This window comes from Gambusia affinis, linkage group LG05 (genome assembly GCF_019740435.1).
Source record: "Gambusia affinis linkage group LG05, SWU_Gaff_1.0, whole genome shotgun sequence".
NCBI classification, from domain to species: Eukaryota; Metazoa; Chordata; class Actinopteri; order Cyprinodontiformes; family Poeciliidae; genus Gambusia; species Gambusia affinis.
In genome coordinates, this window is record NC_057872.1 from 17,294,761 (window position 1) to 17,501,576 (window position 206,816).

The 206,816-nt window shown below is 39.3% G+C and overlaps 10 protein-coding genes and 2 long non-coding RNA genes across 28 annotated transcripts; 5 read left to right on the top strand and 7 right to left on the bottom strand.

Moving 5' to 3' along the window:
- Positions 1-326: 326 nt before the first annotated feature.
- On the top strand, positions 327-8,937 carry she (Src homology 2 domain containing E). The gene is made up of 6 exons (XM_044117303.1): positions 327-1,206; positions 2,256-2,382; positions 3,528-3,782; positions 4,009-4,348; positions 6,110-6,229; positions 7,681-8,937. Exons 1-6 carry the CDS (start codon positions 760-762, stop codon positions 7,871-7,873), a joined length of 1,482 nt encoding a protein of 493 aa, XP_043973238.1. The 5' UTR covers positions 327-759; the 3' UTR covers positions 7,874-8,937.
- A 4,247-nt stretch (positions 8,938-13,184) lies between these two features.
- Positions 13,185-39,321, top strand: chrnb2 (cholinergic receptor, nicotinic, beta 2). The gene is made up of 6 exons (XM_044116735.1): positions 13,185-13,529; positions 25,249-25,394; positions 26,320-26,364; positions 28,147-28,256; positions 30,399-31,527; positions 36,504-39,321. The coding sequence occupies exons 1-6, from the start codon at positions 13,469-13,471 to the stop codon at positions 36,651-36,653; spliced, it is 1,641 nt and encodes a 546-aa protein (XP_043972670.1). The 5' UTR covers positions 13,185-13,468; the 3' UTR covers positions 36,654-39,321.
- Positions 39,322-40,497: 1,176 nt separating this feature from the next.
- s100t (S100 calcium binding protein T) lies at positions 40,498-42,056 on the bottom strand. Its single transcript, XM_044116736.1, has 3 exons — positions 41,845-42,056; positions 40,890-41,052; positions 40,498-40,785 (listed from the first exon to the last, which is right to left on the bottom strand). The coding sequence occupies exons 2-3, from the start codon at positions 41,049-41,051 to the stop codon at positions 40,624-40,626; spliced, it is 324 nt and encodes a 107-aa protein (XP_043972671.1). The 5' UTR covers position 41,052; positions 41,845-42,056; the 3' UTR covers positions 40,498-40,623.
- Positions 42,057-45,536: 3,480 nt separating this feature from the next.
- Positions 45,537-52,744, bottom strand: si:ch211-105c13.3 (uncharacterized protein LOC325758 homolog). Of its 2 annotated transcripts, none has more exons than XM_044116746.1 (3): positions 52,572-52,744; positions 46,033-46,156; positions 45,537-45,947 (listed from the first exon to the last, which is right to left on the bottom strand). In XM_044116746.1, the coding sequence occupies exons 2-3, from the start codon at positions 46,150-46,152 to the stop codon at positions 45,792-45,794; spliced, it is 276 nt and encodes a 91-aa protein (XP_043972681.1). In that variant the 5' UTR covers positions 46,153-46,156; positions 52,572-52,744; the 3' UTR covers positions 45,537-45,791. The 2 variants fall into 2 exon arrangements, with proteins under 2 accessions (XP_043972681.1, XP_043972683.1); XM_044116748.1 differs by lacking the exon at positions 52,572-52,744 and adding an exon at positions 49,971-49,993.
- A 1,268-nt stretch (positions 52,745-54,012) lies between these two features.
- LOC122830933 (protein S100-A11-like) lies at positions 54,013-57,224 on the bottom strand. The gene is made up of 2 exons (XM_044116749.1): positions 56,661-57,224; positions 54,013-54,406 (listed from the first exon to the last, which is right to left on the bottom strand). The coding sequence occupies exons 1-2, from the start codon at positions 56,787-56,789 to the stop codon at positions 54,272-54,274; spliced, it is 264 nt and encodes an 87-aa protein (XP_043972684.1). The 5' UTR covers positions 56,790-57,224; the 3' UTR covers positions 54,013-54,271.
- Positions 57,225-61,281: 4,057 nt separating this feature from the next.
- On the bottom strand, positions 61,282-74,439 carry pbxip1b (pre-B-cell leukemia homeobox interacting protein 1b). 9 transcript variants are annotated; one of them, XM_044116741.1, is made up of 12 exons: positions 73,887-73,995; positions 69,590-69,697; positions 69,202-69,277; positions 67,256-67,329; positions 66,965-67,037; positions 66,734-66,871; positions 65,790-65,996; positions 65,652-65,675; positions 65,063-65,115; positions 64,670-64,780; positions 64,188-64,422; positions 61,282-64,059 (listed from the first exon to the last, which is right to left on the bottom strand). In XM_044116741.1, exons 2-12 carry the CDS (start codon positions 69,668-69,670, stop codon positions 62,600-62,602), a joined length of 2,532 nt encoding a protein of 843 aa, XP_043972676.1. In that variant the 5' UTR covers positions 69,671-69,697; positions 73,887-73,995; the 3' UTR covers positions 61,282-62,599. The 9 variants fall into 9 exon arrangements, with proteins under 9 accessions (XP_043972676.1, XP_043972678.1, XP_043972677.1 ...); XM_044116743.1 differs by having other exon boundaries at positions 61,282-64,056; positions 64,332-64,422; positions 66,734-67,037; XM_044116742.1 differs by having other exon boundaries at positions 64,332-64,422; positions 66,734-67,037.
- An 824-nt stretch (positions 74,440-75,263) lies between these two features.
- Positions 75,264-77,210, bottom strand: LOC122830935 (lens epithelial protein). Its single transcript, XM_044116753.1, has 2 exons — positions 75,516-77,210; positions 75,264-75,413 (listed from the first exon to the last, which is right to left on the bottom strand). Exon 1 carries the CDS (start codon positions 75,826-75,828, stop codon positions 75,634-75,636), a length of 195 nt encoding a protein of 64 aa, XP_043972688.1. The 5' UTR covers positions 75,829-77,210; the 3' UTR covers positions 75,264-75,413; positions 75,516-75,633.
- A 153-nt stretch (positions 77,211-77,363) lies between these two features.
- On the bottom strand, positions 77,364-106,106 carry shc1 (SHC (Src homology 2 domain containing) transforming protein 1). 3 transcript variants are annotated; one of them, XM_044116751.1, is made up of 14 exons: positions 105,855-106,106; positions 96,837-96,919; positions 91,229-91,393; positions 89,703-89,773; positions 89,087-89,147; positions 87,458-87,577; positions 85,824-85,877; positions 85,418-85,469; positions 83,083-83,209; positions 82,800-82,962; positions 82,488-82,545; positions 82,158-82,274; positions 80,357-80,613; positions 77,364-80,271 (listed from the first exon to the last, which is right to left on the bottom strand). In XM_044116751.1, exons 2-14 carry the CDS (start codon positions 96,837-96,839, stop codon positions 80,143-80,145), a joined length of 1,377 nt encoding a protein of 458 aa, XP_043972686.1. In that variant the 5' UTR covers positions 96,840-96,919; positions 105,855-106,106; the 3' UTR covers positions 77,364-80,142. The 3 variants fall into 3 exon arrangements, with proteins under 3 accessions (XP_043972686.1, XP_043972687.1, XP_043972685.1); XM_044116752.1 differs by lacking the exon at positions 85,824-85,877; XM_044116750.1 differs by lacking the exons at positions 96,837-96,919; positions 105,855-106,106 and having other exon boundaries at positions 91,229-96,057.
- A 1,180-nt stretch (positions 106,107-107,286) lies between these two features.
- On the top strand, positions 107,287-115,329 carry flad1 (flavin adenine dinucleotide synthetase 1). 6 transcript variants are annotated; one of them, XM_044116756.1, is made up of 13 exons: positions 107,287-107,430; positions 107,588-107,661; positions 107,849-107,886; positions 108,381-108,471; positions 109,307-109,475; positions 109,897-110,274; positions 111,452-111,565; positions 111,668-111,935; positions 112,755-112,902; positions 113,175-113,273; positions 113,764-113,953; positions 114,837-114,910; positions 115,009-115,329. In XM_044116756.1, the coding sequence occupies exons 4-13, from the start codon at positions 108,464-108,466 to the stop codon at positions 115,142-115,144; spliced, it is 1,584 nt and encodes a 527-aa protein (XP_043972691.1). In that variant the 5' UTR covers positions 107,287-107,430; positions 107,588-107,661; positions 107,849-107,886; positions 108,381-108,463; the 3' UTR covers positions 115,145-115,329. The 6 variants fall into 6 exon arrangements, with proteins under 6 accessions (XP_043972691.1, XP_043972689.1, XP_043972693.1 ...); XM_044116754.1 differs by having other exon boundaries at positions 107,301-107,430; positions 107,588-107,756; XM_044116758.1 differs by having other exon boundaries at positions 107,301-107,430; positions 109,331-109,475.
- A 2,091-nt stretch (positions 115,330-117,420) lies between these two features.
- On the top strand, positions 117,421-125,058 carry LOC122830939. The gene is made up of 3 exons (XR_006370620.1): positions 117,421-117,543; positions 122,994-123,106; positions 124,865-125,058. It is a non-coding gene; the product is annotated as an uncharacterized LOC122830939 (long non-coding RNA).
- A 3,559-nt stretch (positions 125,059-128,617) lies between these two features.
- Positions 128,618-172,596, bottom strand: si:dkey-246i14.3 (ephrin A4). The gene is made up of 5 exons (XM_044116760.1): positions 172,096-172,596; positions 144,587-144,885; positions 138,779-138,847; positions 129,913-129,939; positions 128,618-129,179 (listed from the first exon to the last, which is right to left on the bottom strand). Exons 1-5 carry the CDS (start codon positions 172,170-172,172, stop codon positions 129,094-129,096), a joined length of 558 nt encoding a protein of 185 aa, XP_043972695.1. The 5' UTR covers positions 172,173-172,596; the 3' UTR covers positions 128,618-129,093.
- Positions 172,597-175,794: 3,198 nt separating this feature from the next.
- On the top strand, positions 175,795-184,973 carry LOC122830940. Its single transcript, XR_006370621.1, has 3 exons — positions 175,795-176,017; positions 183,197-183,275; positions 184,658-184,973. It is a non-coding gene; the product is annotated as an uncharacterized LOC122830940 (long non-coding RNA).
- The last annotated feature ends 21,843 nt before the right edge of the window (positions 184,974-206,816 follow it).

Here is a 206,816-nt window from a genome sequence, read left to right on the forward strand (position 1 = left end):
CATTGAGTCATTTCTGAAGAAAGACAATTTCAGAAGTCTCTTCTCTGGGTGAAAATGGGCCGGATAGGATTGCTGCAGAATTCCACATAGTAAATTCTTATAGGCCTTCAGCAGTCTGAGGCTGACACTATCTTAATTGGTTATTATTGCACTTTTTAAATTATTATTATTATTATTATTTTTTACAATATCAATATCAATACACAATCTGACTGTGGATTCTATCCCACATCCTTCGAAGACTTTCATTCACACCGCCCCTTCCACACAGCTCCTCCCCACGACTCTTTATCCGTCCACAGCAGCTTGTTTCTCCATCTCATCACTTCTTTTGACTGGCTGACTGGACGCACTCGCATCTCACGGTCTGGGAATGGGACCTTTACTGAGTTCAAAGAAAAATTTCCAGTTCTTTCGGGTGTTCGCGCTGCAGAAGCTGCTTTTCAAACTACAGGGATAGTTGTCGCTGCAGGTGCAGAGTGACCACAGAACAGCCTCTGACGAGAAAACCTGTCCAAGGCGCAACAGAGCCTCTGGAAGTGTCCAGCGCAAGAAAGCGTCACACTATCAAAAACCTCGCTTGGTACAGTTGGATTCGCTAGATATAACTGCATACCAAAGTCATCTCGACGTCAAAGTAGGCGAAATAGGTGTGCGTAAAAGTTGGAGCTGTTACGCATGGGCAAAGCTTAGCCTAATGCAAGAAAAACTTGAAGAACACAGATCTATTGGCGTTTAAAACCTAGGAAAAGTGCAATCATGGCAAAATGGTTCCGAGATTTCCCCATCAACTTGAAAAATGGAACTGAGAGAGTCCGTTCTGCCTCTGAGTCTGGCTCACAAACTAGACCCAAGCCTACATTTTCTCGGGACAGTTTGAAGGGAAATCAACGCAAAGATGGAGGAGTAGGGAGTTTGTTAGCTGGGAGAAACAGGAAAAACTCTGCCACAGAGCTGGGTAGCAAAAACGCAGGTTATGGAGGAACTGTCTGGGACAGCCTGACCACTGGGAAAGGTCGAAAAAACTCCAAAACTGAGAATGGGGCACCAGATGAAAACCGTCCGGTGAGGAGCTCCAGTCTGGCACAGGCGTACATCAGCAGGATGATCAAAGTGGACAAGCAGGACAAGACCCCCAAACTCGATGGGATAAGTGAACAGAAGTTATCCGAGAACGAGAAGGGAAAGTCAGACATAAAAACTACGGTAAGTCAACAGACAAGCTAAAAGCTATTAGAATTGCAAGTGGAATTTAAAGATTTGTTATTATAGATTTTACTTTGAAATTAAACTGAAGCAGAAGCAAAAAAAACAAAAGAAAAAAAAAACTGAACTAAAACAGAAGGAAGTTGCATTAAATGTTGCTTTTAAAAACCAGCCTATAGATATTTTTAAAATGTCCTATGTTTTTTTTTGCAAATAAAACGGAAACAATCAGAAAAAGAAAAAAAGTGAACCTAATGTGATTTTAAATGTACCAAAAGTCATTTCTATTGACTTTGCTTAGCAAATAGAAGCAAAATGGATACACACATCTTTTTTTAATATAATTGTTCCTTATTATCGGTGTTTTTAAAAAAAAAAAAATCAAAACAGACAAAAAACCAAGTTGTTTTTTTAAACAATGTTCTTTATTTAAAACAACAGAAAATAACATACAATTTTACCAAATACATTTCTTTCAATTTCAACATTTTTAACTAACTTAAAAAAATTACTTTTTTAAGTTATTTAAGTGACATTTGTTTAAATAAATTGTTATTTGCCATTTTTATTTCTAAATCTTAAGGTTAAAATAAAACCAAAGCAAACACAAAAAGAGATCGTTTGTTTTTCACAAACACAAACAAAGGAGCATTAGATTGAAAGGCATTAGTTCAGAAAGTTTTGAGTGTTTTTCTTTGTGTTCTCCCTTCTCACCTCAGTTCATATTCAATTTCCATCCCTCTCAAAAGAACACAATGTAGTCTGACTACATTGTGGCACATCAAACAGGCAAACACAATGCACTGACCTCTTTGCACAAACATTTCCGCTTGTCCCTCTATTACTTGTCACTCACTAATGGACACCACACACAAATGCACACGCACACACACACACACACACACACACACCCACACACACACACCCACACACACGCACACGCATACACAATCACGCACACTCATTGGGTCATGGATTCCTGATGTCCTCTTCTGAAAAGCTTCATCAGAAAAATAGCAGGCCTTCATTTTGGTTCCTCCTTTTCACAGTTAATCATCCTGGAGGATTATGCAGATCCTTTTGATGCAGAGAAGACCAAAGAGCAGCGAGAGGCGGAAAGAGCAGGGGTGAATGATGGTTACATGGAGCCATATGATGCCCAGGTCATCATCACAGGTGAGTTCAAGTTAAAGCGATTATAATTTAACTCGGAGTATAAGGTAGCATCCTGACTAAATAAGTGTGCAACTCATTAATCATCATTGAATTTGTGAAAATGATTCAATACAATAAGTCAAAACTCACTCACACGAAAACAGTACATTGTTTACATGTTCCTCTGTTCACCCTGTCTCACTGTCTTTTTAAATAATGACTTTAAAGGGACCTGGAGCCAAACTATCCCCTCTGTCTGTGCAAAGACTTTCCTCCTGGCCGGCGGCTGCTATAGTAACACTGTTGTGCAGGGACAATGGGTGTAGCTTCCTCTTCCAGCTTCCTGTCTCCTGCCTCTGTTTCCTTTGCCCCATTCTCTTGATAGAGCATTGGCTCTAAATGTGCCCCTGCACTCCAACTACCCTGCACACATACAAACACACAGGAGCAGACGCATCTAACACTTCATGGTCCCCTGTGTGTGTGACAACAATCCAAAGAGTTACCCCCTCCCCTCACATCCCACCACAACTTCTCTCCTGGTCCCGGTCCTAAACCCAATCACTTCCCAGCAGTCAGGAAGTGGTGTGGTCACCCAGCCAATCAGCAGCGGCGCTGACCTTTTCTTCCTGTAACTCCATTGTTTGGTCACACAATAGTGCAGACACACAGGCTACCTGTCAGGCTGCGAGGAAATATAAGTAAAATTCCCCCAAACAAGATGCATGCAAGCAGTGCCCAATTAATACACTTTAGCAAAAGAAAGACGATAATTGTCTTCAGATGAATATCAGAATAATCATATTGCTCTGCTTATGTAATTGAAAAATGTAACAAGAAAGCCAGACATAGATTTATTCCTAATCAGGCACACTTTACCTTATTTGATCTTATTTATAAAAATATAATGTTTTGGAAATTTCCAGGGATGCTGGTGCCTATTTTCAGTCCGAAGATACAATGGACAAGTCACCAAACTCACTGGACATGATTAGTGAAAATTATTGACTTGTGACTGAAGATATTTGTAGTACGAACATCCCACCAGGCTAAAAGGACGGTTTAAACGCACCCTGCAACCGAACAGAAACTTTAACAATGAGTTTGCACATAGCCCTACAGTACAGTCTTGTTAAATAGAAATTCTTGACTCTGTTCTATGACAGAGGTTCGTCGGCGGGGCTCCAAAGACCTCCTGAAAGTGTGTGTCCTGTTGGACCGAGGTCAGAAAGAGGAGAAGGGGGAGGACGGGACACCTTCGCCCCCAAACATCTACGACACGCCCTACGAAGGCGGACTGGAGGGCGACAGCGAGGGCGTGTGGATCCCTGTCACACGACCAGAGTCTGATGTCCGTCCGGCTGGGGAGTATGAACTGCCATGGGAGTGGAGAAAGGAGGACATTGTCAGAGCATTGTCAGGTAGAGAAAGGAGGCAGGGGATGATAGGAAGGGTGGAGGACCAGGGCGTGGGGGAAGAATGCCATTTATACAGCAGTTATATACAACGGCTTTGTGTTTGCTTTAGAGAGGAAACAAAACTATGTTTCTGAATGGACTTCCAGGGAAATGTTTACTTAGTATCCCTGGCATGCTTTGATAGGACTTGTTATGAAATGTTGATATTATCTGTCCTGCTTCGTTTCAGCTCAGTTTGAGGGAGTGGAATGCTCTTCCAGTAAAGAGAATACTGCAACCTCTGGCCGTCAGCAGCAGCAGCAGACACTGAAGGCGAGGAATTGGAGCCACAAGACTCTTGTCTCAACCTCTGCATCAACTTCCTCCTCCACGTCTTTTCCATCTTCTCCAATTCTTAAACTCTCCCCTCTGACCTCATCATCTCCTTCTTACCCCACTCTCAAGTTGTCTCCCCTCTCACCCTCGTCCAGTCCAACTAAACTGTCCCCTCCATCACCTACTTCGCCCTGTTCCCCTCTGGATGGGGAGATGTTCAAAATGGACTGCAGTCTGCCCCTGGAGAAGCAGAGGTAAGACAATAACGTTCTCCATCTCCTTGCTAGACCTCTCTTGTCACAGCTTTGTCCCTCCAAATAAAAATATGAAAGTCCTGCTTTAAAGCAGTCATTTTGCACCTGCAAGTAAATATGACACATTCTGCATAACAGGACCTCAACATTCTCTGGCACTCCTGAAACAAATGTAAAAAGCCCAAGAAGCCTCATTTTTATCAGACTTTTTTTGCCCAATATGTCAACATTCATGGGTCGTCTTCTATGTTCTCATATCTTCAGGTTAGTCCAGATTTTTTTTTTCTTTTGCAGGATTTGAGTCTGACGTTTGAGACGTGCCAAGGAGGAAGGCTAATTTTATATATTTTACAATTTTTGAGACTTTTCTCATTTTCATCATCCACGTAAACACGTCATGTACTTTATGCCTGAAGCATATAGTGTCCATTACCAAAATGTTTCATCTTACTCTTATCTGAACAAAACACAGTTTAGGGCAAGTTGTAAATCTTTATCACTAAAAAAGACTCAAAGATAATTTATTTGTCTGGCAAAAGGGAGTAAATTTCTATATAAAGTCTTGCAGTGTTTCAGACTCTTTATGATACTATGCCTTCTAACAAGGGCCTTCAGTAGAGAAACAAGCCCACAGCATCACAGATTTCTCACTTTTGGACATATGTTTTTTCACATATTAATCTTTGGTTTTATACCACAAACACTGAAGGTGTTTGTGATATAAAACATTTTACCAAAGAACCCAGTTTCAGCAAAGGTTCAATTATTGATACTTGTTTATGTTGTGATGGCTGGACAAAAAAAGGCTTTTTTCCTGGCTTGTCTACCTGGTTGTTATAGATACTTAACCACAAGATGGCATTATTTACTTCTGCTCTTCAACTGTAACTATATAACCATTAGTTGTACCGTTATTTACTGTCTGCTCACTCTGTGTAGTAAACTTGGGTCACTTCCCAGGCCTGTTTGTAATTATTTCTTTGATTGTTATGGGCAAGTTTAAGGAAATGACAGTTTTCTTGTAGCCATGTCATAACTTTTAAAATAAACCTAAATTTGCCATGCGGATGTCGATACAGCAAATTTCCATTGTCGTCTACCAAGGGAAGTCATGAGGTCAAATGTAGTTGAGGGAGATTAAAAAGGCTAAATTCATATGTTTCCCTGCAAAAAGTTTGTGATTTTAGCTGTTTGTTACCAGAAGCAAAGCTCTCCCTCATGGAATGGTGCTAAATGTAAATAAAGAATTCGGGGCAAAACCTTCAGGTGAACCTTAATGAAGGGCAGGCAGAAAAGTGTTACTTTACTTGTAAACCTGTCAAGCTGTCCTTATATTGTTAAGCGTGGCCTTTTTTTAAATGTGGGGAACATGCATTGAGCCTGTTTGAATTTGTTTTTTTCATGCTATGTTTGAATATCTTTAGTGTTTATATATAGGTCGCTTGCCTGCAGCTACTGTCAGCAACACTATGGATCTGAACACACTGCACAGCCACTGATGTCACCGTCACTTTACCCTTTTTACGTCTACATCTATGATTATCACCTTTATCTGCCAAACTGTAACCAGTTAATCAAGTTGACAGTAAATTACAGCTGACTTTTGTCCTTCATTTCCCCCTGTTTCTGCCTTTTTTGTGTTTACATATTATACATTTGACAGATGACAGATGACTGCATGTCACTGTGCGATATGATAGTGATCTACTCTCTTTGCATTTCGTCCCCTTCTCTTCCACCCCGTTCACCCACTCCTTCAAGCTGGTACCATGGCAGCGTGAGTCGACAGCAGGCTGAGGCTCAGCTGCAGCGCTGCAGGGAAGCCAGCTTCTTGGTCAGAGACAGCGAATCAGGGACTAGTAAATACTCCATCGCTCTAAAGTAAGTAAATGCATGTATGTGAGTGCAGCGCATGCAGAATGTTCAGTTTCTAAGTGATTATTTCCAATGATTTTAATCACTTTTAATCTTTTTGCAATATTTTAAGGAGAGATGAACTGGTCAGAATTTTGTGATCAACTTCCAATCTCCAGTTTTCTTAATCTGACCTTCTGATACAGATTTCAGTTGAATTAGATGTTTCTTTATTACAAGATCAACAATATTCAAAATGTGGTTTTCTTGTTTTCTTTCTGCTAGTGGGTATTATTTGTTTTAGAAAAAAGGTTAACAAAGCAGCAGTTGCAGAAGAGCATTTTTGATTGTTTTAAAATGACCTATCTTTTTTGCAGAGTTAACATTTTAAGCTGTTTTCAGTATTTCTTTCATGTGAAATTACTTTTACATCCCAATTAGGCGTAATTAAAAAGCAGTATTTGGGTGTATATTCTAAAAAAGCTACAGTTTGTTGCTTTAACTTGAAGATACTAAGATTTGCAAAACTGTTGTGTTCAATGACAGACTGTTTTTGTGACCTCAAAAGTATAAAATAGAGCATTGTTGCTGTATTGTATTCAGTTTTCCTGTTTTATCCTGCTCTCTTCAGCACAGCCTGAAGAAACCGCAGACATGTTTCCATATCACAGAGTTTTCTATTAAATAGTTTGCAACATTGATGACACTGAAAATAGCAAACTTTGTATCTGTTTATTTCAGTAACAGTGTCTTCATTAAAGAGCGCAATAGTTAATAGATTTAGTTGTACGTTCACTAGTTGGAGAAAAAATTGGATTGCTTTAGCCACCAGCTGGTCAATGATAAGGACTGATTGGCTTGGCTTTTAAAAAAAACTATTTTCTGGTGTTAAAAAGACCTCTGTCTGTATTGAGAATGTAGCAGTGTGTTTTCATTGAGTGATAGCCTCCCCTGCAAAAATTTTGTCGTTGATATGATCTTGTAATTCCTAGGTGTGATGCATTTACTGGTCAGAAAACAAAAAGAGCCACAGATCGGGGCTGATCAAGCTGAAAAATGACTGATTTCAGTCACCAGCAGATTTCTCTAATAAGTTGTTATCCTTAGATGTGATATAAGGGGAACAATTATTAATGTTTTTTTCCTTTTACCAGAGTTATACCAAGACTATATCGTGCAGTGACAATGAGAGGATGTGTGTGATTTGAGTAATAGTGTGTCTTCATGCGCGTCAGTGCCCATTTGTTGTACACTGCTCATGCACTTGGGATTTCACATCATTAACCCCGTTTAACCATTCACTGAACTCAGGAGAGACACAGCCTCATTAGGAGAGTGATGGTGTTTCCAGTCTACAACATCAGTCGTTTCAAGACCCCTGCTTGTAAAATTGTGGGGGGGGTTTATTTTTGAGAGTGTTGTCATAACTATGTATTATTTATATGTTTCTCTTTTCTGTTTTTGTTTGGCTCCATCAGGACCAGTCAAAGTTGTGTCCACATCATTGTGGCCCAGACTAAGAGCAGCAAGGGATTGGGCTACACCTTGGATCAGAGCAGCTGTGTGTTTTCCAGCATCCCTGAGCTGGTCTATCACTACTGCTCTCACAGGCTGCCTTTCACAGGAGCAGAACATATGACCCTGCAGCATCCAGTGCAGCGGCAGCACTAAAACATGAAAAGACCAAGGAATATAAGGAAATGCATTAGCAGGCCACTGCACACATGACTCTCCAATAAAACATTTTAATAAATCTGTGCACAGACTTCAAGATATTCTCCTTTATAAGTGATCCAGTGCACCTCCGGGGGTTGTATTGCCTCAATACACCACCTAGTGGTCAATGTTAGACACTTACATTCAGTGCATCTTACTGTGGTGTTTGTGTGTCTTCTATGAAATTGCCAAAAAGTAAAACCGTGACCTGAACAGGAAGATAACCAACACTATGTTGCATCTAACTCATTGTTTTGTCTATAAGTTCACAGAAAATCTTCATATCACATTACCTGACCACCCTAATGGTGCGTACAAACCTCTATGCCAAATTGAATCGTATATAAAGTAGTCACTATAAGATCTGTGTAATATCCTCAAGGAGTATTCTAAAAAGAGTGACAACATAATTAATTAGCTTGCTTATATCCAGTTAGGCCCCATCTGCAAGATCAATATGCCTGATTAGAGTATGTACAGGTATCCTGACTTGTGAATGAGCCTATTGATCTGCCCTAAAACTCCTTTACCAGCCTCTTTGTCTGTCAGGAGAATGAGCATTATTGATTGGATGGTTAGAGTGAGTGTAACTGAGGAGTTCTCATTAAAATGCAGAACATGGTCAGAAAAAACTGTTTTGGCATGTGTAACTCTGCAAACATGTCTGGAGTAAAGTCTATGCAGTTTAGGCTAAAAAGGAAGTTGCTAATATGGGAGCTCTGTGGTTGGAAATAACAGGCAAAACACTGGAAAACTGAGAAAAAGAAATATACAAAAAAAAAAAAAACTTTCCTGAATGCAAAATAACAGCAAGCACAACTAAAAGAAAAAAGTAGGCTGCAACCAAACTGTAAACACTGTTAACACTTTATACTAGTGATGTTTTTGTATCAAAGATGCTATATTATTAAATTTCTATCATGTGTCGTTTTTGTTTTCTCATTTCTTACCATTCTTTTCCCATTTTGTTGTTTGTCTTTGTGTTGATGTGTTTTGTCTAATAAAGTTTCTGTAACTCAGAGGCTCTGTACTTTATATTGCACTGTATGTTGTAACTTGACACCCCCCATAACCATTCATCATATAAGAATCTATTCCTCCTCTGGACCTCTGCGAAGTCATGGATCCCTTCAGTGTTTCTAGCAAGTGCCACCTGGATCCCACTGAAAACTATGTGAGCAAACCTCTGCAGGGACACGATGGAAACAGTGGAAAAAAACCTTTTTGGGACTCTTATTGGTTGTTCTCATTTATATATGAGGCCCATAAATGTATGCTGGCTGACAAGAGATATTTTCTAATAACATGTTTCAGCAGACGTTTTGCTGAGGTTCACATTCAACCAACGCTAACAAACTTGAGAGCTCGCAGACTGAATTGTCCACTCTCTAGTGGATGCTGTTTCGATCCTCACCAACACACACACACAGATGAACAGTCAGCAAGAATACTCAACAATTATCGAAGTCATGGGCTTATGGTAATATGTATTTAACCAGTAAACACCAGTGCGCTGGGTTGCATGATCATCTCTAACGGAGCGTGTGCATGACTGTGCAGGCGTGACTGTGCACCCATGTGTAAGTGAGTGTGTGTGAACATGTTGTTCCTTTTTCTCTGTGTCTCCAAAAAAGAGAGTAAGGCAGCGAGAATATTTCTGTTCAGGGATTACCATGTTGCCATGGTGAGTAGTTGGAGTGACGTAGCACCATCTCTACAGGGAATGATGAGAGGGAGGAGAAAGTGGGAGGAGAGATAGGCTGCAGTATAAAAAGAATAATTGTAGTCATAGTAGCATTGTAGGTCCCACACAGTAAAACCTGGATGGTTTGTGAATGAACCGCTGCAATATGAGATGTGAGTGTTAGAAATTGCCCAGCTCACTCCTGTCAATGTCAGCTCTTTGAGTCGCTTCAGTGGTTGTGCAACACCTCCTTGATGGGTCAGAGTGCAAGACTGCCTCCAGAACACACATGTCTGAAGCGGCTTGTTTTAGCTCCAGTTTAAGCCGAATCTTTTACAGTCAGGAAGAGACTCTAAATCTTTGGTATCCTGCTTCTCAGATGGTCACAGATTGCAAGGTTACACAACACTGACTTGTTTTGAGTATGTTCTCTTAATTAAATTATAAAGTAGGGCAAAACCAAAATGAAGCTTGGGGTGCTGGACACATGGTTCTTACAGCACCTCCTTGTGGTGCCTGAAAGTGATAGCAACTTAAGAGCAAGCATACAAAACTTAACCAGGGAAAGTCAACCCCCAGTTGTTGGTCCTAGTTGTATGCAATGTAGCATTAGCACCGAAGCATATTGTGAAATATACTGTGCCACAATATGAGTGCAGGAAGCAGGAAGTTGTTGTAGCCTTATCATTGTTTCTTTTTAAGTAATATTAAGTTGGATCCAAAAGGAAGTTAGAAAAGTAGCACTTTAAAGCTCCACTCATCCACTGCTTGAAAGGTTTTGTCAAACAAAACAAATTTTAGGCTGATATCTGCTGTTGCTAGTGTCTAAAACGGTTGCTTGCTTTAATTGTAACAAATTATAGCAAATACTCACAGTGGTGAGGGTTTTTTTTGCACAATGGTAAGATTGTAAAATCTAAATGGCATTCTCTCTCTAGTTTATCACTGTCTTAACGCTTATTATTATCTTGAACATAATTCCCTAAGGGTAATGTTGTTCCCCTACAAAAAATTGGTAAGCATGTAACATGGAGTCAGACTTCTAAACCTACACAATGGACTGTGCACTATATTTTTGCATTATCACACACCAATGCTGCTTTATTCCGGAGCGGTTCTGTGTCATTTCACCCAGTGCTTCTTCATTCCTAATGATACTTATGATACTTGACCCCCACACCCCAGGTCAGCAACTTCATGGAGGGATCGGGGCGTCGGAAGGGTGGTTTGCCCATGGTGTCAAACAGGGTAGGATCGCCTCTGATTAAAGAAAATGGGTTAAGTCACTTGCCAATCCTGGTACAAAACCTGCAGTGGGTATGAATGGATGTCTGGTTTGTCTAATTATCTTGGTCTATTGAGCGTCAGGTACAAAACAACCAAAACATTCACTGCAGAGCAGAGGCGGGGAATGGATGAGATTGTAAGAAGAGGGTTTAAAAAAAATTAAGTAAGCAAGCAAACAAATAAATAAATAATTTTTAAGATGATCCTTCAAATGTCAAACTGCGGCCCTGTGGCCAGGAAAACATTTTAAAATGAGTGAATCTACAGATAAACAAAAACATCTCAACTGGGGCTCCCAGAAAGGCCTGACCTGGGCTGTGAGCCATGCTGCCTGTCTGAAGAATTTCTACAGAGGAACACTCTAGATTTGGCAGCGACTGAGCTCAAGATTAAGACTTACCAAATATATATATATATATATATATATATATATATATATATATATATATATATATATATATATATATATATATATATATATATATATATATATATATATATATATATATATATATAATGAGAAACAATAAACTGTCCTGAAAATAAAAATCTTTTTTCTCCCTTTCTATTCTTTTGTGTCATTATATCCCACTCCAATAATTAGTCTGTGACTTATGATGAGATTTGTCTGTTGTGTTTCCCAGCTGTGACAGAGTCACAGGAAGTAATCGCAACCCGAAGACAGAATGACAGCAGGGCAGGAAGGCACAGAGGGAAAAAAAGCAAAGAGAGAAGGAGTCTGAGTGGGTGTTAGGGGAAGACAAGCACTTGTGGGGGTCCCAGCTTCTAAATAATTCAAGGGGAGACTAGCTGCACTCAGTGCAGGGGAGGAGCACTGTCAGGTCAGCTCATTCACTGCAGAGCGGAGGCGGGGGGGAATGGATGAGATTGTAAGAAGAGGGTTTAAAGATGAATCCATGGAAGAGTTTTCCTCTGTGCACATGTGTGTGAATATATTATGGGAATAATTGTGCATGGTGTGCTAGTTGTACATGCCTCTGCTCTGTGTGTGTGATGAACATAGATATGAAAAAGAAACAGGCTGCTTCTTGGTGGACCTTTTCTTAGTTTCCACAGCAACTGCCTCCTCCCTCTATCTTGCTTTTTACTTAGTTTATTCATCCCTTAAGTCCTTCCCTACGTTCCTCCAACACACTGTTGACTTCCTGAGTCTTCTCTTGCCTTTTCATGTCCGGCAAATTTGATGACATTTCTCCCCTCATTCTTTCAATATGACCTGACTATTAAGTCTCATTTTTAGCAGGAAGGGAGGGAGAAAAAAGCAAAGAGAGAAGAGTGGGTGTTAGGGGAAGACAAGCACTTGTGGAGTCCTAGCATTTCTTCCTCCTGAATATTTCCAATTTTTCTACTTTTCTGTGTAACTTCTTTACATGTTACTTTGAATCAGTAGCCTTAGACAAGAGGAATAGAAAATGCGACAGTAAATCTTGATCAAGATTTAGACAAGCACAAAGCAGTGCATGTTGGTGAGATGGAAAAGGACACGTGGTTTTTCCAAAACCTTTTACAAAAAATATAAATAAATTTAAAAAATCAAAAAATGAAATTTATATTCACCCTCTTTAATTTAATACCCTTAAATAAATTCCAGTAAAATTCTATTTACCTAATCTGTACATAGAGTCCCAACAAATTAAATAGAGTAAATAATCTCAGTTCATGACAGAGGTTTGTTGAAGAACAGAAAACTTTTTCAACTACTTTGACCTCTGAACTCACAGCTCTGCTGCAGCCAGCCTGACTGAGTTGTTTTGTGAAGAATAAATGGAAAATGTTTTGGTTTGTAGATGTGCAAAACTAATGGAGAAATGCTGTGGTGGTTTCTTATAGGGGTGACATGGGCATCAGTATCTCGTCAGAGGGCGACATGAGAGGTATAAAATAAGTTTAAACTTAAACATAAAGCTTAAATACATTATACAATATTTAGACTCATATAGTATATATGGAACAAGCCTGTTTTCGATTCCAAGCCGATTAGAAAAAAAAGGGTAATTTATAAATGATAACATTTAAAAAGACATTTGGCCCAGTTGAAGCAGCCAGAAAAAAAGGAAAGATGCCATCTAGTTTGACAAGGTCACTGGAAAGTCAATATTGGACATTCTGTTCGTGCCTGCGAGTGCTTAATATTATATGGAGATGAGTGAGCAAAGACGCTGGCATGGCTGGCTGATGTGGAGCTCTGAGGTGCATCTTCCCTTCCCTGCCGCTTCATGGTGCCCGGCGCCCCGCCCCCGCCTGTCCAGCGCGTCGCATCTCTAAGCGGCGTTCGACGCGGTCAGCAGCAGCAGCAGCAGCACCCCACAGCCCTGCGCACAGCTCACCCGGCTGCACCGAGAACACATTTCTTTTTTTTTTTTTTTTTTTTTTTTATAAATTCCCTCCCTGACAGGCGAAGGAAATGAGCAGATACCCCCGGAGAGACGTCACCATGTCAGGTAGGGAGTGAAGAAGAGGTTCGGAGCCGTGAGGAGGCGGGGGAACAACACTGCGGGGTGCGCTTGGAGTGGCCTCTCCATCCGGGTGAACACCTTTCCGGGCTCAAAGCGCGCACGATGATGCACCGCTGGCAGCTGCCGCCGCGGCTGCTGCTGGCTTTCTTCGCCATTGTGGGAGGTGAGTACTTTCTCTATCCATTGCCCGCGTTCATCGATGCGCCTGTGCGACATTAATCACCTTGTCAAGCCATAAAAACTCTCTACGTTTTTGGCCATGATGGGGGAATCCTGGAAGTAAAGATGGAGCGAGCCTAAAAATAAACAAACATGAGCGGTGAGATGTTGGAGAGGAGGCAGGTGGAGAAAACGACTCTTTCATTGCCGTGTCACCATCTTTCCTGTAACAGCAGCGAGCGCGATGATGTAGAGAAATAATCCTCACACTCCATATCAGAGCGCAGTCCAGCAAATGTGCGGTTTTGTTTATTAGATAATACGTTTGTACAGACTTATTATAATGAAAGTCGTGCTTTTTCATGTTGTTTTTTTTAAGAAAGTAATTTTTCTGGATTCTTTATATTTTGGAATAGCAGTTAAGCCTGTAATGTTAAATACAATGTCTGTATTCTAAGTAGCAGGTAATCTATATTTTTTCAATAAAAGAGCTATTTATCTGTAAATTAATGAAAAAGACGAAAAAGATACTGGATCCAGCTGAAGAAGTGCACATGAATGTTAAAGGGAGTTTGAGTGAAAGAAATTGCGTTATCACTCACCACTCTGTGTCTCTTTCCCTCTCACTCATTAACACCAAGGTCTTGATTTGAGTGGGTAGGTTAATGAGAGGCATGGAGCTAAAACAACTTCCACATCCTGTCTGCTGAGGACAAATTACTTATCATTCATCCACTGGAAAATATGTGTTCTTCCTGGTTTTAGGGAAGGCACTCTCTGAGTGGATACTCTCATCACGTACACCTGTTCAGGTGCTTGTTAGCACGTTGTGAATCAGTTAGTCACATGAAGAATGTGGATGTGGCTCGCTGAAACACCAGTTTGAGGAAGAAAGAGGATAGAAGCGACATTTGATGTGGAGTCGGTGCCAGGTTGGCTGAGTATTTCAGAATTTGCTTTGGATTTTCACTTAACATCCTCTCTAGTTTATAGAGGACAGTACATTAAAGAGGAAATATGTCGCTTAAATGACACCTACATTTGAAAAAATCAAGGTAATGGAAACATATCGTTCCAGCTAAGCCATTCTCTGAACGTAGCACACGCGGTACCTTGAAGCAGATGGGCCGTAGTGGCAGAAGACCACAGAATGGGACACAGAGATTGCAATTCACACAGACTGACTGCAGAAAATGTTGCCTGGTCTGTGTATCAGTTTCATCGTTGCATAATTTGGTGTAAACAGGATAAAATCTTGGATCTATCCTGCCTTCCATCAACGGCTCAGACTGGTAGTGGAGTAATGGTGTGAAGAATATATTTTTGAACTCTTTGAGCTTCTTGATAGTAATTGAACATTGTTTAAACACTTCAGTTTACCTGAGTATGGTAGCTGACCATGTTCAGCCCGTTTTGACCACAGTTCTTCCCTTTAACAAATGCACCACATAACAAAGCTCAAATCATTTCAGTTAAGTTTTATGAGCATGACATTGAGCTTACTGTACTCCTATGGCCTCCCCAGATCTCAGCCCAGTAGAGCATCTTTGGTAGAGTCACATCATGGATGTGCAGGGTTTTCCTCCCAGACATACATTTTCTGCCTCTGTGTAAGGCTATCATGCCAATAGAGACCAAAATCTCTGGGGAATGCTTTAAACACCTTACTGAAAGCTGCTAAAAATAATTAAGGTTCTCTAAAAGCAGAAGGGGGTCCAACCTGGTGAAAGCAAGGCATACTGTAAATGTGTGAAGTCAATACATTGGCTCATTACAAGAAATGTTTAACACAATTGTCTCTGTAGTCTCAGTGTGTTTGTGGATGACATTTACCCTTATTTCTCTCTGCTTACATGTCTGCTCAAATGGTTCTCCATCTGACATCAGCTGGCTGAATTACAATAGCCTCAGTAGAGACACAGCAGAGGAGAGTTCAGATTGTCCATCCATCCATCCATCCATCCATCCATCCATCCATCCATCCATCCATCCATCCATCCATCCATCCATCCATCCATCCATCCATCCATCCATCCATCCATCCATCCATCCATCCATCCATCCATCCATCCATCCATCCATCCATCCATCCATCAACTCAAACTTTAGTGCAATCTAGGATCTCCAAGTCACCTAACAAGCATATTTCTGTAATATGCAATAAGAGTAGCAGGAAGTGCATCACAAAAACCAATGAATGCTCAAGCATAACATTCGAACTTCACACAGATTATGTGAAGACTCCCCATATGAGAGCCTTCACACATAAAAGCTACCATATGGTGCCAAGACACTTCTCCTTTCTCATCGCGTACACACAATGCCCAGGTTTATCCCAGTAAACTCAGATATGATCACACATGTAGCACAAGACCGTGTCTTTAAACAATGTGTTTACTGTCACACTTTTAATTGTTGGTGACAGATTTAAAAATACAACTAAGCCAATAAGGATGTAGACATTTTATTTCTATTCTAAGGTAGCCCCTTCGGGAACTTGTAAGTGAAGTAAGCATTAACTTAAGGCATGTCCTGGTTTTCATAACCACATTTGGATGGTTTTGTTGTATTAACATAAAAATTTTAATTAAAATTCTGACCATAAAATATTATTTGCTAGATGTATCTGTTGTTGTCTTGATTTATATAAAAGAATAAAAAATGTGGAATAAACACCTACCACATTAGGTAACTGTTTTCAAATAAATATATAACATAAGATTAGTCAGGCTGTCTGCTCACATGGTCAGCCTGCTAACAGACATGCTGCTCATAGCTTGGCAGCTATATTTTTAAAACAGTATTATACGAATAACAATGTTTGCTGACCCTCTTAGTTTCCAGTTTGTGGCTGTCCTTTCCTAAAGTCCAAGGAAGTGGTATTAGTTTTCTTTTAAACAGCTGACTGGCAGTGCACAGCAGTTGGTGCAGTAGGGGGAACATTTTTGAAAGAATGACTGGAAATAACTCCATCCACTCTGGCATCTCCATTAAAGGATTTCAATTCATACAAACATCTGACTGATTTTTATTATTTTTTTTACCATATTTGAAACTCGTGGTATGTTGTGATAAACTGTAGATCCTCACACAAAGTTGATTTTTTGTTTTATCCAAGGTAAAAACAAAAAAAACAAAAAAAAAACACTAAAGTTGAAGTGTAATTATTTAAATTATTAATTCATAGTAATAATTGTGATTCTTGTATGATAAACTTGAATAAATAATGGTGCTTACACAAACTTATTTAAGGTGCTTATTTAAAACAAAAATGTACAACATAATTTAACTGCTTCAATTAAATATGTTTGCAGAAAATCTGCTACCTAACTGACAGTGTGCTGCAACAGGTCAGAGTGGGCACAATTTCATACATCTAGTATTGTGGTTGTTGCTTCTCAGATGCAATAATTTCATCAAGGATAAAACATAAAGACCTAAAACAAAACTGAGTCACAGTTTCTGACCAGCCCTGTTAAACACAGGGGCTTTGACCTGATGGAGAAAATGCAGCCATTGTGAAACTTCACTTGAAGGAGCCTGAGAAGCGCTGGGCTACTGATGAGTCGTCTTGCCTTAAGGGAGGAAATCTGATTAGCAAAAGCCTCAGGGACCATTAACTTTGTCCACACACACTAACGCTCAGACACATACTTGAATGATCATGCAATTAGACAGGCTCACAGCGTGAGCTTGGAATAACGCAGTTTATTTTTTTCCCACTACAGAGTGAGAAGATGCATATTCACTGTTGGGAAGAATTATTTTTCCCCTACAGATATTTTTGGTTCCATCAAAAGTTTTAGATCACAAATCGATGGCCAAACATTCTCCATCAGGATGTTCTTGCAGAAAGTTGGAATTGTTGTTCAATTTGTTACAAGTCATCCATGCCCTCAAGCAGCCAAGCAACCCCAGAACATCACACTACCACCATGTTTACTCATAGTTTTAAAATTATTTTTCTGAAATGTGACATTTTTTTTAGATGTAACAGGATCCAAATGTTTCAGAAGGTTCCACTTTGTGCCACAAAATACTTTCCTAAAGGGGATATTAAGATGTTTGTTGATAAATTAGAGACTGACCTTTGCTTTCATTTTGGTTACCCTTGTTTTTCCCCTTAGATTTCTCCAATAGAGTTTATTTTTGCCCAGTCTCTTATTATGGAATAATGAACACTGACCTTAACTAAGGCAAGTTGGGCCTGCAGAGCTGTTGTTCTGACTTCTTTTGTGACCTCCTGGATGAATTATGGCTCCGGTCTTAGAATATTTTGGTAGATCAGTCACTTCTGCAAAGGTTCCCCACTATTCAGTGTTTACCCCATCTGAGAATAATGGCTTTCTCTTTGGTTCACTGGAATCCTAAATGCTTGGAAATAGCTTTGTAACATATTCTAGACTGATAGAGATCAATAACTTTTTCATTTGTTCTTGGATTTCATCCAATATGAGTATGATTAGTTGTTTTATTAAGATATTTTATTCTACTTTGTGTTATCAGACGGGTTCATTTTAAGCTAATTCTTGACTTTACTAATTAAAAAAAAGGGTGTGGACAGTGAAACGAATCCAAACAAAAGGGATCAATCACAATTATTTCAGGATTTACCCAGGAGGCCAATTACAACTTAGGGCCAGGTAGATTTGGAACCTTTTTCCTTCCTAAATGAGTAAATGAAAAATGCAGTTTTTAAATTAAGTTTTCAAATTGTTCTTGTTTGACATTCAAATGTATTTGATCGTCTGATACATGCAAGTTTGACAAAAAAGGATCTTTTTCTCTGCCCTGTAGTTGTAAAAAACCCAAACTCTGGGAATGCAACTTAGATCAGTTGTTGTCTGCGGAGGCCCTAGCAAAAGCAGTGACTGTGCGTGCAAAGGATGCTCAAGGACATTTCAGCACCTGTCTCAGACACTGCAGAGACGATGCAGCCATCCGCTGGTGTGAGGAGGATGTCTCTTGTCATTTCCCCAGCAGGCCATGCATAATAAAAACATTTGTGGTGCTGAGTTGACCTGATGCAGGAGTTGCTGAGTGCGGAGCACAGTGTGAGGCTGTTTCTGTCGTCCTTATTTTCTGCTTTGTAACACAGTAGGAAGTTTAGCTGCACATCCCTTCTTCATTGTTCAGGCTGTCTTGTCTGTGTCTCTTCTCCACTTGAACATGACACCCTTTCGTCCCTTTTTTTCCTAACAGCCTACCACTTTCTGCCGTTAGCTTGCTTATTTCCTCTGCCTTTATATTTCTGGAGGAAACGGCAGCTATAGGATCAGATTAGCCAGGAGGATTCATGATTAGAGAACGCTGTGAAAGTGCCCAAAAGGGGGTTGGATTTGTACGGGAGAATGTTAACGCTCGAGTTCATGGCCCTGGAGCTTATGAAAGCAAAGAAGGTTTACTAAAAAAAGAAGTAGGAAAGGCAGATTAGATATATTTGTAAGTTAGGAGTTTTACTTTTGACCTGGTGGGTGTATATTTAGGAAAATGAGGACTTACACTGAGGCAAGATTTTTCCATCTTTTCTAGCTTCTTCTCGATGATTAATTGTAGCTACTGCCTCAGAAGATAAGATAAAAGAAACACAGAATAAAGCGGTTTCCAGAGAACATGAGTTATTAAATAGGACTGACTGACTCCAAACTCTTATTTTGAATCATGTACTGCACTTTCCCCCCTTTGCTTTTCCTTTTCCCACCTTCTTTTGTGCACATATCAACAGTCTCAGATTTATACGTATCCAAATGATAGCACATAATAATAGCTGCCAAGAGCAGCATAATACAGTCTAAGTGATGTATTTTTTTTTGCAATCCTTGAAATAAGCTCTACTGTTTGAATCTATAGGCCAATCATCAAACCGGTGAGCTTCTCTCACAAATAAAACAGACTGTACTAATGCACTCTGCACATGCAGCAAGATTTACAAGCCTTTAAGAGCAGACCTTTCAGCTTCAGATTCACCTTGTGTTGCTGCTGATGCAGTTTCAGGTGAAGCGGCGCACTTTGAATTTGTTCTGATTCATCCCAGTGGTTCACGGCTGTAGGGTCACTCAAACCGTGAACTTAATTACTTTCGTGAACAAAACAGATCTGCTGGCAAAGAAAGCCATTTTCTTGATGGAGTGTCTGGACAAGGCCTTTTATTCTGTTAAAGTCTGATGAATGAAAGCGGCTCAGACGTTGTGGTTGCTTGCTAAATAGCAATAAAATGAGACTCCGTGTCTCGGTGAGTTTAATCCTGTTGTGCCACTAGAATTCAGTGCAGGCTATAAGAAATGATGGTGTTTCATATTTGTACCCCAAGCAGAAGAGCCGGTGGTTGATGACACATAACAGAAAAAGTACTGGATAATTCGTAACTTTTTACTGGCTTTGTAATCATTTCTTGGCATTTGATGATTAACTGAACTTAAAGACGTTATTGGCTTTTTCCTGACCTTAATGTAGCAAAGAGAAGCATAGGGTTGACCCTCCCCTGCTTGTCGCTGCACACTACTGCTCAGCTGGCTGAAAGAAGGCTGTTTCATGTTTCTTTTGCTTTCAAATAAAACAGAATCACCGCCGATCATTCTTACTAAAGTAGCGCTTTTTAAAACTGCAGGGGTATGTGAGGGGTATGTCTGTTCAGCGGCTGTGTGCTGGCTCTACCTGTGCAGATAGTCTGAAAGAGTAGAGAGAGAAAAAAAGTGCTGTATTTAGTGAAAAAAATGTGTGTTGCCTCTATGTTTTAACTTAAATATGGGTGTCAAATTCAAAAATATCAAGAAAGGAATGTTTAATAATCATTACTTTGGACTATTTTTCCACTTCATAAGAATAGGTGATCATAAAAAAATAAAAGTTCTTATTTTAAACACAGCTTGAAGAAGGCTGTCACACTTTAAGATTTAAAGAAATGTTATTCCTCTCCATTGCTGAAACTTAGTGCATTTGTAAATGCTTCTCAGGTTTGTTATTTTAAGTTAAAAAACTGCCTTAATAAAATGTTTTTATTAAGACAGTTTTTAATTCCCAAATTGTTTAAGGGTTTATGCTAAAATCTTCTCCATATTCTGTTTTTATTTTTTTGCAATAGCCTACTGAATATTTTTATACACGCCTCCCCTATCTTCATGCAAAAGTTATTCACTACCAACTCATTGTAACGAGGGCTGGCTTAAGATGGCCTCGCGAATGCAGCAATCCAAGAGGTTGAACTGTTTATGCTTCTATAAAAAGGTAACTTCAGACTAAGTGGAAGGAAGTGCATTGGACCAACAGTCATCTGCAGCAGTGTAGAAGCAGTTATAGCTCAGGCTGCGCTCTTCCTGCCTGCGGAGTTTAGTAAGACCATATAGCTTCTGCTTCCAGTTTGTCCAAAGTGGGATGACTTTGTTTCTGAGTGCTGCGATGTGGAAGCAAGATGGTGAATCAATATTAATATCTCTGTTCTCTGGCCACTACAGAGCCAAATTGGGTGTTGTCAGGCGATCAATGTATCTCTATTTTATTCATTTAAGAATAGTTCAGCTTCAAACATCTCAGCCAAAAAGCCTCTTTGGCAGTCCACAGAAAGGAACAAGCAACCTTTTTCCTCACTCAACCTTTTGTTTTTTGTTTTTTTATGCACGAGTTGGATGTAAAAATAGAAATTATCACTGTAAATAGTCTTTCATTCTAATTTTCAACGCATTTCCCTTGGTCGTGTCTGTACAATCTGGTTTAGATCCAATCAAATGAATCCATCAGAACCCAAAGATTAATAAAACCCAGCCTTACGTAGTCATGATGTAACCGTCTCGTCTGATTCACCGGATCTTTGAGGTAGGCGTCTGGGTTGGCACGCGCCCTCTGGTGTGTCACTTCCGTTGCTCCGCGCTCTAATGGGGAGCCCTGCTGAAAAATTCATCGTGTCACATTAAGTTTGCAATATTTGCACTGGAAAACAACCAGAATACAACTTTGAGTGACGAGCAGCGTTACAGCCTCTCAGGGTCAGCGTTTTCCATGCAGACAGAGAGAGAGAGAGCAGAAGCTTTAATAAACACATGAGAAGAGCTGCACAGATCATATGACGGCGACCGGGTCAGAGCGTACAGACATTTTTTTTTTTGCGCCCTTGTTTCGTAGATAAAAGACTCTCTGTTTGGCTCTCGGTGCCGGAGCCATAAAATATTAGTCTAGACTTTCATCTTGAGCCCACGTGAAGCTTAAACCATGAAGTATCGAAGCTGAAAGGACGGGGTGAGTTAAATAAAGCTTCAAATGTAAACCAAGTAATTAAAATGGCACTATGTGAATGTAAAGTACATAATATCACCCCTTTAAGAGTACATGGGCAAAATACATCAAAAAGCAGCATATCAGAAAAGTGCTGCAAAGCTATTTCTAAGGTTTTGGGACTTTAGTGAACAACCGTGAGATTAAATATTTGGAAATATAAAAAACTTGTAACTGTGGGAAACCTTCAGAGGAGTGGCCAGAAAATTACTCCAAGAGTGCAACGATCCATGCAGGTGTTCTTACACAGTCAATGTTCATGATTGCGACAGGAAAGAGACTGAGCAAAAGGAATGACAACACAAGTCTCTCTTTTTTTTTTCGAAAGTGGAAACAATATCAGCGAATATTGATGGAACTGTGAAATTTGCTTTATTGCTGAAAACCCTGAGAGATAATCCATAAGCCATCGGTTTGTGACCTTCAGCTCAGGGTCACTTGTGTCATGCAGCAGGACATTGATTCACATCACACCAGCAAGTCCACATCCAAATGGCTCAATTAATTCTAATAATAATTTTAAAAAAAAACAACAACTTTGGAGTAGCCTGGTCAAAGTCTAGCTGTAAATCCATTTAGGATGTTGTGGCATGACCTTAAACAGACTATTCTTGTTCAAAAACCCTTTAATGTAGCTGAATCAAAACAATTCAAAAGAGGAGGCTAAAACTGAAAAATGCAAAAAAAATCACAAATGCTTCTTGGCTGTTTTTGGTTAAACATTTATTATATGTGGCCAGGATGATGTGAATAGCTTTCCACCCCTCGCACTCCTGCAGTAAATAAACCTATTATTTAAAAACAAGACTTTATTCTCAAATTATCGCATCTGATCGTAATTTGTTTGATGATCGGAACCATTGAAGTATCTCAAAAGAGTAAATCTGTAAGGATGTAAATATTCATAATACTGTCCAAGCCATTTGGAGGAACAGTGAGAAAGCAGGACTTTTTTGTACAGTAAGCCTGTTTACTTTAGAACAAAGTAAATTTATTCAGCACTTATTCTGGACTTTCAAGCAGGTCTTTCATCACCGGGTACATCTGTTGTTTTTTTTTAAAGAAAATCATCCTGCTGAATCTGGTGTTTCACCTCAACACTTTGAAACTGAACTGAGATTTAAACTTTGATCTTTATATTCTCCATCGCTAAAATCTATTTCAAACAAATTAAAGTCAGCATGCAATAACAAACAGACATATTCTTTTGTTCTTACTCCATGAAAATCTTTTTGCTGACATTTATCAAACTATTAGAATCACACACATCCTTCCATTATGTTCAACACAACATGTGTTCCCTGAATTATATTTAATATGAATATAAATCTTACTGCTCCACAATGAGGACAACACTACCTTCAGCAAATATGAGCTTACTGAGATGTGAACTGCTCTCCTTCCATCTTTGTTTAAGTGAGCTGCATTTGCTTCCCGTCTCTCATTCTTTTAAGTTATTGCCTTGAGCTTCTGGGAGTAATATACATAACTCATATAGTTCAGACACAGACAGTCATGCTTATTTCCCCCCTGATCATATGCAGACAAACAGGCTCATATAAAAGAGCCTATAGCCGATATTCATGCACAATAAGCAACGTGAGTGCTACACACAGCTGCTGACAGGAGCTGTATTGATGACAGTGGATCACTGAAGGAAGAGCGAATAAACAGACAGCGGCTGTCACTGACAGCGAGATGGAGATAGCATGAAGGGAAGGCAGGGAGGGAGTCTATCAGCTCAGTGAGAGATCAAGAAGTGGGCTGACTCCAGTGATGGAAAGATTAGGGGTAAAAAAAAAAACCTGTAGAGAGAGAAAGGAGAGAGGGAGGAGTTGCATGTTGGCGGAGAATGAAGAGAGTCGTCATTGATTTTGCAGAGGCCATCATTCCTGCTCAGTGAACACAGGAGTACAGGAGGGGAGGGCAGGGAGACAGAGGAGGAGGGCAGGGAGACGATCTGGAGGTTTTAGTTTGGGTTTCTGTCTTTTAGTTCATTTAAGTTTATCTCAAGTTGTCCGTTTGCTCATCTGGTTTGCATGGTTAATTTTGCTTTGATCGCTGCCGTCTACTTTACATATTTTTGGTTGTTTCACTTATTTCCATGTGTTTTCTTCAGTTCTACATCATGTAAAGTTGATTTATTCAATGTTTTATCTTTGTTTTTTTTTATCTGGTCAACAGTCTTAATCTAGCGTTTCTACATACACTCGTCATCCGAATAAGTGTTTTACAAATAATGTCTGATTTGATTTAAATTTGAGTTGTGCAGCGAACAAAAAAGTAGTCAGTGTCTTACCTAAAGTCCACCGCAGTCAGACTAATCTTTACCTCATTATTTTTGCATGAAAATGCCATTTACGTACATTTACATGTCTTTTTTTTAATTATTAATAACTGATAGCCACTTGTAACAGCAGCAGATTCTAAATAAAACAAAGAGGATAAAGTAAGTTATACAACAATGAAAGCATTAAAATATGAAACATTGTGTGTTTTAATAATTATTTATGCAAAGGCCCTTCTAGGGATCGTCCTTGCAAATTTGCCAAGTCTGCTACATATAAAATGTATATAGGCTACATAAAACTACCAAATGAACGAAATGAAAAACAATAAAGCTAATAATAATAAACATCAAAGTAAAAGCATCCAACCCCAGAAGCCTTTGCAGATAGCATTTTGCCATAAACACGTTGCACTCTTAGTAATCTGGAAAAGAGCATGTGTGAATATGCTGAGTTCGCAGCGAGCAGCCTGTGTTTATCTTCGATAGGAACGTGTGAGGTAATGTGCAGCGAGCAGATGGCTAACAGGCATGGAGTGAAAAAAGGACGGATTCACATAGGAAGAAGGAAAGACACAACAGTTGTTCCCCCTATTCATTGTGTCCTGACTCAAAAAAAAAAAAAAAAAACACACAACAGCACCCATCAGTTGTCAGTGTTTGTCTGACAGCTCTGTTTAAATTTGACCGCTCGCAGCTGCAGATGGAGGGATGGAGGCAGACAGAAGGGAGGGATGGAGTGACAAAAATCCCAAAGCTAAACCAGAGTTGGCAGTTGAGGAGACGTTCACCACCGTACAGGAATAGACCGAGACAGAGTCGAGGCAACTAGGAGAGCGATAGAGACAGTCAGACTGGTTGACTCATTCTTATGATGTCAGATCTTGTAAGAAGTCTCCACCGAGCCGTGCCGACACGCTCGAGCTGGCAGCGATCCGTAACGCCATGCTAAAAATCTTTGCTCTCTCAGTGAACATGTGCAGCCATGAAGCTCTGAATGCTGGCAGCGAGAGCATGGGCTAAACAGGGGAACGCGGCAGCACAGCTGATTTTCTGCTCCGCGCGCTTGGAACGTATTCCAGCATGAGAAATATCTTGGAAAAGGAAAATGCTGGGAGACACACAGATGGGTGCAACTTTCTTTGATGACGATGGCGTGCTCTCATTGCAGTCGGCCTGGGGGCAGACACAGAGGAGCGGCTGGTGGAGCATCTCCTAAACCCGGCGCATTACAACAAGCTGATCCGACCCGCCACTAATGGCTCTGAGCTGGTAACCGTGCAGCTGATGGTGTCGTTGGCCCAACTCATCAGTGTGGTGAGTATCAGTGCGACTTTGTCTCAGTGTGTTCTACGTTTTGTAGAGTTACAGGTTGTGTTTCATTTCCTTGGGGAGATTAGGAAAAGGACTAAAACCAAGCAGTGCTGAGGATACCTGACTAAATGAAAGCTTTTCCTTCTACACAAAACCCTGAAAAGTGTGGCATGCATTTTTGTTTAACCTCGGGGCCTTCTTACAGATCAGATTGTCAGGTTTTCTTTTTAAAAAAGGCTCTGTATTTAGCTTCATCCGTCTTCCCATGAGCTCACCTGTCCCCACACCAGAATGCAGCCACCGCCATGTCTCAATGTGAGGAAGGTGAAGGCCTTTCTGTACAGAGTTAGACCCAGATGGTTTTTGAGTAAAAACTGCAGAGAGTTGTCTAAAAGCATAAACATGTGAGGACACAGGTGTGCAAAATCTTGAGCCATCTTAATTTCTTGACAGCCGAACTCGTAACGCTTTTAAAATGGCCTTGATTAAGTTTTCTTGAGACTTGTTTTTGTTTTGTTTTTTTATCTCTAAACGTTTGGTGCTTCTAGCACTGAGACTTAAGACTGTAGGAATTTTACTCAAGTGGCATAATCAGGTCATCTGTTGGTTCTTTGCTGTTTTGTAGAGAGAGGTCTGCTAAATATGCTATAATGAATCTAACATAATTAGTCAAGCTCCTCATGTATTCTTTTCCCCTAAATTGAAAGAATAAACTTCAGAACGTTTGGGAAACCTTTAAACAAAAACACCTTAAAAAATTACAAAAAAAAAAGTCTGGCTCACTGGAGGAAAACCTAAAAAAATACTTTGCAGTTGCACACAATTTGAAAAGCTTCCCCAATCACAGAAGGAATTTGAAAAGCTCCCCCAATCACAGAAGGATGACAATGATTTCATTGCTTAAATGTGTTTTTGTGTTGTCTTTCAGCATGAAAGAGAGCAGGTGATGACCACCAATGTCTGGCTGACACAGGTGAGACTTCACACGCCTCATCACATCCAGCCACCTCACCAAACACACACCGAGGCAAAAAACAATTAATACAGCAGCAAAAAAAAGTGTTTTGGGTCCTGTCCATATGGAAACATTTCCAGTAATGTTTTCATCCACACAAAAACAGAGAGAAGGGCAGAAAAATTCAATTTTATGCTTCACTTTACTCCCCCTGACCTGTTGGTGGGGCTAAGCGGGGACATGCAAATAAAGCCTCACCGTGAGATTAGCAGTGAAAACAACAAAGGCAAACAAGTAATTTGAGATTTTAAACTGTGAAGAACTTGATTGCTACTGAATATGGCACAAAGTAACAATGATTAAACCTTTCTCCTTCATACCCATACAGCATAGTGAAGTGGAGCCAGGTTGCTCTAGATATAATGTTAGTTCCTTCAATAAATTAAGTCATCATTTGAGAGACAAAATACTTCTTAACTGTACGTTTACAAATGAAGTGATAGATGCTGTAGAACGCTACGTCATGTCTTCATCTTTGCAGTCCATTTGTGTGTCGCAAAGTGGATCTGCTCTCCACCCAGCAGCCCACAGTGGAAGGTTTTGCATGCCATCTGTGTTCGCTCTGCTGAGGATGAAGTAAATTTAACTTGGGTGCAGAGCTCTGTGAAAATTTGTCTGCAGTTACTTTCAGACAGACATGCTGGGGGTTTTGTTTATGTACACTGATTAGGACAGTTCTGATTGTAGCAATATTTTCTTTAAATACTGCTAGTAGGGTGTATAAACTATGACTCTGTAGAACAGAGCAGATCGAACAATATCAAAGTTGTTGTTTTTTTATTTCATTTGAAATGTGTAAATTCGGTGTGTGTTTACATTATACGATTGCTAAAATCTGCGTCAATATCAAAATAACATTAAGAAAACATTATTTTTGTAGCAATCTGAAGAATTTTTGGCTCTTTTGTTTTAATAAACACAACTAGATCAGGCATGTCCAGTCATGAAGAGCTTCTACCCTACAACTTTTGGATGCATGACTCCTCGAACACATCTGAATCAAATCACAGCAGCAGCTCTGCAGAGGCCTAGCAACAAGCCAGTCATTTGATTCAGGTGTGTTGGAGAAGGGATTCATCTAAAAGCTCCAGGACTGTTGTTTTCCTGGACTTGGGCACCTCCGAATTAGACGAGGATGCTGAGGATAGATGATTCGTTGTGATTAAAAAATATATTCTGTTGTGTTGAAACCACTTTTATATCAAGGAAAAAAAAACATCCCGTGGTTTCTACATTTCAGTTTGTGGTCTCTGCCTCATAGTGAGACACACAAACACACACAAATGCTTGCAACCTGAGCAGGCGCAGATTTATGACTGGTAGTCAAGCATAGAATGACTATGAGGGCTCGATACATTCCTCACCATCAGAAAGTCGGAAAGCCGAGGACAGCCATACTGAGCCCAAACAAACTAATGATTATAGTGTTTCACGGCTACTGCAGACAGTATAGCATGGACCGAAGCTCGGTGTCGTAGCAACTGCACAGGTTTCAGTGTGGGGACATCGATAACTGCACAACAGAGTCAAACAAAGAGGATAGGTTTGCCGATATTCACTCAAACAACAATTTAAATATATTTTAACATGAAAATTGGAAAGGCGTGTACAAACCAGGGCGTACACACATCTTTTCCATCGACTTGTAAGAAATGAAAAGCAAATTCTCAGCAGCTGTCTTCTTGCTGCTGTGTGATCAGCAAATGAGTGACTCAGCGTGTTGTTTCCGTCGGCCCTCAGGAGTGGCAGGACTATCGGCTGACTTGGGTCCCCGAGGAGTTCGATGGAATGTTGAAGGTCAGGCTGCCCTCAAAACACATCTGGCTTCCTGACGTGGTCCTCTACAACAAGTGAGTCACCCTCTCATGCTCTCGGCCTCACTTAGAAAAGATAAACTGACACATGAATGCCCCGCAAGATACCCAGTGAAGACATGTGGATTTCCTTTTTCCTGACCATGTTCCAAGCCGGTTCTCTGTTCAGGGTCATCCAGCCGCTATCATGAGATTCTTAACGTGAAAGCGGCAATTAAATAGTAATTTTAAGCGGGTGATACGTTGAAGTTCGCGACACACGACTGAATATGTCAACTAGAATCTCCTCTTGTTGCTCATGCTACCATGCTGCTCCACCACCGCAGACATGTCTGAAAGATTTAATCATCTTCACTGCACACTGACTTCCTGTGGAGGAACAAACATGCAGCAGATGTCACATACAATCATGTAAAAGTCTTCACACTCCTCAAAACGTTGCACATATTGTCAGGTTATCACAAGTTTCAGAAAAGAAGGCTTAACATTCGGGCCCCTTTTCGGTGTTACCCCTAAATAAAGTCCAATGCACCCGATTGCCTTCAGAGTCCATCTCTGTGTAGTTCAGTCTCAGCCTACATACGGCTGTTGTGTGGAGTTTGATAGCGAGCATAGTTGAACAAATAAGTGAGGATGACCCTGGAGAGGTCAACGATAAGGTTGTGGCAAGAAGAACATAAAGTAGAGAAGCAGTCAAGAGGCTTTTGGTTACTCTGGAGGAACTGCAGAGATCCACAGCTCAGCAGGGAGAAACCATCAACGGGACAACTATTGGTTGTGTATGTCACTAATCTGGCTTTAAAGGAAGAGTAAGAAGAAGAAAAACATTGATGTGAGAGGGCATTTAGGAAGTCTTGTAGTTTATCATAAACCATGAAGGGACAAAGTAAATATGTGGAAGAAGGTGTTACAGTTGAAGCATGAGCTAGAAAGCGACACTGCAACTAACACACCATGAAACACAGAGGTGGTGGAATAATGCTGTGGAGATGATTTGTTTTGTTTTCTAGCTAGGGAAACTAGCTAGAAAAGCGAAATAGAGGGTAAATATGGAAGAAAAGCTAATCGAGTCTCCACAGACTGGAGACTGGGCCGAATATAAAGTCCAAAGAAGAGAAATGGAGAAAAAAGAAAGTTTGTTTTTTTCCATGTGGAAAGCTGGTAGAGAAATACCTCCAAAGATGGGTTTCACAAAGGAGTTGCACAAGGGCACTATATATGTATGTCTGAAGATGTTTTGTTATATTTTTTTGTTCTATGGCTCTGTATCGTCTAATATTTACCTTAAGCTGCAGCTGGGCTGTAAAGGCTTTCATAAAGCCAGAACATATTAAAGTGTACAAAGACAGTTGAAGAGTACATACATTCTCAGATCTTATGACTGAACACTGTATTTTTGTGTTTTTATAATATATTGATTAAACATGTTTAATTGTGGCTGTATCAGAGTAATCTACGTAATGTGGGAAGAGGAAGGAAAACACTGCTTTGGTCACTTATTTCTGACAAAAATTGATAATTATGCATATTGATAATCATGCATATTGATGAGCAGTGCATCAGAGCTGCATTGCTGTGGATGAAACAAACCTCATCACAGCTTGAAGAGGGTTTGCTTGCGTGTCTGAAGACATTTAGGATGCCGCAGACGGCTTGTGTCAGTGCAGTGGAAACTCCGTGTCAGCCTATGGTTTGCAAATCAGCTCATCAGAGAACAGAGATCTGTGTGACCTTCTCTTCTTTCGTTACTGTAGTGATGATTAAAAGATCACTGACCCACCTCACTCTGGATAAAGTGATCCTGATAATCCTGTGTACCCCAGGCCAGCATGCTAATCCCCAATTCTCAGCCGCTGTCGCTTTCTTGAGCAAAGGGATTATTTCGCTGTATAACAGCATCAGAGATATTGTTTGCAGATTCAGAATTATTTTTGAGTTAACGCTCTTGACAGAACAGGAAAATAAAAATAAAAACGGTTACTTTTCTTGCATCACATTTATCCCCAAATCTGAGTTTAAATGTCTTTAGGTCACTCCAAACTAACGAGTTTGTCTTAAGCAGATCTTTTTAAATTCATCCCATCAATGAACTTTGTTTCCTGTCGGAAGCATCTATTCATTTAATACCTTTATCCTTTTCTTTAATCCTTTTCTTTCTTTTTGTCTTCTCTCCCATAGTGCTGACGGGGTCTATGAGGTATCCTTCTACTCTAACGCGGTGGTGTCCTATGATGGCAGCATCTTCTGGTTGCCTCCAGCCATCTATAAATCAGCCTGTAAGATTGAGGTGAAGCACTTCCCGTTCGACCAGCAGAACTGCACTCTGAGGTTTCGTTCCTGGACCTACGACCGCACGGAAATAGATCTTGTGCTTCGCGCCGACGTGGCCAGCATGGATGACTTCACGCCCAGCGGAGAATGGGACATCATTGCCCTGCCGGGTCGGCGAAACGAGAACCCGGCTGACCCCACCTACGTGGACATCACGTACGACTTCATCATTCGCAGGAAGCCGCTGTTTTACACCATCAACCTCATCATACCTTGTGTGCTCATCACTTCACTGGCCATCCTGGTCTTCTACCTGCCGTCCGACTGCGGAGAGAAGATGACGCTGTGCATCTCCGTGCTGCTCGCGCTCACCGTCTTCCTGCTGCTGATCTCCAAGATCGTCCCACCAACTTCACTGGACGTTCCTCTGGTGGGGAAGTATTTGATGTTCACCATGGTTCTGGTCACGTTTTCCATAGTTACCAGTGTGTGTGTGCTCAACGTCCACCACCGCTCACCCACCACGCACACCATGCCTCCCTGGGTTAAGCTGGTGTTCCTCAACAAGCTTCCCGCCCTGCTCTTCATGCGACAGCCAAGGAACAGCAGCGAGCGCCAGCGGCTACGCCAGCGAAGGCGAGCGCAGGAGCAGAAGGAGGGCGGGCGCAGCGGGGAGCCAGCGGCCCTGATGGTTGGCCTCGGGCTCGGTGGCGGTGGTGGAAACGGAGGTGGGACCTCATCGTCTGTTTTTGGGAAGGACGACGGGGACCCTTGCACGTGCTACGTGAACCGGGCGTCCGTCAAACAGTTTGGAGGGGAACTGGTGGGTGCCGGAGGGGGATCAATGGATGGTCTGAACAGAGTGAGGGAGGGCCGGGAGGGCAGTTCTGGAAACCTGCCCCGGGGGAAGCAGGCAGCTGGAGGTCCGGCTTTGACTCAGGCCTTGCTGGCTCAAGCCTGTCCAGGATTTGATGAGGCAGTGGAAGGAGTTCGCTTCATCGCCAACCACATGAAGAGCGAAGATGACGATCAGAGTGTAAGTATTACATTTTCCACATTCTTTTGAATATAAATGGGCATGGGATTTTTCAGTTTCAAGTATTCTTTGTCTTTGATTTTTTTTTTATTTAGAGCATCACTGTTTTAACCCCTTCTAAAAAAGTTGCATCCTCTTCAAATTCTTGTTGGTTTGAGGACTACACAGTAAAGTGTTGCTCTGCCCAATCCCGATCCGTAGCGGTCAGTCAGCTGAGTAAAATGGTCAAAAGCAAGCAATGATCAAAAGCAATGGATCGACCATTCACAACCTTAATACCAGAGAAGCATCAGCCGTCAAAATATTGCAGTTTCCGAACATTAAAAGACTGTGTTGGTAAGAAACTGTAAAACAATAGCCTGTGTGTCATTAACAGTCTGATGCTGATTGTGGGAAATAACTTGGCTAATTAGTGAACTGACATCAGCTTCTTAGGTTTCCTACCTCACTTTTCTGTGTGGTGCAAAATTATACTCCCTGAGCTTTTTCACATTTTTTTATGCTACAAGCACAAAACATCAATTGCTGCTGTTATGATTTTGTAATATTTCTATAGAACCAAACAGTGACTAGTTGTTGAGTGGTGAAACGTTTACAAGCACAATGTGGTTTTTTTTTTTACACATAAAAATTCGAAACATTGGACTCCTGGTTATGGTCGCCTCCTCAGAGTTAATATTTCGTGCAACCACCTTTCACTGCAGAGTCTTTCAATGTGTCTACCTGCATCTAGAGACTGAAATCTAAGTCAGATTGTCAAGGTTGTAGGCAGGAGGTATTTAAGGAAGGTAAGGAAAATACTTTACAAAAGGTGAAACAGCAATGCTACGGGATGACAAGGAGATAATAGAAGTGCAGTGGAAGGAGCCTGTAAAGAACAAAGGAAACCAGGGAGCAGAAATATACTGAGGAAGTGAAGTGAGTGGCAAGAAAGCAGATGGACGAATAAGAGGTAAATGAAGGCAGCTGGAGAACTAAGAGATGTGAAGCTGCTGGGCAGAGCAGCAAGATACCAAGGAGACGGAAAGACGAAATATGAACAAAGCAGAGAGAAAGACAAGGGGAGAAGAGACCTGAAACCAATATAGACAGTAAACAAAGAAGACTAATCTAAAGTAACAACTCCAAAGCACAAATGCTGAAAAACAATAAAGTAGCAAAAGGGATAAACTAGAACATATCAGCAAATAAACAATAAACAAAACAGGAACATGAATGCAACTAGTCATTTATGTTCTTTGGACCATAACACAGATTGGATGAAATCTCTGTGAACATCAACTTTCAAGGTTCGCCACAGATTTCATGTGGGTTTGTTTAGGTCTGGACTTTGACTTGGCCATTTCAATTAGTTATTTGGCCTTTTCAATTCTTTGTGGTCTGTGCAAAAGATTTTCTTCTAGGACTGTCCACTGTCTTCTCATTACTTCTCACCATCTTCCCTGTTCTTTCAAAAAAAAAGAGAAAAAAATCATTATATTGCTATTAATTGTATCAGTTTAACTAATAGTTCTTTTAGTGACTAGATGCATCATTTTTTTATTTCAATTTGAATTGTTAATATTGTGATTTGGAGAAGAGACATATTTTCATAATATATTCCTATCTTTCCTTTGATTATGTTTGCAATTTACCCTTTAGACAGATTGAGAAAGACTGGAGACAAAAAATATTTTTGCTAAAACAGACCGATCTTAATTTTATTGCACACATCATGTGTGAGCTTTACAAAGACATTTACCCTGCATTGTTCACTACAACATGTTACAATTTTGCTTGTGGTAAAAAAAAAATGCATCAATGGCATCAAGGAAATGAATTTACATTTACTGTTCTTTTAAATGTATATGAGTCTGTTTAGAATAAATCAAAACTGCTGTATCGGTATTCAGGACCTCTGACATCGTCGGCATCCTAAAGTGGCCCATGCCTTATCAACGCAGTTTTAGCATGCTTATCATTTTCATCCCAACATAAACAGGAGGTTCCTAATCTGCTCAACAATTCATAAATATTTCATAAAACCTGTAGAAGAGACTACTGCAGTAAAATATTTTATTATATCTTTTCTTCAAATGAATAAAATCTTTATTCTTTATGTTCAGCTTTAAGAACCTGTTTCTCTTGCCTCCTGAGTAAGCTGATTTTCTGATAAGCTGCTTCTTGGTGCCGTGCAAATTTCCTCCGGCTAATTGCTTTGCCAACACATGGCCTGTGATGACAGTTTCTGCCGATGCTGTCAGCTCGCCTGAGTGTTACTCTGATTTAACTCCTCGTGGCTGTGTGTGGATCGGCTTAGCAGTGAGTCATTGTCTTTTATCCAAGTACATTACCAGCCATTATGGTTTCCTGAGCTGCTCAGATGAGTGCCATATCGTGTTGTGTGGCTGCTCAGCTCCGTCATTTAACTCTGCCTTCTGAAAATGCACGGGTTGCTGGAACGGACCAGCAGCAGAGCAGACAGATCTGATGATGCAGCCGCAGCCCAGCGACTATCCAGCGCAGTATGTAATAATAGCAGCAGCATGACGTGTGCATAAAGAAGTGGGAAAAAGCCGAGGCACTGAGATGGAGGAGTGAGGGTGTAATGTTTTTTTTTTGTTTGTTTGGTTTTTTTGTACTGCTTTTTACCTGGAAACATAGAAAAGAATACAGGAGTTTACAATTTGTTCTGATTCGGTCCATCACAAACATTGTTTCTTTTCTGTAGCCATGAAAACTGAGTTCAAATCCTTCCTCTCTTGGCCCAGTGTGTAATTTTTCAGTTTCCCCTCCCCCCGCCCCCTTCGCTTGTCCTCTCTCCTCTGCTCCCCTCCTCAAGTTATCATCACAGGGTTCAAATGTCAGCACCCTCTCTGTGTCCTCCATCTCCTGGGTCTCTTACCTTCCTCTCCTCCTCCTCGACCCGAGTCGAACCTCATTAGAGCTGTGTGCCAGAAAGAGTCTCAACTCACATTAACCACTCACCTCCATTAACCCTGCGCCTGACTTCAGAAAGGGGAGCCGACAGACAGAGATGACAGAACGCTGGATTCTGGTCTTTTACTTGGTGTTAATAGACAACCTTTTGCAAATTAAACACAGCAACAAAGCAACATCCCACATCAGAACAGGAGCAGTAAAATACATTCCCTAATAAATAAAGTGGCTCCATAAACCCTTCTTGCCTCTCAAACCTTTTCTGATTTTTGACATGCACAAATGTGAATTTATTTAATTAACAGTTATAAATATGACTATTGTTTTTATATACAAAATGAATCGGTATTGGGTTTGTTTGTTTTTAGCTCAGTTTCTAAATTTGTCAAAGTTGTACAAATGAAAAAAAATAGCATCTTCTCTAGAAAGGTGCTAGTTGAGTGAATCCTTCCCATATTTACAAAACACAGAGAAAAAAAATTATCACTCTTTACAACTGAAACTCATAATTTGCAGGTAAACTGATATGGCTTTTTAAAAAGCCTTGTACAATTCATGTCATTCTGTCGGAGAAATTATATTCTGATGTTGCGTAAAACACACAGACGAAATGCCACAGACTCCAAATCTAAACTAGCTGATCACTAAAGAGAGCCACAGCTCAGGAGGGGAAATCTATGGGAATATTTACTAGCAGTTTCCCACGAGCCATCTAAGATACATGGCAAATGTGAATGAAGATGAGATCTAAACTGAATCTAAAAAAAAATATAAAAATGTGTGGAGAAAAATCTAACACCTCAAATCACCTTGAACACACCATTCCCATGGTGAATCATGGTGCAGGGGGTTTCATGCTATTGTGATGCATTTCTTTGGGAAGGATGTCGGAGGCTGCAGAAGACTGGGAGGGAGGTTCCACTTCCAGCAGGCATTCGCCCCAAACATACAACTGGAGCAACGATGGAGAGGGTTAGATCAGATCAGAGCATGTTTAGTGTCTTAATGTGGTTTTTGTCCAAACCTAAATCCAATTGGGAATCTGTGGTCAGACTTAAAAACTGCTGTTCAGAGGCTCTCGCCAACCCATCCGTCTGAGCTTGAGCTGTTTTAGAAAGAAGAATGTGCAAAGATTTTACTCTCTAGATGAGCAAAGCTGGTAGAGACAAAAAAAATAAATAAATAATATATATATATATATATACTGGTTGCTGTAATTGTAGCAAGAGGTTCTACAAAATACTACTTCATAAAGGGTAATACAAAGCATGACCTGGTCTTTTCCTTAATGCGTCGTTGTGGATTGGTCTGTCACATAAAATAATGCATTCAAGTGTGGGTTATAATATGACAAAATGTAAAAAAGTTGAAAGGTTATGAATACTTTTGCAATTAAAATTTCAGATTTGCATTTTAGAAAGGTCAAACATTTCCTCTGGCTTCTGCCAAAGGCTGTTGAGCTGGATGTCACATTTATGATCTTGTTCGTAAAGCCAGCAGATAAACCCAAAGGGGATTTCAGTGTGAAGAAATGTAATAGAAGTGGGAAAAGCGAAGGAAAAAAGTCAAAAAGAAAAGCGCGAAGACGCTTTCCGTACAGTGTAAAGGTCACAGAGTAAAATATGGAGCACTTATGTAATGGATCAAATTGCAACGTGGCAGGTGAGAATATGAAAGTTGAAGATGTGAAAGATATGTCAGGAAAAGAATCCCAGACCTCTAGACAAGTTGTCATTTTGGAAGGTTTCTGCACAATCTGTGGAAGTCAAAAAAGGGAAATATTTATATTTAGGGATTTATTTATTTAATCTTTCTTTCTTTCTTTCTTGTTTTCTTTGATTTTTCTATTCTTTCTTTGCTACAAATTTAGATTGAACACTAATATTTAATTTTTGAATGTAAACAAAGTTACTGAAAACTGGAGAGTATAGCACATGCTGCTCTATGTATGCAACACATTTATCTTCTCACTCTACAATGCTGACATTAATCTTTCTGTTTGCCCCACTCCTCACACCCTTTTTTATCGTCCGTCCCCCTTCCCATCTGATCCACAGGTGAGCGAGGACTGGAAGTATGTTGCTATGGTGATCGATCGCCTCTTTCTCTGGATCTTTGTGTTTGTTTGCGTGTTCGGCACGTTGGGCATGTTCCTGCAGCCCCTCTTCCAGAATTACACAGCGAAAACCATCAACATGCCAGGCTGATTGTTTCCGCCAACAGATGGCGCCCCTGACCAATCAGAACAGCAGGACAAGTGACAGAGGTGTGGTGATGTGTAGATGCGCGTGGGGGTGTGTGTGTGCGGTTGCGTGTGTGCGTGCGTGTGTGTGTGTGTGTGTGTGTGTACTTTGGGGCAGTTGGGGATCTTAGTTTTATCGTGTCTATGGAACTGGAATCAAAAATGCTACTGAAGAGCTATCCCGTCCATTGACTTTATAATAACATTTTTGCAACAAACAACCATTTTTCTTGTATGAGGATAAAGTAAAAGACAGCGACGCACCTTTTCCTGCATTATTTTGTTGTTGTTGGAGAATTAAAACAGACTGACCTCCCCTCTCCAGTGTAAAAATCCACCCTTGTTCCTGTCCTCAGCCTTTCATGGAGTGAGGACGCAGATTTTCTCCTTGTTGCACCCAGCCAGACAACACCGACTGCTTCACAGCAACGCCGCCACAGATGAGACTCCATGGTAGTGTTGGCTAATACTGAGCATCAGAGAGGGAAGGAAGGTCCAAGTTGAGCGTCTTGCTTTTTTTTTTTTCTTCCCAACAAATCCATAATGTCAGTGAACCGATTCAGTATTTTTTATCATAGCGTAGCAGCTTGCCACAAGCATATTGCATCAAGAAAATAATGAATATTTCTATAGATCAGTTCATGCGAAGGTTTGTTGATGATAGAGAGATTTCAGTGTGTTGTCTGATTGTATAGCTATTAAAGGAATGTGATTTAAAATACACGCTAAGACCTGCAGATTAAAGGAAAACATAAAGGAGATGCATCTACTGAAAGGAAAACCAGGGGTCAATATTACTGAAAAGTCATGCATGGACATTTTTTTGGGTGGTTTTTTTTTTTGTTTTTTTGCTTCAAGTGTTGCAGATTGCCATAGCAGAGGGCACAGCTGCAGGCGAGTCCTGAGAAGTGGATTAAACTGAGCCAAAATGTTGCAACAGAATGGCAAACGTGCTGGACACTGGAATGTGATTTCTATTTTTAACCAGATGAAGTAATAAGGAGGCACTCATTGGTTGTGCAAACAGTTATGTGTGAATTGAATTATCGATAAACTGATGGAGGTATTTTCAAAGGCTTTGGGATAATTATGTGTGTTAGCATGGTTTCACATCTGTTTACTTCATGCCCTAATCAGACTGAGGTAGTGTGTTTTAGCTCCTCTGTCCTCATTAGAAATGCACCAAGAAAAAGAAAATCGGCTGCGTCGAATCAGGCTGGTGACCTGAATCAGTCAAACCAGCCTGAGACCAGACAGATACTTCAAAATCCAGATATTTTTCCGGCTCAGGACACCCGCCATATCTGGAGGTACTCACAGCTATCTAAATTTTGTATCATTAAGGCACTTAAAATCATAGTCAGAGGAAGCACAGATATGTGAGAAGATATTTTGAGTAAACAGTCTTGTCCCTGACATCTGGAGAAGGTTCATTCAGGCAGCCAGGGAGCAACAGTTTCACCAGAGAGCAGGAATGCTGAACGCATTTAGAAATCTCAGGTTGAGGATATAGATTCTCTAAGGAATACATGCTAATTCTGCTGGTTATGTAATGCAAGCGTGCTAATCGCTACCATAGCATACTTAAGATAGTTTAAAATCTGAATTCATTAATATTTCTGTTTTTAAAATTATAGTAAAACCTTGTTGGTGACACAATTAGTCATTTTGATCCGATCTGATCCTGCTGTATTCTTGGTGCAATAAACAAAACAAAAAAAAAGATTTGCGTTTGATACGCCAGTCCATTTATTACCAGACAAAGTCATTTTAATTTCAGGTTGTCTTTCATCTTACATTATTTCCTAAATACAAATCACTGCACCATAGCGCTATCTCATGAGGAAGATTAAATTGGAAAAGATTTCCAGTGCCATTCGGTCATCCTTTAATGTTGTTGTTCCTAAGGAGAAGTCAGAGCCAACTTCAAGATTTCCAAAAGTGGAAAATCAGAATCGTCACAGGACTCTCACAGGTGCATCTCTAATCCTCCCGCTCAACGCCTGAACTTTAATGTGTAAATGTGAACACCCTTCTGTATTGTCACCTCTGAGAGTTGCAGCATAAAGAATGTGTGTCTTCCAACCCCGACTTCAATTAGTCTCTGCCAAATTCCAGCCCCTTATATTTGGTCTTCCAAACTCACAAATGTCTGGAAGTTAGTATTTCCAGAATCTTGATGGGGTCTTAGACACTCATGGTAGACGCAAAAGGACCTTTGCAATCACATGTGCAATTAAAATCGTAATAACTAAAGAACGAGTTGGGCGTGCTGTGGTGGCGTAGGGGATAGCCCAACCCACATTTGGAGGCCTTGAGTCCTCAACGCGGCTGTGGCGGGTTCGATTCCCGGACCCCACTGACATTTGCCGCACGTCTTCCCCCCTCTCCTTCCCCATTTCCTGTCAGCCTACTGTCATAAAAGGGACACTAGAGCCCACTAGAAAGACCCCCTGGAGGGGAAAAAAATAATAATAATAAAATAAAGAACGAGCTCAAGAGGATCAACTGTCCTTGTAAGTGGAAAATGCCTAAACACTTGAGTGGAAACCGGAAAAGAGAAAGGACTTCCAATGTTTCACTTTAAAGGAAAAGCACTAAAAACACACAAATAAATGCTATTTCATTCCTGTCATTGTCATCATCTGTGAATTTCTCCTGATTCCTAGTCATGTGGCCAAGTCCGCAGCTTCACTCGCTGGGAGCCGTCTCCCTCTCTGCCTCTTGGCGATGGGATCACCCGAGGGGATCCCCGGCAGATCTCATACAAGTGTGAAAAGCCTTTCAGAGACCCGTGAATACTGTTGGCTGCATGGCTCTGCACAGAGAAAGTACCGCTGCCCACTCTCTGTTTGCTCCCCTCGACCTTTTTGCTCGCCTTTCCTTTTTCCACTCACTTCCTCTCTGATGATTATGCTCCACCATCATTCACCTTCCCCCCATTCCTGACTCTGAAATCTGCTCACCTTAACCGTTCCAATAAAGGTTGTAGGTTCAGATTAATCGTCTGTGGCTCTTGTCGTCGTCCTTCACTCTTACACATGCACACAAAGCTTTCGTGTGTTGCTAATCAGTTCATTTCAGTTTTTTCATTGCTCTTACACCACTGGATTAGGAAAGAAGCATCTCCTGGCTTTCAAGTTTGGAAACTTGCAGCAACATTTTTTGCAAACAAACATGCTTTCTTTCAGGAAGTTTTAATCTTACGGGGGAAGTGGTAGGTTGAATCTGGCACATTGACATGATATATCTATATTCATTATTGCACACTCTCCCTTTAAACAAATAAATACACAAATGAGCCTTCCACTATTTTAATCAGCCCTCAAAGCACCGCAAGTGACTGCTTATAATAACTAATAATTTGCACTTTATTGGTACTGTATTAACACTTTCAAAATTTCAGTGTTAAAATGATTTCAGACGCAATGATTAAGATAAAAAAATAAAAGTTGAAATATTCTATTACAGAGTAAAATGCATCACATTCTTGTATGATAACAGAAATATGTCTATGTGTATAAACCTGTTTGAGCTCTTCTGCTACTATATTGCTTTTTTTGATAAACCAGGGAGTAATGCTGCCCCCTGGTGTCTATTTGCTCTCCTTTTTATTTTGTGCTGCAATAAAACAGAGCCGACAATGCACGGTTTAAATTAATGTTTATTCTTTCCAGGGGAAGAAACATTTAGCTTGAAGGTGTATCAAAAAGTAACTCAAGACAAAGAACTGCGGGAAATGAAATGGGAAATAATAATCACATTTACAGTTACAATGAGGCAAAAAGAACAAAATAAACAAGTAACTGTTACAGCTCAGGTCAGTGTGTTTTTGTGTGTTTTTGCACTTCAGCTTTATGACAGGATGTCTGTTACCATTTCCTCACTGGAGCGTAGGGGTTTTGTGTTAGCAAGAGTGGATTTCTACGAGCCGCTCACTTCTTCTCTGCCTTGTCATTGAACTCCAGGAAGAAGTCGTTACAGGCTACAGTTAGAGCTCCAACCAAGATGACAAACTCAGTGAAATCGACCTCTCCGTCGTTGTTTGAATCGAGGTCTTTCATGACCTTATCCACAGCCTCTTTGTCCTGGGCATTCTGCATTTGTGAGGAAAAGGGAGTCAAATATGCGTGAACTGTTTTTCAGCTGTAATATATGTATGTGTGTGTGTGTGGGTGGGTGGTTTCGTGTGCTTTCTTACCCCCAGGTAGGTGCCAAGCTCCGTGGTGAGCAGCTCTTTGAGTTCGGCCCTGCTCAGCGTGTATTTATCCCCCTCATTTCCAGAGTATTTGTGGAAGGTCTGGATCATCAGCTGCATGGCATTCTCCAGGGTGGAGGCATTCTCTGAGTTGGGCAAAGACATTCTGGAAAGGAGCAAAGAGGAATGGGTTGGAGATGTAGCAAAGATGGTGTAAGTGGTGCTCTCTCAGGTAGAAAAATAGTCAAAAGCGGCTAAAGCTTCTGCCTGCAGCGCGCAGTCTTTTCTTTCTCAATCTTACTCAGAGATTAAAAAAAAAGCCAAACTGATGAAGGAGGAAAAGCATTCTGTCACTGAATAAGCTAAACTGATACGAATTGGAAACGATACCTAGAAGCTAGGCCTGTTTCCTCTCAGACAGTTTTCCTAGTAAAGATAAAACAAATCCTCTATTAATGTGTATGGACCTCATAAGAGTTTGCGGCAGCCAGTTGATACAAGTGAAATCAAACTCTGGCCAAACAACAAGAGGAAGAGATGCACTCAGAGGCAACCTGATCCGCCTTGTACTTTAGCTCAGAACAGCAGATACGAGTGTAAGGTCTTGCCTTTCTCCGACCTGCATCACCTCTAACCCGTCAGAGACTCGTTCTGACTACTGCATCAGTTTTTTGCTTACTGATGCATTTTCTTTTTGTGGAAAGTGTGAATCTGCAGCGTCAGAGATGAATGAAGAAGCATTTTCCAGCAGCTTTGGAGACACTGTTGTCCATAACATGAGGATTACACGCTTTTCAGTAAATGGAAAAAGGGTGAAAGCCAATTCTGTGCTTGTTTTTGCTTTGCATCGAGAAAAAAAATAAACAATGCACTGTATCCGTAAAATGCATTTCTAAAAATGAACTTTTTGTCATATGAAGGGAGATCTCTAATGCCAGAGACCTTCTTTGGTTCTTACCTGAATGGAGGTGAAGCGCTGGCTTGATGGCGAGGTGCAGACAGAGGAGGCGATAGCGGCTGATGGGGAGGCTCTGGACGACGGCGCCTTAAATACAACCCATTTACTCCACCCAAACCACCTCTCTCCCTCCTTCCACCTGTCGCCCCATTGCATCTTCTCCACTCTGACTTCTCTGTTTACGCACCAGACACCTGTCATCGACACGCACACTTCAAAGATCCATCTGCCGCTCGTTCCTGAGCTAATTGGACATGACATTTTCAGTGAACTACTGAAAATATACATTTCAGAAAATTAGAATATAATTTAAAAGGGTGTGTGTTTCATCTATTAAAAAAGTAAAATATTATATAAATTTCTTAGATCAAATGATTTTTTTTTTTGATGATGATTTTGTAATTATGTCTTACATATTATGAAAATCCAAAATGAAGTTTCTCATAAGATTCAAATATTAAATAAAACCAAAACATTTCTTGACTACCTTGGGGAAAAGTCCTGACAGCTCAGTTGCCCAGCAGCCAGCCAGCCTCCATATCGAGGTATTTACTAAAGAACCTGGCTGTTCACAGAGAGTTTTAAGAAACCATATTAATTGAAGGTAGAAGGAAAACTTGTGTTTAAGTTCTTCACAGAATAGTGAAGTAAAGCCGCTCAAGAGTTTTGGGGAGATTCACAAATTGTGGACTTCAGCTGCTGGAGCTTCGAGAGCTTCAGCACTTAAGCGATCACATTCTGTTACACTATTCCTGAATCAGGGACAACAGATGTGGAAAAAGCACTGGAGTATTGCAAAGTGGTACAAAATCCTTTTAAAACAAACAACAAAAAGAAAAAAATCCCCACATAATCAAAGTTGATCAAGGTAGAGTGAGACGTTTCCACAATCAGTGACAGCTTGAGGTCCCATGTCATGAAGTGCACGGTCTCTTCAGTCATCTAGCGTCTCATGCATCCTTCTGCTGAAAAAACTTGGACTTCCTGCAGATCATTACAGAGCCATAGGCTGACCACCTCAATGGCACGTTGCATTTATGCAGTAAGTCATGCAAAGCAATCGTGAGTTCTGGGGAGCAGATGCTGCACATCATTGGGACACAGTGTTTTGGCAGGTTTACGCTTCTGTTAAAAATCTCCTTTTGACTGGTCTTAGGTAATATTCACATTTTTTTAGACATTGTTTTTGTGTGGTTTTCATCAGCAGTATGTTAGAATCACCAAAATTAATAGACAACATGTAAATAACACTATCTCTTTAACATACGTGTTGCTTTTAGAGTTCAGTTACTGAAATAAGTGAACTAATCCATCATATTTTAATCTATGATGCACCTGTTGTATAAGTGAATTTGTATTTGGAGTTTAAACAGATGTTAGTCCAGGCAGTGAATTTAATTGTTTGCAGGTGACAACTTGGTTTCAATATGCAAATATGAAGCATTTATTTGCAATATTTACCCCTTGGTTTATGATACCCTGTTAGTCCAAGAGGATTTTCTGAACACAGTTGGCTTTTGTCTTCAGATGACATGTCGACCTTCCTCTGATGATTTATAATACACACAGTGGTTTATCCTGTTGTGTTGTGCAACCCATTTGAATTTCATGCCAAAACAATGAAGGGAGTGCTAAGCTAAGCAATGGGCCAAGATCAAGATAAATAACTTCATAACCTCTGTGTTTGAGTGATTGTGTGTGGATGAGGAGTTTGCAGAGGAAAAGGGGGGCGGGGAGCAGGGGAGGATCATGCCTGATATAGTATCCAGCTGGATTAGTGCAGCACTGGTGAACAGAGCCATTGCACCTGGCAGCCATACAGAGAAATCCCCATACAAAACCTTCACACAAAGAGAGGACATAACACACATGAATACTTTAACAAACACCTCCAAGGCGCTTTATGTTTGAGCAAACAGCATGAAAATAAAAGCTTAACCACAGTCACTTTTGAACGGGAACAGAAACATTCTCCAAATAGTCCGCTGAAGGCACATTTCAGCAGGAACAGAAACATACTCTTAAAACGGCTCAGATCGCGAATCCTCCTCACTTCATGTGTCTGTGTTAAAGATAGCCGACAGCATGTAATGCATGCAAGGTCGAAACCTTTATGCTGAGGTGCTTTTGTTTGAAACAAGCCGTGAAATTTATCTTTGATTGTGCAGTTTTGGTAGGAGCGTCATCTTGCTTCTGCGTCTTTGCCAAAGTATATTGTGTCAGTGAGTGGGGTGGCATGGTGTGAGCGCACGCTCCTGCACGCCATATATCTGGATAGTGTTGCAAAGAGGCAGGATGGGGCACAATAGGAAGCATACTGTGTCAGGATCTGGTTGCAGCAGTTCATACATCTAACGGCCGGTGAGTCCGGCTCGTCAGGGAATTCACAGCTATATTTAGCAAGTGCGGCAGGTAAGGAGAGCGGAAGGAACGCAACGCTGCATTTTTACCTATCAGATAGTGTGGCGAGAAACTACAGTGTATACAGCATCCTCAGTGTTTCCCTGCATCCCTGGTACTAATGTGTGAAAAGCCCTTAAATAAGTTAATATTTTAGTGCAGCATAATGTCACTCTGAAACATTTAGAAAAAAATATACAACTTCCAATTTGAGAGAGAAAAGCTCCTAGTGTTAGCAAATCACCTCTTCTTGTTTGGTTAACAAATATGACTGAAAGTGAAGGAGCTACTTCTCTTTAGCACTCATTCAGACGGGAAAGACAAGAAAACATGTTGTTCCGTTAAAGCACAGATGTGATGATCTAAATAAGTCAGGGAATGGGTACAAGAAAGGCAAAGTGAAACGTTTTAAGCAACAGATAGGGACTCAGGTTTTTGTTCTCATCACCTTCTGTGAGCAGGATGGTGAGGGATAAGAGGACTGTGGAAAAGAGCGACATCTTGGGCTCAATATTTATCCATAATAGCCAGAAAAGGTCATTTCTTAACTAGTTGTTTTGGAAACATACAGAAAAGAAGACGTGTATCCCACCATCACACCATAACGTGGATTTTCTAGCTGATGCTGGGATTCGACCCAGAAATCTGAGTTTTGGTCAGATGAGATACAGAGTGGTGAAGGATAAACCATCTAATCAGTGATCCCCAACCGTTTTAGTACAGCGGACCGGTCAACCCTTCGTAAATTTTTAAGGATCGAGACCGCTGCTGCTCTTTCTTACTCATTCTGCTGCATGTTGGCACGCAAGACGTAACTGACAGCATCCGGTTTAGGATTTTCAAAATAAAAGCTACTCCAGATTCAATACATAGAACGGACATATTTAATTATTTCTTGCGCGGCCCGGTACCAATTGGTCCACGGACCGGTACCGGTCCGCGGCCCAGTGGTTGGGGACCACTGATCTAAATAATCTCTCAGAAGACAAGAGTACATTGATATCTTGGTAAGAAATAAGTTTTTTTCTTTCCTGTTCTTTTTTTCCCTAGTAGCTGCATATCAGCCTATTAATTATGAGGCAGGGAGATGAAAATAATATAAACATAGGTACAATTTATCATATGAAGGAATAAACAATTTTTTTTTTTTCCTTACATAATTCATAGCATGTCGATTATTTTGTTAAGATACTTATTCATTCATTAAGCAATATACTTGTTGCTGTATTTTTGACCTCAAATTCACAGTAGAAAAAGATAATGTGTAAAAAGTAATAAAAAATACATTCCACTCCAGTTTTAATACAAAGTCTTTATTTTTTTACTCATGTTTTCTTTACACGGTTATACAAAAAGGACCAACTGAGAGAACTTTAATGTATGAAACTGTAAAGATGAATTTAAAAAAAACAAAAAAACATTGCAATGCAGTAAAATGACTGTTGACTTCTGATGAAGAGAAAAAGTATACATAATGGCTGGAATGTTTCGACTTTAGAAAGAAGAGGATGCACTTTTGTTTGAAGATCTGGTGAAGACCTCTGCTCCTATGACGAGTTTGCTGTTGGTTCAGACTTGCTCTGGCTCATACTGTTGGCAATGTAGCCAATCAGTGAGAGATATTCCTGGAAGTTGACTTTTCCGTCGCTGTCGCTATCCAGGCCCTGTTGCATCTCCTTGATAGCAGAAGAACTGTTTGTGTCCTGCCGTGTGGGACGCAAAGAAACAATCTGGGTTAAATGGGTTCAGCTGTGATGCATAAGAGCAACCGATTGTACGTGCTCTCACCTCCATGACGCCGCTGAGCTGGCTCTTCACCATTTTCTGGAAGGTTTTACTGTCGAGGTTCTCTTTCCCTCTGGCAGAACTAAGAAATGTTGTCACTATGGTCTTAATGGCTGACTCCATATCTCTAAAATTAGGAAAGACAAGGGCAGAGGAGGAGAGCTGAGTGTGGAGAAGTGACAAAGGAAGATTCGGTCATATCTTAGACTTCCAGACTCTCAATCATTATGCCTTTAAGTGGAGCTCTTGGAAATTTAATTAAAAGAGGTTATTTTTACAGTATCTTTTTTTTTTTTCTTCTTTTTTTGCATATTGTAATGATAAATGTGTATTTTACTGGATTTTACGAGACAAACCAGCACCAAGAAGTGCAGAATAGTTAAGTGGAAAGATAATTTCACATAGTCATTAAACATTTTTGCAAGTAAGAAATCCCTTTCTGTGTTGCCTCCAAATAAAATCCACTGCAACCTGTTGTACTCAGCATGAATAAAAAGCCACAGTTTATACACATAAATCCATCTGTTCTTTGAAGGCCTAAGAGATTTTTTTTTAAAGAGAACCTCAGTGAACAAACATCATCTTGAAGACCAAGAAAACACAGCAGGCAGATCAGAGACGCACCTGAGGAGAAGGGCAAAACAGGTCCACCAAGATTTAAAGACAAAGCAATGAGAAGCAGTCAAGTGACCCATGGTGGCTCTGCGGGAGCTACAGAGATCCATAGCTCAGGCGGGACAATTTCTTAACAGACAACTATTACTTACAGGCTCCACAAAAGTATTTTTGAGGGAGGATTGGCGAAAAGTGTTGAAAGAAATCTATAATAGGGTTTGTACGTGGACAGACATGTAGAGGAGGAACCAATTTGCTAAAGAAGGTGCTCTGGTCTGACGGCAACGAAGCTGATTTTTTTTTGGCTTACATGCAAAACAACACGTGTGGCAGAAACACTAAATGACGCCCTAAACACACCATTCTTACCATTAGACACGATGGTGGACGTGTCATGCTGTGGGAATACTTTTCTTTAGCTCAAGATATTGATGCTGGCCAGAACTGATGGGGAGACAGATGGAGTAAAATACAGGGCAATCCAAGACAATCTTTTCAAGACTTTAAGACAGCGGTTCTCAACTGCAAACATGCAGCAATTTAAAAGCCCACGAGAACCAGGGCTACACATCCTCTGTTTAGATCACAGCATATTCATGTCAAATGGTCCAGACTAAGGCCCGACCTAGATCCAGTTGAGGATCTGTCTCTGGATAACTTAATGATTGATTTTTGTAAAGGCCTACTTTGAATGTGACCGGCCTACTTTACATAGAAATGGGAAACTAGACGTGCAAAACTGGTAGAAGTTTTTATGTAAAAAAAAATAAATAAATAAGAATTCGAAAGCCATGCATTTTCTTTACACTTCAGATGATTTCACCAAATCCGTGATAACATTCAAAAAGGTTTTTGATGTGTCAATTATGCTCTTCCTGTTAGAGCTGAAAATGCTTAATTTCTCACCTTCATAAAAGTAAGCTTTCAGTAGGTTTTCATTTAAAAAACATCAGGTGAGAAGTGAAATAAAAAGAAAACTCAATATAGACTCAAATAGAATCAAATGACAAACAGACACGCTGACAAAATGGCATGATGTCAAACAGCTGATTTAACTTTTCATTCTGTACAGTTACGCAACATGTTTTCATAACGCGTGCACATTCTTAAGCACTTATAACTAACAGAAAGAGTTAGAAGAATACAAAACAAAATAAGGCTGCACACAGCTAAGCTTTGCTTTACGTAAGAAAGATGGGAAACACAAATTACGTCGGCAGAGAAGAAAACAGTGAGTGAAGTGAAGTGGGAGTCCCTGAAGGTAAAGCTATGATCTCTGGCAGGAGATATCTGATGCTAAAAATAAAAAAATAAAAAATAAAACACTCCAGGCTCTGAAAGTTCAGATTACTCCTCCCTAATACCCATGTGCTGCAGCACACCTCCACATACTCTGCAGCAAGACGTGACTCACCCTGGTCATGTACGACCCTTGAAACATCACTCAAGTGGTCAAGAAAGCGACCTGAGCACAAACCCCTTGCTCTATTTGAAGGAATCTCAACCAATCCTTGGATACCAAGCTTTCCGTGAAGCTGCTGAGCTATAACAGATAAGATTTTGACCCAAATTTTAAACCGTTTTGAACACAGAAAGGTTGAATCCAGCATGCCACTGCACTAAAAGAATTGGTGTCTCCAATTAAGATAACTATGACGAAATCTCATCCATCTCCAACAATATCAGGATCTTTATGTTGCTCATGCTGGTGCACCGCTGTGGTTTTCTGGGACACCTGAGCAGAGCAAATTATTACCAACACCTGTGCACCCCCCACCCTCACCACAGTGACTAATAGCAGCTGGAAACAGTAGCTCTTGTTTCACAACGCTCTGCACAAATGAAGGCAGTAATGAGAATATTTCAGCAAGACTGCTGACAGCAAGTAAAAAGGTACGTTGAACGTCTGTGAACTTTACCAGTGAGGTAAAAACGATATTCTACAGAAGCAAGCAGGGGCACAAATCTGTCTCGTATTACAGATGGCGCGTTGCTGGTATTAATTTAAGAAGGTGACCCAAAACACCATGTGGTTCACCCACAAGATGCAAATAAACACAAAGAAACGTCAGTGAAATTAATGAGATGGAATTAGAACTTTTTTTTTTGCTGTTATCTGCAGCTCAGCCTTCATGTCATCATCAGGGAAATTGGTATCGTCCTTTGAAGAGAAATGCAAATGAACTTTTTCCGCATTTCAATCATAGCTTGAAAATGTATAGGATAAACGTCTCGCAGAGAAATCCAGGATTTTTGTTCTTCCAACATTGTCATGTAGGCCAAAATTTAATCTCACATGTCAATAAAAAACTCCTTTATTTCAAAAATAATACACACATAACTGCTGAAGCTCACACAACGTTTTGGTAAACCTCCACAATTTCTTTTTTTTTTTTTAAACCCAAATGTCTAAACATGATATTTCTGTCCCACTTGATTATTTAAGTTGTGACTCAGCTTGTTTTCTTTTAGAAAATTTGTTGACATTTTAGCATATTTCGGTTAAAAAGAGGCTTGACTGTTAGGTTTAATGTGGATGTGGGGGTTTCCTTCACAAAAACTGAGCAACAGAAAACGGAGCTGCTCACAGCTGCAATCCATTAAAACTAACTGCTGTTGGTGAAGTCGACTCGAGTGACTTTAGAAAGTAACAAACAAATCGAAGCCATAAACCTCTGATGTCTTGCGTGGAGGACTATGGAATCTGACTGAAACAAATACGATCCGCAGCTATTTCTTAGCATTAGAACGGCTTGTTTGACAGTAATCATCATTACACAGAAAGCTTCACTTCCTGTTGCTTAAAAGGAAGTGCCAAAGTAAATACTTGCCAAAGTAAATACTGCATGTTGTTTAGCATGGCACTGAAGTGTGAGTTTTTATATAGGATAGTGGATTAGGAAGACTTCCTGCCTCATGAAAGCACCTTAAGAAGAACTTCATGCCAACTGTTCAGTTTCAAACGTGTTTTAATTATTGCATTCATGAATAATGACAATATTTCTGGTTAAATTTTCACTTAACAGCTTTTGCTTTTACCCCAACAAAGTCAAACTAATGTCAAAGTGAGAGATACGTTTTTTTGTTTTTTTTTAGTAAATACAATCTGTTTCATAAGGGTAGCAATATGTTTGTGTTTAGTGTCATTACTGAAACATTAACCTCCACCTGTCTTAATCTGTGGCAGGTTTTCTTCCAGGGTTTTTTTTAACTTTATTTATTTTTTTAATGCGAGCCAGTTCCTTTCAGGGCAGTTAAATAAGTTCATGCTTTCTTAAGTGGTGAACTATGGACATTACTATAGTTTTAGTCGTTGTAAAACAAACCTCAAGCCAATACTTGAACGACACCAGCCTGGAAAAATGCTGGAGACACTTGAGTCGAGTTGATCAGTATCAGCAGAGTGGAGTGAGGCTGCTCTGCAGGATTTCCAGTGTGTATCGGAAACTACCCAGAGGCCTCGGCGTGAGTGATGGTGACGGATTCCTGGGGCGACGGCGATGGGAGTAACTGTAGAAGCTGCTAGATCCTCTATCTGACACAGATGCCACACCTTAATACTTACACTAAACCTACATTGATACACACATGCACAAATAGACAATTACACACACACACACACACGCATACGCACATCATTAAAAGGTCAGCTTGGACTTCTGCTGCATTAACCTAATTAGCAGGTGAGTGAGAGGCAGCAACCGAACCCTGGGTTTCGTTTCACCTCGACATACAACGCGCACACAGCTAACCAACCAGCAAGTAAACATCTATCATCAGCATGCTGCTCATTATTATTTAAAAAGCTGCTATGAATGTCCCAACACCTTCTTTACATCCTTCACAAACCAAACAGCAAAGATGACTGCACACTGGAGTGTGCGTATCAGCATCAGTGCAAATAAAACCGTCCAGCACACCGCCATCCGCCAGCGTCGCGTTTCAGCACGATGGGAAAAATGCAACAGCACGACGTTTTGAGTCGAGGCGGCAGGATGACAGAACAACAAAAGAAAGAGAGGAAATGTTGGGAGGGAAAAAAAAGTGACGTGCAATGGTCAGTGTTTGTTCTAAATGCATAAGGGGGAATTTTGAAGGCTCCCCTCGGCACATATTCGCTCCGATTCAGAGTGTGTGAGGATCAGAGTGACTCATGCGGAATAAATGCTGCTGTGGATCTACACTCTTTGTTTTATTTGTACCAATGATTCTGTTTAGGGGGAGTTTGACTCTTTTGTGTCGGCTTAGTGGACATTTCCAGCACATGTTGGTTCAGAGATTCACAGTCTACCTGAAGGAGCATTTTTGCCACCAAGTTTGTGTTCAATGTAAAAGAGCAATGATCTGAAGCACACCTGCAAGTCCACCTCTGAATGGCTCTAACAGAACAAAATGAACATTTAGGAGTAACCAGAGTTCAGATGTAATTTAAAGGCAGATGTAGAACCTTACGGAAACTAGAAAACCCTCCAAAATGGCTGAATTGGTACAAATTTAAGTAGGTGGCCAAAACTCCTTCACAGTGATGTGACAGAATCGTTGCTAGTTATGCTTCACAGTTAACAACAGATGCTGTTTCCAAGACAAAATGAAGTAATTAGGTGTGGCTGGAAATTATACTTTCACATAGGGACATGCTTGTGTCAAACAATTCACAGTATTGACCATTGACTACCTATTTATAAGTCACATTAAAGGTTTGCAATTTTACAAAAACATATTGCTGAATTTTGAATTTTCCTGTTTCCTTTCTTTCTTCTCTTTAACGACAACGTCTATTGGTTGTGAGCATGTTGGCCAAATATACAAGTCACAACGTGATGCCGCAATAAAGATTTGATATACTGTGCAACTCCAATTCTCCAACTTGTGTTTCCAAAGCTCTGTAATATTATAATGAGTAGATGATTTCTTACATTTGTACTTAGAACGTGTGCAAGGCAATAAAATGTTCACAAGTAACCTGTTATTCTGAAAAGCTCAGGTTGCTATATTTACATAAGCAGTCTGAGCTGATTTATTGTTTCCTGATTGATGTATTACAGCGTCACATTAGACGCTCATAAAAAGACACTGTCATAAATGTGCAGCAGGTGATGACTTACTGTGTACATAAGAGGTGCCATTTTCAAACTGGTTCATTGGCTCATGTAGGTCCATCTTTTGCGTCTATTAGCAGCCACACTTAATGGGCCAAGGTAAGCTGAATGAAAAAATGTTACTTTTTCTGGATATCTCTGAAGATTTTAAACCTCTACAGAACCTCCGCAACTTTTCTTGGAGGGGATTATCAAACCCAGTGACTGATCCTCTCCACCCAGTTCAGGTTTGTTTCATTAAGGTGTGACCGCCCCACCTCCTCCCTGTCAGCAGTCAGGTCACTGGCCTCCTCCGCGTCATTAACTACACCAGACCCGGCCTATACGAGTTTCAGTACCTGGATCTTATCAAAAACTAAATAATTCAGGCTGATAAGAAACTACACGGATCTAGACTGAAGACAATATGAGCGTTTTCAGGAACTGGGCGCACGTATGCCAAACAACAACAACAACAACAACAACAAAAAAACGGTTCTGATAAAAGCTGCCGCGCTTAACGGTGACTCTGGAGCGGATCTGCCGTTTAAATTTAGCCTCAAACTAATCTTGACAATTTGTCAAGCGATTGGAGGAAGAAGTGACACACACAGGCAACAAATAAATAAATAAAAAAAAGGGTGAGTGGAGAGTCCGGTTTCTGTGGAAGTGTAAAGGGATTGGAGTTGAATTACTAACGAGGGGAAAACAACCCTCGCGCTCACCACAACAGACAACTCCCAAAGAAGATGGTCTTGAGTTTTTAAGAGAGAGGAATCTCCGGAAAAGTTGCTGTAATTAGAAAAGGTTTTGCGCGGCATGAAAACTCCAAAAGAAAGCGGGACTCACCTAACGCGCAGGAAACAAGAAGTGAACAGAAACTCTCAGGAACTGCTCTCTTTCCTTCTTCCAGATCCTCCTCACCAGATTAACCAACAGCGCATATCTTTTCCGTGATTTAACCTCCACTCCAGCCAACTTTTTTTTTTCTTTTCGTTGTCACAGGGCGTGTGCCTGAGAGAGGAGGAATGTGGAAAGAGGCGAAGCTTGAACTCTTGTTTTCAAGCAACAAAAAAGAAAAAGAAAAAAACTAGTATAATTCACGGAATATTCTCTGCCTTATAAATCCCAAGCAACCTATGTAATTTTTATCATTGCATATCTATTTAAATGTAAAACCAAGTGCGCGCTCATGTTTGGGTTCGCCCACAGATGTTCGAGCCACACCCTGAGACTTGGAATAAACCGACCTACATAAACAAGCGGTTTTTTTTATTATTATTAATCTTTATTTATTTGAATTGTTTTTTTCCAGTTTCAAACATGAAGACCTTATCTCATTCCGTCACCACCGCGCTCCTCAGTCCCGGAGAGGCAGAGAGAGGCAGAGAGAGGGGGGGATGTTTTCCAGGAATCAACCGAGCCTGGAGAGCTCACACCGAGCTTTTTCAGACAATGCTTTCCCACCCAGTTACTGTAATGACTGGCTTGTGAGCACATGTAGCTGGGAGGGTGTGTGTGTGTGTGTGTGTGTGTGTTGTGTTGGGAAATGGCAAAAGCTGATTCTGGTACAACTGAAACTGTCTCAGTAGCGGCCCATGCCCCTCCTTTTGTCAACTGGTACACAGAAGGCTTGACCGTTTCATGTTTCTCACTTGGGTCTCCATCTGCAGGCTGTTAGTGTTTTCACAAATGAAATATAGACAGGTTCAAATTGAAATGAATTGTATCTGAGAGAGTCAATAATCCAGTTAAGTTCTAGTACGTCTACATTTAAGAGTTTGAACCACATTTGGTGAATACAGTAGAGACTTCTATACAGAAAACGGTAAAGTATCCCTTTTACATCGAACTAAATCATATAACGCAAATAAGATCTCAAAATCATTTCAATTCCCATATAAAAAAGTGGCATCAAAACGTGTTACGCCTTCTGCTTCATTTAGATTTTGCAGTGTAAATAGATTTTGGAGGGCAATAATAAACATCAACCAATTAAACTATGTTTTTTTTTTTTTTTAAATCAGATACATTTGTGAATCTAACAAATCAAACAAATCAAACATACCAGCAAGTGAGTTTAACTTTGAGTCTTTAAAAGTTTGTATTCAGTTTTAGTTTTAGTTTGGCGACACAATTTGAGTGACATTTTATTCCTTGACCACAACATTTTTTTTGTTTGTTTCTTTTAATGTGGGAAGACAAACCACACAAACACAATTATCTTAATCTTTAGAATTGTATTAATTTTAAAGCTTAAAAAAAAAAAAAATCACTTTTAGCTGGCAGTTTTACATATTTTCAACATCAAGACATTAATAGAAATTTACCCCTAAAATGTTTTTGCAAAGTGTTAAAAATCCTTTTTACTGACTAAATTTAAACAGTTTCTTTTGTTAGTGCAGTCAGTAAACTCACTGGCCTCTTATGCAGAGGAAACTGGCTGAGGTGATTTCCATTTTGGAGGATTTCCCTTTTCTTCCATGGCACATAGAAAGTTCAGTATCACACATTAAACTTTCCACAAAAAAAAAGTATTTGAAGACACTCTATTGGCTGAAACCCCCATGCTTGCTCGCAAGATGCCCAATCAGCTGCCAGAACTCCAGGAAGCTTAACTCTCCATCATTGTTCTGGTCCAATGAACTCATGAGCTGGTCAATGGCAGCAGGGTCGCCAGCATTCTTCAGAAAAAAAAAACAGAAAAACCCATGTGTGAGACACTACAAAACACAACCTTGACAGCCAACAGATGACCTTGTAAAAAAAAAAATAAAAAAAAAAAAATCTCACAAGTGAAAAAGTGTCAGAGGTAAGGCAATGCCGCTGGCACAGGCAATCAGGATGAGAAAAGCCTTTAAACATGCTGCATCAGCAGAGTCGGTTTGGCACAGGATTCCCTGGCTCTGTCACCACCGTGTGGCTGCTCTGGATGATCTCAGCCTTGCATGGAGAGGAAACCCATGGAATTTTCCACACTTGGAAAAAGCAGCCCTGCATCCTCTGTTAGGCCTCATGAAGAGCTATTTTCTGTCAGTGGGCATTCTTGAAAGGAATGCAAAGCGAAAGGAACAGAAAGTCTTACAGCACGAGGGGCTGCAGTGAGCGGGGCCAGTTCTTTCTGTTTGAAATTCATTGTTTTGCTGGTTTTTATAAATAAGAATTTTTTTATTTATTTTTTTCCTTTCAACTGTGCAGCATTGCGTGGAATGTCATGGCTGGGATTCACATAACTGATGACGATCACAGCAGTCAGATGATGCCCATTAAGACTTGACTTCCCCACCATGAAATAACTGTTATAGCTACATATAAATCTTCCTCTCGTGTGTTGATGTTCAGCATACACGGACATGGATGCATGTTTTGAAGAATGAAGCCAATTTACAATGTAATTTCTCAAATTTTACGGTAAGTGTAGTGTTGAAAACACACAGACGGGATGCAGCTGCAGGGGAAGAAGAAGTCTTATGATCAACTTTATGCAAAGCTCACTGCCTTCAATGAAAAGCCAGAAAACTCAAAACATGACAACAAACATTTCGTCAATAGTTTATTTGTACATGAGTTGACATCTGAATATCTAGTCAGCTCAAAAACAAAAAAGCAAAGAATTGACTAGTTGAAAGAGAACACACACATTTTTCACCAATATGATTTTTTTTTTTTTTGACTAAACATGAATAAGAGGGGAAGAAAAATCTCTAAAAGTATCAAGAAGCAATGATGCCTGAAATAGCTTTCCACCTTAATATTTTAAGGTTATTGTTTTGGACTATGGTGATAAAACTATTTGCACCTTCACAAACACTTCTGCCTTTGCTTTTAATCATGCCTACTTGTTTCAAAACACTTTTGTTTACCCAAATCAACTTTGCCTTTTTTGAAAAGTAATCGCTCCCTTCTTCAAATCCGAAAACCTTTCGTTCTGTCAGACACAGCCCTGCTTATCTCTAGAGTCAACAAATAACTTGTTTACTGTTGGACAAAAAAATGAAGTAGGCACAAAGATCTCAAAAACAAATCACACCGACATCCATTTCTAACAAATGGAGAAAATGTGAAACAACAGTGAACCTTCTCAGGATTAGCTAGCAAAAGTTACCACAACTCATTTCAAACATCATTAAATAACCCAGAAAGCATCTAAAGCACGAAGACGTCTTTTTATTTATTTAAGGCCAGTGTTCATCAACAGTAATAAGAAAGAGAATCTACAACTCGTGGAAAAGCTCCAAGGTAAAAGCCACCAATAACCCCCCCTGGTTTATCAAAGGCCAACCTCACGATTGCTGAAAACTATCTTGAGGATCCTCAACACTTTTGGGACAATATTCTTTGTTCTGAGACAAACAAAAGGGAAACTTTGTTTTCCACTACGTCTGACCTGAAGCAGCTTGTTGCAATTCACAGAACAATACATTCTGCTCTCAAGTAAAAAAAACACCTAACGCAGAAAATCCAGACAAGTTAACCTCGGAACGGCTAAAAACCCCCACAAAATGTATGTTTTGGAGTGGTCTAGTCAAACTCTGAGCGTACATCTGACTGAGAGACAGGGGCAGCATAAACATGCCCTTCATGCAGGAAAACCTTACAATGTGTTTGAATTAAAATAAATCTACAAAGAGAGGTGGACAAAAAGTCATTCATAAAAATATTTGATGGCCAAAAGTAGAACGACCATTTTTTCAGTTGGCTTAAATAAACATTTTTTCCTAATAAATAAAATAATCATTTGAAAATTAAATTTGTATTAATACCAGATCAATATATCGTTATATTCCAGGTTCAAGAAGAAATGAGCCATCTGACTTGACTTGATCCATTACAAAATCTTAGCCTTTTATGGGAAAAATGTGAAATTAAGCAGATCAAATCAGACTTTACAAAGCAGTCACACAAATAATCATTACATCTCAGCTGCTCCTCTCCTACCTTCACAAAGCTGGAGAGCTCTGACTTGACCAGTTTTTGAAACTCGTCCCTGCTCAGCGTGTCAGAGGAACCATCTCTACCAGCATACGCCTTGAACTGGGACACCAGCACACCAATGGCAGTCTCCATTACGGGCTGAATGTCAGACAGGCGGATCTGTCTTTAGGGAAACAAAGGGAAGTGCTCTCAGTGATAATAGTAAAACATTTTTGAAAACTAGCAAATGATACAAATATAGCAAATGTACATTGATTCAAAAAAAAAAAAAAAAACGTTTGCCTCCATAAAACAGGTAAACACTCACCTCCTGAAGAGTGTGTTTGGTGTGTTGAAGCAAAGCTTCTCAGTCTTTTTAAAGCCAAGCTTTCATGGTAAAGAAGTTAAATTATTGCCTTTTAACTTTTAACCAATGATAAGTCACACTTTCCTGTACTGCACAACTAAAATGTGTAACCAGTCTCTGGTTTTTGTAATTATTAATTATATGTTGTGACATGAACCACTGGAAATATAACATTATGCAGACATTTTACAGTGAGACTTTTGTAGAAGGCCTTCATTATGACATTAGTCTGCTTTTCCCCGACAGATGATGTTTTAGAGCTTGTTGAACCATTTCCTAATGCGAGGTTTATGATGCAGAAGTTTTTGTCATCCCTCATGTAATGCACCATGAACACACAGTTTCCTAAATTCCTATTTTGTCCTTGTGTTCAGCACATGATAGCATAAGAATGGGTGATTTCTGAGTAGACAATGAACCAATTCAATAAATTCAGCCCAATCAGATTTACCAAGCCTGATCAACTTGTTTAAGATTTGATTGAGAGTTTTTATTCATTACTTTTTGTTTTCTTCTGCCAAATCTCCTTTAGAGTTCCTGCAACTTTCTTTCTTTTTTTTTTTTCTTTTTACACACCTAAGGTGAAGATAAAACCTACTTATCCAACAAGACTTTCTTTTGCACCGTTAACAGTTCGGGTCTCAGTCCAAATGAGGACATTCAAAGGCCAGTTAGGAGAGGCTCAAGAGTGATCTGAGAGTGACAAGATATTTCTCTCCGTCGGTATCGGAGTGTGTGCAGCACTGCATCTGCTGAGGTCCTAATTTGGCTTCCACAGAGAGGTGGCGCTACAGTCTCACATCAGATCCTTCGTCAGTTTCATTGTGACAGAGCCTCACTTGAAGTTCATGCCTCTTTTTTTCTATCTATCCTTAATTTGATTGTGAATTTAAATGTTATTCTTTATGTATAGTCCTTTAAAGTTCTGATATTGTCCCTATTTAGCCATCTGCAGTCATTTTGGTGGTGGCTCAGTAAATTTACTGTCACAAAAATCAGAGTTTGAAAAGTGACTAATGTGTCATTTTAATGGCTCTATTAATGACCTTAAAGTCCTGAAGTCCCTATTAAATTCTGATCACAGCTTATAATTCTGATTCTTTCAGCCCATGTTCAGCACTGAAAAAGCTGCTTGGACAGGAGGTAGAATATCTTTAAACAACAGGAGAACTCTAGTTTCCTTCTACTTAAACATTTAGGATTTTATGTCTAGGATGACTGGAAACCTACACCAATATTTGTTCTATAAACAGGCCGTAAATAAGCATTGAAATGCAAACGTTAAATAAATGAGCAAAAATATGTGCAAGCACACAGGATAGTTTTTAAGAAAATTCACACAGTTAAAACAAAACAAGTTTCTTTCTATGTCCACAAAACTGTGAGCAGAATGCAGCAGAGCAAACCAGAAGCAGTTTATCACCGATGATCACGTAGTCTGGGCTCCAGAAACTGTTGAGAATGAGGCACTTGGGTTTCACCTCAGAAAAGAGCATGTGCACAACTGGCATATTAGGGAAGCAACTTTTTCCTAACAAGCACACTGGCTTTGTCATCCACATATCCCCAAACATCGCTTTCAAAGCTCAGTGGAAGGGCTGTTACACAGACATGCACATCTATATCACTTTTTACCTAAAATAGCAGCGAACAGCCCTCGTTAGATTCCCATAGCTGCTGTAGAGGAAGAGGAAAGCAGTAGCTTTCAAAACTAAATGGTTCATTAAGATATTTCCACTGGGCAAACATGAGAGCAGCTTTGTTATTAATATTTTCCAGCAGGGGCTGAATTTACAATTCTTAAAAAAAAAAAAAAGGAACTGCAGTACTTTGCAAAAGTATTCATATCCCTTAAACATTTCCTATATTTTTCATCTAAAAGCTAAAATGTATTTACTGTAAACGTAAGAGAACATTAGTGAATAAGCTGCATCATGAAGACCGAGGGACCCGGCAGGGAGAACGCTTTGGAAAAGTTTGAAGCAGGGTGAGGATATAAAATATCTCCAACTTTAAACATCCCAAAGAGCTGTCTTCAATCTCTCACACAACTGCAAACCTACTGACTCACTGTCTCAATTTCCAGCAAGCCATGTCAGGGCCACAATAACCACGTGAAAGAAGCTGACTAACACTAATATATATCAATCTGAACACACCTTGAGTGGTGTCAGCAGTATTATGCTGTGACTATGTTCGTTTTTACAAAGAGGAACAATTAAGCTGGTCAGTCGATGGGAAGATGGAAGGACTAAATACTCACAATCCTGGAAGACTTTCTGGATGCTGCGAAAGACTTGAGTCAGAGTCTGAACCCTTTTGTAAAAAATAATGCTAAAAATCTGTCTCCATGTGCAAAGAGAAATATACTATTGCACGGTAATGTGCCTCTATACCGACTCAAAGGTAGATTACAAATGTACACAAATCTGATCATATTTGTAGGTGGGAAAAATCAGGTGTCTTCTCCCCTTTACTATGCAATTACACACTATTTTATGCTGCTCCTGAACATAAAATACCACTACTGGTATCTGGTTAGAATCTGACAAAATAGAAAAAAAAAAAAGTACAAAGGGTGTGCATGCTTTTGCAAATAAACTGTAGGTTTCTAAAAGTTCAACCAGAGATGGAACGACTTCCTGGACAGATGGATATTCCATCACGGAGACAAAAGGCTGCTCATTCATACACAATGGGAAATTAATAATTAACCTGACACATGTGTTGTTAATATGTGAGTGGAAACCAAAGTAACTGGAGCAGAACACAAGATGTTCACCGTTGACATTTGAACCACAGGCTAAAAAGCTGCAAGGCAACACAGTCACCTATCGCAGTCAGCTATCCCACTGCTGGTTCCATTTCATCAGAAATATTTAATCTCTTTGTGTTTCATAAAGAAAGCTACATATTTACCACAGGCGACATTTCCATCATCTCAAACAAGTGCAATGATCAACAGGCTGAACAGGTCCTGACTTCACATGCAGTCTGTCTGTTTCTTTCACCAACTCAATCAGTTTCTTATTCCACCAGAGTATCTTCTCAGACATCTTGATATCCATTGGTTAAAATGAAGCAGGAACAAAATGAACCTCATTGACAGAAAGGTTAACCAAACATCAACAACATATGGACCAGATATGGCTGAAACTTGTAAAACATTTTCTACAGTAATGTTAAATGTGGCAGCCAAGTTATAATTTTTCCACACACTATAAATCTGGACTTGATGGGAGAGCAGCAGGAAGCCATTTGAAGCTCAGCTTCCAGTTTACGACAAACTATTTCAGGTGATAGCTGAGATCTGGATGAAGGTGCTCTGGTCAGGCGAGACAAATGGATAACACTGTAGCTAATGTGTTGGAAAAGTAACTGGTAAACGCAGGAAAATCCTAAAAGCCTAAGATATAGGCTTTTACAACATTGAGAGTCAGGACTGGCTAGCAATAACTCTCAGTTTCCTCCCTCTGACCTGAAAATCCTTTTTAACTCATGTGTCTGTGGAGAAACGCCTCGGTTCTGAAACGCCAAGGCCACCCCTTCTCCAAACTGCTATCCTCCAGTCCACTCGGACTGTCAGACCAACTTTACTTATGAAGCGCTTTCAAACTGTGGCAGCTGAATCAAAGTGCTGCACAAAGCTGCAAACTGCAAAAACACAAAAATATCATGAATGAGACAAAGGAATAAGAAAGACTAAACAATGCAATCAGTTAAAACAAACAAGGTCAAACTACATCTCACCAACTCAAAAGCAGGCGGTCAAGTTGTCTCTCTAGTGCTCAGATGTAGATTATTCCACAATTGAGCAGCAGCAGTAGAAAAATCCCTGGCCCCTCTGAGATTAAGATTAAGATCTCACCTTGGCCAAAGTTAATGTGAGGAGGATGACTGCAGTCTTCTGTGTAGAGCAAGAAAGTTGAGTCAGGAATTTTTGAAGGGCCAAAAAGATAAGGAAAGGCTTATTTACTAAAAAGACACAATTTATCAATTGAAATGAATATTTGGATCCCATAGGTAGCTGATTTGCATATCGCTCTTATAGAGGAAAATTAAATGGTGATTTTAACAGGCCACAAAAGGCAGAAAATTTATCATCCAGATTTTTAGACTGCCCTCCACATAATTGTGGAGGGCAGTCTAAAAACTAATGAGTACAGTCTTCCCTTATTGGGACCTAAAATTTCAAACACATTTTTGGTTGGTTGGTTGGTTGTATTTACTGTTGCGTAGAGAAATTATTTTAATTGACGAGTTAAAACTCAAAAATCACAAAAAAAAAAAAAGTTTATTTTCTTTGAGGTTACAGAAGCAACAAGAAACATTTGAACTCAAATTCTCCACATTACAAAAGAACCACAATGAGAAAGAAATTAACACAAATTTTAAAGCAACACAGCCTATTTAAATTAAAGACACAAAAACAAGCAAACTTTCTCCTCATGCCTGTACCTTAAATAATTTTCTAGACAAAACATGTTGGATGCAACATTTACAAACAATACAAATCAATGCCAAATTCTCAAACATAAATTATCCCACTTGCTTTAATAACCCATGTTGAAGCCTGCTTTATTATTAATGGTTTAGTAACCCACAAAACAGTGATGAATAAATATGACAACCTGTATCTCCAATAAGTGGAGCTTTAGTAAACATTAACAGTGCTGTGTAAGCAGGACGTGTTTAAATAATAATGATAATAGAAAAAAAATATTAAATTCTAGAAACTAAGTTCAAAACATCCAAACTGCTCCAGCAGGTTTAAGTTCCAACATTACTAAACAAGATATTTGAACACCAGTGAATGTTTACATAATCTGAAGAATCTCGATACAAAAACCTGGACCCAACTTTTGATTTTAACGACGTTACTGAATGAAAAGAGCAAAGTTTGAAAGTAAACATTACGTTCAGTGTACAGATTACAAAAAGCCATGTAGAGGCCACAGCACAGACGTGGGGCCCTGTTAAGATGAAACCAAAACATAACTTTTTGACCTACATGCAAAATTCTAAGGGAAAGACTGAAAACACCATGAACACAATTGGTGGTGGCAGCTTCATGATGTGGGGCTGCCTGATTCAGCAGGGAAAGAAAACTGAGCTAATGGGGAAAGAGACGCAATGCAATTCTGGGAAAAATAAATAAATAAAAAATAAATTTAAAGGCAGCAGATGGAGGTTCACCTTCCAGCAGAATGACGCTAAAAACGTACAGCAGGATCTACAAGAAATGACTTGGAGCACAGCATCTTGAAAAAGGTTCATATCCAATTCAGAATCTTGTTTGGAAATTGGAAATTAATGTTAACAGATGATCTCCATCCAAACAGTTGTGACTTGAGCTATTTGCAAAGCAGAATAAGCAAAAAATATCAGTCTGTAGATGTTAAAATCATTACAACTTGTAAGCTTGGCAAGCCTGTGTGATATAGTGAATATCTGAGCGAGAGTAAAATTTTAAGGTTTAGTGAAATGTATTAACAGATGGTAGTGACACAAAGAAGGGTTGGTTGACTGCCTGATAAACACATTGAAGTAATTGTGGTCCTAAAGAAGGTGTGTCCTCCAGCCTATCAAATCACAATCAGCCACGTTCTTGTCTGTTCTCCTTCCTCCATTCACCTTTAACCCTTTTCTCCTTCTCCCTGCCTCCTGGAAGTGAAAACATTTTCAGGACTTCCTTTTCAAAGCCCTCCATTTCATCCTCCAGATCGCTATCTTCCTCGTCACCATCCTCCACCATGTCTTCCAAAATATCCGACAGATCATCCACAAAGTCCTGGAAGCTCCTCTGGTTGTGCACAAACATCCCATCCTTGAAAAACTCCAAGGCGATCTTTCTGAGCTCTGATGTTTTGGATCCATCTACTCCGGCCTCCTCTATCTTGGTTAGGTAGGTTTGCAGTACAGAGTCGAACTCTGATAACGAGACAGGGAGGAGCCCCTCCGCCTGGGCGCAGGTTTCCAGCGTGTCGCACTGCTGCGGTGGTTTGGGGTCGTGTTGGAGGCGTTGTCTCTGTAGGAGCCAGTATTCTGGTTGTCCTACGGAGGGTTTGGGGTGGCTGTGATGGGGCTTTCGCTCACCATACAGGTGCTCTTCCTTGTAGCCATGGTTACCTGGAAATTCATGCTCGTCGTTTCTCTTTTTCAGGGAGTGTGACTGGTCTTTTTCCCAGTCTACATCATGCTGTTTCTCTTTCAGTTTCATCTCTTTGATCTTAAACTGTTCCGAAGTCTCATCCTTCCTCCTGAATTTCTTCTCTTCTTTCCCGTTTTTGCTCTTCCTCTTGTACTCATTCCACTGTTTCCTCTCATCCATCCCTGACCTTTCTTTACCCTGACTTTTGCTATTGTCCCACTGCTTCCTCTCACCCTTTCCTTTCCCTTCCTTACCAATTTTATCCTTCCACTCAGGGTCTTTCTTATCCCCTTTCTCCTTCCAATCTTTTCCCTCCTGCCTTTCTTTGCCTCCATGTTTCCCCTTCTTCCACTCCATCTCTCCCTTCAGCTTCTCACTGTGATGCTTCCCTCCTCGCCACTCCCCTTTCTCCTTACCTGTCCATTCTTTACGTTCATGTACTTTCTCAAAGTTTCCCTTTTTCTTTTCTCTGTCTTTTTTCAACTCTTTCCTACCTTCCTTGTCCTCCAAGGATCTACCGTCATCTCCTCTTCTTCCCTTCTCTTTCTTTAGCTCTTTCTTCTTCCCAGGACTTGCCTCATCACTTTGCCTCTTTTGCTTACCTGGCTTATCTTTCTCATTCTCAAGCTTCTCATGTTTTCCCTTCTTCCACTCCATTTTATCTCCCTTTTTAAGCTCTTTTCCATCGCCTTCCTTCCTAACAGACTTATCTTTCCCCTTCTGCTGTTTTTTGTCGTTTATTTCATATTTAACCTTATTTGGATCTTTCTTCTGCCTCTGATCTCCCCATGTCTTCCATGGCTGTTTTCCAGGTGGTCCAGCTGAATCCTGCCTGCCATCTTCTGTTTGGTCACTAGGTGGTGATGTAGAGTGTTTCATGCCGGCTTGATCAGCATCACTGGCTGCTGGAAGAGACATAAAAGTCAATAAAGCAACACAAAGTCTGCAACAAAAGTAAAGGAAAGAATAAACTTGCTCTGCTTTCCCTTCCTGTTTTTAGTCACTAATCCCCTTCCCCTCCTAACTCTTGTACCTGGGGAGAGTTTTAAGTTTATCACAGTGGATCTCAGGGTTTCTAGCTCTTTCTGTAGGCCCGGGACAGACTCCAGCTCTTTCTTCATCCTGTCGTTCTCTTTCTGAAGGACAGGGAGAGATGCAATCTCTGTCTTCAACCTACTGTTTTCCTTCTCCACCTCCTCCCAGAGCAGCCGCTGCTCCTCTCCCTCTGCTGCCTGCTCCTTGGCTACTTTTAGCTCCTCTTTCTGTGCCTGGTTGGAAGGGGGAAAAAAAGGAAAGGTAAAGAAGCTCCCATGAGCATGTTATGCACTCGCTGACACATTTACGCAAAGACACACATTTGTTTTACACGCATATAAATATATATATATATATATATATATATATATATATATATATATATATATATATATATATATATATATATATATATATATATATATATATATATAAAATGAACTAAGAAGAAATGAAGTGCTGGACAGAATGGAGTCACACCTGAAGCTGAGCTTGTAGTGCAGAAATTTGCTGGTTCCCTTCAGCTAACTTATTCAGGAGCTCGGAGCTGTTGTGATCTAAACCTGGAGCTACTTCGGGACTAAGCCACTCCTGTCAACACATTGCAAACAGAGAAAAACAGTCTGAATTCAAAATGCCTTGTCATACCAAAAACATTTCTAAGGAAGCAGAAGTTTGAGGTGAACTGCTGCTATTCAATGCTGCCCATGTGGGTCTTCCAACAAGCACAGCACAGAAAATGCTGGTGTTTTTAAAAGTCATTATTTGTGACTTTCCTGATGTTACAGAAAGCACGTAGTATGTTGTTGATAATAGATAAAAGCGATTAAAAGTGACGGCAATAAAAACAGAGAAGGAGATCATCAGTCTGACCTGTTTCCCTGGTGCTTCTGTATCCTTCAGTTCCCTTGTTGTATAGTCACCCTCTGCAAATCATTATGGAAAGTATCAGGTCAGTGTGGATGGCTGCTTTCAAATCGGCATCATATATTTAGCAAACAAGCCAACTTGCACAAGTAATAACCCCTCAACCCCAAGTTGCCAATCCAACATCAAGTTTTCTAAAATGGGGAAAAGAGGGCAGTCTGCAGATTTCTGGATACAAATGTGCAAATCTTGTTTCTCTGTATGCCAAGTCTTCACATGAACATCTAATTTTTTTTTACCTGAAAGTGTATACAATTTTTAAAGTCCTCATGCAATAAGCATGATGCGAAGGGCCCAGTGTGTGGTTACAATTCAGTGGTTAATTTATGCATAATTTTAATATCAATGCCAGTATAAAACAAACATCCCTCTTCCAAAACCAAAAGAAAAGCAAAACTGACTTCTAAAGTGAATTTTAAAAAGCATTCCATGCAAAGTCCTTTAATTCTGCGTGCATGTTCACAAATATGTTGTGGCCAAGAAAAGCTGAATTATTTGACTTTGATGCAAACACAATAGGACTAAAACAACCTACCCTCATCGAAGTCCATGAAGACACCTGCAGGCATAATACACCTCAGTCTCAGAGCCTCCTTTAGTCTCGTTAGTCATTGCTTCTGACACAGACACAAGTCTAAAATACCATGGCAACAGGTTCACAGATGATGCTCACCAGAGAAAAAGACGGTGCCGAGCCCCAACAGAATGAGAGCAGCCAGGATGCATTTGTTAAGAGAGAACACGCCGTCATTCTCTCGCTGTGGCACCTGAAATTCTTCTTCCACTTCTTCTTCCTCCTCTTCTTTTCTTCCAATCTGCTCCAGGAGAGACTTTCTCCTCCTCTCCACTGACTCTCCCTCCTCTGTCCTTTCACCAATTCCTAAAAAGACAACAGAAAGGAATCTTTCAGGAGCCTACATTTAGACACCTGTTATATGAAGTTTCTGTGCTTTACTACAAAATCTTTAGATGCTTAAACTCAGCTCAGATATAAATGTCATGCAAACAGCCACTTTAATATTAGGTACGTCTTGTCGAAAGGGTTCCTTCCACTTTTACCATCAGAACTACCTTCATTCTTTGTGACATGGTCTCAACAATATGTTGGAAACAATAGTCAGATATTTTGTTTCATACTGACATGATGGCATCACACAGCTGCAGTAGATTTGTCAGCTGAACATCTATGAAGTGGATCTCCTGTCTTACCACATCCAAACGTTCTCCCTTAGGCTGAGATCATATGACTGTAGAGGTCACTGGAGGACAATGAACTCATGGTCATTTTCAAGAAAGAAGTTTGGGATCAGTTCTTTAGGACATGGGAAATTATTTGTCTGGAAGTAGTTGGAAGTAGTAAAAGCAATTCTTGCTCACTGTTGAGTATGATCTAGGATCCGTGATGCTGTGGGCCTGTTTTTCTTTCAAAAACTCCATGAACCTTCTTAGAGTTCCTGGCATTATGTATTATTCTAAAAATAAAAATTTGAATAGAAATAAAATAAATAAACAAAATGAAACAGGTAAGTCATAGGTACATTTGATTCGTCCAAGAGGCTGGAGCATTCTAGTAGAAATTTAATATGGTGGTGGATAGCTTCCATTAGCAACACTTACCGGACTGCTGTCCCTCTTGCTGTGGCTCCTCTTTATTTTGCAGATGAAGTGTTCCTTCTAGTCGAAGTTCCTCTTCTGCCGGTGAAAACTCTGCACCTCCAAGAGTCTCTGTGCTGAGCAGTGAGACTGGGGGCCCATCTAGGGAAGGCGTCAGGAGGGTGTAGGAGTCAGAGGACGAATCCGGGTCAGGGGAAGACCTCGTCAGTCCCTCGGTTTTGCTCTCAATGTTACCGTGGTCCGAGGTGCCAGAGGCATCCACAGATGGAGGATTTGAGTTGGAATCTGCATTTTGATCTTCAGAAACCTAGAGAAAAGAATGAATGTTTTTTTAGAAGATCAAAACTCTTGAGTCAGTGGGTAGTGAACAAAATAAAACTAAGTGACCCTCTAAACAACAATATTACTAAATAGCAAGAATCAGAAGATGACTACTGGCTAGTTAGAAATGCATAGAAATAAAGCCAGAGGACATTGCACACAGTTCTGAAAGATAATATGGTGTTATGAGTTATAGTTTCTTACTAGGTACCCCTCCTCTGGGAGCCTTTCTTCTGCAGACTCGGCACTATTTGGAGGCTGACTTTTCTCTCCAGGTCCTGGTTCATGAAGAAAACAGAGGAGAGGAAGCATTTAAAGCAGCACTTCAACATTTTCTAACAGTCAGTTCTTGAAAGGGAACCATTCAGACTGTTGTAACACTTTGGCACCTCAAGCACCTTTGACCAAAATGATCGTGGATACGGGTTTAGTTTTATTAACAGAGGAAACTGATGTTCAAGTAGAACAAAGTTTGACTGGTTTTTATCATCATCAAAGAGTGGGAAATGTATTTGTGTAAAAAGACTGAGGCAATAAAATAAAACAGAGCCCTCAACTAAAAGAGTGCAGAACAATGTTGTGTTTACAATGACCTGAAGCAGTAGTCTCTTTCTCCAGCGCCTCATCAATCTCATTATTGTTAGGAACATAATTTAGCTGATGCAGGTTTATGGGTGAACACGGTTTGTACATCTCTCAGTGGAGCTGAGATTTAAGTAGTTTGATCAACTTCTTTTCTTGAAATTAAAGTTCCAAATTATTCAGTAATTTTATTTAACCGATTAATCTAATTTCTTTGAAGCAAATTAATGATTATGAGAGTTTTTTTGAAGTGACAGTTTGTTATGTTAAAATTCATATCAGGTAAATAGGCAGACTGCGTTTCATTGAGAAAAACAATGACGCTTGTGTCCAACATCTGATCCCGAGTTAGTCATATGCAAATTTTACCTCTTCATAAAAAACAAAATGTAGGATACTTGAACTGTTAAAGTGAGAGAGGATAACATGAGTGGAAGAGCTGCCCGAGGCCTTCAGAAGAAAAGACTACAAGAGCTCATTAAAGAAAAAAGGAAAAAAGTCTACAGGTGGAGGACACCGGAAACTGCTGCCAACATCTCAAAGACAGAACACCCACAAAACTGTAAAATGACTGAAACATGCAGAAAAAATGTCTCCCAAAACCTTAGAAGTTCTTCATGGACACCTAAGTGTATAGCTAATTGGACACTGAAACAAAAGACTTATTTGGACATGAACTAAATGCAGCACTAAAGAAAGAGAACCAGATACTATCAGTTAAGGGCTTGAAGTATCATTGTTTGCTGCACCAGAACTATGCCAGCTCATCATCACAGAATCCATTAGAAATTATTCTTATCGTCAGAGCTGCCTGAGGAAAATCTCAGCACATGTGTGAAAATATTAACCCTGAAGTAGATCTGGACCCTGCAGCATGACAACAATAACCCAACACATACCAATGAATTCACCACAAATCTACTGAAAATTAAAAAAGTAAGAAAGTCTTGGACACATTAAAAACCCAAATCCTGATCCCACAAGACGCTGCAGGGTGACTAAAAACAGGCTGCGCATTTGCAAGAAAAACTTTAAGCATCTCATGGCCAAAAGTGAGGAGTAGGACACACTGTCCTCAGAGATTGGCAGATGGCTACTAGAAGCGTCTTAGTGAAACGATTTTAGACAAAAGAAGAACCAAAAGATTTTATGGGGAGGGACAGTTAGGGGTCAAAAGGTTAAACGTTTTGGGGTCTTCAAACCTTTTCTTCAGTCACGTTTCTAAATCTCTAATGAGAAAAAACACAGGGTTTATTTCTAAAAAGTTTATATATATATATCTCCATCACTTCATCTTCTTCAGAGTAATGACAGAAAAACTAAAAATTAATCAGATTCTCTAATAACTGAAGTGAGCTCAAGCAGCCTGATGGAGAAAAATGTGACTGGACTTATTAGGGTCTACTTTTCAGATTTTATTCTAAGCTAAGAGAGGAAGGGAGAGATCAGTTAATTTGTTGATCACAAAACCTGACATTTCACCAATATATTGTAACGTCAGAAACCTATTAGTGTTTTTGTGGGACATAAAAAAAAAAGGTCACAAATGAAGCATACTGTCACCAGACCTGTGGCAGATGTGTGGCTTTCTTCATGCTGCTTTGTTTCCTCTGCAAGGGGCCTCAGGGTTTCAGCAACAGTCTCCTATGATGACGGAGACAGAGTCATTACCACTTGATTAAAGACCGATCAAAAAATCTCTGTGTTAAAAGGCAAATTTAATATTCAGAAACAGTTTGTTTCTTGATAGTAAATAACATTTTATTGATATAATTACTAACACAGAATGTCCCCCTTTTTTCACATTAAAAATGTTTTATAAACATTATGACACAAACCCAATTCATATTCAGGTGACCTGAAAGAGAAACAAACTGGGACAAAGCTCTAATTTTTTTCCAGAGACATCTTTAATAAGGTCACGCATGGCTGCTTAACATTTGAAAGTGATCGTACCTCAGATGTGAGGATGGTCCAACTGTTGTTGGCAGCACCGCCCCCAGACATGGCCCCCCCAGACATGGCCCCCCCAGACATGGCCCCCCCAGAGGCGTCGCCTGTCTCCTGAAACACAACACCAGCATGGAAAACAAATGTCGCGATTACTAATGGTTCCACGAAATGAAGTGAGTGGAGAGTGAGGAAAGCCTGTGCTCTTCTGTTTCTTAATACTGTCTGTGTCAGGAGTTCAGCCTTCACTCCCTCCACTTGTAGGAGGTAACAAGAAGAAGCTGGCACGCTCTAGTTACTGACACATGATTTCCAACACATTCAGATTGTATACCTTTCCAGATCTGTATTATTTGTAGAAAGCTCTGTCTAAAAACCTACAAATTCAAGCCGGTTGAAGGAAAATTAATAATAATGGATAGATGGATGGATAGTTGGTTTGAAGGACAGAAGAAATTATGGATAGAGAGACAAAATTATGACATAATTATGTAACAATAAACATTCAGATGTTTCAATGATATGAAAAGACAATAAAATCTGGAAATATAAGTGTTTTTCCATACACCATTTTATTCTTTCATCCTTATTTAGATCTGTTAAACAGTGAAATATTTTTTTCCTTGATATATAAAAAAAATAATATCAAAGGTTTTATTAGCACTTCTCTACAGAAAAAATCCTTTCAAAACAGCCTGATAGTAACCTTGAGATTGCATAACTCTGATCAAGAGATACATGGCAGCTGTGACATTAATAATAACTAGGTTTTTTTGTGTTTTTTTTCCAATTCACTTTTACAGGAGTGACGAAGAAAAATAACCTGGAAATAAGAGTTTGGCCAGTCTCGGCACAAATGTGTTTTTACTTAAAAAAAAAAAAAAGAAGAAAAAAGCAAGTAGTTCTGGGAATGAGTCCATTGAAGGCTGAGCTAATACATCTCCACAAAAGGAGCTTTTAAATAGTTTTTTTTTATTTTATTTTTTTTTACTTCTTGTGTGCTAATAATGCAGAAGTCCATTTCTTCTGATTCTTTAGGTAAATATGAATCCCATTCATTAAAATAAGAGGTCATTTTTCTCTACAGTAAGTCATCACGTTAAATTGCAAATCTCTGGAGTCAGCGTGGGCGCTTTTGTCCCACTGGATCATTACACCTGCTGTGAAAATGATTGTAGCTTCTCATTTGACCTTTTCCCTCTCTCTGCACTCCACTTTGAGCATGAAGAGCAATTCTGCTCTTTCTACAACAGAACATTTGATGAAATGATTTTCAGCCAGAAAGGTGAGAGACGTTCAGGTGGGGGTTTTTTTTTGTTAAGATAAACTCAACAGTTAACCGCACAAAAACTCGACTCCACATTTGCAAAGGGAATATTTAATGCACAACTCTCATTTGATAAGCTTTTTTGGCAACAATGAAATGATTAGATTTTCTCTGGGCATCAATGACTCAGAATTTCCACCTTCAAACTGCCTTTAACAAAAAAAAAAAAAGGTGCAGTGCTCATGTTTGTTGAACTGTTTCCTAAACACTACCTCTCCAAACATATAACCTGGTATTTGGTAAAGCTGGGATCTCATTTTTGTTTCGATACAATATTCATTAACGTGTGGATGTCGAGAAACGATCAAATTAGTAATTGAACTGAAAAAGTGAAAATCGTATACAGACGTTACACATAGTGCGATATTTTTTTCAGTATTTAAATAGTAAATTTCATGAAGAAAATAAGTCATATTTCCATGTGTTCTCAGAAAATAGAACATAAGACCAATTAAAAAAAAGGAAAAAAAGAAAAGCTAAAACATTAATGGTTCGACCCGCCCACAGAATTATTGGGAAAACTGCTGATGTGTCATTCTAACAACAAATATGGCAGCATGATACCGAGAAAACAAATAACATGCAGTAGTATATGTAAATGTCGCAATGAATGTGATTAAAGTGTGTTAATGTCTGTCTGCTTAGGGGTCTGTATAAAAATGGAATCAAAATAGAAAGTAGCTTATCCAGCTACTGGAAATTAAATGAGAAATTCTGTCTTTTCCATAACAAGCACACGGTTTACCATCCACCTGGGAAACAAACAGCTTAGCTGTAGCACCTTAAAACACCCAAAAATCCTTTTCTGTAGAAGAAAGTGGAAAATTGATTGGAAGGAAATGTAGGATAGCACAAGGTGCAAAAGAAACTTAGTTAGCTAGATACGAGATCAGAGAACCTCTGACGCATCGTCAACAGGAAGATGAGAGAACCCAGAACCCACAATGAAGATGACCTGAAGGGTGCCATGAAAGCAACCTGGGCTTCCTGAGCACCTCAGCTGAACCACAATGCCTCCACGACATGCTGCACTGATGCACAACTGAAATAAATAAATTAACTTTTCAATGTTATCCTAATACACAAACACATCTGTAAGAGTGAATGGATTAACAACAAAATGTTGAACTAAGAAAACAGTGTGTGTGTGTGTGTGTGTGTGTGTGTGTGTGTGTGTGTGTGTAAGCAATCAAACCAATTAAAAGATTATTTATCAAACCCAAAAGGGCAAAAAGCCTGTCTGAAGAGGAATCGCTTCAGATTTTTTGTTTATTTATCATAGTTTACAGGAGATATCTCTTTGTGCTTTATTATTCATAAACAAACTGCCGAGCTACAAAATGACAATAATCGACAAGTAGGACAATCCCGGTGTGGCCTGCAGCTTTAAGACATTTGCATCTGTTTACACAAGCGTAGGATTTGGACGCCAGCCTTTGCTATTCAGCCTCACCCATTCTACTAACATAGGACCTACTGTAAAGTGTTACAAACATTTAGTGAAACTGGGCCTGTCTGTCTGTGTGTGTGTGCAGGAAGTCGTATTGCTTTAGGAGAATTCAGTTCTTCATTAGTAGTTTGTGAGCACAGGAGGCCTTGTGGGCACCCTGGCTTTTGACTAGCAGAGAAATGTTTTGGCACAGACTGGGGTAACTAAGGCCTGCAGTATTCTGAAGATAGAGGCTCAAGACGCCTTTCGTTTCAAAGTTATTGGTTTGTTCAATAGACGTCCTCTAAGCAGCACGATTTAAAGGTCTGCCGTATTTTCAAGAACACAGAGAGAATAGGATTTCAACAGATAACGCTCAGAATACATTCTAGAAGAAAATTGTTATTTTACTCAGTCATTTCTTTAACCCATGTCATCTGACTGTGATCCATAAATGAAGAGACACCTCACTTATGCCCACAATAGCAAGATAATGACACAAATTCAATTTTCTCCCAGCGCAATTTAGGTCTCCTAATCCAGTTCCTCCCGAGAGAAGTCTGCCGGATCTAGCCTCGGGCCCCACAAGGAGCATTGTGGAGCATATAGTGGAATGGTTTAAATAGATGGCAGCTAAATTTAGCTGCTATGAGATTGACTAGAGACAGAAAGGAAGGGGAAGCATGCAGAAGATTGCCACAGGGAATGCAAGAGAGGTAGCAGTCTAGTCTAAGGACAGTTTTAAAAGGATTACATGCACCATAAAGCTTGATGCTTTTCAGAGAAAATGCATCTTTATTCTAGAATTTCGAGAGTTAAAACTCAAATGCATTCCCTATGCACAGAAGGAGCCTTCCTTTTGCTTTTCAGTAAACTCCCAGCTCCGTCTGACGTCCCTTTACTTCTTCAAACAAACATAACTCAGTGTTTTTCCCTTGCGTGCATTATATGCAACGTGCACAAATGACAATATATTTATTTTTCCCTTTGAATAAAACATGCAAACACGCCAACTGTCGCAGCACTGGATCTTATCTGATCTCTCCTGGGAAAATAAATGACCAAAAAAGGTCAAGAGATTAAACGACACAACAGGATGTGTCTTTAAGGGTAACAGTGTAGCAAAAACTAAAGGAACTTGTGCTTAGAGGCTCCCATGCAAAGCAGCCACGATATGCATTCATAATATGCAAATATAATAGTCTGAATGTGCGGATGAGACAGGAAATGTCAACTGAGGATGGCTAAAGTTGAATAAAAGCTAAAAAAATAAATAAATAAATCGAGGACATTTTTTGGAATGTTTCAAAGACTTGTATAACTTCAATATATTGGATGAATATCAAAAGTACCCATATTGTTCCTCTAATGGTGTGACATCAAAACATTACAAACAAGTTTTCCTTTTGAAGCGAGCGACCAGGAAAACGTGAAACAACGTAGGCGGTGCCGTGTGAAGAATAATAATGCACAACTGCTCTTTAGAGGTTAAAATAAACAAACAACAGAATATGGGTAAGAAACATTCAAATTCAGGTTGTTCTTACCGTGGTGGGGAACTTTACTCCAGACCCGGGAGAATGTGAGAGATACAGCAGGCTGTTCTGTCTCTTTCCAACCAACTTCGGAACTTTGAAGGTGAAGTCGGAACTCAACGAGTTACACGCCACTTGACCAATCACACTCTGAGGTCGTTCTAGTTCCGCCCCTTTGTCGTACCACTGAACCAATGAAAGCCCAGTTTCAGTTTTCCTCGAAAAACACGCTCATAGGTTTGTTTGACAAGTTGGTGTGGACGCTGTGAAACTTATTTTAAATTGTGTCACGTTACTGCCGCAAACCTAAGGATGTGTGATTAAGATTTATTTGGTGTGCAAAGAAAAACGAGCACATAATTGTGAAGTGAAATGAAAATTACACGTTTTTCAAAATGTTTTTTAAAAAGAGTCCCAGCATTTAGTTGGGGATAAAACTGCTGGGTTAGGTTACAGAAAAATATCCCAAGCTTTGGAAATAATATGGAGCACTGTTCAATTTATTGATCATCCAAATATGGAAAAAGTAGGACACAACCCAACACCTGCCAACACTCTCCACCTTAACACACAGGTGGAGAGAGTGTTAATTAATTTACAAAGCAGCGGAGGACCCTTGGTGTCTATGGAGGAGGTGCAGAGATTCATAGCTAAGGTGGGACAATCTGTTGATATAAAGGAAGCCATTGGCAGAAGACAGCCATGACAATTTCCGATTGTGGATGTCACAAGCAATGCGTCAAATCATTTTCATGGGTAAGACTGACTTATCAAAAATTCCAAAGTTGAATAAATTTGAAACTTACAAACCGATATTCACAGACATTATCCTGTCAATCTGAGCTTTACTGCAACATAAATTGTAAAACGTCAGGCTTCAGTATGCAGAGCAAAGCTATAAAATGTTAGAGGTACTCAACAAGAAGTTCATAATATTTTTAGATTTTTTACAATGCCCAAAAAGGCACTTTGCCTTCTGTTGAATCTATTAATATTATTTTATGTGTTACTTTTGGTTATATTTTAAAGTAGTCAGTACAAAGGAATTAGGTTGATTAATATTACTTTTACGTCTGGATTGCAATGATTGCCTGTCTCTTATTGAGCATTAGTTTCTCACAATATTTCCATTTTGAGTGTTAAATATTTGAAGTCAATATTTAATCCTGACAAATACAGATACATCCTAATTTGTCTCTTACAGTGTTGTACTGATTTTCTTTTATTTACCTTTTTTAATGAAATATTAGACTTCTTACCACCACAATGTTTTTGACACACAAACCGGGACTTAGTTGTTCCACATAAAGTGGAAGACATTCGTTCAGCATCTTTTAACTATCAAATAATAAATAAGTAAAAAGAAAGAAACATGTGAAGGTAGAAATATTTCGTTTATTTATTGGCACATCGAGGAGAAGCAGGTTAGAACAGTCCAAAAACTCCAGGATCTTCAGAGTGATGCTCTAAAATGTTGACCCCAGTCAAGTAGCATTGAAGAATGATTCCTCAAACCTCTAAATGGACATCCTATAGACACTAAAACAAAAACAGAATATTGCCATCAGGAAAAAACTGTTTGCTTACTGAAAATATAAAATTTAGCTTGGTAAGAGCACAATTGTACAAGAGATCACTCACCAAAGCTTTTCCAAGAACGTTCTTCGTACGCTCCAAAGAAATGCAGATTAAAACTGCGTTCTACAGAGCAAATGTTCAATACGTCAATTGTTTACAGCTTGTACTTTCTCTCAGTCCTTCAGTCAAGGATCTCCTTTATACACCAGCAGCAGAGGAGGAAATAAAGACACTCCTTAACCGACTGGATGAAACCGTAGGAAAAATTCCCACCCAGGAAGTTCTTGCCCCGTCCGAGACCCATGGTCATGTCCCGCAGGTGCTGCCCTAAGGAGGACGCAGGCATGGCCTGGGGAAGAGGACGCTGGGGGTGCATGGCGTAGGAAGCAGAATCAATGCAGAGGCAAAGGCGACCCGTCAGTGAGAGTGTATGTAGAAGGATGCCTGTCAGGTCAGGCCAGCCCTTTGGTAGCCTCTACTGTCCATATTGCAGCTGCCTCCATTCACATCTAGGATTTTCTCTTCTCCTTTCAATCATCTGCTGATTTTTTTAAAAGCTTTGTTTTTCACACTCATCTGTGTTCAATCCCCACACAAAAACTGCTTAGGACACCCCACTGTCACGGCTTCTGCTAACAAATGGGAGAGTTCCAGTAGGTCCCCACCCACATCGTACCTTTTGTTCAGGACAGTATATGTTGGACCTTCACACATTTCTAGCAGTGTATTGTAGTGCATAAACACCTCAGATTTGACCCTTCACCCACAAGAACAAATTTTCTCTCGGTTCTTCGAAACGTCCCTACTGAACCACGGGTGTCCCCAAAATAATCCTTTATTTCCGGCAGAAGGCTTCTGGGGATCTTCAAAATAAGAGAAGCATTTAACTTTGTGCTCAAAAGGTTTTCTTTGAAATAATGCATTAGTAGCTGTAATTTCAAATACTGATCTATTTGAACCTTGAATTATAATACATTTGCTTTCTCAGTCTGAAAATATGTAAAAGAAATGACTAAATCAGTTTTTATTGAAAATTGCTGCCTTAACCCAAGTCCATCTCTGATTGGGCGATTAGGTCTTGGTGAAGACTCCTGTCCCGGGAGGACATGCTGCTGACAGCTGAGCTTGGAAACTGACCAAACCTTGGACCTCATCAAGAAGGTTTTGCCTGACAGAGTCAGAGATCTGGACTTTTTTTTTATGTTCCTGTCAAAATGCTACATTTGTCTAAATTTGTCTCATTCCAGTCTGTGAGGCCTATTATCAGTTCCAGAAGTAATCCAGATTAAGAAAGTCAAGATATCCAAAGGTCCGCCTTTTCAGAATGAGCTGTTGTAGCAGAAAAACAAACTAGAGCATCAGCAGAGATGAAAGTGGGCAAACCACTTAAGCAGAAATGCAAGCTACTTCCACAAGTGCCTCATATGACTAAAGTAAAGCACTTTTTCCTTTTTAATTTGTGGTTGTTCTGGTACATTAAGTTTATACTTCATACCAAATCTCAATCAATAATTTTACTAGCAAATCCCCTCATCATAACGCTTTATTTTCTTAGTAATAGGAAAGCGGAATTAGTGTAGCATCTTTGCTTCATTATTTCTCTTGCATAATTAACTAGGGAATAAACAACATTTTTGATTGGACTGATTGCAATACTGATAATTCTCCCCCGATTGATCCTGAAAGACAAAATTCTCTGAGCTTTTTGTCAGATTACCAAGATGAGACCAAAAGAATTAGACAAGGTTTTGGTAGATAGGACTGATTAATACAGCCCTATCTACTTTAGGACTGTAGATAGGACTATCTGGATAAATTTTAGCTGAAATTCATTCAACTAAAGTGAATTTTGTTAATTCATTTGAGCTGAATTAACAGAATCAACTAAAATGCAACTAAAACCCACAAAAATGAGTGATACATATGCAATCTATATTTTCAGTTACAGGTGTAAACAGACATGTTTCCCTATAAAGGAAAATCGAATGAAAAGAAAATATAAAGTACAAATTAATATCTTTGCACACAATTCAAAAAGAACCTTTGGCTTAAAAATCATAAACAGCATCAACGACACTATTACTACTGGGAACAACAAAAGATCTTTTTTAAAACATATTTCCATGCAACAAAGGCAACTGTGATGAACAACAGCACAGGACCAGTTCACTAATGATACACAGGGTCAGCTGAATCTATTCCAGCACAACATGCACACACAAAGTAACGACGGAGCTCCTTTCTGGTTTTCCTATTTCTGACTCATCTGAACAGTTGCCACTCTGGTATGTGCGCATGTTTGATCACATGTGACTGAAAGGTCCCTTCTCACATTTCAACAATTTTTGGTTTCAACCTCTCTTACATTCTAATATGAACAACCTTAATGCTGTACAGTCTGCGTTCCTCATTGAATAAGTCATTAAATACACAATAGAAACAATATTTAAGCTGATCACTCTAAAAATTAATGTTATTTACAGGTGATCAAGAAATATATCCTCCCTCTCACCCCCCCTCCCCAATGGTGACATCAAGTATCTGTGACTAGAAGCTGAATGCAGGAATGTGCATCAGAGGAGATTGGCATCACTGGAGCCACATGTTGTCGTCATCAGGGTGTTACTTTTGCAGAGTTTTTGCTAAACTGAGAGATTGCCCTGCAGCTGACTACATCTGAATTAAGTACATAAGGTGACTGCATTGAAAAAACATGACTGCATTGAGGAAACAAGGCACAATTGAAAAGATATAAAACGTGTCATGAACTGAGGGGAGAAGAAAACAACAGCATTAACTTCCCCCCTTTTTTAAATCCTTGTATGTTTGAAAATAGCACACTGAAGATCGAAATCGCTTCAAAAAAATGATATATAGTCATGTAGAGCCACTTTGTTTCATAAAAAGTTTTTGTTTTTTTGTTAAAAAGATGATTTCATCTTATTAAACAACACAATGACAGAATACACTGCATTAGTTTTTGGAAGCAGAACGCTCTTACTTAAAGACTGCTGAGCATTTCTCACCTTTGCTTTTACTCTGAAGCTATAACTCATGGATTGTCAATGCAAACACACACTACAGTGCTATTGAAAAGCAAACTTTATGCTTCTCAAAATGCACCATTTTTTTTTCCCCTCTGTGGCTGACATCAGTGTACTTTAAAAATCTCCTCTTTGACGCAGGATTCAGGCACAATCACCTCAAATTATTTCTTCACTAAAAAAACAAGCCCATTTAGAAATGAATATGACGCAACTAGGCATGGGCCAGTTACCAGCACTCATGTGTACCAAGGTTTTAAACATGAGTGGAACAGAATTGTTTTCACATGAGACGAGAGTAGAATAGCAAAATGCCACCGACAGTTTACTTGTTGCTCCCCATTACAGGTCAGCTGGAGACTTTAAAAAAAAAATGGTGCAACACTTTACAAATTCAGTTGCATGTTTGGAAAGCATCTGACTGTGCCATCTACCTGACTAATTATGTAGCTTCAGTTTACAATATCACAGTTAAGTAGTAAAATAAATATTTTCACATCATTTTAACTGTAACAACCAATATTCTGTAATTTTAGCAGCAGAAGCAATAACCATTGGTGTTCTGTGTCAAATAAAGGGAATTACATCACATCACTAATTTGTTTAGTAGATTTTTACATTGTTTGACTGTATTGTAGATTTTTACATCATGGCCCACGCCTAGAGACAACAGCTAATAGTCATGGCTTCTCTTTTGAAAATAGCAACCAAGTTTATGATCTTTGGCATGACATGAGAGTGTGTATGGCGTGTAAAGGTGTGTATATACATTTGCATGGGTGTTTTAAAAGGTTTGGGGAGACACAGCTGTTTTGATCTTCCTGTACTCCGCATGTCCAGTAAGTTATTTGACTCATGATAACAGAATAAAATATACAGAACACAATGAAGGATATGATGGTCTTTAGCGTAGCTTTTGCATACAGGCTTTCCTCCAAGGTCCAAAGTCCTCAAACCGGAGTGACTGAAGGTGGGGCACCGCTCCTCATAAGATGGGCTGCGCACTCGTATTTTCCCATCTTGTCACGTTTACTTCTCCGGTGAGACTTGAACTCGGTCAAGTCCCTGAAACCGCCTGTTGTTTTTTTTTTCAAACATAAATGCTCCAGCGATGCTCTGAGGAGGAAATATTTCCCCTCCTAAACAAAAACACCAACCAACTCAAACCAAGTCTGTTCACGTCCCTCCACAGTTCAACCATTTTAGAAAACAATTCCTTTTAATCATTAGCAGTTCTGTTTTTCTCCTCAAACGAATAAAAAAAAAAAAAGGAAAGAGAATTGCATCTGTTTTCTGCCCTGTTGTGATGTCGGTGAAGGGCTCCTCCCTGCTTCACAGTTGGGTCAGAAAATGCAGCAGTGCCTCTCTGTGGTGGGTGGGTGAGTCCAGTGGGTTTCTAGGAGACTGCAGGTCACAGATTGGCAGAAGATGTGGTAACAGCAATAAGGAAGCAATTTTTTTTTTTTTTTTGTTGAGAGACAGGTGATGTATTTTAATTATTTTGGCTTGTAGTCGTGTCGTTTCATGGGAGTGCTGTGTGTAGTGTTGTGTGTATTAAAGCATATGATTTTGGGAGTGTGTTGTGTGGATTTGGAGAGGGAGTGAGAGTCTATTTTTGGTGGAGTATTTCATTGGCGTGTGTGGCTTCAGGCCCTGCGCTCCACTGGCTGCTGCAGGAACACTTCGCTCCCGGCTGACACAATGGGCAGTCTGTTGTCCATGTGGTAGCTGATTAGGTGGCTGACGCTTCCAAACCGGTGGTCTTTTGTGCGCACCTAATGGGGGGAAAACATCATGTGTTACCATCAACACCACTATGTCCAACTAAACTGTAATGCTTCTTCAACTCCACCAACTTACCACTCCCTCTGGGTCGACAAGAAGCAGGTGCTTGGACTGACCCCCCTGCTGTCCCGTAAGGACGTACTGCCCGGGAGTGGTCCCGGATTCCCGCACAAGGAAGTCTCCATCTCGGGTCAACAGTCTCTCCGCCTCTTTTCGACTCAGGCTACCGTGGAACCAGATTTCGTTCTGCAACTGTTGCACCAGCGACGGCGGTACCACCACTGATGTTGGGCCAACGTGTCCAGACACTCCCAAGGCATCGTCGAGCGGTTCTTGAAAATGACAAATGAAAACACATTGAAACATTATAGCCTGGTTTAGAGAACATGATCCAAGATAAACACAATGGAAGGTACACAAATGGGTAGATAGAATAAACAGATTGAGGGTTTGTTGGACAGTCAAACTGGGAACAGTTGAAGGATAGATGAACAACAAAAGAATGGATGAACTGAGAAATGAACAGATGGATGAAAAATAAATGGATAAAAGTTTAAATGTACGTATAACTGGATGGAGGATCAACCTGATGGATAAACAGGAGAATGATCGGAAAATTGATTAGTTAATGGTTGGACAGGCAAACCAATGTGTAACTATTAACAACATTGAAATGAAATGACTCCACTTAAATTTTGAACGATTCACCTGCAGTGGTCTGAACGCCCAACCTAATAACTTCCTTCTGGTTTGCATCTGGAGGAGAAATCTGCACTAGAGTTAACATCAGGCCTAAAGTATCCAACCTGACCCGGGCCGAGCTCATAGGCATTGTGTCCAACTTTAATTAACTTTAATTAGAGGCCTGAGGCTGAATTAAACCCAACATATTTTAATTAAGCTTTTGCTGCTTTTGTTTTTATTGCACCATTTGGTGCATTGCTACTTTTCCCATTTTTAGCCTATGTTTAACATCTTCAAGCTCCATTTTGTCGCTTGTTGCAACTGCAGGATGAATCAAGTGCAAATCTTCCGGGAAGTAATGATAGGAGCAGAGCAGGGCGGAGCTGCGTAACGCATTTAGTTGTACAGTGTGCTGAGACTGTTTCAGTCCTACTTCTGCACTTTACCTTCTTTCCTCAACAAGGTAAACTGCTTCCTCCTCTACTAAAACTATAAATTGATTAACACAACATGGTATTCTTGATTAGGCTTCTCTGTCCTGAATGTTCTGGCACACTGGAAAATGGAATTATGAGTACCATTTCAGTGGACAGACAGACTGTCAAATGATCAAGTTTGAATACTGTTTGGTGGATTGAAGGATCAACAGCTACAATCTTTAGCTGTAGAAATAATTCATGGAAATAAAATTGGTTATCTTTCATACTTGTTCATATTTTGTACAACAAAAAAATACTCCAAACGCATGCAAATCATTAAAAATATACATTTCTATATCTTCCAAACTGCATCATAATTCTGCAGACAATGCAAATATAATGTGGAAAACTCTGTGAAGCTCACCAATGTTTTAAAAAATGCAAATTTAATCCCATATTTTTCCTCATGGCTTCTCTTTGCAGAAGCTTCTGTTTTTAGTATTTAATCTGCTGGAATGACAGCATTTTTCCACTGTTAATATGCAATCTTTATTTTCTGCACCCAGCAATAACCAGTTATTTTTCTGTTTTGATTACAACCCACACATCCCATTTACAACAATTCATATCAGTGTTTCCTAATTTCACAACAAATTGCTTTATTGTGGCACCTCTGTACTTCACAAAACTGTGATCAAGTTTGAGCACAATTTGAGCTCAGAAAGTTAAGAAGTGACATTTTAAACTAAACTAAGCTATCGAGAGACACTCACTCATGTCAAAAACGTCTCTGTGAGCATTTCCATTAGCTGCTACAGAAGATCTGGGTTTTTCCACATTCACGTATGATGGGTCATCAAACAGCTCCCGGCCTCCTTCTTTGGCACCCACTAAAAAAAAAATAACAAAAAAATTATAAAAAGTTGTACAAAGACATTTTCTACTTTCAAGCAAAAGAACACGAAGAAAATAAGACAGAATTTTTCTTTTATTAGGGCTAAAATATACGTCTTCAATTTAAACACAGTTAAAAAAAAAAAAACACTTTTTCTTTTTGAATTTCCAAAAAATAACAGGCACAAAGAGGCAAAGATGCAGCTCACCTGGTAGAGGAGGCACAGGCTGTTTGTGAATGTCGCTCTGACCTGGCTGCCCGTAGGGCTGCAAACAAAAAACAATCAGAAGACCAAAAATAATGTAGATATTCTAGGATTACTAAAAAGGATTACAAAGGTAAAAAATTATATGAAGCAGATCTATTCCTTCTGGGTTACAGGGATATTTGCCACAGCTTCCAAAACTACAATTTGAAAATGCACTAAAATACAAGTAAATAACCAGAATATTTTCACCAGGCCAGTGGTGAATTTAGGCATAAGCAGATCTTCTTCCCTCTCTAATCCATTCATTCTCACCAGTGTTGCTCCTGGACGGGTCCTCATGTCAATCAGTCCACCAGGGGGAGGCTGCTTATCAGGAAAGTTATTATAGTAAGGAACCTCAGTAGAAGGAGGAGGAGGAGGAGGGACAGCCTCGTCATCTTCTTCCTCCCATGCAGAGCCGTCAAATGGAGCCATTCTGACAAAGACAATAATGTTTAGAAAATGAAATACAGAAAAAAGAGAAAGAAAGAAAAAAAAAAAAAGCAGTGGCTGAGAAATTACAAATAAAAAGCTGCAGCTTATTTGCGAGCTGTACCTGTCATGAGGTGTGACCAGTTTGGGGGGGTTCTTCAGGTACTGCTTGAAACGTAGCTCAAAGGCCTGGCCGATGGTGCTGATGACTTCCTGTGCCAAGCCCTCGGAGCACTCCAGGATGTGACATGCTGCAGTCGAGGAGGTACACATAAAAGATAAGAAGTCTGCAAAAACATGTCCTTGAAATAAATGCAGCCCTCAGACAGGCAACACCATTCAAACAGAGGCAGGGCAAGAAAGAGAGCAACAGAGAAGAGGGGAGGAGGAATAATAAGAAGAGAGAAGAAAGGGAGAAGAACAAATAATAATAAAAAAAGAATAGAAGAGCAAAGAGTCAGGAAAGAAAAAGTACAACAAAAAAGGAGGAAAACAGATGAAAGCAAGGAAGGAAAAGAGCAAAGAAGAGAGAGAAACTAGAAGAAAAAGGAGAGAAGACAGAATGAGAATGCAAAAAAGCAATGTATGCATTTACAAAGTACCTTTTCAGCAATAATTTGAAGTACTTTACAGAGAAAACATATAAAAAATCGGCAATAAAGTTCAATAAACTTATACCAACAGCAAGAAAAAATCTGAAATGTGTTAAATTCTATAAATAAAGTAAAAGTAATTGGGTTGGAGACAAAACAAGTATAACAAAAAAAGCAGACCAAATGAAGATTTAAATACAATAAAATAGCTTGAACAGTGAAACAGTTAATTCTAAGATACCTTTTAAAAGTATTAAAATAGTCAACTATTCTCAAAGTGTCTGGGGGAAAGATAATCTCTTCCCTTGTCATAAGAGTCTTATGTATGAACAGTAGATTTAATCTAGGTGGAACATACACTCAATTTCAATAAACCACAATATACATTCATATGAGGAGTGAAAGTACCTTTTAAAAAAACAAAAACCTTTAAGCAGGTACTTAAAACACATACTTTTAATTAAGCCTACATTTCTGTGTTAAAAATGTTTTTTTTATTGATCTTTTAATCTAAAGTATTGTGTTTTTATTAATTTAAAGAAAAAAAAAAGACTTGAAAACATCAGTCTGATTGTGATGAATCTACATAATGTGTTCCACTAAGTAAATTAAATGAACTTTTCAATAATATGCTAATTTAATTTATATTATTGCACATGGTAATCATATTTAGAAGATATGGGTTGTTTAATCAAGTGAAAGCCTAAAAAAGAAATAAATCCTAAAGCAAACAAGAAGCCTGCAGAGGTATTTAGATCCATGAGTAATTTGCTCCTCCTTCCTGATGCTGTTCTGAACTCCTCTGCATTCATTACTGATGTGGCAGAAGAACAGATTACTGTCAGAACCTAGTCAAATGTTTCTAACCTCCTTTTATTCCTTAAGCAAAAAAAAAAAAAAAATAAATAAATAAATAAATAATAATAATAATAATAATAAAAACATCTGTTATCTTTTTCTGCATCTTATTTTCAATAACAAGAATCTCAGTTTTGTTCTTTCAGTTCAACAACTTAAATTTATATTATCTAGTCCAGTGGTTCTCGGTCCTTTTCTAACAGGTAGTAATAAATATGTATTTTTATAACCCAAATGTTATCAGTAGTAACTGAATCACAGGAACATTGGATCCATTTGACATAACAAGATGCAGGAACAACTGGGGATAAAGAGAAATAGAACTGCATATCATCTACTTACTGATAAACGCTCATAAGTTACTTTATCACGTTGCCCGGGGAACACAGAGTACCAAGAAAAAGGACAGGGCTATGTTTAGACCTACGTAGGAGCCCACAAGTAATAGGTAATAAATGCAACAAAAGAGCCACTGTTCAGTTAGCAATGAGCTAAATCATTTTAATATTGAAACCCAAAAGGTCAAAGTGGTTTTGAATCCTGTTCTGTAAGATTTTATGGTGAACAGAAACAGAAGCAGCACTAAAATGTAAACTCAATCAGCTTGGGTCTGGATGGATGGCTATGTTTGGGACACAAAGCCAAATATTTAATATAAGCTAACATATTCAGCATTTTTTGATGCCCTACATAGTATGCTTATTTGATGTGTTGTGTATCCTTTCTTCCTGTGCCGTGTGTATTTAATGTCTCAGCTGTGGTAGGCGGCGTTTTAAATACAAACCCTAATAAAGCAGATAAGCTTTTTCATGCACCTAATGGGATTCATTTATATTTCAATGGAAATGTTAGGCAAAAAGAATGGCTGTATAATCAGAGTGCGCAATTTCAGGCTCCATTTCCGTGTGTTGTACAATTCAACACAGAAATCAGGTGACTCATATAAAATTCCCCACAAAGGAGTTAAAGCTGTGGTTTCGGACAGAGGCAGCTGCTGTTTTTGCTCACCTCTCTGGTTGACTGGATCTTTGGCCACATATGCTACGTACTCAGCTGTATCCTGTGGGAACGAGACAGGGGAAACACAGTTAGAGGAGGGAGGGAAAGGGAAAAATCAATAGCAGGAAAAAGTGAAGGGCAGATTTAAGATCGGAAGACTGAGATAAAGACAACCAGACGGGTAAAGCAGCAGCTGTAGTCTCTAAGTTGCAACAAGGGTTAAAATTGTAAAGAAAGCTGAAAAGGAGAAGACAGGAAGTGATGTGGTCAGAGACTCTGAGCTAATAAGGCAACAATGAGGTAAGTGGAATTCATAGGAATAGACAATGACTTAAGATAGGAAGGAAGCACATGCAGGCTGAAGCCAGAGTGAGGTTTGAGCTTAAAGAGATAGAGAGAGAGCTGGGCGACTCACTGGGTCTCCTCCAGAAGCAAAGGAGATGGACTGCATGTGATGGTTGGCGATAATCTGTGGAGAAAAACAGGGGAAGGACAGGGGACCAAGAAAAAAAAAAGAACACATGGGTGAGGTGAAGTATGCGGGGAGTGAAATGAAAGCATCTGGATGGGACACAAAGGAGTCATTACTGAGAAAAGGCCTTTTTCCTCCACTGAACACCATCATCTGCAGCAGACACTTCTAAGATGGGAAGGAGCACTTTTGTAAACAGTCTGCAACAACCATCCAAGATGAATCAATATTAACATTAAAACGTATTAATGCTCCTCAGCCTGTATCTGTTCCTATGCCTGGAAGGATACATGTGCAGAACAACATGCTTCGTTGTCCTGTATCCTGATATACATGACTGTATGCCATCTCCCAGCAGATTGACCACTTTGTGTCTATTAACACATTAGAGGTCTTAGAGGAGCATCACATCCTGTCCAGTGGCAAGAATAAAGTCAGGAGGAATCAGTTCAGTGGATGAGGCTCACAAAGTGGAGTAAATAATGTATCTGCATTAATGGCCCAGAAAATCCCACAGCTGATCAAAACGGGGAATTGAATTGTAAACCCTTAAGATTTGTGTTTATTATACAAGGAAGGTGGGGTGTGTATTGCAAGGAAGAATCTTATAAAAAATTATTTCCATAAATAACTACAAGACCGCTGTCAGAGATGGCAAATACTGAATGGACACTAAAACAGGATTAGAATTTTTTCTTGTGGTTTATTACTCTTTTTTTTAAAAAGTATCCATGTTTGAATGCTCAATTCTTTTGCTTTCTTTCCCATAGAAAGCACTCCGGGTTTATGAATCTGTGTTTTTTCCTGTCGTCTTCCTGTCCTTTCAACCACAGGTTAGCTGCGACAAAGGGATGCTAACACTTAAACTGAGTCTGCAGGAAGTTTCTTCTATTCATACTGTGGTTGTTCCCCTGAACTCCAACACATGCTCGCTCTGTAGAAACAATTGCTGCAAAAAAGACTTCACCCAACTGGCTGGGTTTACTACTTACATACCATTTATAAATGTTCAACAATTACTATTGTTTAATGTACTGAATTTTGATTCTACTGAAATGAACTGATTTAAAAGTCTGATCTGCCAATTCTAATTTTGGCCAATACCAATTTTTTTTTGTCTGAAATTTAGCTAAAAATAGTAAGAAAGTGGCTGAGATGGCAACAGTGGGGTTACTGTCAGTAAATGCAAACATGAAGACCTGATCTGGTGAGCTGATCTATCAGTCAATAAAGTTGGTCATAAAAAAACAACTTATAGATAAGGAGTAGAGGGGTCTCTCTGAACTAGCTGAAACCGGTTTCTCCAAGAACAGCATGATCCACCTCACCTTGTTTCCAGCTTAGAGTAGAGAGATAAACTTATTCACTTATTCATGAGTTAACTATTTGCAAAACTCTGACAAGCTGCTTGCAGTACCCGCTTGGCTGCAGTTCTTGTTAAACAATGCATCACTCTTGTGGCCTTTATGGAGTGAAACTAAGAGATGAAGTCAGCTGAAACAACACAGAAAATGTGCCAAAACTAACACCGAAGGACCAACCTTTCTAAATATTTCTAAAAACACTTTCAGCCTGACCTGCTTGCAGTCAGAGGCCAGTAGATTGAGGCTGCTGGTCGAGATAGTGAGGCTGATTGTCATGCCTGCGAACTGCAAGTTGCTTTTCCCCAGAATGGACGTCAGAGAGCGAGAAGAAGGCTGCAAAAGAGAGGCATACATGGTTATGAGTTGTAAACGAAACACTTCGAACACACCAGAAACAACTAGTGTTTATTTTTTTATTCTCCCACTTCTATAAGGCATAATAATATCTACAAGGTGCTTCTTTCGTAAAGTCCAGTACTTGGCTGAATGTGTGAACACGCATGCATGTGTGGGAGTGACAAAACAGCTGCAATTGTTAATCTGCTCTCCATGGCCAACTGTGACCAGCAGAGAAGCCTCGGCCAAGACTGTCACAGAAACCTCTACAGTAACAATGCGTCAGTCCAATCTTCTTGTTCTAATGTCTTTCATTCATGACTTTCTCCAAGAGTGTAGAATATGTGATAAGAAAAGCACCATCAGGACTGAATGAGCATGCCATACCACATTAACCTCAGTCCTGCCAAATAAGAGAGCCTAGACCAGTATAATCTATTCTAGTATAAGTACTACCACTGTATTTTGTCTGGGGTGCTTCCCTGCCAGACATTCCTTGGTCAAACCCTGCAATGGCAGCAGGCAGCTGGATTTAGCCACCTGTTTTATGGATGTTTTCAGTTTCATTTGTGCACAGACACTCAAAATCTTTAAACAGCAGACTGGTGGCTGTGTCTGCTAATCTAAAGTACTTTAAGAACATCATTGGCTCCGCATAAGTGTCTCTCGTGGCAGGGGGGGGGAAGCAGGAGAGAGACTAAACAGCAATATCGAGTTTACAGTCAGCTCAAATGAATATCTGTGCATTTCTGTCTCCTTCTACCAGCATACAGTTTAGACAATAGGATTCACATTTTTGGGATAAAAGTACAGATAATGTTTGGATAAATGGGATTCTTTAATTCCATCATTGAGGAATTATTAATACAGAAATTACTTTTTCAAATTTTGTCCATTGTGTCGCAATTTATGTGCTACAACAAAACATAATGGTTAACAATTGTGAACGGGATGATAAATGATACACAAGTTCCAGCAGTTTTCTTTTAATATAAAATAAGCTTTGAACTGGGTTTTGATGCATTTGTATCTGAGTGGACTTGGAGGAACATCTTGACCAGATTTCTACAGCAGAGGCCAAATTTCTGCCCATGCAAAAATAATTCAAGCTCAATCAGATTGGATGCAGAATGTCTGAGTATATTCTAAGGCTTGGACAGTGAATAGACCATTCCATTATATTTCTGGTTCTCTGTTTAGAGTCATGTTCCTGATGGAAGGTGATCGACTGCCCCAAATAAAAGTCTTTTGCAACCTCTAACAGGATTTCAATTTAGATCACTAAACTGATCCATGGCACCTTCTTCCACACGTTTGCTGTGTCCCTATGCAGATTAATATGAGTCTGTGAGACAGAACCTGGCCGAACAGCAAACTGACCACAGGGTGGACAGTCAAGCTAAACAGAGATTTCATCCAGAAAACCCTTCCTCCGGCTGTCCACTTAAGCTGTATAAATAAATAATGTTCTGAGTATGGGTGTGGTCGAGTGTAAGCTGTATGTACCTTTCTCCTGCGGGATCCTTTGGCTCCAGGTACCGCATCACAAACCACAGCTATAGCCTCTCTGACAGGGTAATAAACACAAACACAAAGATTTATATGTATATATATATATATATATATATATATATATATACACACACAAGTCAGGCAAGTTACTTTCTCTTTACTGAATTCATGTTTAGGCAGATTGAAAAGAAATCTGGCAGAGGGCAGGAGAATTTATCTTCGCTGTCAACTGTGCTGCTCTTTACCAGTGAGACAAATATCACTCCGGAAACCACAAGGAAACCAACAGTATTCCAGAGTGTTCTAATTTAAGGCTTCAGGGAACAGCAGGGGTGCATATATACACACACACACACACACACGCACACACACACACACACCACTGCGTGCACAGAAACACACACTGACAGAGAGTAAAAAAAAAACAAGTAAGCAAAGCAGGACAGAAAGAGAAGTGGTAGAAAAAGACTTGGGAGGTGAGCAGAGCATGTCAGCGTACGAACCCAATATGTCTAACCACTGCCACTTTTCTGACATTCTCACCCTCTCACAATGTCAAAACAAGAGAAGGAAAAGACAGCTGACACACATGAGCTATGCACATTCTCACCTGGTGACCTGAGTTCTGGTGCTGAAGTCAAGAGCTCTCATTGACTGTAGCACCTCCACACAGCCCATGTACTGTTTAGGAAACAGGAAGGCAACAAGTTAACAAGAAACATTTCCTTTGTTGCTGTAACATGAAACACACAGGAAGCAAACTAAAGAAAATTCTGAACACATGGCAGCCTGGCCAGAGAAACCTTTACAGTTGTGCTCATAAGTTTACATACCCTGGGAAAAGTCAAAGTCTTTTTAAAAACAAAATATGAATGATACAAAGACTCTCTTTCATCCACCGTTAGCTGTTGGATGAAGCAGTTTAGTATGCAACAATTGTATCTGCTCTTTTGAATTTCAGAGTTCCGACACTTTTCATGTAAATATTCTAGACTTTGCAGATCTCAGGGATTTTATGATCCTCTTAAAATGTAAATTACATAAATGCACAGCAAATTTAGGACCAATATTTCTGCAACAGCCAGGCTTTAAATATTGAAGCTGCAAAATCCAGAAACTGAAAGAAAGGAGGGACAGAAAGAAGGATGGAAGAATAGATAACAGAAGAAGAAGGACACAAACAAGGTAGGGTTGACGGGATCAAGAAAGGATACACAAGGAACGCAGGGCAAAAGGGAGGAAGAAACAAAGGAACAATGGACACAAGGAAGGAAATAAGTTACGGAAAAAAAAATATTTACACAAGACTGAGAATAAAGTTTGGAAAATCAGTTGAAAATATTTTTATTATTCATACCAGGAAAATAATATAATAAAAATAACATTTTTCAAAAAAAGTGCAGCACAACTGTATAATATATAGACAACAGAAACTACACAGCAGACCCTGATCACAAATTCAGAGCCTGGAAGTTTTGTTTTGATTACATATCTTACAAGCTGAAACACATCGCTTAAATAGCTCCTGAAGGCAACAATCCTCACCTCTGGTATTGCTTGTGATTAGTGTGTGTGTAAAAAAGGCAGTAAGTCTTTGGGCTCCTTTATGTTTCATGTAAATTTAGTTTCATCTATATTCTTTGAAAAATGCTTTAACAAAAACTAAAAGTTTAACATGGTATGTAAACTTATGAGCAAAACTATATTGCGGTGTAATGAGATCTCGCGGCATGAGATCTCACAACACTAAAAACACAATACTTCAAAGTGAAGACTATGCATTAAAGTACTATTTACTGACTGTGTCAGTATTAGACATTGTTCAGTTAACTTTAAGCTTTCAAAAGAACTAAGATTTTCTGTCATACCAATTGTTGACAATGGTAACCAACCCATGCCTAGTGAAAGCTGTAAGCTTAACACCCTGTCTTTGTGTTTATTTTTATGTTTTTTAACATCCTTGTTCTCTTCAAAGCGCTTATGATTTGTGAACTTTTACTTATATAAATAAAAATCAATAAATAATGGTTCTTATCCCTAAAATACTGTTAATCTCTCAGATTGTTCTCTGACTGACTGCATGTTTTCACATCTTATGTATCCAAAGAGAGTGATAATACAAGAGTGCTAGCTTACCCGTACTGTATAGCAAACGCCACTGGTGCTGACCACATTGTCTGAATGCAGCCAGCCACGGATGGGCTTGTTGACAAAGGAGCCATGGCGTGTCCATTCATCTCCTCCCAGCTGACCTCCTTCCACCCGTGCCCTTCTGGAGGCCCCTGCAAGCCGGTTCATGTCCTGCAGAGGAGGTCGGGGAGGGGGACAGGGAGCAGTTAGGAGGGCAACGTGTTGATGAAGAGGAGGAGAGGAACTGGAATTGCTCCTGTCATCTCCAGAGGACTCAACAGGCGCCTGAGGCGGCGACCTGCTAGCAACCCTGGGTCCTGGGAGAAGGGTAGCGGAGACACCCAGACGAAGGGATCTCATACTGGGGAAGAAGGAGCAGAGAGTGGTAGGGCTGTTTTCAGCCTGTCTGGGAGATGTGGGGGGCAAGATGGGAGTGAGCGACGAGGAGGAGAGAGAAGACGGTAAACCAGGGGAGGGGGTAAGTGGGGTGACTGGGCTGGAAGGCGGAAACGATGATGGGTTGGAGTTTGTTTCATCGGTTGAGCTCAACGACTCACTCCGAATGTGGGTGTACTTGGCTTTCTGCACAAGCTCCATAATTATGCAGGGCGAGATTTTAAGTCCACACTGTCTGCAGCGATTTAAAGTCTTTTTGACTCACAATTCAAAGTTTCCCTTTGAAAGGAGATACAACCATCTGTCCTTCTTGCTCACTGCAAGAGCTCTACATCCATCTGTCTGGTTGTTTGTCCTCCACTTGTTACCAAGCAGCCGAAAATAAACTGCAATAAAATTGGCTTTATCCACAATGAATGCAAGATGGGAGACGGTGCGTTGGAGAAGCTGGGCCTCCACCATAAAGTTGGAATACAGATGAAAATAGTTTATTAGTGCACAAGTACAGCTCATGTTGTCCTCAGTTCTTTTGTAAAGTTTTTGTTTGTCCAGTTCCCCTGAATAGATGAAGACGAGCCTTTAGCTCTCCACAGAGGCTTCCTTTTGGTGTTTGCACCCAATGTAAAACGACATCCGTGAGTGCCTCATCCCGACGTAATCGGCAAAGAGTAAGTGTTATTCAGATATCACCAGCACCATGAAGAATCAACACAAGTGATTGTCTCTCTAAGCGCCCCTCTTGTTTGTCTTAGGGGTGCACACTTGCTAATGATCTGTCTACATGTGTGGGGCAGTACATATCTTCATGTGTGTGTTGGTGTGCACGTGTGAAGCAGTTCCTTTTGCCGAATCTACCTTGCTTGATGTAGGCCTATAAAAATTCTATTAGCGGCCAACATGGGGTTTCTAAAAGACGCTGTGCACACCAACTAAACAGCACCAACACATGCATAATATACAACTTCAACTGGTCGATAACATAGCAAACACCTGCAGAGCTGCTAAAGAAAAGAGAGAGGAGGCTTACTGATGTACGACTACTGCCAAACTCTTTGTACAGTCTTCTGAACACTTGTTTCAAAAGCAATGTGAATCCGTCACTGGCTGCCTTTTTCACTCCCTCTCCCTCTTCCTCCAAATGCTTTCATGTCCTCTCTGAATGGCCTTTGCTCTATCCCTCCCTGCTTCCCCTTCTTCTTCTTCGTCTTCTCTCCTCTTCCAAATCACTTCTGGTGAAGCCTCCTTCCCTTTCTCAGAGCCCTTTCCTCCCTTCTCTCTGTCTCCTTTTTTATCTTGGAAGTCCTCTCTCTTCCTCCACACAATGTACTCTGCCAACCTCTGCCTCTCCAATGCCTCTGCCTTCTCGCGAGCCACCACGTCCTCTCGCCTCTTCCAGATGATCTCTCGCTCCCCCTCACCCCCTCCCCCGATTGCTCGCCCGTTCTCCAGGCTGCCTAGTTTAACAGTTCGTTATTTGAATATATTAAAGTTGAACTGTGCTTTTTTTTTTGCCTTTCTACGCAAGGATTGTGGATAGCTAGAGACTAAACATGGTGGCTTTAGAAAAACTGACAGATGAAAAGTTTGTAATTAAGACTGGGCTGGCAGAGTTGAGCCCATTCCTGAATTAGGTTACTGATATGGCTAAAACAACAGATCCGGCCTTGGTTCAAGTTTGCTCCCTATAACTGGCCACCCAGGTAAGGATGCATTTTTTTGTTTTCTGAAGCACCATTTGATAGCGGTACGTTGAAACTGAGATCCTGCCAGTGTCTGGTACACTAACACACACTGCAGTAGCACGGCGGTGATGTAACACTGCAGAATGTAGGTCACAGGATGATGGTGCCTACCAGGGAGCTTGTAGTGATGATGATGAGACCTGACAGGTCTGGTTTAGACTTCCTCACTTAGGGTTCCCTGAATGGAGGCTCACTGATGTTTAACATGAACCCATTGCACTTTGCACCAACTTGCTTTAGCACTTCCTAGTTCAAACAGCAAGCCCAGATTACCTGAGAGAAGAGTGTTGATGCAGACATTTTTAATATGCGCAAACCCAGATTTTTATTCATTCCCTATCTAAGGCAAAGCTTCCAGTGCACAAACACTCTTAAACATCTCATGTTCTGCATAGTCCAACCTAGAAAAGACAGTCTGTTTGCATTAACAGTCTCCTTAAACTCCAAATCCCTCCAATAATTCAGTCTGAAAACAGTTCAAGCTCAGAAGGAGGCAGTGCTACACCAACAGTCCCACCTCATGAGGCACTATTCATCCATGCCTATTTAAGATGACCTGTTTATCCAAACAATATGCACCAAAGTTTTTAATTTGGCACCAAAGTTTTAATAATTGCAAGCAAGCGGCTTATTTTATGCCTTCCTTCCACACTGACATTTAAATGATCTACTAGGCCTGAAGTGACACTACTCAAGATTATAGTGGGCGCTGGATTCATGGCAAAGGAACAGTCGCCTACACAAGTCTAGCACCTCAGAGGGATTGTCTAGCAACTCTAGCTAGCCATCCATCTGGTGTTGGCCAAAAAGCACCACGGAGGATCCAGTCATACTAAAGCACTGCCAGTTAGAAAGGCTGGGATGAGCTCCAGAAAGCTGTAAAGAATTATGGCTGGACAAACATACACAGGCAAATATTATCCAGAACAACTGAAACTCCAGAAAAAAGATTAGCACTTTAAAAAGGCAAGAGATCCAGTATGCATGGATAAGCAAGTAGTACAGAGGAAACTACAAGTATTCCTTAACAAAGGCGTAGCGGACCTGGTATATTATTTTAGTGCACTGAACACAGTGTAGGTCAGGTGACAAAGATGATGACCCTCAAAATGGACAGAAATCCTGAGTCACCAACACACCATGAAGCACAGCCTTGAGGCCAAGCAGCTGTACTCACCGATATGTACAAGAGAAATCAGAAGGATAATTCATTTATCCAGTAATGCCTGACAGCAGCACATCAAGCTTGACTGATAAACTGGACAACCCTACAGAAAGGGTAAGAGGGTATAGATGACCTGAAACAACCCTGACTCAAAGACTAGAGAATAAAGAAAATCCAGTTAAAAAGAAACAAGATGCAACTATAACTAGTTATCTATAAAATGCGTACAAATACCAAATGGAACAGCACCAGTTTAAAAAAGACAAGGACAAAAAGAAAAGATTTTTACATCATGTTCTGTCTGCAGCTGCCGCCCGTTGCGATGGCAACAGACATTAGGAGAAATGCCTGCAGAGGATTTATGCCAAGAAGTCCCAACAACAGCAGAAATCTTCAAAGAGATAACTGCTTCGGCAAGCAATTATCTACTAGCTGTTGCATCAAAGACTCTACATTAGAGCTTTTTTTCATCCAATGGCAGGAAAAAAAGAACTACAGACTCTTAGATCAATACAGTTCAGGAAATGATCAAAGTTTGACCAACATCACACCAGCCATAAAACCCAATCAATGTTGACATCTCCACTGACTGAATGCACCGACTCCAGTTGGAGTGATAAACTTAACAATATTGCAAGAACAGCAACAAAATTCAGATTAACAGTATGCTGTAAAGAACAACATCTTTATGCTAGAATTTAGAAGACAACCAATGTTAAAAAAAGTTGCATAAAAAACACCTGAATATTCGCTGCAGCAGTTAAAGATGATTGTATAACATAACTCCTGCTGCTGAGCAGATCTTATTCTGATAGAAAAATTTGAAAAGTAATAAAATTTCTCTGTATAAATTAAGTCTAACAAATCTGCCTTTTTTTAAAAGAAATGGCAAAACATTAGTAGTTCATTTTTTGGTTTATAAAGCATGCAGTTTATAAGTAACAGCCATTTATCTAAAGCCAAGATCCATATTAATCTGAAAGTCACATTAATGTTTAAACATCCCCGAACTGTCCGAACATCCGTCCTCTTCCTCTGTCTGGCTCTCCTTCCCTCCACTCCCTGACATAGAAAAAAAAAATAAACGTGCTTCTCCTCTGATCCACTCTTCTGCTTGATCAATTCACAAAGTCATTGCCGGTAGCTTTTCTCCTTCTATCCTCTCCTCCTCCGCGTTCTCTTCTTTTTCTTGCCCCCTCCTCCGTCTCTTTCCGTCTTTCAGCAGATGGTGAAACAGCAATGCTGCCAGGATGGACAATGGCACTCCTTCATTGTGCTCCCCTTCTGTCTCTCATACCCACTTCCCTTCCACCTCTGTCTGTTGGAGGGACGAACACGCTGTCTGCCCTCCCTTCCTCTCCTCCCGGTCTGGGTGGGTGATGCTGCCTCCCATTTTCTCTCTTACCGTCTCTCTCCTCTTCCTCGCTCTCTCTCCCTCTCAGACACACATGCGTGTGCCGCTGTATGTGCCCTCCCCAGCTTCTTTTCTCCCATGCTACCTCCTTCCTGTTTCCTCCCCCATCTCCTCTCTGCAGCCAGAGTCATTTAGCAGAGTACATGTGCATGCACAGCGAGATGCTGCGCTCCTGCACGTTAATGCACACACTCCAGGGAGAGATGGGGATGTGGAAGAAGGAAGGAATAGAAGAGAGGATGGATGTGTGTGTTAGACTGGGCTTTATGATGTTTGTTGGTCACAACTCCTCCCTTTTTCATGTTTGGTAACCTGAGAAACAGTTAGAGATTGAAAAGAAGTGCAGCCCCTCCATTCACATGGTGGACAGTGACAGAAGGTCACACTACTTAACCTTGATGAAAGCAGACAGAAGGGAAGAAACTCTACAGTAGATGTGAGATCATCAGAACTGCCTTTAAGGTGATCTAACACCTTTTCCACTCAATTCAGAAAGAAACTGAAATCTTTCAGGTGGGGGATAGAATTAAAAAATATATAAAAGAACTAAAACCATGTAGTTGCAAGAGCGTGCACTTCCCCTTGCATTTGTGGATATGCTCAAAATTAACAACCACATTCAAACTGATGTTTAATAATAGACAGTACTCGACTGCTATCAATTACTCTGAAAAACCAACATAAATTTTAGCTGATCTAGTATAAGCCAGGTTCCACTGAGAGCATCCAACATCCTTTTCTGAAAGGTATCAGTCAGGAGAAAGGAAATGATTTTCTAAAGCATTAAAGCCCTGACGTACTTCATCCTAAGTACGTCCTAAAATCAGCTCTCATTTATGTAGATATATTCCGTCAGTGCTCTGTGAAAAAGTGTCTGATTGGTCAGAAGTTACTTGCCATGTTTTACGTGGAAATGCACTCAGACAGCAATGCTGATATTTCTCTTCAGCTAGTCTGCTTCCACTATCCGGTTTTTGTACCTGCAGGAGACATGAATACTTTTTGTAACGCTGAACTAACGCAGTGAGGAGTTATGTACATTTGTATGATTCTTCACTAAATAATTACTATGTCACTAAGACTGGAAGATGGTTAACTCGTGAAAGGAAAAGGAACATGTAATGTCGTTGTTCAAGGAGAAGGCTATCTGCAGGAAAGTGTGGTGTGTAGCTCTGTGGCAATTTGTAACTAGAACAGAGGATGCAGGGAGGAAAAGAGGGATGTGGGAACTCCCGGGGGTACAGGAATGAAGTGAGAGAGATGTCCCTCAGGTGGTCTGTGCCATTGTATGAAAGGTTTGTGCAAATACGAATGGTCAGTCACCACTTGACTATATGTTGACTGTTTGGCTTGGAGTGAAGTGTGTTGGGATCTTTGGATGCACAACTGAACAAAGTGAGAGCAGTCATCATGTAGTGGAGAAAACATCGATATTACCCAGAAGTGAATATCACTCCACAACAGATTAAGAGGAAACTGGTTAGGGAGGCTGCAATGAGGTCTACAGGAACCTCATTGCAGTAGTTGCTAACCATAGCAACTACTATGGTTATGTTGTAGACTCCCCAGCAATCCTTATTTTTTTAAATTTCACAGCGATGGTATAAGGCGGCAAGAAAGAAGCAGTCTTAAAAACAAACATCTAACCTCGACAAAAATAAATTTTAAATTGCATTGATGTAGCAATGCAAAAATAAATAAATGTGTTTTAGGGTTTGAAAAGAAAAAAAGTTATTATTCCCACAAGTATATTTGGTACCAAATCAGCCATGAACATCACTGAAAGAACATGATGTTCAAAGTGAAGCATGGTGCTGGCTGCAACAATAAAATTGTTGCATCTTCTAACAAACAATGGCTAAATTAGGTGCTGCACACCGAAGGAAGGGACACTCAACCCAAATCTGACCTAAAACTTTGGATTGAAACATTAACTTCATAAAATTTGGACAGTAGAACTGAAAATTCATCTGTCAGCAAGAACAACTGCTGATTTCTTTTTCATATCCTCTACACATAATACATAACATGAGTACAGCTACAGGGGAAAGTACAGAAAGACAAGATATCGAAGAGATTGGCCCCAATATTCAAGCATATCTGATAAGACGTCAGTGCTGCAGAAAAGCAGAAAGCTGCCGCAGATGCTCAGCAGAGTGGATAGTACAGAAAGACTTCCTGCAACACACAAGAATCGAGCAACTACATATGTTCAGAATTACGTCCATTACGACACGTTGATACGACTGGTAGAGGTGAATGGTGAGACAGTTAGCCTGTGAGACATAAGAAACAGTGGCAAAAGAACCCTCTTCAGTTCCTCAGAAATGCAGCATTTAAAAAAAAATTTTTTTAAAAAGATATTCTGACTGGGTTTTGAATTTCTTAAACAGTTTGGATTCTCAGCTGTAGTTCATAAAGAGTAGACCCCCTTATTTTAAGACTTAGGACAAAAGCAAAAGCGGAACTAGTTTAGCTCTTTGACTACATGTTGATAAAACGGTTCCCTTCCATGTAAAAATACAGGAAAACCTCAAAGTTGGTTAAATACACCACAGTGCCTCACAAAAGTGTCATTAAAACTTAAGACTTTAATGCACAAGACATTGTAAAGTGAGTGAATACTGATGTGTTTCACTTTTATTAAGTCAAATCTGAAAAATGTGATGTGAATTTGTATTTTACCGTTATATCAGTGTAACCAGTCTCTTTCAGAAATCACTTATGTAAACCAAGTGGAATTTAATGTTAATATAAATCCAGCTGATCTGTTAAGGACTCAAGGTCTCAGAGGTTTGTTAGAGAACATCAGTGAACAGAAAACATCATGAAGACTAAACCTAAAACTGGAATGAGTGTGACAACTGCAAACTAGAGATGTTCCACAGATCAACATTAAATCAAGGATGCACACATATGAAAATGTGTGTTATTATTAATGTGTGATATTAATAGAGCAGTTATGGCCAATCACATATATTCATATGATGTTGCAGCCAAATAAATCCCTGCATTTCATTCACACAGCCTCAGTCACTGATTTATCTCCTCCGCTGTATTTGCCTCTGATAGATGTGTTTTGTAAAATGTGGCTCAATTCTAATTCTTAACTTTGTGCCTTTTGGCGCTTTACTTAAATGTATACTACACTGATGGCCTGTGTTCTTTTCCTCTAAATCACCAACAAAATACTGCTGGAAAAAAAACAGACTGTCTTTATTAAGGTAGGATTTATTGCTTGGCTATTATAGACTGCATCAGTTTGACGTAGCTGAGACTAATAAACTGACCAGTGAGTACAATTTGTGCAATCCCACGATAAATTTTTATAAGCCGGGCTCCATGAGTTTATGCTGGCTTTAGTTTTATGCTTCAGGCAAAAATAAAGGACAACTCATACTGAAACACCCTTTAAGACTGTGTAACTACCGTAGTACATTTCTAAATACATTTAAAAGATGTGCAGTAAATATGCCCTCCAGGTTTATCAATATTTAGCTGTTTTTAAGTAATCTACTGAATTTTGCTGTTTCATCCTAAAAAGTTATTGATATTCTAAAGCCAGAAAACCTAAAAATCTTCAAAACTTCTCTCATTTGGCTTTCTTTTGGTTTTACAAAGCAGATATCCAATGCTAAAATCCACTTATTTGACACTTTTTGAATAATGCTGACTAAACCCATTGACTAGCTCATTGACTGCAGGGTTGGGTACAGTGATGTAATGGCAATTTTTTTGATAGTACTGAGGTGTACACAACAGGTAATTTTGTGAATTCTCACATTAACCTCAGCAAATAATCAACTATTGTGGCATATCCTGTTTACCATTAGCTGGTTGTATAATTTGAATATCTTACCACATATTCCATTTGCCAACACAAGCTGCCTGTGTGTCTGCAACACTAAAAACACATCAGCAGATGAAGACGCAGACATTAAGCACAGAACCCCAGCTGCATCATGCTCCAATGATGCCCTTGCAGCTACTCATTCCCCAGCATGCTTTTTATTCATGGGACTATGAATACTAATAAAAAATATGGGAAGCGACTAACCTCCTGCTCGCGCCTCTGTAATCAGCGTTTTCACTAGAAATTACTCAAAAACAGGAAAATGACCCAAAGTTGCGAACTTAGGGAGAAGTATGATTAAACTCGCCCTGTTCCAAAGGCTGAGCCTCACTTGTTTTTATGCATGTTTTGGGTTTGCTGTAAAGAAAATCATGAGACTGCCTTGATACCACTGGCGCAGACACAAATAGAGCAATAACTGAGGTGGGGAGAAAGTAATGAAAGTCAGGACAACCAAGGAGAAACAGTGACAAAAGAAAGGCAAAAATCCACACAACATGTTAAAACACACATTGTGGAATGAAAGGAATTACCTGCAAAGAAGCCAGGAGTGAAATATTTCTGTTTCAGCTTGCCTGGCGCAAGAGAACAATGGCTTGATTTGATTTGTATAGAGACCGAATGACTCTTTAAACACAGCATTAAATCGGTATTTATTGAGTAAAACAATAAAAATAAACTAAGCAAAGTGGCCTGGATTTCATACACACTTTGCATCAGCTGCCTGAAGACTAACTCAACCCTTTTAATACACCAGGGCAAAAAATAACTGCAGATGAGCTGATAAGTTTTGACAGTCGCTTGGCTGTTCTCATAGACTTTTATCATCGGAGGCACAGTTAGCCGCTAGAACTCATTAAAAACAAAATATTGTCGTCCAGAGAAGAGAAAGAACAGACAGAATTTGTGTTGCTGAGAAAAGACATGACTGCATGCAAAACCAGCTGAAAAAAGGCAATTACATTAGCAAAAAATCAAGCTGAGACATTAGATTAGCAAGACATTCAACAGGACGTCTCTCTGCTTGTTTCACAGCTCACTACACACACAGCAAACATGTGAGATGGCTATTTTTGGTTGACCCACCCCCTCCCACAATCACCCCCCTAGCCACAATCCCTCATCTCTATCTCCTTCCATCCTTCCCTTCCTGCTACACTAAACCTCACTTCATTTACTCTACAACTTCCAGTTATAACTTCCCGGTTGTGGCAATAGTTTGTTTGACCATTTAATTTAAATTGACTAGATATCAAGCACTTTCATATTTAATCATGAGGAGGTCAAAAGTTATAATATTCTGTCTGCATCGTCTTGTTTTATTTAAACACGCTTTGATTAAATAGTTGTATGTCAAACATAACATTTACCAACTTTAAACTTTTTTCCAACCTAAAAAGTAAAAACAAAAATGCATCAGGTTTTTAGCTTCTTTTTCATCAGGAAATGAGGTTTAACTAGATTATATAAATGTTGTTACTGAAACTAGTTTAAACACCAACCCACAAATCAATGCCACTTACCACCTGAATAAGAATATGTGTATGGAACCCCAGACATTGTAGCATTTATTGATCTTCATCTATTCAGTTATCCTTGATATGTTCAGTGGTATTTTTCCAACCTTGTGTGATCTCATTCCCTGCTGAACACAAGACCAATAAGTGAGTTAAATTATTCAGAGTGGTGATAAATTGCTAGAAAACCAATGCTATTGTTAAAAATTTGTACAACATTAGTTAAGAGAAATTACCGTTTTCCTCACATCTCTCTTGTTGCTACTCTACCTGGAATACCTCTCCTTGGTCTTTAGCATCTTGAGTACTATTGTCAGTAACGAGTGAGTGAAGATACCAAATTACTACATTTAAAAAGCTCAAATACTGGCATGCAGAATTTGTATACAAGAAATCTAAATTTTATAAACATATTTTACCATCCAAATAGATGTTTGTTATATTTATATTGAGCTTATACTGGAATGTCAACATATTTTTTGTGTATTGCTAAACCCCAACAGGGATATTGCAACATCCAAACTGATAACTGATAGTACAGGGATCAGTTGTCATTTGGTTCCACATCTACTAACATTGTGCTTTCTCCTTCACAATGATTCAACAGGTCAACATTTAATTATTTAATCATGCGTTCTACTGAGTGACAGACTAGAAACCAAGTGAAATCCAACATTTTGGTTGACCAGTATATTTAATATTTTGATAGCTAAAAGCCAAACTGAATTAGGCTACCAGATATAAGGAGTAGCCCATTGTGATGATATAGTTACGTTAAGCAAAATCTACAAATAAGTCAGCTAAAATTAAAATGTAAGCTTGTATAAAGTTTGAATAAACGACAAGGCAGCTACACTTACTTCTGGAGTTCATCACCTTACACATCAAGCTTTGGTCAAACCTGTAGCTCACACTGTGCACTCAACCATGAGCTTGCAGCACTGAGCCATAACCCACAGGAGGAAACACGGCTGAGCTTCAGGCCCATTGTGTATGGTAGAGACGGACATGCTATGAGCTCAAAAACAAACTCCCACGTTTCTTTCCCACAACACACACACACACACACACACACATATAAGAGTACCCTAACAACACCAGTATAAAAAGACAGAAGAATTTATCTTCACAGCGTCACACACTAACAATGCTGAATGTCCCGTCAGGAAACAGTAAACTTTCTATTATTAAAAGACTCAATTATTCTGAATAATATGCACATCAACACACAAGAATATCTAAGACTATTGGTGGGACATCGTTGTGTTGCAGAGTTTGTAGCAGTCTGCACAACCCATGTTAGTGAAGTAATAATAACAACCAAATGTCACTCTCTCCTGTCAATCAGCTCTAAAGTTCTTACTTGTGACTGATGGGATCCAAGCAGAACTGGACAGATCCCACTTTAATCAAATGGATTTTAGACTGAGGGGGTGTTGTGACAGTGTGACCATGACGCTCCTCTCTGACTGACAGTTCACGTCTCGGACTGTCCTTCTCTCTGTGCCACGTTTGCCCTTGTATGTTTATGTGTACGTGTGCTATTTGTTAGGCTCCTGTCATGTGTCTGAATCTGAGTTTTTTTTAGGGGGCGGAGGATCTCTGGCTGATTGCACCTTCTCTTCGGCTGCATTTCATCAGTGATGATAACTTCCACCATTTAATATCATGTCACGGGCTGCTGGTCTGAGCCTTGTGGCTGACCCTGATAAGAGCTCCAAGCATGCTGGTTTCAGTCACCTCAATCATCCTGCATTGCCTTCAGTCTGTTTCCATAATAGTGTGTCTATCCTTCATTCGTTCACTCTGAGCTTCAACTCTGTCACAGTGACCCTGTTTCAGTGGATCCGAGGTGTGTTTACGCTGGCTGGTCTCCACAGATAATAATTGCAAGACATAGTGGAGCATAGCTCTAACTTATTTTGTCTGATTGTGTGCAGATTTGTGCCCATGTGTGCACAGACTGACTCTATGCCTTATCTCTCTGACAATTTCGCAGAGCCTGGAGCATCATAGTGTGACTCTGACAATACATAGAAGGTTTGCCCAAAGCTAGTGCAGAAAAAGGTTGCTTTTGAAATGTGAGACGTTATAAATATGAGTCAATAAAAAGGGGCACACAGAAAGTTATGAGCAAAAGTCCAAAAGCCAGGGCATGTGTTCCTTCAAGGTTGTATCATTGTTCTTTGCAAATCTAATTTAAACTTATGCAATGGCAGCATGTGTGTAAAAAACAGAACCTTTAACGCAATAGAAACATTTCTTAAACAGGACAATGCAAATGATCTTTCTGCACACATTCTTGCTCAAGGTGAAGTGTTGCTGCAAAGTCAAAGACTCCATGAATTTAGCTAGTCTTCCTTAGACTCCCATTTACCAACTGGCTCAATGATCAGTATCTGAGTGCATTGTATTGTAACTCAAGTTGAACTGGAATATATTAATTTAAATCTGTTTACATGATTGGACTGATTGGATGACGCATTTCTGGATGTGAATTTACATGAATAAGGTAAACTGAATTGCAGGAGGGTGGCTACCGCAATTTAAGGGGAAATGCACCACTGCCTTAACATGTCCTTTAAAGAGTAAATGTCTTCAGAGAACTCATCAATCTTACACAACCTAAAATTTCCTTGCAGAAAGACAAATGATATCACAATTATGTTGGTAATGTGCAATGGCGCTTCCACAACAAATAAAATGTATACTACAACCATGGTTCCAGGCGATTATATAACAAAAATGTTTATTCGAACATTTTGTCAAAAATATTCAGTTTTGCAAATTAACTTAGTTTTGTGCAATGTGTTTCCAAATGCAATGAGTAATTGTGTTAAGCAATCTTTCTTTGGAACCGTAACAACTATCAGCCTTTGTAAGTGAACTTATCGAGAACTGCACAATACATCATAATTGCATCAATTTGTGCATGAAAATGTACTGCAAAGAACTGCAATATCTGTTGGTTGGATTGCAGTTGTCCTTCATGCACACCTTGCACGCCATTAAGTTATTTGGCATGTTAGAATGGAGTCCCAGAACAGTATATGCAGATCATGGTGCCTAAAATAGTGAAGGTCACGGGGATTGCTGGAAGCAAGATTATTACACAAAAAATATTCAAATATTTTGCAACCCAAAAGCATTTTGTGAAGCGAGAGGTTTTATTTGAATATTTTTGACCAGCCTCTTTGTCGCTGTTGAATCTAAGATTATTGAACATTGACATAAACTGGGGTGAGTAGATTTTGGTTCACTGGCTACTTATTCGAAGGTTCACCACTGTTCCATAGTTTCTCTATTTGTGCAAAGCAGCTCTTAGTACTGTTCTTATAACAACCAAAACCTTAAAATGGCTTTTTAAATCTTTCTAAATTGATGTGGTTCAGTAACTTGATTATTATATCAGGGCATTGTATTTTGCTTTTTGAGAACTTTTAGTCCACTTCATGTTGTCAGGCAGGTTCTATTTACGTTATTCCTTGATTCTATAGTTCTGGCAGTAATAAGCACCAGCTGTGGCAGGTGAAACCAAACTCATCTTACATCATTATTTGGGACTAGCGCATGGCTTAACTTGGAAACAGCTACAGCAATCCACAATGAGTTGATTGTTTGTTTGTTTTTTCATATACCGATCATGGAATTATCATTTCCAAACTGCTTTTTGTATTTACACGTTAGCTTTGTTTGATATTAAACTGTGTAGCGTAAAACTTCTTCTGCTTTTCCTTTCAGGGGTCGCCACGGCAAACCATTTGTCCTATCCTCTGCATCTAAACTCCCACCAACTAACTTCATGAGCTCTTTCACTGCATCCATAAATCTCCTCGGAAATGTTATAACACAACTAGGTGTGGGGTCAAGGGGAACTAAAATGGGAAAAATCTGTAAATCGGTGAAAATTTCAGTCACAGTTTTTACACAATAATATTTTGTACAATAATATTTGCTAAATGGTTTGATAACTAAATGAAAGTGGGTAGGATTAAAAAAAACTATTTGAAAAATGTATTTTTCCATAAATTCTACATTCTCTGCATTGTTACAACTAAATAAAGTTTTGCAGATTGCTGTTCTCAGGGATTACATCTAACAACATTCAATATACAATGTGCAAATAATTTTTTTTCATATTATTTTTCATTAAAAGAGTTTTTACAGTATGATAACAAAACGCTTCTGCTGTCTTATTGGCATAGTACCTTTTGCAGTAACTACTGATACAAGCAGTAGACTGAAGATCGTTAACTGACTCCTGCTCTCATGTACCCATTTGGAATTAAAATAGCTGCCCACCTTTTTCTATACGGCGTTGTCAAACACCTTAACGCATCACAAGTTAAACATTTTGATGCAATGTGTGAACATACTACACTGTTCGAAAAGCACAAATACAAAAGCATTTCTCAGCGCACATTACAGACTCTAAAGTGTCCCAGGAACTTTTCACATGCATGAAAAGTGCGAGAGCTTGGCTCACAGCGTCCGAGCCGTGAACCAAAAAGAGTGCGGTCAGTTAACTTTTAACGAGAAACTTACCAGCTCTCTTCCTCCCCTTTCCGCAGCTGCTCCTCCTGCCTCACAGCCTGCTGTTGCTGCACAAACTTTAGCTTAAAGTCATGTAAACAGCGCGCAGCGTCGAGAGGGTTTTATGTCTACACACTACTTCCAAGTTACTTTAACTTCTGAAAAGGTTATTCTAAACTTCTTTTTCTTCTTTGTCAGTTTCTTCTTCTCCTTCTTCTTTCCCCTGCCTTTCCTTTTTCCTCCCCCCTCAGCAGCGCTCCCCCCCTCAACAGTCACGACAGAAGCCACTTCCGCGAACAAATGGCAACGTCATCTGGCCGCGGTTCCTGTGTGTGTGTGTGTGGGTGTGTGTGTGTGTGTGTGTGTGTGTGTGTGTGTGTGTGTGTGTGTGTGTGTGCGTGTGGGTGTGCGCGTGTGTGTGTGTGTGTGTGTGTGTTTGGCTGCTTCGTTGCACCTGGTCCTGGACCAGTCTGCAGGTTGCGTAAAATAGAAATAGAGGCCAAAAGTTGTTTTGCTTGAACAGTTGGATGATTTCTGTTCCCTATTGGAAGTTTTTCCTTCCATTTTCGTTCAGTTTCATGAACTAAAACAAGTTTAAAGTTTAATATAGCAGCACAATGCATCTGCTAAGGAAACCCTTTACAGTTCCTTTAAAAATTAGCATTGGCGGTTTTAGTATAAATGCTTGTTCTCAGGCAGGGATTACGTCTAACACCATTCATTGTCTATACAATCAAAGTATAGACAATGACATTATTGTCTAAACCCACTTATTGTCTATACCCACTTTTCCTGGCACTCATTTAGCAAGATGCAGGGTGCACCATGGACAGGTCACCAGTTCATCACAGTGCATTATAGACATGCATAGGACAATTTGGAGAGACCAGTTAACCTAACGGTCACATTTTTGGAATTTCAAACTAACTCTTATCTATACTTTCATTATTAAATTACACATCCAGATTGAAATAAATAAATTTAAATACATAAAATAAAGCATTTTATTTATTTATCTTAAATAAATAAAAGAAATTATTTTGCTTATGCATTTCACTTGTTTTCAATGTGTTTTTATATCAATTGTTTTATATAAAAATATGTTTTATTCATATGATAATGATGCCTGTTTAGCTACTGACAAAAAAAACCCACCATATATCGAGACTAGTAAATTTCCCTTAACTGTTCTAATATTCATTAATGCCCCAGTATAACCAGTACATGATTTATGTAACAAATAATGTACTTATGGTTTTATGAAGTTATTTTGGAACTTCTTGCTCTTTAAAAATATTTTTATATGATAAAATTTATGTACAACCATCGTGTACTAATGATTTTAATTTTATTATTTATAAAATTACGGTTTACGGCAGCAAGTCCAAATATTAAGACTTCAGGGCGAGAAAGGTTTGATAAGATTGTTCAGTCCTGACTTTTTTGCCACTGGGGGCGCACGTGGTGAAGAACTAATTTAGAACTCAGAGAAGAAGCGGGTGCAGCATTTAGCATCTGTAGCATTTTATAGCATTCTCTCGTATCCGTTATGACGGAGGAAGTAGGCGCTCGACGTGCCTGGATACCGGTAATTTAGATGTTTATTGAGTTTAATAGAATTCTATATATAGGATGTATTAGTTGAAGCAAAACAACGGTTTCTGCATACATGAAATTGCTAACTGCTAAAGCACACCTCCATAATAATGATAGCTTGTCAAGTGACGCTTTCCTGATTGTGATAGGTCGTTTTCACTTGAACGACATGTCGTCACAACTGTAAGGATACGTACGGAAGAAGGGCATATCATGTTCAGGGGTAAGTTCCCTAGATTTTAAATGTTAATTTCAGAGTTTAACGGTTAAATCCTAACAAAACTGCAGCGAGCGTGTCTCTGGAATTAACTAATGGATGTAAGTAGAATACATTGTTAAAAGGCAGTTAAATACATGTGTTAAAACAGCATGTTAGCGTACTTATTGCTTGCTGTTTGTGCTACTTACAGGAGGCGAATTAATCATCTAACAGCGATGCTTATCTCAGGTATCTCAGATTTGTGATTAAACAACGAAACGGTTGATTTTTAAGACTGTGGTAGTTTGTAGCTAAACTAAACTCTATGCGTTAGTTCAAGTTCACGCTTGATTTCAAAGATACCTTAGATTGCAGAACAAGTTTGTTAATTGTTGGTCTAAATCATGAAATTATTGTTGGTCAAGTCATTACGAAAATAACTGAAGTATATGCAATAAAGATGCAGGCTAATATCCATGCTGTATCAGTTTCTTTACAACAGTTTTACATGAAAAAGTAAAAATAACTCACAATGTTTTACAAGATTCAGGAAATTTGCTTTGAGACAGACAGAAGATAAATATTTGATTAAGTGAAAATCTAGTCTTGACTGTAGATCTGTGATGCTTTGCAGCATTTCTTCTGTGCAGCTGAAATGCATCCCTTAATCACAACATTTCTTCCTATTTTCTTTCTCGTTTTTCTCTCTCTCTGCTATTCTCTATTAAAATCTTTCCACCAAGATACTCCTTAGTAGGTGACAATTTATGAAGAACAAGAGGGCCTGAGCTTCATTGGAATAATTTTAGGTGCTCCATGCGGATCCATGTTGATGTAAGCATCATTTTCTTACATCAATGGGGTCATCGTGTGATTATTATAATGTATTGATATTTATGGACAGAGGGGTAAAGTGTACATTGAGATGACATACAGTGCCTTGCAAAAGTATTCATAATCTCTTGAACCGTTTTACATTTTAACTCCCATCATAAATTTCTTACGGCTTTCTTGCTACTCTTCCGTGAAGGACAAATTTGTGGAATGCATACCAGTGGACGATTAATCACAGCTGAGCTGTAGACTTCTGCAGCTCCTCCAGAGTTACCACAGGCCTCTTTATGATAAATTGAGCAGCACTCTGTTATATTTTTTTAAAACTTGGGATATTGTTTTATAATCTATTTCTGTTTCTCAACTGTTTTGTCACTCACCTTTCCTTTCTGCTGATTGGTCTTCATGATGCTATTTGTTCTGCAACAAATTTCTGAGTCCTTCACAGAACTGCTGGAAATTAATACACTGGTAGACTCTGTTTACTAAGAAGGTGACTTCTAAAAGTAGTTTTCTGCATGAGATTTCATTGCGATGCATCAGAGTAAAGGGGACTCTCTCACTTTGTCGGGAATTTAATAGTATCAAAAATGCAAAATTCATGTATGAGTTTCCCTCAACTTGTATTACTGTTCCATCCCATAAAATCCCGGTAAAACAAATGTAGGTTTTGTGACAAAATTTTGAGATGTTGAAGAGGTATGAATATTTTTGGATGGCACTGTACATCGTATTTTTTTCCTCATTAGTTTTAGTTGACCTGACAAGTTTTGTAGCTTTATTTAATGCCGATATTCCCAGACCTCCTTTTGTATTTTTGCTCTGTCCTTCTCAGCTTTTCACTACCTGGTCTGAACAGAGCAGTGGTGCGTGTGAGGAGACTGGCAGCACAGCTCAGCAAAGCAACCATGTCCACTAACAGCCAGGGTGCCAGTTCGTCCTCTGCAGTCAGCGCTGACGCTCCTACAGCCGCCATTCTCATCATAGGAGATGAGATACTCAAGGTAATTTTTTATTTTTTATTTTTTGTTGGGTTTACATAATTGAGAGTAACATTTTTGACATGTTTTGGATGTTTTCCCTGAATAAATCTATAGGCTTTGATGTATTTGATATTCTAAACAGAAACTCTGTCATCCGCTGCACTGTTGGCTTGTCAAAACTCTGAGAAAACCTTGTAAAACTTGTTTGATGAGCCAGTGATGCTTTGTCTTAAAACGACAAGCCTGCCACAACTTGAAACAATTCTGATATAAACATGAAGTCTTTGATTCAGTCAATGTCAGGGCTGACCCTCCAGACAGTCCTACTCTGGGTCCTTGAATTTCATCAGATGGGACTTCCTTTTTCCTTTTTTCCTTTTTGAAAAGTCCTTGAATTTGTTGTCGGAGTTGGGTTGGAAACTAACTTATGCATCTCTTTCAGGGTCACACAGTGGACACCAACAGCACCTTCCTAACTCGAGCTCTCAGAAGACTCGGAGTGTCAGTGCAGCGTATAACGGTCATACCGGATATACATGAGGTCATAGCTAAGGAGGTTGTCGTCCTCTCCTCTCAGTACACCCACCTTATAACATCGGGAGGTGTGGGCCCCACTCATGATGATATCACCTTTGAAAGCATTGCCGCAGCATTCCAGGAGGAGGTGTATCCCCATCCTGATCTCACCCAGCTGGTTGAAGAATTCTTCGGAGTGACGGACACAGACAGCCCGGCCATGAAGCTAGCTATGGTGCCTCGGTCAGCTAAACTTAACTATGGGATCGACCCTCAGACTGGAAAACGGCAGCGCTACCCAGTGGTAAGTGAGCTCAGGATAAAAAAAATAACACCATAAAAATCAAATGAAGAAAACACACCTGTAAATGATTAGCATCAGTAGAATATTCCTTAGTCTTCTCCTGAAGGATTTTACAAAATTGGAGCATGTAGAGAGAGAGATCATTGTCTTTCCCTCTTTGCTCAGCGTTTATAGACTATTTAGAGTCCTGGTGACTTGCTCCTGCTCTCTTTTCTTAATCTTCTCTCAGAGATATTGGGTCTTGTAGGTCCAGGGTTGAGATCACCAGATATGTCTTGTGAACAATTTCTGTGGTGATCATATCTTTTGAAAACATTTTCCTGCTGAATGAGCTAGTGATGAGTGCGTCATGGTCTGCACTCTAACAATGTTCCTTGGATTGTTGAAAGAGTAGCACACAGCACTCCACATCCTCCACTGTACTTTACAGTGGGTCTTTGGGTATCTTTCCCCACAATCATCCTCTGTTTTACACTACATCCTCCTGGAGTATGTTAGCCAAGTGATTTGTGCTATCAAACATAAAGCTACACCAAAATTGTCTGCATTAGTTAGGCGCATCTTTATGATTCCATGAAACACGATTCAGACAGACTGGACACCAAAACGACATTGTTTTTTGATCATAAATGGAATGAAGCCATTGATTTAAAAACCATTTAGGTTACATATAGAAATAAAGCCTTAGTATAATATAAATGTGTCCATAACCCATTTTCTAAAATATATAGCTTAAGTACAAACTTTAAATGCTTCATAAATAGATGACACTAAGATGTAGGTTGGTTAAAAAAATGTTCTTAAAGAAAGTGAGTGAATTTTTAGAAAACTTAAAGTCTTGAATTTGAAATTATAAACTCTGTATCTAACCTGTGTGCAGTCAGAGATTTTTTGCATAATCCTGTTTCCCAGGAGACAGCCTGCCAGCTCTGTCAGCACTAAAATATATTTTAAGGAAATATCTTTAACAGAAGAAAGGAAGACAACAGGTTGTTGCTGGAGAGGCAGAAGTTGTTTTGCATTATAACTCTCCGGAAATTGCTTTTAAAATTGGACTGAGAATAATCATAATTATAAATATGTATATTTGGTTTTAAATGTACCTTTTGACTCTAAATTAGTTGCAGCCATTGTTGCACGTATCTTTCCTTATAACGTTTTGCTCGTCTTCTTACAGGTCAGTGTGCGTAATGTGTACGTGTTTCCAGGGACCCCGTCCTTCATGGAGTTGGCCTTCACAGGGCTGGAGCACCTCTTTGCTAGTCCAGGAACAACATTTCACTCTCGCGAGGTAACATCACCCTACAGCTGTTAATTACAAAAAAAAAAAAAAAAAAAAAAAAGAACCCTGGTGTTTTACTGCGACTGAACTGACTAAACGTGCCCATTTCAGGTGTTTGTAGATGTAGAAGAAACAGAGATTGCGCCCGTGCTCACCGAACTGCAGGCCAGTTGGGGCCGAAGGGTGGCTCTTGGTTCTTACCCCGAATGGTTGAGTAATTATTGCAAAGTCAGACTGGTCCTGGATTCAGACAGCCAGGAGCAGGTGGACAAAGCCCGAGCTCAACTGGTTGATCAGCTGCCCCAAGGAAGTGTTGTGTCCTTAATCAAAGACCCAGTGACTATTGCCCCTGCAGAGGTCTACAGACTGGCCAACAGTGGTGAGGCCTGCAAAGCTAAAGTCCAGAGAAGGACAATAGCTTTAGCACTTTAAATGTTTAACACCTGTATCATTATTTTACTTTTTTGCATTTATGTCTATTATTAGTATATATGATTAATACGTAGCCCTGCGACAGACTGGCGGCCTGTCCTGTCTCTGCCTCTCGCCCAAAACATTCACTGGATATAGACACCAGCACCTCCCGACCCCCCGAGGGACAAGGGTGTACAGAAAATGGATGGATGGATTCATGCTTATTATCAGTGTTTAAATGTGCAGATGTGCACAGGTGAAAAACACCTTAAAATACATTCAAAGTTTATAGTACTAACAAAATCTCATTGAAAGATTAGGGGGGGAAATAATTTAATGTTAAGTACATTTACTTTCCAAATGGTAATTTTTAGTTCTGGCCCAGACCTACCTGGAGAATTTAAAAGTTAATAGAAATTATGATAAGTAAACACCTATGAACACAAATACTTCCATTACTTTCATTTTATATGAATTTTTAGCCTTACCAAAAAGTGTGCCACAATTATTTGAAATGATCTGCGATTACTTTTTTTTTTTCTTTATTGAATAGGTTTGATTTTTCAGATTTATTTTTACCAGAGGCAACATATTTGTGCACATCTGCATAGCAACAGGCTAGATGTTCAGAGACCAGTAAATGAAGAAAAAATATTAAGAATGTAATGGTGCATTATTACAAAAATTATATTTTCTTAGACCAAATGATAAAATAAGTTAAACAACTTGTGCCTATTTACTTTTGATTATGAACCATAATCTCACCGTGGAGTTCTTTCCTCAGGCACAGCATTGGGCGAGAAAGTGAAGTGTGCGCTGAAAACAATAGAGACGGCACTGGATCGGTTTTCAACTGAGCAGGTCTGCGTTGGTTTCAATGGAGGCAAAGACTGCACGGCTCTGCTCCATCTATACTACTCTACACTGAAACGGTAACTGTAAAGGAAAGGAGAAAAAGGAGGAGGGTTTTTTTAAAATACACATCACCTGAGAGAGGAGAGACAGAGGGGAGAATTAAAATGAACAACATAATAGCACCACTGATCTAAAAAGACTCGGATAAGCTTTGAGACGGAATCTTTTTTACGGGGTTATTTTTTCTTTACATTCTTGACTGTATTTGACAGATTGTCTTATCTAATCTTTCGTTGTCGTCCTGATGTTTATCTTTAATGTCCGATTTCTCTCTTCCTTCCACTCTCAGGCGGTATCCAGACGGGAAAGACAAGGTTAAAGCTCTGTACATCCGTAACGTTTCCCCATTCCCAGAGATGGAGCGATTCCTCCAAGACACAACAAAAAAGTGAGTCGGCAGATTAGTCTATTCTCTCTGGGACAATTTCAATTTTTACCCTTCTGCAGATTTTAAAGTGCTTTGCTGCAGAACTCATGTCCGCTGAACTTTTTCACGTGTTGTGACGTTAAAATGGCAACCTTTATTTTATTTTTTTTGGATTTGTTTTTCATATTCATCCCCTTTTACTCTAATACACATAAACAAAATACAGTCTCCTCATTAGTAACCCGAGTCCATCAGAGTGCAGTTTAATTTAAGTATGAACACAAAAGAGTGGTGGCTGGGCTGAAAATTCACCTTAATACCTAACAGCAACACCAAACTTGCAGCCAGAACCTAAAAGCTTTAAAGCCCATATTGGAGTCCTTCCACTTCATAATGCTCTACTAAAAATCCCTAATAAAACACATTAAAGATTTTGGTAGTAATGTGAAGGCACAGTGTATTTGGACAAGCAGTGCTTCTGGCCCAAATATTCACGTCAGTCTTTTAACAGATATGACCTAGAGTTGATCTCGGTGGAGGGAAGTATCCGGCAGGCTCTTCACGAGCTGCGTGACAAAAGGCCGGAGCTGAAAGCCGTCTTGATGGGAACCAGGAGAAGTGACCCCTCTTCCCACACCCTCACACCGATGTGCCCCACTGATCCTGGCTGGCCGGCATACATGAGAGTCAACCCACTACTGGTGAGCCATGTTCATGTCAATTCCAGCTGTTTAATTTCTATTTATGTACATTTGTATTTTTATTTGCTTTTTTTTTTTTACAGTCTGTTACACAAAAGTGTCCTTGTGTTTTAGAAAAGTAACATTTTTATTTTCCATGTGCTAAAGAAAGAAATAAAGAAAGAATTCTCTTCCCTCAAGGAGCTTAGTTTTATTACTTCAGTCATTAAAAAGGCACTTAGTGGTGAACCATTATTTAGCATCCAAGTTTTCAGTTTTGTTCCAACTCATGCAGAGTAGTTGTAGCTTTTCTTCTGTGTTTACAGGAATAACCTAAATATTTAAAGACAAATTAAATGGTTTAATAGAAACTATTATGTTTCTTTATACAAATATGTTCCAATATTGTTTAAATGTTCAGACCCACACTATTAATGCAGGAATGTTTCTTGTTAAGGTTTGCAATTCCCAGTGCTCATTATCACAGGTCCTACGTTTGGAATGCATGAAATCAAATTAATCAAACTTAGTACAAAAATGACCATTTTATATAATACAGCACCCTCGGCCGTTTGATTAATAAGTAATCACATTTGTGAAGATTTAGAGAACAAACTCCAGGATGCAGTGTTCTATGAGCTGCCTTGTTCCCGAGAAACAAGGCAGACAATATTCCTACATGGAATGTTACTATAAATGAAATATATGAAACCAGATTTTCCAGGTCTGGTTAAGTGTGGAACAAGAAAATAAGAGTATGAAAAATTTTTCCATTGCCAAAATGAGTTTCCTTGTCCCAAAGTATTACTGAAATAATTTTAACTAATTTAGAAGATGGTTTCCCATAGACTAAAGCAGCATGATCAAGTTGGATGTTTAATCAAATGTCTCCTTCACGCTACAGGAGTGGACATATCATGACATCTGGTCATTCTTGAGGACGTTACACGTGCCCTACTGTATCCTGTATGATAAAGGGTAGAGATATCTTATTTCTTCTTGGTTTTTCAGGTTTGACCAACATTTTCAAATAATTTTTTTTTCCTTCCCCCTTAACTTTTTTTGTCCACCTGCAGGTATACATCACTTGGCAGTATGGACAACTCCTACCGAAACAAGGCCCTCCAGGTGGTGAACGAGAGGGGGGTGACGCGCTACAAGCCAGCCTACCTCCTCGAGAATGAAGAAGAGGAACGAAACTCCCGTGCCTGAAATCGTCCCTGGTCTTAGTTGTTTTATTCAGATGTCTGATTAACATTCACAATATTCTCATAAACAGCATTTTGGATTTTATGACGATTAGAAAACTCCACACAATGTTTATGTGACTGAACAGAAAGTGTGTAATACAGTAATCTGTTTTCGAAGCTGCTGAATAAAACATCAGTTCATGTGTCTTTTTGGCCTTGGTGATATTTCACACAGATCTGCAGGATATCCAGAGCACCCCAGCAGGGTGTTTTATTCATTGATCCATTTGTCTTGTTTCTAAATCAAATAATCTGCTCCGACAGACAGCTGTTATCGGAGTGAATTTGTGAATAATGTGAAAAGGTGAGGAAAATCAGGTTTTAAGACGCTGTGTGTGCAGCAGCATGGACACAGAGCTGAAGGTCACCCAGCAGGCTCATAATAATCTGTGTTTTATATCCAGAGACGGGCCAGCTGCTGCGTGTTTAACCGAGCGTCCCTCCGGGATGCTCCCGCTCCCTCCTCACATGTTGTAGTTCTTCAGGCGCACCTCACGGGCGCGTTGTTCTCACGTTTTCCAATTTAGCCAGCCGTGATTACAATAAATTACCTTCTCTGTTTCCAGACATGATTGAATCCAGGCTCATCGATCCACTCTCTCTCTCTCTGCTCCGCCTGGAGATTAGTCAACGCGGCGCAGCGACGATCGATACCGGCCGATCTAATAAAGCGGGTCGCTTACGAGGCCACCGCGGGGCTGCACACACTGTTACACCGGCAATTACCACTTTTAGGTCGGTCCTACTCTCTCTTTCCCCCTATAGCCCTCCCGACTTTCTGTCCTGGCTTCACGGACCTGCTTGATTTATTAATAATAACAGTAATATAAGAGGCAATAAACGGGGGCTTCATAATCACAGCACAAATGTCATGGGGTGGCTTGTGGTGGTGCGACAAACACGCCGGGACATTGCCTGAAATGATTCTTCTGGCTGAAAAATGATGTAGTGTTAGACTTCCAGTGTGTTTGTTAAAACCAAACTTGGTTACAGTGTAGAAATTAACAATGTGAGAACATTTACTGGAATTAAATTGGTTGTGCCTCTACCAGCTGGCACATCAAGTTACTGTTTTTACCCATTCTTCTTAAAATAGCTCAAGTTCATTCAGGTAGGATGGAAAACCTCTGTGAGTGTCAATGGTTCTTGATTGGATTTTGGTCTCTACTTTGACTAGGTCATTTCAATTGAACACATAAATGCCTTGGTCTAAATCACAATTCAGCAACCTTTACAACTGAAAGCTATTTTTTGTGCCCAGTTTAGCTTTTTAAAACATTCCAGGTAAGAAACCACTAAATGTATTCATAAAGTGTGCTAAATTCTATTTGATGAAGTGTACAATATAAAAGATATTAAACATTTTCTATTCAAAAGAATGTTTTTTTTTAATAAACATTTTGTTTAGAATCTATATAAATAAATACTACTGACATTGTGAAAATGCTATGCAAACATAGAAAAATAGTTTATTACCTCTACATTAAGAAAAAACCTGGACTCATTTATAGATTAATATATTTCTATTTGTATGCTTATTTTTTATATTTTATGTTTAGTCATATTTAAATTACTTAAAATTTCACATGTGCCACTTCCACCTTGGAGACTAATAAAGTCTATTTTATGTTATTCTAAGAAAAAATCTTACCCCCAGCCTGATGCTGCTATCATTCTATGCAGGGATGAAACAGGACGATAAACTGGACAAGGCCACATACTATCATTCTGTCAACATATTTTCTTACCTGAGCTGTGGATCTGTGCACCTCCTCTGGCATTACGAATGACATTTGCAATTTGTACTTAACCCCTTCCATTTTCACTGGACTTAATAGTTCTCTGTGAGATGTTCAGAGTTTGGTATCTGGTTGTATCACCTAACCCTGCTTGAAATCTCTCCACAGCTTTAACTCTGACCTCTGACCTCGACTGTGTCCCTTAGGGTGCATTCACACCAGCCCAGGATTAGAGTCTTGAATCAGAGACTCAAGACTGTTTGTCAGATTCATTTGAGAGGTGAGAATGCAAATTTCAATTTCAAAACAGACAAAAAAGTGAACTCTGGTCCGCCTAATAACCTAGGACTCGATCCGGTTGAATTGAACTCTTGCATGGTTGAAAACATGTCTGAATGCAACCTGATTAGAGACGGTTCCAAAAGCAGGAAATGGACTACAGCGCAGGGCATTCTGGGTCAATGCAAACATAATAAACGAGCGTTTCCACCATTACCTTTGGTATGATGCTGCTAGAAGCTATTTTTGGCACTTGACCCAAGACCAGTCCGCAACATGTTGTGGAGTCCTACCGAAGCCTCCCCCGGCTCCACAGAGCAGAATCAGAACTCTGAAAGAAGTGGTGAGTGGGCGACTACGTAATAATGTTTGCTCCATTTTTGTTCACATTTACAGAACAAGTACTTGTGCTTTAGGTCTTCTTCAGAGGGTTTTGTGTTGATTCCTTCAGTAGTTTTTGGTGCAGCGCCACCACAGGCGATGAGGGGAACAGGTTTTTTATTCTATTGTGAATGCGAACTACAGTACTGAAAATGTGACGAAAGTTGCAATCTTGGTCCCCAATTGAACAGAGTCTACCGGACTATAAACTGTGAAAATACTCTTGGTCTCCATGATGTTGACTTCTTTTCTGTATGTTCTAGATCATGATTTCTACATAAAAGACTATGTCAGCTATTTTACAGTATGGAAACATATGGAAGACTTCTTTTCATTGAAAAGATTAATTTAAACATATTACCATTAGCTTGTATTCTTTAATTAGTCTCTCTAGTTTTAGGACCATGTTTTCATCTGGGTCTGCTCACTTCTTCCTCTTTAATAATTCCCCTTTTCCATTACTGCGCCTTTCTGACCTCTTTTGTGAGCTTGTTGCTGCTGTATGAACCCTTAAAACCGTGGACTCTGCGGTGTGGCCCAGCTCCATTTAAATAAAGAGGTGATTTCTGCTTCATTACTGCTTCCTGGCACGTAATTGGCTGATTTAGCAGATGGCATAAAATTTCCACAGAAACACATTTCTGGAATATGAGAGCATACCTTGTGGGTTCTGATACCTGAATGGATTGCTCTACATGTGAAGGTGAAGTGATGTTTGATAATTGTGGAAACTGAAAATGTATTTGGCCATTACTATCAGAAAACTGTGCTTATTCTTTTACTTAAAATCAAATGCAGTTTGGATGACTGAGTACCAGAATAACGTACAAGCAGAACAGCATATTTGTTTAGTTTTTGTCAGAATTGATTAATCTTAAATACGCTCTTTCTCTGTTGTGCTTGTACGACCTTCCACTCTGCAGCCTCTCTTCTCTTCCTCGCAGCAGTTGACTGCGGTCATTTCCTGTCCGTCACCAGTTTGTTATCAGACATCCTCCTTCATTAGAGAAAATCAAAATTCACCTGAGAACAAATCAATGGAGTAGGACACAAACAAGCAAGTAGGGAGCGTGCTTAAGCGATAATGAGAACTGGTTCGACCAATTTGCATGTAATGACATTGTGCAGCAGAGTAATGCAGAGATGTTTTGTAGGGTAAGTATCAGAGAGGACCAGCGCTACGTTATCAAATCGGAAAGTCCATAAAAAGCATAAATTTGAATGTAATCATGCGCAAAAATGTTTTGAATAATTAAAAAAATATATTCAAAAGAACATTAAATTAAATTAAATTTCATGATGTGTAGAAGATGAGATTGGCACAACTTATTTAAAGCATTTCAGGTCTAATCTTAAGTACAGCAAACTAATGATGGGAGAATTTGAGTTTTTAAGCAAAATCTCATGTTAAACTCATGGAATTTGAAATAAACAGCTTCCCTGCACAAATCAGTAAAGAAAGGCTATTAATGCCCTTAATTAAGGTGCATGAAGGTGCTTAGTGCATGAAGGTCCTGCACTAAGCACCTTCATGCAGGACCTTGGATATAAATTACAAAATTAATTTTGATAACATGAGACTTCACCCAAAATTAAGTCATTGCAAAAAACTATTTTTCATGACAATAAGCTGCAGATTATATCTTATGTTATTGTTTTGGAAGTAGGTTAAAAAGTTCAAATTTGAACAGAGCACATTTTTCCACATCTCTGCATCTCTACATTAGTGATTCTCAACTCTGTTCCTTCATATTTAGATGTGTCTTTACTCCAGCACACCTGATTCAAATGACTGCATTACCTCCTTATGAAGTGGTACAGAAACCGAACAATCCCCCATTCATTTAGGTCAGGTGGTTGTTTCTTGTCTACTATTTTTATTTTTAATTTTTATTTTTTTTTACTCTTTCTGTAGATCTAGAGGCCGTCATCTTGGGTGTTAACTTATGTTTTCTTTATGCTTCTTTACATCTCCTTCTTCCCCTCTTACGCCATGATGCTCTGCTTGTGAAAGTAAATCACCTAGGCCTCACCTTGACACTCGGACAGCAGTGCTGAGTACCACACTGTTGGACAGGACGCTTAAAAAAAAAGAAAAAAAAAAGTCAGGCGGGTCCCAGAAGGAAAACACCAAAAACAAGCAGGACAGTGGGCCTTAAGGATCAGGGTTGCAAATATCTTCTTTGCATGACTTCTAATGATATTATTTTAGCTAGTCTTTCACAAAGGTCATATAGAATATGCAACTATTAGTTCTCCCACCTATGCTTTGGATCTCTGCAGCTCCTCCAAAGGGTCTCCATGGAAGTCTTTTTTTAAAAGAAAAAGTATAGATACAACAAAAACAAAACAAAAAACACGATTCTATGTTTTTGTACTTATAAAGACTCAAAACAGTTTAATATCCCCTTTTTATATATGTATAAAAAAGAAGAGCAAATAAATATTTCCTAAAATTCTGATGGTCTTCTAGGAAAATCTGGAAGACATTGGAATAAAACTATAATTTTTTGATCTAATTGGTTCTCCAAAGATGGGTTTAGGTTGGCAAAAGCAGCCACTTAAGGTGCTGTGAGGACAAAGAGCTAATCTTGCTGCAGTCTCTGTACACCTCAGCCTTTCTCTCTATATTCCTCCCAGGTGGGACTGACTTTTATAAAAGACTCCGCAGAGCTAACAGCTCCTGTGATATGGACACAGCATGACTTAAAATTGCACTTGGCGTGACTTTGTGCCAAAAACATGTGACGAGCTTTGATATCAGAGCGAACTATCCATCAGATGCCGGTGACTGTGAAGCTTTTCTCTGAAGGAATGTGTCCTTAATCCAATTCCTCGGGAGCTTCTGCGGTGTAAAACGAGACTTGAAGCACCATGAGACAGCAATTCAGGCGATGTCCCAGGAGTGATGCTTAACACCGAGGATGAAAAGACGCCGCGTTGTCAGAAAGCATCAGGAGGAAAGGGAGACCTTTGAGTCTATGCAAATTAGCAACCCATCTGCATGTAAAGCCAACAGACCAGAACACGGGAAATAGGATGTTCACTATCAAAGTTTTGCACATTAAAAGTGGATAAAAGTGAGAGAGGGAGAGAGAAAGAAAAGGGGAAGGATTGGGAGGATGGGATGTAAGGAACAGAGGCAGCTTTGCTTTCTGCAATGTGAAGTGTGACTGACTTGGCTCATTTGTGCCAGGTTTTGGTGCGTTCAAATAAAAGCCTCGGCTCATAATCCTGATTTTGTCACAGCTCTCGGGCCAGTACACAAATGCAGGACCCCCTGCTCATATCCACACACACACACACGCACACACACACACATGCTCACACGGGATGCATTCAGAAATGCCTTTCATTCTGCAGACGAGCTCCGGTGCAAAGGGCCAGGGTCTATGAAGCTTCAGCCAGCGTGCTGCAAACCTGATGAGAAAAATATCTGCTCTGCTCAAGTCAGCTGGAGCACATTTGCACTCAACAAGCATAACTTAAACATGGGGTGAAGTGTCAGAAGGATGAAAGATGCCTTACATCACAAAGTCTTACCACTGTCTGCTGAATCTTGATTATTATTTTTTTTAGATTAATACTGGATTTTTAACACTGTGTAAAACCTTCCATTCATTTATACACCAATTTAGAACACCATTAAAATTATTCCATGTCTGGAAAGAAAATAATACTTCTATTTGTTTACCTGGAGATGATAGGCCTATCTTGTTCTTCTATTACTAGAAAAATGACTGTGACCAGGCAGCTCGCTGCACATATTGAGAAAATAATGGATGTGAACAAGAAAATACTTGATTATCTTTGAAACAACGTCAAGATATCAATCCGAAAAACTCAAACAGAAGCAATTATACAACTTATAATTTCAGTACATTTAGTGTGTAAAATTAGACCCCACGTTAAGAAATAATTGTAAAAATCGCATTAACTGAATGGAACTGAAACATTTCAGTCATTTCTGCTTTAATTTTCTAAGCTGATTTTTCTCTAGAAACATTTTCCAAGTACTGTGAAAAAGTTTTTGCCCCCTTGCAGATGTAGTTGCTAACAACGGCAGTCAAGTGTTTGCAATAACTACCTATGAGCCTTTTGTAGTGCCGTAGAAACATTTTATACAACTTTTCTTTCCAGAATTGTTTTAATTCGGAGACATTTGAGAACTTTTGAGCATAAATAGCTCCTATAAAGTCATGCTGGAGCATCACAACCTCATGTAAGTGCAGAGTATGACAGATATATAATTTAAAAAATCTACTCCAGCTTTCTACAAGTTTATTAAAATTTGAAATTTTGAAAATCTGATTTTTAAACAAAACATTAATTTGTAAACACCTATCTCTCCATTCATTTGCACAGCAGAACATAAATACTAAAGATATTGCAACTTGACATTCTGTGAAGTCTAGGCAGCAGCAGTTTGTGCATTTATGGCGCCCTGGGCATGTCCCTCTTTCTCCTGCCACCAAGCCATTCAAAATACAGGAAGCAAAATGAGATTCTGGGGCAAAATCAAAATGCAGTGCAGCTTTACGCAATGCTTGTAACCTATAGCCTCTTAATTTTGAGCATCAAGCAGGGGGGCTCCAATTCTCCCTTGGCCATCATAAAAATAACAGAAAACAGATGAGGTACATTTTTTTTTAATCTGTTGCTTTTGCACCGCTCCTTTCTAATGCTGCCCTGGAGAACTTCCCTTTTGATCCATAACGAAAACCTCCACAGCTCATAGGCGAGATGAAAGTAGCCTAAACACAGAGAGAAAAGTGAGATAATTGTTACAATAACAATCAGGGCTCCCTGGTAATTGTGTGCTTTTCTTAAGATGAGTGTCAGTCTGATCTTACAAATGAGGACAGGGGTCAAACCCAGTGTGATTAAGGTCAAGGTCCCTTTATTATACTTCAACAACAATTTTCTGTCTCACTGGGCATGATGTAATCCGTTTAATGGATATAAGTGTCAGATTCCTCTGTGAATAGACTGCACAAATCTAAATTTAATGCTTTCCTGCTGACATTTTGAATCTTTGATTACAAAAGCGAAATAATTGGTTTCAATAGAGTTTTTTTTAAATTAGCGGGTGCCTTCAGCATAACAATTTAATAATCACATCCCTGCCGCTTTGTTCTGTGTTTTTAAGCATCTGTAAACTGATATAACAAGTTGAAGTTGTAAAAGTTGCCATACCGCTTGAACTTTATTCACATTTTGTCCCATTAGAACAAAATTTTACAGGAACTAAAGGGTCCAAATATTTTTTGTGTATGTTTCTTTTGTTCTTTTTTTTACATTTTCACAGACTCAGTATAGACCTGACTAGGTACACATATGTGTTTTCGGTCTAAATTATTCCATTGCACCTTTGGCTGTTCAGCTTCAGCCTCTCTTCAATCTCTCTTTCAGAATTGTCCAGTGTTCAGCATCATCCATTCTCTGTCCGTGCTGAGAGAAACATATCTCCAAAACATGATACTACCACCACCGTCTTTCACAGTCACAATGCTGTGCTCAGGATGGTAGGCTTCCATCACACATAGTGTCCAGTAACATTTTGAACCAGAGAGGATATGCTCAAAAATTCTGATTTTATGACTGCTGCCATTTCAGCTGTATGTACTCGGGTATGAGAAAACAACTCCCAAAAACCTCTCTGTTATTCATAGTTGTGTTTTTACACCCCTGTCTAGGCATTTCACTTCAGATTTGGAGTCTTTTTACGAGAGCTAAGCAGTGGTTAGCACATTTTAAAAAAGTATGGCTTCAAATCCAACAATATATTCATGTCTTCTAAATATTTTCATGGTTTCTTCTGCATAGATTTACCCAAAAGGTTTAGAGTTTTACTCTGACCTCCACATTCCTCCTTTAAACATTTTCTCATGAAGACACGTCAGGCAGTGGGAAAGGTTAGTCAGAAGCACCGTGATATCTATTTTTAGTAGCCCTTCCTTCACTTTGTAGACATGAATTAGTTTAATTTTCACATCCCCTGTCATTTTCTCAACCGTCTTTTTCCAACCTGCCTCACAAGCTTTAATGAGTTACTTAGGGATACCTATAGGCTGCATGAGAGTTTGAAGTCTGGCAGGTTTGAAGATGCCAAAAGATTTTAACATGAACAGACTCACTGGAGCACAAAATAGGGTTCCAACTCTGACATAGAAATAGCAAAAGTTTATTATAAAAGAGGTAATCTAATAGAACAAAAAAATCCAAAAGAGATGGAATATGATAAATATGGTGTGTGACAAGCGATCTATAAATGAAAAGCAGATAGTTGCAGCTGAAATAAACTCAAGTTAGTTGGTCAAAATTAGCCAAAGTCTAACATCAATGGATGACACAAATGTCCACCCAGGAAGAAGGTAGTGATAGAAAAGTCTTCAGCTCAAAATTGAGTTCATGATGCAAAAATGAATTTGTAGATTTGCTCAGAGAAATTGCGAATGTCAGGAGAAAAGGGGTTATAAAGCAGAAGGTTAGAAATCTAAAAGATTAGCACCCTCTTTAGCTAAATGTGCTAAAAATGAGTCCAGTCTGACTGTAACTCACCACAAAGGTAAATGACTGCTTGTGAAAAAAAATTCAAATTTTGTTGATGTTGAGGCAGAAGTAATTTGTGCTCCAATTCAAAGTGCTGTTGTTGTTCTGATGCAGATAAAGTTAATAAGGCCTGTGGTGTTTACGTAAAACATATTGACAATGAATGGAAGCAGCTGAAAGTCTAATTTTTCTAAGTCTAATTTTTAAAATTACAGGGGCTTCATTCCTGACATGAATTCATTTTCAAGTTTGCAGCAATCTTTGATCAGTATTTTTCACATGAACAAAATGAAACAAAATAAACAAAGGGGAAAAAAAAACGTATTTGTAGCGTAGTGATGTTGTCAGACATTTATGTAACTATGTATAAGAAGTAGCATGGTGTAATTAATAGTCAGCTCTGATGGTCATAATGAGACTTCCCAAATAAGAAGCTAATAGAATAAAAATGGAGAATATTTGAAAAACATCATAGCTGAACTTTTTTTTGTTTTGCCTCAGAATTTGCATTGTCACGCTTTTGCTCTCTTCTGCATGATATTACAAAGTACTGAGACCATACACTCAGAAATTGCACAAGATGTGACATTTCTGTGATTTCGGAGATTTGTAATCTCTGAACCTATAGCATTAAAACTTTGCAGGATAGTTATAAGGAATTTACAGCTAAGTCTAAACATCTCAATGCTCCGTGCAGACTCTTTGAGTAATAAATCTCTTCCTCCGGACAGTTTCTACATTTTCAACCTTACGAAATAAGCTCTACGTCCTGAGAGATGAACTACAGAGCAGTAACACCAAGAATGGGACATTTCCAACTGTAATCCGTCTCCACTTCCTGATGCAAAATGTGATTTCGGTTGGAAACCTGCAGATGAAAGCAGGGATGACGACTGAAGACGCTCACGGACTGGTGAACTGGAGAGACTGGGTGAGCTTAAGTTTTAACATCTTCTCTAACTGGTTCCACCCATAAGTAATTTTTCTGACCACATCATGCTGAAACCTTTGAAAAGACTACAGCATTTGTTAAAAAATGGGGGAATAGTAACTTTAGGGAGTTTTCTAAAATTAGAACATCAGTCTGACACAAGCATAAGGTTCAACAGTTAGACTTCCTGCATGACTGTAAAGTTATATAATTTATTTGCTCAAAAACACTTTAATCTTTTGTTTAATCCTAGATGTGCTACAGTTTTTTGTGACAAATATACTGGTACATACTACCCACAGCCACAGACAAGTTGCTGAACTTTGTTAGTTTCAAAAAGCTGGAAATTGTTGGATGCCATTTCCTAAGCAGATGGGAAAATATTTAACCTCAAAAGATTTTGCAGTAGGTCATCCATACTGGACTTTTCCACTGCTCTCAGATTTGCTGCATGCATCTGCATAAACGTTTATGGATAGTGGGTTGACCTATTTGAGACTTTGCCGATCAGTGATCCATTACGATTAATGTTTCATGTAATACATGGTTTGCAAAACCTCATAAACTGCCAGTGAAGCTGTCTTTTTCAAAGTGGAAAAATTAAAAATATGAGAAACCACCTTTCCATCAGGGGTTTACTCAGTCTGAACATGTGTAATAGGTTTATTTGTGCTGTATGTGTTCCAAAAGAAACTGATGCAAATATAAATCAGATCAAGTAAACCGTCCTAAACCTCTGTGCAAATCACCAGACAGAATTCGAAGGCTTTTAAAATAATATTTGCAAGAGCCACTGACTTTTTTGAGATTGGAGCTGATCCAAGACAATAAAACAGTTCCACTTTAATAAGCTGTTAGCTTAAGCCTCTGGGGAAATACAGGTTTTAAAATAAAAACTAAAGCTCTTCATGCAACTTAGAATTTTAAATGTAGGAATAAATCAAATATACCTGATTAAATAAAGATTGTTTTTAACTGTGAAGTTTTGTATGTAGTTGGAAAGTAAACATTGAAATGAAATATAAGTGCAAAGAAAACCAGCCATTTTCTATTGATAGTTGTTTTTGCATGTAATCGACACCAAAAAAGCTAGGAAAAAAGAAAGCCCAAGTATCAAAACATAATCTGCTGGTTTGGCTCCAGACAGAGTAATTACAAGGTAGTTTGTGGACAACTATAGATGGAATGTGGAAGAAGTTTTTATTTTACTCAGATGCACGGCAAAAACCTAAATTTGTCATTGCAGAAAAACCTTTATGATTCCTGTAGTCCCAGTAAAACCTCAGAGGAAACTTTGACCCAGGATTTTTATGATACTCTAAGTTTATCTAATATGGCAGCCTGTGTGTGCAATTATGAAGCGTATGCTTGAGACTTCCAACTCTGGTATATTACACATAGCAAACTTTACATACCCAGAGAAAAATGGCAAATCCAAAACTTGTGACACAACTGATCCCGCGATTCCTGTCTGCGGCAAAGGATAAAAAACAAAATCCGGCATCAAACGACTCGCATAAAAAGTTCTGCATGCTTCAGCTCAAAAAGAAGCACACTCAAAGTTGAACAGGGACATAAAGGAAAGTGGAGTACTGCTGCTGCCTTAAAAGTCCCCCGTCGTCATACAGCAATTTTAAAAGGACCCATCTATTCCTGCATGTTCACAATAGAAGAAGAATGAAAACATGGGCTTTAGACATTTATATGCGAAGGTCAGAACGAAAGCAGCTCTGCGACGGCACGCATCAACAGTGACAAACATGTCATCAAAAGAGATCATAAGCCATGAAATAGGAGCATTAGCCCCATTATCCAGGAAATTGCCTCTGTGGCTTCACAAGACGTTCTACATTACAGCCTATATAAATGGAAATACAGTTACAGCTTATTTGGATATACACTTCTATATTTAAGACACAAAGATCTTCTTTTGGAGGGTTATTATTGAGCTTCAGTCCGGCGCTGTCAGAAAAATAACTTTAAGGTCGTCTTATTGGGAATAATGTTCTAGAGTCTATTAAAAGCAGGAGTCCACTGGGTATCCGGGTCTTATCAGTCTTTAGCCACCCATAGATAAAAATGCAGCTCAATATTCCACTGGGTTACTCACATTACAATGGCCTCCCACACCACAAGGTCATTTTAAGTCCCTGTAGTCCCCTTATCTCCATGCTGCTGTGTATAACATTTAATGTGTGCGTTCCACAAATAAACTCGTGTGTTTGTGTGCAAACTATCACCGAGACCTGCAGCTTCGTCCGATAAATCGATGCATTTTAGACCCAAAGTAATAAAAAATAAATAAATAACTGACCGAGCTTTTTGAACGCAACCATATTTATTTGTTGTCCTGCCACAGAAAACGGCTCAGATTGCAGTTGGCTCTTCACAGAAGACGCTACATCCTTCACTAAAATGTGAAAGCAGAAACGCAATAAAAAAAATAAAAAAAAATCCATAAATTCTACCATTACATGACTGTAAAACTCACACTGTACAGAAGAGAAACCAAATCTTAAGAGAACCATTTTTTTTGGGAAGTAAGCCTGACAAAAAAAGGAAAAGCTAATAACATTTTGACACCCAACTGTTTGAAAGAATAAAACACCTAAAAAATGTAAATGAGATTATTTCACCATAAAAAGAGAATAGTAAGTGCTAACAATTATGTGTTTAAAGCAAGAAAAATAATGAATGAAAAATGTTTACATTTTCTGACAGTAAGCCAATCCAGTAACATAGCAAGATGGTTATGTAACGTTAAATTATATAATTAGCTCCTAAGGAAAAGAGCTCTGTTTTCGCCAATTTCAATGTAAAAATATATTGGGAGGCTAGGTTTATTTATTCATTCTTGCCAAACTTTTCAGCTGTGAATATAAATTTAATAATCAACTTAATTTAGCAAATTCAGTTTAGCATAGCCTATAAAATAATCTATCAGCAATTTGTAAGTATGAAAATCTGCTACTTTCTGCTCACATAAAAATCAAGTTTGTGTTATTTTTCCGATTAACTTATACAGACTGTTTGTTACTGTAGTGAACAACTGACTTCTATAGACCCAACATATTTTTATGTTATTTTACTAACTATCCACATGAAACCAAAAATCATGTGACGATAAAAACGAAATCATAAAGCTCAGATGTGCACACCGTTTAGCTTTCTGACTCCGATTCGTTCACCCATAAATCCGTTGTTTTCTCAGGTGGTTCTGAAGCAGAAAGCAGGTTGTAAATCTAACGTAGAGCTGGTTGCCCAAAGAGGAACAATTCCCATGTCCCGTAAAAACCAAAGTCCGGCACCCAGTCCCTTCTTATATGTCCAGCCCAGTTCAACCAGTAAAAACCAGTTTGATCCCAGCAGGGGGCGCAGGAGCTCAGTCTCACTTTTCTCCCAGAGTTGCCCTTTCCAGATTTAAAATGCCTTTCCTTTGAGATGGAAGTAGAGCAGATTTGTTTTGCTGTGATTATAATGAGGCATTAATGTGCGAGTTTGAGTCCATGTCCAAAAAATTACAGGAGAAACAGAAAACCTCCAACCTGAGCCAGTCCTTACACTAGTATGTTTATTTGGCCACTTTTTAAACTGGAGGCTTCCACTCAAAAGGAAGTAAACAACAGAAGAAGTAAAAAAAAAAAAAAAAAAAAAAAAAGACAAAAATAAAAACAAACTTCACTGGAGGACCTGATTCTTTCATTGTTCTTCTAGCTTCGAAGGGAGATACGAGTCTTAAGATGGCTCCCGTATGGAGAACATTTTTGTCTGAGTAGTTGCACAACCAGCAACAGGTAGAGCAAGAAAACAGGAAGAAATGCTTTGCTGCACTTCAGCGTCATTTCCCTGAGTCACTGTGGTCCGGAGAAACCATCGTCCTGCCGGGATTTTTAACCACAGTCATTAATGTCCCTGGCTTATTCTGGCAGAGATTGCACTTTGCCATTTGTTGTCAGCACAGTTGTATTCTTCCTTTAGATGTCAGAGATTGCACCCGTGGAGCACAGGCAGGCAGCGAGGACAGATGAGTCAGGTGATCAGCAGTAAGAGGATGGAGATGAGGAGCGGAAGAGAAGTGGTCCTCAGTGAGACAACACTGCTGCGAGGTTTTGTTCCTGGAAAAAGAGAAGAACATTTTGTATGAATATTTGTTTCCAGAAGAAGTACAACCAAAAATGCTTGAATACCAGTTTCCTTTTTCTGAATCCACCTGGGGATTTGGAATCATGTATAGACTTTTTTTTTTTGCCACAAGACATTACTATTCTTCATAAGTTTAAACTTGACACAAATTTAAAGCACAACATTGTTTTGTGTTTTGGCTGGAAAATGTGATTGATTGAAACACAGTCTGCTAACTATCTCACACTGGAGTTCCAGTTTGTGTCTGAGCTCCCATGTGACTGCACTCATTTGGGGCTCAACAAGTACATGACTAAACAACGTGCCTTGCAAAGTGATTTGTATGCCTTTATCTATACCACGTTTGTCATGTTACAACCATAGACCTTAGCATGCTTGTTGAAACTTGCCAACATTGATATAGTGGATAATTGTGAAATGGAGAGCATCCAGTCTTCCTAATGAATTCCCATTTGGATCTGGATATGCTGCTGGAAGGTGAACCTCTGCAGCAGTCTCAAATCTTTTGCAATTTACAATTTAATTTACAATTCAAGGACACTACGAAGGACACTAATGTTCAAAATAAACATTCAGTGATTACAAAATCAGGCACAAATTTGACATGCAGGTATTAGCTTGATACAGAAGAATATAGACATTCAGATATGTTGCACTGATCCACATGCTACAAAAAAAAAATTATTACAAGAATTTGCATCTCACCTTGTATTTGTTTTGAGCCCTCTGATGCTGTAATAAGCAAAAAAAGAAGAAAGATAGAGTTTAGATAAGTTGAGGCATGAAAACAAGATGCTGATTAGTCATTTTGCATGTGTAACCTTCTCAATAAAAGTGCTGCTTTGTGTAACAAAAAGAACAGGAAACAGACAAATGACCAGGGGAAGGTATTTACCATTACTCAAAGACCAACGCCATGAAAAATGGGTACTGACTGGCTGTGCAACCCTAAATATGTCCCCTATGCAAATTTTCTTAAAGGTCGTACAGAAAAAAAAAGAGCTTGGAAAGCATGGCAACAGGAAAAAGATAGTGTTATGTAAATTAGAATGACTAAGAATGATGGAGATTATACCGAGAGGGATACAGGAAATGGAAAAGGATGGAAAAATGCGAGAAAATTCAAAACGACAGCCGAAACCAAGAAGTGGACAGAAGATGAAAGTAGAGCGGTGAAGACTCGAGTGAGAAAGTAAGGTGAAATAAGAAAAGAAGATTCGAAAGACTGAAACAAGGTCAGACAGGGAAAAGGGAGGGAAAGAATAAAACGGGATAAGGGGGCATTTGTGTCTGGGCGTCACTTTCTCAGCAGGTGGGTAGGGGGTACTGAAAGGAAATAATGGAGGGAGAAGTGGAGGACTGCTATAATGGAGGAATAGGGAGCTGTTAAGAATGAAAACGGGAAAAAAAAAAGACAAAAAAAAATACTGGTAGCAAGGAAAAAACGTAAAATTTCTCAGAAGCAGAAAACTGCCTAATATTCCAAAGAGCAACGATGGAGGGGTCAGAAGACACGGATAAGACTGCACAACTGGTTCTTAAATCAATATGTGGCCTTGAACTCACCTCTGACAACCCATAAGTCAAACCCAAACACATAACCGTGTACACACGAACACACTACAAAACCGTAGCCTGGAAAATAAGGTGTGTATCAATGACCTCGGAGAACCAACCGCTGATCCATAACCCGATAAGCTTTCCTCAGCGCGTCTGAACAACACATGGCTCCGCCCGACATGAAACCGAATTACTCTCAAGTAGATATAACTAACAGCCATCAAGGGGTTAACGAAGCATTAAATTGCATGCTATGTCACAGCTTACTTCTGAGCTTCTGCAAGAGTGCATTGATGTGAGCAAGAGTATTTGTAAGGTGAAGCAAACTGTGCCAGAAAAACAATTGTTAAAAAACCAAAACAAAACAACACACATCCGTCTATACGCAATTAACAAAATGCGAAACACGGAAAAATGTTGAATATTTTAGATAGTCAACGTTGCACAATTTATCAATACAATTAGCAACATAGAAGAAAAACATTACATTAATAAAAAAAATACCTGCATTATTTGTATTCACCATGTACCAAGTGAAATTAGGGGAAAAATATTTATTTTTAAATTCTTCAGCTGCTGCTGATGATGCAACTTAAAGAAAAAAAAATTGCACAGTTTACAAATGGAATATAAGTGAGACTAAATAGTAAAAAAAAAATATTACTACACAGAAAGTCTGCATGTATACCGACACCAATACAATAACTGTGAAACACTTTCAATCAAAAAATAAATAAAAATCTTTGGAGAAATGTGTCTTCTGTCGACAATTTATCGGTGCCACTGATTAAATAAGACAATATAAAAATAAGCAAGAAAAATGCCAAGTAATTACTACATTAAATACAAAACTAAGCAGCCATACTCACAGTATCCCACAAACAATCGCAAGTAAAATCATTATAGCCATATTCAATAAAAGTTACGATTTACAGAAACAACATCTTTATCAATGTGATGTTGTAAGAACGACAAAGTAAAGAAAAACAAGACAAACTAAATAGTTCCTACATACAAATTCCACAAAAAAGGTAAAAATAAGTAATATGTTGAAAATGTTAAACTTTTGAATTTTTTCTATTTTCATTCTACTCAAAACATATCTCAAGCTCAAAATTCTAAACAAAATTTGTAGAATTTTTAGAGGACTTATTTGTACTTTGATAAAAAAAAAAAGAATAATTAAGAAAACAGAAAATTGGAGGTCGCATGTCTGGAATAAGTGATACAAATAAAACCGGAACAGTTTTAGAATTTGCTGTGATTTAAAATTAAACAAACAATTTAAAACTTCTGCTTTTAGTTTTTAATTAAATCGCTGTGAAATTAACGAGCGTCTCATTGGCTGCCGAGTCGAAAACATAAAAATTGCCGTTTTCAGATGCCTTGTGTTTCCTCGGCTGTGGGTGATTTGCGTGTTTTGATCCGGCTCTTAATCACATCATTTGCGCAAATAGCTGATCATCGACGGCTCTCGTTTTTGTGTTAACATCATCATCTTAGTCATAGCGAACTCTCCCACAAAATGGAGTCCACGGGGGCGTGACTGCAGAATAAAAAAAAAAAAGCACGCTCTCCGCAGTGCAGTCTGAGGCATGCTGCATGTGTAACTGCACATGGACAGCCATGGCAAAGTGCGCATGTGCCTCCGCGAGTGTGTGTGTGGCGGCGTTTATGTGGGTGTATGCAGAATGCACCACTGCAGAGACAATGTTCCACCATTCCACCTCTCCTCGTGCCGCCATTTTACACACATAGGCACAAATGCTAACTAACGTAAATAAAATCGTCTTACAAAAAATCGTGGAAAAAAATGAAATAAAATAAAAAAAAAAACCAGCAAGGAATTTCAGACGCAAATCGCTAAAAACGGTAAAAAGTTCAAATTTGGGTCTTGAGGTTCAGTTTGAGTTTCGTCCACTGGGTTTCAGGCGTACAAAGAGTGACTTGGATGAGAGCAGAGGGCGGTGAGGAGGGCAAGGATTCAAGAAATTAAAGGGAACCAACCGCCACCACCCCCCAACACACCTCCCAAAAAGAAGGAAAAAGAAAGAAAAAAAAAACAAAAAAGAATGCGAGGAAAATGGTGACGCTCTGCAAACTGAAATAAATGTAATGGACTGCTCACAGCGGGACAATGACAAGAAAAAAAAAAAAAAAGGAAGTGAGACGAAGTGGGAAGGGGAATCAATTAGGGAGAGATGGAAGTTGGTCTGTAATGGTTTCTCACAGTGGGACGGCGGGGAAAGAGGAAGCCGGAGAGAGGCAGAGCAACTCGAGGAGCGGAAGAGATAAACACACCAGGAGGGGGTTTTTAAGAAGAAGATGCAGAGTAAAAAGGTAAGTATGGAGCAGGAGGTGAAGCGAGTTTGAGGAAGATGCAATAGAAGGCTGTGGGGTATCCAAAATTTCACAACAACAATTCGGGGCTTCATTTTTATGATGCAACAAGAGCTTGAGACATCGCTTTTTGTTTTCCAAGCGCGATTTGTGATAGCATTCCATTACAAAATACAAACTCGCTCCCATATAAACATCAAGCAGTCGCGTTTCACAATATTAAAAAAAACAAACAAAAAACAAACAAAAAAAAAAATGGATAAATACCAGAGAAATCGAGAGACGGTTTAGAACCCACTGACCTTGGAGCAATGACAACACACCTGATGGACTCTCTCATCGTCACCTCTGTCCTTTACACTAACTGCTAAATTAATTCAAAGCCCTCACGACAGGGTTATCCCCATGTGGAAATGCATACAAGCTGGTTTTTGAAGAAGATGGAAAAAAAATAGTGAGGAAGGGAGGAGCACGGTTTGAAGTCTATTTAAGAGGCATTTGCTGAAGGACAGGAGCTGCCATCACCGACGGCCACACAGGCGTCTAATGGCATGCCCTGCTGCCATGCTACCTGTCAGATAAAAGGGAACCAAGTCAGGAAGGAAGCAGGGAATAAGCCGGAGCTTTTACCACAGGGGAACAACACAACAACAGCAAGTGGACAGACTGCAATACATCGCCTCCAACTCTCCTTCATCCCCGCTCTCATCCATCTACTTCACTTTCTTCTCGCTGGCCTCGTACACGTTTATCCCAACGAGGCTCGCCGCACAGCCGGCGCGCGACAGAGATGGAGCGAAGCGGGGAAAAGGGAAAAAGGGAGTTGGTGGAAAGCGGTACGGCGGATGCAGAGGTTCGACAAAGGGAAGGTGTAACGAGGAAGGTGGGCAAGGCGGAGTCTGAGGGCACGGAGGAGGATGTCTGAAAGACTGCTGCGGATGGGGCCTAGATTAGTTTTGCTCCAGTAGCGAAAGATCATAAAAAAAGAGAAAGGGAGGAGAGAGCCGAAGAGACAGAGAGAAGGGGGGGATTAGTGCCACTTCAAGAATGACAGAGGAGTGAAGAAAGAATGAAAGCGAGGAGGCTGGAGATGAGGAGGAGGTGGGTTGGAGGGAGGTGGGGAGTTAAAAGACAAGGAGACGCAGATCCTGAAATTTAGTCGGGATTAGTTTTGGTTAAAGAATAGGATGAGAAGCAGAAAGAAGAAAAAAAGATGAGGCAAGGAAACAGAACACAGATGTGTGCATGTCTTTGTAGGTAGAACTGTTTCTACTCTGAAGTCAAAGTGATTTTAGAACTGAAAATGAAATGCATGTGTGCATCCTGTGCCAAGAATGGAGAACTCGAGTGATTTCTACATTTTCTTTATTATTTTTGGCACAAATGAGCTGATTGGGGAATACAGTCAGAAGGTCAGGAATACATTAGCCTTTCCTCACAGAAGTGAGCTATCTGATGTAGTCGTAATTAATGGGAGCCAGATAATTAACAAACATAAAAAAAAAAAGAATCCATCAGATTTTACTCTGGTAATAAAGTAGCAAATTACCCCCAACTGACGTCGCGCCTATGATGACATTTAGGAGTTTATATGAGATTAAGGACATGGCGTGATCTCCTTTCTTGTCAAAGTTTGTTTTGCGAAGCGTCACGGAGTTGCTGTCTGTTTGTGTCTCTAGTGAAATAAGTTAAAGCCAAGACTCATAATTTGATAAATTAAACAAAGTTGAGTTGCGGCCCTGTTGTGTTGATGAAGGCAGTCAGGACAAAAGTTGTCAGGCTGCCCGATAACACACTTTTAAATCGTTATCTGGCAGTATTCTGGTTCCTTTGTGGATAAAACAATTGGTGACAAAGTGACAGAAATGATACGACACAGTAAGCTCAATGAGACTAACTAGCTGCCAAGAACACAAAAGTTGCCATCTGGCACCCTGACAACACTCAGATACAACGGCACTGAAAAAGTGTTCACTACTTTTCCTTTCTTTGTCAAGATTGTGTGCCACTAGTTGGCGTTATCCACATTATCCAGGCAAGAAAATGGCAGAGATGGAAAGTGGGAGGACATGCAGTGAAGGTCCCGGAGGTTTGGGACTGAACCTGGGATAGCTGTGTCGAGAACTAATTGCCTCTGAATATGGGGCGCCTGCTGCACCACACCTTCACTACCTTTAAGAAATGTATAGGAGCATTTGTGGTAAATGGTAGAAGAAGAAACTGTGCCAGACAAAATAAAAATCCCATATTAACAATTATAACACTGCAACAGACAAACCATGAGTACCATACTAAAATTACCATCTGCTTGAAAGCTTTGTATCCTTGCTAAACTAAAGAGCCATTTTACAGCCATTTCATGAGAAAAATCAAAATCTAAAATACTTCTATAGTCATGGATATTTGTATCCATGCTTTAAGCTTGGTAACTAATTTATAAAGCTGATTTTGAATTGTAAAGAAAGAAAGAAAATGCACGTTCTTGTCCTGTCTGCTAATAAAGATGGGTAACAGTTTATTTGACTGGTTGTGAATAAGACTGTCATGACAGTTCATGAATATTTAATAACATAAAGCTACAGTTTAATCAGTGATACTTTTATAACAAATCTATGTCAGATCATGATTTCTTGGTTAATATCAAGTTGTCATAACAAAGACATTCTGAATAATGTCAACATTGACATTAATCTTTATAAAAGTGTCATGATTTACTGAATGACACTTTATGACAACAGTCAAATATTCATGAAGTCTTACTCATGTTCATGACAGGTGTTATGTCATGTTTATGACAGTGTCATTACAGTCTTATTCACAACTCGTCAACTAAAGAGTTACCGAAAACATGTCGTTGAGCAACTCTGACAACTCTTACAAAAGTCCCCAAGATCCCAGAACCACATTTAAATAGCAACTATCTGAGGTACTTTTCTGAAATAAGACAAGGTGACAGAATAATAGATAAGATTTGTCAGCACTTTCAGATTTCACACACTAGGCAATAGTTTGTCACTAATGAAGGTAAAGTTGGCGTCAGGCTGCCTGACAACAATCGGTTACAAAAGTAATGAAGAAGCCTCCAAAACTTGAGTCTGGCAGAATTTGGGCTAAAAGAAAATGACAGAGAGAAATAGATGAGACAAAGAAAGCACTGTGAGAGTACTGTGAGAGATTATTCAATAATTATGCTAAAGCTGCCGCACACTGATCAAACTTCTGCCAGATAATTTTATGCTGGCCAGAGATTTTAGAAGATTTGTGAAAAAAAAATTGCTACACTTTCTAAGCCTTGTTGGGCTTTCGGGCCACATTAGAATTAAACGAGCAAAAATACAAAATTTGGACTGATCATATCTGAGCGAGATACTGATTACTCTCTTTGAAACGCAGGTTGACATTAGCAAAACCTTTACTATAAAAATTAAATTGTTTACCCAAAATTATTGCTAAAATCTTTCCTGGTTCTTCTGAGCTCCCATCACATTCAATGTAAGATAAATTATTCATTTTCTCCAGTTTGTATCCAACTATATTTGAAAATAATAAAGTTGGGATTTTACATTCTTACAAAAATTTAGGTAACATTTCCTATTGTTCTCATAACCAGGATGTATTCTACATCCCTATTAGTGTTAGCCAGAGCTTAATTATTGCAACTATCAATGATAAAGTTGGCATTTGCCATTATCTGCTACCCCTATCAGGATTACCTACAAACAGTTTAGCTACATATTTATTCTGTAAATTCAAAACAAAAAATATTGGTGAACTTTGAATAAAGACAAGAGTAAATACCACAATATACAATTAGTATATTGTACACTAATTAAGATATTTACCGCAAAGTGACACTGTTAATCTTTATTTTACCTGTAAAAATAAATATTATTTTTATTTCCCGAAAAATATTGCTAAATTGTCAGCTTATTCCGATCATACCAATTTTGTGTTTGGTTTCATAAAGGGAGTTTTTTTTTATTTTTAGTGTCCCTTATATGAAAGTGGGCTGACAGGAAAGGGGGAAGAAATGCGGCAAACATCGCCGGGTCCGGGAGTCGAACCCGCGACAGTCACGTCGAGGACTCAAGGCCTCCAAGCATGGGTCGCGCCATCCCCTACGCCAGCAGGGCACGCCCATGAAGGAAGGTTTATTTTTTTCACAGTTTGCATTTTTTTTTCTATTTATTTAAACTGCATCAGTGTTTGTTAAACAACTTTCCAGCCAGTTTCACTGAAGAGAGAGAGAGAGAAAAAAAAAGTGTTAGTTCAGTCTGGGACAGCACAACAAGCCCCCCTGCAGATAACGCAGGGATGGGAACTGGGACAGACGTCTCAGACACGCATGCGATGCTACGTACACACTCGGATACGAGTCCAACTGCCAAAGATCGCACGCAAAGGCCCATAGACTCGCACACACGAAGCGCAACAACAGCAACAGAAAGAAAAACGGTCCTCACACACACACACACGGCGAGCACCGTACAGGGATTCCCACAGCGACTGGGCAACATTCCCAACCGGAATGGGCAGCTCACTGGACTGGAAGACTAACATTACTCCAGGCGGGCTCTGGATTAGATCAACTCTGGGAATTTCACACTGAGAAAGGGCGATGGGGAATGGGTGAATGAGGATGACAAGCAGGTAGAAAAAAAAAAAAAAGAAAGACCACTGGTTGGATAAGACTTAAACGAATGTGATGCTCAAGAAATCCATAACAAAATATTCATTGGATTAGTTCTAAATGCAGACTAGGCATGATGGAAATGCTATCATGCAGATTGAAAGTCTTATGCTCATAATGTTTTGAACAAATTTGCTGTAAGACAAACACCAGCTGTTGTAAAACTAACAAGTACATTCAGTTATAAAATTATATGTGACGCTTATTTATTGGATTTTTGATTTTGATACATAGACTTAGGCAATATTAATATAATATTGCCTAAGTCTAAATACAACATTTATTTTTATTAAAATAAAAATAAAAAGCTTTATTGAGTAAAAACTTACAGCTCACATTTCTTTGCAGTTCTGCTGCTTATAGATTCTGCTATTTGTTGGATATATTTGTAGCTGATATTGGCTAGTAAATTAGTCAGGCTATCTGCTGAGATAGCCAACCTGCAGTCATGTTCTTAACAGGCTGCTGTACTAAAACTGTACATTCAAAACTGACTTATTAAGATAACAGTTTAGTTCCCACACAATGACTGTTTGCTTTCTCCAGCTGCAAGTACTTCCAAATTGACAAATTTGACTTTGTTGTAAGAAAAAGGAAAAATCCAGGTACCAGTTTTTGCTCATCAAGTTAAAAGAACTTAAATCATAAAGATGATATAGTGGAAAAGTTTAGGCATTTCAAAAATGTAATTTTTTTTATTTTAAAAAAACCTATAACTTGGTGTGGATTGATACAGGAAAGTAGCTAATTCTCAGCAAAGAGTTAACTTCATAGTAGTTTTTTTTTCTTCTTTTTAGAAAAAAAGAGAATACTACAAGGTTAAAGATAGAAAGCAGCAAAAAGCTCAGTAGTGAGTGGCAGTCTGAACATCATTCTATACTCCTAGACGTGATAGTAAAGATGTGAGAGGCAGAAAGAAGAGTCTGTTGGTGTACAAAGAGGAAAGCATAAAAGAACAGATGAAAGGACGAGTGTACTCACTGGGCTCACAGCATATTGTGACACGCATCTTCATGCATGGCAGAGGAGGGCCTTCATCTGTCGGCAGCGCTGCAGAGAGCAAGAGTAAGAATAAGGTGTAAATAAGGTACTTACTCATCAAACCCAACAAACAGTTTTGAATTCAGGATGCCAACATGTGGAATATTAAAAGGAAAATTCTTGCACGGAGCAAAACTTATTCCAGAAAGTCTATTTAATGGATTTCTTGTTACAAAACATTTTGTGCAGAAAAGCTTAAGAGCAGACAACGAGTTTTCTCACTTCAACATTATCCGAGTAAGGATTTACATCATCTTCCTGTTGCAGACCAAATATCGCACTTATCCTCACAGCCGAGTAAAAACAACAAAATGCACTACAGCGATGTGCCACCATTAGAGAGGAGCTGCTCCCGTATCGATGCTGATCCTGGCTCACTCGGGAATAAAAGGATCCTAATGGCTGTTTTACCTGTCACCGCGTTTGGTAAGCAAATTTGTATGAAACCCCCAGTTAATGCGCTTTATCTTAAAACTATTCTCAAACTGCTGCCAACTCAGACACGTAATAAGAAACAGTCCAGATAATTTGTTTCCCTGTTGCATCCATGTCAACTATTAGGTGGTCTGGAGGATGACTCCAGAATATGGCAAAATGTAAAGTAGTTCAAAAATATATAATCAACACTATTAGAGCACAATATTCAAGGGAGAAATTTGCATGATACCATGTTTGGTGTTTAATAATTAGGTAAGGTGTCTTTTGCAATTCTCTGTTTAAAAAAAAAAAAAGATTTTGTGATACTAGTGTCTACATTCACAGTATTAAAACAGGAAACAGGCCGACAAAGAGAAGAGGGGATGACATGCAACAAAACCTCCCAAGGTCAGGAATCAAAACCGGACGGTTGCATTGAGGTTGAATAGCCTCCTTATACGAGGCGGTCAATCTACGACAACAACACGCACTGCTCCACAAAATGTGCTTTTCTGACTAACATGTTCACTGAAATAACCATTGAAATATATAAATTCAAAAGGAGCGGCAATACATTAGGAACATACTGTATGATGTGAAATATTGTCAAAGATCGAAAACGGTTTGTTCCTTTACTTTTGTATCCCCCCACCATTTTTTAAAAGCTTTTAAATCCTGACGACTAAAGCTACTTACTACCACGGCATCACTTCCTACGCAGTTTGGTAAATTTAAAAATGTTTTGTTGTGGATCCAAATGTGAAGAAATTAAGCTTCTCACGAATACAAAATGGGTGTATCGTTCAATATCTATATATCAATAGGAGCGAGGTGGAATTAAAATCTAATTACAATATTTTGAGGTATTTGTGGCAGTACCAAGAGAAGTGAGGAGAAAATGTAATCAAAGAATTCATCACCACTTTTTGTTTGTGATTCTATCAATCAGAGCCATACAGAAAGAAAAACTAAATGTAAATATATAAACACCTCAAATAAGCCATTTCCCTACAAATGTTGCATTACAACTACATATTAAAAATACAACATCCTCAAAGTTTTTGTTGCCACAATCATTCTGACATTTTTGATACCCGAGTGTGGATAACTTACACCATCTAGCCAGCAATCCATTTTCTACTTATCAAAAGGAAACCAAGATATCACTCTCCCCATTAACATTCTTCAGTTGGTCCTGCAGATCTCAAGGTGTTTTAAAATCCAGATGAGATCGATAGTCCCTTCAGTGAGTTCTGGGCACCCCCGGGGGTGTCCCCCCACCCCAGTGGGATGTGACTAGAAAATGCCACATGTGTAGGCAGGGTAACTGGGAGGCATCCTCTTCAAAAGCCTGATGAGGATGCCTCCCAGTTACCCAGCTCCTTTGAGGAGCAGCAACTTTACTCTGAGCGCCCTCAAGATGTCGGCGCTACAAGTCAAAGCGCGGTCAATCTACAGAAAAAAAAAAGAAAAAAAACAAACTAATTTTAACTATTTGTATCCAGGATCTCACTCTTTTAGTTATGATCCATATCTCATAACTATAGCTGAGGGTGAAAACAGTAGACGAACTGCTTCACGAACTGGTGAATGATGAGCTTGAGTTATACTGCATTACTGCAAACCTTTCTGGATCTACTTCCTGTTCTTCCTACCTTCACTCACTCCCCAGGAGCCAAAGCTTAACCGAGTTTGCAGGTAAATTCTCCCAGCTTCATTCCCATCTACCTTTTCAAGGTGGGGTTTGAGAACAAATGTGGTCTATTTTCATTGAAGCATTTGATTTACTCTTATTTTGACTCCTGAGATCAAATTGCCTTTCGAGACACTAACCAGAGCCCAAAACCCCGGATAACATACACATGAAACCAACATGTAGTTTTATACCTCACTAATTGAGAAACTCCTGTTAGATTATGAATTTTGGAGTACTAAGCATCCCAGAACAAGAATCAAACATGGAGAACCACCATTTAGCTTTTTTATTGTGGCTACTCTTACCTTTTTGTCTCTTGGCTTTATTGTTTTGTTTGTATTTTCTTCCAATTCATTTAAAGAACTTTGAACTGCCTTGTTACTGAAAATTTGCTATATAAATAAAATTACCCTTACATGTTGAAAAATAAGAGCCTACCAAGTATTGTAGCCAAGCAGTACTATTTGATTGAGGCAATGCACATATACATTTTCAGATGGTGTGATTCATCATCTAGAACAAGTTCATACAAAGAACTTAAACTAGCTTGCAAAATATTTTTGTGGCCTATCCAGTACCACTAACTGAACCCAAATAATATGAATGTCAGCCTCAGGGGATCCACATGAAATTGGTTCAAATTCATTTTTAAAGTCTCAAAGAAGCTCAGGAGAAATGTGGAGTGTACGTGGAGTTTGAGCAACAAAAAGCTAAACATGGAAGGTATAGGTTTTCCAACATCCTTCTGCCTCTCAAGTAGTTGTATTTAATAACAGAGAAAATCTTTGGGTCATCTATTAGACTCATAGACGACAATGGACTCACACAGAGATGATAGATGAGATGACACACACCACTTAAACGAGTTCATTTAATCAAAAAGTGAAGATCTGATCAATTTCATTTGATCATGTCATGTCATGCGCCTTCTTTTATGGCTTAAATGCAACTTCTGCCTGAAGTCAAACAGCAGCCTTTCCTGCTGTGACCTGAAGGATCAACCCCAAGTAACCTCTTCAAAAACTGGCTCTTTCTCAGTTACATCAGTCACCAGGAATGATGCACTGAAAGCTATAGACACTTCTGACAGCACATTGGGAATCACTTTTATGCACGGCTGTAAATATTAGGCATTTCTCCACATTATTTACAGCCACACTCATGAATTTATGCATGACGCCAGAACATGTGGCGTTCCTGTTGTCTGTACCCATCTATCTTTTCCATCTCAGCCTTTTCCTTTACAAGATACCGCACATTGAAATCTAAGAGCGTTAATTGAAAGCCTTCTGCAACTTTACAATCACTTAAGTTTAAATAGCCCAGAAAGCCATAGCGAGACCCCTGCTGTCAGCCTGAACAACAGTACATCACTGAAACCAAGCACTTACAGCAAAGACACTTCAACTATAATAAAAACTCATTACATCAATGTGCTTTTTACCTAGTGTAGTCACCAGATTGTTTAATTTTCCGTCACAATCAAATAATCTTGCACATACTCAGAAAAAAAAGGAGTAGCCTGAAAAGTTGATGTGTGGTGTTATTAATGTGTTTGTGTTGGGAAAAACTCTTTTAAACATTGAAAATGACATGTCTTAGCCTGTTTTTATGTATACATATTCTATACTGTTGCTGCTGCAAGTTTCTTCATGTTAAAAAATTTTTTTCATCGCAGGCACCCACTGCTTGTTTAGGACGAAGGATTATATTAAGGAAAGATTCAATGCAAACAGCTGATCATCTTTTGAAAGCATTTTTCTAATTTATCAATTAATTTATCAAACTTTTTTTTTTTAAATCTAAGTCCTGGTGTCTAGAGGAAATGTGCAGAGGTGCCTAGTGTGAAGTTTTCACAGTCAGTGATGATTTGTGGAGCCGTTTTATAGCTGCTGTTGTCGGTTCATGAAGTCCAAAGTCAGCACTTTATGTTTCCATCTGCTGATAAACTTTATGAAGATGATGACTGAATTTTTCAGCAGAGCTTTGCACCTGCCTACACTTCCAAAAGTACCGACAACTGTGTTACTGACCTATGGCAGTAACACTGACTTATGGATCAAACCTCACTAAGGATCTCTGAGGTATTCTCAATAGCAAGATGAGACAATCCAGAGCCAACAACACCGAAGAGCTAAAGGTTGGTGTTAAATGCTCCAATGATGCAATAAATCAGGCAAAATGAGCCCCAACTAAGTAGGAAATAAATTACTTTTCCATAGCGTTTTGTTTTACCCAGATGCATCTCTAGATATTAGACTCGTTTGTCTTGCATGACATTGCATGGTGGTTAATTGGTGCCATATATATGTACAAACCGATTTGACCATTCAATGAACCGAGCTCCCTTGCTGTTCTTACGGTTCTCTGAAGTTGATCTATGCAGCAAACAGCTGACCAGTAGAGGACCTCAAGCTGTTTCCTGTTTTTGGTGACCCAGACATGGAGAACTTGTGGGTTTCTGTCAACTCATTGGAGACTGTGACATTGGGCAGTAAAAGTGTCATAGTCTTTTGGCACAGAAGGGCTGAACTCAGCTCAGACTGTTCAAACTAATGCCATTAGTGTCTCTAATATCATTGTACTGTCCTCCCAGGCTAACCCCATTATGCAGCTTCAGGGCTGCAGAGCCATTATGAGCAAAAACCCCAGAGCCAGACATTTGGACCAACTTTACGCCTTATCTTTGATGTGGACAAAAAACACACAATCGCCCTGAGCCTGCTGCAGCCTGACCAGGGGGGGACCTATTGTTGCTTTTCTATGAACTGGCATGAACACCGACAATGGCCCAGTGTCCACGTATGCATGTGTGTGTGTGTGTGAAGCCACTCTCTCATGCCTTCACAATACACCATTGTCCTGTGAACCTCAACAGTAATTTATGTAAAGATTCTCTCTCTTCCTTCGTCCCTCTTCTCCAATGCTTTTGTTGTACTTCTGTTTCTTTCTCTCCAAGGTGGATTCTTCTCATCCCTTTTCCACTCCTCCATTACAGTAACGTCACAGCTCTGAGTTTCCCTCTCGTCTTCTAGTTTTCCAGCTACAGATCTTATTAAAAAAAAATCACACCAATCACACCATGCTGGGTTGATGTCAAAAAATGCAAACTGAACAGCGATATCATTAAACTATCTAAGTGTCATGGGTAAAGGGAAGCTGGTCAGAGATGAATGGAGTTATATGTCATCTTTCCTGCTCAGGATCAGTTTTAAAGTGCTCTCCACAAAAATAGAGTTAAAAAAAAACAAACATGAAATACAAGAAAAAATAGGTATCATGACATAAAAGCAGAAAAAGACAAATTAGAAAGAAAGACCTAAGATATGCAGGGCAATTCTGAGGAATATAAACCTGTTAGACACAGAGAAAGGTGGTGGTTTTGACGAAAGCATATTAATTTGCTAATACAGTGAAAGTCGGTTTGCAAACAAATGAATAGTGCACTTTTCAGTACTTTTATCTCTAAAAGAATTAAAAAGTAATAAATTATTTACCTAAGGTTGTGGGACAAAACGTAAAACAGTTTAAGGGGAACACATATTTTCAAGCACAATTCTCTTTCAGAAATATCAACCATTTAAGTTAACTTGATAACATGAGACCCTCTACCTGCCACCAACCCCTCTACTTACAGCTGTAGTAGTAGTGTCTCCCTGGCAGGAATTCAAAGCCAAGCGAGAATGGGGTGAACCTTTGGATCTTTTCAGAGAAGCGGACTGGTCCAAACGGAGCAAACGGGGTGTTACACTCCCACCTCTTGACGGCCTTTTTGGTTTCCACGCAGCCTTTGAAAGCCTCCTCCTCCACCAGGTAGAGGACCAGAGTCTCCGGCTGCTCTGGAACCAAACTCCCTGATTCAGGATAGCTGGGGCAGTAGATGTCCAGGTAATCATTGAGATTCAACTGGACAGACAGATCTCCCGCTGTCAACCTGAAAGAAAGAACGATAGGGACTTTAATATTTCACAGAACTATTACTGAGTGATTGAAGACAGCGGTGGTGATTAAACATGAGCGGAACATGTGCAATTTCAGAAGACCGATTGTTCGTCAATAACATAATAAATGCAGATGACAAAGGAAAACTTTGGCAAGCATAAAAAAAACATTTTCATATAAAATTTTGGGGGAATTTTACGAATCCACAACTCAATTTTTATTCCCAAACCACCGAGGGAGAGCTGCTCTGGTAGAGACACGAGAAAAAAAACAATTTTCCGTATGCTAATTACACCACTGAGGGGAGACGAGTGTGAAATAAACTCCACTCGCTCCCTTTTCACCTTCTACAATGCGATGCAAGCACACACTACAGTGCACGGGCCTAAACAAAGGTGCATGTGCATACACAGTCAAGTCAGTCAAGGCTGACTAGCTTTTGGCACAACAACAACTTTGGACAAGACAGCATCATTAGAACAGAGGAGCTGCATAATGTATGCTCCTTCAGACTGAGGGTTCTGACTTCCTGTCAGCTTGAGTATAAAGAGCTACCCATGTACAAAGTAATATAAGAAACAGGAGGGGAGGGGTAGGGATACATGTAAATATGTTATTAAATACTGTGAACAGCTGTGGAGAGAATAAAAGGAGTTTCTACATGTTTTCATGGAAGATATCCAGACTTTTCTAGACTGTAATTTCCAGAGCTGTCTGCCAATTTCACTCATTTCACTACAAACAATGTATTGTGTCAACACAATGGGGATGGCGACACGTGCGCACGTAGCCGTCTTGCTCAGTTGTTTGGTTGTATGCTTGTGTTTAATTCACAGGAGAAAAATGTTTTTATGGTATGTAAACTGTATGATGACAGAGTAAGTTAACTGATCTTTAATATTATAATTTCACATGAAGAGCGACACAAGGCAGAAAACAATTTTACTGGAAGAAACCACAAACAGGAAGGACATAAATGATGAATGGATGGAGGAAGGGAGAAAAGAAATAAGAAAGGAAGGAAAAATTTTATGAAAAGGAAGGGGGTAAGGAATGAAAAAAGGAAGAGAAATGCAAGGACAGCAACAGTGAAAGGGTGCATGAAAGGTCATAAAGAAGGATGGGAGGAAGGACAAAGAAATTTTGTAGGACAGAAAAACTGGAGGAAGACATGGTAGCACAAAAGAAAGAAAGGAGTTGGAATAAAAATAAGCGAAAAAGTAAAGCACTGGAAAGGGCACTAAGGACAAGGAGTGAATGATGGAAGGAAGGACTCATGGAAAAAATGAAAAAGTAACAAAGAAGGAAAGAATGAAAAAGTAGAATGAAAAAAAGAATAAGTGAAGAAAAAAAAGAAGGGCAAAATGAAGGAATTGAGAAAAGAACAAGGAAGAAGCTTGGAAGTAAGGACACAAGGGAAGAAGTGGGGGAAGAGGGAGGGCAAAGGAAAAAGGCAAAAGGGACCAAAGAAGGCCAGTGGAAAGCATATTGCAAGCAAGGAAGAACACCAGGAATGAATCAGTGAAGTAAAGAGACTAGAACGAAAGTGAGTAAGGGCAGGAGGAGGTAAGAAAGAACAAAACATAAGGCGAAAAGGGAAGGACACGGGGACAAAAGGATGAAAATACACTAGGAAGTAAATAGAGAAAACCACAAGAAAAGGTAGGAGGAAAGAATTAAAGGCAAGAAATAAAGTTAAAAAAAGAAGCACGCAATAGTTAAAGGATACAAGAATGGAAGAGTTGCAGGGTACAAGTAAAGAAAGGTGGGTACAAAGAATGCACTTGTGGAAGAAAACAAGTAAAAAACGATGAAAGATACTACATACTGGAATAAGAGATACAGACCTTTTTTTTTTATCTTTTTCTGTAAATATGTAGATTCGGAAAATTTCTAAGTACAATTCCAAATTTTCCGACAGGAACTAGAAAATTTGAGGACTACATCTGTCTTCTGACAGAAGACAGATGAAGAGCTGTAAAGAGAAAAGCTATGGCAAAGGAAAAGGTTGGATGAATAGGTGAATAAAGTGGAGTAAAGAGAAAAGAAAGTGTTTTAATTAGTGACCCCAGAGAGTCTGAGTGCAGACACTCGGCGCTCAGAACAACGGCATGGAGGAGGAGAGAAGACAGACTTTAATTGGCCTCCTCTTCTCATGGAGCAGCAAGAGAGAAGAATGAGGGGCAGAATGTGGCTCGAGCAGAAGGTTCAGGTCCGTCAGTGGGAGTCTTTATAGAGGGGTGACAGACCGGAGGAGAGAGGAAGAGGAGTGCTGGGGCTCACTGAAGAGGAACATGGGAGGGAAGACGAGCGCAGAGTTGGAGGGGGGGGGGAGAGAGAGGTGGAGGTGGCGGTGCACAGCAGATCGCTCTTAAGTTAAGTAGGCGAACAAAAAAAGAGAGCAAAAGAATGAGTGCGGAAAAATGAGTACAGAGCAGCAGTAGGAAGAGTTGCTGGGAGTAACCGATGAAAGCAGAAGTGGAGCGGATAGATGTGAAAGGAAGCAGGAGTCTGAGATGGTCCAGTACATTTACAGTGCATCAAAGATGGATGGAGCAATGAGAGGAGAAATGACATGAGACTCTCTGGGACCATGACTAAAAAAGCTGAAAGAGATGAAGGTGTTCCCCTCCTGAAACTTGTGTGAATCGCTCAGTAGAATCATGGAGCAGAAGGGCCATCATGTAAGCTTGCTTTAGAGTCAGACATGTTCACGAGTCATTTTTCTCAAATCCATGTCAAGCTCCCAGAGAGACTAGGTCTCTGAAATGAAATCAGCATTGTTTCATTAAAGGCATACCTCCTTACAGTACATTGCTGCACCTTATGGAAACAAACATTATGCTGTGACCCAATTAACTTATTAATATTTCATACCTTTATCTTTTGTACAACCTTATGTCAAACATTTTTAACTATTAACATTCAATAAAACACAGAAATAGAACCAGTCATTTATTTTAATAAATCAAACAGCCAGTTCTTTTATTTTGAAGAATCAGATACAACTGATTGTAATAATACTAACATTCCATAACGAGAATAAAATGTTTAATATGAGAGAAACAGATTCTTTAAAAGATTACAGTCCCACACTCTGAGCTGCTATCAGGTCTCATGGCTGTTGAAAGATTTGCATTATGTTACTTTATGTTTGTACTTTAGTCTGTCAGAGATACGAGTACCCCATCTCTCATGTGTAGTTCGATTATGACTGGTAAAAATAACACATCATCTTCTGCAAACATAATTTTCTGCGTCTCTTGAAAACATTTCCAAAGCGATTAGATTGCATGTGTTGGTCAGTTAACTGATATAAAGAGGAATTTGTAGGAGTTGTGTTGGATAAGTTTAATGTTTTTTTTTTTTTTTTTTGTGATACTTATTTGCAGTAAGATTAAGTTTCTTATGCGAAGCAATATCTTTCCCACTTTGAACACCCTGACATATACAGCATCACGCCTCGGCTCTAATGTGTGTTAAAGTGTGTGTGTGTGTTTGGGATGAGTGAGATCCCAGAGTCGAGCCCTACAGAGGCTACTTCCTGCGACCATGTGGAAATTGATGATCCATCAAAAAAGACAGGACCCAATCGATCAGGATTCCTCGCTCAGGACCCATAAAAGCGACTTTGCCTGGTCAATACCCCTTCTGACTGTGTGTGTGTGTGTGCGTGCGTGTGTATGCGTGTGTGTCCGCGTGTAGTGGTCGACTGCTGTCCAATAACTCTATTACCTGTCTGCACTAATTACAGGACAAAAGGCGCTTGATTTTTGTGGCAAGAGGAACAGAAAAACATGGAAGCCAGGGTAGACACACACTCTGGTGCATAAACACAAAGACAATCTTTTTCTCTTCTTACCACCTGTGGAGCTTTTTAAGACACCTCAGGCAGAGAAAGGTTTCCTGTTGAACTGTGGGTGTGTGTGTGTGTGTGTGCATTCAATAAGAGGCCCGTGCTGTGTCAATATGCTGCACTCTCTGCTATACATGTCACTCACTTCAAGATTTCCTCTTCAGGTTCTCCTCTCTCCCACCCCTCACCTAAAAACCGCTCTGAATCTCCCTCTCACTCTCTTCCTCCTCCCTGCTCCGTCTACTCCCTCATCTCTCCCCCCAACCACCACTTTGGGTGACATGCACTCATTCTCCATCTGTTGCTTTCAGAGACTGCACATTCTTATATTACCTGACCCCCTACCTCCCACAAGCCTCCACCCTCAGCCCGCGCCATATGCACGCCAGCAATTACAGAGTCGGTGTGTGCTGTACTCATGTCAACCTGTCATCCCTCTCTTTCCTCTCTCTTCCCTTTCCTTCCTTCCTTCTTTCCTCTTCCTCCTCTCTGGACCTGATAGGCCTGGGAACGCCCTAATTACACTCAGCATCCTCCTCCTCCTGGCAGACTCCAAGCGACACAGCGGTGACAGCAGAGGGGCATCATGGGAGAAGCTTTGAGAGGCCACTGGTTTCAGGGAGGGGCGTGCTGGTGCAGCCTGGCAGAGGGAGAATCCTCTGGATGTGGCAAAGAGAACTGGTTACGTGCAGTTTGCCAGAGCAAAGGCAGAGGGGTAAAATAGAAACTCACACAAACACCGCAGGACACACTTCTTCCCTTCTGCCACTGCACTGAAGCTCACGGTTGATAAGGAGCTGAAGCCAGAATAACAAGCTTGGGTCTTCAGTAGAAATGCCAACATTTATCCCTTAATAATCACTGAACACTGCAATACAAATCCAGGAACTCCACAAAGCCAATATCCTGCAGATGTGTCCATGTTGCTGTGCGGCACACACACACACGGCCATGAGTGTGTGTGTGCAGTTTTAATGAAATGCAGGGGGATGACTGTGGCAGAGACCTTTGATCCTTTAATATGAGAGAATAATTAAAGGAGCAACAATCTTGCAACACAGCCCCAGGAATACAGAACAGATCCTCAACTCTGCACAGCAGCTGCATATGCCCCAATACACAGCACATAAATATCTGGGAGAAAAAAAAAAATCATACTACAATAAAAATGCTGAAAAACACAATTACACTTCCTGCCATTATGACTGAAAGCATGCGATCGTTTTAGTACACTTCCTATTAGCTATGTGACTGGTCTCTGGCTCCTTTCAGCGATAGTAGGAGGCCAGAAAGCTTGGTTGAGTCGCAGTCTTCTGTGGTCAGTCGCAGCAGGGCGACCGCTAACTCTGCTTACTACGCTGGCTGGGCACAGCGCTCTGTGGTCGTACTGCCTTGGCTGGATGAACTACCAACTCTGTGGTGGGTCCTAAAACAACACTTGTAGTCTCATGGGTGGATCCGTGTGCTCCCTTTAATATTTGGAGTTGGGTTTTAGTTCTACACTCCTTTTACTGGAAACAAATGAAGATCACCATGTAAAAGAGGAATCAACGAAAGGTGAGGCATTAATCTCGGAAAACAAAACAAGGCTATTGTTAAAGGCATCAGTATTTTTGACGTGGCGTTGATTAATCCCACGTGTCATCATAAAAAAAAAAAACATGTCAAACCTGCATTAACAATAACATCTCAGCTCATTCAAAAGAGTTTGTTTGGTGAGTTCACGGCTAGCTAATCTGTGGAAACCAGTGGAACCAGAGGCACATTTTTACTGGTTAATTATTCATTGAAGTCAAAAGAAGATTCTCACGGTGTGTTTATTTTTAGCTAAAAAGAAACAAAAAGTATGACTGACTATACTTTTTCTGTTCTACTCCTAATAGTTTAAAACAAGTATGGTTATATGAAAGTGTGGGTGCCATGCGTGCAGTAGATTGTCTGATTTACTAAAAGAAGCTGAAACGAAGCAGATACACACAAAGAAAACCTTTTCAAAGAAATTATTGGTGTTGAAATATGTTTTGTCAAAAATACATAGTTTACTTTGTTTACTGTAAATGAATGTGGTTGTGTGACTAGAAGGACTATTTTTAATAATGGAGGCCACTTTTGAACATTTTTGTTTGATTAGGGGTCTTAATCACCAATAGTTCAAAAAGAGCCAGCTAATCCCAACAGGGGGCCAAATTTACATTCAATAAAAATAAATTCTAGTATAAAATATCCAGCGAGAAAAATCTACAGTTACATTTCATATTTACAAATTTTAGAATTAAATTTTTTTTTTTTTTACAGTTATCTTCACAAATGATGTAAATACATTACCAAACAAAAAACTGAGGAAATAAATAACAATTCATGGATGTAAAATGAGGGTCAACATTAATTAAGCTAATTGACGCTGACCCGGTTAATTCTTAGTAGTGTTTGTTTACTTTAATCAGTGAGATTAGCTGAGTGAGCGCAGTTAGGGTTACTAGTTTGTGCAGCAAATGAGTTTATGGCTTGAAAGCTGAAAAGTTTGGAAACTATTACTGAATTCTGGCAGAGCATAAGCAGTCCTATTAGCCAAATCGTTAGCAGTCAAGTGTGGAGATGAGCCGATGGTAAAAGGAACCATACAAAGAAAAAACAAAAAAATGTTTTAACTTTTTGTTAGCTACTCATTTGGGATGGCAGAGTAGCTTTTGCAGGTTGAGCCATCAACATATTCTCCCATGACTCATGGCTTTCCAATTAGTGCTGCTCATTATTTTTATCCCCATCATCATGATAGTTCCAGAGTAGAGTCAGCACATGCTCACATTTCACAAAGTTTGAGTGCTGAACGCTATACAGCAACTCAGTCTGGTAGTTTGGCTTGAATTTTACTGAGATGTCTTGAAGAAAAAAAATAAATAAAAATTGGTAGCAGATTTTTGAGGCTACCACCATCAGTTACCCAATATTTTTTTTAAAAAGGAGAGATTTATTCAATAGATTCATAACACCCAGGGGGATATGCTTCAAGTGTTTGTTTATGGTGACTTCTACGGTTATGGTTTACAACAAACCATAACCATAGCCCAAACTTTTAGATTATATATATAAAAATTAAACTTGTGTTATGGTCTTGTAGTGGCTAACACAATCATGAGGAAGACTGCTGACATGGCTGTTTTCCAGTCACTGACATCCTTCACAACCACATAAAGGCCTGGTAAAAGAAATGTACCCATTCCAGTCTCACCGGTCCTTCCTTTGATGATATCTACACTCCAAATCTCATAGGTTTGACCGGTCAAAATGACTGCACCATAACACCTTTTTGTGACTGAAGAGAAAAACAGGCGCAGCAACATTGAGCAGCTGTTACTTCCAGACGTGGGAAGCCTTTTGTGGGGACAGCAACATTTTCACAATCAGAAATAACTGAGAGGAGGTGTGAGAGAGCTCCTGGTAAAATGAGCCTAAAGATAAAGGAAGAAGGAGAAAGTCGGCAGTTCATCAAAGAGAGAATAGTGCTTCCTTCAGGTCGGCGAAACTTCCTCTTACTCCACAGGCTTACCCGAGTTCAGAGCCCGAAAAAGACAAGTGGAATTGAACAAGTCAGAAAAAGTGGAAAACAGGCTTCATTTGCTTTATACTCCAGGAGATTAAAGCACTGAAACATTTCCCTCACCGTCTCGTTCTTCCTACATGTACACACACTCATTCTCCACATGGGTGAAAAGCACAACAAAATGAGGACAAGCCCACCCTCCTACCACCCAAATCACCTAGCTGTGCCCCCCTTCCTTCAACACGACGCTATGCTGTGTCCAAAGCCTAGAACCTAGTGTTGTGTCTATTATGATCCTTACTCCCCTCTACGAAGACAAACAAGGATGTCGCCTCCCAATCCACGACCATCTGTGCCCTCCACCCCCCCCACTATCTCGCCTTTCCAGCTGGCTCAAAAGAAAAAATCTTTTGTAAGCCCCTCTTTCCACCTAACATCCAATGTACAGACTCCGCCTCTAGGGACCCAAATCGGGGACAAACACATGATCAACACCTCATCAGAGAAAGGAATGAGGAAAAGTGCTTATCTACACTTTCCTGTTTTGAATGTGACTGCAGGAGAGTGTGTGCATGTTTGTGTGAGCTTCGTTGGTTCCTTCAGGGCCAGCAGGATGCGTTTCTGTGCTTCGGACCACAGACCCTTTGCTTTTATTTCCTGGACTCGAGTGACTCGAAAGACTTGAATGGTTGGTATGTGAACTTTGGAACATGTCCCACTGTCTCCCGTCTCCAGCTGTATGTCGTTTCCTTTCTGCGTCTAAGCACTCGCATTATCCTGCATTCACATGTGCAGAGCCTATACCTCTTCTCTATCATCAAACAAAATTTTTTCGTCCTCAAAACAATATCGGCACATTTCAATCAGTTCTGCAATACATGCTGAGTGAAATGGGTTTGGGTTTACAATGCCCTGCATAAGGCTTTTGCGGTTGGACTGCACATGCACAAACACAAAGCAGTGCATCACTGTGAATAGTAGGGAAATTGATACGTCGTACTTTCATAAATTAAAATCTGAAAAGTGTGGTGCACATTTGGATCTGCATCCCCGAATGCATTCTTGGTAGAACCACTAGTTAAAGTCTCGCCTGAAACGTTCATTGGAGATCGGCACCAGCAAATCTGCCGACCCCACTAGGGACAAGGGTATTAGAAAATGGATGGATGGATGTTTATAAATTACTCAACAGCAACAGTGACACCCCCTACAACATAAATGTATCTTAAGAATTTCTTGATGTGACGGCGTTGCTGTTCATAACGCGAGAGACAAGAAAACAAGTCGTTCAAGTAAAGCGTCCGATAGCTCTGGAATGGCTGTAAGAAATTACCCATTCATGTAAAGTTGATTACATCTCCAGTTTGAGCAACAATTATAAAATTTAAAACAACTGATAATATTGTTGAAAGCCGAGTAGTGACCTAAGTTCATCTCTCCAACAAGCAGAGTGAAAAAATGGTGAAGAAGGTAAAGAAAAAAATCTCTGGTAGAAAAATGCTGAAAATTTTCAACTGCTTTAAAATTGATTGAAAAAATAAGAAACATATTTACTTCAAGGCTTTTCACTCATAGTTTCCAGGTGTGCCAATAAATGCGGAGGACAGTATACATACATCAACTCAATAAAATGACTGGTTGCACTTTCCTATCCCTGCAGGATCAATTAAATGACCAGAAGACACCAGCCAGTCACACCACTCCTTATTCAAACTGTGTGGATCAGCAGGCTGTCTCGACCCACATTCCCCACCAATTTACAGAAACAGATGGGGATGAAAGCATGCAGATATATAGATGCACCTGCTGTTTGAGGCCTAAAGGAATCCCAGCCTCAAGTAAAGACAGACCCTATTTTCTGCCTGTTACGGCGAAGGTCCGCTCAGCCGGCATGTGTGCGGATTCTGCGGGACTCAGCAGCACCACAGGACGGGTAGTTACGGCCGACAGAGCTGAGGAGAATTGGTCGATTTAGGCCCAGAGGACCAACGTGTATGGAAACCAATTCATCTGAGTCATTTTGTTGCAGCTTTAGGTCGGCAGAAGCTATCATCTCATCCTGTGGCAGAGCTCCCTCATGCATAGGCACCGCTGTCCCCGTCTGGCCTAGTCTAATCCTCAAAAAAAAAAAAATAAAAAATAAAAATAAAGCCTTTCTGTAACTTTTCAAGGAGGTATGAAATTACTGCCCCCAACATTCAGTGAATGGACTAGAGTGCAAGAGGATTTAGCACTTCTCTGAAGAAAAGAGGTGCATGGCAAAATGTTGCCTCACCATGCCCGTCAGCACTGCGGCAGCGTGGAGCTTCGAGTGTGGATGGCCCCACTTTAAAAAGGGAGAGAAGAGTGATGGGGAAGTCGTGAGCGGCACAAGAATTGTACAAGGGCGAAAGCAAAGTGCTCGTTCGGCAAGGAGTGTACAAGGGGCTAAATAAGGTCAGATGTGCCGTTGCCAGGACAACGGCCAATCCGTAGCTGGGACTGGTGCCAAGCCAGTGCCCCACCCATCCATCCATCGTTTGCTCCTTTCGTCTTTTTCCCCTGCATCACGTATGTTGGACAGCCTAAACCTCAGAGTAATGAGTGCTCTCCATGTTTTCAGCGACCTAAATGGAGCTGCTGTGTAAATACACTGCTGATTTGTGTAGGTGCCTGGCTCGTATGCATAAACTTGAACACAGCAGCGGTAGCTCACCGCTCAGACTTTGATAGGGCCAACCTATAAGACGGGAAGGGGATCTTACTGTGACAGCTATGATAGGTGGCTTCAGACCAGGGATTCAAACTATTTATAAAATCCATCAAACAGCTTTTTCTGCAAAGTGACAGGCAACCTGATCCACTGCGTCAACATCATTTGTCTTATGCATATGTGCTACCATAGTTTATGGTGATGTATGTAGATCTCAGAGCCTGCAGACAAATTAATGTTAACTTTAAGGAGGAGAGCACGGATTTTGAGAAGTCCCTTCATTTAATCTTCCACTGCAATGAATGGCACAAAAGGAAAAAAAAAACAAAACAAAAAAAAAACAACAGTGGAAATTTTAATAACACATTACAGAGAACTGACTTTATTTAAAATACAACAAAACTGAATTTTCAGAAATACCTAAACTGTCCCAGGCGAGCAGAAACATCAAATGAACATTTGGATAGTTAGTTTCTGTTCTTCTAAACACATTTTATTTATTAAAAGGAAAAAAGCCATCTCTATCAACCAGGCTCCATGATAGAAAGTAATTGAAGTATTTATGACACCTGGCAATGAATCGGAAGAACTGCTCATTATGGAATTACAGCAACGTTGGATTGTTTCAAGCAATCTGATAATAGTCCACTCAAAAACAGTTGAGACATGTGAATCATTGTTTGACTGCATAACCCAAGCGTTTTTAATCTTATGGTTAGAACTGATGCCTAAAGACGATCCACCAGGAGTTTTTGCAGAAGCACAGAATTCATGGATCCATCAAACACAGAAAGTCAACCAGTTCCTAAAGCAGCAAAGCAGCCCCAGACCATCACACATCCACCTCCATGCTTAGTTACTGGAATTATGTTCTTTTCCTAAAGAAAAGTTTCACCACTCTTGCACATTTTCTCATAAAAGTGGCCATCAACTATTTAAACTTGTACTTTGCAAGGAAGATATGAAAGACAACTTTTTTTTTTTTTTTTTTACTTGTGCTTGGCACAATTTATGCAGGTAGCAACACAGCAGTTTCTTTGTTTTTTTCCTAGAGATGAGTTAAACATTGCCTTTAATTAAAAAAAAAGAGCAGTCTGACTGCATTCCATTTGGCCTTCCTGTTATCTATTGAAAGTCTTTTGCTCTCTCTCTCACAGCCTGAACAAAACACATTTAAGTTTCAACATGTAGAGAGAACAGGTACATTTTAAATATATTATTATAGACTTGTGCTTCTTCTGACATCTTACCAACACAGAACATGTACATTTTAAGCATGTTTTGCTTAGTAAGTGTCCACACCAAGAGGGTTGTTTTTTCCAGGGTCTAGTAGCAGCTAGGCAAGATCTATTCATTGATTAAAAAAAAAAAAAGAAGTTTAAAAAAAAAAAACTTTCCTCATCAGTTTGGGCTGATTACACTAAACTTATTTTTTTTTTAAAGAAGCACATTATTGCTGTGAGAATTTCTCAGGTTTATCTCTTATGAATAATCCTTTTAACATACGTACAATTTGTACTTTTTGGCACCATTAATTTTTCATCCCCTCCCTCTGGACATATATTCTATTAAGACATATATTCTACACTTTTAACTGCATTAACCTGGGCTGATCAGTGGCCCAAGTCTGTCAGCCCACCTGTTTAAGTAGGCTAAGAGGAACACAGAAACATAAAACCTTTAAAACACACACACACATACCCAGACAGTCACTACTTTGAAAAGGCCACTTGCAAAGCATATACACTCAGCCAATAAATCAGACCTGGCTTTGAAAATCCATCATTTTCAAACTAGGTCAGCCTACTGACGGTGAAACTTCTATCCAATTTGTGTATACCATTTTTTTTGTCTCGTTACCCACGACGTTAAGGTCGATGCTGTATAGGCAGCATACACTTGTCTTTGTAATCTCAGGTGAGCATTCCCCCTCGCTTTTCCCCGACTCAGATTTTGCTGTGGTTGTTCACCCAGGACTGGGTGGTTGGTGGGCTGGAGCTGTCCTGCCGCTTGTCAGTCAAACACACACACACACACACACATACAAAACATGTCTATGAGACATGCTCAAATACATCCAACTGGCCTGAATAATTGAAAGTGTGGGAGGGAGAAGAGAAGCGGAGGCCGCTGAAGAAGAGTTGAGGAGTGAATAGGGTAAGCTTGCCACTTTCAGTGCTTTAGTCTTGGTCAACTTACTTAAAAACTTCTATTTTTTGTTTTACTCCCCATCTACCTCAAGTCTCATTTCCTTCTCCAGTTTGTGTGCCTGCTCCATACCACCCTCTCTTTCCACCTCCCTCCCCTCAGTCTCTCTCTCTCTGTTTATCTAAGCACTTTCACGGTCACTGCCTTAGAATCCCAGGAGTCTAAACTGCCTGCTTCCCCTCTCCCACCCTCTTCGCAGCGGATCCATGGTCTCCATCTTTTTCCATCACATCGGTTGAGAGTCATATCGCTCTGTGTGTCGGGTGGATGGGGGCCTTCCACTTAATTCCCCTTCGAGGCATCCAACGTTCGCCTGTTCTAGTCACGCAGAGCTGTACCAACCCACACCTCGTGAATATGAACAGAAATCGAAAGGGGAGAGACAAAAACCAAAAGTTGTTCACTTAATCATTTTCTATTGTTTGGTTCTAGGAAAGTTAATAATTTTATATAAAAAACAAAACCGAACGATAACTTTAGTTTGAGGTGGTGCTTTAAAATACATTTCTGTTCCTTCTGGTTGGCCTGGCAGCTGCTGGTTTTCTTGGAAAGGCCAGTTGAGGCCAAAGTTCCACAACACGGATGAAAGGTTCAGACATAATAAGACGGGAAAGAGGAGGGGGCGACTGCTGGATGGATTTAGGAGTAGAAAGGAAGGAAGTGGTGAGGGTCATGAGGAGAGGTGCAGACAGGATTAACTGATTAATTTGGGATTAGAGATGACTGCTCAACGTTTTAGGTAATGAACCACAGTGACCTGAAACATTAAAAGATTACCACATAGGAGGTAAGGTATGTAAGACTGTTTTTTGCTCCAATTAATGACAAAAGGTCTGTTGTAAATCTGAGGCAAGCACTTAAAAAAAAAACTGTCTATAACTTTGTGTTTTCCAAACAAGTCCATCTGGAAATATGTTTTAAAACGTTAATGAGTGGAGATTTCATGACGAGGCTTTTGTCACTGAGTGTTTTAGAGGAACTCTCCATAAACATCAAGCGACCGCTCTGGTGTTTTGAGAAGGCCGCCACAAACAATGACTCCATTTGCAACTGAAGCAAGGAGATCAATGAGATTCATGAGTTCTCCTGCTGATTGGCAACGGGCTATTTTTCTCCATTTCCATTCAGCAAGAATAAAAAAAATGAATGCAAATCAACTTCTGCTCCGGATCCTGTCAGACTACAAATGACAGTTATCTGATTTGTTCTGATTAGTCTAAAATAGTTTCATGTTGTCAAAGGTCTCGCCTGATGCTTGTTAATTGATGAGATGCACAGCAGCGCTCCCAGTGTGTGTTCCCTTCTTAAAGGTTTCACTTGTAATTTTACTTTTGAGCTTGTGATGTAAAAAAAAAAAAAAAAAAAAAAAAAAAGCTGTCACTTTTAGACTAAATATATATTATTTTAAGTGTAGATGCCTATGGAATATCTAAGCACAGTTTAGATGGAATAATGAAATTTTTGTAAAACAAAAGAAAAAATCATCCAATCATTATGTGATCATGTCAAAATATCTTGTTACACATTTAATTTAACAATATCAAAAATCATGGCACCAATAAGAAAAGTAAAATGGTGGTAAATAATTATTAAAATTATTCCCTTGTAAAACTGTTGTCTATGGTTGTTTGTATGACATCAGAGAAAGTAGTGGGTGAAAACAACACAGAAAGAGCAAACAATGTCCGCTCAGAAATTGAGTAAAACAACTCAGTTTGCTGCATAATAGCCTAAAAATATTTAAATGGAAAAAGATCAAACAGGAATAAAAAAAAAAAAGATCACCAAGAGGCTTGGATCAAATTGTGCATTTTTTTTTTTTTTTAGTGAAAAGAAATATTTCACATCTTGATCTACCACAGCACCAACTTGAATCGGATTTCTTGCAAGCTTAAATGGGCTTCTGATACAGTCAGTCTCGTGTTCTTTTTTTCAAGTCATGTGACTCCACCACTTTGCAAGCCAGGAAAGCTCCGTCAGCTCTAAATGAAGTGTGGTTCCTCCTTGGGCTCTCCCCAGAGTCTGAGCAGCCACGTGTGTTCGCAGGCAGGCCGATGGTACTATTGGCATCACGTGCGCCTCTCGCTACGACACCTGTACGCAAGCCTGCGTCATGAACTAGGAGGTGGAGGAAGGGTTTCGCCCTCACTCCTTTACTCTGACGGTTACTGTAATGCTTTCCGACACCCCCTCTTCTCTCCTCTCAGCCTCTCCCATCCCTCCATCCCTGGGGGCCTTCCTTTGCCGTTTGGGGAGTTGAAATCTGTTGACTCTTTCTCCACCATCCTCTCCTTAACACATTCTTCATCTCTCACTTCCTCCACTGTGGGTCTAATGTTTTTACTTTCTCTAGGGGCTTAAAAATATGAGGCAGTGAGGCAGCATGTTATGTTCATTTGTGTGGTGTGTGTGTGTGTGTGTGGTACGGGTTCAAAACCAAAATGAGGCAAAAATGTGTGTGCTGCGCATCACTGTGGGCTGAAAGTAGGCTGTGTTGCATTGTACTTCTGGGAGGCAGAGCCAAAATATTAGCTTTTGTTCTACCACCAGAAGAAAAAAAAAATTCTAACATTTCCAGAAGTTTACTTTATGCTCTTGCAAAAATACAGTAGAATATACAAAAATTTACAATTGTTTTGACCATATTCAGGGTTCTCACAAATTTTACACTGTGAATTTATGGAAGATATTTCTATGTTGGTGCAAGATTTAAAAACAGAAACTGCAAAAATTTCTCGACAGATGGAAATTTTGTTTTTTTATTATAAATGACTAATAAAAGTACGACTAGAAGGAAAAATGGACAACTTGGATAGATGGACGAATGACATTTGGACAAAAAGCTGACTGCACGGTTGTGAGATTTGACAAGGTTAATGGGTGGGTAATAGAAACAGACAGCTGGAGAAAATAATATATAAAGAAAAAATAACATTTAGAGTTTAACACACTGATTTCCAAATTCTTGAGTATTTGTCATGACCTGGATAAATTCCTACTATTCCAGTCTACATATAAACCACTTTCTTGCAGGTTTAGTAGTATGCAAAGATTTTCTTCGGCAAAGTTTACTGCCACTAATGCATTTCCAGCAAACTCACTAAAGACGCTGTAGTGCAAAGTGTACAAAGCATGACGTGTGGTCAGACAACCAGATTTATGGGCAATGGAGGATGTAATGAGATCAAAATCAATAAGTGAAGTAAAAAGTGATGAGCTCTGCAGGTCAAAGAAGAACACTTCATGCAGATTTGCTTTTTTATTTTTGAAGCATTGCTGGCTTTTTCTTCCTTAAGGAGTGGAACCTAAAGATAACTTTATTTTAATTTACCTATATTTATCTTTTACTGTAAAATCCCAGGGCAGAATACATTACCATATTATGTCATTGCTCTCTGATACAGCAGGGACGAATTACCATTTTAAAAACTTTGTTTCAAACCTGCAACAACTTAACATTATACTGTTATGTATAAAATACTGTAATGCCTCTACATTTCCCAGGGCTTTTAATGTGATGCCAGAGAAAGTGATTGAGTTCTCCTGGCTTTACAAAGTGCACATAAAGTATAAGAGTGCTTCCTACCACACCTGTTCTGCAACTGATGGTCAGCTGACTGCAAAAAAAAAAAAAGGTCTCTTAAGACTTTATCTTATAAACACAAATTTGACTGTATGGGAACATTTTCACCTGTTAAAAGCATAGATAGCCATAATATGAAAATCGAAGGAGTGGCACCTATTTCTCTTACCAAAGTAATACAGTTTTAAATCTTCAGTTTGCGGTATAAAAGCTTCACGTCTGTGAGAAAGTTATAAAAATCAGATAATGTTGCACAATTAACATTTTTTTGTGAATCCCATGATATAGTGTTACTGATGTTTTTGTTTAACAGTACCATACTGTAAAAATCTAACACTTCATTCCTAGAAGTGCTACTTTGAATGTTAAGTTGAAATTTAAGTTAACGAAGGGCACTTGAAACCTCCTTTTTGTCAGTTGAAGAAACTTTTTGGCTCATAAGATCAAGAGCAGTAAAGGCCTATAATTCATCTTTAAAATGTTGCTTCTATTCTTCATGCAGGAGGCAATACTATGATCATGATCACAACAGACTTAGATAAACAAAATGCCTAATCTGAGAAAAAAAAAAAAAGGATTTATCACAAAAAAGAAACACAAGTTTCTGCTCCTTAGCACCTATCATCAGTGGAGGTATGATGTCTCTGTGTCCTTCCTGCAGTCAGAACCTTGTCTTGTACAATAATCCAGGCTCCTGCTACAGCCTTTTGCTCTGCCTGGCTCAATACTAATTCAATTTCTGTCTCTGGGAATTCCCAGGCTGCCTTTTTGGTAGGATTTCTGAGCTGAGTGCAAGAGGATTGTGCGAGGCTATGTGCACTTGAGTGCATTTCTGCGTGCACACGTGTGAGAGAAATTCTACAACCTTCGTGTTGGCTAAACAAGCGTCACATTGTTGTGTTTTATCCTGGATTAGATTGACAGTGTTTCCCACATTTCTTGTCTAAGCATTCTTTACCTCCCCCCCAGTTTAATTGCTGTTTTGTACCAAATATCTTTGTATCAAATGAGTCCACAGCTCGTTTGACACCAGTAACAGTGACAGCTCATTGTAAGCCATGAATGAATGAATACGTTCACGCTCTGGGTTCACCAGCAGCTCTCAAACCACCATAACCTCCCTCTTCACACGCACGAGGCACAGCATGCCGTCAGCAGCCATTTTGTGCCAAACAGGCTGCGCCGTGCCAACGGTGCGCCTCATTTCATTTCGCAGCTGTTCCGGCTCACTTGGAGACATTCACACGATGCAACTTATTACACGTTAATGCGCCCTAATATTGATGCATGTGTGTACACAGAGAAACAGGCGGACGTGGAGAGAGAAATTGGGAATGCGATGGGTCCATATGCAGTCTGGCGATAATGCGAGAAGGCGACGATAATATCTGGCTGGTAAATTGGTATCGATTGACTAAATATCCTGACCAGGGGGAGAGAGGCGGCCGTCCTTTCATGCCTCTACACCATGTCTGCTCGGAGCTGCACTGTGACTATCTGATCCATTTTAATACAGACGTCCTCACTGCCACCGGGCCTCCGCCTCAAACCTCATTTTCAATACAGTGTGCCCCGACTCTTCCCGTGCACAGGCATCTCAGTGATACCTTGAGCCGGAAAGATAATTTTTTTATTGTGCAACCGTTGTATTCGTGTTGCATGCATTCTGGGGTGTAATACATCACTTACCAGCAGAATGGAGGAATGCAGGTGACATACTGATGCGCACCACAGAGAGAAGCAAACATAATCATAGGCTGATATCAACTTATATCAAAGTTTTATGAGGTTTCTAAACTGCAAAAATCTTCAAACAAAATAAGGTGTAAGCTGTAAAAAGATGCCGGAAAATGTGAAATAGAGCCCCGAGTTCTTTCCAGCTATATGAAACAAGCAATCAAATGCTGCCACTCCCCCACTTGTTGCTGTGCACCACAGGTCAGCTGGTTAAAAGAAGGTCACCTGCATAATCACTGATTTACAAGAAAGAAATGCATCTTCAAATCTTTCATTTGAGAAAAAAGTGGTATGAGATCCACCATCAAGTCTTATGAGGGTAATATTATTTTAAACCTGTAGACAAGCTACAAGTAGTTGACTGTTAAGCAGCTGAATGAAAGCTGGCCACCTAAACAGACAGCTACACATTTAGTTGAAACTACTGTAAAGTTTTAGAGGGTGTTTGTAAAGGTGCAACCTGTTCAATCACGTTTTCATTTCACACAGACATATTCCAAGTATTTATTTATTTGATATGACTTGTGGCTAGTGAATATCCATACTTCAGTTTTCCAGCAAAAAGTCGTTCATACTCCCCACTAAAGAGGATGAGGCACAAGTTCAGTTCACAAAAAGCTGTATGCAAGCTCACTGGAAAGTTAAGGAGAAGGAAAAAAGATGGGACAGCAACAGAGAAAAGTGCAGCCTAGAGGTTTGTGAAGCAAAGTCCATTTAGTTTAGGGAACATTCACAGCTGGAACACTGCTTGTAATCACTCTGTGTTTAACAATCTATACAAGCATCACATTTTGAATTCATTTAGTGAAATAAGTCTTTTAAAAAAAATAATATTCTAACGTATTGAGATAAGCTGCAGGAGAAATATGCATGTCTATTTACCCAAATCAAAAACGTTTCAAAACAGTGCTGTGTTAAAAGTAAGACACTTGATGCTAGCAGCCGTTTTGATATTCTTGCTTAAAAAAAATAGCAACAAGTTGTACATTTTTACTTTAAGATTTTGTGTAAACAAAATAAACAGGGACATTTTCACTCAAGGGTCTCATACTGTGAGAATCTTATACCAGTATGTATCTCATACCTTATCAGTAGTAAGCAACAAGATTTAATGCACAATGCCCTTACTAAATGCCCCACATATACAGGTAGAGGCATCCAAAGGCAACAATTCACCTTTTCCTTGAACACTTAAGTCGCACCTAAAATCAACTAACAAGTGGAAACGAAACAATAACCCATTTAGATGAGAGGCCAGCGCAGTGATTGGTAAATGTTCTCACAGCCGTACACCGCTGGCTGGAAGAGGATTTTTCTCAGTAAAAGCCACTTTCACGGCTTGTTCTGAGGAGGAGAAAAGTTGGAAAACGTGAGAAAGGAGGATGATGAAAAAGATTGCAGCAGAATTTGAGTGTTTTTGATGCTTGGCAGGTACATTCAGAGACTGTAAAATTAATCACAGCTCCAACTATTTATCAAGGAAACAAAGACTCTCCCTTTTGCCCAAACGAGCAAGTGGCCCAAAAGCACACACACACTCTCTCTCTCCTACAAACACACCTCTGACGGAGCCATTGTTCCTCTCGAAACAAACTTCAGCCGACAACAATGCTACCAAATGTCAATTCTCAAGCTTTTACAAGCCGCTAAAAATCACTGCCCCGCATTGTTTCCTGACAGAGACGAAGCAGCTCAAGAGTGCACACAAAGCTTACTCTCTCAGAGATAATGCACTCAAATCCACAAACAAACAGACAAGGCATGCTTACAAAAGACAGACAAGGTACGCAAATGCATCTCTGAATCTACACAAGTCGCAGCCCAGCAGTTCCTCAGACAATGGAGAGAAACGAGGTAAAAAGGAAGAGAGAGACACTGATACAGCTACATAACAGATGAGGAGAGGAGGGGGGAGCGGAGGAGGGAAGAGAAATTGCTTTGTTAGCAGGACAGGGAATAAAGTGTAATTACCTCACTGTGGGTTTGTTGATTATAGTTCTGCCAGGTTCTCCATGTTAATCATTTACCAGGGGAAGACAGAGATTAGTAGAGACAGACACAGAGAAGGGAGATAGCAGACAGTATGAAAAATACTTTCACTTAAGCCCACCCGTGCAACAGAGAAGCGATGGATGCTCAATGACTGCTGCATGATTAAGCAGAAATATAAAAATAAAAGAATCTCCTCCTGCCGAGACAGGATTACAAACACCGTCTGCTTTCACTTCAGCAAATGGCACGTTTGTCTGCTGCTCGTGACACTGACCAGATCGGGATGTGGGTGTGCATGTGTGTGTGATGAAGGTGTGGTACGCAAGATGTGATTTACTTTGGTATTTAAAGCCGATCATTCATGAAGCGCACACAGAAAGAAACAACGCCTAAACACAGCCAAGATTACACGGGAGACTTACGAGGGCCTCTTTCAATAAAGATACAGAAAAACCAATACAACTATTCACCTCCTCACGCACTGTTTAAACATGCTCCACCGGCTCACAGCTCCAGATCGGAGTTTGTCTAAGGGATGAAGGATAGAGGCAGAAAGAAAGACGGAGCTCACGGGGAGTATCTGTTTAATGTTGTTTTTGGGTTTTTTTTACACTTTAAAGACTATGTACAAACTTGAAAAGTGGGTTGCCGGTTTCCCAGTGCGTTTAGTAATGTGATGGGAGAGCCAACAATGTTCACTGGCTAGCCCCTGGCAGGAGTAATTGGATGCATCTGATGGAGCATTGTCCTACAAAAAAATCTTTGCCATTTTGAAAGATCTTAAAACTGAAAGAAGCTTCTATAGTTGATTTTAAGATAATCTTTCACCTGAAAAGGTCCAACCAGCTTATCTTAAGTAATACCAACCTATACCAGTATCCCACCTCCATCCTCCTGACGTCAAACTTGAAGTGGTCAAGTCACTCAATTAGTCAAGGACCCATCTACTGTATCTGGTTCGTCAAGAGTCACTCTCATTTTTGACAAATAGGTCTTCTGATATTTCTTTGCTCAGTCTAGATACGTCAGCTTGATTTGTCTTGTCGAGTGGTGGTTGGGTTTCAGCCTTCCCCACCTTGGGCACGTCTCTGAGATCTGAACATCTTGTACTTCTAGGTACTGCAGGTAGTTCATACTGATGAAATATGGCAGAACTGGAAGATTATTCCTGGTAGATTCATGATTGATTCTCTTCAAATCCGCATCTTCAGTTCGTAATACATTTTTTGCGACCCTGTCAACTATTTGTAACAAAATGTGCAGCGGTTCTGTGATCACGTACATCTCTGCAATTTAAACAGAGCTGCATCCCAAAAAGACTCTCTTTTTTGGGTGTATTTCACTTAAAGAATAGAAGCTCTCTAATAATTATGTAGTCCTTGATATAAACAGATGCACATCTCCTGCAATCCATTTAGCGTTCAAGTTTATCCACTGGGAGTTGGATAAAAAGATTATATGGACAAAATACTCACTTGGCTATTAATGTGCCCTCTGACGTTGAGTCAGCCAGTAAAAGAAAAATATACTGACGTTTTGGAGGTTGAATATTAAAACCATGACTCTTTGTGACTTCAGTTATGAGGATCTTGGGGGATAGTAATAAAGTCACCTTTCAAGAAAAGCAGCAAACATTCAAAGAAGAAATGCAAAGAATAAAACAAAAAATGAAGTGAAAAAAAAAATCTTGTTTAAGCGGCTGCTGGAACAAGCTCACCTCTTTTGAGGAATCTAAGAATGAAAAGAACAGGAAAAAGGATAAGCCAAAGAATGAGGAATTGAAGTAGCTTATTTTTGGTTCAGATGAGGGTAACATTTGTTCTCATTACACATGTAATGAGAACAAATGTTACGCACATATACAACATCTCCAAAATCATATCTCGCTAGAGCAATTCAATAGGTGAAGTTTTGGGGCTTTGAGAAAACGTCCCGACAGATTCCTGAGTGGACTTTATTAGGATGAATGTAGGTCCAAAGATAAAATGAAAAAAGACACGGATGCATCAGCAAAATGGCTGGTCAAAGTGTTTGACTCAACAGGTGTTAAAGGACACTGAGGTGCTACAAGAGAAGTATGAATACTATTATAAAAGTGTTAGAGCTTCTTGCTCAGGAGAGAGGTAACAAATATTGCTCGCACTCACAAATACTCTGAGAAGTGTGGTTATGTAATTTTACTGACCTTTAACTGCTCCAGGAAGTATATAATAATTTCCCATCTAATAAGAGACTACTGCTCTAAAGGAGGCACAGCCGTAAAACCAAGTGCGATCGTAAACTCTCTTCATAAAAAGAAAAAAAGAAATCATAAAAGAGGGGGAACACTTGAGCACCACAAAGATAGAGGCCATGGTATCTGATCCCACAGCGTTGGCCGCTGACCCCCATCACTTCCATTTCAGAGCTCCATTTTTCAATCAGGAGGGTGCTAAATGTGCGCCCGTTAAAAGTGTTTTACTGAACCTTTGTTACAGGCATATTAGCAAGCAAAGGGCAGAGCGCCGAGGCTCCTCTGTCTCCACTCCACTGCCCCTGCTTCATTAAAACCATAAATCTAGATGTCGAAGGACCGGTGGCAGCGAGAGACCGTCTCCTGTCAACCACACTAAAGAGAGCATGTCCTCCAACAATCTACAGTAACCTAACATGATCTTATTTGGTAGCCTTTGTGTGTTCGGTCAGTGTTTTTTTTTGTGCAAAGATATTTTAAAGATTAGTCGGTGTGAACAAGTTATGCATTTCTCAAACTAAAGTCTGTTCTGTAAAGCACTATCTTTGAAGTGCTTTACACCAATCAAAGCTGCCATTATGTACCACAGACAAGTGCTTTACCCTTGACATATTGTAGCTTTGTATTAAAGAATTATCAAGTAATAAAGACTGAAAGCCCACCCCCATCATTGTTAAACTCTTGATCTGGCAGCATTTTGGGTAATCACTTGAAAGAAAAAAAAAAACATTGCCAGGAGACTGAGAAGATACGAATAATTTGTAAGCACTGTGGGAAAACAATGACTATCTGGTAGCTGCTGCACTCAGCTTGTTGTTGACAGAAAAAAAAACAGAAGAGTCTGTTCCTCAACATGCAAACAGACATCTTGCAATATTAAAATGCCACATTATTTCTAACAATGAAAAAAACATCATCTAGTTTTTGTATGCTCAGGTGATAAACGTGAGGATTTCTATGTTTTTAGGAACATAGAAATTTCATGTCTTACCATTATTAGCTACTAATAATGCCTGAGTTGACTTCTGCTTGTTCTCATTGCAAAGCTAGTAAGCAATTTTACTGTTTTTTTTTTAATAATAACCTTTCATTTAAAAAATGTTGAAATTGTACTGTCACAAAGGTAAATCTATTTTTGAAATCAATAATATCGCCAAATCCAATCAAATTGTAATTATGAGCCAATAATATGAGATAAGAAAGGCTTAATACACTGTTTCTATTTTTTAAGACTCAGTTATGCTTGAGTTGCCCTGTTTCGTTGCCAGATTCATCTAACAGTTAAAGAAGCAATAAATAGGTAAATGTGACAGTCTAGATAAAGTTTTTACAAAGAAATCTTTTGGACTCTAAGAATATTTTAAGTGGCTAACTGCTAATGCTGCTAATGTTAGCATTTGCTTTGTGACTTAATTTTAGCACTAAATGTAGGACTGTGCTTTGTGGTGATAATAGCACCACAAAGCACATGAAAAAAAGACATGAAAATGACTCATTTTTACATTAAACAGAAGTTTTTCCAGCATTTCAAGCTCAGATTTCTGAGATGTGCATACGAAGATAATGGCTACATGTTTAACACTCTGCATTGGTGTTTAAAAAAATATTTTTGATGTAACAATGAGGTTTTTTCTTTAGATGCCCTTTTATGTCGATGAGTCAAGGAGTAATTAATCAAGTGCTAATTACTCCTTGAAGGGCAGGCTGACAAACACGTTCACGTGTTTTAACGAAGCACTGGTTGCTTAACTATTTTTTTGTGGTTACATTTTAGATACTCAGTGCAAAAGGAAACATTGGCATGTGGGCGTAACAAAGGCTGACAGAACAGTGAGAATACCTCTACTGTTGACTACACACAACGCTAAAGTTAGCATGCACTTCATAACTTATTGTCAGTACTAAAATAAGCAGCGATTTTCACGTGAGGGATAAGATCTTGGAAAATAAAAATAATGAAAATGCTATAATGTTCTTCAATATTTCTTGTTACACTAAAGTCTACGCTTTAGTAGTAGTTGCTGTGATATTACACGCACCGATACTGCAATAATTACGATTCAATATTTTGATGAGTTCTACTTTCCACTTGGGACACCAAGCAGGTGGGACAGAATTTCTGCATTTATTTCAAGAAATGTTTGGCAGAAAGATGAATGCAAATCCAAAACTATTCTGTCCTGAATCAATATTTGGCTTGCTGTTTCCTCCACCATCTCCTGAGGGAAGTAAGACTGCAAAGCAACTACATGCTCTGCCATAGACACTGTGGAGCCTTGTGGTGACCAGATAATTAATTAACCGGATTGAATAATAAGGGATCAATCTGTTTATACATATTAGTTGAACAATGCTAAAAAAAAAAGTCTAATGAATGGCACACAAAAATAGATAATATTACTAAGACTACAAATATCCCAATACAAATCATTTAAACAACATTCTACTATTTTAACTAAAGTCCAAAAAAGTGAATATTTTGGAGCTTTGAATCCTACAGAGGCACAAAAGGCATGACACCCGTGTTCCTGTGCTCCTCTCCCCTCTGCCTCACTGCATTTACAGGCCTCAAGACAACCTGGCTGGCTGGCAGCTAATAGAAAATATGGGATGGGAAAATGACTGAAGCTCAACTAATCACACTGCCAATAACCATCACAGGACAGGAGGGAGTCGCGAGACATAAAGGAGGGGGGGGGGGAGGCACAGATTAAAAAAAATTAAATGGAGAGCAGGATGTAACAGGGGAACTAATGAAGAAGAAGAAGGGGAGGGAGAAGAGGAGAGGAGAGTGAGTCTAGGGGGTTCTGGACATCACTGCTCCACTGATAGCTTTGTGATTGGGTGGTGTTGCTGATGAGAGTGATTCTCTGCCACAGTGGGTCACCCTCCACCTGATGGCATTGTGATTATGTGCTGTGCAGCAGAGTGTGTGCGGCACCGTCGCCGACTGTGACCATTCATCCCCAAATCTCTGGGGGACATGAAGGGGTTTCCTAATCCTTGCAGAGTTCCTCCTAAAACATGTTTCTGTTGGATCCCAATTTGCGGTTCTGGGTTTTACTTGCCTGGGTAGAAACGCTGGCTGGCTCTAATACACAAGATAAGAACTGCAGCAATGACCAACAAGCCTCAGGAAAAAACTATTGGCTTGAGAATCATGTTTAGATCCTATGTATGCACATGAGCAAAAAAAAAATCCCAAAAAGATGTACACGGAAATTAGAGATGTAACAAAAATCTTAGTGTTTGGCAGAATTTGTACAAATAAAAAATTATGGCAGTATTTTTAGTCTGTAAATAAATCAACCAACAAAATGCACATTGACTGAAATTTAGGTAAATAAAAATCAGGTGAGTGACAAATATATACTTTGGGCCACAAAAAAAGAATAAGTTTTTTAATGCCTGAATTTTCTACTTTATTCATATAGAACTTTAGAACAAGTTGCGCTAAAATACTGCACAGTGAGAACTATAAAAAAATTTGTAGAACATGTAATTAATGTTTTATGCAACATTAATTTTTATTTAACCTTTCTTTTCCCCAGGGTAAATTAATATCAAAAGCCTGTTTTTTGAGGAAAGAGGACTTGTACCTATAAATAAAAATTGGCAGTCCAAATTTAAAAAGAAAAACAGAACTCCATGTTAGCCAGGAAAATGCAGATCAGTGCGGCCCTAACATTATATATTATAGTCATAATCTTGTACAGTAAAACATCTGAGAAATTCTGATTTATTGCAGCCACAGAAAACATTGTCATTTATATGCCTTGTGCATTTAATGAACATTTGACTACAAACATGAAAAGGAAATCTGCTTACATAGCTCTGCAGCTCTCTGCAAATATCTCTCAAATTACATTAAAGTCCTTTTAATCAGAGGTTAGAAACAATTTAGGAGTAGCACATTTTTTATTGAACTGCTGCTAAGAACAACATAGCGTAGCCCCAACTCTTACGAGGTGCTCCACATTGCCAGTCAGCTGACTAAAGAAAGGCTAAAAGACATTCCCTTTATTCTACAAGGAATTTATATTCATCAGTTTGGACACATGGAGTCTAGATTCATCTCTGCAGTCAGGGCTGACTCCAGCTACACCTCACACCTGGTGAATCTCCCGCAAACTCTTCTATGAGCTTTGCTCTAGAATACTCTAAAGGCTGCTTGACGCACCTTTTCACACCACAGTTTTTCCTTTCACTAAATTTTTGGATAGTATGCTTCTATGTCTTCTTGTGGGAAAATCAACAACTGTCTGTTTGACAACTGTAAAACCAGTCTCTCTCACAATTATGTTAGCCTTAAAAGTTTATTTACGTGTTGACTGTTTTTTGTTTCAATTGTAGCCATAATCCATACGTTTCCCGTAGTTCAAATCTTAGACACACATAAGAAGCCAAACCTATTGCTCAGGCACCTTTTGTGCTCCATACACTTGTGTATGGCCCTCTAAACAGACATGTTCTTTTGCTGGACATTTTCTCTCTTGTAGAAAGTGTAAGTGACCTTCTGCAAAAGCTGTGTTCATCCAAATGAAATAAATGTATGGGATATATTACTTCATGTACAATTTATCTGTGTAAAAACACTACTTTCATTTTCATTGTAAAGCGCCTCTATGTGGAGCGAGTCTCTGAACAAGCCTGTAAGACAATAGTTGACGTGTTTTTGAGTCTCTGCAAGTTTCACACCTCAAACTCCCAATTAGACCACCCTGGAACACCTGGATAAGCCTCACCGATGGCCCAATCAACCCATTACACGCATCTCTTCTCATCACCAAACCAATGCACAAAAGCACATAAGACAATAATGAACACCTAAGTCATGAGAAAGTCATAAGTGTCATTAATGACAACAAACATTTCAACAGAAACCCATATTTGAGACTCTGTTTAAACAGAATAATAAGTAACTGCAGAATGGTTATTATGAGGAAGATAAGAGGCTGCCTGGAGAAGGTGTGAGCAGATAACTGGGTCTTAGGTGAACCCAGTTTTCCACTGTATCAACTTTAGTTGTTTTTCTTTTTACTTTTACTCCAGCAGCCTTATAGCCTGAAGACTTCGAGCAATCATACCTGCTCTACACCCCCTCTTTAATTGAGCACACAAACACGCGATCTGCTGCATAGCTGAAATTCTTGAAAACAAACTAAGAGCTCTGAGTCATGCTCAAGGAGCTCAGATTGTTGTGCAACAGCGTGGCAGGATGAGTTCAGGCCGATCTGTTTGTTTTACACTCAGGCCCGGAGACTGAATCAGCCTGACAAGTCTCAGCTCTAACCCGGTCTGCTGCCGCTCGTGTCTGTCCTGGGGGGAAGCATCCCCGACTGTCCAATAAGGTTTCTCACCTTGTGTTCGTAGAGTTCCAGAAAACCACGTGTCTCTTCGCCACCACAGCGGAGATAATGTTGCGCAGGCAGGCCATCCTGGAGAGGTTGGTCTGCAGCCGGTTGGAAGTCAGGTTGGGAGACCTGACAGAAGAGGTGCGGTGATCAGCTGTTCTTGTTGCACATTAAAGTTTCACCAACTCATGCACACGGTGCCGCACTTTCGCTAGACCGGCCCCTGCTCTGGAATGGCATGATGTACCAGGAAGAACTCATTCAAATCGCGCAGGAAAAAATAAAAAAATTAAAAAATAAATCAAAACAAAAATCACAACAACAGAGGTTGAAGAAGGTGCGCCGCCCCCAAAACAGTGCTCCTGAGAGTTTACTCAAATCCAGAATTCTAGTTTAAAGCAGAAGTCTCTCTAAAAGAAGATGTCACCTGAGTTCAAAAAAGTTTTCTAATCAATTAAATCACATAGCCTGCCAACTGGTTTGGCAGCAACAGCCCGTACAGAGTAGAGAGGGCGGATGCACCGAGCTCAGGGCGGTGCCGGGCAAACTTCGAACCAATCGGTCCATAAGGGTGTGGTTATATGTGACACCAGAGTGCAACAGTTAAATCCTTGAGAGGTGCGCCCACTGGTGTGGGGGTACCGCCTGCGACAGTTTCGCTATGCAGGAAAACCCAGGAAGACTATCTGGTTTTACCTTTTTTTTTTTTTTTTTTAACCTGAAGTGACCAGAGACGGAGCGTGTGAAACAGGATCCTGGGCAGACGCAGGAGAAATTGTCCCCTGAGAAACCTCAGGGTCTTAACATACCTTAGTCTGTCTGTCTTTCAGGTAGAATGTATTTTACTACATTTTATGGCACTTATTTTTGACATTTAGTACATAGAATGCAATATATTGTACTTAATTTTTTATCCAATGTAGGACTACAATGCCTTTGTAGAGTTTGAGAAAGTACTGGTTTAAAAAAATACTCAGGTTAATTCACGACATTTAGGTTAAGTGGAAAACTCTTCTTCCTTCATGATGTGAAGTAAAAAAAAAATTTTTTTAAATCAGCAAAGATATCAAGAAGAGAACAGAACATGTTCGGATCATCAATGGGTGAAATTTCCAGAGACCAGAAGATACCCAATTCATCTATACCATTATATGTATAAACAGTATGAGAATACCCAGCCATCATGATGTTCAAGAAGAAGATGGTTTATGTATTTCAGGTGATGTATTTCGAAGCATTATGTGTGAATTGACAGAACCAAAGAGCTTGTGAAAATGCTGGCTGAAGCTTTTAGACCGTGCCATTATCCACAATAAAACATGTCCTTGTGGGCACAGCTGAAAGGTGTGCCCACAATCGTGGCTCAGTTACACTTGTTCTGTGAGGAGCTTTTAGAAAGATACCCAAAATGGTTAATCAACGTCATGCAGTTTAAAAAAATAAATCTGCTGATCCAATAAAAGTTTACATACCAGTTTTCAGATAATGACAACAGTGTGTTATTTGTCTTCTTAAGTTGTCTATTTAAATATCTTTTGTCTGCGCTACAAAGTGAATTGTGTACACTTCAACTAATGACAACATTTATGGCACACCCTCTTCCAGAAGTACCAAATATGACAGACCTGAAAGGTTTGTTGAAAAATACAGTTCGAACCTCAGAACTTGTAGACTGCCCATGAGCAGCTCCTTCGAGTTAAAGAAGGTATACATGGGGTATTGAGTGATGCAGTAGAAAGAGCAGGAGGGACATTTAAGCAGATGATTCGGCTTGTGTGTGTTCTGCTTTTTAATAATTCTGTCAGTCACCCCAAGGGAGGATGTAGCCACTGTAATCACTATACCTCCATGGGTGAAAGCCACTGGTGGTCTTCTGTAATTATCTGATTTCATAACATATGTGCATCTGTGAGATCACTAACCCCGCCATTTCTCTGCCACTATCACCCATCAAAGACTTTGAGTTATTAGCAGCTGCGGCTGCGTATTAGGCGTCTTCCTCACCACAGGACCTCCTCCTTATCTCGGTTTCTCTGTCTTTCATTATGTGAGTGTGTGACTCGCCGTGTTTGTGCGCGCGGGACAAGGACTCATTAGCTTACTTCCTGGAGGTTCTGATCATTAATTTCCCATGATGCCTCAGTGCTCCTGTGTGGCTAATTTGTCCCTGGTGAGCTGATGCTCCCTCTGCAAACATGGAATGGACTGTGGTGGACTCTCTCCCTCTGCGGGGTTCTCTTTTTCAATCATTTTGAGAGATCTATAAGACTAGACCTTTCCTTACAAAGTTGTATGATAAAAAAAAAATCTTTTTTGTTTAACTAATTTTTATTCCCCCTCTCAGAAAAAAAAAACCTTTTAAACCTCAATTTGGGACTGTCTTGAGAGAATAGCAGTTAAACTATTCAGTAACCCTGCAGCTAACTCCTTATAAATTGACCCGATTTTCCTCTCGACTCAGATTAAAATGCAGAGAAAAAGGCTTTCATTTACCTCAAGGGAATAGCAATTGATATGTAGTCATGATGCACAAAAGTGGGAGCAAAGCTGATAAATTTTGCACATTGAAACGTTGTTTTAGCTCAACAAAGAAAGGAGAATGTCTTAGCAGTAATTTGAAATCATTAATTTCTCTCTCTGAAATCGTTGTTGCCTCTCTTTTCTCTTTAAGATGTGCTCCATCTTCTGTATGTCTATTCATCATTATCAGCAGTCTGTCCAAAACATCTTTTCTCAGTCTTGATCCATCATCCGTCCCAATCTTTACTTTCATTGATCTTCTCACTGCTGGTCAGATGTGTTTTTTCCACCCTGTGGTCCCTTAAAGGAGTTTATTTCAGCAACGCTCGCTAGTATTCCACAGTTCTGGTCAGACATTTATACACACCCATCATCATACACATGAATCTGGTATTAATTTTGATCAGGCTATGACGAGTTTCAACATTTTTCAACAGTGAAGTTATAATAAAATGTACAACTTCAATGAGTTTTGAAAACAATAATTTGGTTTGCAAGTCTGAATTTATTGTGAATTATCTATAGATCACCCAGTACAAGGCCTACCATTATGTTAGCAAGATTTTTTCCCCCCTTTGTTCCACAACACTTTAGTGAGGTCAGACACTGATGCTGGACAAGAAGGCCTGGTCTTTGCTATATTTCTGTGTGGTTGAGGTGGGAAAACTGATTTGTCTCTCATGTGCAGGTATATTGGAAGTGAAAGCGACATTCTCCAAAAAATCTTGCTATACACATTAACAGTTCCTTTTACTGGAGCTACAGAGCTGAGTCCAGCTCTTGCAAAACGGCACCACAGCACCAGAATAAATGGTTATGAAGATTATCATTAAAATCTTACCACTATTCTTCTGTGAATAGTGGTAAGATTAATAGTGCAAACCCATATTAATAGTGGTAATATAGGTTTGCATCCACCCTTGTTTATCACAGCTCCATTTGATTGTAAATGTTTAAACATTCAAATGAAATTTAGTCCAATTCAATTTAACTTAACATGTGGTGACAGTAAGGAGGAATTGGATTTGAGTTTTTCTGTGTGTTTACTTTAGGTTTCGGTGTCTGTTGTCCTGTTTTCCCTTTGATTGTTCCCAGGTGTGTCTCGTTCCCTGATTACACCCTTTGTATTTAATGTCACCTGTGTTTCTGTGTCTTTGTTAAAACAGTCTGGTTCTCACAGCTAGTCGGATGGTCTTGTTTGTTTTGTCCATGGTGTTTTCCAGGTGCTACCAGTTGCGTAGCCTTAGCCTTCCGCTCTTTCTCTGTGCTGCCTGGATTATTGGACTTTATATTTCTGGAATTCATCATTAAAATCTTCATTTCAACCTGGGTCCTCAACATCTGCCTCACCACCTCATCCAACCGCACTTCATGACAACATGTGGGGTTGACTACGCCTAAAGTCCAGGTCTGTCCCAAGAGACCAACTGATTTGTATGCATGTTACAAATTACATCAGCAAAAGTGCATAAATGGCCTGTCAGTAGTGATGGTGAGATGAAGCCTCATGAGGCATTGTACCACTTGAGCCAAATGGTTCGAGAAAGGGTTCATTTCTTGAGGCTTCATGTGCACACGACACCACCTACTGGCCAGGTGTACAATCACAGCCCGCTGTATCTTAACACATGTGATGCATTGAATTTTTATCTATTATGGCTCTTGGGAATGACTTCACAAAAGGTGTAGGACGAAATCATTTGTCCACATAAATTATGTATACACATATGTGTATAATAAAATATTGTTTGAATGTATTCTCTGTGTGTAATTATTCCCAAAATAGTAGTGTCATGTGATATGGCATGTTGTGTAATAATGTTTTTCTGTGACTCTAGAAAAATGGCATGAGCTTAATCAGGCAGAGGACAGTGAAAGTGCTTGTGGAAGTATTCTTCTGATTTGATTGTAAGATTAACAACAATTTCTCCACAGTTTTAGGTTTCAAACGATTTCTCTTTTTTGACACTACTTCCAGCCTTTGAAAAGACACGCCACATGGCACAGATAATGCCGGGTGCATATAAATAAATAAGTGCAAGTTTGTACAGATTGGGGTACAGTGACCGATGATTATATAATGAAATACCTTGGCTGGGTGAAGCTCCAGTTTCCTCCCTATTCTCATGCAAGGCACGGTAGTGTCTTAGCATGGATGAGGTGTTATTATTGTACCCCAACTCCTTGGTGCACAATAAACACTTCACCTTTACAGAAAATAAGAAACAGTGAAAAATACAGTTCCTCATGAGCAAACCTAATGCATCTGCAAATGTTCAGTTCACCTTACCTCTCGCTGGCTCCATCCTACTCCTATCCTGTCTTCGCGCTCCTAAACCTCCTATCTATCTATCTCTCTCCTAAACTCTCCAAACACCAAACTAACTGTCTCAAACTAAATAAACATTATCCAAACTATCAAAACTCTATCCACTCTCTCAACTGACCGCAACTCGCCTACAACAACCCACATTTTGAATGGAGCCTGTGGGGTTTATAAAGCGCCATTTTGGTCCTCAACATCTGCCTCACCACCTCATCCATCGCTCTCCCTAAATGAAGCAAGCCTCGATACGCGCTTTACGGAAACGCCCCCTCCATTACTCGACACACGCCTCGAAGCCTCGGCTCATCACGTAACATCACTACCTGTCAGATATTTTTCCCGTCAAATAGGAGAGGCAGACTCAGTGACAATCAGCTCGAGGTTAAAAGTTAAGGAGGTGCTTCAGAAAAGTAAAGAAGTTATTTTGATTTAAAAAAAAAAAATCAGGGCGCACATATTTCCCATATAAAATATACTGTATGCATTATAAATTAGGTTCAAGCATGAAATTATATAGTACATAAAGGTTATAGTTACAGATAAACTGTTGGATGAAAAACAACACAGTTTTAAGTCATGAGGCACTTTTCAGCCATGTTGCTTTTTAAAATCAGAGCTGGTAAGAAACTGTAAAGTAGTGTAGTCCAGTGCTTTTTCAATTCCAGTCCTTGGGGCCCCCCTGCCTGCATGTTTTAGATGTGCTTCTATACCAGAACAGCTGATTCAAATGATTGCATGACATCTTCTGCAGCCACCAAGTACTACAGGAGCCTGTTAATCACCCAAAGATTCAATCCAGGTGTGTGGCAGAAAGGAAACACCTGAAACATACAGGGCAGGGGGCCCCGAGCACTGGAATTGAGAAACACTGGTGAAGTCAAAACGTCATCAGCCACCAGTTCCAGGTTCTTCTGGTGAATTTTATTGTTTTGCTTTTTTTTTTTTTTCTGACATCCATCTCAACCATTTAAAATCTTACTGGTCTTTATACCAAATTGGCAGCACGTCAGTAAGTGGTAAACACAAACTGAACCACTTTGTCACAGAAACTTTTAATTTTTCAATCTGGACTTTCAAATTAGAGGGGGGATTCCTGTGGATTTTTACAGAAGGAAACTACAAAGATTCAACTTTGGATTTTAAATACAATCCCGATATCTTGGTGCAGCTCTTAAGATGGTGCACATTAAGAGACTCTCAAAAACCCCCCAGGCTGCAGCCAAGTACATCTTCTCTTGATTTCTCACACTTTCTATTTCCAACTTATTAAGCATGAATATGTGCCTACCCTGACTGGTTAACAACAACAAAGATTATACACATATTTCTGTGTATTTAGAGCAGAAAATTATAATTTTGTTTTATCACTAGAGGCAATTTGCGATGTATATCTAGACACTTTCTAATGTCGTGTGTTCAGTTCAGCAGTTTATCACTTATCCTGTGAAATGCATGTTTAGGTGTGAGCACAGCTAATATAACAACACTGTGAAAGACTCTAGGATAAATGCTATTTTTGATTTTGGACTATCTAAAGCTTTGTCCATGTTAGGAATCTTTGTTGTCCCGAATTGAATAATCTGCATTACACTATAGCTTTTGTTTGCACTCTTGTGTAAAGAGAAATCCATTTCTCAACATCAAACTACTGTTTTACAGGACATTTCATATTTGAATGAGTTCTTTCTAAAATATGCTGGACTCACAAAGTGAAGGTTCATCTGAAAGGCATTACTTTGACATTTTTTTAAGTTTGCAGAAAAGACATCTGTTGCCAGCATATTACTCTCCTTGTCTGTTCAGTCAGGCTTGTTCTACTTACTGTCACTCTTCCTCCCGTTGCTGCATCTCTAAACTGAAGCTCAGTAGTGCCCTATTCTTATTATTGAAACATTAAGGGATGCATAGGAGTTGGCTTTGTTCTCCATTTCTGCATCAATAGATTCAATCTAGAAAAAACATAAGTCTGCATATTTCATCCACATCTGGGTCTTGTGTCAGTCTTGTCTACAGTTCTGATCAGTCTTGCCCCTGGACCAATCAGGAATGCCGTAGCATTATTCTACTTTTTGGTGCAACTTGGATTGAAACTTTTGGCTGCATTCAAATACAAGATATTTTCCTACTCTGAAAATTGATTTTCTTTAAACATTGTGTAGAGCAATCTAAACTTGTTTTTCTTTTTGGTCTTAATTGTACAACAGCTGCTCTTCTCAGGTCTTATGTTAAGCCTGAAGATTACAGTCAGCGTTTGTCTTTATGAACTTTTAGCTCCACATCTATCTCTTAAATACTTTGCAATAGATTATTTTCCTGTCATTTCAACTACATTTTGCCTGCCCTTTATATTTTTCATTTTTGGTTTAGCAGTCAGACTATACATTTAACTTTTCTTTCTCTGAACAAATGATCACAGATTTAGTCTGACATACACTTATAAAAGAAGTCCTTTTCGTTTTTGTCTTTGCTATTTTATTCTCTCCTGAACTATATCTTTCTTTTTTTTCCCCCTTGCCTTTATTCTGCACACCCACGCCACTTACTTGCACCGGGGCCAATTTTATGGGGTCGCCACTTTGCCTGTGTGTGTTTTTTCCCTTCTCACCTTTTTTTTTCTTCCCTTTTGTTAATGGCACATTGTGTTGCTCTTATGTTTTTGCTGTGTGTACCTCCGCTCTTTTCCTCCCCTTTTTGCCGCTGCTTCTCAGTTCCATAATTACAGCTCTGGACTCAAGCCGTGATGGTAAATGCTTTTCTATTCCCCTCTCTCCATCACTCACACTCAATCTCTGTCGTTCTCTTTTTCCCACCAAGCAAATTACATCTTGGTTACTATAGAGACGTGTTTATTAAATGGTTTTTACCACACTTTCTTAGTTCCTCCTGGTCCCATCACCCACTCCCCCCAGCCTCTCTTCTTTGTCTTCATCCCAACCTGCTTTTCTCCGTGTTTACTTTTTTCTTGCACTCTCGTGTATTGATGGCCATTTCTTCTTTTTGTTGTCTGGAGAGCATCTTTGGCGTCTTCTTTGGTGACTAATAGTTGCTATTTGTAAAGAAAAGATGAGAAGTGAGTGTGCTGGATAGATTTTCAATGCAGCCGTTGTGCCCATTGTTACTGCCGGTACAACATGTAAGCAGATAAAGAGACAAGGTCTCGTATTGTACCGATTCGGGATGTGCTATCCATTACTATTGACTTTATAAGTGGCCCCCACTGAATACAGCACTCTGAGATGTGAGCAATTGTTGCTCTCTTGTCTTCTCGTCAGTACTGTCCAATCTGTGTCTTTGTGTTTCTATTTATTCCAACTCTGATTGTGAACCTGCAGATCCGTACTCTAACCCTGTTTTACACAGACAACAAATCCATTTCAAAACTAAGAATCTTACTTTTATGGGCATTTCATGTGGACCAAAGTGATTTCAGGGTTCCTGTGCTTCCAGGGTTTTGTCCTTAACTTTCTGTCCACAAGATCCATCAATTGAAAATGGACAAAAAGAATTAAGGACTCTGTGAATTTGAGTCAGGAATAAATAGGGTTCTAACATGCAATGTGTGTAGGAACACTCCATGTAGAAAAATATGGATTTTTTTTTTTTTAATCTGTCCATTCTGTCTAACTTTAGAGTTAACAGACAGTTACCCAACCCTTAAGTTTTCAGCAGCAACCAGACATCGACAGACACCTCTTTGTCTTCCTGGCAACTTTAGCCTTCTGACCCTTTAAACACATTTTCATGCAGACGAGACAAAAGTCTGAAAGTATTTCAAAAGGGAATTATCTTCAAGCAGGGCAGAGAGACGGTCAAGGAAAAACCTCTTTTTCTCCATTTGAAGCTCGTGTTATAACAGTACAAACACGTGATTCACAAGTTTCCAATGCATGTTAAAAACTTTCGGAGGAATTTTGACCTGCTTTTTTCTGCAGGAGAGGTTGAGGAGCCTGTTGAAGGTTGTGCCATGAATTTAGACCACTTCAAAACTTTTAAGTTTTTGTTATTTTGAGCCATTCAGAAGTGTAGGGCTTTATTATGTTGTGATACTTGAGGCCAGTTGATAGAATTAAAATAATAACCTATATTAACACTAATCTGTATGTTTCTGAGTATGTTGACGGAGGCCCTGCTGAAGGATGCAGAGACAGCCGGCACCAGTTCTATTCAGACGGCTGCTCAGCAGAAGGACATCCTATTCTTCATGTTTATAATATGATGGTGTATGGCGTAATGGTGTTGATACAGATATACTGTTTGTAGTAAATGTTCTAGTTTATCTTAGAAAATGTGAATCACGTTGCAGCTGCATATATTTTGATTAGAGCTGAAACTTTCATTGTAACCAGGGGATGATTTTCAATAAAAACAGAGGTGCAGCAAGATGTGCTTTCAGAATAGGTGGAGATTGTAACTGAAGCACATCTCTGTCTGTTCTCCTCGTGAGTGAAAAGAATCTAACTCTCTTGTCTTTTCCTGTTTCTTGCATTTTATTTTTTTTTCAATGTTCTAGGTGATTCACTTTAGGTTCATTTTATTCTCTTTTATAGACTATGTGCTGTTTGCTTCCTAAATTGATTATTATCCTCCCCCAACCAGTGAATGTGACAGATGTGATTGTGATAGACAGCATACTGGTATTTTTTCATTATCATACATGAAATATGTTAAATGTAATTTAACAAATGTTTAATCTGATCTGAAATTGTCTTATAAAATGTATTTTTAACTTCAGAACCTGTTAACTATAGAACTCTTGTAATTTTGGGTGGGAATATCGATAAAGAAAAAAACAAACAAGTGAAGCAATGCATTACTGCAGACATTGAGTGCTGTTTGCACAACATGCTATGACATAACATTTGACATAGTTAAAAGGAATTTGGGCACATGACGTTTAAAAAGAAAGCAATGATGAGACACATTAATCGAACCAATGTTTTAAATAATTTACCTGTTTTCAAAAATAATGTATTTGTCTACTTAGCTTTTCTGTGGTTTTTTAATTTTATTTATTTTTTTATGAAAGTGCAGGTACATTTTTAAAAATATGTACCCAGATCTAATGGTTCATGTATGTTTCCATAGCCGACAGCATTTCTGTTGGTCATCACTGAAAACTTTGCCTGCAAATTTGAGTTTTGTATGATATCTTTGCACATACTTTTACTGCTGAAAATATCAAAGTCCCTTCTGTCAAAAGGTCATACTTGCAGAGCATTTTTACACTTTATTAACAACCATTTCCCTTTTCATCCTGTTCTTATTCTCGGTGTCTTCACTTCACATCTGTCACCTGCCTCCTTACCCAAATGTCTTACCCTCCTTTTTGTCCTGGATTCATGAACTGTTTAATAGAGTCAACTGGAAGCAAGACACAAAGCCTGCTCTGCACAGCCATCTGTTCATCTGTTGATGCTATTAGCCTGTTCTCTAAATGCACCTCTCCTATTCATCTCCATGCAAGCATCATTTTCACCTAACCCCTCCATGGTCCATCCTGTGCTGTCCTTCCTTGTCCCAAACGATGCAGCATCTCTCCAAGCTCCTGCTCTCCACCCTCTGCAGAGAAATTAACTTTGAGATGAACGACGCGGTGGCAGTTTGTGTGCACTCAGTTTGATACTCTGCCAACTAAGAAGAAGAAAAAAAAAACAAAAAAACTGTGAAGGTTATGTTTTGTTCTGTTTGCTGCCAACGCACAGTTTCTGCTCTGGTATCTGAAAACAAACACACTTCCTCTTTGCCAAAAAGATGGTTCATTTATTTCCAGTGAAATAAATGGTTTTACTGAGTGTTTTAATGCTAATTTTGAACATAATTTAGCTGCAATAAAATTCACTGCATAATGTAACATGATTTTATTAGTTTTAAAATTGTGAACTAAAATAAAGGCAATTAGCTTTAATGTCATTTTAAAAAAAAATTAAAATCTACTTTTTTTTTAATCTACGTTACCCCACAGAGAACCACTCATTTCATACTACTTCCTTGTGGTTTGTTGTTCCTCCTTTATTAAGGTAACGAAAGAGATGTTTTCCAGTCTGTTCTAATGAGTGTGTTCTTGTGGGCAGTGACCTGATGGGGGATTTGGCAGATGTGCTTTTGTGGTAGGAACTAAAAGCAAGATAATTGTTCCCTGGGGAAACATTAAAACAAGGAGAACCTCTTAGAGTTGGAGACTAAAGATTAAAAATGCTTTTTTTAATGCAATATCAGTGATTTATTGCTGATTAAAGTTTTGGGATATTTTGTGCATTATAGGTCTGAATCATGGACTGAGATCATCCATCCATCCATCCATCCATCCTCCTCTCCAGGATAGCACAATCTTCTGCTGCAGGTGATCTTTTGTGCTACTTTCTGTGGTTCATATTGAAGTTTATGATCGGTAGTGCATTAATACCTGGATTGGTAATACATTAATACATTTCCTTCCTATCTATTCTCCAGCAACGAAAAAATTGCCTCTTAAAAATAGTCAAGCACATAACAATCCAAAAGCACAAAAAAACATCAGCTCAATATAGAACAAGACCATTTTAGTTCTAGGTGTTGATGGAGCAGCTGAATATGCTGGTGTACATTATCGGAGGCCATTTTTAAAATTATCTTCTCAATCTTTGAAAGCCGAAGGTGCAGTGATGATATTATTCCGTTTGAAGTGTACAAGACTATATCTCTACATGTTTTAATCCATGTATTTAATCTGCAAGAGACAGTTTATATGCTGTAATGAAAATCACATACACAATCTGTGCAAAGCATCATCGCTTACAGGTATTAGTTGGATAAAGTGCAGCAGGCAGAGCAGAGCTGTTGCACAAGTTGGCAAATGAAAGAAAATGATTTACTGTAGTTTTCTTTGTGATAGTGGAAGCTGGGTAAGTGAGACTATAGACATGAAATAATCATTTTGATGCTTATCGGGGAAACATCAGACTTGTAGATATCAGTGGAAGGTATGTCTAAATATCTGCAGCTGTAGAATACATAGGCTCATTTAGATTAGCCCAAAAAACACTACGACCAAACTAACTGTTTAAGTAAACGCCGACTGGACCAGAAAATGTTGCCATGGGAAAATATTGCAATTAAAAATAAACTTTACATGAGTGGATTTGCATGTTGTTGTTATCCTTGTGCTTTTTTAGCTGTTTATAACAAGAAAAAGTGCATAATTTCTCTGATCAGGAATTAATGAAACAGACTAAGCTAAATGGGGGAAAAGAAAAAACGGAACAGAAAAGCTAAATTTTTTAAATCTCTAACTCCTATTATACTGGCTGGCTTGTGATTTGAATTATTAATCGCTAGTTATTGTCTTATTGCTCTAAGATGTGGATTCTGGGGACTGTGGCGGTCTGGTGTGCTGCTTATCCCCTCTCATCAGAACAAGGGTGAAAATGATATCGTCTAATGATTAGCCTCTTATGCTCCCCTCACCTCCACTCCCTTGCTGTCTTTCAGTAAATGAGAGAAAGTGATACGGTTCTCTAATGACCAGTATGAATAATTACCATCTAAATAAAGGTCCTGTTTGCTGATAGAAATCTTCGACTTTGTCTCTCACCATATTTAATTCTCCATTGGACTATTTTCCCATTCTTCAAAGTTCATTCTTCCCATATTCTTTTGTTTTGTCCATTCAATTGATGATTAATTTGTATTCAGTTGTCAGTTTTTCCTCATTCAGTGTCCAGTATGCCTTATTTCCTCCCACAGGTCAGAGGAGCTCAAGCTGACACCCAATCCAGCTACTTATTTAGCTTTTATATCCTGAATTGAAGCCAACTGAGCGAGAACCTAGAGAACTGGAAAAAAAGTATGAGAGCCAAGAAGATGCAAAGGAAAAGGAAAGTGGGGAAAATAAAACTTGCTATCTGTCCCCACGTTTATTTTGTGCTTACTAAAGTTCTTCTTCCTCCATGTTCTCCCCCTTCTTGGTGGGGTGAGGAGGAGCTGAGTTATTAAAACGCCAACCTTTCCAACAAGAGGCAATAAATCAAACCAAATATCCAAGGGAGGGAGCGAAAAGGAATGAGACAGAGAGAGAAGTGAGGGAAATGAAAAATTGGTAATGTACAAGTCCAGAACGAAGGATTTTGAAGAGCAGAAGGTTTGGTGAAGGAGAGGAGAAGCTATGAGTGAAAGCAGAAGAGTAAATAATAGTATTTCAAGCAGCTGGCCTCGCTTCATTCACAGGCTGGTCGGCCAATCAGGGTTTACACAACATCAATATAAAGCAGACATCTTGTGAACAAGTCTTTTTAAAACAGTTTGTAGGGAATGTGTTCGGTTCAGGCTAATGCCACAAATTGCGTTTTATATGAATCCTGATACTTTCAGGTGTATGAAACTCCAAAACCGAATCCACACAAATTCAACAACTGTGAGTAAATTACATTGCACTGAAACATCTCAAGCACACTGATCTGAAGCATTTAAAAAGTTCACCTCTGACAAGTTTGCCAAATTTGGGAATGGCTTAGTCAAAGTTTGGACTTAAATCTGATTGATATGCTGTTGATTGACTTTAAACATTCATGCTTAAAACAACCCTCCAATAGAAAGATGCCTGGGCTAAAACTCCTCCAGAGCAGAGCTGGGATCAATTCTTAGATTTACAGGACAGTTGCCTTTTCACAATCGCTCAGGGTGGATTAGATAACTTTTTACCTTAAATAAATGGAATCATAATTTTATTTGGCAATTTCAAAATCTTATTTTTTTTTGTATTTACTCAGGTTACTGTAATATTAGGAGTTATAGAAATTATTATAAAATATATATATGCTGTGGAACACTGAGTGTGCATGGTGTGAGATTTGCATGAATAATGTAAATATAACCCTTATTATATAATGTCTTGTTATTAAATTAATTATTTACAGAATTATTAAAAGTAATATATTGTATTCTGCATTTAAATAACTTCAATTACTTTTTAAAATATTTTATTTTCTAGTCTAATCATGAAACATTCAATAATATAATTATTTAATTGCTAGTTTATTTATTTCATTGTGGTGATTTTGATAGTTATTTACTATAAAAGCATAATTTTAATTATTCTTATTTATTTGTTTGCTTGTTTTTAATCAAACTGGAAAACTTTTACTGTCCAGTTTGTCACAAATGTTATGTAGTTTTCCTTCTGTCTTTATTACAAAGGTTCACTGAATTAGAAAATATTTATTAGTCTAGATATCATGTCACAGATTAAAGAATGAGATGTAGAGTACACAAAAAAAAATCTCCTGGGTGGGATAAAGGCAAAAGATGAAATTTTTAATAAGTGAATGGAAGAAAGGGAATTTTATAGCAGTAGGAACAATAAAGGTTTCCAATCAATTTCTGCTTACACACATAATCTTCTACTTCATGTTTTCCTAAACTCTTTTTTCTATTACCTTTATTATCATTATTATCATTTCTATGAAGGCAATTACATGATAGAGGGATAAAAAAAAAAATAAACACCCAGCCACACATAAACACTTAAATTAACTGAACGTCTGGGATTTTACATCTGTGCTGCATAATGTATTAAAAATCTTCACTCCAACCTCTCAAGTCTCACACAGTTCACACTTTCTCCACACACTCGCACTCTACAAATCAATTTGCCCATGAAGTGAAAAACAAATTCACAGCAAATGACAGTACTGAGCATCAAGAGTGCAGTGGTTTATAGACCAATTGGGGTGAAAGTGAGAAATATCCACTGCAGGCTGCCAGGGGCTCTAATTTGATTCCACTTTAATTAGAATGGGTGCAGAAGAAGGAAGATCTCATCCAGGGTCCCATTCATGCAAGAACAGCCATTTCTTCTGACTTAAACCAAGTTGCATGGGTCAACATTGTCCTTTTTGAATGAAAAAGTCACTATACATATTCAAAGCCCCAAAACAATTTTGACTTGAAAGAGTCATTAAAATTATATACTTTACCAAGAGATTTGTAAATTATTGCTGATCCAAAACATTAAAAGATCCTCACATGATTCATATATCTATCTATCTATCTTTACAAGATTTATCTACATATATATATAAAAAATGAAACAAATAGTTTAATAAAATTAACAACGTTTGATACTTTGTGGACAAGAGATTTGTAAATTATTGCTGATATATATATATATATATATATATATATATATATATATATATATATATATATATATATATATATATGTAGAGATATAAAATCTTGTAAAGGTTTTCTTAAAAAGCAGACACGTTTATTAAATGAGTTGATGGGTGTGCAAAGGTCTGCTATTGAGTTAGATAGTTGTTTCAATAATTTACAATGATAATATATACTAAAACTAAAAATGCAGTTGAAATAAAAAACCTATGGCTTGCTCTTTTTTTATTTCAGGAAGGTATTGAGATGTTTGCATCTTCAAGTAGTATCACAGTAGATATTTTAAAATTGTACATTAATTATGGACGAACTTCCTCACTGAATTGAAAACACACAGAATTATTACGAGGGCCCCAAATGGCTCATGGGCCACACTTAGGGTTTAGACCAGGGGTCCCCAAAGTTGGTTGTTGAGGGCCGGCATCCTGCATGTTTTAGTTCTCTCTCTGGTTTAACGCACCTGGATCAAATGATGGCTCGTCAGAAGGCCTAAGAAGAACATTGACATGCTGAAAAGGTTGTTTGTGCCACCAGGGAGAAAACTAAAACATGCAGGATGCCGGCCCTCCAGGACCGACTTTGGGCACCCCTGGCTTAGACCAAGGACATCCAACCAGGAAGTGACACATTTCTTCCTGTTTTTAATGAGACACCCACCATCGAGTGTCATAGAAAATATACTACATAATGCACATCTTTTCACAGATTAAAATAATATGATTTTACCCCATCAGCAAATAATGTAGGATTTAGCATCCAGTTGAAATGAGTCTCACTTTATATGTTTTTTAATTTTTTTTACTTGTTATAATTTACAATGACTTACATCATACATCTTTTAAATCATGTTTTTACATTTTCAATTAACTCGTGTAATGAATGAATATGCTTATATCACATTTTGTTATGTTAATTTATAACGCTACAAAAAAAAAAAAAAAACGTACAATATATTCATAGACGTGTATTCCTTTTTAGTTGATGTATCAGCTGAACTCATAAGTCAACAGATAGTTGCTTTTATGTTTGAAGATTTTAGTTTCTTAAATGCAAGGTCATTAAAGATTTTTTTCTATGTGGAATTAGCTTTAGGCCAATCCTATAACAATTTGAAGTCTATTTTAAAGTAGCTTTTGTCATTACAATCTGAATCACCACTGAAAACATTCTTGGACAATGCTCCATAATGACCAACTAAATTAGAATTCGATTTTTAGAAGCTCGGTGACGGCGACAGAGGAGACAGTAAGAGCATGATGTTGGGAGGGTAAATTATTAAATGGTTCAAGTTCTCCTTAGTACCTGATGTTTTCTTTTTATTTTTCTTTTTTTTTTTTTAGAAACTTCTCAAGATTTCTTCTTTCACCATCCTGATTTTGAAAGGCCTACAGTGAGGAGAGACTTCAGTAATTACTCTGCCAAAAACACACAAAGACATACACTAATTATTCATGTCAATGTGTTGTTCAGCTTTTGTGTCTGTGGTCAGGGTAATAATGATGCAAAGAGAAATGGGACAATAAGAAACATGCTTGTTCTGCGTCTTGCATCTCTTCTCTACTGAACCAAAACATCCATTTAATGAAGTGAAAAATATGTTCTTTTGGATCTCAGAATGTTATTCCGTCTTTTCAACAAGCTTTCCCTCATGTCTATTATTTGCATTTTGATCCTATTTCTATGTTGAAAGTCTGATTGTGGTTTTTTTTTAATGTGAAATTTAATAAATGAGTGTGGAAAGGTCACACCCATTTAATAATTGTATAGAGAAATGGGAAAAAGCACAAATGGTTTTCACTATTTTCTACAAATAAAAGTCTCAAAGTTGTGATTTTATATTTGTATTCAGTCCACCTGTGTCATTACTTTTATGAACTATATTTTGCTGAAGCAAGTTGTTTTGTAGAGCGTCATCTTTCTAAATAGAAAGTTACACTTTTACAAACTCCTCCATGCAGAGGACTGATCCTTCGCCAAATGAGCTGAGGATCATCAGTGAGCATCAGTTTTAAAGGCTCTCTCCTTGTTGTTGTCAGTCCTGTGTTTTATGATGGAGATGATGTGTCCAGAAAATTTTTCCCTCACATTTCTTGCATGTAAACTAAAAAGTTTGTTCACATTTTATCACTTGTTGCAAACTGACTCGTCAACTTCTTCTGGCTTTCTTTGAACAATGCCCGTCTTGTCAGTCTTTTATATGCGTCTCTTTATGGAGTGCATGACTATTATTGCCATACTGTTAATCGCTCTTGACATCTCTCCCAAAGTTTCCATGGGAACTAGGACTAAAAGGGGTCTTTACCTGGCCTGTCAGTTCAAGTGCAAGCCATGGTTAGTTTTCGGTTGTGCTTTGCTCTTTCAATTTCATATGTAATTTTATATATAAATATGGAACTGTACTTGCAAAAAAAATTTCAAAGAGTGGAACATATCTACACTATTTACTTTTAAATGTAATTTTAAAAAAATAAATAAATTCAGGCCAATTGTAATGCTGTTTGCATTAACACAGCCAGAGTCATGCAAAAATAACATATAAAATGTTTTCTGTGATTTTGAAGCCGATTGTTTATCTTGGATTTTATAAAGGGGTATCAAATATTTATTACACTTTTTAAACCCCATCTTTCAATTTTGATCACTTTTACAGTTTTCCTGTAATTTGTGTTGATTTATCACAGTAAAACTCCACATAAAATACATTGAAATTTGTGTCTGTAACAGATATGCTTTGACTATTTTACTCTGCTTTTCTCCAAACTGCTTCACTTTTAAAGCTTACTTTATGACTGTGTTCAGTGTTGGTGAAATGTTAAGGCTTGTTTCACCTGCAGTCAACAGGGCCTTTCAAAGACACAGCAATTAAAACCTTAAGGTCAGATCTGTATACGCCAGTTGCCTTCGGTTTGTTTGTTGAGACTGCGGGGGAGGGGTCAGCTTCTGACCCTTACAAACAGACCTGAAGCACACCGACAGCGTCACATTGCTGGGAGAGCTCGTGGTCGACAACAGTTAGCGCATGAAAACAAGACGATGAATAATAGAAAAGCGAAGAGGGATTGTTCAGAGAGAACATTAGCTTGCTGTCACGTTTGCATCGTTGTTTGTTTCTGCAGCTTCTGAAGATGAATTCTCTTTGCTACGAACACAAAATGAGAAAATTTCTTCTGGTATTAAATTTACTAAACAGCCTGTTAGTTTGCACTTTTATTGTTACTGTGTGTCTGTTATTTCCTCTCAGTATGTGAGTCTGCAGGCCTCAGGCTGTGAACGAGATGTGGGGTGGCACCTAACATTAATAACTGGTTTTACTTTGACAAATGGACTTAATTCAGGCTCTGTATTTAGAATGCCCACACACATGCACACACATGGAGCCACACACACATATATTACCATTTCATAAACACAGAATATAGCTGGCATTGTGTGCTGCCACTAATTGAGTCACGCATTATATTGTCCAGTGGGTTAGTTTAGTATGAAACACAGATGGCTCTGACAGGGTTAGTGATTGGGCTCCAGTATATTTCACTGGGATGGAGAACCCATCCATCCATCCATTTTCTGTTCACCCTTGTCCCTAATGGGGTCAGGAGGGTTGCTGGTGTCAGTCTCCAGCTATGTTCCAGGTGAGAGGCGGGGTTCACCCTGGACAGGTCGCCAGTCTGTCGTAGGGATGGAGAACCCACGTATCAATTATTTATCCTGTGTGCTGCTCAGTCAGATACTCAGGAATCCGTCTCTCTCTGTCTTTCTCACCTGCAGGGATTACAGGAGGAGCAGTGATGGGACACACTATGCTGGTTTCACAGTGAATCAGCATGCTGTTGTTGTATTGGCCAGCACAATGTTGGTTACTGAGAGGAAGAGCAGGCAGGTGATGCTCTCAGTGTTGGCCTTGGTGGATGCTGGTGCAAGAGCAGCCCAGAGAGCCATCAGCTGCATAGGTTTTAAATCATAAAAGCATTCCCCTGAAGTGTATGAAGAGCTTTCATCCATTGCTTGCTTGGTAAAGAAATAAAGCTTGAGGATTTATTTTGACAAGACTTTAGTTTCAGGAACTTCCTGGATGTGTGGAAAAGGGATGAAGAAGGTAGCACTACTGTTCAGGGATATTCAACCAGATTTATATGTCGAGGTTCGCCTAAAAGGGATACATCCCTGCTTAAATTGTAGGTTTTCATGTTTTCCTTTAAATCTCAACTAAAAACCCACCTGTTTAGAGTTGTATTTGAAACGTAATCAATTGCAAATTTATTGATGTTGTGTTTTTATTGTTGATTCTATGTTGCATTGTATTTTGTGTTTGATTTGATGTAAAGCACTTTGAAATGCCTTGCTGCTGAAATGTGCTATACAAATAAAGTTTGATTGATTGATTTTTTGATTGATGTAAAAATTAGAGCAGGATGAATGATTTTAAAACATTTTCAACAAATTTATCCTCTAAAATGTATTCGAAAACAAGCTAATCTATTTGAGGGAAAGAATGAATAAAAAATAAGAAATAATCTGGCTGTATTTTTTCTTTAAACCACATCATCATCCTGGCAGCATCTTGCATATTTACTTGGCAATATTTGTCCACTGTGTCCAACCAAGTATTCAGCCCATATAAAATAAACAGACTTCGCAGTAGGCTGATTTCAGTATTAAAAATCTTTTTCTTGGTCTCATGTAATCTATTTGTAATTTCTGGAAACACTTGATTGAATTTTCATCAAATGGAAACCGCGTAACCGTCACAATTACTGGAAATAAATATTTGAAATCTATTAACATAGATATGTGTTTTAAATTTGACTTTCTGAATAAATGACCAAAATAAACATTTGACTATGAAATTTATTTAGATGCACCTGTTTTATCTTACAACCTCAGAGCTGGAGTGCAGAAACCTATGACAACATATAGAAAATGTTCGACCTCAACACTGAAAGTATTAAAAATCCACGAAAGACTGAAAGAAATCAGTAAACAGAAGCACACCTTGTGTGGCTGCTTTCATGCCGAGAAAAAGTTGACCCCCATGATTGTCGCTGCATAATTTGCATCTCGCCACAAGGCTATGACGAGTGGACAGCTTGCTTTAATGTCCACATTTAAATCTTCTCCTGTTTTGTGTGGCACAGCGCAGTCACCACATTTCTAGGCCGTATTTGTTCTGGGTTCATCATGATTAGACGGGTGGGTGGACAGTAGCTTGTTAGCAGCCTCCAGCTGCGAGTGCGCTGCGACCTCTGACCCAGGTTTGGAGCTTCAAACGGTCGGGGCGGGGAGCTGCTCTGCTAGCGACCCCGCAGCAACAGACCAAGGTTTGGTTCACAGGTCGGGAGAATAGGAGTCAGTAAATATTCTCACAGGGAACCCTCAAATGAGACCGCCGGAAAACATTTTACAATATTAATGTTTGGCTGTGCTGTGTTGACTGTCATTAGAGCACATCTGCAAACGATAGAGGCAGTTTTCTCCAGAACCGATTCATAATTAATCTATATTTAGGTAGCGCGTGTCCATCTTTTGTATGACTCAGAGTGCATGTAAAGCATATTAATATGCACTTGTTCAATCCGACACATCTTACTCTTTCTAGAGTTTTATGAGGTACAGAGGCGTTTTATTTTCTTCCTTTAAAGTCGAAGCTAAAACTTGTCGATGCCTCCTCCATTGAGGGCCTTTCTTCTGAAATGGTATCCGTACACATCTAATAATGGCTGAAAGTTTGATGATTTTAATTCTATACCTTATCTTCATATTTTGATCCTATTTTATCAATTAATGTATCTATATTTATAGATTGAAATGTGATCTTTTTACCTACATCATTTACTATATATGTCGATGCACACAAATGGAGCCTGTGGTTTTCCAACATATTTGCACATGTGGATAATTAATAGTTTAGATACATGAGAAATTCAAGTAATATAAAAAAAAAGCTGAAGAAAATACCCTCAAATATTTTATGCTAAATAGGATAAAATAACTACAGGTGAGGAACAAACCAGGACACCATTTGTTTATTTCTAAAATCACATATTTTAAAAGAACAAATACATTTGTAATATTTTTAGCATTCAAAGATTTCTACTGCAAGCAGGTCAGATAATGAGGCTTTACGTATAATTTTTATTGTCATCTCTGAATTGCAGACTCTCTGCAACTTGGCAGTACTCAGAAATGCTCCCAAAAACATATTACCAGAACAAGTGATGAAGGGCAGCATTGAAGAACAGTAAACACCCATTGGGAGTGTGTCAGCGATGCTAAACTCTCTGTTGCTCAGGTTATTCAGAGGCTAGAATGACCATAACAGCAGGTCTGGGGCTTTTAGTGCCCACAGGATTCTCTGAGCGAAGCTGCTGTGCTTTTTCAAAACACATAAAACAAACAAAGAATGACTGGACAAACTCCAGTTCAATCATAAAGTCTAATGCGAAAATAAAGGTTGCATTTGGCCTCATTTGGTTCACTGAAAGTCCAATGGTCAATGATGGACTCAGGTTTCCAAATCCAATTAAAAATTGGATCAAAAAAAGTTTTAATACCAAGAGTGGAAAAAATGAGTTGACCAGCTGCTCACTTTGAAGGATGAATGTTCATTTGATTCTTTAACTTTTGAGCTTACTGAAACAATGAGCAGTTACAGATTAACTAGCAAAATAATCCAGTTGCAGATTTAACAACATTCACCCGTAACAGTAAAATAAGCAATTTGTTAAATATTTCAAACATACCTAACATCCGCTTTTCAGATACTGAATAGGGACCACATTTTACACTGGCAATTTTGCAGCATTCACTGTGAATGAGCACAAATGCCTGAAGCAGAGAGCAGCTTGAACCCCTCCACTCTCATCCCACATCATTTAATCGCTCTTTCTGATCTCAGGAGAACAGAATGAAGCAGTCAACAGCAATGAAGCTGACCTCCTCCTTAGTGAGTGGGATTTTGTGTTAGACCGAAGCAAACTAAAAGGCAAGTGGACTGAATTTACTCTGCACTTTTTTGATACATAGCAAACATTCAAAGCACTTTACACTGGAGGAACATTCCCAATATACTCAGATCAGTAGGCAACTTGAGGTGAAGTGCCTTGCTTATTGGCACATTGACACATGACCAGAGGAAGCTATTGCATAACTGTGGAGTGAAAGGAGAAGGACACATGGACGAAAGATTATAGAAATGCATTAAACCCTAAGACACTTTCAGCCATCACTGCAGGTGAATTTCGTTCTAACAAATATTTACTCAAGAGCGTGGAAAACAAATGCTTGCCGTACTTTTCAGACTTTCATTTGCTAACAACTTGGCAAAAAAAAAGTCTTTCACGTCACAATAATGCACTTCTTTGTGGTTATCTATGGCTTAAAATCCCAGTAAAGTACAAAGGCACTGCAAATGCAATGATTGACAGAGAGAGTCGAAACAAAACATGAATATGCTGCTAAAAGAAGAACGTATTTTTCATTGATGTGTATAATTTATGTCATAGGAGTGCAGCAGACTGTAGGAGCCACTGAACTGCTTTCTGAGACAATAAAAATAGAGCTGATTAGAGTGTTTATTATTGTGTGTAACAGGAATACATTTTCTAGGAAAATCTTATAACAGAAATTTAGAAAACAGAACAACAACAAAAAAAATCTAACTGAACTGTATGTCTGGCTCACAGGTTGCTTCAATTATGATTCCAGATGTTAAACTGCACCTGTTTAGTCAACTACTCAAGGGATCAATAAAAAGACAAGGGAGTTAAGAAGGGGCGGGGAAAATAGATGGAGGTAAACAAAGTGACGGAGAGCAGCACAGGATGATTTTAGAGGGTGGGGGCAGTGGAGATGTGGATGGCGGCAGGAAATGTGGCTGCAAAGCAAAAACAGAAGCGGCATAAAGCAAGCGGAAAAAAGGAAGGGATGGAGAGTTGAGATGATGGATGTGCTGCTCTTGTTTTGTGCCCCCTAACGAAGACTCTAATTAGTGTTTGTGTAATTCCACACTGTCTCCTCCGCCTGCTCATCTTAATTAACTACATTCATCTTCCCCTCCCTCCATCCATCCCTTTCTCTCATCCTCCCTCCCTCTGCCCTCCTAAAATAACATACTGACTGTCTGAACCCCACCTGGACCAGACCTGCTTTTACCTGCTCTCCCTCTCTTTCTCTACACGTACACACACACACACACACACGCACGCACACGCCCACACTCACCTTTATTTTCTCCATCCTTTTTCTCCTTTTCTTTTACTGCATCCAACTTGTCCCGTCTGATATCTTATTTTCTTACTAGCTCTTCTTGGGGGAAAAAAAAACTCAGCTCCTTCCTTTCTCTCAGTCTCTCTCTGGTGGCTGTCGTTTCCTGGTTGGTATAAACGCCCGCACACTCCTGAGAGCCTCTGGAGCCATAAATTGTGACACCTCATTTAGTCACCCTGGTCATTAATTTCATCAATAGGCTCAAGAAGTAGCAACAGCAGCACAAGAAATATATGGCTGGTCATAAGTTACAGTCGAGTGACATCGTCTTCTACCAGCAGAGCAAATCAAGCTCAGCAGTAACTCTAAAACAATCTGAAAGCATGGTTTGGTTTTAATAAACTGGGGTTATCTGCATTTATTTATTCATGTGGTCAATTATACAGTTATGGGAAAAATTAGGACACTTTATGACATCTTCTGTCTGAAATAATGGGTCAGGTGAACAATGAGACTTAAAAGATCGCTGAAAATATCCAAAAAAGTGAAAACTGGAGAATAGAGAAGAACATTTTAAATGCTCTGTAAAAGTTTTTTTTTTTTTTTTTTTAAGATTTAGGTGTTATCCTATCCTAGAAAAAGTTGTTTTTTTGTTAATCTTCTGTTTAATGAATCACATTTAATCATCTCCAACCTGAATCTCAGTCTCCATTACACTGAATTGAACATCTCTGTCTATTGTAAAATGCTGATATAATTATAATGCATTGAAAAAGATGCTACATTTAGGGTATTTTTCTTATTTATGGGGGTTTATTTGATGAGATCACAATCCCTACATCAATAATCTGGATGTTAAATGTCTGGCTGACTGGTTGTCTGGCTTTAAGTTTTGGTTATGCTTATGTAAGTTTATCAGTTTAATAAGAGGATTTATTGTTACAATTATAACAAGTTGTAACAATTTTTATCCAAAGAACATAAAACAGATAACCCAAGTGCTGCATCTGATTTTTGAGCCATTTGCTAACCTTCTGCGTGAATTGTACATTTTCACTCTTGTGTGGCCCGTAATTTGAAGAACTGTATTATTAGCTTAAAAACAGATTATTCACACTGGAATTGGTTTGATTACTCTTTACATGAGCACTTCTGGCTAAAATTAAAAGGAACTCCAAACAGATTTATATTTCCTCTGGATGTGGCACTTTTTTTCTCCTGTATGAAGACCAAATGGGTTTATGAGACAGCAATACAGGTTTGACTGGCAGTCAAAGGAGGAGGAGAGACTGAGGGGGCTTTGTGAAGTGCATTTACAGATGGAGATGACAGGGCTGCTGATGACTGGTCTGTATGGTGTTATTGTGGCGAGCGGAGGAGAGGTGAGTACCTGCCATCATTTAGTTCCGTGGTCTGAAATGGTTTTCCTGCTTTCAGCCTTTCAGCAGTCAGTCAGTGTGACAAAGGACTGCTGGGAGTCAGAGACTTTGCTTCACACACAAGTGAAAATAGAACTCACACAAAGACATGCACATATTTCAATTGAAAACCCGATTAAAAAGGCAAAACACGCTTGCCCCAATCAGGTACCATTTACAGATACTTACAGTGCTTTACATGTATATATATATATATATATATATATATATATATATATATATATATATATATATATATATATATATATATATATATAGCTAATTAAACCTTTTCACATGTTGATATGCTGGAAACAAAAACTTGGATGCATTTTATTGGGATTCTATATTGTGATAGACCAATACTAAGTAGTGCCAACTTGTAAAGTGGGAGAGAAAGAAAAAGTTTTTACTACAAAAAGGTGAGAAGTTTAATGTGTGTTTATTGCTCTTGAGTCAACACAGAACCATCGTTCACTAGATTTACAGCTGCAGATCTTTCACAGTATTTCCGACAGCTTTGCACATCTAGGATCTGAAATGCATTTCCATTCTCCTTCATAAACTAGCTCCACCTCAGAAGGATATAAATTTAGATATAAACTTTAATTAGGCCATTCTAGTGAGTTTTAGGTTGTTGTTCATATGAGATGTAAATCTCCCAAGTCTTTTGCAGCCTATAAAAAGATGTTGTCCTGTATTTACCTCGGTATAGTTTCTCATCAACTCTGGTCAGCTTTATTGTTCTTGCTGAAGTAATCCCACAGCATAATTGCTCCTACACCACGCTTCAAAATAGGGATAGTAAGTTACAATGTTTTGCATTTATTTACAACACATGTAGAAAATCCTTTTGCTTTCTCACAACGAAAGTGTTATTATTTAATCTTTTCTTTGTGGTTGAGCTTGATTTGTTTGTGCAAATAAAAATCAACTATCCACCACTGGTTGTCATCTTGACCAGTTGAGCCTGACTCCATCTCCAGATTCCACCAGATCTTTTTTTAAAGGTTGTTTGTGGATGTGTTTGTATTCTTAACAGGACAAGGGGCCCCAAATCAGATTCTGCTTAAGGCCCCAAACAGCATTTGAACCAGCCTCGGAGAAGTCTTTTGGCTGCTTCTTTGATTAATATTGTATTCTTTGAGATGTTCAAATTTTGGGATATTGATTTAAACATCTTCTCAATGTTTTGTCTGACTTGCTTGCTGTCTTTCTTAGCTGTTTGTTCACTGATGTTATTTAGCAAAACTCAGAGGCCTTCACAGAACAGTTTGAGTTACAGTGAGATTAAATCACACACAAGTTTACTGCACTTAGTTACGTAGTTGGTTGGACTGGGTTTTATTTAGAGGGATCAGAGTTAATGGGAGTAAAAGCATATTTCACCACAAGTTACATATTTTTCTCTTTGTAAATAATTTAAAAGTCATAAATTCCATTGTATAATCGCAAGATGTCGTATTAATCTATTACTTAAAATCCCCCAAACTGCTCAGAAGTTAGTTTAGCCTGACAAAAAAAAAACTTAAAGGAGAGTGAGTTCTTTTGCAAAGGCCTGTATGGTCACAGTTCTCTCGCTCTCTCTGTGTGTGTGTGTGTGTGTGTGTGTGATAACATTTTGGAGAATTTTGTGAATATGGAGTAAGTAAGCTCCAGTTTGCTTACAGAAGCAGAAATATTTATTTTTCATCTGTTGTGGTTCTGACTTCACATATGTAATCCACCATCACAACCCAAAATGTGGTGAAATGATTACATTTTCTGTCAGTCCAAACTCAGCCAGATATTCATCACATTTCCCAAATGGGAGAGAAAAAAAACATGCTCACCACACACACACATGCTGCATTGATAGCAATTACAAGCCAATTGGTGCCACCTCCTGCTGAGGGTCAGAGGTTAATGTATCATGACTCTCACACCGGCCGAGCGAAAGGAAAGGGAACGACAGCATGAGGGAAACAGAGATAACCCAAATGAGGGTGACAGCAGCAGCAGAGGATGAAGGGAAAAAAGGCAACAGAGATGGAATGACAACGAGGAAGCTACAGGCAATGAGAAAGAAAGGCAGAAAAAGAGGAGGAGAAAAAAAGAAAAGACAGCGATACAGGAGCAGAGGACACCGACTGGGTACCGATAAGGCTGATCCAAATGGGCTGAAATCTTCCCTCCGTCCTTTTAACTCACTTCACACATGATGTCGCCATCAAATGCTCGAGTAAGCTGTCCTTGAGGGTGGAAGGTCCCTTCTGGCATTTATCAGATGAGCTTAGCCTCTGGAAAACCTAACCTTTAACAATAAAAGGAAAATGCAAATCTGACCTGAGATGACAGTCTATGTTAAACCTCCTCCCAGTCTCTTAATCTCGGTGCCCACTGGGCTCGGTGTCACCTGTGCTGCTGCTGCCCGCTGCCACCACCGCCTTCGCCATGCCTGATGAAATGTAGATGTTTCAAAGAAGGGCTGGCAGCTGGCTTTTTCAACATGCACCTGTTCCTTTCTTTGTGTTTGCATGTGTGTCTGTCTTTGGGAGGGGGGTTTCTTCTTGTGTATGTGGCTGTCTGTCTGTGTGCGTGTGCATGTGTGTAAACCGGCTGTCTTTATTGTTTCTGCACTGTCTGCAGAAGTGCACTCATGGGATAATACGGTACTGAGACTTGTGATATATGAGGTATCGGGAACATTTGTCTAAGCTGTGCACAAGCAACCATGCTGCAGAAAGTTGCACATGAACCACAGATACACAAACACACATTACATTAATCATTTGTTAAAGTGGCTTGAAAGCTTCTTCTTGGTTCCTTGCGGAAAATTTGGATTCAAATATTCAAGGAAACACAATTTGGATGCACAACATGTAACAAAACCTTCCAGACCCCTCGAATGTTTTGACATTTGTGACTTTACAACCACAAACTCCAAAGTATTTCATTGGGATTTTATGTTATGGACATACGCAAAGTACAGCACAATTGTGAAGTGGAAGGAAAACAACAACAAATACAAATAAAAATCATATCATACACATATCATTGATCAGTGCCACATGATTTGTGTTGAAGGTGGAACATTTTTAATTATGAAATTATCAAGGTACAAAACAAAAGAAACAATCCAGACAATCCTGATGGTGAATTTGTTACTTGCCAAATCAAAGTCAACACTGTAGTTTTCTTGAGTTGCAGCTGAACTGCATGTCTCTTGGAGGACGTCAATAAGTTTGACATTTCTTACCGCAGAGATTCACGTCCATTCCTCAAGGCAAACCCCATCCATCAAAAGTGGGGTTGGGTCGCCCGGTTTACAATACCTATCAGTCAAATGAAGGTATCGGCTTGGTCAAGCCTTTCAAAAAGGTAAAATATGCACATTTAAACATCAGTGCCATCAATTTTGGGGTCTGCTCTAAACTGGCGGGCATCACTGTCATTTCATTGTGTAACAATAGTTTTAAAGGCACTTTGTAGGATGTACTTACTATTTCTTTATTATTATTTTCTTACTCTACATCCTAACTTGACACTATAAAAATTGTTAACCAAACACTGGATGAAAAGATGGGCATCAATTTCAAACGGCAGGCTATCAAAACATATTAGGGTTTTTGTTTATTTTTTATGTTTTTTTTCATTATTCTTTTTTTTTATTGCTGATTTAAAATTTGGTTTGATATTGAAGTAAAGAAAAGAATTATAACATGAATTAAATTGAGTCAAAAATGTCTTATGAAAAGTCTGTTTTTAAGCAAAAAACATATTAAACCTTAAGAACTTTTTGTCCCTATTTATTTAGATTCATTTCAATGCAGAACTAAACTAAAAAATATATATTAATTGTAATACAAATATTTCTTGCTTAGTAATTCAGTTTTGCAGATAAAATGCATGATCTTTAAGATTTCCCAATAATGGAAAGTGCAAATTACGTGCGAATTAATAATATTTAATTATTAATTGATTTAAATAATAATCAGAGTTATAATAATTAAATATTTTTCTTTCAAAAATGTTAGATTGTAGAAAACAACAAAAAACTAATAATCATATTCAACCATTTTTTCCGCTCCTTAGACAATTTATTCTGGATAAAATAGATTCAATAGTTACGGTGTAGAACAAATAATCATATTACATCGAATATGTATTTACAGTAAATGTATTCAATAACAAAAGTAACAAAACATTTACTCATGATTTCATTTATCACAATTCCATATAAGCAAAGCAATATTTTTACCAACGTAAATGAACACAATAATCTGAAACAAACAAACCAGGTATGTTTAGAGAGAATTTATTTTTGTCGGTAGTAAGAACCAATTTGTCTTTAAATTTCCTTTTGTTTGAGACCTCATGTAGGACAGAAACAAACTGTGGCCTGAAAAAAATGCAAGAAGGACATAAATAGACTACATTAGCTTTCTTTTTGACATAGTTAGAAATATACTGTGTATGAATAGTGTCAAATTAAAACTCCTGAATCAATTATTTGAAACATTTCAAAAGCGTTTCTGAATAAATGTTAGATTTTCATGCCAAGTTGATCAATTATGAAATACTTTGAGCAACGCTTTTGAGATATGTTAAATAAAATAAGTAAAACTGACAATGTGATTCATTTAATGTATCATTATGATAACAAAAAAAATTGTTTTGTCATTCTTTTGAAGGATACATATTTCCCTTATTAGCTTCCAATCTAGAAATAATTCCTGGTCAGAAATATGACGTACATTTCCTGCTACATGCTCCTTCTTTGTGAATTCCTCCCTCTCTTCACTCAAATGCCCATTTGATTCATGATGTATGGTAAGAAAAATGCAGAGTAAGTGAATGCAGATCTCTGAGTTTCTAAAAGGCACAGATAGTGATAGAGCGCTGCCTCTGCGTAGGAGATTTAGCTTTATGATTTGTGCTGTTAAAGCCATGTTTGAAGTGGATAAAGTTTCCTAATTTGATGCAAAGTCTGCAATAAAATTCTATTTGCTCCCAGAAATGTTTTGCTGACTCATTATTTTGTGTGTTTGACAGTCAGGAGTGTCTCCTTAACCACAAAAGTTCTCCCCGTTTGACTAAAACAGAAATTTAAGAAATGTTTCAACAAAGATCTGCTTTATTGTTACATGTGAAACATTACACTGAGCATTACTGTTTTTTTTTTTTTTCCTTTTTCTTTTTTAAGTGGTTCAACTCCTGTCTATTTGGAGCTACAACCGTCGACTTTTGATGATGTGGAAGTTAAATAAATAAAATCATTTCTCCATGGTAATTTTCGTCAAACCTGCCAAACACAGCCTAAATATTTGACATGGAAGAAGAGAAGATCAGTGAGAAGTGAGATCAAAGGGCGGAGGAGGAGGAGGGGTTGGTGGTGGTGATGGGGCATGCATATGTGCAAAAACGTGAGGGCGTGCGTGTATGTGTGTGTGTAGGTTTGGTGCAAGTAGTGATGAAACACATTCTGCAGTGTGATATTTTCAACACTGACGAATTCTGCACAGCTCCACCACACATGGGAGCAATCTAAACTCAAAGCCCCGTCAGAGTGCCTCTGTATATATATATATGCGTGTGTGTGTGTGTACACGTGTGAATTGCTCTCCAGCCACGGGCTGCTATTCTTCATATTTCTGTCACCCACTCTTCTTCTTCTTCCTCTGTTCTCCCAAAACAACACACACACAAAACGATTGTATTTGTCTTTATCAGTCCCTCCATTTTCTGCGCTCCTCCTTGTGTTTGCTCTCCTTCGTTCAATATTTCATGCTGCTGAGAGCATATCTATTCTGAGCTCTCTCTTTCTTTCTTTCTCCACTCTTTATCCTCACTCTTTTCCTCTTCAGGAAGAAAAGAAAGCCTTTCTACCCATCACTCTTGCTGTCCTCCTTCTCCTTTTGCACCTTCATAAATCTCCCCCCTCTCTCTATATCTCATTGCACTCCTAATGTTCTGTGCCCCCATCGAAGTTTTCCTCCCAGCCCTCCACTCACAATCTCCTCCACCCTGTCAATCCCTTCCTCTCTCCATCCACTCTGTTGAACAAGTTTGCGTGACTGTTCAGAAGTATCGGCTCCCTTTCTCCTTCCTGTAACCCCCAGCCTCCCAGACCCAACTCCTTCTTTCTCCCTCTTGGATTCCTCTGCAACCAAAAACACAGAGAAAGCCCTGTTCTCCCTCTTTTTGCACTTCTCTCAATTTTGCATCCCAAGAACCCCCCCCGACCCCCCGCCCCACCACCCAACCTCCTCATCCACAGTCTTAGTGTCACCTCTCCCCCCTCGTCCTTCCACGCTCATCTCCATCTACCCCCCACCCTTTTCCTCGCTTTGCCCCGGCCTCCTCCTTGCTCTTAGTCTCTATCGGTGTTGTTTTAGGCACAGCAGTGAAAGGTAAACAGAGAAATTGAAAATTCGTGTCAGTCACTCGGGTGAAAGAGGGACAGGGAGGGAGGGAGAGCAGAGGAGGGAGCCGACAGAGGCGGGCGGTTGTGGGGCGGGGGGAAGAGTGTCAGTACAATTTACTAACACAACAGTGAACAGTGAAGCAGGCCAAGGAAGAGAGCGAGCATTAGGTAGAGTGAAAGAGAGACTCCTGAATCAAGAAATCCATCGGAATGAGACAGATACAAAGGAAAATGTTCCCCGTTCCATATTTAGGAGTCCCGCTGAGCTCACATATGCGTTGTTTACTTGCTGAGCACAAAGAAAAGAAGCAGGAGCCCAAATCCAATCATTAGTGCCAAGAGAGAGAGCTCTGATTAGATTCCAAGGTTTCACTCAGGAGCTCTGGACACATGTGCTGCGTGCCAGCTCTGGGCTGGAAATGTCAGGAGACCTCCAGCGACAACATATGCAGCCGGGTCTGGGGTCATTTCTCATACATATCCAGTACAGAAGTAATCCATTTCCAATACAGAGGCAATCCAGCCTGGACAACAGGCCTGGTTCCTGTTGTCCAGGCCTCAAAAGTTTTTGAGGCCTGGACAAATATCTTTGATTTATCCTGGAACAATATCTGTGAAGTTAAATTAAAATTGGTTTCTTACAGTTGAAGCCAGATGTTTGCGCTGCATGAAATAATGGGTGACCTATTTTTCCACATTTCAATCAGACTGAATTTTTCCTGCTTTAGGTCAGTTAGAATTATTTTTTGTTTGCTAAATACCACAATAATGAGAGCTAGAACAAGAAAAAAATGTTGTTTGTAAATTTGTATTCATTAAAAATTATGTTTTCTTTTCTGTCTTTGCAGTCAGAAGTTTGTATGTACTGAGATTGCTATGATTGTCAATTTAGGAAAGCCCAGTTTTGGCTTTAATCGCAGAACAAAAGCAAAAGATGTTGTGAAGATGCTGAGCGAAGCTGATAAGGGAATGTTATTATTCGTAGCAATAATAACATCCTGCACCGAGTGGGATGAAATGCCAGGGATGAAATGTCTCCTCAGTGAAGGAGAAGCGATTAATTGAAAAGTGGCAAAAGTCAAATTACAGTGTGCCAAGCACAAATAACTTAATTTCTGGACATGTCCTGTTGTCTGATGAAACTCAAATGGAAACAATCTGGTCTGTGAAGAGTTGGAAAATCATGAGTGGATGTTTTGGGATTTATGCATTTATCAAGATAAATGCCATTATCCTAAAATCAAATCATGTGGAAATACTGGAGCAACCTCTAAAGACATCAGTAGACAAAAACATTTATCACACCTAAACTGGACACGTTGATCAGGCTTGTTTCTGACTCAGCTGAGATTCTTCTTGTTCTTTGTGTTGTTGCTCTCTGTGTGTCTGAATCGGTTGCCAGACTCCAAGGTGCCCACGTCCTATATGTGGCCAATCAGAAAAACTGAATCTACTCCTCTTTTCTTCCACATTTTTTAATCAGAGACAATCCAGTTGCAAACAAACTGTCCTTGTAGGTAACACAATATCCAGGCTGAAGATGTAGCTTAAAAAGAAATATGAAACCAGTCACAGATAAAACAATCGATCTGCTTGAACTTCATCAAAAATCTTCTTCATCTGAGAGGTGTTCCTCAGCTGAAAAGTCTGACAGACAAGAGAAAATCATCAACATGAGAATTTCAAATTGTTAATCTGCCGTAGAGCCTGCAAACGTAGTGAAGCCTAACCTGGCTTCATCATCCTGCATTGAAGCCATTAGATTTTGACAATTGCTGTAATTTTTGTGAAATTATCTGGTGAAAATCTGCTTCATTATGCAAAGTTGTGTCGCTGAGCTTTTAGAAAAAAGAAATACACCTCAGCTAAGCTTCAAAATAAGGCAAGTTGAGGCGCCAGCTTGTTTGCAGCCGGGGCGATGTGACTGCGATTGTTGATTCTGAATGTAAGAATTCATTCACCTCCAGCTTCACTGAACCAAAAAAAAGAGAGACAGAGAGAGAAAGAGAGAGAGAGAGAGAGAGAGAGAGAAATTCCTGTTTGCGGATTTACCAAACTGAGGGAATGAATTTTATTTGTATTTCACCCCCTGGCACCTGGCGGTCTCCTGAGATATGCACCTTGGGCAAATAATGTTCTCTGGTCTGTCAGATATGATCCCAAGGAAAAACAGTTGTGGTTGCCCGGAATGCGCAACTCAGTCAAAGAGGAAAGGAATGATGGAGCAGAAATGGCAAGAAGAAAATAAGCCGTGTTCATGAAAATATTCCATTTCTCATGTCCAACATTGAGAGATGGAGAAACCGGCAGAAGCAGAACAGCCGTGAAGACCACCAGGGCCCAAACACAGAACCAAACTAGCACAGGCACAAAGCAGGGATCACAACGGTGAAAAAAAAAAAAAAAAAAAAAAGTTTTCACCGAGCCTCCCTGAATAAGGTGAGAGGAGGAGGAATCAGGGCGGGGGGATTAAATGGACAGCTCATGAGAGGAGTGCAAGGACTGGAGGAGACAAAGGGATTCCCCGATGGCATCTCATCTCATCTCTCTCTCTCTTTCTTTCTTGCTCTTCTTTTCCCTATTTCCCTCCTTTTTTCTCCCAATAAATCATTCTGACTTCTCCTTAACCAACTCATTCCCAGCAGGCAAAAAAGAAAACTGTAACAATCTCACTTCGATACACCAGTCCTCTCTTTTTCTATCCCCTTTCCTGTCTCTTTTTCCAGTCTGCCCTTTCTCTCACCACAAATAATACCCTAGACGTGTATCGGAGGTGATGGAGGTGCCGGGCTTCAGCATTCAGTCAACTCATCAGACATCTGATTCCTGTAAATTAAGACAGATAATGAAGATTTACAGACATGCTACAACAGTCGTCTCTGGACGTTTTTTTCCCCATTTTGCTACTGCTGCCATACTGAAATACAACAAATAAAAGCAGATATGATTCTTTTAGGACTTTAGTAAGCAAACAACATAATGAAGACCGAGGAACACGCAGATCGGTCAGGGAGGAAATGGATAAGTTGTCCATGAAAACTCCAGAGTTTTCATGGACAACTTATCCAACTCAGGTTAGAGACACTCTCAGTAGGAAAACCATTTGTCAAATACTTTCCGCAAACCGAGTCTTTGTGGAAGAGTGGCAAGAAGAGAGTCATTGTTGAAAGAAAGCCAACAAGAGGCTCTTGTTAAAATCACAGGAGAGAGAATGCATGGAAGAAGTGACCTGTGTCAGAGGTGACCAAAGGTTTACTTTTTGGTCACAAAACGTCTGGGTCAGAGCTTCGCCTTTGAGCAGGGTTCCAAACAGGAAGCTACAAATAAATGGTGTAAATGAAATTAAATGAAGATCCTTTTTAGACGGGCTGCAGAAAAACAGAAAAAAGAAATAGCGACAGACCAAGAGAAGACAGATTTTGTTAAGAGATCTCACTTGTAAAAAATAGCGGGTCTGGGGCAGCGCGGAGGAATGGTTGCAATGCTTCTGCCTACCAGCTGTTCTGTTGAAGCCCACCAACAGAAACAGATGAATACAAATACTTTACATATTTGTATTTGTTAAACACAAAAACGTTCAAAACAATGTCATTTTTTTACCCTCTTCTGTTTAACAATCATTGAGGATTTAGGTTGGAAAAATGACAAATGTGAAAAAGGTTCAGTGTGCATAAATTCTTCTCTGCGAGGCAGCAGCTTTCAA

Bases quoted from the DNA above. Each gene is read 5' to 3' on its own strand.
- LOC122830933 (XM_044116749.1), bottom strand. From the start codon at position 56,789: ATGGAGACTGCCATTGGTGTGCTGGTGTCCCAGTTCAAGGCGTATGCT. The intron at 54,407-56,660 runs GTAGGAGAGGAG...TTTTTTCTGAAG, and splicing joins AGCTCTCCAGCTTTGTGAAG to AATGCTGGCGACCCTGCTGC.
- si:ch211-105c13.3 (XM_044116746.1), bottom strand. From the start codon at position 46,152: ATGGAGTCAGCCATTAAGACCATAGTGACAACATTTCTTAGTTCTGCC. The intron at 45,948-46,032 runs GTGAGAGCACGT...CCCACACGGCAG, and splicing joins AGCTCAGCGGCGTCATGGAG to GACACAAACAGTTCTTCTGC.
- s100t (XM_044116736.1), bottom strand. From the start codon at position 41,051: ATGTCTTTGCCCAACTCAGAGAATGCCTCCACCCTGGAGAATGCCATG. The intron at 40,786-40,889 runs GTAAGAAAGCAC...TCACAAATGCAG, and splicing joins AGCTTGGCACCTACCTGGGG to AATGCCCAGGACAAAGAGGC.
- she (XM_044117303.1), top strand. From the start codon at position 760: ATGGCAAAATGGTTCCGAGATTTCCCCATCAACTTGAAAAATGGAACT. The intron at 1,207-2,255 runs GTAAGTCAACAG...TCCTTTTCACAG, and splicing joins AGTCAGACATAAAAACTACG to TTAATCATCCTGGAGGATTA. The intron at 2,383-3,527 runs GTGAGTTCAAGT...GTTCTATGACAG, and splicing joins TGCCCAGGTCATCATCACAG to AGGTTCGTCGGCGGGGCTCC.
- flad1 (XM_044116756.1), top strand. The intron at 109,476-109,896 runs GTAATTTTTTAT...CATCTCTTTCAG, and splicing joins TAGGAGATGAGATACTCAAG to GGTCACACAGTGGACACCAA. The intron at 113,954-114,836 runs GTGAGCCATGTT...TTCACGCTACAG, and splicing joins TGAGAGTCAACCCACTACTG to GAGTGGACATATCATGACAT.
- si:dkey-246i14.3 (XM_044116760.1), bottom strand. From the start codon at position 172,172: ATGGCCTGCCTGCGCAACATTATCTCCGCTGTGGTGGCGAAGAGACAC. The intron at 144,886-172,095 runs GTGAGAAACCTT...TCTTTCTTTCAG, and splicing joins TGGAACTCTACGAACACAAG to GTTGACAGCGGGAGATCTGT. The intron at 138,848-144,586 runs GTAAGTAGAGGG...TGCTCTCTGCAG, and splicing joins GAGACACTACTACTACAGCT to CGCTGCCGACAGATGAAGGC.
- LOC122830935 (XM_044116753.1), bottom strand. From the start codon at position 75,828: ATGCACCCCCAGCGTCCTCTTCCCCAGGCCATGCCTGCGTCCTCCTTA.
- shc1 (XM_044116750.1), bottom strand. From the start codon at position 91,819: ATGGAGCTTGTGCAGAAAGCCAAGTACACCCACATTCGGAGTGAGTCG. The intron at 85,878-87,457 runs GTCAGGCTGAAA...TTTTCTCCACAG, and splicing joins TGGCCTCTGACTGCAAGCAG to ATTATCGCCAACCATCACAT. The intron at 80,272-80,356 runs GTAAGTTGGTGG...TCCCCCCATTAG, and splicing joins TTGTCGACCCAGAGGGAGTG to GTGCGCACAAAAGACCACCG.
- chrnb2 (XM_044116735.1), top strand. From the start codon at position 13,469: ATGATGCACCGCTGGCAGCTGCCGCCGCGGCTGCTGCTGGCTTTCTTC. The intron at 28,257-30,398 runs GTGAGTCACCCT...TCTCTCCCATAG, and splicing joins GACGTGGTCCTCTACAACAA to TGCTGACGGGGTCTATGAGG. The intron at 31,528-36,503 runs GTAAGTATTACA...TCTGATCCACAG, and splicing joins GCGAAGATGACGATCAGAGT to GTGAGCGAGGACTGGAAGTA.
- pbxip1b (XM_044116737.1), bottom strand. From the start codon at position 69,670: ATGTCTGGGGGGGCCATGTCTGGGGGGGCCATGTCTGGGGGCGGTGCT. The intron at 65,997-66,733 runs GTAAGTGTTGCT...TTGTCTTTTTAG, and splicing joins GCAAGAGGGACAGCAGTCCG to GAATTGGTGAAAGGACAGAG. The intron at 64,423-64,669 runs GTGTGACTCCAT...CCTTCCAACCAG, and splicing joins CACTACAAGCTCAGCTTCAG to GCACAGAAAGAGGAGCTAAA.